Source organism: Xylocopa sonorina, chromosome 5 (genome assembly GCF_050948175.1).
Source record: "Xylocopa sonorina isolate GNS202 chromosome 5, iyXylSono1_principal, whole genome shotgun sequence".
Taxonomy (NCBI): Eukaryota; Metazoa; Arthropoda; class Insecta; order Hymenoptera; family Apidae; genus Xylocopa; species Xylocopa sonorina.
The window spans coordinates 6,417,557-6,705,914 of NC_135197.1; the positions used below are offsets into that span (position 1 = coordinate 6,417,557).

The 288,358-nt window shown below is 46.0% G+C and overlaps 9 protein-coding genes and 1 non-coding gene across 18 annotated transcripts; 5 read left to right on the forward strand and 5 right to left on the reverse strand.

The window, feature by feature from the left end:
• The first annotated feature begins 422 nt into the window (after positions 1–422).
• On the forward strand, positions 423–3,464 carry LOC143424037 (adenylate kinase isoenzyme 1). Its single transcript, XM_076895845.1, has 3 exons — positions 423–442; positions 2,829–3,382; positions 3,450–3,464. Exons 2-3 carry the CDS (start codon positions 2,930–2,932, stop codon positions 3,462–3,464), a joined length of 468 nt encoding a protein of 155 aa, XP_076751960.1. The 5' UTR covers positions 423–442; positions 2,829–2,929.
• Positions 3,465–6,907: 3,443 nt separating this feature from the next.
• On the forward strand, positions 6,908–24,901 carry LOC143423642 (photoreceptor-specific nuclear receptor). Its single transcript, XM_076895127.1, has 9 exons — positions 6,908–7,031; positions 10,749–11,169; positions 14,035–14,138; positions 14,488–14,520; positions 18,604–18,718; positions 23,571–23,686; positions 23,818–24,029; positions 24,154–24,442; positions 24,663–24,901. The coding sequence occupies exons 1-9, from the start codon at positions 6,908–6,910 to the stop codon at positions 24,899–24,901; spliced, it is 1,653 nt and encodes a 550-aa protein (XP_076751242.1).
• On the reverse strand, positions 20,582–22,816 carry LOC143423641 (uncharacterized). Its single transcript, XM_076895126.1, has one exon. It carries the CDS (start codon positions 22,814–22,816, stop codon positions 20,714–20,716), a length of 2,103 nt encoding a protein of 700 aa, XP_076751241.1. The 3' UTR covers positions 20,582–20,713.
• A 6,381-nt stretch (positions 24,902–31,282) lies between the features above and the next one.
• On the forward strand, positions 31,283–34,182 carry LOC143423729 (uncharacterized). Its single transcript, XM_076895250.1, has 4 exons — positions 31,283–31,760; positions 32,203–32,322; positions 32,395–32,481; positions 32,559–34,182. The coding sequence occupies exons 1-4, from the start codon at positions 31,688–31,690 to the stop codon at positions 32,699–32,701; spliced, it is 423 nt and encodes a 140-aa protein (XP_076751365.1). The 5' UTR covers positions 31,283–31,687; the 3' UTR covers positions 32,702–34,182.
• A 148-nt stretch (positions 34,183–34,330) lies between these two features.
• LOC143423834 (fibroblast growth factor 1) lies at positions 34,331–38,662 on the reverse strand. Its single transcript, XM_076895440.1, has 5 exons — positions 38,631–38,662; positions 37,205–37,450; positions 34,890–35,077; positions 34,663–34,766; positions 34,331–34,589 (listed from the first exon to the last, which is right to left on the reverse strand). The coding sequence occupies exons 2-5, from the start codon at positions 37,420–37,422 to the stop codon at positions 34,401–34,403; spliced, it is 699 nt and encodes a 232-aa protein (XP_076751555.1). The 5' UTR covers positions 37,423–37,450; positions 38,631–38,662; the 3' UTR covers positions 34,331–34,400.
• A 4,418-nt stretch (positions 38,663–43,080) lies between these two features.
• Smash (smallish) lies at positions 43,081–157,365 on the reverse strand. Of its 4 annotated transcripts, none has more exons than XM_076895232.1 (17): positions 156,972–157,364; positions 58,794–58,940; positions 57,519–57,707; positions 57,135–57,422; positions 55,487–56,878; positions 54,030–55,037; positions 49,479–49,781; positions 48,915–49,142; positions 48,014–48,375; positions 46,799–47,171; positions 46,403–46,459; positions 45,836–46,158; positions 45,201–45,441; positions 44,918–45,120; positions 44,678–44,850; positions 44,384–44,548; positions 43,081–44,158 (listed from the first exon to the last, which is right to left on the reverse strand). In XM_076895232.1, the coding sequence occupies exons 2-17, from the start codon at positions 58,839–58,841 to the stop codon at positions 44,136–44,138; spliced, it is 5,376 nt and encodes a 1,791-aa protein (XP_076751347.1). In that variant the 5' UTR covers positions 58,842–58,940; positions 156,972–157,364; the 3' UTR covers positions 43,081–44,135. The 4 variants fall into 4 exon arrangements, with proteins under 4 accessions (XP_076751347.1, XP_076751348.1, XP_076751349.1 ...); XM_076895233.1 differs by lacking the exon at positions 156,972–157,364 and adding an exon at positions 94,041–94,136; XM_076895234.1 differs by lacking the exon at positions 46,403–46,459 and having other exon boundaries at positions 156,972–157,365.
• Positions 157,366–167,780: 10,415 nt separating this feature from the next.
• Positions 167,781–167,852, forward strand: Trnam-cau (transfer RNA methionine (anticodon CAU)). The gene has a single exon. It is a non-coding gene; the product is annotated as a tRNA-Met (tRNA).
• Positions 167,853–238,469: 70,617 nt separating this feature from the next.
• On the reverse strand, positions 238,470–244,683 carry Lgr3 (Leucine-rich repeat-containing G protein-coupled receptor 3). Of its 4 annotated transcripts, XM_076894862.1 has the most exons (21): positions 244,278–244,683; positions 243,875–243,988; positions 243,551–243,622; positions 243,309–243,411; positions 243,130–243,201; positions 242,981–243,052; positions 242,748–242,891; positions 242,608–242,676; positions 242,462–242,533; positions 242,218–242,289; positions 242,035–242,106; positions 241,680–241,751; positions 241,531–241,602; positions 241,307–241,377; positions 240,768–240,929; positions 240,382–240,527; positions 240,116–240,266; positions 239,604–239,733; positions 239,083–239,273; positions 238,810–238,968; positions 238,470–238,740 (listed from the first exon to the last, which is right to left on the reverse strand). In XM_076894862.1, exons 1-21 carry the CDS (start codon positions 244,363–244,365, stop codon positions 238,601–238,603), a joined length of 2,244 nt encoding a protein of 747 aa, XP_076750977.1. In that variant the 5' UTR covers positions 244,366–244,683; the 3' UTR covers positions 238,470–238,600. The 4 variants fall into 4 exon arrangements, with proteins under 4 accessions (XP_076750977.1, XP_076750978.1, XP_076750980.1 ...); XM_076894863.1 differs by lacking the exon at positions 242,035–242,106; XM_076894865.1 differs by lacking the exon at positions 240,768–240,929.
• A 1,044-nt stretch (positions 244,684–245,727) lies between these two features.
• On the forward strand, positions 245,728–248,259 carry LOC143424038 (odorant receptor 82a). Its single transcript, XM_076895846.1, has 6 exons — positions 245,728–246,196; positions 247,062–247,347; positions 247,441–247,540; positions 247,716–247,826; positions 247,976–248,131; positions 248,209–248,259. Exons 1-6 carry the CDS (start codon positions 245,728–245,730, stop codon positions 248,257–248,259), a joined length of 1,173 nt encoding a protein of 390 aa, XP_076751961.1.
• A 4,861-nt stretch (positions 248,260–253,120) lies between these two features.
• On the reverse strand, positions 253,121–259,934 carry Hrg (poly(A) polymerase hiiragi). Of its 3 annotated transcripts, none has more exons than XM_076894897.1 (12): positions 259,441–259,934; positions 258,482–258,717; positions 258,154–258,397; positions 257,813–257,917; positions 257,570–257,720; positions 257,277–257,488; positions 256,475–256,772; positions 255,658–255,834; positions 255,426–255,553; positions 255,166–255,339; positions 255,003–255,101; positions 253,121–254,552 (listed from the first exon to the last, which is right to left on the reverse strand). In XM_076894897.1, exons 2-12 carry the CDS (start codon positions 258,700–258,702, stop codon positions 254,499–254,501), a joined length of 1,863 nt encoding a protein of 620 aa, XP_076751012.1. In that variant the 5' UTR covers positions 258,703–258,717; positions 259,441–259,934; the 3' UTR covers positions 253,121–254,498. The 3 variants fall into 3 exon arrangements, with proteins under 3 accessions (XP_076751012.1, XP_076751014.1, XP_076751013.1); XM_076894899.1 differs by having other exon boundaries at positions 254,953–255,101; XM_076894898.1 differs by having other exon boundaries at positions 255,432–255,553; positions 259,441–259,933.
• Between the last annotated feature and the right edge of the window lie 28,424 nt (positions 259,935–288,358).

Below are 288,358 nucleotides of genomic sequence, written 5' to 3' on the forward strand. Positions count from 1 at the left end.
TATTTCCTGCAAACCGATCACGCGCGCTCGGTCTTGCGTAATCCCATTCAATTTTCATTATACATGTACAATTTTATACTAATTAACTCCGTGACTACCATTCGCGTGTTTCACATTTCGATAAGGCCGTCCGGTAATCTCGCGTCCGTATTTATTGCGAGGTACTGCCAGCGAACGCGGCAAAATGTCGGTACTTTTATGAGAGAATCGTGATCCAGCGAATGCGACGGAGAGTTATTGCTCAGTCGAGTGATTATTTATCAACGGTGTCTCAAAGGTCTCCCAGGCCGGGACATTCGCGCGCAAGTTTGTTTTACGAGCGGAGGGTGGCTAATTGCTTGGCCGCTAATTTCGTCCGACCGCGAGGCACCGAATTCGCGGTTGAACGCGCGGCGCCTGTTCAACGTTACTCCCGTCGTTGTCCGCCAACGTGATCGCCCAAGTATGTAACTTTTATGTAACTCCGACGTATAAAGACAGCAACACCTTGAATGCAGCCTTGGACGTTCGATCATTTTACTTTAAACCGCGTGTTTATTCGCTTGCCTGTACTACTTGATATTTCGCAGCCGCATTAGCCGACGAACGCGAGCCGTGTATAATCGGAATTTCTGAGACCGCGAGAAATTCTTCGCTCGCCTGTCGAACACGATCTATCACCCGCCACGGTAGATCGAGATCGGGCGCAGCGATCGTTTCGCTTGTTTCGTGTGTTTCGAGCTTGTTACGCGCGCCAGCGTTACACCAGACGGGTCATTCTACCTGATTCCTAATGATACAACTGTCCAGATCGTATCTCGATTCTTAAAATAAGAATCGGCGGGGAATCGTTCTTTTCAGATATTTTCTACGGTTCCAGGAATCGATTGGAGTGGCGCCAGCATTTCCTATCCGCGATTTACTTGCCAGTTGAAGTGTTGGGCGAGCGAAAGTTTAAGGAAAGATAAGGCGTGGATACAACAAGGATAATTGAATTCATGGACGAGAAGTATGTGGGATAATTAAATGTGGATGTTATGAATATGCAAAACGCTCGCCACCGAAATACAATCGCAGAACTTGATTTCTAATCCCTTTACAATTCACAGCTGTCGACTGTATCGTGTATCGAGAACGGTATCGTTCGCACCGTTCTACGTATATTAAATCAGAGGATTATTTTTAATCCACATTTTTAATGCACCCACGTTAAAGTCATTACGCGTTACAGCCACTCGGTTGCATGTCGTGGGTAAGTTCGAGAGATCTGTGACGGGGAGAACAATGTCTCTCAAAGATAGACGGTTTTAATCAGAACTTTCGATCTCCGTTTCAATCTGTATTGAAATTACAACATTCCAACGTTATCACCGTCATTTCTAGTTGTCGTCTAGGAATTTCTATTTTACCATAGTTTCTTGTCAATGAGAATTAAGTAGTCCTGATAAAGGTGTATTGCACCAATCGGACTTTTATTTTCGTATAATTTATTCCCCGGTACCTTGCCAAGCGCTAGAGATAGTTCCAAGATAAAAGTACGGTAACTTTTTTTTTCGAATGACCACCCACGATGGAAGCATACGTTCTTACTAGGTCAACGCGATTTGCTTCGAGTGACGTTAGGCTCACAGTTGGTCGAGTTCACACGTGTTTAGGAATTTTTCAAGCCCATAAATCATGCTGCCCCAGAATTTTTACCATCATTAATATCGAAGAATTTGTAAAACAGTGTACACGTTCAACGAATTTATGTACAGCTATATGATAAAAAGAAAATATAAATTGATTTATGATCTTTAACATAGACATGGATAGTATCTGCGTGAATATGAAGCGCGTAACAAGGTATTCGTTGGGATATTGATTTGGTACTTGTATGTGAAACATTTAAGTTCTTATCATTTGATGTGATAAACAAATTTGAAGTATCAGCAATATTTTACCAGCAAATGATCGTATTGAAAATCATATCAGTCATCAGAAATGTAGATACCTCGAACCACAGATGGTTAAAGCAACGACTCGATTAAGTTGCGGTAGGAGCAGAAATTCACGCGATACGATGATCGATATCTGCGAATTACAAATTCTAATTTGCGACATTTGTTTCAGTTTGTACAAAATAATTTTTATTTACCATGTTCTTTGAGAATTTTCGAGGAACGTATCGGTAATCGGTGAGGCAGGAATTCTGCTACCCCAAGTTAAACCATCACAAACGAGAACCGTCTATACCACGAGATAAAGTGCATATATACATTATCCTATAAGGGATGATTTTTATTCTAATCAAATTGAAACTGTTCAAGTTTCATATTATTAGCAATTGCTGTCAACTTCACGGTGAACGGAATATGTGCGATATCAGAAAGCGGATATTCGAACAGGAATTTCTACATTACGTATCAGCGACAGGAAGAACAGTTAAATGCATTTCGTTCGTGGGTGTCGGTGAAAAGCGTGGCTCTAAAATTGAAAGAGGACCCGAAACGATCGGTTCGATGGGCAATTGTATAAAGGCTCCGATTGATTCTCTCCCGAAGCACCTCAGAGTCGACTGTACACCGATCAGAGAGTCGGGACTGCCGATTATTTTCGTAATCGGAGGACCAGGAGCTGGGAAAAGTAACTCGATTCACTTACATTCAATGTCATACGAAATTTTCGTTCATCTGTTCATTGTATAACCTAAAACTTTGTCAACTTTCAATTAACTTCTAATGTTTCTGCTCGAGATTTCTCAAAATCGACTTTATTACTTCTGCGATAGTTATTTTCTAAAAATTGATAAAGAATGAATAAGGAAATTATTTTCATTTCTCCCGTAACACACTCGTTTATCGTTCTAGGAACACTATGCAATCAAGTAGCAGAGAAGTATGGCTTGGAGGATATAATAACAGCGGATGTCCTTCGACACGAGGTGGCGAAACGATCCGAAAGGGCTTTCATGTTGGCGCGTTTAATGTCGGAGGGTCAGCTGGTACCAGCGCGTATACTGTTGGAGCTGATCGCGGTGAAGATGCTGAATCAGTTGAGCGAGAAAAAGGGTTTCATTCTGAGTGGTTTTCCACGGGAGAAGCGACAGTGCGAGATATTCGACAGAGAAGTGCGGCCGCCAGATCTGGTCTTATTTCTGGACGTTCGTAATTCCGTTCTGAGCGACCGAATAATGGCCAGAAGCGTGCAAACCACTGAGAGATTGTCCATGAACTTCGACTACATCAGGAGCAGAATTAAGGAGTTTCATAGCCGAAATAAACCAATAATAAAATATTACAAGAAGTCCTCCCTCTTGAGGATCGTCGACGCAGAGGACGATGCAGTAAGCGTGTTCGAAACCGTATGCGACATTATCGATGATGTTCTAGCCAATTTGCTACAATCACAAGTGAACAATCCGGTAACTAGTCGCATCTATCGATAGAAATAATGTTTACCATGGATTTTATATCGAACATGTTTTGCAGGTGTACAATGTATGAACTGTCCGCATGACTTAGACACTTGTTCAAGAGAATTTCTTCTATCTGGCTGTACTAAACTGATGATTTTTAATTTGATTAGATATAACTTAGATATTAAGCGCACTGACAGCGACGCATTGTAATTAGAGGATCCGTTGTTAATTTTCAAAGGAAACGTAATCGTTTTGCGCAGCGTAAACATGTATCTAAACTATCTGGTACCAAACGTTGTAATTATGGTAGCTTTCAATGAAATATAATTTTCTGGTCAAATTTTGCACTAATATAATATACATATAGTGCTCGCTAGAAATACCAAGAAAATACTTATCTAAAACTAATTTTTTTACGCCTCTAATCTAAAACGCCTCTTAGTCGACAAACGCGTTTCACGCAATTGTGAATTCCACTTTCTACGTCATTCCATCGATGAACAGGTGTAATCGACAAGCTAACCGTTCGAAATAATTGATAAACTAACTGTCGACTGCATATTTTTTCGATGTACGCACGAAAACTGTTTCTGATTCATCCCCTGTATGCGTTTCCGCTCGTTTTAATCAGTAGATGGATGGTTGCTCCTATTTATGAGCGTACGCGCACACGTGAACCACCTCGGTTGTAGAAGCGTAACTCACCCTCGTATCAATCGCTTGTGTGTGCGTGCACACGATTCGCTTGGTGGATATATTCATAAACGCGCATACACTCCTCCGCGTCGTCTATTTGCACGTGAATCCTCCGCGTCTCGGTGGATGACTGATAAAACGTGTTCGCTTATGTCGGTTTCACGGATGGACGAAGAGTTTTAGGAACCCAGAGGGTTGAATTTGTCAGTGGTTAAGGAACCGCGCAAATTTTTTGTTGACTTACCACCGTACACTTCGTATCCTACTGCAAATAGATTATTTCCTTGGCAAATTGGCGCACAAATAAATGTAACACTTCTACAGAGAAACCATAAAACTGCAAGACCAAAGAAAGTGAACAGAAAATACAAGATTCACTGTGAGATAGCAGAAACCTTTCACAAGTTTATCCCTGGTAACCCGTGAACCCATGTAACTTTCTCGCTCGCATCGTTAATGACCCACAGAAGCGGCAAACGTGGCTATAAATAACAAGAGGGAAAAGAAATTTCCCTTAACATTTCCCACCTTCGATTCACGATGCTCTTAACCGCGAACCGTTTTCCCCTAAGGATCATTTTTAACCACCCCTTCAACGTCCGCCCCTGGCAAAGCGTCCCATCGCACACCAACACGCGTCCCGTCGTCTACGTAGCCGGCTATCGAAGGCACCACGTATGTGTTGGGGTGGGTGGACGGGGGTGGTTGGCTGCGTTTATGAGGGTGCGGGCCCGAAATTGAAAAGCACCCCGGCGAGAGGTAGGCGAGGGTGGTCGTGCAGCAGTCATTGACAAGCGAAAGACCGTATCAGAGGGTAATCCTATTGGTGGACGGCCGCGTCGCGACGTCCAGGCGTCATTGGTCCGCCTTCGAGCTGTTAGGCGTGGCCTCGAGCTTCTCGGGGGTTGTTATAGTGGGGGGTGAGGATGCCTGGTTGCGTCCCTGGCAACGATTACCGGAAAACCACAGGCCCGTTCGACGGCAGGAATCCAGCATGGCGGACCTGGCAACCCCTCCGGCTCTGAATTCACCACCACCACCACTACCACCACCGTCGCAGGTATCGTAGCGGCGTAGCCGCTATTATCGAGGCCACTGCGACTGTTCACCACTAAACCGGCGAGGTAGTGGATTTCAGCTCGATTTGTCCGGGGGAACACTTCAGGAATCGGAAGTTCGATCGGACGATTAATTGCTCCGTTAACTAGTCTTTTCAAAGCCCGACTCTTTGACGACGTCGAGGGAATACAAGACGCCGACCCGGCGAAACGCTTCGAGCGTTAGACCCAGGAGCCATTTACATTTCGCACTATTTCTTCGAATTTCTTTCATTTTATTTTTACGCTATATATCGTAATTGTTTTTTCCATTGTGCCAACAATTTGTAAATTAAACGCAGCGAGCGTATAATGGACTGAATTATTGGATTACGTACTCTGTTCATAATTCTGAATAATATGTATCGTTGTGCATTAACGTGGAATAACAATATCGACAAAAAGCTAGTGCGATCATCCTTATATATCCATAGGATATATCTGAAGCCCCATTGTATCCGATTATTCTTAATTCCATGAAGCAATCCTCAGACGGAAAAGCTCTTCGAAAAGGCTAAAGCGTGATGCTCAAAGAGCAGTTTTTCAACACGCCACGCTGCGTTGCAACGTCGATGCATCTGATTCCAGTCAGCGGCGCCGCGATACTAGGTATCGCTTCATCCGCTCCGATAGAGAGGGTGCAGGAGGGTGGACGCAGGGTGAAAGAAAACGCCGCGGACGAGGGAAAGAGACAGGGCGAGAGAAGGGGGTGCAGGTTGCACTACCACGTAGCCAACGATCAACAATTGCACGACGTTCAGTGGGCGAAGGTAGGCGTCGTCTCCTGACGGTGGCGCGAAGGGTGGGGGGCGCCGTAGCGTCGACCAGGCGTCAACCGTGGCGAAGGGGTGCGCGCAGGCGCCGCGACGAGCGTCGTCGGCCGAGGCGCCGCGTCAAACGTGCCGGCTATAGGTTAAATCCTCCCGCTCCTCGTTTTTGTTGTTTTTCCGGCGTTGCCTCCTGATCCCGCCTTCAAAAGTGCCAACGGACCAATCGGTGGCCCGTGCTCGCGGGACGCACGGCGTCGAGGCACCTTCCGCAGCCACCAACGACGTCGACCTCCGTGATACGGGACGTTCGAGGCGAGCTAACGCCGATCTCTCGTCGAGAGACGCCGACTTCGAGACGTCATCCGTCGTCGTCGTTCCCGCTGACGTGGTACCACGACCAGGTTCGCGGGCACCACGACCCGTCGAGCTGATCGAAATTCCTTCTGGGGAGCTCGCTGGTTCGTAGGGGTTGTTTGCTCGTCGAGCGTCGGTCGATTCGGTGGAGTTTCGCGGTGCTGGTTGTTCTTTGAAAATTGTGCGAGGACTCTTGGAACGTTTTGAGTGCGGCTTAAGCACTTCGCTAGTTGGATTAAGGGACTGCTGTGCGCGAGTGTTCGTCAAGAGTGAAGTTCGTCAAGTCGTATAATTAAGTAGGTGAGGACGCTTTGGTGACGATCTGTTATTGATTGGCTGGGTCCGCGATCGTGAACTTGATTTTGTCTGTTGTACAACGTTCGACTGCCAGTGAGAATTGTTGTTTAATGGTACCTAACACATGACACTTTAAGTAGTTGTTCCTTCTCTCTGACATTTTGGTTGTTCCTTGATTTCAACAGTAATAACAAGGTGTATTTCTGTATTTCGATGTTTGATGCGTTAGTAATTCAATGGAATAACGTTTGCATATTGTAATATGTTGCAGTCCATTGTGTTTTTTTTTAACGAGGAGTGTTCATTAATACACCATGAACGGAGCAACGTCTGTTACTACTTCAGAGGAACATCAGCATCAACATCAACAGCCGCAGAATGAAGCACACCCAGAGCGTTCAAGAAGTCGTAGTCGTAGCCCCATAAGTATTCGACACGGTAAGTTAATACCGATAAATCATCGTTTTAATTTAAAATCGAATTCACGATAACGACGCTCCAGTCGTGGATCTTTACTACTTTAAATCGCTATTCAACGAGCACAAAATTCCACATACGCACACGTTTAATCTACTCAAACGATCAACTGTATTAACGCACGTTCAAAAGACGGACTGCACATAAATCAACCCTCGTCGCACTTTTATACGAATCGCAATTCTAGGGTGGTAAGTGAAATAAGAGGGTGCAGCGCGGCCAACGAAATTACGCCATTAAAGTAATCAAATTTCAAGCACCTCGAAGAATTTAGTGTAACTACAGTATTCTGTCCGCAATATATCATATCGAATAATATTCAACACGAATGCAATTGACTTTCCCTTAAAGTCTTCAAGAAATCGGAGTAGCTACACAATTCAATTAATAAATTCACATTTACGCATACCCTCGTTGATCGTAAAAAAACCTACCCTTCAAAAATGACTACCACCATCCAAAACTACAGTTCATCGTCCCCATCGAATCTGATTCAAACAGATGTTAAAAATCGCAAATCGGCATCGTGCAAGACACGACGCCAGACGACAGCGGTATCTCCCTAATGCGGCAACAATTAGTCGAGATTGGTAACGTGGCGCAGGGGGTGGAGGGTGGCCGGAGTGGTCGCCGGTAGTTACGAAACCCCTTTTTTTTCCAGCTTCCCGGACGACGTCCCCTTTGCTGGTCGTTATTCCGCGCTGCGCCCCCACCCAGGTTCCTCGATGATCCCATAATACGGGGGCGCAGGTGGCGCCTCGCCATCCGCCAGCATTGATATGCTAATGAAATTTGACGCCCCTGGTTTTGCCCGCGTGTAACGCGCACACGAACGCCCCGTGGCTCGCGCTTTCGCGCGCTGGTCACCATACGGCCGCATAATTTTTCTCTTCTCGTTTAACCCCTGGCAGTCGTGGCATCTCGCGAGCCTCAGCCGACGATTCGATTACCCTAATGGCGTAACGTTGTCGCGTACGTGGTGGCTAACGCCGCTGCCACGAGAAACACGAAACACGCGGATGTCTGTGATCGACGACGTCGAATGGGAACGAGAGTCGCTTGGTTCGCACGCGGAGGAGGATTATTCCTGGCCTTAGAAGTCGTTTCGGGGGAAGAGTGAAATCTGCGCTTGGAGATTTCCACGGGGGTGGATGGCATTGTGACGGTGGATTTATTGGGGAAAATTAGATTGATAAAGTAGGAAGTTGGGTTTGAGTGTTCTTCGCAGAGGGTGTAGGGTAACAAATTTTTTGCCATTAATTTTGCTCGTTTAATCAATCCTCTCGATGTTAATTCAGAGTTTATTTACCCTCTATATTTGGGAGTAAATGGAAGACAGGGTGAATCGTATTATTTAAAGCATATCGCCTTGGTCGCTTCTTCAGAGCAGTTCTTTCATCCCTTCTAATCAATCGAACTTCAGATAAGAACTACTTTAAACAAAAAATATTTAATAGCGACAAAATGAATTTCGAAATGAAAGAATGGTATGGTCGAATTAATCATTAAAATTGCTGTCGATAGAATTTCAATTTGTAGGTAGAGTTCGTCGCCATCACCAGCATAGATTTCACATGTCGCAATTTGTGTCTCTCTGTGCTCGTACGCCGGGATTAGGGTGTTAACGAGATCGAAAAGCCGACACGCTTAGGACGTTACGTGAGTCGCATTAATAAGATCGCATCGAGTTCATCCCCCGTAATAGTAACGACGAAACGATACGATTCAATTCTTCCTGGCGTAGCTGGATCATGCGTATCAGCGAACGATTCGGACGTGCCACGCGACTTTGATCATTGATTACGATTACGTATCTCCTCAATCTGATGCTGTAAAATCATCAGCGGACAAGTAATTCACATTTTGCATTCACAGTTACGATTTCAGTCACGTCTACGACGAATGGCAACTTTCTACCCCCGATAATCCTAGTATAAAATAACATTTCTTTGAATGCAATTAATTTAATTTTTGCCCCCTGAGAGGATAAATGAAACTTGCGTCTCTATCGTGATTTCTTACCGCGCAATCAATTTCAAGAGCGAGCAATCGTTTCGTTTAATTCGAAATATCGATTGCAGTCTGCCGCGCGGAGGGTTCGAGTCGTGGAACGATTTTAAATAACTGCACGGACCGGGGCACGGTTAAATTATTTTGCGCAGGGTTAGGAAAGGGACCCTAACTTGATATCTGGAGCTGTTGTCGATTCGCATGGTAATTCGAACGGATCCTATCTGACCCCGCGGCATTAACGAGACCGGAACGAGTTTTCGATCGAGTACGATGTAGCCGACAAATACGATTCCGGGGAGTTCTCGCGCCTCGTCGGGGCTGGTAGCGTGACTAATAAAGCCGAGCGGAGTGGCGAAATCACATTTCGTTCATCACGCAGATGTTCGCCGGCCTCCGATCTCTTCGCATTTCCATCTTTCAATTAATATCGTTAACGTTGTCGCGAAGTATCGATGGAATTTAGTTCCCTGCCGATTGGTAACCCGTCTCGTTTCTTCTTCGTTGCAGTTTAACGATTTGACCTTTCTGTCATTAAAAAATGAATGCCTTTCAATATCGATAGACTCTTTTCTATCGATTGCAATTCTATTTTGCGACACGAACAGCGAGTCGAACGAACGTCAGAGCATTTTGAGGGTAAAAGGGGTGCATGGAGCAAAGTTGCGCTTTGCATTCTCCCCACGACAGGATCGTCCCACCATTCTTTCCGTCTGTTTCTTTCTGAATGTATAAATATTTATACCTGGGTTTTTACGAACTCATTTCTCGATGTAAATACTGTTTGCCCTCGCGATTCAGTCGGTAAGCCTTAAGGGATGCGGTAAAAGAGCCGCGAGCCTCTTAGGGACAGAAACTATAGTCGGTCGGGCAGAGATTCTATCAAAAAGGATGTATCATTCATAAATATCATTATAACAGAAATAATAGAAAATAAATTCATCTCTTGTTAACGTTAGATTTAACTAGTTTTCCAAGGAAAATTATTCCTAATAATTTAACCGCAGTTATTTTCGTCAATGTGGATTAACGATCAACGTAAACTATCGATAACCACTTTATCATCGAGCAGAAATCTACAAAACGCTGTCTAACTGTCTCGTAAATCGTTCCTGGCGATCCATAGCAATACTTTCTGACGGTCCACGTACGAATAGAGACCGTGAGCGTACAATTATTTTATATACGCGCACGTAGAATCCGCTTCACGCGAATCAGTCGAGGGTGGAAGGTGGCACGACCCGTGGGGCCGGTCACACGAGCGCGCTGAAGAGATTTCCGGGATTAGACGAACGTTACTGCCATCTGATCGAATAGGATGAATCAAGCTCGATCGTGGAAAAACTCTGGTGCCAATCATAAATCTGCGGTTGTTCTATTAAAACGACCCGAACCTACGGACTGATCCTCTCTGGATATAAAAAAAAAGTACAGAGAAAATATATCGATGGAAAATGATGAAACGACCATGCCTTTGTCATTTTTATCGATCTTTCGAAACGTATAGAAAATATGTGTCACAAAATCACTTGCCAACATCAATCCTGGAAAGAACAGCGACGAAAGCGAACGATTCACATTTTTCGCAAGGAATTCCAAGATATTCCTCATCGAGAACAGTTTCTTCGCCCAACTGAAAGAGCTAACCGAAAAACCATTTGTTTCCAGACTCGGGCGAGAGCAGCGTAATCTCCCCTGGATTACCAGAGCGGTACAGTCCATTGGGGGCGACGGGATCGACCTCGAGTCACGATCCTTACGCCTCGAGGTCTGTCCAGGAATGTCCGGTCCCACTTTGCAGAGGAATACCCACAGACTTCCCGCTGGCGAGGTCGCCGTACCTAACCGCTCTCGGGAACGGCCACCCTCACTTGCTGGGGCAGGTTCAACAGCAGCAGCAACAACAGCAACAGCAGCCCCAACAGCAGCAGCAACTGCAACCGCAACACGGCAGTAAGCCGCCGCGTAGCCTCGGTCTGATATGCGTGGTGTGCGGTGACACCAGCTCTGGGAAGCATTATGGAATCTTAGCTTGCAACGGGTGCAGCGGATTCTTCAAGAGAAGCGTCAGACGGAAGCTGATATACAGGTGAGTTTATCGAACGGTTCCCAGTTGAACGCTCGACATTGTCACGCGTCGTTTCACGTGTAATTATCTTCCACTAAATCTCCCAAAAAAGAATACACGAATCATTCGAAACTGCGATTGATACTGTGGAAGAGAAGATGCGATAATCCAGCTTCTCATCAAACGGAACACCGACTGACGCATTCCAGGACCCATCGAACGAAACGTTTTATTTCTGAAGCCACTACTCGTTTTCTATCAGACAGAAATTAGTCGACGGGTCTTCTTATGGCGTTTAATGTCAAACTGGGCAGCCAGTGGCGCCATGTGGTCCAAGTCGAGTGGGCTCATCGTAATACCGGGCAACAATGCGGAACGGCATAATGTTGAACCCTGGAGGACCTATCCGCCTAACCCTGTGTATACGGCGTACTATTACCATCCCCTGGGAACGGCCATCCATCTCCATCGGATCCCTCTCAGCTCGGAATCGCTGTCTGATACGCTCGATCCGTTTTACACGGGGCCACGTACCAGCCGTGTGCGTGCATCCCTTTGACTACGTATACGTGACTATCGGTAACGCGCGGCCGTAGGTGTGCGCGTTAAGCCTGTCGAGGAGATACACGACGCCGGGACGCTCGATACAGAAACTATTAACCCCGTCGGATGTTTGAAAAATAAATGCTGCAGCTAGAATCGCTTCGTACGCGTGACTCGCCTGCAAACAGTGCGGACTGGCCGATGAATATATATGGAGTCTACCTGGAAATCTGTTGAGATTTTTCAGTCTCCTCGCCGAAGGGGATCCGCAGGATTCAAGTAAAAGAGGTTCGAAGCGGGGCGTTGAAAGATGACGACGTCCAAACAGCTGGTTGCTTCGATGATATATAGTCGACGAGGTTGAGCAAACCTTATGTTTTCATAAATCTCGTTTTAGAATAATTAAAAGACGGATGAAAGACCGATCGCACGCGACACGCGTCTTCTCGGCTGGACCATGTGTCTTGCTATAGCAGATTTTTTTATTCGTCGCTGTTAATTCCTGTCGAACGATCGTAACACGGTAAAGAGTGAAGAGCCTCCGCACAGATAACCAATTACTCGTAGAGGGGAACGTAGACCGCGACAGATGCGTCCCAACGTGATGCGCCGCGGCGGCGCATCGACCATAATCGTCGGATTAAAGTCCAACTTCACGGATCGGTTGGATGCAATTAAGTGGATCGTGCATGATCCAGATTGCGTGGAAAGTTCGCGCCAACTCCCACCGGGGCACACTTGAATTTTGCGCGCGATGGATCAACTGTTCCTTGCTGCGATTGATACAAGTGGTTCTTTATTTTCTAGCCGATGGATATAGCGACAGATTCCCATTGAACTGAAGAGACGATCATATACATGCAGATGCGTGGTTCTAGCATTTGTACAACGAACACACGCACGTTCGCGTGAATGGAAAACTGTTGAGCTGATTCGACAAAGGAACGAAGAAACGTACAAAGAGTGGTACTCGTCAGCTAGCGACACGAATTGTCCGATACGAAAAGAAATCAGCGCCTAAGGGAAACGATCGATCTTCTCGGTTAAGTTGGGCTACAGGGTTAAGTCATCGAATCATTCGTAGAGGCGATCTTCGGGCGCGATAACAGCCAGCACATGTTTCCGGTAACTCGATGAAGCAAACAATGGCTGGCCAGCCGAAGAATAGAGAGATGCGTAAATAAATGTATGATGTGGTTCTGAAGGGTGAATGCAGCGGAGGGTTGACGTATCCCCCCCCGTTGTTGCACGGGCCAGAGACGGCACAGAGCGGAGGCTCGCTGGGGTGTGAACGCAAATCAATTTGCGAGAGGAACCCCGCTGGCACGGCAGCACGCAGCCACCCTTCGGTGCCCTTCGTGTTCCACCGCCTCGGGACAAGATAGTTCGAGGATGGCGGCGTCCTTTCGTCGCGCCGCTGGATCAGGCCGCCTCCTTGTGACTGACGTTAGTTAAAATCGCGCTAACGGTGCCCCGGGAATCGATCGACCGCCCAGATCGAGGCCCCCGGCTATTACCGCCGTCGACACCTTTCTTTCTGCTCTGCTCCATGGGAAAACTGCGAATGGCTTGACTTTAGTCTGTTTCGATTCGATTATGATACAACATTTCGTTTTTGACTCGCGTGGGACGGTCGTGAAGGCTATGAAACGCGCCTCGATGTTTTATTAATTTTCATAAAAAGAAAACGGGAGTTACATTGATAAGATGAAATCCATCGATCTTAGCAGAAAAGAAGCGAACTGCGATGAGCTATCGCGATTAAAGGCAACAAATGACACTTGTTCATTTCCTACAAAACGATCCGCGTCGCGTAGCAGGCTGAGGAAGAAAAGAGGAAGCGACTGCGACCCCCAAGAAACGAGGCACCACGAGGCTACCGCGGGATTGGATGAAATTAAGAGGGATGAGAAGAAGGTACGTGACCCCGAGCGGTCGCCTCTTTACGTTAGTCAGCCCGGAAGGATAACCGGGTTAGCCGAACAATGAAAGTAATCGAATTTAACGCCACCTCCTGAGTGCGCAGCTAGGATTTCCGGTAACTGCGCTCGAAATTTGTCGTCTTTTCGGAAGGGACAACATCTACCAAGTTACGATGGTCGTCGATGAAACGTCATCGTCAAGGATCGATCGATTTCGACCGACAGAGGAGCTTTTCTATTCGATTTCTCTTGCCAGTAACAAGCATTCACATCGTTCGTGCTTTGGAAAGAATCGTGTCGAATCGAACTGCATACTTTAACTGTGCGCAATTTTTTTGAACATCCAATATTAATACATTCGCAATGGAAATGATTTTAGATGTTTCGATATAATTCTTGTGTCTCAACATTTTATGCTCAGATGTCAAGCTGGTACCGGAAGATGTATCGTGGACAAAGCTCACCGAAATCAATGTCAGGCGTGTCGTCTGAAGAAATGCATGCAAATGGGAATGAATAAGGACGGTGAGTAATTGAATTGAGCATTACAAAAAAGTACCTTTGTTAAATACCTGATCCTTTTACCGTGAAAATTGCCTCGTTCCTTTCATTTTCTTTATGCCATTTTTTTTTATTCCTCGCTGTGTATTAATTTATAAAGAAATCCGTGAAGTTATATAGAATTTTTAGTCATTTCATGTTAGTTAAATACTTAAATAAAATGGGAAACTGTTCGAGCAGTAAAGCTTCAGAATTGATTTTTATATAGAAAAAAACCAATTCTGTGACGAACGATTAAATTTTCATACCTAACTAGTGTTTGAGGGAAACTCGTTCTAAATAGAAACACTTTTTTTTTTGTTACGTTTTAAAGAACATGTCTCTTCCACTTCATGGATGCTGTATGGTGAGCATAAAACAATTTCTTTCCTCTTAATTGATTTTATAAAATAACTAAAATTTTCTACAAACTGAATTAACCAAAATTCTCAACTAAGCTTCACTTGCTTCATGTAAAAAGCATCCATGTTTTATTTCAACGTAGCACATCCAAATCAGAGAACAAATGTCTAGAACTACCGAAGATATAAGATTTCACGATTTTAACTAAATGACCAACAAAATATAAAGTACTTCGCATTACCTCCACTTTTCTTTAACCTCAAAGGAACAACATATAATTCATTCAAATGAAACCAGAACCGCTGATTATCTCACCCTCAACTTTCTTCGAACACCCGTCTAAACACTTACAGCATCGTTCAAAAAATCCCTCCGATCGAATCCCAGCTAACCCGCCAAAGAACAAATCAGCGACAAACCTTCGTCGATCCGAGTAGGAAAAATATCGTTCCCGATCGCTCACGGTGGAGGGTGGTTTCCGGCCCGGCGGTTATCGATACATTAGATTACCCGTTTTCACAGGTAAACCCGTATTGTGCGAATCAATCAACGCTGGTGTCCCATCTTCCCTTCCCGGACACCAGCGCAATTCGAGCGAGGGTCCTTTATGTTCGCGACATAAATAACTGGATAAAGGCGGGGCGATCGGCGCGGGGGTGGCTTGCTCCGCTTTAACCGCAGCGTTCGATTCAACTCTTAATGCCTCTCAGCCAGCGGACGGGCGCACCTGCCACGGCAAAAGAGCATTTCCCCATTTTTCCATCGGCGTTCCGTCTCCTCTTCGTCGTTCTCCGCCCCTCCTGCAACCGCGCGCGTACTTCGCCGCTTCGAAACCCACCCCGCGGAGCGCGGCAACTTTCTTATTGCCGAACTTGACGTCGTAAGAAGAAATACTTCCAATTGGATCCCGGTTCCCTTGGCGACCGGAACGGCGACGTTTCTACGGGACGTCGATCGTTTCACCGGGAAATTAGATTGCCCAGCGTCGGGAGTTACGCTAGCCGACGAGGACAAAGTAAGCGAGGAAAGTTTCGCGATTCCATTGGCTCGCGCGTCGCTAATATTTTTCCGGAAGCAATTGGCGTTGGATCGGAGTTTCATTAATTCTTCGTCCCGATGTTCTTGTTCTATGGGGATACTTTCTTGCGGATCCGCTCGTTGACAATTTCGCTCCCTTGGAAAATCTTTTCTTCTCTCCTGCAACTCAGCAAATCGAAACGTGTCATAGGAAGTTTAACGAGAGAGATTTCTTGAAGATTCCTCTTGCAAAAAGCGATATTCTTGTCGTCAAAATGTATACTAGTTCTACAACTACTTAACTACCGTCATCAGAATTATAATGGTACCTCTACAAGCTACCCACCCCTAAAATCTGCTAGAAAAAACTGAGACTGAAAATTCAGCTGTATTAAATCATCTGAATGTTCATTATCGCGTGCATGGGACGCGTTCGATGAAAACCGCGTATATCCAAAGCGACGAGAGACTGTGAGCATGCGGCGAATATCCACCGCATGCAGAGCGGTGCGGTTAGCCGCGGCAGGCGAAGCGACGCCGGGCGTCGTAAACACCGCGGTCGTTAGCGACGGTCGCGTGGCCGTCGCCAAGCCCCGAAGGGTTAATTGGGGGAAAATAAACGTATGCAACGTGTGTGTCGGTCGATCCTTGCGCGCGCGCGCAAAAAAGAGAAAGGAAAAAAAGTAGAGAGAGAGAGAGACGACACCCGCGCGACCGTTCCTCGTCGCCTCGCCCTATCTCGCGTCCATCCAAGGGGCTAACGCGCGCAGACGACGAGGAATTCGGAGCGGAGACGAGCAGAGATGGAGAGCGGCGTAAATTGTGTCATAACGGCGGCCGAGGAAGAAAGGGATAGAAAAGGCGGAAGAGGCAAAGTGAAAAAGGGAGGCGGACCTCCCACGGTGAGCTGCACGCAAATGAGAGTGAAACGATCTGTAAAAGGGCGTTTATCTCTCCTGGTGCGAAACTGCACGTCAGAGACGCGGACGCGACGAGAAGGGTTCGTGCCGGCTGGTTAGAAGTCTTTTATTTATCGAACGAGAAGAATTAACGATTGTAATTACGCCGGAAAAACGTTGCCACCCTCTTTGGCGCGGCGGAACGGCTGGCTGGACGGACGGTGAATTAGTTACCTGGACCTTTCCGCTGTTCGAACGCTGTTTTAATGGGAAGTGTTGCATTCAGTGCGTTAAATGAACTTTCAGCGAATGAATTAGTAAATATTAGTAAACGTTCAATGGTTGTGTGTACCGATTTTGTCCAATTACACGCTGTCTGGCTGGAATTCTGTATTTCCTTTTCTCTTAGCTGCTACAAAATTTTTACACTATCACGAGAAAAGTAATCCTCGTGTCGTACTTACATCGACGATAATAATTCTACAAATGTACGAAGCAAACGACCCCAGAAAACCTTTAAACGTCCGCAACAGTTGAATCGCGGGGTATGTATTAAAAAAGAGAGTCATAAAACAGCGGTACGTGAAGAATACAGGAGGAGAGGAGAAAAGAGGGCGAGGTGACCGGGGGCGTGTGAAAATAAGCGGTCTGAAGAGTTAAAAAGACAAAAGGGAAAGCGCGCGCGTTACACGCGCGGACAAGAAAAATTTCCCGGGGACGCGAGCGGCGTAAGGGCGTTTATCTTCTCCGGCAGGCAGGGTGAACGGGAGAAAAAGTGAGAGAGCAAGGGCGAGGCAAAGGGGAAGAAAGCTTCGAAACGGAGGGAGAGAGATAGAGAGAGAGGTGAGACAGGGACGCGTAGATGCTAAAGGCTTGACGAAGTAGGAGGATCCTATTAAGCCGCTCAGCAGGCAGCACGACGCGTAGGTAAAGCGAGCCGCGGCACGCTTTTTATTATTACGAAATTACTGTGCACCCGTGCCACGCTAAAAGGGAAGCTGGAAAAAAATTCTGCTCGCCGTTACACACCACTGAGTGCCCTAATCGCGGCGCCATTAACATGTGTCCGGTGTCACGAGTCTCCTCGCTCGGAAGCGGATGGAACCGTCGCGTTTCTGCAAGCCAGTCTTGACGGAGCATCGAAGGTGTCGACGATTCTGCTTTGCGGTTGAAACCAGTAAAATTACGGAAATCGCATGATTGATTTATTCTTTACATCCACCGCACAATGGTTTGCTTACTGCTCTTGTTGAAACTCACCCTGATACTAAAAGATCTTCAAGACTCTAAATAAAGACACCTCACCCTCGTTTCATCCCCCGATTCAACCAATTCGAGAGCTCAGAACGGAAGTTAAACATTGAACGAACGGAACGAAGTTCGTTTTCCCTGCGCGATTCCGCCTATTAATTCAACCCCGAGGAGAATACACGCCAGCGGGACGACGGAAAGGGAACATTATTCCATTTTCTCGTGGGCCACCAGGTCGGTCCAGAAGAGGATCCTCTCCTGTCAGCTGAATAGGAGTTATCGAACGGCGATATTTGCAAACAATAAACGAGGCTGATTTCTGGACGTCTGTTAAATTCACGCTTGTCAACGGCAGGCCGCTGGCGTGATATAACAGCGTGTTACGTGAGTTTGACGAGAGGGTGGTGGCCAGTCGTTTGTTCCCCGATTAATCTGGCAAGACTCGTCGAACCAGCGGACTCCACTAATATTTCAATAACCAAGAAAGTATACGCTGGGGCGGGTATCCTCGTTTCACGTGCAATTTACAAAGAGATACTCTTGACCGACTCGTTTAGAGCTTTCTCGGGGTAGAAACGTTCACAGACTATCGATGGTGTCATATCAATAATTTCTTTTCTTACGTTGAACGAAGAATAAAGAAATTTGTCACACATTCATCGAAAGTTCCACGATTAGAATTTCTACCGTTCTTTGTCAATGAAGAAGAGATACATTCGAGCACTTATTTCGTACCTTCCGTTCGAGATTGGTACCCGTTTTTCGAACGGTCGATTCGTTCTCTCGAGGGTTGACAAGCAATTAATCAGAACGCGACGTCCGCCTCTCGCGGAGCGGTACACAGGGACGTGTAATTAATTTGTGGCTACAATTAACGTCAATTATCGACGTTACATCGAAGGTGTGCGCTTCTGTTGCAGCTGTACAGAATGAACGGCAACCCAGGAACACTGCCACCATTAGACCGGAGGCCCTCGTCGAAATGGACCAGGAGCGCGCTCTTCGGGAAGCTGCGGTCGCCGTCGGTGTCTTTGGGTAAGCGATTTTTTCGCTCGAATCTTCCATTTTTCATGTTGCATGCGTTGGACAACCTTTCAAAATCATCAAATCAGACGATCTATATCTGCACAGTCTGTTTCACTGCTTCTAACTGGTCAGTGCGATCAGTTGCAGCATTATCACTGTTACTTGCAAGAATTCTTTAAAGATTCTTCGATTAGATCTTACAATTCGCTGTCGTGATCGTGTTCACCGCGATCCAAGAGCCTCGCTCCACTTTTACACTGCGACACGTTTCCGTCGCGTTCGATCCGCGCGGGTTTTAAAGTAGCGGCGCAAAGACGCGATGAATGGTGAAACGGATCCACGAGGTCAGTCTCGGGGGATGGTGATTAAAGGTAGCCAACGGGAGGAGGTGTCCGCGATCGATAATCGCCGATTCATCGGGAGCAACAACGACAAGAGCAAGAGAGGCGACGACGTTGTTGGCACGTTTGATCTTCTGCTGGACAGCAGCATACTTTTCGCCGTCGTGAGCAAGCGCGCTCGCGACACGCCACGCCGAGCGTGATCTATCATGAAAAATTACCTTTGACTAGCAGCCCGTGGCTGACCGTTTTTCAGGTAACCGGGTACTCAGGTTGGAACTAATGGAAAATCCATAGAGCGCCAAGGGGTGAACGTTAAAAGCGACAGCGAGCGTGCAAACGACGCTGGCCGTCGATACGACGGAGCCTTCTGGAAATTACGCCTTCGTGTACATCCGCGCGCGCCTTTGACGTGCATCGCATCGGTTTATTATTCTGTCATTGGTTTTCATTCCGCGTCGAACCGTTCGCCACACCCGCGGACGATCTCTGCGCGGTCATTCTTTGTCGGAGTATCTCGATCCTCTCTGCGATCGACTTCGCGCAGGTTATAATTATGCCACGGGATGTGCGTGGGCAGCGTTCGAGTGAAGAGGAAACTTTGTAGTGTAGAAAATATCAAGTTATTTTTAGGGTTAACTGAGTTATCGAAACGTAGTCGCGATCTGAATCGATATTGTTCGATCGTTGGACTCATCGAAATAAATTAGCGTTGTTCTATTGGATGCAACATGTGGAACACGAAAATTAGACTGGTAAAATGCTGTCTAATCAAAGACGATGATATCGATAGTACACTCTGTGGGATTCTATTCTACACGCGGAAGTTTCGAAGCGACAGCGGTTTGTCCGTGTCAGTATGAATGGGAGACGATCGTCGCTGAAATAGGCGGCGATTGCCGCTAATTGGCTTCCGTTCAACTTGCTGGGCTTGTATTGAAGTCCCGATGAATAGCGGATTATTTTAACTCCACATTTACGTAAATACCAGACTCTAGTGACAGCGTGCAATTGTCGCCAGCAAGATGTCTCGTGCAGTTTAACTAGATGTTTCATCCTTTTAGTGCTATCTTAACCATTCGTGGCTATATGCGGAGCGAATGTTCAAGTTATGTAAATTCGAATTCGCTTTTTATTTGCACGGTAACCTTCGACGATTGTGTCAGGAGCTTCGATCGGTCGCGTACCGATGGGAACTTCACGGAAGGTGCAGCGCAATAAGAACAGGAGGAACGATGTCGATGTCGTAACGGTTCGAACAAGAAACATTTCCGCGTACATTAATTATACACCGTTCCGCGAACGAAATGATGCTCACTGAACAGGATTAAAGCCGTTTATTCCGTCTACAATAACGAAGCTAAGAAAAACGTGGCGATGGGAATCGGTGAAATTCTCGTTTGTAGAAGTTAGCTATCGGTTCGTGGTACGTTTTCAAGTTTTGTTCTAAATTATTGTTTCATTGACGTTCCCTATTTTTATTTCTTCGCGATAGATTATTGACTTACGCAGTTACTTATGCTTCAACGCGGATCCGACATTCGACGCGCGAGCACTCGTGCGTTCTTCGTTTGCACGTGTTTCAACCTACATTACTTCCATGAAACTTGTACGTCGATGCATCGCAGACCTTGCCTCTGATGCTTCGGCTGTGCCCAAATTTCTAATCCATCTGACTGCAGAAGTCGAGCACAGCGTCGCCTTGAACGATCTGCGCGAAGAGCGCCCTGGCCCTAGCCCTAGGCGACATCGTCTCCCCGATATCGAGACGCAAGGCTCTCTCCAAACTGGGCGAGCAAATGTCTGGACTGTCCCCGATGTTCCTCTCCAGGTGCATCGTCGAAAGTGGTGGCAAAGTGTTCCTCACGTCGCTCTCCGATTTCGCGAACTTCTTGATCGGCTCCATGTATCCGATCGAGTCGTCCTCGTCGACGTCCACGACGAAGCCCCGGCTGAGATTCTCCGATTTCGTTTGTCTGATGACAGAAGCGACCCGTCTCTTTATGTCGGCCCTAACAATGGCGGCCTCTGTGCTCTCCCTTCTATTGGCGGTCGGGTTCTTCGTCACGCTGTCCAGCATGTCCAACAGACGATCGAACGAGTTACAGATCTCATCCAAAGACTGCTGGCTAAGCAACAGGAATCCGCTCGTTTCCCGTTCCTTCTCTTTCAGAGCGTCCTCCAGCTCTGCCAAGTTATTCTTCATCGTCCGCAATTGTTCCTCCGCAGCCTCGCGTCGTTCTCGTTCCTCGGCCAGCAATAAACCACTGCGCCTGGCGTCCTCCACGAGACGATCGTGATCCGTTTTCGCTTCGGCTAATTGGATTTGGATCTTCTGAATTCTAATCGAATCATCCGCGTCCAAATCGCTGGTCACTTGCGTGGCAGCGTCGACTTTCTTCACGTCCAAGTTCTTCGAGGAGGATCTATCGGTGTCGCGTTGAACGCTGTCTTCGTAAGCCGGAACATTGTCGACGTTCTGGTCAACCCCACCCATCACAGGTTGAATGCGTGATTGGAGATCGAGATGAAGAGTAATTTTCGACTTTGCCTGGCCGTTTTGAACGATCTGCTGCGTCTGCGATTGCTGTTGCCTGTCCACGTTCTTACAGGATGCAACGTAAGGCCTGATCTTCGTTTTCTTGACGTTGGTCGTCGAGTTTGGTAATCTTCTAGGCACGGACTGGTACGGCCTCTTAGCGTGCTCTGTGATGGCACTGCGCGGTCTGATCGGAGGTTTCCCGTTGTTCTCGATCTCGTTCCTCTTCCCATTGCCCGCTGACACCACTCTTCGATCGTGTTGAGGCAAACCCAGCCACCTGTACTCGGCCTTCGTGTCAGCATTGTTCTCCTCTAACCTCTTGACCACCTCCTTCACCAACGCTTCGTTCAGGTTCACGTTCTGCCTGACATCCAGGATATTCAAGGTGCTGTTATAATCCAACAGCTCCAGGAGGTCTTTGCCGATTTTATCCGACAGTCCACAGCGTTGCAGATCCAGAGCCTTCAACCAAAGACTGTCCCGCACAGCTTCGATCAACTCGATCACAGCCGCGTCACCCAGCTGAGGGTTGTCGTTCAACGTCAACCGTCGCAGTCCTGGCATCGCCTCCAAATTCGGTTCCTGGTACCTGAGCGACTGCTTCCAAGTGTCGTGATAGAGCAAAAGCTTCTGTCTGGACAACGCGGCCGCCAAGGCTCGACCACACTTGCCCGTCAGGTCGCAATAGCTGAGATTCAGCGATCTGACGCTGGGAACGTCGGCCACCGTGCGACACAGCAGCTCGCAAGAGTTGTCCCCGATGTAACAACGCTGCAGAGACAAATAGTGGAGCGTGTGCGTATGCGACAAACCCACGCAGAGCACTGCCAAACAGTCCGGTGGAAATGGGATTCCCTCCAGTTCTAGATTAGTCAGGACTGGCGAATTTCTGACGCACTGCGCGACGCTCTGCGACAACCACTCTAGCAAATATCGCGACAACACCACGGGCGCTTTGCCCATCGTCCTAGCCTTGTCCTCGGAATTGATCTCCTCCAACGGTTTGCGACACTGGTATCTGCTACGCACGCTGATAGATCGTAGGCTGCGGTCCAGCGACAAGGAGTTCAGGATCGGACCCCAATCGTCCATCTTCACGCGGTCCGTGGTGAAGTCCAGGCTGTGCGGAAGCGTCACGCAGATCACTGGCAACGGTCGTAGACGTTGCTGTTTGCAGAGCTCCATGTAGCAGTTGGCGAAGTTTCTGCTGTTCGGAATCGCCATGTTCGTCGACGACACGGGCAAGGACGCAGCGATCTTGCCCGTGTCGATTGTAGTCTTCGATGTGGGCGACAGGGTGGCGGCGATCGTTTCGTTCAGAGATCTTGTATCCTGCTTGGTAGATTCGCGAGGATGTAATTCATATGGTCGCGTATTTTTTTGCGAGATTCGTTCTTAGGTACGTGTGATAGAGATTAGAGAGTCAGGAAGTGCACAGTAAATATTGTATAAAGCAGATACGAGGATTAGAGTAAGGATATGTTGTAAGAGAGTCGTTAGAATTGTTCAGTGAAATATACAAGTATGCTCACTTAGGTTTTTGATGTCTTGTTCGTACATTAACCGCAATTTTACCGCGCAACGTCATCTGCGATCTCTCAACCTCTTCGACAGGCTCGACGTGAAATCGATTACGACGGTTTCGAGGGATCCACGCGCAAACGATGCGAGTCCGTGCACGCGTTCCTCGTACACGACAATCTATATTCACCCACCTACCTACCCGGAATCGGCGAAACGAATTTTCTACGCGGCATACGCTGAAAGTTTGCAAACAAAACTCGCGTGTGAACGAATTAAAGTTGCCGCGAATCATTTGCATAGTCGACGCTGTTCGTCGAATCTCGTGGCTCTGGTGGCACTTCGTACTCTAATTTTAATTTTAACGTTCAATGTATTTTACAAATTTAAAGCACGACGTTGCAGGTCGTGAAGGAGATAGTATTCGATTAAAATTCCAGGGAATATGATTTTTCAGACCACCTGTGTCTCTGGCCATGGCGAGATATACGACACCGTTGCCTTTACCCACCGTCGCGCCGACGACAAATTCAGCGAACCCTCCGACACCGCCAAGGCAGGATAACGAAGATGGTATTCTTCAATTTTGCCTCCCCTATTCTATTAATTCATTCGCAAGACCAAAGAATATTTTCCATTGATCGTATCGCTATCATCGATAAAGGTAATACTCGTTTCCAATGATCGATAATGTTCCACGATAGGAAACGCATCCGAGGACAGCATAGACGTAACGAACGAGGAACCATTGACACCCCAAAGAAGCGGTTGCACGCAAATTCCGCCAGTAATCCCCTCGTTGTACTCTCCCGCTAGCGCTGAAACGGTCTACGAAGCCAGCGCCAGGTTGCTCTTCATGGCCGTAAAGTGGGCCAAGAATCTCCCGTCGTTCGCGAGTTTGCCTTTCAGGGATCAGGTAAGTTCGACGATTGATTTCAGCCTAAGTAACTCGAGGACAAATCAGAGACAACTTCCATTCGAAACTACTGCATTTCGATGTCTGTGAGATGTGATAAGTTGAACGATCGTATCCGCGATAGGTGATACTACTCGAAGAAGCCTGGTCGGAGCTTTTCCTCCTGAACGCGGTACAGTGGTGCCTTCCGCTCGAGTCGTCGCCCCTTTTCAACTCCGCGGAACTTACTGCTTTGACTTTGTCGCCGCATCCGCACCCCCATCCCGGGATCCATATGCAAACCACCACGGGGAAACCGAGTCAGGTGGCAGCAGATGTGAGGCATTTGCACGATACCTTGCAGAGATATAAGGCTGTCATGGTTGATCCGGCTGAATTCGCCTGCATGAAGGCCATTGTATTATTTCGACCAGGTTCGTGCTTAAATTAATGGCTCTACGGAATCGTATCCAGCGCACGGGGGAAATTAGTCGATACCGCATGTAGGAAAATATTTATCTAACAGACGTAGCAATATTTCGTAACGCGAGAATAACAATTAGTAATTCTGAAATTATTTGGTTGATTTAAAAAAGTAATTTAAATTTCCTCCTCCCCTCCAGAAAGGAAAAACAACTTTTATTCACGTTGCAGAAACTCGTGGCTTGAAAGATTCAAGTCAAATAGAGAACCTTCAGGATCAAGCGCAAGTGATGTTAGGTCAGCACGCCAGAGCGCAGCAACCAGGAAGTCCTGCACGATTTGGAAGGTTGTTGCTGCTACTGCCGCTGCTGAGGACAGTGCCAGCGTCGAGGGTGGAATTGATATACTTTCACAGAACGATCGGCAACACTCCGATGGAGAAAGTATTGTGCGATATGTATAAAAATTAATCCCATCCAGAACTATGAACGAGAGGAACGAGCTATTGAAGTTTCGAACTGCTGATTCTCTTGTACAGTGGCCACGATCGAGTCTACGAATAAGTGAAGTTCCATCGTGGTATTGTGAATGCAAACATTCCTGCGACGCGTTTAATTAATTCTGCGACATGTCTCTACGTACAAATAAGACTGCATTCAAGCGTTGAAGAGTATAAGAAGACAAGCAAATCGTTCGACGAGGCAATCGAAACGCCAGCGAAGTGAACGTATCGCTGATTTAATTGAGATCTATTTGTAATACTGTCACGTAAGGTAGAGTGTGTAGAAGTACGCGAAAGACTTTTCTTTCGCGAGAGAATTTACATACACGCGCCAACTTAGGTGCGAAACAAGCGTTGAAAAATGTTGTTTCGAGGTTGAATCGAAATGGAGACTAGGAAATATAAATATAAGCAATTGTACTGACCAAGTAGTCGATAGTAATTGATCGAAGTCAGAGGTTTAGACGTGCGTAAAAGCTTTGGCCTAAGGACGAAGCCCCAAGTATGACCCTTCGATGAATTCGACACCCTGTCTAGTGATTTCTTTTTTTTCCACTAGGTGGTGGTCGAGTAACGATGAATCCTTCGAGAAAGGTAACGAATCGAGGCGCAAAGTATTTAGTTTAATAGTTCAACGGTATCTAAGTGAAACGAGGGATACTCAGTTCCGAATACATAAAGATATAGATATATATATATACATACATATTTATTTATTATAGAAACGTTTATCGAACATTAGGTTCGACGTGTTGACCACAAGTCGTTCCAGCTTTCGGTTTGAAGTAGTCGAATTTTATACGAAGCACTAACGAACTCCATAGATGAAACGGAAAGAGAGAGAATTTTTTATGTAATTCATCCACCACTTTCTTATTTGCATCACTTATATTCTCGAGGTATGTAAAAAGTAACGTCTTGAATATACAAGTAACCGATATGAACATTCGAAGAGCTGTAAAAAGATACACACTCGCGCTTTTCTTGTATATTTCGTGTTGTGATACTATCTGCTGTAAAAGTCTAGACACAGAGCCACACGGCTCGTATTGTAACGATTACGTAACCACTTGTAATAAAAGTACACGTGAGTAAAAGTGATCGAGTCTTCGATTTCTCCTCTAAGATGAGTCGAATAAAAATGAAAAATTCCAAGGATTTATACCACCGACCAACAAAACACTCCCCCTATGTTTCGCATCTCTAATTTCAATGAAGACCCTGTTGTTTGCTCCCTGAACAAAAGTCAAAGATCCCGACCCCGTAGCCACCTCAACTTCCGTTTATTTAACGAAGGGTAACGCGAGCGAATCCCGGCGAATCGAAATTTGACGCTAACCCCCGAGTCACGGTGGTTGTTGCATAAACGTACATATTTATTTATCACCGTATAATCCCTGACTTTCCCTCGGGGGTTTTGCCACATGGCAGTTTGACGGTCCCCAACGGAATTACCCCACCCGGCCGCTTATAAATTACACCGAGGTACGAGCAAGGTTTAAGGGCCTGCTTAAGTTGTCAAAGCAATCGGAGAGTTAAATGCCCCGGCACTGGGGGTGGAGGGGCGAGACTTACCCTTAATACTTTTTCGATCGGGACAGATTCCGCGGGTCCAGCCCCCTGAAAATCACTGCCAGATATTTATTCGATTATACGCGTATCATATCACGCATTTCTATGCGCGAGCATAGTGCTACATTTTTTATAATAATTGTAATTCTTTAACTTTCTGCAAAAAATATTTCGTTTCCAATTTATTTACTTCGACTACGATATAATTAGTATTGTAATTGAATGCTATATGCGCGTCGAAGATATATATATCTAGTTAAATAATTAAATAACCGCTGAACTAGCGTGGAAAGAAATGAAAGAAAAAAGTTCTGCAAAAAACATAGAAGTAAAAGCGATACGAACCAGTACTCACAGGCTGTTGAGACCGTTTCGGAATTGAATTCCGTTCGGTCCATGTCCGAATCGATTCCTAAAACACGCGTTTGCTTCGTGACGCCGCGGCCGGGAACTTGCGAGTCGAGCGTCCTCGCGCTACGACACGTAACGAATTTCGATATCCCGTGGCTCGAGCGGCACAAAGAGAGAAAGGGGTTGGAAAGGCGGCGCGCGGGTTACCGAGAGGGCATTCGGTGGAGAAAGGATGGCTGGTCATAGTATTGACTCGCTTTTGCGGATGCAGGGGCGGAGTTTTCGACCTCTCTCCCTTCCTCTGCCCGCCGGTCCCACTCCCTGCTTGCATCACTCTTCATCTCGCTTTATTTCTCCTTCTTCAACTCTCTTTCACCCTATAAATATACTCCGTGCGCCTCATCCCTGCCCCCGATCTTTTCTCCCTGTCGCTCGGCAATATCCTCCTTCCATATTCATCTTCCTCTGCCGCGTGTAACAAACCGTGCTTCCCGTTTCTTCTCTCGATCCATCTCGCGAGCTTTCACCCTCTTCTTCCTTCTCGATCGTCCCCTCGGTTCTTTTCTCTCCCTCGGTTCACGATCTCCTCTTTCGACAGCCATCTTCGTCTATTATGCGTAACTTGCCGTGCTTCCCGTTTCTTCTTTCGTTCAATCCCGCGAGCTTTCATCCTCTTGTTCTCCCTCGGCAACCACCCCCTGCGATACCTTTTCTCCGTCGTTCCACGATATTCTCGTCGCATAGCCATCCTTCTCCGTCGCGTGCGACAAACCGTGCTTCCCATTTTTTCCCGCGTTCCATCTCGCGAGCTTTCACCCTTTTTCTCTCCCCCTCGATCCCACCTGTTTTCTTCCCTCTCTCCTTCGCTCTTCTTTCCACAATAGCCACGGTTCTGGATTCCACTTGCGCGGAACAAAGAGGTTCCCTCGTCTACCCTTCGCCTCCCACCCGACGTGAACGACGAGGCGGTCGGGGTCGAAAGGGGATGACTCGTCGCACAGGACCGTGAAACCCCCACCCACGCGGCGACAAAACTCCCGTTGAAGGGTGACCCAGCAATGGCGGCGGGACTTGTTGTATTTCGCTTTCGAGGTGAGCTCCATTCCCTTCTACCTTCTCGATTCCCGCTCCAACCCCCTCCGCGGCGGCAGCCAGGCATCTAGGGGGCAGGCTGAGAGGGCTGGATGAAATGAAACCGAGCAGGTCAGAGCGAGGAACGTAGCAGCGGAACGAAACGGGACGGAGGAATCGAAAGTGGCTGCGCCTGACAAGGAACGACGAGGGAGGGTGGCTGAGAAAGACGGGAAATCGAGACGCAGCCGGACAGAGAGGAGGAGACGGTCTATATAGCGCGGAAACAGCAACCTCCATTTATTTTATTACATTATCATACCAACTAGGCGCTCGATAAGTGGGGCTTTAAAGCGACGGTTCTCAAATCCGTTTCGCGTGGAACTTTCACGCCCTGAACTCCGCCACTCTCTGGCTACCACGTAAGACGATGGCTTCTCGTTCGCAGAGAAAAAGCTGGATTGAAAGTTAATGGGTATCCGGTGAGAGAAATCGATCTCTGTATTTGTTACTCGAGCGTACTTTTTATCATTTGATTCCTTCGCTATTTTGCTCCATTTTTACTGCTGTTACTGCTCCTAGTTTCGTATTAATTTGTAGAAATTTAAAAAGTGCGCTTGCTTCGAAAGCTATGGAACAAAAGATAGGACGCGTACGATTTACGCTGGCACGAACGTCCACGAACGAGTCAGATCGAATTGTTCAGCCGTTAAGTTGGATTAAAAGCAAAGGCAGCGACGTACGTGCTCCTCTGCAGATCACCGTCATTTAATGACCATCGATTATCGCCACGGATTTAAACGAAACGCGCGCATAATCACGCCCCGTCGTATTTCACGGATTTGTCGGGTTCATCGATCCTGTGAGCACGCGAACGATTCAATCGAAAGCAAGCGCTCGATCCACGAACGTGTACTACATTCTGCTTGACAAAAAAAATGCTAAACAAATAATTGTAATTCACTGCGAAAAGTATGCCCACCAATCGTAATTATGATTTATTTGTGCATTATGTTAAACCTTCGTTTGATTAACGCCCTCCTCGCACAATTAAGATACGTACGTCATTGCAATATTTTAATTGCAATACAAATTTTATGATTCATATTTAGAGTGTGAGTTATTTGTTAGCAATAAGAATATTCCATTCAATTAATATTCGAATTACCGACTGTACGTTAATTCTTTAAATATGCATACATTTCGTAGTATTGGACTTTCGCGGAGCTTGATATTTAAGATATTTTATTCTGGGCAATGAGTATAGTACGAGAGTGAATATATCGTGATGGAAAAAATTCTGATGAACTTTTCAAAAGTATACATTTTTTGCCAATGGTTCGTACCCTCGGTTCGTGTCTCGCGACGGGTGGTAGTCCATTACGAATTGCAGAGGAGCGTCGAAAAAGAATCCCCGCGAATTTTTCACCCCGTCCAGGTTGGACTCCGGAATTCGCCGGGCTGGCTGACGTTTAAGAAATCTGATTTTCTCCTCACGTATATCGGAGGATTACCCGAGTATTCGCCTTCGACCAAGACGACCACTTCATTCCAGATATCCACAAACAACAGACGATGGATCCCTTCGATTCTCTTGTTTTTCCCTTCTTTAACCTCGTCCTTTTCACTCGCAACGAGAACGGAATACCAAATTGTCTCTGCTTTCTCTTTTTTCAAATCCCGTCGAGAGAGGCGCAATCGAGTTGCTCCGATCGCGGAATTTATTTCTTCGATAATTCCAACGTTATTTACGATTGTTTCAATAAATCGATTACGAAGTTAGATATCATTCGTTTGACGATTGATCGAGACGAGACGTAAAGAAAGAAATTTCTGAACGGATGCTCCTGGGGAATGGACCTGTATCGGTCAGAGAATACCGTCGGACCACCTTTACCCCCTTTTCCTCCCTTATTCCTCTCTCCCGTCCTCCCTCCCCCATAAAATCAATAGATGCGTCGGCGTCCAGCACGCTAGGAATTCTGCCGTATAACCTCGAGCGATTAACTAAAATCGATCAAACGCTCGGCGTGTCAAATATAATCGAATAAATTGTACAATTCCGATGAAATCAGAGTAAACGACGATCTCTGGCCAGATCTGCGGAACGTATCAACGATATCAACCCTTATCTTTGCCGAACCGATATGAATTATCGTTAAACTATCTGGACAGTGCACATAATTTGATATCTCGACGCGGGATCGACTGTTTTTGGAAAATTATTGTACTTGAACGAGAACATTGAGTTTATTTGTGGGGTGTTGATTTTTCAATGTCGGAAGCCGCTTTTGCAAAAGAATCCGGTTTATAGGGTGCAGGATACGGTCGGAGAACCGTTTATCCAATTACTGCCACTTCCAGTCGACTAATATTTGCCCGGCGCGTGTCGACGGCTCGTCAACCGTGAAGCCTGAACGGCCCTCTACGAGCAACGAGTAGTCCTTTGTCTCTTTTGCGAATTAATTTCAAGGACGAGGACCTTTGTGCTCCGCGAGGGTTCTTACTTCGCGTCAGGCGAACCCAATTTGCGCTTAAACAAGGAGCATCTTCGCATAACTTAGCCTTGCGTGAAATCCAACGTCAAAGGGAGGGAACTTCTCTTTTTGAGTCGGCTCGACCTCGCGGGATTTAGACGGTGAACTTCAAAGACGCTACGGATTGAGAGGAAGAATGCGAAAGCTTTCCATTTATATTAAAGAAGAGATTCTAAACGGGGACGTGAAAAATTGCTAACTTTGCTAAATTCTTCAGTGGAAAAATGCGATTGACAAAGTAAGCACAGTGAGAGGCACAATTTGAGTGGAATTATCATAAAAATTCCTTCCAACGAAGTTGCTTTTTGTATTGCTGCATCTAAAACTCTTTTGAATAATTGCCTATTATATTTTTGATAAAAAATTTGTATTGAATGAAATTGTATTAGTCTGTACTTTCAGCTTGTAAAGAAACGATCCATGCATACTTACAGTAGATGCAGCCAAGTCTGTACCGGCCACGAGCCCAGTAGATTTCTCTTCATGTTTAAAGGTCGATCGCAGACTCGCAGTAGTATAGACCCGTTGGACGGACACAGACCACTAGTGCCATCTCTTCCTCGCGTGCGTGCGATGAAGAACAAGTTTTCGAATAAATTGTCATTCTCCCTGAAATTACATTCACGTGTTAATTGAATCAATAAATTTTATGCTTCATCCTCTCATTAAACCACTAATTTAAGAGCAAAATTTCTCAATATTAAAAAAGTGACTCGCTTCTTCGATGTATACGATCATCCAGCTTGAACGTTTCCCAACAAGATGGCGCTACTAAAACTGAAACCAAAATTTTTATTATTTACTTAAATAACGTAATTATTAATAGACACTGGATATCGTTAAGATGATTAAAATTGTTCGATCTATTTAGTACGCCGCGCGTGCTTCCGCCCTTGTTATCATAGATGATAGTAAGCCATGATGCCTGAAGGTGTCACCGAGAAAGCAAATGGCGAGCAGTGTCAAGCACCGTTGAGTCACCGAGAAACTCAATTGTCGATGTCAGGGATCGTTCTCGTTTAATTCTCGATACGATCCTCGTGGTCCAGAGAAGAACAGTCGTTCGCGTTTCGTGCTCTTTTTTTTCGGCGAACGTGCCAGCGTGGCTCTTGTGTTTTGTTTCCCTGGAAAATCGATAAACTTCAAGGGTCAAACGTCGAACCTTACGCGCAGGTTTCCCTGGAAGTGTGTTATTTCTCTCGTAGAGAATCCTACGCGTCAAGATGTCCACGTCGATGACGGACAAGCTTCTGGATGACATGAACAGTATACCGCTGGCCGACGATGATCCTCAAGGTAAGGAAATTCGTGTGCCACGTATCTGACCCAGTTCCCCAAACTTCGTTGCCGCAGCTTGCTCCGTTACGATGCAGTGCTCAGTTGTGCATCGCATTGCGTGAATTATTTAAATACCGCACGTACGTCGAACATCGCCGCTCCGATTGTTAAATCGTGTTTCGATAGACGATTTTACAGGGAAATTAATAGTGTAGTGTTGAGTTATGTGTAACTTGAATTGGGTCTACTTGTAATTACGTTTGTTCGGGTATTTACGTGTCGGTTCTGTTATCGACGAGTAATAAATTCTCTGCGCAATTTTCGGAGCACGAAGTGAAAATCTATCGAGAATCATTTCGCCAAGTTTCACTTACCCCGTGTAATTAAATATTTTGCTTGATTTCTAATGACTAGGTATTGCGTGGGATAATACAGTTGGAATGATTGTTTTTATTTGCAGTAATTATCCCTGAAGAGGAGATCTTGGACACTAGCTGCCACATATCTGATGCTCTTGGCAGTGGACACAGCATGGATTCCATACCGTCAACGTTTACGAATGGGAGTTGTAGTCCAAACAGTAAGTCTGAAATCATCAGATTTCACAATTAAAAAAGTTTCCACGAATGCTCTCAACGTTATCTGACCGTAGGCTTAGACCCTGATATCAGCCCAGACGAGCAGGAAGAGAAGGCTAGGTTGATCGCCCAAGTACTCGAACTCCAAAACACGCTGGATGGTAGGTGAACTTTTAATCTTCGTTGCTCCTACGATTTTCCACGTGACTGTTTCTTAACACGATCATGCGTCGTTCAGATCTGTCCCAGAGAGTGGACAGCGTGAAGGAGGAGAATCTGAAACTGAGAAGCGAGAATCAGGTGCTGAGCCAGTACATCGAGAACTTGATGTCCGCGTCGAGTGTTTTTCAATCAACAAGCCCGAACACCAAGAAAAAGTGAATGCATGCCATGCCGCTAGAGAAGAATTGTCGAGGAAACAGGGATCTTAAACTAATGTGATCTTTCAGTCTCCGTGAAGAGCGTGTACCCGTAATTATAACTGCCTTATTTAACGAGAGAGCGGGAGAAATATATTGTAGATATAAGAGTTCTGGAATCGTTTGATAAACCGTGCTTATTTCGCATTCACGCGTTTTCCACCGATCCGCGTACACGCTTTTCACGGGGGGACACACGCGAGCGAGCGAGAGAATTCGCTCGTTTCATTCGAGAGTGCGCGTTTTCGAGTCGAAATTCTGTCGAGCTTTACGATTCGAGCATGTGCGTTCGAGAAATCATCGTTCAGTCTCCTTTTTAGTCACCGCATACGCTTTTTGCTTGTGAAGCGCTTACCACTGTTACTTATTGCCAAAGAATTACGATTTTACGTTTGTGCAATTCCTTGAAGTCGCGCCGGTTCGCAGAATCTCGATTGCCATGTCTGCAAAATCGTTTCGCTTACTATCGATTGGTAAGATCGTTGAAATTCGTGCGACAAGGTAACGCGGCAATTTCGTTACGCGAAATTAAAATGATACTCCTCGAGATTTTTAGCTAATTATAAGCGTCTGTCATTCTTTGATCGCATTTCCCGGTGAACGATTCTTATTTCCAGTATTAAATCACTTTCGTTGAAACTCATCATCGATCGCTTTTTCGCGTATTTGATATTTACGAATAAGAAGCAAGGGTAATAAATGTTTGTAGTTACCGTATTTAATCAAACACCAGCGTTTTTTAATTGAAGCTTTCGCTTAAGGGTTTCGATATACGTGTATGCAATGTATGTAGATGTACAAAAGAGATAAGAAATAGTTATATATATATATATACAATTACATACAAATATAAATATAAATATATATATATATAAATATTACATATGATTATATAATATATTACGATAGAAATATGCGTTCGTAAAATCGTCGCTGAAACAGGCTGATCGCAAAATTGACTAAATTACTGATCGCACGGTGAGCCTCGTTGGGAAACGGTTCGCGCGATTGGCATTTCGCACGAATTTGCGTTCACGCTTGAACCATTGCTTAAAATAGGACGCACACTGCCCTGAATACCACGGCCATCGATTCGCGCCTAGTTTCTGCCGATGAAAACACGTGTACTTCGACAAATAACCGATCTTAGGATCCGCGCTCTATTTCCGCGACGGCTCTACGAACGCTGCGAGCACAGTGTAAAATGTTAAGCATTGACCGTAACTGACTGATTAATAACTCGATCGGCGCTTCGCCTGCAGCACGATCGATCGATGATTTAAGAGACAAGGATCAGGAAGAAAAAATAAAGTAATGTACCGCAATTTAAAACTGCAACTTGCGACAGAGTTTCAGTTGAAGGGCACAAGCTGAATGCACAATCCCAAATTATTCCATTGTTGAGTAACACAGTGTTATAATAAACATTATATTCTATTGGAAGGCGATCAGATATATTTATTTCCCACAGGTAGCGACTAATCTTAATCTCTTTCCAGCCTGGAACGTACGAATTTTTTCGTTGTTGGTAAAAAAAGATGCGTAAATTCGTTAGAAAATTGTTGACAACCGATACGATGCGTTTCATTTATCACTTGGCTATAATGTGTAGTGTCCCTTGGTTTCGAATTTATGTATATTTAGAATCTTCGCGAGTTTCTCTACTCCTTTCGTATCGCTAGAAATTGTATCGACTTTTGGCCCCATCTAGTCCTCGGTCCTGGTTTCGCGCGTCCGTTCTTCTTTATCCCGATCCACCATCCGTGGTTCGCGTACTTTCGCGACCGGAAAGCATCGTAGGAACCAACGTTCCACTGTTCCCATTCCGTGTTATCCTTGTTCGCTATTGGCTGGAACGCGATAACAACCAGTTAGAATTTATACAGTAAATATTAACCGAATAATAAAAGAACACGATCTGACCTCTCCGTACAAACGACCCTTCTTGTTGAAGGCCAAGTATATTCTAGTCTCAACGCTCTGTATTCGTATCACTCCAAACGACACCGGTATAATGTGAAACAAAGCTGAAAATCAATAAAAAGAAAACAGCAGTAGTTCTTATAATTACACTAATTATTGGTTCTCTATTAATATCGCAATATATATGGTTTGGAGAATTGAAAATCGTTGCACTCCACTATAGTTACCATGTGGCTCGTTGGTGGCACTCAGACCTCGAACACGACCAGACGCCGACACACCAAGGTGATACCCAGTGCGACAGAACAGTTTGATTACCACACAATTGTACACAGGATTCTGCGCTGGGTTTCTAGGGTCCCATATTACACAAGGCGGGCGTTTAGGCAACTCAGACGTGATGTAATGCTGAGCTCTGTAAGAGAAAATTCAATATTTAGAGTCTGCGTACACATCGTGCAAGTCTTCGACATTACTGCATTGGAATTCCTTTTAAATTTCTATACAGGAATATAATATATACTATATGTGATATACATACATAGTATATATCTATTTAATTTGGTATTATATCTATTTATTGAATTTGCATTATTTAGTGGAATACGGTTTCTTGGTCATCGAAAACAATAGCGGCAAAGCCTAACGCGATGCGACACCCAGAGGCGCGCTATTTATAACATATTATTACGTTTGAAAAAATGGGCCGATCGACTTTTCAGGTCAGCGAGCTTCGTGAATGAAGCGTGCACCGTTGCACCGTAGACGTTTTCCAACCCCGTTAATTTTAAACGGATGCTCGAGGGGAAGAAACGCGATGCCGATAAACTTTATTCGACAAGTTGAGCATCGACTAATAATAATCCAGCTAATAGTTTCGATAAAACTACGTTCTATATTAATAGCCTCTGATCGACAAAAATACCTGGTATCTTTAACCGCGAGCAGAAACGAGGTGCAACTTTACTGCGATCGGATGGGTCGAGCGAAGCTCGCGTTCCAACGGTCTGTAATTCATACTCTTGAAAATTGTTACGTCTTGACATTGCGCAAATACGCCCCCGTTAATTAGGCGTGGAACGTGCCACGATCTATTTGTCGAAACTCGAGCGCGGACACGATCGTAAAAGTCGATCCTAATTTTCCGTCGCGCGGGCCGCCTGCGCGCTTTAATGCAATTCGCGCGGAATTGCAGCCTCGCCGGTTGCCACGGTGCTCGAATGCCTGTGTAATAATAATACGCGTAACGCGGACCTTACCTACTACTCCCTACACCTAGTGACCCTGCGACAATATAGAGCAGAAAGTTAATCGAATCAAGTGATCAATGGCTACGTATCGCGTATCTCGTACTAGGGTAACTGATGGAGCTCTTCATCAACAGCGCGATTTCAAGGTGTACCGTGTCTGCGTACCGTCGCAGTCGTTCCGTGGATCGCTTCACTGGAACGATATACGATTACATGAATCATAAACAAATTTCTGGTTTCAGAAAATAATATTTCATCTCATTTTTTTATTTTTCTTCCGTTTTAGCTTACGTAAAAAACGGGATATCATATATACCAAATCTTTACGCACGTACGTAACGAGAACAAGAGCAGAATTGAATTGCAGCAGGATTAAAATTTCGCGCTCGTTTCACGTGAAAGAAAGTCCTCACATTAAAGGCACGCGTGAAAGTAATTTAAGTAACCACGTTGCTCGCGATAGAAACGCGTCCGCGTTTAATTAACTGTCCGATTAATCTCTGCTTAACGATCCACAAAGCGGAGCGTCAAGAAGATTGGTTGTAAAGCGACTTCACGGCGGGCACGTAGCAGAAAATAAATCTGGCTGGGTGATCGATGAACTCGTTACACGGTTCCTGCTGCAACAACGCTTTTGTTTACCATAATAATCATCCTCCCATTCGATGCTACTCGCTCAGAGACTCGACAGGTTTGCGTTCGATGTTCACTGACCCTTTTCGCCACGTAGCCGTTTAGTCGATTAACTTCTCACCCTGGGATCCAAAAACGGCCGACGCGATCGAAGGTACAGCCACGGGCAATAACAGGCGAAATCCGAAACTGTTAACCGCGCACGGCATCGAGCTTAGGTGGAGAGTTAATCGATTCAAGTGATTAATGAACGCTCGCTGTAGGTACACGTTAGAGGGAAATTACGTCTGCGGACTTATTGTTGCCCGCTCGCGACCAGCTCGCGGGGAAACTTCGTTTTAAAATATGCATCGGCCTTTCGTCAATGTCAGCGGCTCGTGCATCATTGCATAAATCATTGCATTTACGCAGCTGATCGAACGAGCCACGTTTCGCTCTGAGTTATCGCACTTGACAAAACCGCGTGCACACAAACCACGGTTCGACCAACCGTGATCCGACGGATTTAACGATATATGGGACTTTAATTGGCGACTTCCATCGAATTAACTCGGCTATCGATCAATTTTGAAAATCGTAATCGAATCAATGCCCAAACAACGTGACGAAGACGCGATCGTGCTCTTGGCTATCGACAGCTCGTAATTATTGGCAAATACCCATTCTCGTCGAACTTCACCGTGGTGGTCAAAGGCCTCCGGGATTCCTTTTTCCTTCTGCGATCGCCGTTCATCTCCTTTTCGCTGCCCGGCACTTTCTCCTCCCCGATCGATAGATCCGAATCGTAGCTGTCGTCGCTGCAGCTGTCATCGATGTCGCTGCATTCCTCGTCGCATGTCGGCGCTTCTAAATTCTCGTGAATCCAACGTAGACTCATCCTCTTAGGGCGATATTTCTGTTGGTACCTTTGTTACAGAAACAAAACTCGGTCAGACAAATTATATTAATCGACAAATAAGATTGATAAACGATTGAACTTTCATTCGGATATTCTAGAGCTTTGGTTGGCGTTTTCGTGTTCGAAGAGGGAAGGCAAGATTCTGAGGACACGAAACGAGAATAGGACGTGTGGGATTAAACGTAGAACGTGACGGAGAACAGTTCGGTTCAAGATTAGCGGTGGTCTCGGTCTGTTAAGACGACAGATTGCCACGAAAAACTGGCGTGAATAATGCGACGAAATCTATACTGGTAAAAGGCGATTGAGACGTTCAACTGTGATTCTCTCTCTCAGCGATTGAATCCTGAAAGGTCGTGAATATACCGTTGGTGTTTGATGAATAAAAAAAAACTAAATAAAGCTCGCCGCTTTGGCTTTTATCTTTCATTGGAACCGATGGCGGTGTAAATTGAGAAACATTCTGAGGAAGAATAGCAAAAAAGTAATCCATATTCAAAGAATATTCAATGTTTTTTGTCTACACAGAAGTATCGTGAAATAGATTTCTGTCCGTAGTGTAATAAATAGAAAACTAACGGCTGTTCCGGTCTGTTAATGTCCAATTATAGTGATAAAGAAATAATGGTAAGGCTTGTGTACCACGCGGTGTTGTGCTGTCGTAAATGTGTGAGAGTTATTTCCTACCGCAATCCCGTACAAAAATATAGCGCGAGTTGTGTTCCGAGAATTTCGGGGAAGTTTCAATTTTTCTGCGCCCACTGAAGCTACCTTGGTAAACGAAACGAAACGAAGCAGCGTAATAAATTTGCAAAGCCGATGATTACAAAACCTCCGTCGCGCTTTGAAGTTCGCGTTACTTCCTATCTTTGATCTGGAAAGCGCAATGGATTTCTCTAAATTAAAAATCCACTTTCCAACGTGTCGACACCGAACCGATTCACTTTTTCTAAAAATAAATTCCAATCCACGCAACGACGTTCCTCTACCCTCTTGTTTCGTGCGCCAAAATGACAACTGTTCGAAATCGTGTTCAAGGCGATCTCAAATCTCCAGTTACGCGTTGTCGAAACAAAAATTACGTCGATACCACTGGTAGCGAGATCAAGATAAAAGTTAAACGTTCACAATCATCGATCAATCGAACTGCGATCGAAGCGTCGCGCTACACAAGGGATGAAACTCACCTGCTCGAACGTCCTGATACCAGATGCTGCTTCAGAGGCTCTCGGTATCAATGTCGAACGCGGATGGATCCGATTCCCGATAAAAGTGCGACGGTTGACCGAGACGGAAGCACAGGTTTCGCAACGCTCGCCCAGCGTCGATTGAACAGCGTCAGTTGAACGGTTCCGTTTCACGGGGTCCACGAGCAACGCATTGTCCGCGACGTGTCACGGAATCACCGGCGTCGACGGATGTGCCCGGACGCAGCAACGCTCTCTCGTCTCCGGCCAGGTGCCACCGCGTTTATCAGACGACTGAGCCGCCTCCGCTCCGCGGTGCTACACGTCGGATAATACTGGATGTGACGCCGGCCTATTGGCAGACGGCGTAGTCAGCGGTGGTCAGCAATTCGAGGCAGGACTAAATTAAAAACGGGACACACGGTGAAACGCGAGCGCGATACGAGACGGACGATCTTTTGTCAGCACGCGAATCAGCGGACGAGCCCGCGGGATTCTGCAAACGAGACGCCCGTTGGTGGAAACGCCCGTTGCCGGAGCTGTGCGACACTTCGGAGACACCTTTCGACTCTCCGCAGTTCGGGTGAACGTGAAAAAATCTGATCGGCGAAGGTGAAATTGCGCGGTTCGCCCGAGCGACGCGGCTAAATTCGCTGAAATTCGAAACGTGGAAAGTGGACTAATTAACACCGAATTCCAGTGCTATTATTTGAAATTATAATCGAGCGATAAGACTTTTGCATTTGCACCATTCGAGTCGAAGGTAGCGGCTCTTAACGAGCCCGGTGGCGATTTGCGTAGGTAAATTAATAAACGCGAACACGGCCTGTGTACACAATTTCTATAGCGATAAAAAGTTGAAGAAAAGGACAGTGAAAGGAAAAGGATACCATTGGGTGGATGGAATGCAACATTAATGCAACGTTCGCTGTGTGAGTCGCGTGCAGCATTTCTCATAACTAGGCAATGTTACCTTTACAACCGTGTCTGCTCTCCGGAGGCTCGTGAACCGCTACGGGATGCGCTCGTGGTTTCTCGACGTGTAACAACGGTTGTGGTTAAGGCAACCTATGTACGTGCATGTAACACGTCCAACAACCACCAGTTTCCCTGCAAAAGTTCCAACTGGATTATCGATGAGTAAAGTTCAAGACCCAATAGACTCGTCCGGAGCGAAAGTATTGGTATTCTGTTCACTCGATACGTTCGCGCTGTTCCCTTCCGGTCGATCCTGAATTTCCAGTCGCGCGTAAAGCTTTGCGTTATCTCGTCGAAATGCAACTAAATGGCTGCATTAGCCGTTGATCATTGAAGGCGAGTACAACATTTTATTTCCTATTTCTACTAATGATCTTTTATACGGTCTACAAGTATAATTATTTAACTATGTATCCTCGTAAAAAAGAAACCGAGTAGTACATAGTACAACTTTAAAATCCCCTTAATTTCACCGGCAACGATTGGTACAAAATTAACGTTTGATCGCGATAAATCTATCGATTAAGATCGAACCTAACTCACGAAATGCTTGCTGCTTGGGGGTGGAATTACTGTTCGTCGTTTCGTCGAAAAAGTAATTTCGTTGCTGGTCGTTAGATCACGGTTCGACGTGCGGCGTGCCAACGCAGGTAACGATCCTATTAATAGAGGGTACCGAAATGAACGACGTAGCGATTCGACGGGTCAAGTAATCTCGTGGCAAGTCAGCCTTGCTGGAAGCAATCAGCCGATCGTGGACGATCGTCAGTCGTTTCGAACTTCGTCCGGAAAATGACCACGAAATCGCGCGGCGTTTCTCGAACGGTCATTCCTTATTCCCTAATTTAGAGTTCGCGTGTGGACTCGTTCGTCCGCGGCCAGGAATAAATGGTGGACACAGCGGTTTCGCGAAAATTAAGGGCGACCCTTGTATCGTACGGGAGATCGTAAAGTGGTTTCTGGGTTGCTGGAAGAGGAACACGAATGATTTATGGTTGCGTGCGTGTATTATCGAATCGATTATCTAGTCGACGGGTTAATAATTTTATGCCCGACAACGATCTAGACGGTTGGTAGTGCGCCACGCTCCAGTTCGACGCTCGTATTGTTTCTGTTTAACCAAGTGAGGATGGACGCGCGTGTCTTACGCGTGGCTATTTTGTAACGGTACAAATGGTCTGCGAAATACAATACAAGTTTCGTTCGTTACTTGGCGATGATAGTTTTAGAGAATTTCATTTCCTTTGTGCGCACGCTCGCTTTCCCTTCCAAGTGTCGATCTTTTCAGACCTCGAGATCACCTTGACTTCTCTTCAATAGAACGGGAGGAAACGGAATATCTAAATTGTTTTAAATATAGATGAAAAGTGCTTGGAACCAACTTTCACTCGAAGCTGCGGACATAGAACACGCAAAAATAACAGTTACCCGAAGTTTAAATCAGAATAATTTTAACCCAGTGAGCTGAATAAAAATACTTTGCGCTCAGGAACAGTTTTGTCGTACATTTTCAGTGAATTGATCGAATGCAATTCCGAAATACCAAATACCTCGCACGATCTTATAGTCCATTAAACCCATACCGTGCTCTAATTGACTAGTTTAACGCGAATCCCGAAATAGCAGAGACCACAGAGCAAGGCAATCGACGAAACGTCAAAGTTTCAACCGATCCGTCCGTCTGCGCGTCGCTGCAACGCGACTGGAAACATGACATGCGATTTATCAAAATTAGCGAGATCCGACGCGTGTCGTCGGGACTCAAACCCCGAGTGCAGTCTCGCCTATTAATAGAGGGATGGTGTTCGAATCGTTGAAACCGATAAAGCGTGTCGAGAGGCGGCTGAGTAATTCAATTCACCGTGACGAGCCGCGACGCAGTTCCAGCCGCCCCATCGACGCTGGCTTTTCACACAGTGTCGCGCGACTCGGCCTAGAATTAATTGTTCTCCAAGGAAACAGGGTGTGCCGGAACGGATATCCAGCTACCGTGTGCACGTGCATTATGCTCTATTTGCTCGCGATACCGATGCTCGCGAATGCATGCCTAATTCTCGTCCGTCGTGCCTTTGCCGAGGGATTTTTGCCGTGCTCCTCGTGACAGTTCAGTGAAAGTTCGTGGAATGGAAAGTGTCGAGCTGAATTGTTCAACTGTTTCTATAATATGTATAATTTGTATTGTTCGATGAGATAGTTGCGCTAGTTTTTATATTGTCTTGTCGTTCTGAATACCTTTGTAAGTTGCAACTCCGACAGTGATCCTTGTCTGTGTAAACTACTCGCATCCTTTTCCCTCGTTGAAGGTTTGATACTTTAGCAAGAGACCAGTGCCGGATATATTTGTTAGAATATATCCGGTTTCTATGTCTTTTGCATAGATTTAACCCTTTGCGCAAATTAACATACGGAAGTGTTATATTTTAATATATTATCTGTGTTTACATTTTGGAAAGCATAATTATCGGAGTTCAAGTTCTGTAGTTGCGTTAGGTATGATGTTTTACATAAACACTTACCAAGGCATTCTGAATTGCAGGAATCTTGTAGGTCCATCGCTGCTACTTCCGGATTCACTGCCTATTACTCTAATTTTTCTGTTCCTCACACCCGATACTACATCACTATCATGGATATATACGTTTCTGATCTATTCAAAATCAAATTCGTCTTAAAACTTTAAAACGAGTGGCAACATCGCGATACGTGTGCTTCCTACGATCGTCGAAGCTGTACTAACGCTGGATATGTATTCAACTCGGGGACTACAATCGTAGAGGACTTTTATCTTAATCCCTATTTTACGTCACAATGTCACTTTGCAGCCGAAAACAGAAACAGCCTAAGAGTTCTATCCTCGAACCAATGCTTCGCTTCTATCAACTAGAGATAATGAAATTCAGCATAAACAGAGATTGTCACCTCTCGCTCGAGTTGCCACGCGCGAACCATAAAAGAATAAAAAATATTGAAAATTGATTTAACAAGTTTACAGTATGAGTGCACAGTGTAAGTATATAATAAAATGTACAATGTAATCCTTGCAGGGGAGAGTTCAGGGTATAGAATGTATAATTTTATTTATTTCGCTGCATTTATTTCACCTCGTGTTATCTCCTTTTGTAATATACAATTGCAGTAAGAGTGCGTACAAGAAGTTCGAACGGAAACCTGGCACGTGCCAAGATTGTCTGAAAGCTACTACTATATCCTTCAGACCTCGAATGTTCGGCGGCCTTTAGCTTCTTACTTATCGACGTCATCCACCCCTTTTTTTTAATCTGCACAGCAGGAACGCGTCAAAGCTGCTAAATATACGACGGATGATCGAGAGCTTTTTCTCTGCAAAAGAAATCATACGGTGCCAACAGCGGTTCAACCTTTTACTCACCGTGATCAAGCGGTTAAAGAGTACCGTGCGTTTGTTTCTGTGCGAACGGGATGCCTGCGTGAGAGGGGATAGCGAACACTGCTATCGCTATAATAAACATTTATTCTCGATAATATAAAATTACATGTTTGCAATAACACGAGACACATATCATACAATATTTCACAACGGCAATTGTGCATCCGCGATACGATGACGGCTGCACGCGAGTGGTGTCGTCGAAAAACGAGGGCAACGGCGGCGGTGGTCGTCGTCGAGTCGCGGCGCAACTCTGCATCTTTCGCTTCGACGCGAAGTGAGGGGAAAAGAAAGAACACGAAACTCGAGCCTTGAAATAATCGCATCTCGTTAATGCAGCTACCGTTAAATGACTCTACTACCGTAACGATCAACTAGAATCTAAACGAGGTCTCGTAAAAGATAGAGGCATTATTCGATTCGATTGAAATCATCTATTAATTTGTAAGCATTTAGAGAAACAACAAAAAAAAAGAATAGAAAAATAGAGAAACAGGAGGACAGACATAAGTGTGGTAAAGAGGGACAGTAGAAGAAGCCGTCACACACATCAAAGGGATTTTCTCTCATAAATACCACGGGGTAGCTATATTACAAAAATATACATATGAATCGTTCGCCGATATTATGCTAAATCCACTCGAAATCGGCGCATTTTTCTCAACGATCAACAGAGACAACCGCCTTCGCGATTTCTCGTTCAATTAGATTTTCCCTATCATTATGCTAATTACATAAATACACGTTTATTTACACATCGCTCTCTCTCTCTCTCTTTCTCTCACTCTCTCTCGTTCTCTCTCTCCCTCTCTCGATACGTTCTACGGTTAGTTGATTGAAAAGAAATCCGCGTTACTTGAGAAATGTTGATTTCCTTGTTTAAATTAAAGCGCACGAACGTATACCTACGCGAAACGAACACATCCCGCGTCCACTTGCTTCTCGCTCGTACCCGTCCGTCAAAGTTTTATGTACAGATAAGAGGATAGTTCGCTGGTGTCGCGGTCGCGGATTACCTACTGGTAGCTAAAATGGTCAACTATAACTTATAAAATATAGCCGGATGATGCTATATTCAAGTTAGTCAGCGTGCTCCCATTAGCCACTGTCCCCTTTCGGTTTCACACGCAACTGAACTTGACACCTGAAACATTGCGATTTTTGTCTATAACATTTAAGCATCGAACAGCATCAAAGATTTATAATCCTCTGCGATTTTACGCGCACGTGTGATTCAGAGCGCAATCCACGTGAGTTTAATTTTATTTCGTACATTTGTGCGTTTATCAAAGATGGAAAATTGCTGGTGGAGTCACGTTTACCTAATTCTAATAACAGATATTAATAAGAAAAGTTAAATGTGCGTTACCGTCGTCACTGGAGTAGCAGTTATGGCAGTGAAGCTTTTGATTCCTAACGCGCACGTCTGTTCCCATTAATCCGTCACCGAGCCGCACGTGACACACGCAGCATTTGAAACACTCCATGTGATAGAACAGCCGCAGGCTTTCGATGATCATCGCTGCGCCCCGACCTAATTATCCAAAATTAGTTACCTCGGTTAACCAATCAAACACCTTGAAAGCTCGCAGAGAACCGTACACGAATAGTACACGAAAGCATTTCATAGAAATTCACCTCAACTTGGTCTCATTTTCCATACCTAATTCATCTCCACAGTGCGAACATTTCTTCTTCCCACTGACGCTTAACATTTTCTCCTGATTCTCAGCGTTCATCGGGGGTGGTGGCTGGGGTTTCTGCGGCTGCATAACATGTTGCTGCGGTTGGTGTTGCAACGCAGAGAGATGTTCCTGACTCGTGCTGTGCTCCAATCTGAAGAGAATTTAAAGCGTGTCAAACGAATGATGACCGAAAAGTTAGTAGAAAAGTTATTACAAACCTCCTTCTCGGCGGAAGCGGCTTCTCCTGCGCCCTGTTCTGCACTCTTTGCGTAAGAGTCTGTATGATGGAATCAGGCAACGGTTTACTGTCCGTCCTCGTTGGTGCCATCGTGTAAGGCACCGAGGTTCCTGTTACGTGCATTTGAGATTTCCGCGCTGGTGACCGCTGATTCTTTTCGCTAATCCTCCTCTGCTCCGCTTCCTGCGCGCGACATCGTAACATCAGATAAACGCGTCACTCTCTCCTATCTCACCACGAGCATTCTGGCTCGAGATACTCACTTGAATGAGCCAGTGTTGATAGTTCAGATCGTGAGCGCCTCGTGGCACGTCGCTCTTCCTTCGTTGGACCCATTGGTCGCTCTGAACGATTCGTGGCCGAGGTACTGCGCTAAGCGCCTGCAACGTTTGCCTGCTCATCTGTTGTCCAGCGTGGCTCGACAGCGTCGTAACCGATGCACTGTGCCGAAGAGTCGCGTCCACTTGCTGAGGAATCGAGTCCGCCGAGGGGATCCTGCTGCTCCTGTTCATATTACGAGGTCATCACACGCTCGAAACAGTTAGAATATTGGTACGATTTCAGCTGATCAAATATTACGAACGATCGGAGTGCAATCGACGACTGCACACGATCGGATCGGCGAGAACGTTACGTCAGACGCAACAAAGCGGAAAGTTTCAGCAGGAAATTAAGCGACACAATTAGCAGCTCTATATTCTACCTCTAATTTACATTTCCTGTCGGTTGGTATCTGTTTGAACGGTGACATAACAATGTCCTGTTGCAGTTCGCCGAGCTGCATTGGATTGCACCTTCCCTTACGTAACACTCCGCTTAATGAATTTAACAGAGCCTATCCGTGTATCTTTCCTTCGTACTTTGATACAGTTCTTTTTAGATGCGAGAAGATGTTTACCTTATCGTAACGTCTCTTTGCCTCTGCTCGATTAAACGCAACGGTTTAGCTGGTGGTATAGGGGGCGGCGGAGGCCTTCTTCTTTGCACGTCCTGAAGCTGAAGATTCGGCATCGACGACCTGTAATTCATCGGTGGTTGACTCTTGAACTGTTGAATGGTGTTCGCGGAGGTGTGCGCAACGTCTTGCAAGGATTTCCATTGTTCCTGCAATTGTTCTGCCATTTTCAGCTGCTTTTGTTCGCGATACGCCAGATTGTTCCGTTGGCGTTTCAGCTCTTCCTGTTCCAGCTGCAGCAGTTCTCTCTCCACTTTCAAGACTTCCTGCTCGAAGAAGGGAGAACAGAAATTAGTCGCAATCAGTCACGCGCGTGTATCACATTCGTTTGATCGATCTGAACTATTCTTTACAAAACGTGTACGTAGTCGAATCAGGTTGATTTTTATTTAATCCTCGATCAAGCTCGGCGAATGGAATTTATATATTTCCGTGAGTTCGCCTCGTTTTTGTTACAAGCAAGCGACGAAAGAAAATGGCAAAAGTTACGAAAGGTACTGTGTCCCTTACCCCGGAAGCAAACTCGTCTTCTTCGTCGATCATACCAGCACCAACCAATGACGTGTTCTGTGAATAATTATCAACGGTACACCTGTTAGCGTATACGGTGCGATATACTTAATTTACAGCATGCTATTACTTTAGGAGGTTCTCTCTATTTCTCTCACGCACACTCGTTAGTCTTTGTCTCAGTCGTGTCTTTTATATCCTCTTCAAAAAAATGATCGATATATGTATATATATATAAATCAATGGATAACGATTAAGATATAAAACAACCGAGATCGGAATCGATTCTCCGATAGAGACGCGACATCTCACTCGACAGCGTTCCAAAGCACCCGCACCCACGTAACAAAACCCAAAACACAAAGGAGGAGGGGTAGAAAATTGCAAGAACCATACCTCTTGCTCGCGAATTTGATTTTCCATAGCCCTGATCCGTTTCTCTTCGAGGCGGCGGGCATCGGCCACAATCTCCTCCTCGATCTCTTTTTGGATCCTCAGCTGTTCCGCCTGCGCCCTCAGCTCCTCCTCCTGCCTTTTCTCTTCGGCGCGTTTCGCCTCCGCCTCGGCACGCGCCGCCGCCTCCTGCTGCCTCGCTGTCTCCTCCTGCTGTTTCCGCAGCGTCTCCTCCTGCTTGCGTATATTGTCCTCGTTCTTCCGCAACGTCTCCTCTTGCCTGCGCAGGGCCACTTCCTGGGCGCGTTCCCGCTCCAGCTGCATCTTCTCCTCCTCGAGCTCGCGCAGCTTGTGCGCCAATTTCTCGCCCAAGTCACTGTGCCGTCATGAATTTCTCGATTACTCGACTTAAACGGCGCCCAGCCGCCTCCGCGCGATCTTTTCCTACCCGTGCAGAGATTTAGAGACGCGTCCGAACGAGAGAGCGGCGATAGCGATAGCGACAGTCAAGCGATAGGAGAGGACCATCAATGTATAAAGTAGAGGTTGTTCACTTTATTCATCACCGTATATTTTTTTTCTTACATTTGATCCCGAGTTACACAATATTCATCGTAGTTGCATTTATGTACATACATAACAGACGCTTAGAAATATTTTTGGCTCGTCGTGGCGGTCATCGAAGACACCCGTCCCGTGGGGCTTCTTTTCCTCGTATCTTTAGAATCGCAAGGGAATTGCAGTCCATCGTTGCGAGGCAAGAGCTCCCGATGAACGACAGCAAATAAATAATCAACGCGCGGAGCGCAACACCGCGTGCGGAAACTGATATCTTCGACCACCGCAGGCATGCTTCCGACGATAAAGAATTAATACAAGAATCATCGTGCAAACATCTACCAGAGACGTTAAAAAAAAAAAAGAGTACCTCAAGCAACTTGTTACTTCAGTGAATACTCGAAGAAAACGGAAACATAGGAGTGGCCTCCTACAGCCAGAGAAAGCCGGCGAAATTCAGAAAAACCTGTATGTGACATTCACCGAAACCGGAAGAAAACGCTCGGAAAAAAGAAAAAAAGGGAAGAGAAAAAAAAATGTACATTTCGTCCAGAGCCGTAGAAAAGCTATGTGTATCGAGCCTAGTCGATAGAGAGAGAGTTTACCCTCCTGACACCCCTTCCGTCCAACGTCATAGAAATTGCCGCGAAATATTCCTACCTGTTCATCTCACGATTGTTGCCGTACCGCCACTGCTCCTCTTTCTCGAGTACCTCGATGATCTCCCTTTCTTTCTTCGTGATCTCGTCCTCCTCGGAGGAGGTGACGCTGGCGCCGAACGGCTCGCTGCTTTGACGACTGTGCTGGGACATGTCCGGGCTGACTGGTTGCTTCGTCCAATCTTCAGCGTGGCCCAATTCGACGCCAGAATCCCTCTCGTGGCTGGAGTCCTGCTCGTAGTTGCTGTCAGTGTCGTACGAGCGGCGATGAAGTTGCTCGATGCGCCTCTCCTCGGCTAGGATCGCCGCCATGTCCGGTGGCTTGGTCAGGGTCAACTCGCGCTCTAATTCGTCGTCGTTTACCTGCAAATTGAAGCGATCTTCTCGAGTGGTTCGCTAAGATGACAGCTGGGCGATTACAAAGTGTGAATGGCTAAAAATTTCTCAAATTCGATATCAGATAAAAGTGTAGCGTCAGAGCAGTGGTCGAAACAATTCGCATCGCTGACGTATCGCGGTCAACGAACGAGCACGCGAATCTCATCTGGCTAGACTGACACGCATAATCGCGATTGTCCGTTACGTAAATTCATTCACGCGCTTCAATTAAATATCGTTAAACGATGTTACGCCAGCGATACGATCTTCTGGAACGATGAATGCGGGTGCGCCAATGGCCGCGGAGCACACCAGGCTTCCGGAAACAAGTGAAAGCCGTCGAGGGAGGCGAAGAGCGCCGTGGGAAGAAACGAAAGTGCGGTCGAGACGGTGTCAGCGACGTGTTCGCGGAGGAAATTTTGAGCCGCGGCACGCACTTTTTCGTACTGAATATTTCAATACGTCAAACGCGGTGAAAACGATGAACGATTTAGGAATACATGCTAGAGATCACGTTCGCGTACCCCTTCGATCCCGAGGAAATCAGAGCGCCTCGTGCGTAACTCTTTCTTTATTCTGCGGGTGGAGTTCAACCTCTTCAGAGGTTCCACGGGCAGATTCTCCTCGTCGCTAACGTCCACTGGTGGCGGCGGTGGTTTCTCCTTGGGAGGTTCCACGCTGGTCGGTGGCCCCAGCGGAAACGTCAACCCCGCGACTATTTCCTCGTCGCTGGATAAAGTCAGCGGCATGATCTGCAAACGAAGAATTCTGTTAGTGACACTAAACTAACGATAGCGATAATCAGATACTGGTAACTAAAAATCCACAGCTCGAAGATGGGCATTTCGTTGCAAAGTAACAAACTATCGTTAAAAAAAAAGAAAGAAAAAGAAAGCTATCATCGACTTCGCTATAATCCCACGAAACAATACCACCCACTTGCGGAGTAGAAAAAAGGAATTGATGCCAAACTAGTCGCGGAATAAAGGACCATTCTATGCAAATTCTGAGCCCCGTCCATCTCTCGATCCTCGTCCCGGTCCGCGTCCCCGAAACGGGGGTAGGTAACAAGCCGAGCGTATCGTTACCTGCGTCGAGATGGGCGATACGGGGCTGAGCAGGCTCATCGTGTCCATCGTTGCGGTTTCCTGTTTGCCAAGGGTCAAGGTCGTCGGTCTTTCAGGCGCAGGGACGTTCGCCGGCTTCGTCTGAGGTGCGTCGTGCACGTCGATCGACTCCTCGATCGGGATGCGCGTCGGCTGCTCGTACTGCTCGATCTTCCCGTACATCGACGCTTCCTTTTCCTCGTGCTCTTCGCGTTCGACTGCCGGCCCCGGCTGGCAAATCGCCGCTGTCTCAGCGTCGTCCGCTTTCTCGATAACGATCGGTTCCTGAGGAGACGCCGGTCTGCGTTATTGGCATTGCCCCACGGAACTGGGCTTGCGGCTAGCACCGCCACGAATTTTGCAACGCCACATTCTATGCAAATCGACACCGACGTGCTTCGTCCGCGTGCCAGCGTTTCTCAAGCTAATTTCAGGGCCGGCTCTAACCGGATGCCAACCCTTCGTCGATTCGTGTCCAACTCTTGATACAAGATCGAGCACTGGACGCGAGATACGACTAATCTTTTCCAGAAACAATTGTCTGACGTTTGTTAAACTCGAATGTACTTCAATGGTGTGCGTACGTGTGGAGGCTTGAGAAACTCTGGATTTCGAGCAACAACCGGAGAAGCAACAGCGGTCTCGGATGCGAAATTATTTTGCATTCTACGGGTCTCGTTTTCTTGCTTGTCTATTATTTTTTCTATGTCCATCGTGTTTTTATATAGTAACGCAAGGCTCATGCATGCTTATCGTGAAGTTTTTCGTCGAATTCATGCTAATACGAACGTACGAAACGAGCACGCGAAACGATGATTTAAGACAGAGATTTCTACAATTTCCAAATTTGTTATACGATTATCTGTAAATAATTCAATAAAACAAGCACATGCGAAGAAGATAAATTCAAGATGAACGATATGTTGTTAAAGAAGAGGTATATCATCGATGTGTCGTCGATGACTATTGTTAGTTGAACGTTTCTAGTAATAAAATGCATGCGCCAATGAATAATAAGCACTTAAGCACCATGCAGTTTACCGTTTTTCTCAATTTTACAATTAGTGCAATTGTGATGTCATATACTGTCGTCGATTAACGAAGTTGGAGCAAACAAAGGCAAGACCTTTCGGCTATAACGATAACTTTTATCATAATCTGTATGTACAAAGTAAATATGTGACTGAATTCGTGGTTTCCACCAACTGTTTAATGTAAAACGTCGTAACCATTTATCACTCGATAACAAAAGTGACATTTAAGCTGTTGATGAAGATCTTTCTTGGGAAAAATTTAACTACAAGATAAAAAGAAACTGGTACCGTCCTGACTGCTTTCCCTCGATAATTCTACAAGTAGTTATCAATTTTATATGTGACGATTGTTTTTGTTTAGATATTACATATCGAAGATAAAATCAATTATTAAAAATATGAAGAAAAAAATATAGCTTTAGAAGGCTGCAATAGCTCGCGTCAATTCCACAGATGTTGCAGGGGAATCATTCGCAGACGGAGTAAATAAAGCTATAAAACGATCGATATCACTTTGGTAATTGATTTTTTCCTGGCCAACGTCTGAAAACAAGGCAAAGGTTAAAAAAATCGTCAGTATGGTACTCTCTGAAACGAATGCTGCGATAAAGGGAACGTTATCGCGAGACTTCTACCAATTTATAACTAAAATGTTTCTATTTGTAGCGGTGTCAGCGATATAATTATTTCCAAGTGTAAATCGCTTATCAATCGAAGAAGAGACCGTGTAAAAATAACTGGAAAAATTCGATACACCCTGGTCATTCGATTGCTTCCCGGGTGACTTGGTAACGACCTAAAAGTTTATCGTCTTCACCAAAACGAGGACGACGGAGCTTTTAAAGAAAATTACATCAGAACGTGGAAAGTTTTGTGCATTCTAACGGACTGTGGTGCAACAGATACCGTAACCGTGGCACTCGCTAAAATGTCGTCGCGAAAAGAAGAAACAAGGATCGCGCGTCGCTGCGAGGACCGTTGGTCGACGCGATACTACGGGGACTGATAAAATCGTTCAAGCTGGAGCCATGCATGGTCTCGTGTCGGAAGCAAATACCAAAACTAGCGATAAGCGGGATAACTACTTAAATGATAGAACCAGTCGTGAGGGGAAGACACATATTCGTGGAGTTTATCGCTAGCTCGAGCATCGAAAGCGCCGTCTTACCTCTTTAGAGTAGCGGGGAGCGAAAAATTAGGACACACCGGCTTGAAATTGCTCGACGATGACTGTTGACGCAGCTACGACAAACAAGCTGCTCGAAGGTGGAGCGGAATTCTACGATAGAAACTTCCCTCCTCGGAAAGACGAACAAATAAGAACTAAGAAAAATCCGTCAAGCAAATTGAACAAAATAATCTTACGTTGCGAAGAAAAGGAACTTCGATTCTCGAAGGAATCTCGATATTAATGGCGTTACTGGTTAATAATCGGAAAATTACTCAGGGGGTCAAGCTGGGGAGATTTGGTCAACAAAAAAACTTTCTCAAGGATCAAAAAAAAAGGAAAAAAAAAAAAGTAAAACTTGATTTCACCAGATGAAACGCCACACGGTTCTTACCTCCTTCGGTGCACCGACCGTGTCTGCAAAGAGACGAATGCGACGACTCGAGATTAATGGGACGATTAATTGTGACAATTCAGGACACTTTTATCGTGGCACGGGTCAGATACGAGCGCCTTTCGTAACAATTGCATAAAGGTCGCTCTGACCGACCTCCGATCCGCGGTTCACGAGAACGACACTTTGGACGCGGTCGTCACTGGATTACAACTGCACCGCTGAAGCTCGAATCGTTGCTTGTCGATGATACACGTATCGCACAGACGATAAGGGGATTTTCGATTTACGATCTCGTACGTCACCGATCGATACAAAGGTTTACGCGCGTTCTTTCGTTCAGACTCGATCGAAACTCCCGTCGAAGTAAACGAAGACTGGGCGGGGTGTGGAGGGTTCGTTTCGTGGACAAATCAAGCGGAAGACAGTCTGAAAATTTATACTGTTTCCCCTTTATTTGCGATTCAGACGTTTCTCAGCAGAATTTCCATCTTTCACTGCGAACAATTCGGGGCGACGAAGACAATGGTAAAAGTGGTCGACGTGTTAGTCTTAAATTCGATATTCGATTTTTCGGTTGTGCATCGTTTTCAGTAACGTTAAAGGCATTCGATAATTGGTTATCGGTGTCACGCGTTCGTTGAATTGAAATCGGGGCTTTTCGAAGCAAAAGTGAACCTCTGGAAACCACGAGAGTCATCAATTCGAATACGACTTTTCGTTTCATTCGTGCTTCAAAATCCCTTCCTCGGGGTGATCTCGATGCTGCTCGCGGTCACGATGGAAACACGACACGACAAACTTCTCTGCCTACTCGATTTTATATTCCATTAACCGCATACGCCTTGTACCAAGCGCTACAATCGATCGTCACTCGCTAGCGAGCGTCAAGCGTCGACAAGTCGCGTTCAGGTGGATTACAAGTTAATCTAGAACGAAGTCTTACGCTCCAAGTATCTGCTCTAAAGAAGGCTGGTACCCGTGGCCTTTTCTGGACATCGTTCAAGTGTCTCCTCGAACGTTTCCTATCAAAATACATCGCGATTTCTTGCGTCAGGCAGTGATCGATCGCAATAGGCATCGGTGATTAAATCCAAAATGTAATTCCCTGCTCGATTAGGCCACTACGTTCCCGCGGTTCGCCGTGGTCAACGGCGTTCTTACAAACTGGTAACATCGTTCACTTCCCAGCTCTGTCGCGTGTTTCCGGCTACCTGAACTAATTCTACTCGATACTCGGGGGTAGGGGGGCGGGGGTTGATTATCATGTACGTTTTGCTCCTGCATCGTCTATTTACATCGTTAGCTACAGTCTCGCGCCTTCGTTTCCAGCAGAGATTTGTTGCGTAAATGGCGGATAATAAATACGTGTGGAAGCGATAGGCGAAAGACGGGTTACATTATCCGGGTGTCCAAAGTGGCAGGATTCAGTTTCCTGATTCCGATAGATTCGAGACGCGACGGTTATCTGCCAGGATCGAGTCGATTTAAAGACGCGTTCGTTTGCGAGCGATTTGATCGTACGAGAGGAGGAGACCGATGGTTATCGTAAAAAATCGATCGAGGCACGATAGAATGGAATATTGCTGCGATAGATAAGCTCGTGAGAGAAACGCGTTCCTCGCGTTCGACTGCTTTCGCAAGTAAGAAACTCCCGTTTACTCCGTTTGAAACTCTGCATGATCCCGGGATCGGTACGACGCCGAGATCGTTCACAGAGCGATCGAGTAGCAGTTCCCGCCGCTTGGACGCCCGGCTCTAAAGCCCATTCTTTATGTACAAGATCTAAATGGAAGTTAGACGAAGCCAGGTCTAACACGATAGGGGGCGAGAGACAATGTTGCTACGCGAGGATAGCCAAAGAGACGAACGATCCCCCTCGCTAGAACCCCTTAAGACTTTCTCGAAGGGCTGCTAGATTGCTGATCGATCCTAACCTCGGTCGCTGAGCTCTGCTTCTCATTGACGCGATCCACGGTGATGAATGGCGTCACTGGAGGCGTCGTAGGTGTCTTGCCCTGAGGTACCACCACCTTTTCGCAAATTTCCACCACCGTTCGGCGTCTCTCCGCAGGCAGCGCCTCTTCGCCCGCCGTCGCCTGCTGTTTTGTGCTGGACGTGGACGAGGAGGGGTGTTTCGCGCTCGAGGATGCCAGAGGCGGCTGCTCCAGGCTCGAGGATGGCGATACGGGGATATTTGAGCTAGACGTGACACTGGAACCGACGGGGATCGGTATTTCGGACGCTTTCGGGAATTGCGGGGACGACAATTGAACGGTCGGACTTTTAACGCTCGGCGTTCTCGTTTTCAGCGACGCGGTTTTTGGGGTGGATGGCGAGGTAGGCGGACTCGTGGAGGAGGTAGAGTCGGTCGGAGACGATTTCGCACCTATTGTCTTTCTAGGAAGAGGGGTTGGGATCTTGGATGCCGCGCGTGGGGACGTGACTGGCGTGGTTTTGGGAACATCTTTCGCGGTAGCGTTCGATGGTGAGGTAGCGTTGGACTCTAATTGAAGACTGGTTGGAACGACGGCCACCCTGGCGGGTGACAACGGACAACCGTCGAGGACAGCGGAGTCTGATGGCGTTGGGGAGGAGCTCGTTACTTTGACAGTGTCGTCTGTCGAGACGCTCTGGCCGTTTTCGTCGGCAACGAATTTTGAGGCCTGCTCGTCCGCGAAGACTTTCGAGCCGGACGCGTTGGGGTTCGATTCCTTAGCAGGCAAAGAGTCCGCGTTGGCCTCGACGTGCTCTCTGGAGGCAGGTGACTTTGGTTTTGGGATCGTTTCGGGAGGTGATCGCCGCGGAGGTACTTTGGGACTTTGATAAACGATCGGGCGACTCGTGGCGGGAGAGGAACGAAGTGTGCTAGAGTTAGTAACCTCTATGTGTGCCTGCGATTGTGATTTGTTAGTCGACAGTTCCCCAGAAGTGTCAGCAGTACCCTAGAGAACCAAAGAGTTATTGGATAGATCGTACTACCTGCCGTCCCGTAACCAAACAACAAGAATAGGTTATGACTCGAGATGCCGGCTCGATTAGAGATACGAGTACGAAGCGCAGCGGCAAAGTAACATCTCGTCAAAGCTACTGGCAGTTGTCGCATAAAGATCTCAAAATCCATCCACGTCGATAGAAAATTCGCGAAACGCGAGTGTTACTTGACCATTGCCCTTCGCAAACTAAACCGCCCCGATCTGCTTAAATCTCAACGCACAGTCAAATTACTCGTAAGTAGAAAAAAGTTACCCGCGAACGTCAAACAATTCAACCGATACCCCATTCAATAAATTCACTTTTACATACGTCAGCCAATTATGATATAACGACAACTAAAAAACTAGATGTATACCCAGTAGAGAAACTTCCATGCAACACCGTCGTAACCCCTTACCTTCTTTGCTACTACTGCTACCGGTTGGCTGGCAGAAGTCGTCGAGGTCTCGTTCACGGACACGACGTTACCCTCTTCGACTGCGGGCTCGTTCTCCGCGTCGACGTCGCGCAGCTCCTCTGGCTTCTCCTCGATCACCTCCTGCCTCTCGATGATCGTGCTAGCGTGCACGATGTCCTCGTCCACCGGTTCGTCGGCTTGGCTGACCGAGCAGCTGACGTCCGCCGTGTGGATGCCCGAATCCTCGCGATCGGTATCGTTCAGCAACTCAGCGGACGACGAGGAGGCCGGATAACGTCTACCGTAGTCGAGCTCCTCCAAGCTTTGCACACGCTCGAAGGTGTCCGGGCCGCTGGAGGCGTCCGCGTCCAAAGAGTCGAGGCTCCTGTGGAAGGCGGCCCTAGGCACGCGGTACTCCGAGTCAGGCGACGAGCTCCTCTCGCTGGGAGTCGACGTGTCGATTCGATTCTCTTGATCACGGAAGCACAACGAGTGCTTGCCCACGGTGGGCCTCTTCTCCGCGGATTCCTTGCTCCTGGTGGCGTCCAGAGCGGTCAAGCGATCTTTTATCGTTCTGGCGGACAACTCGCCGTTGTGCCGGGACTCGTGAGCGGTACCAGGTACCGAGGACTCGTCGCTGCTGCTGTACTTCTCCAACGTGGACAGCCTCTCGCGCAACGGTCTGACCGTCTCCAATTCGTCGTTGTTCAACTTGCGATGCGAGGCGCTCTTGGTCTCTCGTTCCGAAGCCTGCTTCTCCAGATGAGACAATCTCTCGCGGATCGAGCTCATGTCGCCGGACAGTCTGTTCAACGCCTTGTTGCTCGCCTTCTCGGTGTTCTCCGCCTCGTACTTCTGTTTCTCCAGGTTCGACAGCCGCTCCTTGATCGACTTCGTCCCGGTGAAGTCGCCGGAGAGCCTGTTCGTCTTGCTCTCCCGTTGCTCCTTCTGCGACGCTTTCTCGAATATCTCTCGCCTCTTCAGGATGTCGACCTTCACTATCGGTATAGTGGACTTGGCCTCGTCGTTCAGGCTCGTCTTCGAGCCGTTCGTCGATGACTTGGCACTGTCGAGCTTCGCGTCCAACCCGACCAACGATCGCCTCGGTATGTTCTGCGACACCCGCGACACGTAGCCGCGGATCGCACCCTCGTACGTGTACTCTTCCGGCTCCGGGGAGCTGGTCGTCGCCGTAGTCGCGGAATCGTACTCCTGATTGTTGTTGTGACTGTGGTTGCTGTGGAACCCGTTCCCGAACGGTTTCTTCGTCGTCGTAGTCGTTATCGCCGTAGTGGTCGCCGACGATGTCGTGATGTCGTTCCCCATCACGCTCTCGCTTGGCACGTTGTCCACGTCCGAGTGATTCTTCTCGATTTCGCTGTCTCTGTCGCTCTGAAATGGTTTCGTCAGTTTCTGCTTTTTTCTAAGGTATCGATGGCAAGCGTTCGTTTAATTCATTTTTGCTGGACGTTTATAAATTTGATAACAAAAACCAAGAAGGCGTTTAAAACGTTAACCTACTTAGGAACAGAGTATATATATGTATATGTATATATATATATATATACATGTCTGTACGTTTATAGATACGAACGAGCGACAGACGATGTTGCTGCTTGAACAATGTTGACACAGATATTAATCTTACCAAGACACTGTGTGTGTCGTCATGTGTGTCGCCGCTGACCGAGCTCTTTCCGCTGCTGGTGCCTATACCAAGGTCGCTCAGGTCGTTGGCATCCTCCTCGTGGTACATGGCCAGGCTGATGCTCAGTTTCCGACCCCTATTGCCCCTCTCTTCCATCATTTCCGAGAAGGTCTTGCTTCGACGACGCTGCCGATCGTGTTCCTCCAGCTCGAGTTTCTTCACCTCGACCACCCGCTCGATGATGTGCTCCTGACGCTTCCTCCGACTGCTCTTCCAGTTGTCCAGATTCTGGATACGTAAGAAGACCGGCGTGTAATCGACTTACCGACTGCCCTCTCGCTGGTTCCACGTTAAAACGAACCAAGATCTTGGGGATGATCTTACCGATTGCCAATCTTCGGGGTCATCGCGGACTTCTTGCTTTATTTTCTTCACTTCCTGAACCTTTTGCAGCTGCTCCTGAGCTGTACGGTACAAAGAGCAGGGACCAACTTTGACGAATTGAAGAGGGTTGGTCGCTTGTTTTGGAGGCGTTTTCAGGGTCGTCTTTAATTTTGGCGGCTCGTGTGTGATCTGAAACAGTTAATCGATTGCGTGCTACACGTGTCGTTCTACATATGCCCAACGTTTCTTTCTAGATGAGAATTATCGAAAGAACGCATTTTTCACGAGAGCGATACTACTTTTCGGATCGATAGACACGCCTGAAGTGAGGTTGTCGTGAAATTCCTTCGAACAAGAGGGCGCGGCTCTAATGCCTTGGAGGATATTATCAAAACGAACCTTGTTTGTTAAAGTTCTAGTTCGAATCGTTTTGAAAATTGAACTGAAACTTTTGTCTGTAAAATAAGAATAAGAATACACGGGATGAAATTGAAAAAATCATTAATCAGTTCCTAGTTTGACGTCGATAACCGAGCGAAAACAATTGTTACGGCATCGCGGGCAAACCGGAAGCGGAATCACGCTTCTACGGTACTAAGGCTTTTCAATAGCGAACATCGTCGCGAATCGCTGCGCGGTAGTTAGAGACGATTGTCAAGCGTGCTCTCGGAAAATTGCGTCCCATTGTACTCTTCTAACTCTTTTGTACCGTGAAATTCCCAATGGAAGCGTCGTACCAGTGACGTCGCTTTAATTAGCCGCGTTCAACTCACAAACTTCGTTTCGCAATCCATTTATCGTTATCTCCAATTGTACTGCTCCGTTCTAATTATCTTACATTTAAATATAATACCTATCCTCGAGATAACCAAGATGCTTTTCACAGAAACGGTGTTTGTCTTCGCAGTCTCGAAGGAGCATTGTTTATGAATAACGTTCTGAATAAAAACGATGCACGAAAGAAAACGTGAACCATATAAAAACGAAGAATTATGCCAGACAGGATACGAACACATTAAAAAGCACCGTTCGATCATACAAACGTTCCTCCAGCAAGGACGCTTGAATGGTACCATTCATCTACCATCTTGTTACGCCCTAAATGTACAACTTCCTACACGCTTTCAAGCTCGAGACGCCTCGCTGCCTCCCATTTACGCTTTCGTCGCGAAAATGGAGCAGCGTTTCCAAAGGCGTTCGTCTCTCGCCACTTAGAAACACCCTCTCGAACGTCTCGCCGCGGAAACCGACGCGCGTTTCAGAAAGGACACTCACCATCCTCTCGTTTCGCCGCTCCGTGGCGGCGGTCTGCGAGGCAGGCATCCTTCGTTCCTTCCTCCTTCTCTCTCTTCCTCAAGGGTGCTCCTCCTCTTCAGTGTAGCACGACTGGTCGCGCGGTCGGGCCCATCCTACGCCTCGTCCCTGGAACCGATCGATAGGAAATCTTATTAACTGACGAGCTAACGGGAAACGAGACGTCCTCGCGGTCGCTCGGCTCTGCGCTCGTCCCGCGTCGAGCCGCGGAACGACGGCGACGCGAACGCGAGTCTCTCAATGCTATCTGATGTTCGCGAATGGAGCTGTTCGCTGGGCGAACCTCGACATTGTCGGGGTGTAAAATCGATACGGGAGTGGGAATCGGTGGTCGGAGATGGGCCACGTGTTTGCAATTTCGTGCTTTACCCGTGGACTCGACCTTTCGTGGATGGAAGTCTCGATGGAAACACCTCTCGCCTTCTGTTTTGTATTTTTAATCGAAGTGGATGCTCGTTAGTCATTAGTGCGTAAGAGTAACGTAGCATAGTAATTTGCGCGGAGAATAGTTTGAATGCGAGACATGAATATTGTAACAGTGGTACAGGGGTAGTAGTGGATGAATAATGTATAAGTACCTGAATAGTACATAAACCATGAGTTAACTAGTTTTCTAACAGCTTTTGTTCCCAGAAAAGTATAAGGTATTGACGTTAATAATGAGAAAACTGTAAATTAAGAAAATTATCCCGTTCGAAGAGTGGAGGCATACTGCGTTCGATCGAGAAACCGTTTTTTCCTTTTTTTTTTAACATCCTTTCGAGACTCACGAGTCAAAATTGAAAGGAACCGGATAGGACGAGGGGAAGAAATTTCTTGAAGAGGGACGCGACAAAGGAAGCAATTAGTCGCGAAGAAAAACCGAGCAATTGCAGGCTGGGGACAAAACTGGGAAGAGGGAAAATATCGAAGGCTGTGAACAATGGAAATTGAAAGAAGTCTCTTTACAATAGGGGAAAGGCTTGGCACAAAAGCAACCCTGTACAATGAACGGACGCACCAGGCCAGATAATGAAGGACCCTCGCAAAAATAAAAGGACGACAGCGTCTCGCCGTAAACTCTACATCGATACAAAAATTGATAAATCGAGTATTAATTGCCGACGTCGTTAACCGTACTCGAGGCTACATTAAATATTTGCCGTTCGATCAATCATGCAACGGCGAAATTAACGGGAACAAAAAAATTCGATATCATAAAATTCATTGCAACACATTGAAAATGAGTACCCTCGAGTTCGCTTCGAGATAACACGAAGCCAGACGAAGATCGAAGCAAGGAAATGATACTCGTTATACCATTCTTATAGAAAAGCTGAAAAACCGGGTGCAAGGGGGAGAAAAACAGGAAAGACGCCGCGGAACTGGTTCAGATCCAATCGGCAGGCGTAAAACGATGTTAAAGATTCGCTGGATCGTGGAAAATCGAGCAACAGAAGAGGTTATTTTATCTGAACAGAGCGGAGAGCCGGCCTGAGAGCTATCGCTAATGAACTGATTAATTTATGACCTTTTTTGCCTGACGCAACATCGAAACGCCAATTAACAGGAATGATCGTGACAATTATTTTGTTACCGGCCAACACCGGTACCGTTCGAATCAAGTAAATCAAGGCTAATCTAGATGGGAGATCGAGCAATATGATCTACTAAAAGTAAGTCTGCTTGCGCTTTGTTGAAGTCGGAAAGACGGAAAGATCCTCTTAGGAACAGGTGTGTACTCTTTTAAACGATCCGTCCATCAATCTTTACGATAAGATGGAAATCTCGGTACATTTTAATCGCGCCCCTCTAATCGACCGCGATAAGAACAACAAAGTCTCTATAGCGGGGAAACTTCTTCGCGCGCCGATATATTTCTTCCGGTTCTCATTTCGTTAGACCCGAGCGTATCGTTCGACGAGCAAATATTATTGCAGCGCAGCTATGTTTGCGCGGGTGCATCCGTTGCAAACGTTCTATTTCGGACGGAAACCCGGCTCTCGCGATCAGCTGAAAGCATTTCAAGGCTGTTGATTTTTCGTGCCGCGCGAAAAGTCCCGGCTACCGTGGTTCCTTGAAACGGCTACGGCAAAATGGTCAGAAATGGCGAAAAGAAGGGGGACGGTTAATAAGAACAATTGCACCGGAATAAAGGGTCAATAGTTCGATAAATAAGAGTTTAATAAATAAATAGGACAAAAGCGTGAGAACGTTCGACACGCAGTCGAGACGAGGAAACCAGAAAGCGATTTACAAAAAGGTTAATCAAGTGACGATGATGAAATTGTATCGAGCAAGTCATTAAGGAAAGGTATTAAATAACGGTAACGCAATGTGTTCAACGTTTACATAATAATAATTAAACACACAATCGGGACACTATGCCTAAGTAATATTGATGGCGTGCAAAGCAGAGGAACACCTTTCTTACGTGCGCGCATTAGGGTCAGTCATTTATTAAAGGAAAGTGACTTTCAATCTCCTGATATGACAAATTGTGCCCGATGAAAAATTACAAAAACCCCTGATCAATACGTAATAACCAGGAAATTAAGGAAACTCACGGGATACAGCATGGATAATCGATAATAGGTTCCAGCCAGTGGCGTGTTAATCGTTGAGAACGGGAATATGCAAAATCATGTACATAGAATCGTGTGCGAGCTTGTTTATCCGCGTAGAGGAGTGGTCATTACGAGGGGCGTATATCGTGGGAACGAAACGACGCCAACACACCCTTAATTATTCCATTTCTTTGGAAACTGTACCAAGATGTGCACGTAAATCTCTCATCTTCCCAAAATCGTGTCCTACTTCGATCCCTCGAATGAACTAACGACTTTCGCGTCCCTTTTATAAAAAAACATTCCAAATCTCGTAATTACACGTAACTTCACTCGTAATTGTCTCTGGGGAATCTTCGTTTTCTATTCAAAGTGTAGGTAGAGGCACGACGTTATTGCAATGGACAGGCGAACTCGATCGCCTGACGATTCGCTCTTCACGATCCAATGCATCCAATTCGTTGAATGCATGGATGATTCCGTTGGCTCTGTAAAAGTTTCTCGGTATCGCGTAGCTACTGTACCATAAAATTCAATGTTAACAGGGAACGAATCCCTTTGTGCTCGACGATGAAAACGAGAGACAGCGGGGCACTGGGCAGAGCCCTGGCGATAAACAACCGGATGCGAGTACGGTCGTGTCTAGCCGCTCTTTGCTAAGGTCGAGGAAATTTACAAACAGGAAGAGGACGCTGAAAAATAGCCGGGAACTATGAAAATCTGATTTATCTTCTCGCGGATCGTTAGCGGACGTCGTAATCGTTGCGGGGGATATTCTTAAACGGAACAATGACTGAAGTTTATAGACGTTTACGCTCGCCAGGCTTTTACTTTCCGCGTGCTTCCTGCTTTTGATGGGAGTTACAGAGTGTTAATGAACGCACGGTTTATTTGATTATAGTAACCTGGCTTGTGTACGCTGAATCGTGTAGGCGTCTGTCAAAAAGGCATTCCCACCGGCTTCCCGTCAGATTAAAATTAGACGGCGACGCTTATTTTCATTCGATCGAATAATTGCTCCTACTTTAAATAACGCATCGACTCTATTTTTTGTCGAGAGAATTTATGCGTTCACCGAGCAGCGACTCGCGAGAAACGATCCGTGAACTGTATTTAAACGAATTACAAACACACATTTTCATCTAAAGCGGAGGATAGAAAGAGAGGCAGATGTACTCGAGCTTGCTTATCGTCGGTGTTTCTTCATCTTCCATCTCGATTCGAACAGATTTCACAGAAAAAGAAAAAGGACTACGGACGAATCATTCCGACGAACCACCGGAACGCGTTAAACCAGTTCACTCGAGAGATTCATTTTTCACAGCAGCACTGGGGACGAGCCGAGTAGAAACTTGGGTCGTGCCGCTGAATGATAGCGTTTGAAACTGACGGAATCGACGAGACGGCTCCGGGCACTACGATGCGGACACGCTCTACATCCTCCGATGTGACGGCACCGGGGGCAGAGTCGTGGAGGACGATCAAAGGCTGCGGGAATGTCGACGGAAATCGGGATGTATCGATCGCGGAAACGGGCACGCGTACGCCTTGATATCGTTGTAAATCTCGTCCGCGCACGGAGATGTAATCAACGCTAAAACCTTTCCGTGCAATCAGTCGAGTTAATCTCGCGCCAGTTCCACGGTGTTAATTGGCCGCGCTCGTTCTTTCAGTCGGCGCAATTTCCCGAAATTTATATTTCCTGCCTGTCGGATCCGGACCACTGTTGCATCGTGAACCGTTCAACACCTACGATTGCAGCGATTGATAAGCTTGGCTGATGAAAGAGGAGTACGCAGAGGCAGTTCGTCGGTTGTTACGAGTTTATACTTGAATTCGTTCGTTTACTTATTATTTCGTGCGATTAATGCGCACGCTGGATCGATCGTCTCGAACACACGCTGGTAGCAACTTTCACCCTGATGCAACGTTCTTAAAAATTAATCCCTGCAATCTCCTTGGCCTCTTTCGGATGACGAGCAATTTATTCTCTCGGCTCGGTGCACTTTTCACGATGCATCGATTAAAGGTAACCCATGGATTAAGCAGTTAACGTCCTTGGTGCCTCTTGCGAAAGGAAAGTTTGGTAAATCTTTCGAACATGAAGAAAAAAAAAAGAAATTCTGCTGAAAGAATAAAAATTCCTCGTGAAGCATCGATCGAAACGATGATATCGATACATATATCGAGACGCCCTATAACGCCAGGCGTCGCGTCCCCGTCTCGTGAAAGCCAGGCACGTTTGTTTCTTCTGGCAGGGCTGATCTGCATGTCAAAGAGGGGAGGGCTGCGGGCAGGCGCAGCATATTGACACGAGAGGCCTCAAGGAGGTCCAAGGCCGGTTTTACTTGCCTCCGAGGGATTCCTGAGGAGTGACTCGGCCGAGAACACGTTCTTCCGCGAGCGTACGCCCGGAATGCCAGGTACACGCCAACGTGCTCGTAAACGAGTCACGGAAAAGCGCGCCGCGACCGCTCGTATAACTGTGACCGTTCTTGCGACTTTTTCGCGACGGTCCCCGACGATCGTACGGAGCCTGACATCGGGTCAATGCAACTGTATATCTATCTACGGCCTGCGAACAAGACGCGGCCACGTGTAACACGTTTCTCCGTCGTTTCTTCGTCCTGTAATTGATTCCTCCAAATATTATTTCATCGTCATCAACCATGTCCGACGTGGACATACAAATATTCCAACGCCACTGGTAAAACTTTTCGAACGCTCAGCAGTACAGAAAAATAACAGCGGGAGAAGAATACCCACACGTGGCTCGCTAAACTCGTTAGAGAGCCGGTAAAGCCTGAATTACCTTGATCCCGATAGTCGACGAGAAACCATATTCGTCTTTAATAACAGGCGCATACTGGGAATTTCTTAACCTGATTACCTTGCGTCGTCGAGCATTATCCATCGTCTTCGTCGAGCGATATACTCTCCACGCGCCAACGAGCGAACGAAATCCAACGGCCGGCGAGATTTCGCGTTTCTTTTCGCGCGAAAATTCTCGCTTCAGCCCCATGAAAACTAATCGTTCGAGCGATCGTTGAGTGGGTAACCTCGATATTCGAAGTGGTCCACATTTCACCATTATCGTAGCGCGCGCGTGTTTTCGTCGAGTGGACGCTTCGCTTCGAAACACGATGACGATCGGGGAAAGAAAGGGGGGGGGCGACGAGGGACTGTGAGAGATTAGAAGGAGGAATTAAAGGGTGCTCGAGGTCGTAAGCACAGTTTCACGGGGGATTCGTTAGGCCGCGACGAGGTGTTAATGCCCTGGTGGCGAATGGCGACTAAGAAGATTACGCAGATTTGCGTTTAGCGTTTCGGAATTAATGGCCGCAGGCGGCGATATCGCGCGGGAGGATGGAAGAAGCGCCAGACGTTAAGAAGATGAAAGGGTAGGGGGCAAGAATCTTAACTCATGCCTAAACATGAAAGCTACCGAGTCGACTTAGCGCGCGAGTTATACCGTTCCGCGCGTACTTTGCACCGGGACGCTTTAAATCGCAGTTCAATGCACGCGATACCGGGGTTTGCGCTACGATCTATTCTGGCGAGCCGTCTGGGAAAAATCGACGCGCGATTTTCTGCACGTTTACAACGAGAATCGAATACGAGCGATTTCAGGCGGTGCGAGGACACTGCAATTCGTACATCGCTTGAAATAAAAACCCGTCGCGTATCACGATATCGTAATTTATCTCTACCTTTGACAGCGTTCCATTAAACGTTAATTGATTACGTTTACTATGCTTGCAAAACTGGTGGAATTAATGCGTATGCATGGAAAATTATGCAAAACAATAGCACGGCAATTAATAACGCATTACCGATGCATTTATTACACAAATAATTATATAGCCATTAAAGATTTTCCTTCCTGCATTCCTTCCCTACTTCTCCGCCGATTTATCATCCCCTTCAAAGGCAATCACCGGGGTCGGGCCCGAGATCGGTGCAGGAGGGAAAACAAACGATATCTCTCCGGCTGTCTATCATTTTTATATATCACGTACGATCATTAAAGAGCGTTATTAATTTCACCCACTGTCACAGGACTCGAGTAAACGATCGTTCCGAGACGAGCAACGCTAACACAGCGGTACGAGCAGAACCGCGAGAGCTCCTCTAATTGCCACGTAGCTAACCTTAATTACACCTACGATCATTTATCTAATCGTACGATCGTTATTTGTACGAGCGCAAGCTCATCGTTAGTTCTGCGTGATACGAACACGCGCGAATCGCGATCGATCGATCAGGGACCCATTCCTACGAAATCTACATCTCCTCCCTGGAAACCTATAAAATTTATAATAAATCGATCTGCATCTCTAAACAGCCGTTCTTGGCTAACCGTAAAACAGCTGATTCCCGTACTACATACGGGTGTTACGCGCGATCAATTCCTCTGATGAAACACCGGAATCATTTGTATCGACCGCGAACGGACGATAACCAACGTGATGAATTACTTAAAATTAAAATTCCCCCTCGCTCTTTCAACGAGCCTGTCATTAAGTGGAACGTATCAATTATAATCGATAAACATAACACGTGTAATAGAGCCGATCCATTACTTTTAAGATCGCCGCGATAGATGTATCATTGAACTCCCAAATAACTCTATTACAACGAACGCGATCGTAATTGCTATTGAAATGATTCTAGCGATAAACTGATCGATCATCGTCCTCAAGAGAGAACCTCGAGTGGGCATCTAATTTAACAAGCGCGCGTTGCCTACTTCCAGAGGAATTTAGGAAGCGTTACAAAACAAGCGTATATAGGTTACCGATTTACGATACGATCTCGACAGAAGGCGGTACAAATGAATTATGTCCGGACAGGTTCGCGTGTACACCGCAAGAAAACACATAAAGCGTCTGTTAACGATAACGATAACAGCGTCGCGGTTACATCCGTAAGTAACAAATCGTGTTACAAGCGGGACGGTACAACCGATGAATCGTCGAAACGCAGGAACACATTGTTCGATCGCTCGATCACTTTCGATCGTGTTCTCTCGTCTGCTCGTAACAGTTGTAATCGTCGATTTCGCAACGACGATCCAACCAGATCTCTCGCGGTCTCTAACGATCGCCGCTTCAAGATCGCCCCGTGCATCGGCGCTCTCTCTAACCGTTAGCCCGCGGAGAGCATCGTTTCACGCCTTTTGATGAACAAATGCAATTTCCATCGTGATAACGAGAAATGCGTGCCCGGTCACAGTTGTTGAACGCGATAAACGATGGAAATGTAAAAACGAGCTGGGAGGATGTTGCGTATTGGGTTACAATGACTGTACGCCGATTGCGCAATGTTTTCCCAGCCACGTGTGATGTACGAAGTTATAACTTCGAGTCGTTTAAACGAGCTCGACAAATATTTCGAGCGTTTCAGCGTGCGATCGACTCGATTCGAGAGAAAAGGAACGACGCGATGAAATTTCAAATTGCGATTAGGAATTTCCACGAGTCGCCGCGTAATGGGAAGTGTCAGCGATGAAAGCGAATAACAGAGACTCGGTAAGAATTACACGGTTCCCTTCAATCATCGAGCGTACAACAGCGAGTAACATCATCGTCCTGACTGGCTTTTAATTCGGCAAATTGCGTTGGAATAACAGTATTCCTCGCGCGCGGCCAGGGTAACGCAAGCAACGCGTCGTTTTAACGGTAGTCGAGTTATCGTTCCGCCCTCTCCCGATCGCGGTATCGTTCCGCGTTCCTAATCGCAGGAATCTCGATACCGCGCACTGGCATCGTCCGCTTAAATCCTCTGGGAACCTTTTTGCATTACGAACTCAACACCCCACGCCCTGCTGATTAAACGGTACTGATAATCAGTTTTACGAAGCCCGTCGCGGATACCCAGTTCGAATTCCTGGTCATCCGATTGAAACAATCGTTAATCAGGTGTCTAAAAATTCGAATCTCTGCTTAAAAGTGATGCTCATCGCGAGCAATGCGAGAGACAAGGATAGAAGGTATTAAAAAATTTGTCGAGGTTATAAAAAAGCTGAATAAATACCGTCGAGACCCGGTGAAAGGCGAGTTGCAATTAGCCGCGCGCAATGATCGGCCGTTGGAAATTCAAATTCCACGGGACACGACGGTTTGCACTTTGTGGCGCGATCGTTCACGCCTGAAAGGGGTTCGTGATCGTATCCAAAGAGGATCCCCGACGCAACAAAGACGCTCGCAGGTCGCAATTAAGGTTCATCGAACGGGCGACGTACGGAGATGGCGGCGAGGGTGTAATAAAAACGCAGGAATGAAGATAAAGGAATTTCTGGCGATTGGGTCGTGACCCCTTCGGCCCCACGATGAACTCTCGATATACGGGCCGACACTGCCATATTGCACACGTACCGTGCATTAAGGTACACCGCGAGCCCCATGGGGAGGCGAAGAGTAAAGGGAAGATAGATAGAGAAAGGGGCAGAGGCACGAATCTACGGAGATTCGTGGACGACACGGTCGGATAAGAGGAACAAGCAGCGAGCCTCGAAATTTTATTCTATCTCGCTACTTTCGTATCGATCCACCGTCTAGCGGTTTACTATTTTCAGATACCGAACGAACTGTGGCCGTACCAACCAAGGAATTACCATGGAGATACCATGGCTTCTCGGAGTTGATATCCGCTCGTCGGGGCATTAAAACTGTAACGCAATATACGCGTAACAGAAGAGTCGTTAGGCGTACGCGAAATTATGATATACTGCTGGTCGTAGCCATCTTTAAATAGAAAACGCTCGGGGAAGTAGGCCAGCGTCGCGAGCGAGGTCAAGAAACAACAAGAAATCAAAATAACGAACATCACCGATCTGGAAACGCTCTCTCTTTGAACTCGTCTCGGTCCAAGGAACCTTGAAGCTTTTACGACCCATCTAATGAGAACATTAACACGCCTCTGCACGGATTAACTCCACAATGCACCCGGGATATCATCTCGAAGATCGTTCGTCGCGATGGCCGACTCCGGAACGTCGCGACGACGCCTCGCATCCGGCGTGAAAAAGGCGTCGAGGAGACTAAACTCGCACGTTTCGAAAAATCGAAGACGGATCGTTCGCAGCCGGTCGAAAGGGGCTCGAGGTCACCCTCGAGGTGTCCCCGCGGCCGAGTGCTGAAAATATGTATGGCGGGGATGCTGGCGCGTGAAAAACCGCGCGGATCGTACGATAAATTCGTTAATTCGCCAAAACAGCCCCGTATTTCCAAGGTCTTACGAGCGCGGTATCAAACGCGTTCGGTCCTCCGTTTCTCCCTTTTTCTTTCCCGACCTCGCTCCCGCCTGTCACGTTTTTGCTTCGCTCCACCCCGTCCTCGTTCGTCTAACGTTGCTACGGCTCTTTGTGCCACGACTCGGAGGTCCATAAGCTGTATTTTATAACGCGCTTTGAAAACACCAACGGCTGATTTGTGCCTCGCTGCGCGCAGCATCCCTCGAGGATGTACGGGTTATTATTGTGTCGCAAATTCGGTGGAGTGTCCGAGCCTGTTTCAGGGAGAAGAATTGAAATGTTTGTTGGCCGTGATGTTGACTTTAAGCCGAGAGTTTATAGGGGTACGCGGTTTTTTATGGAGTTCCACGGATCCCATTTTTCTTCCCTTAATACGTTAAATTTGTTACGAACCGACGCCTGTCTTGATTGGAGTGGCTGTAGCGTCGCGAGTCGGGAAATTACGAAGCGAAAATTCTTGTACGAGCAAAAGTAGCCTCTTCGACAACATTTTGGGATTTCACACTTTATCAACAGTTATATTTGTCAAACATTTCGTGGCTCTGAGAATTAGGATTCTTCGTACAATCTGATCTATGTTAAAAGCCAGCCAACAACTGCACGCGTGCCCTCCTTTACCTTTTTCTGGTCGTTTTTATCATTTTCCTCGCCAGACAACCGTGCAAATGCGCCCCTCGAAGAAGTGCCGTAACATTTTATGGTACATAAAACGGTGACTTTATGCTAGCACGATCCACGGTCTCAAGTGGGTCTTTTATTAATCTACGTCACGGTGTTTTACGGACGTCATAGTACCGTCTAACTGGTGCCATCGTCGAATTTAAGTAGCGACCTGGACCAGTTAAATCATTCAAGACGTTACTAAGAATTAATCTCCACGTCCGTGATGCATCCCCTGCGACCCCTGCGTCGACCCATTTTACTCCACTTCGTGTTACTTTCACTATCTTTTTAAACATCCTCCCAAGTTTCTTTTACGCATACATACACTCTTATATCACATAACTTCGCGATGCGAAAATTAAGCATCAAAGAGAAAGAAGAATCGACACTGAAAACGCACAATTAAACTAATTTGTATGCAAGCGATCACTTAAAATTTATTGAATTTTCGTAGCTCTCTAGAGTCTCGAATTACTGACTCAGTTGTGAAAATTAGTCGGAACATCGTGTTTATGGGATGATCGATAAATGTCTAGTCATTCATTCATCCGTTGACGCGTTCCAACGCTAACACTTGAGACTTGAAACCAACACTTACATTCCAGCGGAGAATTATCAGATTAAATTTGGTTAATGGGTTTATTAGAGTAGAGTACTGGCAAAGGTTTCGTCGTGAGGTGATATACGAAGGAATTTCCACTCGCCACATCACGGATAAAACTATCTCCATCTCTCAAAAAGCTTTCGAGGGTCTAATTGACGGATAAACGATGCAATCGTTCGGTTGGATAATTAGAAACGATGGAATCCGACGTTTTAGATAGCACGAAGCGAAAGTAGATAGTTACTCTCGATATGGCCTCGAGACCCGTGTATATCGTGCAAGTATTAATAGTTATGACGTCGATTTGTACGGAGCGTTTATTACCAGACACTTTTCTACCGCATAGCGTTCCCCGCGAACATCGAGTGTGAATTACATCGTACATATGTACGAGTGGTGGCTAGCGCGGCGATTTGCAACCCCACGTGTTCTTCCCTCTATCGAGTTCTTACTAGGAAATTTTCTGGCTGTACACGTCACGAGAAACGCATTCGCGTGTCTTATAAAGGTTGGTAAGAATTGGAGTGATTTATTCTAGATCTATACACTTTGTAAACTGTTGTTTCGAGGGATCAGATTGAAAGGGGATGTTTTAAAGCGATCTCGAATATTTCGCGTACAACAAGATAATTAGGTGTAGGACCACGATTTATAAATTACAGGACACACGCTGGCTGCCTGACTAAGTGATAATAACAAAACGTAGCAGGTTAGGACGAAATAAATTCGTATCATTTGTAATATTTATGACAAACCTTGGACAGTAATAAACTATCGGTATTTTAAAAGAATTATCACCTTAATGCCGAAGGGCCGTAAATATAGCGTTGCCATAAAATCTTTGTAATACCCTGACACTGTTCGCAACCGAGTATATCTCGTGTGAGTTATCGCGGCCTTAGCGTTACGCCTTCGTGCACGGGCCCATCGAATACCGCCCTAATGAAAAGATATATGTACCATAAATTCTTGCATGCGTACTCGATACGTTTCAATTCCCTTTCCGTACGCGCCTCCGCTTATTCCGTTCGTTACAATTCGCACGTCGCACGCGAACGTGAAAAAAGTAGCCACGAAATCGTTCCTGAGGCACGGTCGTTCCTACCGATCACGAACCGCGCGTTCTCCAGTAAAATACGAACCAGCGCGCGCTCGTGGAAAATCGAATTCTCGGGTGGTGCCGCGTCTGGAAATTGCGCGAGATTAATGGCACGCCGAAGTAATGAAACGATTTGTCCAGGCTTATATACCCGCGGAACGATTATCACAGAGATCGTTCGCATACGAGAATCCAGTTAAACCGGACAGAGAAGATGTATCAGATCGATTTAATTGAACCGGCTGATTTACGCCAATTAAATTCTCGATACCCAGCAACCAGGGAGACTTTCATGCGCTATTGACTAGGGAGAATTTAGCACCATTGATCGTGACATTATGCGATTCCAGCGTGTTTTAAATACGGAGAATTGCCAATCTTAAATCCTTCTCGAGGGTAGGAGTAATTTACATAGCCGTCCCGTTTTCGAAAAGAAAAGAAATGCGCGGGGGATATAAATTAACGATACCGAAATTCAATTAATTATCTTACCCTTGGCATAACGAATATCATTTCATACTAAGAATAGTATCCATTTCTATCGTACAGATGCGTAATAGTATCAGTAAGACTCAATTAAAAGTGGTACTAATTCGACTACAACAGACGCGCCCTCTTGAGTAGTCCGTTGGCTGACCATATACGCGCTTACTCTACTTTCAGCGCATCTGTCGGTCATCCCACAATCATCTTTCCTTTAATTACAATTTACGTGGCAGTTTCTCGAGTCACATTCTCAATTCGACAAACTTCCTTTTATGGATAAATGAAATTTCTTGCACAAGTCTGACTATGCACCGACACATTCCACTGGCTGAGGAATTCGGATTCTTTTTACGAAGATTCGCATTATACCGCATTATTTCCCGGGGAGATGATTATCAAGAATCATTTAGAAGGGACTGCGGCATAGAACCTTGAACCCAAACGATCATCACGTCTCCGAGAATCTCTCCCTTCGAAGGGGGAATGACAAAGGTATCGGAGCTAGGTTTCGCTCCTGGCGGAACCACGCTGGTGATCAACACGCGCGAGTAACGTGTCCCGTGGAAGCCGAGTCGCAACGACAGACACGTTGCTCGTCACGATTCGCGTGATCACGTGTGTACACCTATCTTCGTGCTTCTGCGGATCCAACGACGAGGATAAAACGGCTCCAACTATCAGAATCTTCAAGGAAAAATTTTACGCGACGCGTAAATTCTGCCAAACCTTTCGCGATACTCTGGGACTAAGATTACGAGAATTCTTTCAAAGCCAAGCCTACATTTCGCGTTCGTTCGAGGGTTTCGAATTTTGTTCATTTTCTACCATGGTCCATCTTTGAAATCTCCGCGACAGAACTCGAGGACTGGTCGTTAAACGAAATTCTTCGACTGTTGTTCTTGGAGGTCCAGATAAAAGCACGCTGGATACCCTAAGCTGGCTCCGTAGCCGCTTCACACGTGTGTAGAGCGACGCGGTTCGTGCGTGTGTGCGTTCGCCCGAGGAGCGGTGGCTAGGTCACGGTCAGGGCGATGGCCTCTTCCCTCGGAAGAGAGGAGAGACTTCGCGTCGGCTCTCCTCCGCTTCTTCCTCTTCTTCTTCTTCTTCTGCTTGTTGGATCATGCTGAAAGTCTTCTCTCGGATGATCCACGCATCCGTTCGAGAATATCTTTCGCCGCGCGGACTATCCACTTCGGTTGGGTCTCGAACTTTTTAGTGAATCGAGCGCCGTTTTTAGACGCGCTCCACGATCGATGCGTGGTGCACGCTCCTCGTGCATGCGAGCGTATTATTTACGTGGTAGTATTCGTGTATTTATCTCTCTTCCTCTCTTCTCTTCCTCTTTCTCATTGAGAAACGATTTTTTATACGATACAGGGAGAAAGGGGAATTATTTTACGCGTTGACATATATTTTTGGTTGATCGGTAAATGGAGTTTGAATTAATGATCATTGAATCTTTCTTATGTAGAGTAACGTTAATTCTTGCGGTAGGGAGCGTTACTTACTGAGATGAGTTGGTCACTGTTCTCGTGGAAAAAATTTGGATGCGAATACACCTGATACTCACCTGAAACATAAATTAAAATATGTACATTAGCGCTAATCGCGTAGCAATTGACAATGTTTTCAAAATGTACATTCTTGCGAAACATCGAGCACATCCACGTATTGCGTTATACTGCAAACGAAACGCCGTGCGCTATGCAAGCATTTCAATGAATACACGAAAGGCCCGAACAATCGTCATAAAGACAATAAAAACCGTTCTCGTAGTATCGCGTAAAACATTAAATACGCCGCGTTGCGTTACAAGAAACACCATAAGGATAATCGCGACGAGCAAAATTTTCAAGGTACTTGCGAAACACCCACAATCTTCGTAATAAAATCAAGGATAAGCCGTTTCCTGTTCCACACGGTGGTTGCAACACCGGAAAAGCGTTTACCACATCCAGGCGATAACGAATTAAAATCGAATCGGGGAATAGCGCACGGGCCGCTTCCGGCGATCACGATATAAATTCGCTCGTCCATCAATTCTCGCGTCTCGGCTATTGCGTTACGCGCGCGGCGCGTTCATCCACACGCGTCGCGTCCCGCGTTATAATTTATCGTCCTGCGTGGCGTGCACGCTCGGGTTTCTACGCGATCCCTCTCGAGGGACCGTGATGGAAACCGTCGATAAGAAACCCGGGGCCCCGTCACACCCTCGCGGAAAGATCATCGCGGAAGTCCTCGCGGGGCCGAGTGATCGACTTTATCCTAACCCGCCCACGCGCACTCGTAAATATAATTTCCCGCTAATCATGCACGCCACGGAACGTCGACTATTAACCACCCAGCGAGCCAGGCCGAGAGCCGTGCTTTCTAAACGGTTCCATCGCGTCGAGGGTCCGTTTCGTCGGATCAAACCAGCCGACGCTTGATCGAGGACACGTGTGCGGGGGTGGCGCGTTCTCCACGACCAATTGAATATTCTATACGCCGCGCGTCTGACGATAGACCGTCCGTTTCTACTTAACCTGTAATAGCGACATAAACTACTTCGCCATTGAGTGCATCTCGCGAAGCGAATTGGAATTTCTCTTAACATCGTCGATCGCAAATGATTCGAGGAATTCTGTGTAGACCGATCGCACGATTCCAAGGACCAACGCGGACAACGGCGTGCACGGTTGCTCTTATTCGCTGGTATCGACGATCGTCCGTGAGACGTCGGGGCTATCGGCGTATGCAATCGCGAAACCAGACGGGGGAAGCCCTGTAGGTGAGCTCTGGCGTATAATGCAGTTATCGCGGAGGCGCGCGGCGGGCCACGTTAATTGCATCGCGAGAAAGTGGGGCATCTCGAATCACCGATCTCTTCCTGTCCTCTCTCTGTTACGGAGCCAAGAGGACGCCGAATGCCTCGCGTTACGCGTACCTAACGCTCCCTCCGCCCTGTCTTAGGAACGTGCAAACGCGTACACGTGTGTGTGTGCCGACGATTTATTCCCGTCGCAGCCGTGAGAATCGTTCCGTGCATCGGCTCGATTATCGCCCCGCGACGCGAGTCACTTTCTCCGCGACGTAACTCAAATTCTCCGTGGGCATACGAGCGTCGCCGTTTCGCTCGAGTCCGTTTATTTTCACCGCGCGACCAAATTCTTCCATGTTTTCAACAGACTCCCGCTGATTGTCCGAGTAAACGGTGAAATTGGGTGTTTAATATCCGATAAAAATCGAGAAAAAGATCGCATTAGCATATCTGTTCGCCATTGATTGAAATTGAAACTCCCTCCCTTCCTTCCGTGAGAAGTGCATCGCGCATCGCGCGACTGCGATTCGTAAAAATCGTCTCGTGATTCGAGCCACTTTCTCCTCGAGCGCAACGCGAATTCCATTCGTCAGAATGGAACGAGCGTTCGCGGCCAACGAAACGTAATCGATTGTGCCTACTTCGACGGGGATTATTCATTACCACGCGTTATATAAACACCTTGCCGGGCGACTATCGAGGAAACAGCGCGCGGTTGCTTAATGAACGCCTCGAACACGTTTTACCAGCCGAATTTTCTCTCGTTCGCGATGCGGAATAAGGAGGTGATAATTCTGCGCGGCACTCGCAAGAATCGACCCACGAATCGGGAACTTTGCAGCGAATGATTTCCACCGGTTCGAGCCACTTTCACCGCGACGTATAATTCGGATTCCTTTGGACGCGTTACACGTGTCCGCGTTTCCTATCGCGTGCATTGCTTGCAAATTATCCGGAAACGTTGATCGATTTCTGGTAACAATGGACCACGTTAACGAAGCGTTGCGAAATAATTAAAAATCGAGTAGTGAAAAAAAAAAAGGGAGAACGATCGCAACAGCTGCGAGAAATCGTGGACAGAGGTACGCTCGACTGTACGAATTGCAAAACGGGTCAACGAACATTGACATGCCGGGCAAAAAATGAATTTTACATTACTCCAGGGGATTCTGAACGCGGTCAAGATTGTTTAGAAAGCTGGCTTCGACGCCGCTTCGGTGAAATGCTAAAACTTCCTGGCTGTCTTGCTCGTCTAAATAAGAAGGTTAAGGTTAAAGGCTGCTGCTGGCTACGTGCTTTTTACGAGATATCGTACTTTCCGCGAGCTGCGACCAGTTTCAGACAGTTTTCGAGAAGATCGTGAAATCTGTCCTATTAATTAACACGCAGCACACTCGAGGATCGTGAAAAAATTTATCGTAATATTATTCATCGATATTTCTCAGTCATCGTTCCAGCATCGTAACACGCATGCTTATACGCGGCTAATAAAGACATTATTATCACGATTTCGACTTCTCGTTCTCGTTTTGCGCTAACACACGCGGACTTTAAACATAAAATGGAGAGCATATAAAATACACCGCTGTCGTTGCGGTTTTCAAATGTTTCCCCACCCTGAACACCGAATATCCTTTCTCATTATCCAATCCCGTGTGTTCGGCGGCAGAAATTCACCGAGGATCGTTTGGTTCCGGATGAGAGATCCGTTTTCAATAGCCAGGCCGTTTTACGATCTGATTGCAGCTCCCGGGCACTCGAGTGTCCACAAGACGAGTCGAATTCGCGCATTCGACGTGTGCCTAGGCTTGGATACCTACTTCTTGCATCGACACGCGGGCACCCCGTGGCTTTACGACGAACTATAAAACGTAAAAATGCGGCTCTCGTAAAGCTGGCTAGATTTACGATCGTAATTCGCCGCCTGTTACGATGATGCCTCGGGATTATTGTGCGCGGCCGTTCTTCCGAGTTATTTCGGTTCGCGGCCGCTCGGTTCCGCGATGGCTCGGATTTTCTGGACCTCTCGTTGCGAGATCAATGAACGTGGAAACTGTCGAGAGACAGCCGAGCTTTTATTAGAACCGTGACGGATAGACGGGGGCATCTGGGTAGAAAGCAGATTCCGCGGGACGTTAATTAAAGTGAAAACTTTAATTCCTCGTTCTTCCCATTCCGTATAATGGGAAACGCTGTACGGCTCGATCATTCCATTACCCGCGACGAATCCGGATCGCCTCGAACCGATGCATCGGGCGTGCCGTTCAAATTCCTGCGCGCGGTTCCACGAGGTTACGTGAAACGGAAGAGACAGCGGCGGTTGTCGCGACCCGTTTGTTTGCTCCTCATCTTCTACCTGATTTGCCACGGCTAAGAGGATCCGCGGATTCACGCGATCACGTCGTAAAACGAGCAACCGAAAGGAGGTGGATAAATTGTTCGAGATAAATAAGAAACGAGCACGGGCGACAGTATTCTCGTCCAACGACGGTGCAATAGGCGAGGAGATAGATCACCAGGAAGAATATCAATGAACAGATAACATCTCGTCTCGCATGATCGGCGCGCGGGTGTCGTTGATCCATCTTTAATGGCTCGTTCTCACGGATGTCGGGAATATTAATGATCCACTTAAACCGACAATAATATGTTACGAGCAACCGGCAGCCGCTCTATATATTTCTCATTGAATATCGTCGTAACCTAGGACGCCTCGCAAAGATTTACGACTATCATCTCTTCCTAACGTGACGTGGAAGCTAAGGATATTATAAACGCGCTCGCATTTCTCGGCTTTTCGAGCACGGAGGACATTCGTGACCGCTGCTGTCTCGGCTGTTCTTTCGCGTTTCTCCGCAAGCAACGATATTAAAGTCGCGCGGTTTTCTGGAAGAGGCGTTCGATTTCTGACTACGAAACGAGAATCTTAAATCAACCGATCGGACTTTCCAAAAAGGACGACAATTTTAATCGAACGGCTCGACGTAAAACGCGAGACGCGGACGTTGTTGTTCTTATTCGTTTATTTTGCTGGAACAAAACGATAAATCCTGTACGCGACGAAACGACCGACGATAAAAGGAGAAAGAAGCACGAGGACGCCTCGCGCACTGGCATCGGATGCTTGAAACATCAAGGATAGACGTAAATACGCGGCATGATTAACGGCGACGCGTTAATTGGTCTCCAACGGTGTACGTATCTACCTTTTGGTTAAGTGAACCGATCAAACGCCGGTCTAGTCGTCGAGCTAATCACTGTGAGGCCTCGCGAAACTCGTATTTTCGTTCCCCGCTTAAAAATCCGATGAATTAATGGCGATACGGCTACCGGCGCGATATTTATTGCCGCGACTTTAATAGAATGTTACGATCGTTACGGCGCGCATTAATAAGTCGCGAGCCGCGAACCCGTTAATCAGATGGAATACGTTTGTTACGATTATGATACCACGGCTAGAACGCGAAACTTTACGCGAAACCAGCCGCGAACCAGCGACGCGTGTATCTGCGACGATCGATCGGCGGTCGTCGTGGAAAACTCGAAGGCGCGATGCGATTAATTGTAACGCGAGTCAGCGTCGCGAGCGTAGCTGATTGCCAGCCACGCATTCATTTCGAATCCGCTGAGCGGATTTTTTGCACGACCAGAAACGTGTTCCTCAAAGCTAGGTAAAAGTCGCGCGAGAGACGTTCATTTGAATTCAAGTATATTTCATCGCGTGCTTAATTACCGTGTCACTGATTCAATTAACGTTAGCAAGAAATAGACTCTGTCATTTCCGCTGGGTGAAGAAAGTGTTGCGTCTCGAGGACTTTCGACATTCACGATTTCCAAGCGATCGTTTTAGAAACGAGACGACCTCCCGTCGAAGGGACACAAAAATTATTCGCTGCACAATCTCCACCAAGCACGACTCTCAGATTCGCGTGTCAAGTCAATCAATTTCGATTCGAGACAATTCTCGAAACGAGACGCGCACATGGAAGCCATTCAGTCGCAACAAAAGCACCCTGAACGCAACGCTAATCCCACAATTAAGCGACAGCTCGAGCTGCGACTCCGCGTAGGAGATCTACGGTCTCTCCTATCGTTGAGGGGGCCCGTGTTCATCAGCGCGGACGAAGAGAATGAGGCGCTTTCAGGGAATTATCCTCGCAGGAAGGTTTACGAAGTCGAAGGCGCGGCTTTGATACCCGGCTGCGAAATCTGGGGACGGAATAACAGCGTGACGATCAGATAGAACGCGGACTCGGGGCACTGGTATCTCGCGGTTCGTTCGCAAAGGACAGCTTTATGCGAGACGATCGTTGCACGCGGTGGCAAACGCTGTACAATGCCGTCGATTCGGTTGCACAACCGCTCGTTAGACGAGAAACTAACGCCAAGCTAAAGAATACCACACCGCAGGATCGACTCGCGTCCGCCTAGATCCTCCATTCAAATCACCGCTCGACCAACAATGCGGATAACTAGGAAGCGTTCGGTCAGAGACAATGTCCGTTTAACAGCTACGCGGCCAGATGGTGGTCGAAAATTTATGGGAATCGTAAAATGGTGTTTAACACGCTAATTTTATAGGCCATCGAACAAGCGAAGAGTAAGCAGTTAAGATCATCGAATTTAAATATTCAGATTAACGAAGAAGGGGGGAGAGGAAGTGAGAACGAGGGAGAGAGAGAGCGTACGCGTGTGTGAGAATCGGCAATTGAAAGAGTATACGACTCAGGAAACAGTGGTTGAATCGATGGTCGTATCGCTTCTCTCGCGTGGATTTCGATACTTTGAGAACTATTTGAGAACACTCTCAGGCAGTGACGAACGCAAAAGAAGAAGCAGCGGATACCAGTTCGCCGTGGCGACTTCCTCATGTTAATTAAAAAGCTGTCCGGGTGCATTAGCGGTATTGAACGTAACGTGATAATCCTACGCGTGCCAGCGCGAAAATCTGGGTTAATCGGCTTAACAGCTCGGCCAAGAAAGAAACCGGCTGGCAAAAAAAGAGCGATAAATCAACCTGGAGCGTACGAAACGCGCGACTCCGCAAGGACGCGATCGAGCTGTACGTCAGTCGATTCACGGCAATCGATACTTCCTTTTTTACCATTTTTTATTCCTCTATATGTACCATCTGGCGAACGTACTAATTCGTTTTGCATACGGTCTCGTTACGAGTAGCGATGGAACCGACACGCCTTTCTTCAGGATCAGCTTCTTTCGTGCACGGTGTAATGTTACGCGTGGCGATTCTCGAACGGATAATAAAAAGGTGTTGTTTTATGACTAATCAGCAAACACTGTGGCAAATTCCGCTGGCAGATAAGGCGAGGGGACATGTTTCAGCAAATGGGGGAGTTCGTTCGAGACGTGTAAACTCTTTTCACGCTCGTTTCGTAACGATTAATTTTGCAACCAAGTGTATGGAAAAAGAAACGAAGAAGGCGGACGTTAAATAAAACAACTGGATCGTAGCAGTTGGTCTTGTCGAAGTTAAATGTATTCGAACTGACTTTGGACCCATCGCTACGTGAGCCAGGAATGATGGATCAGCAGAGATGTTCGATAAAATCAGGGTCGAGGTAGCTATATGCGAAAGGACACGGCTGCGAATAAATCAACCTTATGGAACAAGGAGAGTTTAACCTAAAAATCGTGCCCGCTCTATGGAACCATGCTTATCAAGTATAATTCGAATGCTGCGCTGAGAAAGTCGGTATAATTTAAATTGATACAAATTACATGCAAGAAAAAGAGTGGAAAGGCAGCAGAAATTGCCGAGATTTTTACGCCAAGGGAATTTAAATAAATCGTGCCACAGTGGTCGCTGGCGAAGAAAATAGAACGAAAAAAGCTGCTTCATTGCGCAGTAATTTGATGGAAACCTTGAACGTGAAACGAATGGCGAACACAATACCGGCAAGGGTAATAGGTATTAGGAGTAGAAACCGATCAGCGTAATAAACTTGGAGGTTCTGCGATTATTACGTGATCGCAAGGCCGGGGAACCGATTGGCTACCGTCGATGATTACATTTCCCCGTTAATTCTCTTACTTAATACCCCCGTCGAGTAAATCGACGCGGCAACATTTTAAATCGTACTCCGCGTCCTCGTATTCTATCGTCGAGTATTCATCGTGATAACGAGGCGAAATAAAAATCGCAAACAAGTATGAAAATTCCAGCTAGAATCGCGAGGCGTCCCCGTTTAAAGCTTCTGAATATTTAATACCGTCTAATTGAAATCAATTACGAGAGAGCCGTCGGATGATCGTCGCGAAACGCGCGGCACAGCGATCGCGAGCGTACGTTCGAAACGGCCATAAACAAGTGGAGAAACAGGAACGGGATAAAGGCAAGAAACGAACGACTAGCAGCGCTACCCCTAACAGAATCGATTAAGAAGCCGCGGACTCGATGATTTAGGGCCCGCGCGGAGACATTCCACGCGTGTAATCCTCATATTCGCTCCCCGTTCGAGGATCACGATCTATCAGCGACTCGTAAATCACGCGTCGCGCTGATGGTCTTCGATTCAATTAACAAACCGATGCGATTCGACTGTCTCGGAAGCACGCGCGCGCTCGACAAAACGCGGCGTCGTTTAACGCGTCACGCGGACGAAGCAAGAAAAAGGTGGGAACGGGTGGGAAACGAAGGGAAATCGGTGAATAGGTGAGAGAAGTGGTACGAGACGAGGCGAAAGGAAGCACCAGACCGCGGGATGGTGTGCGAGGGGGTCGGAAAGTGAACACTCCGACTATTAATTATCCGAGCGGCTGCGAGAGAGCCGATACGCGCGTATAAGCGTCGACGTTACATAAGTTCTACGTGACTGGAAGATATTGCACCTCGTGGCCCGGCGATACCGAGGTCTTGGGTGTCGAGGCTTAAGTTCATCTGGGTGAATCTGCCTACCGGACTCGAATATGATCTCTCTCACGGAGCAGCAACGCGGCCTTCTGAAGATTCCAGCCGCTCCTGCTGGCCTTGAATCCATCGAAGAAGGTCAGATGTTAGTGCCGGCAGGAGGCTGCCACTTGATACAGGCGCGATCTCCGTCGTGGATCGAGCTTCTCGCGATCTATCGACCGATACGTTGATTAAGTGCTGGCTGTCCGGTGCATTAATTACTTGATCAATGGGCGTAGAAGCCGCTTGGTAGGCAGACGTACCAATAACCATAATTGATTGATAAGTATTCGTAGAACATTTAGGAGGCGTGGGTATTCGAAATCATTTCTAGACTGTAACGAGAGTTCCTCGTAGTTTCGCGGACTTCCTCCTCCTCCTTCTTGCTCGATGCGATAGTCCTCGGGTCGCGCAGGTAATTCACTTTTTCCCCGGCTTAAAGACAGCCGCGCGCGGCTATCGTCCCGCTAATTTGACGAGCGATTTCGTAGCGACGACAGTGAAAGGCGCAGCCATAAAGTAAATCAGCGTGGACACGAGATCGAGGAACGGAGGGGTACAAGTTTACAATCTATTCTTCCCACGAGAGGAACGCGCGCGCCTTGTAATACTTGATAATGATCCGACAAGGATCCAAGTAATGATGCTAATGGCACTGCGGAATGACAGAGATAATGACGATGTAATGCGAATGTTAATGTATCCTGTGGGCGGACGTCGTAAAATTGGACGCAGGGGTAACAAAGGGGATCTTTCCGGGCGCGCGGCCCTCGAATTATAACATCGCGTCCGCATAAAACTCGCATCGCCAGATTACGCTCCCGATCTTGCAATCGCTCGCGCTATTTTATCGCCCCGATGACTAAGCCACGTGAAAGCTGGCCCATCTTTATGGAAGTAATTAACATTCCGAATGGTTCTTTTAACTGAAATCATTGCGACCGCGCTGATAATAGACGCCGGTGTAATTGCGATACGATTTAAGGCGTATAAAAAGATACCGGCCCGATTTAAATAATTGCTTGTAATTTATTCCTACCCGTACACACGAGCGTATCTGTAATTTTCTGCCCAAGGTTCTACAAATATGTACACTCGTTTCGTCGAAACCACGCCCGCGTCTTGCTAACGCGATACAATTTCTGAAAAATCGTTACGCTGATAAAGGAACTCGTACGAAAAGATTCACGCCAGTATAAAGATCTTATCTCCTAGACAAATATACCTAAACAATTGCTCGAGTACGCGTTACAACGCGTACAATTTTTTCTTTGAACAACGTGATTTATCGACCTTCGAATTCCCGTCAAATTTTTATACTTGTGCTATCTCTCCACCCAGAGGATCCAAATTTAACATACTGTCGCACAATCGTTACATCGCGCAAGATAATACCTCGAAACTTTGGAGTAAAGAGAATCACGATCGTAATTTACCCCTTTAAATTCTCACGACGCGTTCTCCACACCAGCGAGTGTCTCGAGAGCACATTTATTTACCATTAACGTTGGGCTAAGGCTGAAATAATCACCTCGCCGGAGCGTAGTGAAAGCCGTAACGTAACTTCTGCTGAAAAGTTCCCAAGAGCAGTCGAACCGACGTTGGACCGGCCGTCACCTTGGCCGCTAAAAAAGCTCGTCGGGGAAACAACCCCGGGTGAACCGCGTGCCCCCGCGGTCGGATGGAGCGGGTTAACGGAACATCGGGCTCGTTAAACTCGTTGCATCGCGTTACGCGCGGGCTGCACGTGCGATCGTTAAAATCTTCCGAGTTTTTTGCCATTTCGACAGTGGCTCGGTTCGGATCGGGCTTTCACGCGCCGCGGGGCGCCCCATCGCTCGCCTCATTTGCAGCCGCACGTGTATCGGCGGCCGATACCGCGACACGAGTAAATCACGGGTGCAACCGGGCGCCTCTGGATTCCGTCGCGCAAATGGACCAGATGAAAATGGACCGAAGGAACGGGCTGCGAAGTATAATTAATGCCCCGTTCGCACCGTCGCCGCTTTTACAACGGCGGCGACGATAAGTGGCGGAATTATCGCGGGACGCTGAACGCTCCCCCTGAAAATCGTGTCCCGTAAATTGCGAGCCGAACACCGTTCGACTTGAAACTTGAGGATAAAAGTGTACTCCTCGCCGTCGAATCGCGTTCGAACTGATTTTCAGTCTCGTGATTAAAAGCCGAAGGAGTTTAGAAGAAGTAATGTCTGTCTGGTATCTCGGCGATAGATTCGCGAAAAATATAAGTAGATAAAGTATCACGCGAGTACGGGTGTTGCAGATTTCAAGGTATCGTTTGTTATAAAACGAAGAGATAAAATCGAGGAATGCCGCAAATAGCGTACCTGGAAAGGAAATGTCAGATGAAAGTTATCAGACCGACAGTTAATAGAAAGCTGGCCACCTAATAGCCTTCAATATTCCTGTTGCTTTGTTGGAGGTAGCATGGAGAATCCAGGTTGATGTACGTGCGGTTTTGGACTGGGAAAGAGGTTGAAAGGTGTTGACAACCTCGCACCATAACGTGCTTACAGTCATTTTGCTATAATTTACCATTTTCACTGCCGCAACAGCTATAATCATCCCTAGATTAAAGTGAAATTCAGGAACATAACGGGCCAATGACATTTAACACCCACAGGACACCTCGCCTACGTCTGCAGATGCATCTGAAATATTTGAAAAGCAAATTTCTCGACGCACATAAAAGAAAAAGCACCAAAGCTGTTCGCTTTGCTCTCAAGGTATCGCGACAAAGAAATGGCGGTATCATTACTCATCTCGAAATGGAAAATCTAGGAACGCCTGACAAATAGAAGAGAATTCCATGCTAAATCGGCACCGTTCCGTGTCACCATCCGCAAGATTTACCAAAGCTTCCACATAATCGACCGCGTTTCTTATTGCCCCGGCTATATTACAGACTGTCTGTTATTCGACTTGATATACAGCACAAGGCATTTATTGTCGCGCGCGTCACTTATTCATTTCAATATGCACGCGTTGCGGCCCGATAAGGATACTTCTATAAATCAACCGGCAATAAACTCGCAGCCGATAGGCGCTCCGTTATAGAAACGAAAAGAAACTCAATTCTCACTGACGCTCCGTTTTTCATCATCCGCTAACCACTCCGATACACATTTCTCTAGTCGCAGGAAAGCAGTTGGTGTTTTCAACGCGGCGTTTTACGACGCTCATTACGTATTACAACTCGTTATCCCGTTTCTAGGAAGCGTCGCGTTCTACGTCACATTTAATCAAGAGCAGAAGTGAGAATTTTTACCGGAAACCAGGTGAAACTCGACGACCGCCGGCTGCCGCGCGTAAAAACGATCGATCGACGAACGAACGCCGGGTAGCGGGCAGAAAACCCTGGGAAATTAATAGGCACATCGATAGATAAACAGGATAGGAGTACAAGCGGACGGGGATGGTGGAAAATAGTGGACCGTTCGCCTCTAGCACCGCGGAAGACAGCAACTAATTGCTCGGCGTTGTCGCTACGCGTGTACGTGACGCACGTGTTTAAAGGGTTTCTGGTTACTAGGTGATTTACGACCCGTGATAATGTCGCGGGGAAGGCTTTGCACGTCTTTTTCAGTGCACTCCGGACACTCGTAACCGTTTCTTGCAATCGTCCGATCGGTTTGGCTAACCTTCGAACGCCAGAGGCGAAGCTGGCTGATTTTCCATCGACGAACGCTTCTCTCGTACGCTTAACTCGATCAATTATTTTAGAATCTGGAAAATTCAAAAATGTAGACTCAATTGTTGAGGGATATCAGACTCCAATTAAGGCTCCATTTTATCTAGTGGATAAGAATGTTAATTATCGATATCTGTAGCTATGATTATAGCGAACATTGTTGCAATTTGATACGAGCTTAAAACTTTTGTTCAAATGAAACTACGGGATAAGAGAACCGATAAATGTATCCGTATCGCAAATGTGTTACAGGTTCGAGTAAATTCAATCACGCGTCGTGCATTATTTATCTCCCTGGCCATCGTCGAGACCATTATTCATTTCTCCGTTGATCAACGCCGGCAATCACGTTAAATTATCAAGATTCTTAACTTTCTTCGTACTTTTCCACTCGACGTATTATCAAGCAAAAAACAAACCTGTATCTTTTCCCAGTTAACGATCGAAGAAAGTGCAATCCGCAGATTCCTGGTGGCTCTTTCGTCGTAAACAAATTAATCTGCCGTACAATTACCAGTCAGTAGCGACTCGCCGCGAAATAAGAAATATCTGTCCGACAAAGGAAAAATCCAAATCCTTTCGTTTTTCATCGCACGGGCGACGTTAAATCATTGTGAACCTGGTGAAAATCGCATTACTCCGCGGGTCGTTAGACTAAAAAGGAGATCCCACAAATTTCCCGCCGTCCACGGATCGAAATACCGTCCGTCCATGGGTATTAAATCGCGATTAATTCGCGGATATTAATTAGCCGACGGACGGAGTGGCGTCTCCAAACGGTCCCACAAAAAAAGGACCGGTCCACGACTCGTTGAACCAACGCCAGATAAATCTTATATAATGCCGTGGGCTCGCTCGCGCGTTTCCGCGTGTTTCGCGTGCCTCCGTCGAGTATTTCGCGAGGTGATTCGAAACATCGGATCAATGCCATCGGCAGCGAGAGATCATCGAAATCGTAGGTCGCTTTCCCCGTCGTGGACGCGCAGACCCGGTGAGAACCGTCCCGTCTTCCCACGATAATCAGCTACCGAGGAAAGTGCAAGGGAAACGAGCGAACGACGACACGATTCATCGCGAAGCGGACGATCTCTGATCGATCGGCTGGAAAAATTAGAATCGTCCTTCGCGGAACGCGACGCTTCGCTCGAGAGCAGATGGAACCATCGATTTTCGAGAGAAACGCTCGAGTGGCGATGTACTTCCGGCACAGGGTGCCTCGCGTCCTTCCCGCTGAAACGATCAATCCACCGATTACCACTGCCGTGAAATTAATTAGCATATCTACGCATTCAATATGACCAGCAATCTCGAAACCCAATCACTAGCCTGAGTCAACGCCAGATGGTTTTACCAATCGTCAAATGGTATACCATACGAGTATGCCAACAATTCATCAAATATTTACCGACGCGATCCTTTCACCGTTTCCATTTTCTTTCAACAGTTTCTCCTCCCGTTCCTTCGCGTTCAATTACTGGATCGTAAATCACAAGCCCAATTTCGTTCCGCGAGCGAGCTATCCGGACGACGATCGACCGTGGTGAACGGGAAAGCCGTCGATTAGACGGTTCTTCCGGGAGTCTTTTCGGTGGTATTCGAGAACGACGCGAGAAGAGGACGCGTCGCGGCGGTCGAAGTGTGTCACTTGCACTTGCCGCGATCGACCGCGGCGACGAGAGAAAACCTGAGAGACGATACACCCGCGACGCCGATCGCTCGCGCGGAAGTGGGTCGAGAAGAAATAGCCGCGATGCGTGCGCGCGGATCCACGCGAACGAAACGGCGACGAGGCAGCCGCGATCGAGGTAGAAATTTTCATCTCCGTCGCTCGGATCGGTGTCATGACGCACCGTGCACTCCGGATCTCGACTCGTCCCTGTTTTCACCGGACATTTTTACGATTACTGCCCGGAATTATCGCGCAACCGGGGACATTCTTTTTCGACAACTCACGCTACGGGGATCTCCGAATCACCGCGACGATGGAAATCACTTGCCTCGAAATGGCGCGACACCGAAAAAACCTGGTAATTGGCGATAACGCGTATGTAGAGACACGCGTTGATCGCAAGCGTTCATCTCTGCTAACGTGGAATAAGAATTGATGCGGAATTATCCTGTATTTCGGATGACAGCTTCGAACGCGTCTCATTTTTTGTTGCACAGAGTTCGCGAGGAACGGTTATCGGTTGTTACGAGTACACCACTCGCTTTTAAAACCAAGGAGCCGTCTCAATTAGGAGAAACTCCCGCAGCGACGGACTTTCGAATTGCCTAGAAAATGGATTTTCTTTCCACGCTTGGGGAGATATTTACGGACGATCGCGAGATCCCCGCGGTTTCATCACTACTCCAGTGAAATTACTATCAATTAAACGCGGGTCCCATTGTTCCTATAATTGCTTAATTGTCCTCCAAGATTAAACGCGAGGCTGATGAATTCATCGCATTCCATCGCACGACTCCGTTCCTACGGGAATAATTAGAGAAAAAATCGTGGACGCTTACTCGATTGTCTTCGTAACGATCTAACCGCGATCGTTACCGTGGTCGTTCAGACGCGTACGATCGATCAACTTTCAAAAGTGTCGCTGTAATTCGGTGGTTTCCTCGTTTCGCGATACGTTCGTATCCACGAGTGCGATTGTACGATCAACCTCCGTTGATTTCTCGATCGACAGCTCGAGTCAACGATGAAACGAACTGTCTAGAAAATCTACGAGCGTGTCAATTTCACTGATCTCATCTGCGAAACAAACAACGCTACAGTACTTGTTCAAGCTGTGTCGATCGAACGGAAACGCTCGATCTAGATTGCATCGCACGATCCTAACTATTCGTGAAATGCGTTGAGAACGTTACCCGGCAGGAATTACAGCGGAACGATAGCTAGGAAAAATCAAACACGTTGAATAAGCGACAGTCTGCTGTAACATCGTATCGTGCAATTCATTCCAAGTAATTCCACGAGTCACTCGTAACACCGCGAATTAACCGGCTGATAAAATTACTATTCATGCCCGTATCCACTTAACGTGTATTGTACGACTTTCTAAACACCTCGGTTAGCAACTTCAATCGGATCTATCGAGATCTCGAAATCGCATAAAACGATTATAAAACCAGCGATCAGATGATTAAAATACAATCGTACCGCGATATCGGTAATTACGAAGGAAGTATCTCTAGCGATTAAGAGGGTGAGTCTCGAGTCAGAGGAAGACTCGACTTCTCAAGTTACTGGCATGTCGAAATTCCCTGAAATATCTAACGAAACTCCCGAAAAGCGAATGATAATTATAGAAGACAGAGATCCATTTATCCGGAGTGGCGATCACGCGGAATCCGGGCCCCTCGAACCTGGTGGCCGACGCGACGGATATACCAAGCGAAATATCAACGATCTTTACGACCCCCGTTCGCGTCGAAGGGGATTCAGGGTGGAACAGGCGTGCTAACGCCAGAAATACATCGCGGTCACGGTGTACGGCTCCACACGCTCTTACACCCGTATTTCGGTCTAGGGTAACGCGGAGAAACACGTGTTCGCCATATGGCTCTGTGTGTTCCTCGTGATTTTTTCGGCTGACCCGGACCTTGAGAAACGCGTCACAGAAGTTCGCGCGTCGCTGAATGATCCTCCAAAAATTAGAAACAACCTAGCGATTAAACGAGATCTAACTGAGACTCGATTTGATCGAATCGCGTAGCAGGAATCGAGCAATTAAAATGATTTATTCGAGTTACGATTGTATAGTTCACTCAAGGATCGTATTGTTCGAGTAACGCGTTTCACCAAGACGCACGATGAAGCGGAGCTTTGTGCAAGTTCATTAACCGTGAAATTCCTCTATACTTCGTTAGAAAACATTAGAAGAAGAAGTGATGCGTCGCATTCTTACCAACCCTCGATTAAAACGAATGTATTACCTGCTACACGGTACGTTAAGTGTCACCGGGTCCCGAGAATGTAACCGTCCCAGCATCCCTGTGAAATTTAACGCTGACAGCTCGCACGATTTACACTCGAACGATCGAAAATGTTGCACACTCCACACGCGACCGATAATTACACGAAAATATGAGCTAAATTAAGACGTTCGTGATAAATTCCAATTAATCGAGTGGAACGGCTGAGCGACGTTCCTGGATGGCAACGTTTCGCCATCAAAAACCCTTCCAGCTTCTCCACCCCACCCTGCCGGCTATTAATAGACACCACTTTGGCAATTTGCCTATCATTTCATTTCATTCATGTTCCTGTTGCTCAGGTTAGCGAAGGTAAAAATAGACCTGGACCAGTTACGATAGCCCCTTAACCAGAAATTACTACGTTCAGGAGCAGAGTCGAACGATCGCGATAGCTATCGTTCGTACGATTTATTTATTTTGTTTGTCCGTCGATCTTTCACCAATCGACTGGTATTCATCGTCTGCGAATTTCAAAAGATCGAACAACGAACGCGGCGAGGCAAGATCGCGTGGTCGTCAATGTCGACGGGGCAAAAAAGTACGCGCCGAAAGAAACGTATGAGGTCAGTACGTCTGGGAACGTTAGCGTGGCATTGACAGCTTTATTGCCGTGATTCGAAAGGATATTCGACCATATGTCCGCCGTCATAGAGTATGAATAATTTTGCATTGAACGCGCATGGCAGGTATTCGAAGGTGACACACTGTGAAGGGCGATGCATGAAAGGAAAAATCGGGGTACACCGACGCCAGCCTCGATGGCGATACCGAACAGGAGGATCGCGAGGGGTCTGCGCTTCGCGAGTGCGCCATCGGACGTCCGTCTGCTCGATTAAAAAGTAACAGTTTCCAATTCGCACGCGATATCGCGTTATCGCGATACAATTACGATAAATGGTGCTCCCCTTTAATTTACCAAGGTCTAACCGCGCAGAGCCATTAGCGAATAGCCGTGCACGAGAGCTAATTGCGAAGGTTCGTACGATAGACCGCGTTAAAGGCGAGGAGACGACACGAGGTAGGGTAAGAACACGTTAAATCGCACAGGTGCGGGTCGACATATTCAGCACGTTCTTGGCGAGCAACGCGGCCTTTCTCCGTGACATTTCAAAGGCAAGAAAACAGACGTAGGTGGAGTTCTTGCATCTTTCATTACGACGCAAGGACGACCGGCTGCGAGGAGCCGATTCGAGATCCTGCTCTACGTACTGTTTAACCTCCGACCATTTTTTTCGCGTTCCCGAAACCTGTCGTGGATTAAACGGACGTCGATATTGATTTATCGATTCGACGGTGGAAAAAATCAAATTACTTCCAGTTGGATCGCAACGTCAGGATTACATACGACTTTGTTTAACGTCCAAGTACTTGGGCGGTCGAAGAACAAAAAAAAAAAAAGGCAACGACAAGTGGATACGCAGCGTCATAAAGTTACGCGTAGGTATTCGGTTTTACTTTTATAGCCTCGCGTGCAATGATAGTACGATTCGTATCAGCTACGAAACAGCGAACAAGATTATGTAACGATATCGCTTTGTACAGCGTTTCGAATAAAGCGATATTCCGCCACTGTTTTTTGCGTTACACGAGAACACACAGTGAGTCATCTAACTGGACGACCTCGCATTATTGGTGAATAACGCGAGAGGCACGTACCTGTTTCCTGAAAAATTTGCATTCCTCGTGTATCCAAAGTACACGCCATAATAGTCGACACAAGGAATTCGAGAGATGCAAATAAAGTCGTTCAAGTTCCATTGAAACGCTCTGAACGCTCCGATTATAAAAGTAGAATGTCATTTTGAAAAATTCTACAACCATTTGATCGCGTGCGAGCTTACAAAAGGTTTCCGAGCATGCTCTGTCGAATTACAGCATTGAAACGCTGACAAAGCTACCGTTACGACACTTCCCCGGATTAGTGACGTTTACGATTCGGTCAGCTGGTTATCCGGAAAAGAAATCGCAACCGGTTGTTGCGTAACCCGCGCGATCGACTAGACGAAAAGACACGTTTCCAGTACAACCGGTACAGAACGTCCATGTATTTCGTCTACAACGTAAACGATTCCCTAATTTAATTGTGCCTGTGCAACGTCCACGTTCAAACTCGTTCAACTCCGACCAGAAGAACCGCTCCCTCACCAACGATCCCTCGAGAGAGACACTCTCATCGTCCACCACGACGCAACCGACGCCGCAACGCGTGCGTTAATTAAACCGTCGACGAATTTTACATAATCGAGAACGTTCTGTGATTACCACCTGCTTTCACTCGGTTTGTAATAACACAGTGGCAACAGTGGCCACGGAAATTAACGGAGAAATAACGAGCGTAACCCGTTCGACGCGTACAGTTCAGGACGCGTGCTCCCCGCGACGTGCCAGAAAGAAAGAGAAAGCGGAACAAGGGGTAGGTTATGGAGTCCCTTTACCAGAGTCACGTAAGATTCGAGCCGCGTACGTCTCCCGTAAATCCCGTCGATATTAACATGGTTTCCACGTCGATTTGTCGTAACTCGAAACGCGGAGATTTTTATTTCGTATCGATATACACCAGGAAAGGAAAATATGGCGTTACGCAATTCTGGCAGCGGCGCGATGCCAGATTGGAAAATGAACCACTCTCGGGACTGGTAGCGGGATTTCAACGATTCGCACAAGCGTCGAATGGTTCGAACCGATTTTTCATCCCCGTTTCGACGCGTCCGCCCACCCCGTTCGCCACCTTGTCCGCGAGACAGTGGATCGTTCTGCGAAACAACGCGAGTGGGGACGAGCGATGGTGACTTTAATTACTTCGCGGAGGCTCGATTAATGGCGCGTCTAGACGGCGGGTTCTCTCGTAACTCGCGTCGAAAATTTCTAACGACTCTGACAAATTGCACGCTGCGTAGTTTGTACCGGTGTCACCCGGAAAAATGATGCTTTTCACCCTGTGTGTTGGCGGGATTTCAAGCGTACGGTAGAATCCACTGCTCTCCCATAAAGCTCTGCCGATTTCCAAATGATAAATTAGCGAACAGCCACGTTTCAATTAACGTTCACGCGGGGCTCGAATTGGCAGACGAACGCGGATTCCACGCGCGGATGCTCCAAACGCGAGGCGTTATCGCGTAGATCGCATGGGCTGAATGAAACGCTCGGTATCGAACAATCGGCGCGAGCAGGAGTTTAAATCTTGGATCAACCTTTCGAAATCGTACGGTTCAACTGCGTCATCGACGCGGCTAGAACGCGCGCCATGGCTGCCAGGCCAAATAAGATCCGAAAGGCAGCGGCGCGAGTCAGACGAATTCTAAACAAACGGGTATCAATCAACGCGTTGGATTTCTATGAGATTTTTCGCATGCAACGCTCGTTCCCCTTTTGTTACGCTGAAACTGAAACGGCGACGGCACGTTTCCGCGCACGTGTGTACGAGAAACTCGTCAAGGATAACAGCTACGAGGAATCACGACTACCAGAAGGATCGTTCTCGAATCGCGAGTCGCGGGGCAGAAGAAGGAAACGTGCGCGCGTTGCTCCATTTCGTCCATTTCTGTAATTAATTCGCTGTCCCTTTGGTGGAGTTCAAATAATCCCGAGTGAAATTAAGAGCAGCCAGCGGACATTCTGCGTTTAATTGACCGCGTAGTTTTTGCTTCTTTGGAAATACCATTCAACGGTCGATATACGCTCCGATACATTCTGTGGTTCGAGTTTCGTTTGGTTAAATAATTCTGACCAACAGCCTGGCTACAGAATAAGTAACAATGTTTCTTTAGCATCGACGCAGCAAAAAAACAACGAAAAATAAACGTAATTAAACCTGCTAGCATACTGCGTAGTTAGCACAGACAATCTGAAAATAATATCGATCGTGTTTGTCTAACCAGCAATATTGGAATAACCTTCGTAGGTCTAGCCGAACGATTGGCAATATGATAACACAGCTCCGTGTTTTTCTTAGCCGAACTGTACAAAAATATTATTCCTCTCTATTCACGAGTCACAATAACGCGTCGTTCGTTTCCTGCTATTTCACGTGAAAAGGAACAATCGCTGGGCTACGCCAGAAGGATACTTCTAAACGCAACTCATCCGACTCGTACATTCGAAAAGAACGCACCTTCGCATCGCTTCGTCCACGGAATTATTCCGAACGATTGACCTCGCGCAACGGATAGATTCGTCGAAGAAACCAGCCCTTCCACGAATGGGAATTAAGCGAGGTGGAAAAAAGAAAAATGCAAACGAGAGAGAAAAGAACGACGCGAGCGCATCCAGGTATCTCAGGCGAGGAATAATGAAGGGTACGCGCAACAAAGGGCCAAGAGGAACGAACATACGAATTACGAGGCGGGTCAATTATCCAGCCTGCACGACCGTTAATCCAATTTACGAAATGGCCGGTCACGAGCGTACCACACGCGGCGCGTGCGACAAAAAGGAGTGCGGATCGCGGTTAACCGTGGGTGGAAGGACCCACCCCAGCGTTTCGGGGGTGCAGGAGCCGCACACGCTCGAATCCAACGCGACGGCGTTGCTCTTCTTCTCTATTCGAACGCAGCAAGCAAAATGAAAACAGCCAGCCACGATTCTCGAGCTTCGAACGATTAATTTTATGCGAGCGGAGTGGATCGAGCCGATTTCGAATTCTCTAAACCAGTTGGCCGCGACCAGTAATCTCTCGCTCCACGATTCCTTTATCTGCGGGTATATATTTGAGCTAGCAGATACATTTGAACGCGATTAGATAAGAGACGGTGCAATGATACACGATAAAGTGGAAATTTGTTTGCAATTAGATTGGAGCCGATTTTTCCGGAGCCAGACTTGAATTCGAGGAAAAATCACGAGATACGTGGGTAGCAACGATCGATTCCTCGATAGCTGGTACGTCTAACGCGCCAGCAGCTGTATTTTGATGGTAATATCGATATTGTCCGAGTACGTGATATATTTCGGAGCACGGAAGCACTTATCAAGTTCAATAAAGTGTGTTGACAGTTTTACGAACAAAGGTGATAAAAAAACTCTGCTCCTTTGTACTTTGTGCGTCGTCGCACTTTATTGACTACCAGAGATATTATTTATGGCATGTACTAGTCGCATTTTTTGGAAAAACACGGAAATGCGTTAACATAATGATAATTGAATCGCATGAACGAATACTCACCCTTTCTAGGGACGGATAAATCAATCGAGGTACGTCGTCATGCTCCGCTCCAAAATAATGTCAACACTTTCACTGGGATCGATTCTTGCAATTATATTTTATCAGGGACGTAGTGTGAAACGAAATGAAACTGCGCACAAACTATTACCCTTACGACGCACTCGAAACTAATGTACGAATGTCAATTGTCGAACGTGGACACGAATTCGAGGGAGCAACAGCACTGAACTTCCGTGAGGTGAATGACGTAGACGAGCGAATGTCACTCGAGCCTGATCGATCGTTCGCGAGCACCGTCACAACACAACCTCCTCGTCGAAAGACGAACGATGACTGAGGATTTAATTATTTCGCATTTGAGAGACTTCCCCACTCTAGAGCCACGGCTGCGCAGTCGCGACCTCGTGGTTACTCTACGCGCGTTCCTTCGATTCCTTTTAAATTCTGCGCGTATTGCCTTTCGCGCTCGCTTATCGATCGACATTTAAAAACCGCCATTACTTTTATTTTATCCCTTAGAAAATTCTTGTCAACTAGTGATATATCGACCACAGCTAAAAATACCCGTTTTCTTATCCAAGGTGACCAACGATTTATCCAACCATATATTATTTATAATCGCTCGCGTCTATAAATCGAACAAATCCACCTTGCACTGCGCGCTACCTCTTTTATATCCACGTTCGATAATCGATAACGGAATCGATAATTCTGCCGTCGTGAACCAATTAATTCCGTCGGGCATTGAAATTGAAACATCACAGCCGGGCTTAAAATTGAATGGAACCAACACGACTGTATCCAGCTGGCAGACAAATTGCGACGGCCGCCGCGCACTTGCACGGCCCGATGCGGCGTAAATCTCGCCGCTCGTAAAATTCATCGACGCGCGATATGTATATTCCCGCGGAAACGGGGTACAAATCTCGCGCTAACCAGAGGACTACCGACGCCGACGAGCTACGAAACCGACGCCCTATAAATCGCCGCGCGAGCACGTGGAATCGTGGCGCGCGAGCAAATTAGTCGCGGCCGAAAAAGAGCGGAAGTAAGAGCGGCTGGAATAAACGACGCGACGCTGGCGTCGTTTCGTAACGCGGACGACGTAGTATCACGACCCACATTCGACGATCGATAAATTGCATTTCGAAATTCTTCGTTTGGTTTCGTGTAACTGCGAGTAAATTTCCTTTATTACCGTCTCGAAAAACTCTCTCTCTCTCTCTTCTTTTTCGTTACTTTTTAAAGAAACGCAGAAAACATTGGTTGCGCGTAGAGGCTGGTTATATCGCGACGCCAGCAAACCGGTCGCGTTCTACCGCGAAACAAGAGGTGAATCGGCGGTTTAAGAAATGTCTGGCGTGCGTTTCGTGCATTGGCCTCCGACGTAATGCATGTATTACAGAAAGCAGACAGAACGAAACAGATAGGGTCGGCGTAGATCGTGCAAACGATCTGACGGCGATGGAGCCGCGCACACCGAGCAAGATCGCGGCCGCACGATCGGCCACGGGACAATGTAATCGAGACGATAGACCAGATAACTCGTAATTAAAGTTTCCAGATCGATCCGTGACTCCGTGGAATGAATTAATTACGGGTAAATTGCGCGATCGCGTTATGTAACCGAGCCGTGGCGATTTTGTCGTAAAAGTAAAAGGGATCGTGTTCTCCGTTCAATTTATCGATTCGTTCATTGGTATATCTCGCTCGACAGTTTTACAGCCGGGGGTATTAAACGTGCTACTAGTTTACCTACAATAGAACGACTTATTTCATCAGCAACGGAAAAAAAAGGAGGGATACGATTCGAGAGAAGATGAGAAAGCAGGATCACGCGTTACGTTGGCCAAAAAAATCGGAACTGGTATTTAAATATCGCGTATCTATATCCTCCTAACTAGAGAACATTTTCTCGAACGGCATTCTAGATAATCAATGTTGCACGAAACAGCCTCGTACATCCACATAAACATCGATCTACAGATTACTTCAGACACGGCGCGCAAGTTGTACTCCTACGATTTTCATCCGATCGAACCGTTACCAAGCCTAATACCCGGCTGCTTCGTTATTATGCACGAAACCGGCAGGCAAACAAGCGTAACCGAAACGGTTCCGAGTCCGGTTCCTGGAATCGGAAAAATCCCGACCGCCGATGTCGTTAATCGTAATCGATAAAGCTAATCAAATCGCATGCACCGGCGCACGAACGGAACGCGCGCGCGGAACGATTCTGCGATCCCGATAAATCGCAATTAAATCGCGGCGGAATTAACCGGTGGAAACGGTACCAGCGGATCTGGGTCGTCGAAATTTTCTTTCGTCGAGCGCGCGTCAAACGCGAGCGCACGCGCACGTGCGCCGCGACCCGTCACGTGCGCGATATGAGCGCAATTATGCGCGATGTGTATTGTCGATTTCAGTTTTGGGTCGCGGAGGAACCGGAAGCCTGGACGGGGCTGGAATTTCAATCAGTCGAGAATCGTCCGTTACCGCGTTGCGAAATTGAACCTGTTTAATTCAGGACGGATTCTAGATAGCTGCATCGCATAATATATATTCCTTGGGATAAAGGAGCACGTCGAAGCTCCTCGAAACTTTCCAAGCTAATTATATCGATCGTTTATTAAACGCGCACCCCGGTGCCGTCAAATCCAGCGAATCGAAGCTAGAAGTAAGAAGCACCAGTCTACTCGAGGTGGAATAAGAAGCATAGGTGAGGAGGGAGCGAAACAAGAGGAAAACGATCGTCCTCGCAAAAAGTCGAGCATTACGGGCCATTACGGGTGACGCACGACGCACGAAGCGTCGCGTAAGCACGCGAAACGGCGAATTCCGCGGCGGCACGGCGAGCGTGGAACAATATTTCCTTTGTAATAATTAGACGCAACAAGCACCGAAGGAAGCGTGGACGCGTTCTTCTCCGCGGCGAGATCGAGAGTGAGAAACGCGCGACATGACGCGAGCGGAAAAGAGACGGGCTAGAAGAGAAATTGCATACAATGTGTAGCGAAACAAGTGCCGTTAGTCGTTGCCGGTGTCAGAAACGGTTCCACGCACCGTACAATTCTATCGTAATTTATCAAGGCTGACTTAATAATCCGATATTAAATTCTGATTTAATTGGTCGCGGAACCATCGACGCGTCGCTGCTCGCCGCGACGCCGTTCTTATTGTCGACGCGATCACTGTTGATTGGTATACGGCCGGCTTTTCGTACGCGACCACGCGACGCGTTCGTTGCTCGAAATCCGTGTCCGCCGACTGCTCGCGACAACAATTAACGAGGAGAAACAAGAGGCACGACGAGAACGAGGAGCGCGGTGCCGGATAGACGAGAGGAAAATAGAGGAGCACCGAGAGAAATGACGTGAAAACGTTACCTGTCGACATCACTCCCGACGCGGGCTATGCCAGGCTATTGTGCACTTAATGAATTCCTGCTCGGAGCATACCGTTTGGTTTGTAATTACCCTGTTTAGTAACTCAGTGGTTCTCGTCGTGACACGAGAGAGGATGTAACAGTTGAGAATACAGCGATTAATTGACGTTGCCAAATACTTGATAAATATTGATCTTGCGAGGGGGATTTCTGGATGGAAACGTGGGAGGTTTCGCGCGGGGAATGGTCGATGATTTATGACTGATTAATTGGTTAGACTTGACTCGTTAAACTTGATAAAACTTGATAAGCGGTGAATACGGTGACAAGTCTCGAAATATCTGTGTTTCAACCTTATGTTCAACATGTTTCTGTTCTTACATTAAAAAGTAAGAATTCTTCTGAATTTTTTATTCTCTATAGTATTATACGATAAGAATATGGTTACTTCAAAGCTGTAAAGAACACCTTCGTTCCCAGCTGAATTCCTTAAAATTCAACGGCTGACCTTCTAACAAAACCACCCTCCTATCCACCGTGCGCGTTCTTCCTTAACCCGTTCTACGCGGCATTCCCACTGTTAGGAAAAATGTCAGGCACCAACGTGCCGCATTATGTTAATACAATACGGACCGCATTAATATACCTGCCGGCGTACAGTCGAGTTACACGAAGCACCGCGCAACAGACAAATGATCCCGCTGCCGGCCAATCTTTCGCGAGTTTAATTTCCCCGCGCGTGACAGCCATCCGTGACATTAATTACACGCCGTGCATGCCGCGAACGTTTTCGAAGGCGAAGGGTGAGCGGGCCGCGCGGGTGTGGGCGAGCACAATTGAAAATGAGAAACACGTGACGAGGACACGAGCGCGAAATATAGGGAGAAAGAAGAAGAGTAACGGGCCACGCGCGTACGGCTGGAACGGATAGGGATGGGATCAACCGTACGTCGAATAGCATCGATCGGATTTAAAGGGTTCGAAGAAGCGTTCTAAGAGAATCCTCGATTCGAGACGCGTTTGAAATAGTTACAAGCTGAAGAGACGCGCGACAGTGAGCTAGAAAACTTCTCTCATGCCGCTGTGCAGCGTCGAATCTTACGGGTACTCGTCCTGGTCTGGTTTCTCACGAGAACTCTAAATTCCGTTAAGCGAAACTTTCGCGAGCTGACTCGGATTCGCGAGCGCGCGTTGAACTTGATCCCATCCGTAGGAACGAGTATCGCTGGGCTGTTCGCGACTCTCCATCGCAGCGGAACAGAGGTTATTAGATGCAGACCGTCGTGTCGTAATAAATGCCCCGACGCATAAATACGGCCGAGCAGCGCGTAGAGAGAGAGAGAGAGAGAGAGAGAGAGGGATCGCGCGGCTCGTTTCCATGTCGTCTAAATTCCTGCCGCGGAATGCCCGTGCGTGTATTCGACAGTTGCACTTGAACCAGGAAATCGTCGCCGCCTGTGGAATTCCGCCTCGCGAGATACGACGCCTCGCTCTGTCATCTGGCACACACGCCAAACTATTCGGGGAAATTAACGTATCCACCTTGCGATACACTGTCCGTTTTATTTCAGTTCTAACTACTACCACTACCGCCTGGACTCTTGACGAGGGTGTTGAGTGAATATATTGTAGAGGAATATTAAGTGGTTGAACATCAACCAGTCGTACGGTCCAGAACTTGTACAGCTCTGCCCGTGCGTGATTACCAGCGCGACGTGTGTTACGAGGATACCGCGGCCTGCCCGGTGCGCAGATATTTTCCGAGGCGCATCCATCTTTTCCGATACGAGAAAAAGCGTAACGTTACCGACACGCTCGTTGTACGGTACGTTTATTAATTATCGTACAAGCAGCAGTTTCAACGGTAAAATATTATTCGCCTGGTCTGCTCTATTCCGAACGCCTCGATCTCAACCGAGAAGAAACGGAAGAACGGCGTACGGTAAATCGCAGCGGTCCGCGTTTCATGTTCTGTTCCGTTCCGCTCTGCTTGCGGAGGACATCGAAAACCTCGATCGTCCACCCCCAACCGGGCGACTTGGTTCGTGCCGCGAACATTACGACACGTTATTCCACCGTGTCGCGCCGACAAAGCGGGGCAACGACCAGGTGCAATCACTGCCCGTGCGTACAATTAACGACGCCGCTCGCAATTCCCTCGAAATCCCTCTCCTCCGTGCGCCCCTACGTTCTATCTTTAAAGGGGCGCGTGGGCGTCGCGATGATTACTCAATTACGGCTGATCAGCGACACACGATGTCTGATTGAATCCCCCTTCTTTGTGGAAACAGCCTTTTCCCGAGCCTCGGGCACGCGTGGGATGCAAAGGTTAATTGCGCAATTGCGACCGTCGAGCTGGCTGTTTGACGGTCTATTAGTGCACCGTTTCCGCGCTCATTGTTACCATCTTCGGGTATTCAAGCGACGAGAGACAGAGAATGCTTTTCTGTCATCCGTCTATACCTCGGATCTGACGTGTTCAATAAAATTATATCCGTACAGCAAAAATAATCACGAGATATAGTTGCTTCAGGAAACGTCCTATCCATTTCGCACGGTGTGTTCCGAACAATCTGGCAGCCATCCATGTACACGAGCGTTCCCAACGGAGTTACGAAAATCCTCGACTCTTTCAGGATTCCCATTGACAGGCGCAACGCGACCGAGATGACAGCGGAAAAGAACGGACGGGCATAGAAACGTTACGAAACGGAGATTCCAGATGCCTTTGTCATCCCGTTGCAGCGATATTCGAGCAGAGGAGGCGGGTCCCTCGTTAACCGAAAGCATCTCGTGGGAGATTCGCCAGGGAGCCTATTTGCTCTTCTCGGAATTCCACGTCAGTCCCGTCATTGTACGCTCATGAGAGACAGGACGTCGTCTGTGACCCGGTGCCGTCTCGCAACGCTCGCGGTTCGTATTGTCGCGAAACCGCGAGGAATGCCACGGAATAACCCGTATTCTGTCACTGGGTTGCGCAACGCGACCACCATTGTCGACGAGGGCTTCGACCACCTTCGAAACACCTTGCGTCGCGTTCCGGAGGACGGCCAGCAGGAATTTTTCACGCGTCTCGAAACGGCTCGTCCGCGTTCCGCGCGAAAGAAACGATCCCAGTCGAGCCGACAATGCGGCATTGTTCGGTGCCGAAAATCGAGTCTGGGTTACGCATTGTTCGAGCGCGCGACAAGAACGATCATTGTCACGACGGGCCTCGAACTGGAAGATTACGCGGCGGCCCGCGGACGAGCCCCGCATACGAACTCCGCTCGCCACTTTTGTATTCGATGTTCGAAATCGGTCGGAGTATGAGAGGTTTCCGTGAGACTGTTATCTTGCCTCGTGATTTATACGCCCAGGAATTTCAAGGAATCGTGGCGTCGTTCCGTGTCTTTTGCGGTGCCTCGCTGAGTTATTGCATCGCGTTGCAACACGATAATTGTGCGCTCGATTTTTCTCTCCTAGCGAACTTTTGCCTGAATACCGTTTGCAGGGGAGTAACGAAACTATTCGAATATTTCTATGACAGTATAATCATATCTGAAACGCTTGGATCTCAGATACTTAAGACGATAGTTCTTTTCGCGTTTACACACGTGATCCGTAGATGAGCATACCTCGAAATATCGATCGCTCTATGTGGAAAATTTCAAACGCAAATAGATATAGTCATTTTAAAATTGCTTGCTAATCTTTGTACGAGTATAACTCTGCCCCAAACTAGTACCATCCCAAGAAGAAATTTAACATACTCAACCCTTTTTAAGGAATTCACGTTTTCGCGAGAGACTCTTCAAACCAATCTTCAATTTCACCGTTCGTCGATTAAAAACAAAAGTCCGTCTTAAATCTCGTGGAAACGACGCGAGAATTACTTAATTCCCTTCCATTAGAGGTTTTTACCCATTGGCGACTCGAAGCGTCCAGTATCCTTGTAGATCGTAACTCGAGGACGCAGCGAGTGGTCCCCGGTCGTGGATCAGCTGTACTCACCTGAAATCAGAAAACACAACGCGGTTAAGTGCATTCGGCCCCGTGCGTGTACACCCCGTGTGCTCTTTCAATAGAAACGGCTAGAAGATCGTAAATTTGCCTCGTTCACCTTGCGCGGATAAGATATGCCTGCCGTGGCTCGTGAGAAGACGCGCGCGCCAGCGGATAGGGCCTCGTAAACTACGCTGTTCGTATATCCGTGGAACGTCCGCGCGAATCTCCGCTTTCCGAAATTTGCATTACCCAGCGACGCGGCTGCTCGTCGAAAATGAACGCCGCCACGGGAAGCTCGGATAATTATTTCCAGCCAGGCTGGCATCGTTTTTTCCACGGCCCCATCGCGCCTTGGGAATCGCTCGCCTCGAGTTTCCGAAATGCAAATACCCCGCTCGAAACACTTTCAATCGCTAGTCTCTCTGCTTCTCTTTCTCTACTCTTTCGACCTGACGACTTCTTTATTGCCTCGGGGTATCCAGCTTCGTTTCTCGGGAGCCGGAACAACGAGCCTGTCAGTAGTTGTTCGCCGTTCGTTCCTCTCAGCGGTAGCTTCTGCGATTAATTTTCGAAACTGTCGCAAACTATTTGTTGGTTGGAAATACCGATTTCGTTCATTTTTCTCCGATTTCGTAATTTTTATGATTAAGTGGACCATTCGAGAGTGGCGTGTATCTAATCTTATCGAATTTGATTATTTATTTAAGCTTGATTACTAGGATAAGTCAGTTGTTATATAAGTTCTTCAAGGTGGAATCGATATGTATTCGATCGAGAAAATTCGCGTAACGCGTACTCCGTTTGGCAGTACACGTGTCTACGATCACGTTAACGCCAGTTTATCGCGCCATTAAACTGTGGTGCACGAAATCACGGTGCACAAGAGGAAAATCAACAGCGCAGACGTTTGGCATTGCCAATAAAATAATGGGGAACACTAATTTCAGTTCAGTGGTGCCTGATATAAATTGCACACTCGTATAATAGTGGAGATAAGAGACAAATAGCCTTATCATTTGAACTACAGCCACGATCAATTCACGCTACATAGTAACACTATCAACTACGATTGGTAACACACGTCTTTTAACATTACTCGACAAAAATCGACAAGTGCATTCCACAATAAGAACATAATCTCTAGATCGATCGATATACTATCTTCCTCGCTGTCGAGCATCAACACCGTACCACTCGATTAAAAGCGATTATATAAAATATCAAACTTTGAATCTTCTCGAAAATTCGGAGAATACTGCGAAGCGGAATAACGAGCTCAAAGTTTACCTCTGGTCTAACCACCGTTGTACGTGCGACCGATGCAACCATTGCCACCAATTGCCGGCAGAAGAAACAACGGCGGCACCCAGACGGCGTCCTCGTACGGGCAGAACGGATACAAAGCGAGAAGTCGCGGGCATGTGTCAAAGACGATTCTAAAAAGCCCCGCAGCGAGCGTCCGCGAAACGCGGTGCATCGACGCTTCTGTACCCGCGACGCTCGTTCCGGCTACGCGCCGCGGTGCATCCGACGCGAGAGAAGAAGTGCATTCACCCCGGCCGTTTGCATCGTTTACAGCGGCTACAACCTTCTCTACGGCTTTTCTAGACTCGCAGGAGAGCGGCTCTATCTCGACCACGGTCCACACTTATGCACTTACGCGTTAATGCCGTAACGACCGCGTCGGCTGCCGCGGTTGCAGTTGCTGTTGCACCGACAGGCCGAGGGCAAGGCAGCCTCCTCCGAGGGCAAGCTACCAGGTCTGCGTAGCATCCGATTTATTCCCTTCGTTTATCGCCTCCTGCTGCACACGTTTCTTTTTTCTCCCCCAACGGCCAGTGGGAAGGAAATTGACGTTTCGATGGATGGTGGTCCACGAGGTAACTCGTTCGTTCGATCGCGCGGAAAATCAACCGGCGGTGAACAATTAAACCGTAAAACGCCGCTGAGTGAAAAACTTTTACCGCTTCGTAATCTCGCGTACGGAAAACCAATAAATCAAACGCCAATTAAATCTCGCTCGAGTAATTTACGCTCGGATTGAACGTTTCACGGTGGGCAGCGGAACGCGAGTACGAGAGCGTAGACACGGGAAACGCAACGAACGAATGTCACGCTCGCGAGTAGTACGTAGAGAGAGAGAGAGAGAGAGAGAGAGAGAGAGAGAGAGAGAGACTCGCGGCTGCATGCAGCACGTCTGAGGTCATTTTCCAGTGCGCGTTCTGGAGCAGAAAGGTACGAGTGACCGGGCGTCGAGTAAGTGGCAGGGTCCAGCCGAGCGATCGGAAGAAGGCCTTCACGGCCGCTACGGCCGCTGTAAATTTTACTACGTCATCTCCGGGAACGACCTCGTCCCACAACCGGCACTAAATCCTTTTACGATCGGTCCGGCAGCCAGCCAGCTCCGTTCTCCGATGTCGTTGACTCGCTTTTTCATTCCGTTCTTCTAGCGGCCGCGTTCTCTTCGGGAAGAGTAAACAAGACATCGAACGATCCTCCGCCTCTATGGGACGCTCGCTCGGGGGACATTTCGTCCGGCGGAACTCCATTCGTTTCAATTCCATTTGCTCGATCGTCGTTGCCAATTTTTACGGCCGCCCCTCAACTTTTATCGCCCGTACTACCGCCGAGAGTCATTCGCGACGCGGACAATTATGGGTGCCCCGGAAAGTCAGCGAGACACCGTGCGTTACCATAATGCCGACTCGTTACGCCAACAGTTCGTCGGGTCTGAGAGCACCGTTTTTAAATTTCCTTCCGCCATACGGCGCGTCGGAACGAGAGCTCGACGAGTTACCGTTTAATGCCATTCCACTGCGAAAACTCCGGGGATACAAAGCGGGAAAAATCAATGAGCTCCTATTATACGAACCGATCCAGTTATGCGAACTGCACGCGCACAGGCGTGTTCGGATAAATCGAGTTCTACTGAAGTTGGAAATTCTCGTTCCGGTGGAATTGCCTCCGACCGACTACGACTCTCTGTATCTGCCGGCTGTTTCGTACTTGTCCGGGCTGCTGGTAATTAGGACGAACCGGAGAAATTCGTTTTTACGTGACGGTGGTTGCGGCACCGCGATTTATAGAGAGATCCCCGGCCAAGTGATTTGTATTGGGAATTCCGCGGTATCGAAAGATCGAGCACTCGCGTGTGTATCTTACAATGTATGCAGATTTCTTGCGCAGCTGCTTATCGAGTTGTCGTATACGCATTTTTATTCGAAATCAGGTTTTAACTGTTTCGTTACGGTGAAAATTACTTCTCGTTCCGGCTCGCTCGTATATCTCTGGCTTTTTCAACATTTCTGTATTTCGTATAATTGAATTCAATCAAAAATCATCTGATTCTATTAAGAGATATATGATTTATTCCATTCCGTGTCTGGAACGGACGATTCCTTATGAATAATTCCGTGCTTTCCGGTTGGACAAAAAGTGGCAATTAAACGAGCATAGAAACTTCTATAGTTTTTCGAATTTACTGATATACGAGCTGGTAAACGGTGTGGTTCGAGGGAAATCGTTTGGGAACAGGCAGACGGAAATTTCAATGAACACGGTCATAAGGGTTCCGTGTCCCAAGCGTTTAACTGCGAAGGCACGTTTTATAGTCCGTTCGATAAGGAAGCGTTGCGCAATCGTTAAGTGAGTGCGGATAATTGCGTATAAATGTAAGCAATAGTCATTAACTCGCGGCGTTCACGTCTAAAGGAGAACATATCACCGTGTCAATGCCTGGAAAGTATTATACGCTCCCGTCGAAAGTTCAACGAAAACGAAACCGATACTACGCTCGATTACCGTTCGAGAATTTCTTTAATTACCCGCGAATATTAATGAATATTGCAGGCGCGCGTAGTCCCGTTCTCGATGTCGGCAACAAATTGCACAAATTCGACGCATCTTAAAATTCCGGCTACCGAACACGAATCGAATTTTTCCGTAGCGAACGATACGCTAATGAATCGATACAGTGGCGAACGTACGACTCGTATAATGCAATTTGTCTCCAAGATGGATAATCACGGTGCTACCGGCGCACACTCGACACTTTTATTCGAGAAAGTAACTCGACGACGGGTCTCTGAAAAAGGCGCCTCCTTAATTATCGGCGATTTCAATCTCGAACTGTGCTCTGGTACGTTCAGACGTTTCCTGGTTCTAGAAAGGTAAATTAGACGTGTACCATTGCATTAGCCTAGCCCGATCAAGATAGATATGTCTAGTCTGAATAAGATTTCGACATTGCGTATTTAATAGAAGTTGGTAGCACAGTTGCTTTTGGGATCGAATCGGGCGAACGCGAGGTTCTCTCTTTCTTATCTTCGAAATAAAACGAATTTTCTTCTTGCCCCGTAGGCAAATACTATTTAATACGGGCACTCGGTGGAATTCAGAGCACGAACACGAGCAAAAAGGATCGGAGGCGGAGCGCGATATGCTAGAAAGCACCGAAACGAGGGGAAACAGATCGGTTTCTGGATACTAATCACGGCCAATGCAAAACAAGCAACGCCGGAAGGAAATTAGCCCAGCATTCCGTGAAAATAAAGCGTGTCATCTTTCGCTTTCTAGGACTGCCGGCGAATTTTGTTTTGCGCGACCTATGCCGCTAATTAACCGCTTTCACCGTTGTTCGCCGATGTGTAGCGATTTCTCTCCCGTCCGGTGGAAACCAAGTTCGCCAGCTCGTTCACATTAGACCACGATGACGTGCGGAATGACGTTCGGGAGAACCTACAATTTCTGCTAATTAATCCCGCGTGTTGCGTAACGCCTCCGCCGGTGCACCGCGTATGCACATTCGGATAAAGGAACGGTACAAATTACAGAGGTGCCTGGCAAAATCCATATAATCTTGTCTAGAAATTCCGTTGCACGATCTTGATCAAGTTCACACCATTTTGTCAAGAAATTGGAACAGTTCCACCGCAATCTAAGATCTCGCGAGGAAACCGTGTAAAAACTGTCCGATGCATAATCACGGATTCGAGTTGCAGACGAAACGTACAATTAACCGCTTCCGTACAATGTGTTAACTCGTTCGCCCTATTAAATCGTATCCTCATGTGAAAATATTCACGCCCTGCAATGGTACTCTACTGTCACGCACTAGATCCCGCGGCCATAATGCTCCCACGATTCCTGAAAATCGTATCCCCCTCCGTGTCGAATCGTCCCATCGAACCGAGACGTCACACACGATCATTGATTCCAGCTGAACTCTCATGGCTGCAATATTATTTCGATGATGAACCATGAATCGTGCGGATTCACCGGGATGAATCTCCGTAGCAGTGTTTCCCATAGCGAGATCCACGAGACGCTCACGTAAAACCTGATAAAATTCTACTTCGTAATAAAACTGACGTTCGAGACGACAAACTCGACAGCCTCAAGTGTTCCTTCGTCCAATTTCATCGAAATTAGACCAACGAGGGTTGTTTTCTAGAAAAAACGTTCGAGCACGTTTGCGAACCGCTGGTTCGCGGGATCCATGCATCGTCGATCGACAAGCTGCATCGAATCGTAGTCCTCGAACGTGTCGCTCGACGGAAGCCTCGATCGCGAAACGCAAGCCGGCGATGCACGTTTATTATGCATGTTCGATATACGTATACCTTTCTATATTGTATATCGACGGATGCGCAACAAGGTATAACCCGTTTCCGCGGTGGCTGCACGATGTACCCGCGGTGAATTATTGTAACGATCGTGAAATTGCAGTTTAGCCGCATCGGATGTTGCGATTCCGTTGGCAGCGTCCTGGCGCGGATCATCGGGCTGCGACGATGGGAAAGCAACGCCGGAACTCCGCGCAACGGGCACCGGGGCGTCGTACGATGGGCCTTCATAGGAATCGAAATCGATTCTGTGTCGGAACGCTGCAACACCGGCGGTCAGCTGTCTCGAGAAAAATTCTGGTCTGGGAATCGTCGAGTTTCGCGGATTCCTACGGGAAACTCTGCGCTGGTTACGACGATGGTACCTCGTATATCTTGGCTGATATGGCACTTGGCGGTAAGCTTGTACTGCAAGCTTCTCGCTCTACGTCGTTCGAGATTGAATCTTTCAAAAATGAAACACCTTGACGAGGATTTAATCAAGTTTCCAGGAAGGGAGGAGAGAGAACAGCCTCGTAAACTGAATGATCTGGTTTAACACCCACTGGACATGCTTTCACGCGTTATTCACTAGCCGGGGGTGTGCATTTAAATTCGCACGGGCAGCGATTTATGCATATTAATTTCGAGCAACAGGCGCGGCAGGAGGCGGCTGGACACGTTCTACGAGTCAACGCTCCCCAGGCGTGTTAATTTTCAGCTGGATCCGAGCATAAATCGCGTTAAGTAATCCCCTTTCCGCGTAACCTTTGTTAATTTCCACGCACGGAAATGTTCGTCGCCGGCGATACAGTCCTCGCGTGGTTCGATCGGGATTTATCAGTGCTCCAGATAAAACGGCCACGATTTATCGATTATTTCATTAACGGCAACAAGTCGACTTTCTAACGACTGGCAGCGAGCACCTCGAGACACGATAATAGCCTTATCCACAGGGGTGTGTGCACGAACGGCCGTGCATGCTGCAGCTAAGGTTACTCGCGCGGTGGATGGTGTTCACGGGTCACGTGGATCGATGTAACGAGTAATCGATTCGCACCTTTGGCGCCGATTTCTCGGAGCGCACCCACGTGCTTCGTGATAAACGACTTGGAAGTCTTCGAGTGTTCGAATAACCGAGTATCACGGCCGCATTCCTCTATTCGATTAACGAATCCCGACTCGCGTTTCTTTATCGTAACTTCTCACCCAATTCACGTCCCCTCCTAATGGCACCCGATCCAAAGAAATCTCGGATAGGAAACGGTTGCAAAAGGAAAACCTGATGAACGCTCGTATTTCACGCATGCGAACCATTCTGGTCGCGCGTAGGGGGGCTTGGCAGGATCCTCGCGGACCGAGCAGGACGATGCACAAAGATCACGCGAGTAGAAAATAATGCGCAGATAAATGATCCCGTAAGAAAGGGCTGTGCGAGAAGAAATCCTAAAAAGATCCGTTCCCCCTGCTTTTGTGCGGGAATACAGAGGACGCGCTCCTCCTCCCATTCATCGGGGGCTTTTGAAAAGCGCGCGGATCCTTCAGACCCGAGAGGGAGCCTTCGAGAGACGACATAGATTCGAAATACTCATTATTCGTTGATGAACGCCTGCCGGATTAAGAGGAAACGACGGTAGTCACAGAAGAACGAGCAAGAGGACTAGATAATCCGCGGTGTATGAATTGATTTATTATTCGACTAGATCCTTTGCAGCTGGTGAAGATCTAGTGGTTCCTATTTTGTAGTAGGCAAAATTCTTTTCTCAGTCTCTTTCTCTACGTTTCACGTCCCGTCATCCCCGTTTTCACTATGGTAATATCAGCGTTTTAATAACGGTTAAACACGGATGTTAAGCGCAGGTGCGACCGATCCGCGGCGGGTTTCAATTAATCGGATAAACAGATACGTTTCGCGGCAAAGGAGTTTCCTGCCCGGCTTTTCATTCCACGGAAAATGGGTCGAGCTTTGAAGAGGCGGCGGCACCGGCCGTTTTACACGCCGATTGAAGCCTTTCAAAGCGTCGCTCCGTGGAAACTCGCGTGTAGGCGAGGAACAACAAATCTTCGTCCAACCGAAGCTCGGTAACGATCTCGCCGTTAGAGCGCCACGGTGGAATAAAGGGACCCGAAATAACTATGGTACGCCTATTTTCGTACCGTGACCCATCAGCTGCTCAAGCTGCTGGCCCTTTTGAATATGGTCGAGACTAGCCATGCGGGATTTCCGGGCCGAAATTAAACCTTCCACGCGGGACAATGTACGAAACGCTTCACCTCGATCATTGATCCTCTCCGCGATCCGGAAGCTTCCTCGATCTCATTCACTGGAAACCTGGGTCGCTCGCCAAAAATAATTCCACCAACGGAACACCCGTGGACACGAACAAAAAATTGGATTCCGATCTAACTGCTTACGCAGATGTTCGTTGGCTTACGAAATGCTCGACAATAGACACGAGTCTGTCCATAAAATGTTTACGACATCGTAATTTCTTCGAGTCGTTATTACGATTCCCCGACCGCTGTTACGATGTCTCACTTCAAAGGAATTAGAAAAATATAGGTAATTTATACAGCCGTAAACGAAACGTCGGAACGATTCGCGAGTACGAATCGAATGTGTCTCGATTACTTATCCTGTTGGAAAGTTTCAACGAACACGTAACGCTCGCGTCTATGGATGGACGCGGATAACTTAATTAACTACGTCTACCGCTGGATAAGCAGAAGATTATCCGTCGATCCGATCAGCTACCACGAGACGACGGAAAGAACAAATCGAGGCAGCCGATTCTATCGTTAATTCGTCAACATTAAAGTACTGGACGCTGCGTTCACTCCTCCAATCATCCACAATTAACCGTTGCACTTAACAAACTTTTCTGTTTATTATTAAAGCATCGCAACCTATCATTATTTAGAAAGTGCATAGAAAGTAGACGCACGCGTCAGTTATGGCCGAGCAAAGTGGAGGATCGCCAGGCTGACCTACCGCAAAGCTGACCGTGGCAGCTGGATACTCGATTCATCCTCTGCTCGGATGGCGAACGAATTCCACGGTTCTGGAATCCCACGAAACAACACCGCCGTCTTGCGAAACGGTAACCATGGACAGTTATTACCATCGACGGAGGGGTTTGAAAATAAACCAGCCGCAATGTTTCGTCAACGATTCGATCGTGGCGAATCTCAGGAATCCGAAGGGCCGTGTTCGATCGTTATATTTGGCGGGCAAACAATCACGCGGTTCTAACGTTCCTGTTTCGTTCCTGGACCGTGAATTAGATCCAACGGAAATAGCGTCTGGCGCATTCGAAATTTAGAGATTCAGAGACAATGTCCTGTTGCAATTTGGTTATTTAAATATGCAGTAATTTAATATCGCTCGAGTTCTTGGTCGAGTTCACATTTAAATGCAGAATGTGATCATCCACGCGTGTGCGATACAGGAGACGGTCGATTGTATGTAAAAGAGTAAGGAGTGATCATTTCGTGGAAATAATTGTTAAAATTAACGATGCGTCACTATGACAATGGTTGGTCGAAAATATAATCTCTGTTGCATAATTTGCACAGCTGTGACTACGCGTTCAAGAACGTCCTCTGAGTCGCGGAATACTTCTAGAACTGACGAATGTCACGCTTATTCATCGCGTAGGTATGTTTAAATAAATGCACAGTCAGAAATACTTGAGAGATATTTGTTTACCCGAGTCGCCTTCCTAGACGACGTTTTGCTGAATTCGTTGCATAGATATACAGACCGTGCCGTTGAGGAACAGTTCGCTTTCCTTCCTAGAAGTTTTTCGTTTTCTCAAGCGCGGAGAAACCAGATCTTTCCCTTGCCAGAGCCGACGTACAGCGGCCACGACGGGGCAGTGGGAGTTTACGAGACGATGCTAAAGCGTAGAAATCCGTATTAGGAGAAAATCCAGTAATCGCGTCAGTAGCACGTATATGGTATCGATTCATAGCCAGTTGAGTTAAGCTTGGTTCGCCTCGCTCTGCCAGGAACAACACCGACGAGGATACTCCGCGGAACTTTCGTTTTACCGTGGACGTTTGCCAAAATATAAATTTCTCAGATGAAATTGGCACGGGATGTTGCTAAAAGAAATTTCAGCCTGCCAGCAACTCTTTCATTGCGTCATAAATTTCCATTAAGTTTCGCGAACGGATATCAATTCTCTTCCTTCTTTCTGGGATTTAAATCTGCCAAAAGTCCACCACCGTGCGAACGCGAATTAAAATCGAGAGAGTGTCACGGGCGCTCTTCGTAACGATCGTTTGTCGTCAATTATATCGGTGTACAACAATGCCAGCCCCAGTGTACACGTTTTACGTGCCAGCTATTTGACAGTGGACGAAATGGCACACCGTAATCGGGCATTATCGTCCCGTTAAAGACGTCAGTTTGCCTCTGCTGGGATCGTTGTACGTCGATACCAGGTGAAAGTCCTAAAGTCTACGACCGGTTACGCCGAAACCCGTTGCAGGTGCATGTATGCATCAGCGCCTCGGTACCGGTGCATCCGAGAAGAAGGTCACGAGCGGATGCATTCCGGGAGTCGTTTCGATCGTCCTTCCACTCCGGCAAGGTCGTTTACAGGAGCGCCCGATAAATTCACGAAGAGACGATGAAAAAAAGGATTAACAACGAGGGAGAAAACGAGTCTACCGTTCCGTTATGAGGGCCCTCCTTCGGACACGCTTGCAATTTGATGCTCTCCATTATTAGGAGCTGTCAGGTAGCTCCTGCCTTTTTTCTTCTCTTCGAAGATAAATTCGGGACCAGTCGTCCCCTTTTTTCTCCTCTTCTTTTATCACTGAGCTCGGTACGAAACAAAAAAGAAAAGAGGAAGGACTGCGTGCACGCGCGTAAAAAGTGAAGGCTCACTTTTTTTTTATCGAGCCCCGATCCAACGGCAATTTTCTCTGTCGCGACTCGATCGAAAACAGATTTTTCCACGGTATTCAAATAGCGTCGGAGAGTTCGAAACTCGAAGGTTTCCTATTCGATTCGCAAGTATCTCGACAGCGATTCCTCTTCACTATAGCTAAACGACGCGACATCGAGCCGTGACACACTTTCACGGTCGCCTCTGATCGACCCCCATCGGTTTGCTAATGCCCGACTAATTTTCCGTTCCATGTTTCCGATAATGCGCGCGATACGCGACTTTCTTGCCAATTTTTCCACCGCTCCAGGGCAAGCATCGCGCGATCGTCAACCTACAATTTCCGCGGCGCTTGTCCACTTTCTCTCCGCCTCTCGCGCGTCCGTTCGCGCGGAACGCCGCGCTGGATCGACGCGATCGCGGGCAACAAGGGAAAAACGAGCTCGACGAGAGTTTCGCGATTAAGTAACGCCGCTGATGCGTTCGCCAAACAACGTGGCAATTATCCAGCGTAACTCCAACTGCGGCCCGCAGCGAACGCGAGCCACGAGCGAGCGAGCAGCGCCGTTTACACGCTGGGACCATCGGCTTATAAATCATTTCTTGCCTCAATCTCGAACGGATCGCTTCTCACGGTGCAACCATTAGCCGTTTCGTTGCGTTCCTTTCTTTCATCCCTGCGACCCGGTGCAACCTCGACGACTTTCCGCTCACGTTTTCACCAACTGGCCAGCACGGTGTCGATCCCCGGCCCCAGGGATTCCAACCGAGCTAGCATCTGTGGGGTCCTAGAGGTGGAGCATGTACCGGGTGTTCTGTAACCTTCACTGGAATGCTTCATTGACTACGCCACAGGCCATGTTAGCGGGAAGATCGAGAATATCAAAACTGCTTGGCAAAACCTTAGTTACGAGCGTAAGTATCGACTTCAATTTTACTTGGTCACCAGTGAGAGGGTGCGTGGGATTCTCATCAAACCTCGCGTTGTAGTGACGGAAAATTTTCATTCAGTGTCGCAAAATGAAGTGTCTCGAGACGAAACTTCGTTATTCCTGATTCTCGTCTCGTTTCGATCGCTCTCTGGGTGCGGCTGATGAATATCTGAGCAACGACCGTCGATCACCCGGTACACGTTAGTCAGATCGCAGAATGGGGTGCATCTTTCCCAGCGATCCGTCTGAAAACTCGTTTCGTCGCGCGCCACGGGACGTCGGACCGAGACACAGTTTTCTTGCGGACGGTGTTAGCCGAGTGTCGATCGAGCTTGTCGCTGAACCAGTTCGGGACACGTCGTCGGTTTTTTGGTCGCGGTCTAACGAGTCCGATGTGATGAAATATATCGCCATCGATGATTTAACGAGCACATAACGCGGGGAGAATGTTAATCCCGTGTATGGTTCAACCAATAACGCAGGGTTTCCGTTGTTTTCGCGACGCAGGACGGTTCGCTCGCCGGGTCTCGAAGAATACCGTGTAATCATCGGATAAAATATAAATAATTTCCGTAATCAGGAATTTCGTTCGCGTGGCGAAACGCACCGCGGATGAAATACGCCCTGTCGGTAATTACATTCATGTAAATTTTGTTTTTGCAAGACAGACGTTGCGTCAGCGTAGTTCGTGCAACATTTCAGATCGAAGGATATGTACCAGTTTTACGTTAAACTGTACGCGATACTCGATTATCATAGCCGTTTTCCATGATTTTACATAAATCGATTTGCATACCAGTTATTTTCAAGATACCTCGCGAACGTTACCAGACGCCTTAAATATCGGCTCGTTAAGGGCCCTGAGCAATTTTCTTTTCTCGAACGATCTTCCCGATACCAGCTGATTAGCCGCGAAACGTTTCTGCTATACAATGTTAGAAGCGTGTGGCAGGTGGCAGATAAACGCGCCATCAGAAAATGAGCTGATCTCTGTTCGAGCGCGCGGTAAAAATAAAACTGTAACGTGGAAAAATCGTCCTCGATTAGCCAGGTCTTCGATCGTGAAACTTGTTAACGACCGGTTACCAGCTTCTGAACCTGGTTTGGCTACATTTACCCGCCTCGATCGGTGTGTCGAAACTTCCTCAGTTCCTTTCGTTCAATTTCGCTACGGATGTGAACGTGGTAGGATAAAACAATTCGAGCAAATATGCTCGATACCACTTTCACGACCCTTTCGTTTCCTCGCTTTCCAGCCTTCTCTTAACGTTATCGCGAGGCATATTAACGGACGATCTTCGTTGAAGCCCTCAATCTCGATAACCAACACACCTAATCCCTCGCTATTCTTCCCCCAATCACCCTCGCATCACGTGGCAATCTCAATTTCATCACTTGGCAAGAACAATCCAGCGAACGTCTCATCATCGAGCGTATTGTTCAGCTGGTCCATCATCCAGAGAGCGGTCGAGCGATCGCTCGGCCGTGCTGCACATCCGGTAGCGCCTCACAACCTATCCTCCGCTTCTTGCTCGCCCCCTACCCCTGGTACATGTGTTCCACGTAATACGTGCTATTCTGCCCCGCCGGGAATTATACGAGAGAGCAAAACGAGAGACGGCCTCTCTCGCGGCGGACAGGCACCGTTTACAGATATTTTATGATTTATCGCCGTCCTTGCCGGCGCGGGAATTCTTTCTTGGTGCAAACGCGTGTGCGCGACCGGATTGGCCGGCTCGCGCGAACGCCCGCGAACGCTCGATACCGCGGAAACGTGATTGGGCGGCGGTGTTTTCGCGTACCAGCCGAACGCGATACAACATTCTTTTTGCTTTTTATCCACGATATGTTGCAATAAATAATTTCAAGCCGGCCAAGAACGTTTCCTTTTCCTCGCGAGGTTTTTTTTCTTCGCCTCGGCCTTCTCCAGAAGTTCAAGCCTGTTTCGCGGTAATTGATGAATCTACGCGTGCATTAAGAATTCCATTTACACGCGGATCGATTCGATTTAACCTTTCAATGATTTAATCTCCCGATAAAAGTGCACGCGCTGGCATTTAATCGCGGCTGGAAACACGCTGGACGGAACTGAGAGTAATTCGTTACAGCGTTTCGTATCGTCGATCGTCGATCGATTTAGAACGCCGAATTTGGTAATCAGTTGGCAATTGATCGGTTCAATTACTCTCGTTTCTGAGAATGTTCGTGTAAACGAATCTGAGATACTCGACGAGGTAATTCTATCCTAGAATCGCACTTGTACAACGGTTTCCATAATAACGATTTGCTACCTGAAAACGAGCGATTGCTCGTTACTCCGTTTCCCACGAGAAGCGTACTCATTCGAATGCAAATGAAGGCAAAGGCGGAGAGGTATTCGAGAGAGGTGAGAAAGAGAGGCGAGAACAAGAGGCGCGGACGCAGAACGCGAGAAGGCGAAGCAGGTTCACCGGTTCGGACCTTGTTGAGGACGAGTTCAAGGACAAACGGGTGAGCACTGGTCACCGAGTGCGGATCCTCCTCTTGCGGATCCAGAGAAATCGTCGAGATCGCGATACGCCGATAAGCTCGTCCGCCATATGGCATAACTTGGGATGAGCTTTGCATCTGGACCGTGCAAAGGTGCATACACGCGTCTTCGCGCAGATAGCATCGGTAATTCTTGCGCCTGTTCGTATAGGCCTGGTTACCTGAATAATATTTGATCTCGATCGAGGTGACTCTCGCGTGGCTCTCAACGTAACGAATATACGAGCGATTGTTCGTCGTCGAATTTCATCACTTAACACACAAGCCAATAGAAGAAAACAATTTGTGCAAAATTCCAATCTTGTTGCTTCCTTTTCTAATTGAATCACCGATCGTCGACGCTGTCGTCAAATAATCAATCACCAGCTGAAACGAGCGGAACGAAGACTCGATTCCCTCCCAGGCCTGTCGAACGTCGCAACATCAATTAAGTAACCGCGGCGCATCGCAATCTCGAATCAATCCCGCGGAACGTAATGTCATTAATAATTCTCTATGGACGAATCGACGAGCCGGCGGCTCACGTTTTGCGCAATCGTCTTCCGGCTAAGCGCAACGAAATTATCGATCGACGACATTCGAACCATCATTTCTGATCGTAATCATCGATTGTACTACCCCCACCGCGGCGACGCGAAACTGCACGATCGTAAAAGGAATTTCTGCTCCGAGGGGATACTTTTCTCGATCACACCCAATACCACTCGTCCCTTTCCCTCTACCCCGCCCCCCTATCCGTTCGCGGCCACTTTCTCTCTTTGTCCCTCGCGCAACGCGTAGAAACGTCCAGAGAGACGTTCACTTCCACGTCCTTCTCTCTTGTTCGCCGGCGACCTTTCGCCCGTGCAATTTTTCCTTTCGTCTGCTTCAAAAGTTCAAGAGACCGGCCTGAGCGACGTCTTTCCCTTTTACGAAGTAACACGCTGAAAGGAGGAATGCTCCTCGCGGATTCCGTCGATGCGTTTTCACGCGCCGTCCTCTGCGAAACTTTTTTAAGTAGTACGAGTCAATGGTTGACGAGGGACCGATCGTTCTCGCACGCTGACGCTTCACAGCCGTTTCTCGGACGATCGTGGACGAACGTGTCGCGTGTCGCTCACCTGAAACAAAGAAGTAAAATCATGACAATTAACGATCGATATTGTAATTTCTACTGCCTCGGAAGCAAAGAAAATCCCGATCGCAGCGGCTCAATTCGATTAGCAACGCTCGATAGAATTCCCTTTGTCCGGAAAAAGGTCGGTCGATACCAATTACGGAGGGTACAGGACACGCCCGGGGGAACGGCGAATTAACGAGTGCAACAGCCGGATTTCGTTCCCCGGACGGATCCGTCGCATTGTTCGAACGACGCAAGTCGACGAGTGTCGAACGAGCGTGGACGCAATAAATTCCGGCACGATCGCGCGCCGCCGCGGCGATTGTTTCGAGAATGGCCAATTTGATCGGTGAAACGGCGCCGACGACGACCGCGACGGTCACGAGCCACGATGATCGTACGCGAAACCGTGTACACGCGAGCCGGGTGATTGTAGGCGTGCACGATCGATTCACCCCGCGGACAACCACGAAATTACGTGTTTCGCGCGTGCGACGATCGCGAATTTGCCTGGCGAACGCCGCGCCGCCTGGTCGACGCGCGAACACGCGACCGACACTCCTCGATTACGGTGAAAACATCAGGCCTTGACATGGATACACCGGCTAGACTCTAACGCGGGTTTCATCGAGTCGTAAGCACCGGGGACGAGTGTTAATTCCGAGGATGACATTTTAATTAATCCTACCGGTGATTTGAATACCACGCAACCTGCATGCTGGTTGAAAGGTCGTTCGTTGCACGCGATCTTGCCTCGCCACGTTCCCGTTTTCGAGGAATTTCGAACGAGCCAGAGTTTTTAATAGAACGTTTCGAAACGTGGATGATAGGTCGTTTTAGTAGAATGATATTGGAGCGACGTGAACGTTTCCAAAATGAGCTGTCTAACTTTCAGAGAATGTTCACCGTGGTCGTGAGAAGGGAAACTTATGAACGTTATTTTAATTAAAATTTCCTAAACTTCTAGTAACCAGGTATTTAAAGCGTTTTATATACATTTGATGCTCGAAGAGAATCGTATACGATCTTGTGAAATTTGAATGAAAAAGAAAAAAGTCGAGAGCCTCTTAATCTTTCAATCACGGCAAGCTCGCAAGTACTACTTACTCCGCGCTATTATATCCTCGGTGTGCTTATTTCTCAATCGCGCCTCTCTAATTCATCACACCAACCTACTAAATCTAATTTTCAATTACCAGTCCCTCGCACACGGACGCACACCCGCTCGCCGCTGTACTCGCACGGCCACTGTATAATAATCCAGTTAGAGGCGAGCTCTCGCCGCGTCTATGAAACAAACGAAAAATTTCCATATCCCCGCGTATTTACGACCGCCGCGGAAAGTGGATTCCTCGAAGCGGAGCATCGATGCTCGCGGATGGAAAACGTGTTCGCTTTCGTGCGATTTATATTATCGATTCGCATGCAGAGCCGTGACGAGCCGCCGCGGCACGATGGCATCGATGCACGCGACGACTATCGTTCAACTTCGAAGGATTAGAGCCCGCTTTTCCGCGCTCGAATTGCCGTTCGCGGTCGCGTCTCCGGTTCGACTGCCCCTCTCGTAAATCCGGCGCGCCTGTTACAGGAGAGATCCTCCTCGCGGACGTCCTTATAGGGCCGCGCCACCGGTTGTCGTCTCGTAAACACCGCGGCGGAAGCTGCTTTATAAATCGCGCGGGAACCATTAAAACCCCGGTCCCAAGCGGTCGTGGCAGGAATTTCGCGATTCTGGAAGCTCGATTCCGTTCCGCGTTACGATCTTATCCGCGTGAAGGATCTCGAGGGTTGTGCGCGCGCGGCACTTTCTCGCTGGTCTACCGTCGACACATTCTACTTGCGGCGTGGCACGAGCGTTTGGATCGCATCAGGCTCGACGGAACCGTGGCCAATAAATTTCCTTCCTTCTTACGTCCAATCACTCCGCTCTCGACCGTTCCTTTTCTTTTTTTCCCCCTCTTATTCATTAACAGTCGACAGTTTCACTGTTGACGAAGCGCGTATCGGACGTAGGAAGTAAAAGTGGATGCGTAGGTAAGTACAGGTTGCGGATCGAGCATGATTAATTCGGTTCTTATTCAGTTTTGCGATAATGACGGAGTAGCGGTTCGGATGTGCTATGATAAAGTAGATAACGAGTGCCGTGGCGTAACGCGAGTTCGATATTAGAGACGTAACGAGCCGGAATAAGATTGCAGTGTCGTTCGCGGATGTTGATACATTGTGCGGATCGCTGATTACGCCCGACGAAAGCGAGAATGCGCGCGATATTAATTTTCATTTCGGTTCGCGTTAACGCCCCATCCGCGATGCTTGAGCCGGCGGTGATTAATGTAGCATCGAGTAATCGAAGGGGAATTTAAGTCACCTAGAAATTGCTAATGCAAACTACGCGCGTGATCGAATGCAACGAGATATCGAGCGGTGGCAAAGTGCTCGCGAGTCAGTGATCTTTACGACACGCGGCGAGCGAAGAGAGTGAACGTAATCGACGGGTGAACGAAAGGGGTGTGGCGTTCGAGAGGAAACGCAAGGACGCGACATCGTGCTAACGTGCACGCGCATTGTTCTACGCGTATGCACGGAGAGACCTGCAGCTATGTTTCCGGTGTCAGCTCATTAGTAACCGTTCAAACCGCGCGCCAGACAAGAAAATTAATGGCACCGTTGGTGAAAAACAGAAACTGTTACTGTTACTTCTAAACGATCGTTTTGTCTATAAAAAGCATCACAGATTCTCGTTCGTTTTAATTAAATATTCATACTCGAGAAATCTTTAACATTGAATTTGTTCGGAATGTAATTTCCAAGGGTAGTAGGTTCCACAGTAGCTGCTCCACATTTTGCTCTTACTTTCTATCCGAGATAGCTCCCTCTCGCATCATAATCATCAGTTTGATGACAATCTGTATAATCCAGACAGTTTTGTGTAAATATTTTAAACGCGTCGAACCAGCGTAAGGTAACGATTGATCGTCCGCGACGTGTCATTAATATTGACATTTCAGATTAACGATACGGCAATTTCAATGCCCCTGCGCGTGGATGCCGCCTGTTCTACCGTAAATTCCGAGTGTTGTACGGTAAAAGTTGTATTGCGTACTCTTTAAACAGCCCGTGACAAGCTGTTGCAACATGTAACACCTTGCACCAGTAATCTCGCGAGTTGTACATCGGGTTTCACAAAAACGCGCAAAGGTTCATTTCCATACGGCTGCCTACTCGATCGAGTTAGACAACTTTCCAACGGATAATTAAGCTCTGGATTAGACTCTCGCTTGAAAACTAGTTGACATTTCGTAGGTGTATCTCAAATTCGATACGGCATTCGCGTGTCCGGTTTATCTTCGTTCTGTTTTATCCCAGATACTGGTTCCATCGGCGACGCTTTAAATACCATTTCAACAAGTCGTACAAGACCGAAGAAAAAATATTAGAAAATCGTCTCCGTGATTAGCTACGTCCGACGCGATCGTATCTATCACTTGCCAGCTTCACTTTTTGCGTCGGATCTGGCAAGAAGTCGACAGAAAAAAAAAAAACTCACAGTCTACGCCGATTCGAGGAACAATGAAACCGCAATTGCTCTCACCTGTTGAATCACTCTGAGAACAGGAGAAACGTTTACTCAAGGCTGGCATAAAAATGCAACCGAGCGATTAAAAGTTAACTATCCGGCGGAGATGGCGACATTCGACAGCGGCTACGAAAGAATTCGAAAGATTGTCGGGACGTCGACACGTCCCGGGTACGCTCCCGCAGAACACTCGCATAATACGGCAATTACGCGCGTCCAGCCCGGCGCCAAGCGGCGCTCGAAGGACGCGCACACGTGCACCGGCCACGCGTTCAAAGCCGCGTGCATACCGGAGCAAAAGAAAAACTGGGGAAGAAAAATGAGAGAACGCCAACAGAGAGAATCTAACGAACCGATCGTATCGTTGGCGAAGGTATCGCGCGTCCCAAGGATCGGCAGGTGTTTCCAAGGATAAACCGTGGAAAAGGGGCAGCAATTTTCGATTTCACGCGGCTAGAACCGCTTCCGAGGAAATTGGGTCTTCGGGCTCTGATTGGAAGATCGTATTGCGGAGATTCGACGGCCAGGGACGGCGAGGCTGTTAAAAGAACGCCAGCTGAAATTATGGGTTATTAGCCGCCTGTGAAAAGTGGACGCGAGGATATATTATTGTTGGTTAAAATAGAACTATACGATTTCGAACACGAAATCGAAGAGTCGAGCAAGAGTAACGTGACAGTAGATGACAGTAGAGAGAGAATAATCGTTCGATTCGTACAATTTCGAGGATGAAATTAAAGAATGGTACAGAGAACAAAATTCTTCTTCGAGTAATCCTTTGATCGCGGCATGCAAACAGGCTATGGTCGTCCTACATGCATACTAGTGGGACGAGTACCGGTATCGATGGCACGATCCGTTAATTATCGCACGGACGCGGCCGCTTTCGCGAGAAGCGTGTCCTTACGGAAAGGCTTGTCACCGACGCGTACACGCATTTCCACGCAGCCGTGGGAAAACGGCAGTGGCCGCTCGCTCGTAACGTCCAGGCGGTAATCGAACGACATCGCGACGATTGCCGCGTCCCAGATTCGATGGACAGGTAACAATCGTAACGATCGTCGATCGACGGGGATCGCGTACTCGCCAGTGACGCGTATACGCGTACGCGGAGAGGTAAATCTCCGTTGTTCCTCTACGATTATGTAGATTTCTGAATACGTGCCTCGCTGCGAAGAAATTGAACGCTGCGGGTACGTAAACGCGAATTGAGAAATCGAGGATAGCCGAGTTCCAATGGTACGGCGTGGGCTGGTTACACGCGGCGCGATGTGGTCGAAGATGGGTTTGCGACAGGTGGTATAAGCTGTGGGATGTTTAAACATTGAAATTGGTAAGAGTGGAGTCTGAGAACGAATGGTACCGCGTAATTCTTAAAAGGATATCGAGGAGGAAAAAGGAGCGCAAGAAGTAGCTGCAACGAGCATAAAAAGTAGTAGAAATGTTATGAGAAACCATTAGAATGCTCGAGTTCTAGCTATGACAATAAATGGGACCCATCAAACTTCGCGCTCCATCGTAACACTTGCTAATGCGATTCCCCTAAAAAGGCAGTTCCGTTTTCATATACCTACACCTAGCTATTAAGAGAAGCCCAGGCAAACGGCGCGCGGGCACGTGTATAATTCTGTCAAGGTGTACGCGTTGGTATGGGTGCAGGTTGACAGAAGGTTGTGTAAGTACACGTGACAAGGGAAGCGGCCTGGAGGCAATCACGTACCTCGAGGAACAAGCGGCTGCACTGGTATCCCTGGTCGTTGTAAACAACGACGTTGCATAATACCGTAGGCACGAGGAGGAAGAATAATTCGTGCCCGCAGCAGAATCGAATGGACACCACGTTTTCTTCGTTTAAAAAAATCGTTCGCTTCGGGGCAGATTCGATCGTTAACAATGAGACTTTTGAAATTGATCATTTTTACGTTTCATGTTGTAAAACAAGTTACAGATGGAGTTGAAAGAGTGTCGAGGAGAGATCCGTGGATAATTTTAACCCGACAGCCGAAAGGTTAGTATATATCCACCGATCCAGGCCACACAGCTGTACCACCGATCGTACTAAATTTCGAGAAAAAACCAGAAGGAACAAAGTACACGCGCGAAACGTGTCTGAAAAAAGAAACTCGCGTTAGAAATCAGCGTTGACACGACGTACAAGAGAAAGGGAAGAAGAAGATACGAAACTGTTTTTATTTAATGTTCGCGTGAACGACGTTAATCGGCAGAGAAATTAACTACAACATCAAATAACCGGCAGAGAAGTATAAAGAAGGGGAAAAAAGGCTATCTGATCCAAAAATAGCCATACGAAAACGAATTCCCGGTCCCCTCGTTAACCCGGCCATAAACTATTTGCTCCCGCGAGGGGTTAACTTATCGCGTAGTTCTCCAGGAGCAGGTATGCGCCGGAATAAATTCAGGCTGCCACCGAAATTCGAGGCCGTCCTTACGTGGATCGTGAGAGGCGATTATCGTAAAAGGTACCGCGGAATGCCCGCTAATAACTCAAAGTCCGCGTTCCACCCGAGTAATTAGCATTCCGATCGTTGTCCATTACGCTAATTAAATTCAATTGTTCCGATCCAGGCCCGGTTGCGGCATTGTGCCCGGCAAGGTTGACCGCGCGCGCACGTACACGTCGCGAGTAATTGCCAGGAAAAATAATTAGCTGCCGACGGTTTCGCAATTGAATCGAATTGAATCGAATCGACGTCGCGTTTACGCGGTGCTCGCGCGGCTGTCGCGAGAGCCTTTTACGATCGCCCGAAACGAAACAGCGACGGACGCGAATCGCGATCCGCGATCGAGCGCGACGCTTCTCGCCCCTTTCCGTTCCGCTCGCGTTGAATCCAGCTGCCAACGAGTTTCAAAACGGTGCAGAGATATCGCACAGGCGTCTTGATAATTTTCCGCGAAAACGATCCAACTCGCTGCGAGTTTAATGACGGCACGGTAGCGTGCTCGTACACATCGATGGCCTAATCGCCACTCCGCTAGAACTTTTAAATGCCACTCGTTCGATCGACGCAACGGATCATTAAGTTTCTCGTCCAAGTCGTAGTTAGTAATGCCCGTTGTATACATAATTCTTTTCGTGTACGCGATAAATTAGAGAATAAAGTGGCGCGATAAAAAAGTCAATTCGATTCCGAGGGCAGAATAGATCCGAGAACCGTGGAGGATCGATAAAACCATCGGACGATAGCCCTGCCACCGTTATATCTGATCCTCGCAAGTACGAGCGCGAGGCCTCGGATCACGGCGATGGCGCGTCTTTCTCACGGCGTCGAAACGCGGCGATCAATTATCCGGGAGCACGGATTTTTATTGACGGAACGATCGCAGGAGAATTTCTGGCCTGCGGTACGGTCGCACGCGTTTCGAGGAAACCGTTCGACGCTTAGAGAACCCGTCCCACGGAGAGTGCCGTGATTGCATAGGTGCGCGTATAACCCGCATTTCGCGACGCGATCGCCGACCTATTCTGGAATGTCACCCAGCCCCGACGCGTCCACTATCCGAGGTCCAGTTCTTCCTCGAGGATCGGCCGGCCTTTCCTTAAAGCGGGCTTCTCAGAAAATCTACCTGAAAACCGTTACGATAATACGGCCACCGACCGATGTCATCCAGAGACGGATGCGAGAGGCTAGTTGCGCGTACCGCCGCTCAGCTCCTCGTCTTAGAGAGAGAGTCTCCCCCCCTACTTTTGATCCTGAGAGAACAACCGATTCTAAAAGGTTTTCGTTGTTTATTTCGGGATATAACGAGTTTTATGAGTTCAAACTATGAAATTGCATCGTCCGGAACGGAGATCCTCGAAGATGGACAGGATAAGGGGATCTTCAAAGGGGCGATGGAAGAGATTTCTCAATTGACAGGCAATTTGAGGGATGTTCCAGGGAAATAAAAATATGAGAGATTAGTTTGATAATGGGGAAAGGTCTCTGAGCTTTTAACAGCTAGGTTTTTCGTTTCTTTCTTGTTGAGCGTGTACGGTATCGGTAGAGATTTTCTTTGAACGAAAGCATGTGTACCGGTGTAGTATAACAGGAGCAGAAGAATGTTTTCTAGTGAATTATATAACGCGACCAGCGAGTGTGTAATTAAAATGCGTTGTTTTCTCGCGTTTTCTTCGAGGCCGACGCTTTCCAGCCGAAATGGTTACGGTGAAAGATGCGATATCGAAACGCGCGGATCCAGGGGGGAAAACTTTCACGATCGATCGTCGTTAGAAATAATAGCAGAACACGCGATACGGACCATTCCAGACGATTTCACTATGCGTCGATCGCAGTTTCGTTAGATTATATTTCTTCGCCAGCCATCGATACCGACGACGGAACCGCCTCGATATCGATCACGCGAAACGTTAGTCCGCGTCTTAGCAACATCCGAGAGGTTTATTAAATATTAAGTTCTGACACGAAACAGGTATCGTGTTCGCTTAGAAGAGGTTTAAGGCTTGCTCCGAAAACATATCGTTTTACGAATCGATGCTTGCGAAAATACACGTCCTTGCAATACCGTGGACGGAAGAGTGTCCGTCAAATTTACACAGGAAGCTAACCGTGCTCGATAAGTGGCTCTGTACCTCGACGCTGTGTTAATAAAAAATGACATGCTCCAAATTGGCCGTAGTAGAAAGGCGTTCACCCTCGTCGGTCCTACCACTACCCCTTCAACTGCATCGACGACGCTTAAATTATTTAATGCAGACGTAACAGTCCATCGAAAAGACTGCTGCATCGCTACGTTCGTGCTCGCACATGTAACATACGTATAAGCCAACCGTTATTATCAGATTTCCTCATCCAGCTCGACGAGAATGAAGGACCCCCTAACAGGAAGCAATTTTTGCGATGGTCAAGTCCGCGTGGTCGTCGTCCGGCCAATTTATTCGAGCTGCGTTTCGATCGGAGCGGGATCTTTGCTACCTCGCTTCCCGAATATATTCTTTGGTCATTGTCCTACCCCTACCTGCCGCTTTGTAAACCCGAATATCTTCCCCTGCTCTTATCCTCCGCCGCCACCGCCGCGCGCACGCCACTTTCGCGAGATCCGTTTTTGTTCTTCCTCCGAAAATACCGACGGCTCTCTCTCTCGAGAGAGATGCCACTGACTCGCGGTGTATAATCAGATGCGACCACTCACGGAAGCCTATTGTTTGCTTTTCCGAGCACGGCTCGCCACCGGATTTCGTGCCACGTCTCGTCAAGAAACGACAGCCTCGTTCCGCGGCCGGGACGCGTGCAACGACGTGGAGTAATGATATTCCGCGTGGTTCGTTTCTTCGAGAATCGCGACGATTCTGTTTGTTTTGGACTTCCTCTCGCCGTGGAATTCCGTTTCTTAGATTAACCGACCGTCCGTTCGTCGCCTCGCGCTCGAACTGTCGTCGTTAAAAAGAGTTATGCGGACGACCGCCGCTTGCTCCCTTTAAACGAGCACACTTTGCACGATTCTAATCTCTACGTATAGATCACTGTAATTATTGACACGCTTTGCAACGATCCTGGTATCGCAACCCTTGTATCGATAGCCAACAACTATCGCGATGAAGATTTTTAACACCGTACGGAAACGAGGGAAAAACCTGAATGAGATTCCGTTTCGAAATGGAACCAACGCTTCCGTCCCATCGGTTGTTTAATATCCGACGAAAGGTGAGGCGTTACTCGTTTTAGTATCGTGAATCGTAACAGCGGAGGGTCTCTGAAAGCCGAAGATATTTTCCGCTTTCTCCACGAAAACACGAGAGTCAAGTTACTTTAGTAGCCGCTGTCTCGTAACCCGAAGTGACTACAAAGTGGCGCACAATAGCGCTCTTCGCTTGCTGTCACTCATAATTCAGAACATTATAGTTCGTAGCTGTTTCGCCTATTAGCCAAGAAACACCTTTCAAAGAAACCAGAACATCTCCCGAGGAATTCCACGGCGACGTCGAATACCAGCCTCTCAAGTTCAATCGCCGTCAACGAATCAAGCATCGCGCATGGTATCGATTAAAAATGCATCGCGATTAAACCGGTCGCCCAAACCTGTCCTTCGTTACACAAAATATATCTCACGTTCGTAGAACCTTCGAAATCGGGTCAATCGAACTCGATCATATTCCGTAACCTCACGAAGCTACGAAGAGAGGGAACCTTTCAAGACGCGTCACATATTTTCAATAAAAAGGGAGAAGAAAACCAAGACACAGTAGGGTCTCTAAATTAAGCTTGAATGAAAGCTACTCTCGAACCCAAAAACGATATCCCCAGAGCCGGTCTAGAGGGGCGTTCCAACTCGACGGATCAAAACAGCGTCGCGCGTTTGGCACGACAAATGAGCCGTTCAAGTAGACCGCTACTAATTGTAACCGCATCACAGGCGTGGTTCGACTGTGAAGGATTTAATATTCGCCTGCTCGTCCGGCGGAGACCGTGGCCAGCCCCTCGCGCTTTCCACCCCCTTTTCGACCGTACCACCCTGGGGGGACCGGACACGCCGTCGTCTATTTTCGCTCGGCCACTTATTAGTTTCGTACCACCGAAATATCGTCCAGAGGAGCCAAGGTAGGCGACCATTAGTCCGAGGAAAAGTCAACCGGAGGCCAGAAAGGCCGGGCATTAGTCGTGTATAGCATGTGGAGGTATTCGCGGAGGCACGTGGGAACGTAGCAATGCAAAGAGAGCACAGTGCCGGCGCGTTGGCCTGGTCTGAACCGCTGGCCCGGGTACCATAATAGAAAACCGCGATAATTGTAGGCACACAGCCACCATCGGCGGAATGCCGCCTCCTGGTCAGCTTTATACCCGCCCAAACGAGAAATCCTCCGCGTCCAACAAACGCGACGAGGTCCTTCGAGGCGTCCTCCTCCCTGCGTCCTCGCTCCGGTGCCCAGGGACGCTGGACCGACGCTGTTCGATCGCGAGACACGCGAACGCACTCCTTTCGGCCACGATCGTCTCATGAATGAACATTTTGTTCTCCAGCCAGGTGAAAATGACGCGGCGCGATTAATTGTACTGCTCTGATTGTTTTTAAGGATAGCCGCCCCGTAATTGGGCCCCAATTAGTCCGCGGATTTTTTTGAACGGTCTGGCGTTGATGGAACGACCGTTTGGGGAGCTCGCCGCGGTTTCGATACGCATGGTCGGTACAATGGTAGCGAGGGTAGAGTCGGGTGCCAAGATGAAACGAGACGTCGGATGGAGTTTTGCTTTTCGCGGGGATCTGTTCGCGAGAAAGTTCGGATCGAAGTTTCACTGACGTTACGCTGGGTGATTCGTAGTAGCCTGATCGTGACGATAGGGCGACGTTGTATATCGAATTCGTAATTTATATAATAAAATTTTCTTAATTACCGTATACGATGAACGAAAGTTAGTAGAATCCATCGGCGTGCTAAATCGTATGAAATTCTTCTAGTGGAAACTATTGAATTCCAAGTAGTCCCTTCTGCGGTTCGATCCGAGAGGTTTGTACAAGGGTTTTTGTGTCGCGTATTAAATTTAACGTTCAGCAACCGCGTCAAGAATTTCGCGTCGTATTTTAGATTTGGGTTCAGAGGAAGTGGATCGCGTTTCAACGGAACAAGAATGTCTCGAGCGCGTTCCACGAGGAGTTTCCTCGTAACAAAGTGCTCCTTTCTTTCTGTCGCCGACGTCTCACGGTTGCTGACTTCTCACAAGGCACGTTCGCGACAAAAGAGGGGCTCAAGCAGGAAGAGCGGAAATTGAAGAGCCCAGAGACAATAACGGTGAATGATCTTCCCTTTTGTAAGAAAGAATTATCTTCGGCTTAATTACGCGCTGCTCGTGCTGACTCCGTCGTCGAAGAGGGAACGTCGCCCCGTAGTTGTTCCCCTCGAGTGAATTTTCAGACCGCGAGCAGTCGCCAAAACCGACTGAACGTGATTACTTGGAAATAGGCGAGGTTCGATTAATCGTGCTACGTTCTGTTCCTGGAAGTTGATCGAGTAACGCATTGCGTAACGTTATTTAACGAAACGGTTGCAGAGGAATTGCAAAAAGTATGGATCTAATCGATTTCTGCGCAGGGACACCTGTCTCCTGTCTCGCGTTCAAAGTGGCGCCCATCTACGAATCACGAGAAAAATATCGCCTGCCACTAGGCCGCGCACTTTGCATATTCATGGAATAAAAGTAACGGGTGATTATGCAGATTGCCCCGCGATCATTAGAAGGACACTTGTATAGGTGACTGTGTAACACGGCTCAATTATGCGTCGTACATATTCATACGGATATAACGTTCCTGCGGAACGTTTGTACGCGACGTAGCGACACATATATACCCAGTTTAAAACGCAATTAGCATAAATCATTATTAAGCAAAACGGGGCGAAGATATCGACAGCTGGGAGTGGAAGCGAAGCCGTTGTTTTTGCCTGTTAATTGTTTAAACAGAAGAAATTTTTGTTCCACTGTGGAACTGGGTCAAATTTAACGATACGACGCGAGGACGGTCGTGAAAGTGACGATTATTTTGGGGGAACACGTGCTCCGTTCTAAACTATTTTTAAATGTAAGAAGAAAACGCGGCGCATAGCTGAAACGCCATGATGCATTCCTTCGCTAATAAGACCGCTTCATTTGGAACTCTTTGAAATTTATTAAGCCTACGCTTTTCATTCAAAATCTCCTATATCTGCCAATACCACGGCAATTTTCCAAACAAAATATTAATATTAAAATTTCACAATTTTTCCAATCAGTATTATATTAAACTGAACATTGCACGCAACAATTCATGCATTTAATATACGCATATGTAACTTCGATGAAAGCAAAAAGCCGCGTCCACGATCACCGTGAGAATCTCGGCGCGTCGACATAGGTGCGCTTGCTTCCTCCATCGAATTTCTCAGCCGCCGTTTCCCGGTAACAGTTTCCGCGGACACGATAGAACGCGAGTCACCGTGAAGCATCTCGCGGCGACGGAAATCCAGCGTGGAGACTCGCGAGACCGAAGAGGGGGTTCCGTTTCACGATCCTCGAGGAGTGCGAGCCGAGTTTCGAGTATGCCAAGAAAATAGAGAACCAGCTGGTAACATCATACGCAACTCGGGATATCCATGAACGGAAACAGTACACTCGAGGCCATGTGTGCACGTCGTGCACCTGCACGGATCGTGAACGCGTGTATTCAACGCGGGGTAGCTATATACGTCCCCGGATTTAGGGTTTACCGTATCTGGTGAAAGCTCATCGACACGGAACCAAGTTCGTACAATGGGAACGGAACAGTATCCGTTTGGTATAGGATTTTTGTGGGGAGTTCGTTGAAAGCAAAACGGATCTCGCTGTGCGTGAACAGGATGCTCGGTGTTTCCGAGACACGAGAGTGCTCGATTCACAGCTGCAAACGTTCGAACTGATTTACACGCGTGGTTATAATTTTGTACAACGCTTCAAAGAGAAGAAGGATAATAATTTTGAACGATTATCGAATCGCATGTAATTCGCGCTTTGCTACGAGTAACACAGGAAGGAAAAGCATTCCAGGTAATTGGATAATCCCGATGCTTTGAGGAACTCAGTGAGAATTCCAACGACGTTGTTATCTCGAGAGACGTGGGAAGAAAGATGTACGTGAAAGCCTAATTCCAGTTACATAGGATGCATTCAGAATTTGCGTTGCACCATGTACGAGATATTTCTATTGAAAAGAAGTACGCATTTGAAATTGTTTCTAGAAAAGTTTTTCAATGAAGCTCTTTGGAAATTGGCAATTTTGATGCCTTGTTGAGAGACATAGACAATGATTCAGAACGCAACTATGGATTTAACATTTATCAATGGACCTGGCGTTCTATTCTGAAACAGAGCGCGTGTATAAACGGGATTCGAGGATCTATAAGTTTCCACGGGCATCGACTGACGTACCAAAACACACAGTTTGATGCACCGCTGTTTTCGTTTGAAAATTAATTTAGTCCACGGAGAAATATGAAAGTAATTACTCACTGGTGCCGCACAGCGCGGGCTGTTCGTGTTCAGCAAAGAGTGGCAACGCGAACGTGTAAAGTGCGTGCGTTCACGTGTACGGTAGCGCGAGCACCGGCAAAGTGCTCGACCTAATTTTCGCGTGAACGAGGACTCGACTTAATTAATGAGGATATACGAGCTAACACGTGCTAACCCGCGGCTCACTCCGATTTCCATTCGTTAGGATAATTAGCTGGGAGCACGGTGAGACGTCCGCGCCGTGTTCACCCACCATCTATACACTTTTATTGTCTCTTTCGTGCACAATTAAGACGAGGCTCCCTGCTTTCTAACAATCGCTCTCTAGAGATCACAGATGCGAGTCAACTCGAATCTCGATCAATTTTCGATGCCCATTCAATAGCGAACCTTTGATAAGAACGATTTTAAAGGTCGAAACGAATACACTGAACGATTTCGAATGTGAAAAAATCGCGGAGGTGTTCAATTTCAATCCGCTTTCGTTAGATTTCGATTTTGCATAGTATCTGCGAAGGCATTCAGGTCGTAAACAGCGCGTAGTTTCGCCGTTGCGCGATGGAATGCCAGATCGTAGCGCTAAGCAAACGTACGTATCTAAGGCTATTACTCTTCCCGACTTACCAGCGAGCAATTAAAGCGGTCATTCTATCGGACGAATGATCTGACGTTAAACGTTGCTCACGCGGATGTGGAAACTTAATGGGGTTTAAATTCGTGGCTTTGCAATTCACTGTCCAAGTCCACAATGACGTCGCACTGTTCAGTTAGTTCGATCGGATTTACACGGTTGTTGCTTGGTCGCTTACCTGAAACATAAAGATAAGCAGAGTGGTTAATAGAACATTTTTTCCAATCGCCACGCTTGGCGCAATCAACGCGCGTTATCTTCCTAAGCGAATGATCGTTAAGAAATTCCAAGGGATTAAACTTCGGACACATTTACCTCGTGTTTTACGAGAGTATTTGTGGAGTGAATCATTCGGATGTAATAGACCCGAATAGTGTTTAACTATAATATCGAGGAACAAACTCGACCGTATTATGGAAATGGAAGAATCTTCGAGATAGGCGAGAATAGTGAAAAAGTATTACTCGAGGTATGACGACTGGGTAAACGTTTTAAATCCGCTTTGATAAGCAAACGAGATTAAATCATTCCTCGTGAACCTAAGTTTCGAAATTTCCTTATAAAAGGTTCCAGATTATATGGTTATTACTGTTGCTGATATAAGAGATAAGCAGCGGCCTTTGAAAAGAATTACCTCAGCTTTTAGCACACAAGTATTGCAGCTAGCTTCGTCAGGGGTCGATTTACCCATCGTTTTATGTCTCTAATGAATCATCGAAAAATACACACCATTAACGATACATATCGACAATTCGATCAACCCCTGGCGAAGCTCTAAAAAGCTTGCTGATTGGCGATAACAGACCCGTTCAGTGGTTAATAGTCATCGTTTCAGCGACTATGCACGATTTCGACACCTCGAAGGGGTAGCGCGTTTCTCAAGGGTAATCGGAACCGCGAAGTACCTCCAGGAATAAAGCAATCACCGGTATCGATATAATCGACCGCTAATGAACCAACGAACAGAGCCCAACATTTCTAATCGCTGGATCGATACGTCCGCCATAGCTTTTCGCCCAGCGTGGTTCGTGAAAGAACGACGGCAATCTGCGGAGCGAATCTCAGTAAGCGCGATCTCAGAAACGAGCACCACGCCGATCGGTACTCGAGGATTCGTGTTCGAGATCACTCTCGATGCTCTTTAAAGCGGGTGGTACCAGAGGGGGCGCGTAATGTCTTCCGTGGAACGAGGAAAACACGCGTTCTCGAGGCGTGGCCTGAATGGCAATAACGTAGCCACTTTGGCAGCTGGTGAATACGACCGATCGAGAGTTATACAACTGGAATCCGCGTTGCGCCAGTCCTCTCTCATTCGCCAAGTTACATTTGCGTACCTCTCGACGCGATAATGATCGACCGTTACAGGTGTCGATTGCGAAAATTTCGCCTGGTTTCATTAGGAACTGGCATAACCAGCCACGCCACTCGCGTTTAAGTCGCGAGCATCGATCGCGTTCTATATTTAAGTAAGTATGTCCCTTTCTAACGATCGAAAGCGTCGCTCGAATGGCAGAGCGATCTGGTGGCTCATTATACGCGTTTATTGTCGCGCGGTGAATGATGTATCGACTTCAAAGGAATTTCACGACAGTCGTCGATGGGGTTTGAATAGGACAATCCAGAACGATCGCGGAATGGTCTCTGAGTCGTTCTATTGTGGAAAGCGGGGCGAGCAGATAGCTTTTCTGTTCGAGTTGTCCCGTCGCGTGTTAAATGACGCATGAACAATATCTACTCGGCTCGCGATGCTACTGTCCGACAGTTTTGCTAATGCGAGTCGAGTCTGTTCCCGGCGAGAAGAGAGAAACTGATGCTGAATGCGTTTGACGTTGGGCGTGCAACTCATTTGTAGTCGATACAAAACGATATCGAAGCGCTGTCTTCTCAAAGAACTTGAAACAGCTGTCACCCATCGGGAGTCTGCAAACTAATCAACCATTTCAGGGTGCAAAAGGTGACGAATTCAAAGACTGTCTCCAGAGACCAGTTAAACTCGCCTACCTTCCACGATCGTCACGCTTAAAAACGAAAGAGAAAAAACGAAACGGCGCGAAGGCAGAACAAAAAAAATGGTAATAAAGATCGTGATAATCGCCGCTCTCTCGAGGACGTATCGCGATTCCATCCGGCGTCCTCCGGAAGGCCGGCCATATTTGGGAGCAGTTCGACTGTCGCGGTCGAAAAAAATCCCCATGACGTGTCCAGTTTTTTTCCACCCTAGGCGGATCGCGGTGCGGCTCGACGCGGTCCCGCGTGAATCAGCTCGATCGAAATAAAAACAGGGGGAGGCTGGGGCGGGTGCGGAGAAGAGAATTTGCATAACGACGTTATTTGTCGCGGGGCGTCTGGCGACTTCGAGCCGAGCAAATTCCAACGAGCGCGACAAGTGGTGTAGTACACGGGCGTCCTTGCCCGCGCGCCTCCCCACGCAATGAGACTGTAATGTCGCGCGTCGGTGGTGGTGCATTCCGGGCGGTGCATCCACGGCCATGCAGATAGAAGAACGGCCGTCGTCCTTTAGCCCGTCGCATTCCCGTCGCGCGGGGATAGACCCGCGGGGCAAGTGACTCGCCCCCTGGCTTTTATACGGCGATAGTCTCTCGGCGAATGAACTGATTATGGATCCCCGACCGTGCGCGAATGACTCAATCGGACGAGAGCGTTTCACCAGTGTCTAACCTATGCCGATGTTGAAACGCGTATGAGTAAGATATGGACGGAGCGCGGTAGAACAAAGGGGGAACGATCCGAGATACGCGTTGCGCGCACGATGTTCTCTCGAATCTGCCGTTTAGCCGTAAGGATAAAGGGACGTCGTATCTCTGCCTATTGATTTTTGATAAGTCGTCGAGTCTTGATTTTAGATAAAAGTGAAAAAGTAGGAAACGGCAGACGGTTAGTCATAGAGTAGCCGATGACGTCGTTCGACTACTTTCGAGATGTACGAAAGACGCGAGAGGAGTGACGGAATAGGTATGGTATGCAGTTTCATTATGTTGATTAAGTTAATAATTCAGTTTACGATCTGGCATCGGCGGATGACATTTAGCCAGCCGCGCCAAGGAGATTCTCATTTTAATAATCTCTCGAAGAGGTCTCGGAAGAATAATAATGGTAGAATGATTGGCGATCGTCGTGTTCGTAAGGTCGTAATAGAAATCGATCGCAGGACGAAATCCTTTGATCGTTGGGAAGCTTGCAGCTCGTTGCGAGCTTCGCCAGAAAGGGGACCGTATTTCGAATCGTCTAGCGCGCAGAAATTCTGTTACAACCGCTAACCTTTAGACACGAGGAACATTTCATACACCGCAGTCTCTCATTACACGGACGCGATTGGAATCGCCTTTCGCAACAATCGAAGCCTCGCATGCATAACTAAGCAGCGCCAAGGACGTGCAATAACACTGAATCCTTGCAGTCCAAGTGGACGCGTGGCGAACGGAGCCCCGCGGAAAACCGGCGAACGCGTTCCCATTATCTTCCCGGCGTATTTACGCCCACCGCGAGCAAGATTACGTGTCTCGATTAACCCTCTTACTCCGTCGCGGCCTTTTCTTTTTTTCCTCCCTCCTGCGCTCCCTTCGATTCGTTCGTGCTCCGAAAAAGGAGAGAAAGGAATCCGCTGGTAGCGTTTTTTATCTGTATCGCTAGACCACCGCGCGACGCGGAACGTGGACCACGGGAAGAGGACTCGCGACTGGAACGAAGGTGAGAACTCGTTACGCGGCTACATTAAGTCCCCCGTCTGATTTATGCGCCGCGGCGAGTTCACCGCGCCGTTGCACCTGTACCGCGGTGCACTTTTATGATAAATAACGCTCGCACCGCGGAATGAAAAGTGAGCCCCGCGTAGCTGTCGCGGCCTGTCCTTGACAAGGGAAAGGGAGGTTCGTCGTACCTGGGCCAGGCGGTGGTTGTTCCTGGAAAAAACGGAGCCGAGGTCTACGGCCAGCGTTTACGCGACTCGATAATAATACGGTTAATTAGAATAATTACGCGTAGAAAGGCGCGAGTCCGGGGAACAGGTTATGAGAGGTAGGAACAGTATTTCTCTCGAGCGTACCGCGCGAGACTCCGTGTAAACGGAATGAAATTTAATAAATGATATTTCGAGCCGGCGTTACGTTTAGAATATCCCGCGAGTCGAGGGAATAAAAAATTTGTATGCATAATTAATCTCATCCGAGTGCGCTCGGGCCCTCCTAGCTGTGACAGGTGGGCGGTGCGCGCGCTGAAGGTGCAACGCCTTATGATCGAGCAATCGAATGGAACGCGGCCGTTTTTAATCCTCAAAGCCGTTCATTTCCAAGGAGGCCGTGAGCAATCCCTCGCGAACAGATCGCGAGCCGATTCCGCGACACGCATTTATCAGCCGTTGAAACGCTCGGGATATTCATGAGCACACGACGCGAGTCGTTTTATATCCCGCGAGAACTCACCTCTGCATTTTTCCGTCGCGCATTTTATAATCTCAAGGCGAAACTCCTTTTAATCCGGACTAATGCGAGCGTCGCGCGCCTCGCGGAGAGCGGTGCGAAATCGTATCGTTTTGCCCGAGCGGAAACTCGGGCGAAGGGGTTACTGGCACGAGCACTGCGGAAAGCAGCACGCTGACAAAGCGCGTCTGTCGAACTGCAATTACCGAGGAGGAATTGGCACCTCGCTCGGGCTATTTTAAAGGTTTCTACGAACGCGTTGCGCCGTTTTAATCGAATTGTGTCACCAGTCGCCCCTGATACGGGATCGATGCCCTGATATTCGATCGAACGCGTCGCGATCTCACGTTTCCGATTTAATTTCGTCCCGTATAGGTCCAAAATGAAGTATGTAGTTGGGCTGCGTTCCGCGACAACTATCCGGATCACTGGCAAACGAAACTAAGAAAAGCGACTTACGTCCTGAACAGGAATATAACATCGATAACAGTGAATACCGTTCCCTTAGTAGAAACTGGCGTATCGTTTCTGACGTAACCTTCGCGAATTGGCTCTTATTCAAAACGGGAAAGTATAGTTAGAGCTCAGTTTGGTTACATTCGACACTGGATATAGAAGGGGACACAACAGAGAAAGAGAGAGAGAGAGAGAGAGATGACGTAACGGGCGCGATAGTGGTACTAAAAAAGAGAGGAGAAAGAATAGAAAATCCGGCAGACGGTGTCTATTCGGCACCTGTAGTTAGCACCAGGCTGGCAACTTTTGTTGGGTTACTTTAAGGCGGTGTTAAGGGGGAGCGGAAGGCATTTGGCAGCGAACACAATCGATCGCATATTCTATCGGTCGTTCTCCCTGTAAATATAGATCAGAGATACCAGGTACATCGCGTCAGAGGCCTCGCTTTGGCGATACTCCATACGATCGTGCTCATCGTGACGACGACCTTTACGATTTAGCCAGAGAAGATAATTATATTGTGCTTCATTTCGGGAAGTCGAACTCCTCGTGAAACCGTAGACCCTCCTTCGGCTTTGGCTCGAGCCACGCCATACTCAGGAAGGTCGCGGCATCCGCGGTAATCTCGATTCGACACTGATCGGCAATTAAAATACGCTGTAAATTGCGCGCATAAAATTTCAAACATAATAAAGTTCTGTTTCGCGCGCTGAAAATTACGAATCAGAGCCGGTCGTTCGTTTCAGTAACTCCGATTCCTGGCTTTAGCTAACGTAATTAACTCCGCACAATTTCCTAATTAGCAACGCTTATCATTTATAAATGCTCTCGTAACGCGGCGCAAATTGTTTCTACCAAGACCGAGGCTGATTATAAATCCGCTCGAATTACTTTCCGCAAAGAAAGCCGAGGTAACTGATGAAATATAAAAATCATAACTCGAACCGAACGCTTCCTGTTCCGTTCCCTCTGCCACGCTGAGTTCATCTGTCCAATTATACGCAACCCATATCGCACGGAATAACTCGAGATCGGGATGGATTTCACGTCGAACTGTCCGTTTAATTAAACAGCCGACGTGTCGCGATGCCGCGTTGTTTTGTCCAGCTTGAGTAATACCGGAATAATCGTGAATCAGAGGAGCAATTTGTTATCTTCGAGAAGACACGGCGCCGCAGTGTAATACCAGCTCGAAATCTTGAAGACGTTCCAATTCGCTGCGTAGAACGTTGCACCGCTCGTTACTTCGTTTGGTATCCTAAACGCTTATTAGTCACATCCCCGTTCGACGATTTCATTACAGCCTCTCGCACGATTAATTTATTCGACGATCCGCTCGCTGTGATTCTGTGAATCCTTTAACCGCGTTGATTCTCATCGGATGAAAGTCTCGTGGTTAAAAAATTCTGCGAGATCGCGCTGTTACGTCAAAGGAGAAACCGAAAGGTTTTTTAATAACCCAGATAACCGAGTAAGATTCCATGCAGATTTCAACTGGACAGTCGTCCTAAGCCAGACACGATTCACGTTGATTTATTTGGAAATGTTTACTCTTCGAAATATCTCCGAGTATCGATTGGTAAAAAGATGATTTGTATAACGGATTGATGACTCACAAAACCAGGAATGGAGGGAGCTGATACAACGCGCACGACTAGATTTCTTCGAAGAATTATTGCGAATGATACGTCGATATTACGAAGAAACAATTCCGTTGAAACCTAAAAAAGTCACGAGTTTCACAAGCAGAGAAAGCTGAACCGAGCGGCCACGGAGATGTGCAAAGAAATTAACACGCCGCTTCTAAAAAATCGCGAGCGGTATCGAGCGTATCGGCGATGCATCCGCGGGTGCACGCATCGCGCGGATACGTTATGTAAATTTACCATAGACCAACGTCGCGGTGCGCGGACCTTTTTCCAGCGGACGAGAAAAATAGCTGCATTAACTCTTGGGAGATTTATCGCTCGAAGCGAGGTAGAGCCAACGAAATTACCGTTTCGTTACCAGGTAAGAAAACTGGAGGAATCTCGCGAGCGAGATGGTTCTGTTTACTTACACCGAGGACCCGACCTGTACTTACGAGTCATTAGAAACATTTACGAGGCGAGCCACGAAGACTCTAAACTTCGACGAGAATACGCTCACTCTAGACGGAGGTAATCTCTAATCGATGCAAAAAACGGCTGCACTTTTCGCAACGATCGACGTACGCTGCGCTATGCTAAACTGTTCAACCAAGAGCGATCGGTTAGTTTCAAGGGAATTGTTCAGGTGTGTCGTGTAGCCAGCGCGCCCAGAGAAAGCTTCGCGTAATAAGGAAAATCCTGTACTTCGCCTGTGCCCACGTAGAAATATCTGTTCCATCGAGAGTCAGTTGAAAAAGTTTCGCTTCATCGTTCGAGTTTACGATGCTCGTAGCCTTTTCGAAAGTTATATACCCCTGCTAGCTCGAACGGTGCATTGTACGCAGGAAGCGCATACGAAGTGAATACGTGGCCTGAAATGAGCGCGAGCCGTGGGAAGTGGGCTCCCGGGAAAGTTTTTCCTTGCGCGTATTCGTTAGCGTTAGAAATTCGCGGCTGCAAACTGCACAGGACGAACGATCCCGACGATGGTCGTATTTCCAACGCGAGGAGCGCTTCGTTCTCGCCAGACGTTCATTGAAATCGATACGAAGGATACTCGATGGGCAAATAAAAATTCTTTCGAAGGATTTCAACGATCGCATCCTGTCATCGTCGACCTCGCTCGAAAGCAGCGTCGCGCGGAATACCTTCGACGGAACGAGAGAAACATTACGCAAACCGTTTAAAGGCGCAGTGGCAACGAAAATCCGTCGTCTCATTGCCAAGGATGCTCGTATCTGGCCGATCGACGAGATGCGAATCGCAGATCCTTAACGTCCTTGGCGGTCCCCGGCTACCTTTCGCGTTGCAATCGCTATCACGTCCGCGACACAATACCGTAAGCCAGCGTTACAGGCCGTATACTATTATAAGGTGCAGCGCGCGTTTCGTCACGGTGTCTGGAACGGAGCACGGGAGGAGAAAGGAAGAATATCGAATATCTGGAACAAGGTGGGTCGTGTGGGTAACGCAGGGGAATGGAGTAGGTACTCTCCAGTGTCGATTCGCGATATAAAAGGCAGGTGCCTCGGGACTCCATCCCACAACTATCTCCAAGGCGTTACTTTCCCGGTCTGGCTTTTACTCCGCGGCCGTAAAACGCGTACGCGCGAAGAATTAGCCTGTTCGCCGGTTACAGCCCAGGCCTCGAGAGGGTCGAAACGGCCGTGGAACCGTGGAACGGCGAGAGGAAACGGGAAACGTTCGCCAATTCCGCGGCGGCGACGAAATAACATTAACGCGCGATGATTTCCGCGTGGCAATTATACGGTCGAGCGTCTACGTCGTCCGTTTATTGGCGAGTATTTCACGTGACTCGACAGAGGAAACGCGAAGGGTGTAATCGTCGGGGTAACCGCGAGTTTCGGCGATAAACGTCAGCCCCGACGTCCGTCGCGCGTTGACGTCCCATCTGCCTCTAAATCGCGCTCCCGTAATGGAAAACGCGTAAATAACCAGCCGGAGACACGTCATTCCGACTGTACAACCTGCACGCGGTGTATCGCTTGAACCAGCGAACGGACCAACTCCTCGCAACGATGAGAATCGTGCATTAGCGCGCTCTGGCTGCACGTTTAAAAGATCGCGGAGGAATTCGAGAAGATATTGTGTTCGTTAAATAACGCTTTTTCCACGGACAGTCACGATTCGACGTTGCGAACGAAAATCTCATAAAGCAGTCCCGTGTTTCGTTGGTTCGCGCGGACGTTGCGTAAAACGCCGGGACGGAGTCGCATAAAACACTCGCCGTTTCTGTTAATCACGGAAACGTCGTCGGATTAAGGTAAATGTCATCGCGATAAAAGCGGTGCAGAACAAAGCGCGAACTTGGGGGAGAAATATTTTCTGGTATTAACGATACGGTCGTAGTACGACTTCCATGTCTTCTAAGTTCTCCACGGAATTGAGAGTACATAAAGGTCGTCCCGTGTAAGTCGGATTCTTACACAAGGCGGTGCACGCTAACTGATGTAATAAAGAAACACACGCACGGATGCCGCACACACGACCGACCGCGTAATCGTTAGACGGCTTCCACGCCTCTAAATGTCATTTATACAGGTTACTTGGTGGTTGCGTAATTTTTTCTTCCTCTTCTCCCACTTTCTCGCTCCAACGGCAACGCAGGAACGTGTTATAAACTTCCCAGATGGACAATTTTACTTTCGCCTCTGATATTTCGAACATCCATCGACGCACCTGTGCCTTCGATTCGTCTCGCCTCGATTCGACTACCAACAGCTTCAATAACGACCAGGTCGCTTTAATACCTCGAAGCGATTCTCCGTTGCACCTGTTCCAATTTATTCAGGAACACGAAATGGAGCTGACGATCAATTCGTAAAGCAACACACGAAACTTTCATATTCCATACACAGTTATTTACATAATTGTATCGTTGGCTTTCTATGTTATCGCTCAAAAATGATACATAGCCGACACTCGGTTACGATTCAAAGGTACAAACTCGATCGCAAAAAGGAAGACGTATCTGTACTACCAGGGGAGGTTTCGCGGGGCTCGGCAAACAAGCCAATCCCACGGAAACTTCCGAACAGAAAGGACGAGCGGGATGATAAACTCGCCGAAAAACAATTAGCACGGCGAAATGATCAGTCAAGCGATCCTAGCAATTCATCAGGAGAAGAAGATTGATCGTCGGACGGTTAAACCGGCCCCGTGCTCCAGCTATGCGCCTCGTTCTTTAGCGCCTGGTCTGACCTCGAGCGTCCCAGCCGGTTGGGGATGAAAAAAGACCCAGGAAGAGTCGTCGCTGTCGTCGTTGGCGGACGTGAAACGCGACGCGTAAACGTTGCACAGGTAGCCAGAAAACGGTCCCTCGCGGTGGACGTTCCTCGAGTATCCATCGATCCGGAGGGGGTCTCCGGAGCAGCGGTTTGGCCCAGCAAGAACTGTCGCGGCATTCTCCCGCGTCCTTCACCTCGAGATAGAGGGGAGTAAAGCCCCTCGAGCTCGCGGACAGTCGGCCGTGTTTTATTTTCATGCTTTCGGTCGGCGCTCCCCGTGCAATTGCATAACGGTCACGCACACGCCGTGCGAACGCGCGCACGTAAACGGAGCACGCATTAGAGCCGCTCGCTCGCGCGAGTTTCTTCCTCGTTGCATAAGAATGCACTTGCCGCGCGGCACCCGAGAGCGCGCGAGCCGACTCGGCGGAATATTAATTCGCCGGCTGTTAACGAGCAACGGGCCGACCCCTTTCAACAACGACCTCGCCACCGTTCACCGTACGAATTATAATTATTCGCGCCTCCTCCGTTTCTAATTGATCGATCAGCTACCATCGAATCGACGAAACGATCCCATTTTCACCGTCATCAATCATCCCCCATACCCGCCTCGCTTCCTCTCCGTCTTTCGATACGCGGAGGAAGGGGCGCGACGCTCGACCTCGCGTCTGCCCGCCAGAAAATACCCCCCCGACGTCGCTGGAAACTAACGACGGCCAGCCCCACGGGCACTCTGGTAATTCGTCGTGTAAACGCGTGAAAACGAATCGCTCGGTCACGGGTGAGCAGTTCTCGTTTCAGCGGCGCGTATCGTCGCCGTTGCTTCTACCTGGTTGCGTAACTACGCGATACAGCCGAGACCTTTTCGGTACGGTTGAACGTATGCCGGACACGCTGACTGCGAGAACGTTCAGGTATGACGGACTTGGTGTCCAGTCATGAGGTCAGGTATTCCTCGTGTTGCGTAACGCGACGTCCTCTCGTTTGGCTCGCCGCTTATCGTGAGCATCGGCCACGGCTTCACGCCTTCCTTTTCTTTCGCTTTCTCCAAAGCTTCGGGGGAAATGAAGCCTCTGGTTATGCTTCATCGTACGTCTCTTCTCGAAGCGACAGAAATTTTCATACTTTTCCTTATTTCTGGGAGCGGTGACACGTGAACGCCTGATGCGAGCACGATATTCGTAAAATGTAGAATATGGAGTTGCCCACGGTTTAATTAGTAACACAGCTGAGAATTTATGCTCACGTATTGGAGCATAAAATTTGGAGTCAGCTCTAAGAAAATCGTTCGCCGCTAGCTGGTTGCAACAGCCGAGGTGCCAAGTTGCATAATCATCCGTAATAGATAGCGGAACGCAAGCGACGAGGCTCTTAGCTACCTGTCCAGGGTGTAACGACTTAACTATCCCCTTTAAACGTAATGGTGAACGCCCCGATCCTGAATGGACGGACGGCCAAAACGAGGAAATCGTACACGATCTGTCATCGCGACTAGTCACGTACGAACCAGCGACCGTAAGCTTTTATTTTACACGGTCGGACGTACGTGCACCTAGAATGTTACCGCGTTAGGCGTGTTCCGTGGAGTTGGTCGGAGTTGGTCTTACGATTCGTCGTGCACCTTCTCGATTACATGTTAAAGCGACGCCGCGGGGATACCGTTACTCGCATTGTTAACGACGATTCGAGAACGATATTTAGTGGCCATGAAAACTTTCAATTAGATAACAGATTCCTACAAATAGATTTGAATTTAACTTAGGTCTGTTATGTAAATTAATTACTGTTTGTCGATATATATATATATATATAAATGCATATCTTCAAGCCCTGCATTGTCGATTGGAATTCTATCGTAAGATGTTACGTAAAGCTAGACAGGATTTTTTTGTTTGTGATGCAACGTTTCCTTTTCAACGAGATTTATATAGACAGTAGAGGATTTATAAGATTTACCATTAATTCGTACGCTCTCACCCCTTTCGATTAAACGCGAGCGTGCCACCCGACCCGGATCCATCATCGAAAAATCCTCAGCATCGGGCACGCGTCCTCAAACGTCTCCTTTCGAACCGTAACCGAGATCCCGGAAACCGCTTACGGGTTGACACGCGAAAAGCAACCGAGAGACGCTGAAAATCGCGGCAGTTACTCTAACTGTGCCTCGTACTTACGTAGAAATCAACTGTTTCCCCCCCTGCCCGACATTGTCATTTTTCTCTCGGTTGCCCGCCGCGTAATTTACGTCGAGGACAAAAGAGGAGGATTCCACGACGCATACCGGCGCGACCTCCGCGGATTCCTCGACGCGGAACGACGGCGGAGGCGAAGAAACGAGGCGCGCGAGGTGTGTACGCGGCGTGACTGCCGCGGCATCGCGAAGCAGGTGCATCTCTCCCGGCGTGGCTGACTCGTGCCAACGGGATCGCGTGTGCGTTTTTGCACCTTAAGGACCTCGAGGACGAGGTCGATGACACGCCCCGTATTGCGGATGACGACGGCGACGCGTATCGACAGCTGGACCGATTATTCCATCCGATCGGGCCCACCTTCTCGCGGTGGCTCCTGTTTTGGCCCGGCTCCTGTCCGCCAGCTTCGATGTCCCGCTCGTAATCGTCCCTCGGGCTTCTTACAGAGAAGCACACTTTTCTGCGTCCACTGTTTTTTCTTCGTGAAAGTTGCCCGGTTTTTGCTGGCTGTAATCCTGCACGGAATTTGTCTAGAGGCATTCGCACGCTTAACGCGCTATTCGATATACTCGAATCTGTACTCGTTCGAGGTACCCCTCGTGCTCCTGTAACGTTCGATCCTTGAATTACTCGAGTGCGTTCGCGAGACAAGAACGATGGTAATCGTGGCTATATCAATTTGCGACGCTCGTATTGATCAACGGAGTTTAAACTGCATTCTATAAATTTATGGCCCCCTTTCCGTGAAAAGAGCCGCGATTTGTCTTCCGGTAAATCATACGGCGGCTGTACAAGACCGATAATGTTGCTCTTGACTTTGATAAACGAAGTAACAAGTTGGTGAAAAAATTCTGACCAACGGAACGTGTACCCGCTCGCGTTCGAGTGGATGTATCGACGATAATTGTTGCACGCGAGGAACACATTCACGCGGCGAAGTACATCATGTTTCACGTCGGTTATCCCACCTAGTCCCTCATTTGCCACTGGCACATTTCGAACGTTTCCCCGGCCGCTTCCGCGATGCGTCTTTGGCGATTTATCGGCCCACCGGCAAGCATTTAATCGAGAACGGTGTTACGTTTTTGTCAAATCAGCCGAACAACCGACGTTGAACGATGAACACCGGTGGCCGGATCTTTTCCAATTTCCCAGATCTCGTCACCGCCGTGGACGCATTCCGACTCTCCAATGACACGTGAATTTATTGTTTCGAAATTTAATTAAGTCCACGCGTCAGGCATTCTGACAGTCTTCGCGCATTAGCAGTCTCGTTCGTCGTCTCGTTTCTAATCTCCAATTTACCACCGGGATACGGACTGTTCATCAACGTCTACGGTTCGCCCTTTCCAACCGAACTGAATTTATATTTATTGCCTTACTCTTGTCACGAAGTCGAAAGTCTTTAAATATCTCGCATACCAACGCTTCTCTCTCTCTACATATATATATATATATTTAATGATGTCAATTGTCAGATGGACGATACGATAAACAATGAAATTTTGTGACTGCAAGTTTGACGAAGAATCGCATCGAGGATCGGTTTGTACGCGCCTCGCGCGCGGCTGCGACAGACGGATCGATAAAAATGCAGAACGTGCGGTGGCAACGGCAGGAAGTATTTTGAATGAGCAGGAAGACGAAGGTAAGTGAAAAGCTTGCCAGCTGAAATGGGTGAAAACAAGATTCGAGAAGCTACGGGAGCCAGGTACGTGTTCGAAGAGCTAAGCAGGTCAGTCGGAAATAAGCGCAAAGCCTGGTAGCAACTGCCAAAAGGTTTAATCTTCCTCGGATCGCATTTTTCCAGCTACAAGATCTCTTCAGGTTGCCTGAAACGTTTCTGAAATCTCGAAGCGTGCGTTGTCTTCTATTTCTAGACGCTGCGTTGCTTTAGAATCGAACAAAAAAGTCGAGAAATTTAATTAGTAAATGGTCGCGATAAATGCTACAAGATCGATTCATAAATAATGCTTAATGATATTAAAATATTCGACGTAGGAAATATGGTAATCAGTTTCGTTCTGCGAATACCATGAATGGTAGATATCGCTCGTTTTCAACGCGATTTATATACTTGTACGCAACCCGTTCGCACGTTCCATAAATCCGTAGACGGTCTTTCCGTGCGTACGGTTTTTAATATTTCGAATCGCGCGAAATCGTTCGTTCCAGCATCCTGGAATTCTAATAAGCGTTTAGTGTATCGAGACCGTACGCCTTTCTAACTATCGGAATGCCGCCAGGAAATCGTACACTGGCGTAGAGCACGTTCAAAACGTGACGCCAGCGATTAGTCTCAATCGTTTGTTCGATTGTCTAATGAGAATTTAATCGTTCGCGGATTAAACCAGAGTTACGGTTAAGCGTGCGCGCTCTGCATCCCCAATAAATCTCGTTGGTTCATTGTTCTCTCGATCCCAACGTTTAGCCAAATCTCGTTGAAAATCGCTTGAAAATCATTAGATTTGAGACGACTTATACGGTTGGCGAAATGTTTATTCGAAAGATCAGTTTTAATTCTTCACTTCCTCGACGTCTCGCGATCAGGACGTCTCCTCTCGCTTTCGAAACAGCGCGGCGTACGAAATCCCTTCAACGTTCGAGTTAAACGCGTTTCGAAATGCAAACGAGAAATTAGTAGCGACTCGCTCGTCGGAATCCGATTCATTCTAGCTTCGTTACGTGACAGGGCAGCCTATTGTCATCTATTGTTACCGGATATCCGACGTTTCCCGCAGAATCCCATACAATTCATTGTCCTATTATTCAGCGAAGGTTGAAAAGTCCGATGGTGGCACGAAGCGCTTCGCGACTTCGCCCGCGGACGCGGATTCTAATTTCTCGCTATCAGTAATCTGCATAAACGTCCAGGTGAAGAAATATAATATCGAACAGTTGCATCAGACACGTCCACTAACGTCGGCTGTAATATTTTCGAGCGGCGCGGAACCAGTTCCTAGAAACGCTGGTGACATTTACCTTTGATATCGCGATTTCCTTAATTAAACTCGGGACGCCGTTCGCGTCTATTACGTCGTTGAATAGATTAACGCTAATACACATTTAAACCGGGTGCAACGGTTTGCTTGTGCGTCGCTGTTAAACTCAATTTACACGAACGCGGGCGCACAGACGGAACAGAGGACGCAGACCACGCCAATTACTGGCGCTCGCGTCAAATTCGTAATCACGTCACGTATCGTGATAAAGGCGAGGCGAGCACCTGTTACTTTGATAAATTATTCCAGGCGACGCATCGGTTCGGCCTTACCGCGGGGATTATGCGCGCTGGAATTTTCAGAGCCGAAGAATGCGTCGAGAAGCACCCCAACGGCCGTCTCTCCCAGCTATTGATTGAAATGCCGCCCCCACTGGCTCGACGCTTGCTGCAGGGGATTCACCCCGTGCGGGTGTTAACCCAAGCTACGCTCGAAAATGCGACAAATATATTCAGGATACATTTTGTAGTAATATTCCTCTTATACATATACCTTGTATTTAATATTTTTATCTATATTTACTTCGAGAATGTATTTATTTCTACAGATGTCGAAAAGATTTTTATAGAATATTAAAATAGAAAATTTTTTTGCGTAAGCGTTGCATAGATACTAGTAGTGGAATAAATAGTAGCGTTGTGAAAGAGATATGAATTTGTTGTAATATTTTCGGAGTGGTCTTCGTATTGATCGCAATGCTGGTTCACATCTGACATCCGTGGGGATTCACCCCTCGTCGTAGCCAACCCAAGTGCCATACGAAGTCACGAAGGGTGCGTACGTTATGTAATGACGGAGTAATATCCCACACTGTTTACAAATACGCACCATTCTTTCTCCCCTCTTATATCCTCGATCATTAAAATGCACCAGTATCCGGTAAAACATTAAAAAATGCAGGCGTTGCGTTAGCCCGCAGCTTTCCAACGTCGTATCGCGTTACGCGTTGTCGTAATCTTCATTAGATTAACCCGGTCAATTATTTTTCCCCGGTTATTTTCCATTTAAGGCGAATCTGCAGCCAGAATCGCGACGACTCCGTCTGCGAAAGACCGTAGCGGACTTTCCGAAAGATTCCAGCGAGCCTATAATTTCTCTCATTAGCATTTTTCCACGCCGCGAAGGAGATCTGAGATTTTGTCAGCTCTTTATTATATTCCAGCCTTACTTCTCACGGCGCACGCTCGAGCACTTACGAAAAGGAAACTCTTCGAGAGTGGTACACGCGAGGCGTGAGAAGTTTCTTTTTTTTTTTACGTCATACCGAGTTTCCACGGCATAAAAAATAAGGTGAACGGGTGAAGCCGGTGCGAAGTGTGCCTTTGCAAAACGCGGAAAACTTTTACGCTGTACAAGAGAATTTCAATAATGCTCGGAGTTGCATGTTCCTGGAAGAATTCTCGATGCCGGTTAAATCGCATGCCTCTGGTATGTGTCAACGGATCCGAACAGGAAGACGACAACATTTTTATAATACTTAGCGCGTTTCAATACATTTCTCGTGTATTTTAGAACTGTGTCATGAGAAAATTGTTCGACGTTGGAAATTCTATATATATTTGTAAGTAAACGGTTTTTTGTAGAGCTTCGGAACTGTGACACTCGACGATATTCGTGGATTTTCTAAATGCCCAAAGAAACCTCGAAAGCCTTTCAAACGGTTAAGACGACACCTTAAAGGCACTCTTGAACGAAGTGTCTGTTGAATACGGCCTTTGAAGACAGGACGGATGAAAGGAAATGCGAAGGAAAAGTGGCTGCGGCTTGTGGGTGTGAAACAAGACGAGGAGACTGTTTGCTCGGGACGAGAAAAAAGGCCGAAGCCGCGATAACGTTGTAAAAGGAACGGGACGTGCCACACCTTTTCTACTAACTACTCTTTCAGGTGTCGTAATAATTTTCTACGTAAAATCGAATATCTGCATCGCGTCTGCGGTTCACCGGAAACTTAAAACTTTCGATACCCATTCGCAAAGCGGATTTCATACTCGAAACGATTATGGCCAGGCAACGAGTTACGATACGAATTCACGTTTCGTAACGCGTAAGTTAATTATGTTATCAGTATCGAGTTTGTAATCGTAAAGTAGGTTAACCGAGAGTGCGAGAGAGCCGACGTTCGGGTGGTTGTTAAAATAAAGTTATAGGTAAAATTAAGATTTTATCGGCGCTTATTAATCCGACGCAAATGTTATTTTATTAGTATCGCGTAGAATATCTAACTGACTCGACTTCTCTCTGAAAAGAATACATAAATATCCTAAACGAATATAATAGCAATTAAGGCAATTTCGATCTGCTGGCTGGATAGCGGAAAATATTCGAGCGAGCGAGCGTGCAATGGAATCGCAAATATCAGAAAATGCCGGCAACCGTCTCGATGCCGTTTCGTTCCGGAAGATATAACGAAAGAATGCAATAAAAGACCTCGATGCAAACAGAAACGCAGAAGGAGGCTATTCGCACGAGAACCGCGAGAGGAAAAAATCGCGCGGTGCAATAACACGACAACGAGGACACAGAGTACGTGACGCCTCTTTAACCAAGAATTCCCTCAACTGTATCTTGTTAATTCGCCCTGTGAGAACGTGCGTGTGCATACGTGTGCCTCTTCCTCTTGTCACGTCCACGGAAGATTCCGTCTTCACCCGTGATTCGAGCGCGTTTCAATTATCGTAACGGACGTCGCTGCTAAAAAAATGTTTGCTCGGAAATTAAGCGAATTCGCGAAAATTATTTTCGCAAAGTATTATCTCGTCTGCATTCGTTCACTTTCGTGGTCGGATTAGGCACGTGCCGATAAACTGTTCTGGATTAAAAAGAAACGAGGCGAGCAACAGATGTACGCGTTGCGTAAGTGTTCCAACTGGCATTATAAAGAAATGACAGATGTTCGCGAATGGATCAAGCAGCAACATTGGAGATACGTCGAGTAAGCTGTTTCTTCCACGATTCGCAACGAAATTTACGAGAAACAACAAGTTTCTTATTCCGTTCAATGTCAAACGAAATGCCTTGTTTCTTCAACAGTTTCGCGGTACATCCAAGTTCTACGATAACCTCGTGCCGGAAACAGCCACTGAAATATTTATATAATAAAGGGAAGCATTAAGATTAGAAAGTTGGAAGGATTAATAAATGGACAGAGGTATGACCGATGAAACCCCCATTGATTTGCCACTTCCCGAAGTTACAGATGCAGTCAGGTGCATCCAGCGGATCTCGCGATTCCATTCGTTCGAGGTGCTCCAGAGAAAGTCACGCTAGATCGAGCAACGGCTACCGTGCAATTTAATAGATCGTTCGAAAGTCAACGTTTCCACGGACACAAAGGTTGCTGCGAAGAATGTCTGCCCGACGCGAGTCATTTAAAACGTGAAATACCTCTCGATTCCTCGTTCGATCCCGCTTCGTACGTCACGATTGTTATAAAATCGATAAAAAGCTTGACCCCCAAACCGAGCAGAGCTGGCCGCTCGGGGTAACACACTTTATCTTTCGCAATTAGGAACGTCCCAATTTCTCCGGACGAGGAGAACAGCCTGTTTCGACACTGGTGCATTCAATTAAAATACCTCGAACGAACAGGATTCGTCGCAGTTTAATTAAGTTTTCTCCTACCTTCGCGTCGTTTCGCGCGGATACCTTCTACGTAAAACGGTCGACGTGGTGCACGCGGGCGAGATTACGCCGCCGCCTCTATTTATTATGCACCGTTACAAATTGTACGATCGCGATGCAGCAAACGAAGCATTGTCGTTAAACGTAATAAATCGCGAGACGGATACAACGTACGGTTACGCGTTGCGTTATCGTGCAAGGTAGAGTAACGGACTTTCACGTCGCGCGTTCTACGATTTCATTACCGTTCAATTTGTACGAGCTGGACAAAAAGCGACGCGGTACACCGACTCGCGAATATTGGACTCGGTAATAGATGTACCAGACAAGCTTTCCGTTTCGCGCGTAGGCTTGCAGATCCGAGAGCGTGGCTCCCATATAAACGGGCTCGTGACTTCGGTGTAAATCTACGGTGGCGCCCAAGGCGAAAACAATAGACAAGTTTCTGTCACATCTGTCCATGGGGTACGTGACAAATCTGCCTCGTACGTTCTGCCTTCGAGGTCCTTGCACGCTGGCACGTCGAATAAAATATCGATCGACTTACGAAGCGAACCTCGCGGAGGTCCGATGAATTCCATTAATCCTGCAACTTCTCTTAAACTCTTCTCTCGGTCGTACGTCGAGGCGAGCTCGTAATTTTATTCAGCTTCCGACGCATCCGTCGTAGATCCTCCTCGTGTTACGATTGCGTTACGATCGTGTTACCGATCGTAAGAATAGCCGTTTGGGCCTGAACCAATAAGGACAGATCGTTGAATGCAACTGCTATTACGAACGATGAACAAATCGCCCTTGGACGGCGCTAATTGATAGACTTCCTTCCATTTCCTAGCTCGCATCTGGCAGCCAGTCGTTACTTCGGCTCTCGCAACAAATGCCTTTCTCGTTATTACATCGTTGCGTCGTGGCAGCGAAACGCGGAGCGGCTCAAGGATTATCTCCGAGCGGAATCGGCTCGCGCGTCGATTCATCGCGATCAATCCTCTGCAAAGTCGATTAACGAGTAAGAAACTGGAAACTGGGGAATAGGATACACAGCGTGCGGAGATGAATCGAGAGGAAATTTTGCATTGTCATTTAAAAACAGGCCGTATGACGGATAACGCAGCTGTTTCGAACCGATTCGTCGATCTGACATCCGTAGCCAACCACCGCGGATCGAAAGCACGAGTGATTCACCGAGTAGTATCGTCCTTGGTTTAGCTTATCGTCGCTTTTGACAAATTTTCACACCGCTTCTCGAAGTCGAAACGAAACGAGGAACCAAGGAAGGATATGCTAAAGAGAAAAGTTCTATTTCAATTTCGTCGAATCGATCGCATCGGTCGAGCAAAGCGAATCGCGTGTTTTCGCCTTTAGCGTTGGACTACGGTCATCGTCCTGCGTCGACCTCCTTTGGTCTACTTCGAAGAGGCTAAGCAAATTTATTAAGCCGATAGGGCTCGCGCCGAAGAAAGTGTAATGGCTATAAAAGCACCGGATACCGCTGACCTCCTACTAGCGCGTAATGACTGGTTGCAAAAGGCAATCGATTTCTCTGTCCGTTTGTTCACCACGAGAAACCGGAATACCCGACGCTGCGGCCATTGTTGTGAAATTAACATTGTCAGCGAGGAAGAGGATTTAAGGGTGTATTATCGGGCGCAACTATGGGGATCGGATTCCAAGTGAAAGCATACGGCGAGGCCCCGCGGAAATTTACAAAGATTGATGAAACACAGTACTTTTCGCTCTTGTAATTTCGTAATGTACCGTTACTTCCAAGTAATGATTATTTAAGCTACGACGGGAGTACGAGTGCTTCTTGAATTTTTCAGTCTTCCCTTTACGGACACCCATTATTGCGCTTGTCATACAAGACACATGTTTAAATGGCTCGCGTTGTTTTCTCTTACTCTGGAGGACGCAAAACTTCAACTAAAGTCAATATTCCATTAATTTTACCTCCAAACACTGACTCTCTTTCGCGTCGTTCGATTCGCTCTACTAGAAAGTGACGGCTGACATCCAGAAGCCCGAAGTCACGATCGATAATAATCAGATTCGGTTTAATTAACCGTACCCGAGTATTCTTTGTACGAACGAATTGCAAATCGAAGACAGTTCAAGAACACACGCGTCGCATTCAGAGCATACCGTCGAACGGCACGATCGGCTTTCTAAATTTGTATCAAACGTCGTCACTTTCACTGGGCGATCCCGATAAGTCCGCGGGATGCAACCCATTGGTAACCGTGAGAGAAAACAGGACACGATCGACGATTTTTCGCAATCGCCACGGCCTCAAAGTCGCCTGCGTGGATCGATAAGTTTTCTATGGAACGAAGCGGCTCGATCTATCACACTTGGAAAGGGTCCAGGGGTACAACCGTTTCGAGAGTGCCCCTTTGTAAAGATTAGAGTCGGAGCAGAGTCCAGTTCTTGTGCAAAGGTGTTTCGTAATGACGACTCACTAGCTATGTAACGGAATAGCTCAATATTATACAACTTCGATTGCAGGAATTATGAGATAATCTGGGAAGTGTTGTGCAAAGAGCGATAGAGCAAGGTTGATTAAGAACCGTTAAATTGCATGGATTGAGGTTGATACTATGAATGAACGAGGCACGTAAAGATTTAGGGAAGGAGTACGATACGCGGTATCTGAATTACTGTTAGCCATTAAGTGGAAAGGAAACGTCAATGTGTCATAATTATACCGGGAATTCTTCATTTTTCGTTTGCGCTGTTCGCACTAGATCGCACTTTTATTTCGTATCAAATCGCATTTGCATTTCTCAACCCGTTGTTTCGTTTCGAATTTGCCCTTGTCACTAAAAACATTCTCAGAAGAAATTTTACCCGTGTATGTTTGCCATGCCAAGTCACGTCCCTTAAACTAACGATATTTAATCGTACGTGACTATACGAACCAACATCGCTCTCGTATCAATCACGCACAATGACTATCGTAACAAATTCATTATATTAAATTCCACGAATTAATAACAGAGTTCGCTAAAATTAGACCGATAGTTTCAGCGATGTAGCTTCGACGTAGCTTTGAAGATCCCACGAAAGACTTGGATATCCCAGCATCCAGCGAAAATTCCACTCGACACTCTACCAGGAAGCATAACTATGTTTACTTTACGGCTTCTACCATACCATACACACTCGCTAATCAAGCCACGTTAGGATCCTCTCACGAGTCCATGTGAAGTGCTTGCACCAGGCATTCTAACCACTCCAAACAACCCTAAACCCGATGGAAACCGTGGAAAACCCGACGATTGGTCACGAAACGCGCGTAGCTCGAGGAACGATCTCGACGTGATTAACCCTTTCATGCCCAAAGCGAGAGCGAGCGAAGGACCTCGAGGAGAAAAATGTGAGAAATAGAAATGGAATGGCGTTACGTTTGTTTACCGCTAAAACGGCAATTTAGATTTAGAAACCCTCGCGTCTGATGGGTCGTAAAGGGGTTAACGCCTCCGTCCCCTAAAAGGAAGAAACCGAGCAGCGGCTTCCGTCGCGACTACCGGCGATACTTTCCCGCGTCACGGAGAATCCTGTTTTCCATCTATCCACGGTCCTCACCCTAATGCCACGGCGCGATGGAGATGCAGCGTGGCGGGTTCAGGTTTATCGAGAGTTCTCTCGGACGTTGTAACGGCACTCGAAACGTCGCTGGTACGCGTCTCTCCCTTCGTTTCATCTCCCGCGGCAAGGCTCTTCGAGTTCTCTGCCACGCTCGTACGCACGCACGCACGCACGCATTCACGCACACGCATCAGGCTTCACCTTCCCATCGTTGGACGCGCCACGCCGCGACGACCGGTTTCCACCGAGCTCCAAACAAACACGCGTCGATCGACGACAACGGTACACCGATCTCCGTCGCGTTTCATGAACCCCCGCGACCGTCTTTTTTATTAGCTACCCCGAAAACTTTTTCGCTCGCCACTCCGAAAGTGCATAAATTATTCGGAGAACTTTCGACAGGAGCGCGTCGTTTAAAGCGCATCGCAGGAGCTTCTAGAAAAGTCTGCACGTCAGCGCGTACCTTCTGTAGTGCCTATTGTACAGCTCCGCGAACGTTGGTACCCTCTTCGAGGACACGGAGGGGACCCACGAATTTATGAGACGAGGCTCAGCAACTTTTTAAATTATTCGGAAGTCGCTGAATTTCGGGGGAAGCCAGCGTTTGTTCGGCGACCCGGTGCATCGACGAGGGTTCTTTTTATTATCCTGCGCCTGGTGCATCGAGCGTTCGATGGTTCGCAGCGTGGAGGAGCAACGAGGGTTTGTTGCGAGAACGAGAAAGGGTGGCTGGTCGCGCCTACGTAGCAGCAGGAAGTTCGTTGCAGTGGCACCGCTTGCAAAGTAGACCGTGATATTTTAACGCACTGTTCCAAGTGCTGGTAGAGTTAATTGATAAGGAAGTTCCGCAACGTTCTTACACGCGTTCCTGTTTTGCAACTGTTATTGATATCCACGGATGAATGATTAACTTTCTTGCCAACGCATCGTAACTAAGTAGAACTGTTTTTACGTATTCGTTTAGTGCACGAGGGAACTTGTTTAGAACGGAGAAATAAGAGGATTAATAATTGACGTAACGTAAAGTAAGGATAAGAAATTGGTACGTTCTATTACTCGATTAGAATCAATGAAGCATCTGCGTGCGCGAATTAGTTCCAAGTATGCAGAAACTGGTTCGTCTTAAATCGAGTAGCAGGAGAAAGGTTATTTTGCACGGGAATGTGGAAAAATAAATTTTCCATAGTTTTTACGTAACATTCGTTCGAACCCATCGCCCTCGACGGAAAACGGTACAACTAGACGAGGAATATTCACGACTCCGTTCTAGGCGAGCAGATTACAGAAACGTTTCGTTGAATTAAAGTTTAATGAGAGACAACGTTTCCCCTGGAAACCGCAATCCGGTTGCAAGACTGCCAATGAATTGTACGGAATGACGATTAAAAAATGCCGGTACTGCGTTCAAAATTAGTCGCCCAGAACGGTACCTCGACCGAGTCGGTCTGTTAAATAATTATGTTTCCACGTGCTGGTCACGATCCATTTTTTAAACTAGAAAATTCGAAACCAGTCGCGAAGTTGGTATCCTGAAATATAATCGCAAAAATCGATATCGAGCAGATTTTGTTTCAAACATTTCCACTCTCGGAACGATTCGTCCATCTGGAAAGATACATTAACGCGCATCGTACCATAGAAAATGAACAGTCTCTAATAATTAGGCTGCGGATATTTATGCATTTGTAGAAAGTTAGAACGTGCAAAAATACGGGTGTAATATCGAAAGAAGTGTAGCACGTCGTAAAATTCTCAGACCGAAGAAGAAATCTCTGTTTGAGCTTCATATTCTTAGCCTTCTGTTGGTACAAGCTAAAAGCTTTAATTGGAGGTAGCTACGGGGATGTTTCTCGCGTTTTGTTTGCTGATTAGTCAGAGGGTGACTGCGTGGGGTGGCCCTACGAGACATCTTCTGAATCATTCGCGGGGAGCCCGAAAGTTTCAACGAGCCACTAGTTTTAGACGGCCGTCTCCCGTGGAAAGTCCAGGTTTGCGCGACAATTTAAATGGTGTTTACCACGCGACGCTCATGCCCATACCTAACAAGTGGATACACAAGACTCGGTCAAACAAGTAACTGTTGTCCGCTTTGGTTTACCCTGGCCGACAAACAGATGAATTTAAATACCGGCGAGGGCATTGCACTCCTGACTCTAGAACGCGTTTCGATAACTTATCAACGTGTTTGCAACCGTGTCAATTTGAACGTGATAAAATGTACCATGTCTCTTGCTATTAAAAACCGTAAGAGTTCGAATCTCGTGGTAACAATAAAGCGAATAAATGGTCGATAGAAAATATAGAATCGTTATCGCTATTAATTAAATAATTCTATCGATACTAAAAGGAGTTCCTATTTATACATACATCGAAGACGTCCCTGCGCAGACGAGCAATCGCATTTATTTATTCGAAATAAATATTAATCGTATCAGGGGGAACTAATAGTAGCAGCTGCGTACCAAAATTAGAATGGATTTGTCTCTGTAAACGCATAGAATCGTGTCGCTGCTTATAAATGACTCATAACCAGAATCACGGGTGTTGCTATTTCGAGTGGGGACGGATGTTCGACAATTTTTTTCCCATCGCCATCGTAGAGAACGAGCAAGTCGTGTGTGCACGGTAAACAACGGATTACATAGGTGAACCCTGTCCAGACGGCGATATACGCAGAGGTGAACGAATCGGCGTAAACATTAGAACAATGTTACCGTAATACCCTTCCGTATGCCAATTCAAACAGCTGCGTAGGCCGCGCGGAAAGTAATAAGGCGGGCAATTTATAGCGGGCAACGCGACGGTGAAATACAAGGTGACACGAATGAAAATGGACGCAACCGACGCCAATAAACTACTGTCCGTCTAGCGAAAACATCTTCCTCATTTTCTTCCTCGAAATAACGGAATAAATTCACCGGGCCGCCGAAGTGCAAACAGAACGCGCGCATCTGTCCGGCTGAATTACGCCGGCAGCCGTAAGAAAATATAAACAATACCGCCGTTGAAAAGTGTCCAAGAACTTAAATGTAACCAGCGCCGCGAGGCGCAGGAGGAACGGGACGCAGAGGCGGAGAGATGGAGCCCACCGCTATTTAGATTCAGCCGCGGAGGCCTCCGTTCTAACGATTCGCGTAATTTCGTACCTGAAGGAAGTCGTCGTTTAAGTGTCAGCACTCACTTCGACGGGAAAATTTCGTGCGATTCCGGGCGGGTCTCACAAAGGGCGGCTGGCTTAACGGAACGACTATTTACAACGCGCGACGTACGCGGGTACGTCTCGCGGCCGCGATTTAAACGGCCATCAGTTATAGTTCACAGGGTGTAATCGGCCATCGGCGCGTAGCCACTTCGTTCGAATGCTCCGCATGCTGACCGATCGATAAATATACCCTCTATTTCCGGCGTCGCGCAAAAACGTGCTCATTTTCACCGGGGCCCCTTTAAATCACTAATCCATTTGCGACGCGCCACGGAACGTTCCGTTTTATAGTGGGAGAATTCTAGTCGTTTCTAAATGCACGCCTGTAAACGTTCTGCACGAGTGTTCCGTGGACGTGTAAACGGCGATCGTGCCCCCGAAATAGTACGAGCGGTGTCTCTGTTGATCGACGGAATTTCGCGTATCGACGAATTTTCCTCAATCGACTCGAAACGTTCCAGGGACACGCGCGTGTTGAGTATACGACAGGATTCGCGTAATGTCAGGCTCGATTATCGAGTCGAATTACCTCGAGCACATCGCGGATTCGAACCAACGCGCAATTCCAGCTCAATTCAACCGTAATCTACGTTTAATTAGAGAACCTCCGTCTTCCACGATTCTACGAGACCCGATTCGGTCGGCCGCGTCGATTCTAATTGCGCCGATTTAGAAACGATCCTGCGTACGTAACCTCGATTACGCGCGCACGTTTCGGAGCGACGGTGAGGCGAGAAGCGCCGAAGACACGTTTTAATTCAAGGTCGGCCTACTGTGTCTCATTCTCGGCCGCGGACGTTTCATCAACACGCTGACCGGCCTCTCGGTAACGTGACTTTGCTCGCTTGCGACACGCAATTGGAAAATGGAGAGGAAAACGCGAACGTCTCTTTAAATTGGACAGGATCGTTCGACGAGAAGTACGAGAACGTGAAAACGGTCCTACCTTGTAGAGAAGATCCCGTTGCGGGGCGTCGAGTAATCCACAGGGATGCCGGGGGTAGAAATCCACAAAGAGAACAGCCCCGTTGCTCGAGGAGAAGCTTGTCCACCGTCCACCAACAAAACTCGTACGCTTACACTTAATTGTTCGTCGGCGAATACCCGTGGCACGGGGATACGCGCGAGCGGGTTCCTTCGCGGGGGATGAAAAACCGGGGTGCGACACTACCGTGGGCTCTTGTTCGACGCGAGTACGAACGACAGAAGGCAGGAGAGAAAGAGGAGTTTGTACAGCAGCCACCTACGGGGACGAGCGTTGCGAACAACGGAGACGAGCGAAGAAGACCGACTGAACCGGCTCACCGTGAGGGACTGACGATGCTGTTCGATTGCTGCTCGCTCGTTCCTCAGCCTCTGCGCTCGGCTCTCGACGCGAGGGTTCGACGCCAGTCGACTACCTCCGGCTAGCTTCGACCTTTCTCGAGTCCTGACGAGAGAACCATACGAGGCTGGCCTCAGGCTTGGCAACCTCGACGAACTTTTGCTCGGGTCGAGGCCGTGTACCAGCGTTTCTGTTTTCCTGCTGGAATTGAGGGGAGGTTATGGTCCGAAAAAGGGGAGGTTATGGGTGAAGGAGATCGACATTCCTTTTTTTTCTTTTACTTCCCCCGTTTGCAACTTTCGAGTTAATCGATGTATTACTAAAAAGGAACCTCTCCGATTCCGGAAAATTGCCTTTTGGAGCACGATTCTGATCGTTTTTTTAAATTATTTAGCGTATGAGCAAGTATCAGTCGGGACCAGGATCTCCGTTTAAAGAGCCTCTCTTTTGGGATCGGTCCAGTGATAACGTAAAATGCATCATCCTGACGCTCACATTACGCAAGCGATCAGAATTCTCTGGTTATTTAAAACGCGCCGCTCGAACGAATACAACCGAGATTGCTCTTGAAACGCAAATATTTTCCTGGAGCCTTGTAAAACTGGATTTTTTTCCGATAATAGGAGGAATCTATGATAAATTGAATAGAAAATGATTCTTGCGTGAGCGATAACGCGGAAGGGTCATCGGCCTAGAACTTCGCTCTTTAACCCTGCTCCTATATAATATGCAGACTAATACGATGTTGCCTGCTGGCATTTTTTTAATTAAAATTTTTTCAATTAACTCGGTCAGACATGATGTAAGCTCTGCGTTAAGCATTTATTGCGCGTTTATTAATTTTTAATGAGCTTGTATTTGAAATTTAAATGTCTCAAGGGCGGTAATACATGAGCGCGCAGACATCACAGTCGAGTTTTCTAGGCATTCCGCGTTATGTAATTAGAATGATGAAAGAATAATTAAGAAAGAAGAATATCTTAAATTTCACACGTTCCACGTGCGCTCCAATTTTCGGTGCTCCCATGAAATGAAATTTAAAAGCAATGAAAACCTCGTGAGAGGCAGCTCGTTCGCGTTTCGACGCACGAACGTGCCTCGGTTCGAAGGCTGCGAAATTGCGTCGGAAGAAACCGGTAGCAAAATAAAGCGATGCCTCTCTGTTTCTCTAATAATAGTGTAGACGGGCGGCGCGTTGCTTCCAGATTAAATGCTGTCTAGGACCTGAGAAACAGCCAAGTTCAAGACGCGTCCGAGATTGAACGATCAACGCTGGATTTATTACCGATTCCGCGGACCGATTTAGGGCGTTCCTGCCGCACGGGAAAGGGAAATGAGGAACGGGCACGGCCGAGGAACATCCTGACACGTTGCAGACGTTCGTGCCGGTAGACGACTTGCCCATCGAAAGTCGATGGGAAATAGAAAGTACGTAATGCCATCGTTGTCCTCCAGGTTTGTCGGTGAAATGTTGATGATGGCGACACGAGGCTATGCGCGTGCATTCTAGTCATGAACCAGAAAGGTTCCCGGCGAAAATGTTGAAATTGCGCGTGCGATCAGCCACGAAATGGGATTTGATCGATGGAATTTTAACTTCTAACGTCAATGTTGCAAACTTCTCTATTAACTGATGGCCTTTGAACGTCGACGGCTAATCCGTTCCTCGATATGGTGTATTTTTGTGAAACATTGTTGCATCGTTGATTAAAGTTCACGGTTCTGCGGCGTCCGACGTTCGATTCGTCGTTGGGCCGCGATTAAACGACGGCGCAAGAATTATTGAACAATATCGAGCGAGAAGCATGAAAGGTAATTCCACGAAGTGAAGGGAAACGCCGTCGCAAGGCGTCTGGATAAATCAGGCGAACAGAAGGACGCGAACGAAATAAAACCTAAATATTTTTACTGCAGTGGAAGCCGGGCTGTGTTGTATCACCGTTGTCTTTAATGACTACGCGTTCGCTCGATGCCGCATTTAGACAAGAAAATATAAACCAACATCTGTGCCGAACCGCGAGAGTTAATACCACCTTTTTTTATCGACTCCCTTCGAGACGTCATTATCACGTCTTTTCGTCAATTATATCCTCTCGCTTATTCCCAACCTTAACTAATTGAAAATTAGTTACGTTACGAAAGTGGCTACGAAAAAAGATACTCATTGCCCGTCGATTACGACAGAAGCTATAACTTACGACGATTGCGATTCTATTAATGTCTTCTTCTCCTTTGGCCACTAATTATATGTTAAACTACGCGTTTTCCCGTAAAAATTCTTTGGTACACTGGAAATATCAGGAGCTAATTAACCATAATGGGTGCCGATCACGCAGCATCTGCACTTACTTGGTACGGTTAACTTAAAACCCGATTCGAATAAAATTGAATTCGCATCGAACACGATACCGAATGCGAATAACGTTCCTCGGGGTCCGAATCGTTTAGCCCGTATCATGCACGGGGCCACTGAAAATTTATCGCAATACCAAAGGGCACGCGGAGTATGCAAACGAAATGGTCGATAACCACCGTGCATCGTCGTATAATTAGCTAGTATCTTTTACAGCGTGTTACACGCAAGAACCGGTAACAGATGCTTCGGACACAGTCTACGCTGGCCAGGAATCTCTTTGACGTTCTATTAGTCCATTACGACGATCGTGGCGATTAAACGACTCCTGAAAAACTCATCGCAACCTATCGTATTCATCGTGGCAGCGTCTCTACATCTCTGTCGAGTCGCGTTATTACCCTATTAAGAGCTGCAGCCTCTCTTATTCGTCGCGGAACGGAAGCGCGGTCTGTTTATGATGAGCATTTAAACGTGCCGGGAAAAAAAAGGCATTGAAACGACGACGCGGCGTTAATCTCTCGGCATTACTATGTGTTTATTGATCGCTGTTTCTTGATAACGAGATTCCTTTACGTCATGTTTGTCGCGCTCGATGCGCCTCTGATATGATGCGAACGCGGCATATATCGTACGTTTTTACTTTATCAAGCTTCACATTTAACGCTTAACATACTTTGCTCGTCGCCTCGTGAAACATTTGATTCGTAGTTGAAAAGAGAAATGGTTGCTCGTACGAGGTATCGTTGCAATCCGTCGAGTGGCTCGCGAACAACCAAGGCTTCGCCCGAAATCACGGAAAGAGACTTTAATGCCTGCGCAGGGAATGTCGATATCGTCACGGATCTACCTGGGCAATGTAAACCAGACGAGAAGAACGCACGGTGGGCGCACGGGAGCAGGTTATCTGGTCGTTTGTCTAACAGGTGGGATATTCCGTGGCCTGGTAAACACACGAGACGATAAAGGTGGCCCTCCGAGTCGCCGGTATTCCAGATAACAGCCGAAAGGGGAACGTTGTTGCACCCGTCGGCTTACCGCCTGTAATTTCTCTCGCCACGAAGCAATTAAACATTTTTTCCGTTGGCGAACGTTTAGGCCCCGCTAAGAGCTCCCGTGTTCCGGCCGATGGAACTTTTCTTTTTCCTTCCCACCCTTTTTTCCGCCTCCCTCGTTTCCTCTCCGCCGTCGCGGCCTTTTCGCCCTCCCAACGCGGCCCTGCGAAACCCACCATTATCTACACGGTCGAAAAAAGGACGAGCATTAATATATATTCAGCAGATCCTACCACGCCGCTACAGATCATTATCCCGGCAGGAGAGGACGGATAATCCACCTTCGCGCGGTTCCTTCGAGCTCCACTCGGCCGCATGCGTCCGGCGTTATTTTGTATTCGAAAGCCTCGCGAAATCACGAAATCGATACGATCCGGCATCATCAGATCTCTCCGTTATTCTGATTCGTGCAAAATTTTCGACGCGCTCGTAAACGGTTCGGACGTTATTCTCAAAGATTACAGATTCATTCTGCATGAATTTACCTCGGCGAGTGGAGGCAAAATCTCGCTGGCGCCCACCGCGGAGACGAAGAAAAGTATAATCGTGCCGATTTACAATGCGAGCCTTCGTTCATGGGATTTACGAGCGGTACTTTCCGACGTGCATAATGTATTTTCATTATAATGTATCTCGTTTCGTTCTTTTGCTCAAAGGGAACCGCTCCATTTGCATTCTAAATATTAAGCACAGCCTCGAAGCGTGGGGGGGGTAAACGTTTACACTTCCGACGCTGACGTTGGAAAAAGTTCGTACGACATCAAAGGGTTTTCCAACCCTTCGCGGGGATACGAGCGTCGCGTTTCCAAGAACATCCGTTAAAGGTGAAACGCTCGTAACTTCTTTCGTAACGTGGGATGCAAATGAAAATATACCGGCAGCGTTTTATCCGGTGTTAGGATTACCTCGCGTGCATCTCTGCGAACAGTCAGGGATGTCAAAAATATCGGGAGACGCGTGTACACATATGCACGTTTAGAGACATTTCGAGGGAAGAAGGCAAGGGTGAAAAAGCCGTGTCGAGTATACATCTGTCGGGTATATATACCTGTTTCGTTGAACCAAAATAATCAACGTCAGGAAAAAGTATCTTCTGAATATCAGTCGCTGAAAAAACGTAGCGAGCTTCGATTTATGGTTTCAGGAGTTTAAATATTTGATTGGTTACCTTTTTGAATCGGAGTTTTTTCGTGTCGATTGTTCTTGTTCTAAGATACAGGTACACGGATGCGACTGTGGTAAAGGAGGGTCGAAATTACCCCTGAGGAGAGGCTGCGTCGGTGCCTGTGGGCTGTCGCTTTAAATTACAACCAGGAAGATGGTGGGCCCCCGACCATCTGGACCCTTTGTTTCACTCCCGAGCTCGTCCTTCCCCAAGGCACGCGATACGTACGCCTCAGAATCTTCTCCACGGCAACTTGAAAATAAAGGAGACCGGCGTATTCCTCTCTTTGCTTTGGACGAGCATCACGGGGGAGAAGCATATAGCTTGGGTTGGAACGACAGGAAGAAACGGGAATGTTGAGCGTCGTGTACCAACTAGGATTTTTCAACCCTTTCTTACGCACGGCTGCACTAATTACTTTAATTGCAAGGGGAACGTAACCACGCCACGTAGAATGGGACCTTAACGTTCTGACCTGGCAAAAAGATCAAGTGGCCATCTTCCACGGAGCGCTGGATCGTTGTACCCGCGCAACAGTAGATTCCCAAAAATCGGCAGGTGAAACCGGCTCCAGCCTTGCTTAGTTTGGGAGACCGATAAAGAATGCGCGACAAGTATTTTACGGAGAAAATCACGGATAACCAGTGTATAATATTCTACGCTCTCGTTGCTTCCAATGTCACGAAAGGCAATCACCTGCTTCTCGAGTGCGATCTTCCAGGAACCCCTGCGCGAGGGGATAAGTTTCGTCGCAGTATGACTTTCGGGAATTTAAACCTGATCCCGTGCTCCAAGTGTCTCGTGCCACTTGCAATTCGCCAAAATCGACGCAACGTGGCTTTAACTCTTTTTTTTCTGGAAAACCATAAAAGTCAGTTCGCTCGCTTGTATATTATACTTTCCCTGTTGGATGCTACGAGGAGAAATTTTGAACGAACTCCACGGCCTCCTGAGTAAATTCGTTTACTTTCTCAATTCTCGCTCGTTCCCTACGATTTTGTCGCGACATAATTGGGGTTACCGCGGGGTTAAAAAATTCGATTAAGAAAATCTTACGCACATACGCCTCCGTTACTCCGCAGAATAGGAATCGTAAAAAGACCAGTTTGGGAACTTATATCCATCCTCTTCCTGAATAGGATTCCGTTTATTAAGGACACGAGCACAATTACGTTAGCGTTAAGTCACTGTTTACGGCTAGGCGCTCATCAAGCTTAATGGAAGCAACGTACGCAAGTCCGGTCGTGGAACCGTTATACTGAAAGAAAGATATAATTTTGCAATCGTGGTAAAAAGCCGCTGCGACAACGCGGAACACCGATCGGTCGTGGCTTTATAATTCTCGATGGTACGATTTAATTCCCGTTCCCCAATCCGCGCTGCCGGGCGTTGAAGGGAGCAAGAAAACGTCACGATGCGTTTGAAATCACGTCGCTCGCTGAAAGCCGCGGCACGCATATTTGCGCATCGGCCGACACCGAATTCATTTGACATTCTAAACGAACCACGCGCCTCGCCTCGTGCATTCTGATCTCGGAAAAAGGACTAACGAACCGCGGCAGTGGCTCGATAAATGGCAATCCGTCCCCTTGATCCTCGCTCGGCGGAGCTTTTACGCACGCGGCATCGTAATTCATCGGGCTGGCAATTTCGGATTCAGACTTTCTATCGTCGTGGAATATCGCGTTTAGACAGAACGGTATACGTGCCCGGTTGCTGTTCGTACGCAAAAAATTGTCTCGACCGTGAAGAAAGTCCAACGAAAGTGATCTCATAACACGCCGCGCTTCGCTTATTCCCGATTCCCGTCGCATAGTCGATGAAAGCGATCCGGCGGACACATTCCTGCATCTCGTTAAGTGTCACGATATTTGCATATTAGCAGTTTCTTACCGGGTACCCGACGGTTACCCCATTTTCGGTGGGATTCTTCTGATGTAACGATTCGTCACGGTTCCACGAATCAACGTCGGATTACCTTGCGAGCGCAATCACGTTAATCGACTCTCTGCTAATTTCTCGTTGGTACGTTCTCGACCTCGGGCTTCTGTCAGCCCAGTGTTTTACCAACTCGTTAAAGAACACTTTCGTTTGGAAAACTTGCGACGAAGCGGCTATGTGTACGACACGCGATATTTTTTCTAAATGAAAATTTTCGATTGAGTATGTAATTACGCAACGTTATGAGTACTTTACGAAGCAACTCCCTCGAGCCGTGTCATCGAAAGAATGCTTGATACGTAATGGAAATAATGTTCGTATCATTCATAATGTTCCAATCTCGTGAAATTCTAACACTTTACTTCGGCTAATCGATGCTACGACGCGAATTCTTGTCGTGAAAACGGTTCTTGCGCGTCCTTCGCAGAGGAATTTCTACGAAAAGCAAGGAAAAACGTACACGCTTGACAGGTTGACCGTTCCACCTACCGTTTTAATCGAGCCGCCACTTTTTGCGACTTTTCGGAGTACAGTGGTCGAAAAAGTGTCTGCGTAAGCTGCTCGATTCGCTGGCGTTCGTGAAATTAGCGGAATGTATGAAAATAAGCGCCTTTGGGCCTCGCGTTGGCCCCTTTCTCCTTTGTCAAATTGAAACGGATATATGGGTCAGCGATGAAATAGCATGTTACGCGTAATAAGCTTTTCCAGCGGCCCAGCCGAAATCGATTTAATCCGTGGTTTCTCACATGTAAATTGCAAATACGTTTCAGAACACGTGAGCGCATGCACACGCGTAACGCTCAAGTGTAAGAAGCAATATCGTAATGCGTTATGCAACCATGTCCATTACGGTGCCGTAATACCATATACACCGACGATTACCCGTATTGCACACGTACAAAATTGTACGATAATACGTACAACGATTAATAAGCGGTTGATTGTAAATAGCATCGTAATTATATTTTATGCATGCAGCGCCCGCCCATCCATCCCAATCAACTCAGCTCCTACCGTACGGTTTTTCCATGGGAGTCAGAATCGTGTCGAGGAACCATTTGCACTGAAAAACTGGTGGAAACGGAATGTTAATTCGTTTCGTGGAAGTTTCTACGTCGCGGAAGGTCCGCGCGCACGGGGAATCCCTTTTGCGAGCGTTACCGTCCATCCTTCGTCCATCCAGCGAGCAGCGGAGGGCGTATCAGAATTTTCCGCGGTGACCATTTACGCGCATCGACGCATACAGACGTCCGCGTTTGGTATCGCGCGTGGATTCCTTTTTCTGTTACGGCCGCGGCTCGAATTTGCATTAAAGGAGTGACGTGACGCGTTGTACCGCTCTTCTAATGCACTCGATTTCGCGTACACGCGCGCGTCCGCGTATAGAGCGTCCTCGTGCGAGCGCAGGGACGACAGCCGTGGCCAGGATCGATGCGAGCCACGTGGGCGACTTGTTAAGTGCACGGTCGAATCACACCCAACAGCAGCCTCGTATTCCGCGCGTTGCACCCATACAAGAGTATGCACTTTGATTTAATGCCACGCGGGCCGAGATAAGGCCTCGGCCAGCCGAGGGACCGATTTCTTTTTTTTTTTCCCCGTGGGTAATACAAATGTTGGTACGCGCGCATAATGGCGAGCAAGGTCGCGAGGAGTGTGCGTTTGAGTAATCGAGCATTGTGCTTGCATTACGAAGATGGACTCGAATGGAATGAGCATAGATATGCTTGTTTGGTTAACACCGCGATCTTGATTAAACGCTCTCGAGCGTCAGATCGCAGATATAGTTATTAAGAGATGTTTATTAAACTTCGCCCGGGATGGGTGCCCCCGTGAAATTGAATATCGATGATCGCGCCAGGTGCGTTACGAATCGAAAGGAGAAAAGCGTAACACGCGCTTACTTCTTGCAAATAAAAGATACTCGGATAACCGCAAATCATGGTAACGAATATTAGTTCGATTTCATGTCTCAGTTAGGGTAGAAAAAGAAGCGAGTAGACGAATGGAAAGTAATTTTAGTATTTCTTACACGGAGCTGCGGTAAACTAGAAATTACGCTATAAGCGAATGCGTTCATAGCAGCGGAGAGGGCCCAACCATGAATATTAATGTCTTGTCATTTACTCCTGGCACTCTGTTGCGGGCAGAATGGCTTTATTAACGTTTTCCTCTGTTCCAATTGAAACTTGGACTTCGTTTCCGGCGCAGACACTTGCCACCTCCGGTCGTGCCACTTCGCGACTAATATTAACGATATGTCACTAAAAATCACCGCCTACATGATCGAGAAAATAATAGCAAGCTGCTTTGCATCCGAATGACCCGTAGCTTGGAAATCCTGCGAGACCCATGGTGTGATCAACCTTTCAGAGTGCCATCTAAATTCATGGCTCAGTTGGTACAATGTCCACCGTTTCCTATTCCCATCCACTCGATCGACCCAACGACAATATTATTAACTTAGTCACACCTACCGAGCGTACACCGAAAATTCACGCAAAACAGAGCCACGAGTGGTGACATAAATGATTTGCCCAATTCCTTATCGCCTCGTGTACCAGTTGGCAGCGTGAAAACGCCAAAACAGGGATGACAGAAAGGGGTTAATAATATCGCGATGATAATTATAGGGTGGGCCACGCATGAACATGACTTTTCGGCCATCTATCCAAAACTCGCAGAATCCTCGAACGTGTTCCACCTGCGCGGATATATGCGGTCCGGGGATTACTCACGCGGCCTCCGAGGGTGCGTCGAAATAGAACGCTTAGTCAGACGTCACCAGGAACTGCATCGGGGGAGTCACCGGCCCGCTACGCACGCGCTTCTTACTTTGTTACGTTTTATGTACTTGTTAAATACTCTATGATAGTTTAAAAGGATCGCACGATTCGAAACGTGGCCGTGCAAGGCGCGACGCGCGGGGACGACGGTTTTATAACAGGCTATAACTGGACAGGTTTAGCCACATTAAATTAAAGCGTGATCCTATCGCAACCGATAGAAAGCCTGCCACTGCTGGCGAGAACCTACAGTTATCTTAACGTACGAGGTTACAGTGAATTATACGGGGCAAAAGAGGTTTCCTTTTAATTACGCGTCGACAGCCTAAGAACTGTCGATTGCGATTGAAGAGTGGAATGTCGAAGGACTTTGCATTTTGTCACTCGATCTCTGTTTATTCAGAATCAGCCAGGGATTCCATGCAAATGTAATTGTTTACCTTCGCCATATTTAGTGGTGCATCAATCCTCTGGTGCATGTGTGCAAAAACCGAGCGTATAAGATCGGTAATTAACTGGAACTTCATAAGAAGTCCTCGCGTATCGGTGGAGACTAGCCAATAAGGCAGATCCACTACTTGAGCAGAAGCACGTGGCTTGAGCGATACCTACTATATAGGTGGCTAGTTTAAGATTACTGATCTTAAAAGGGGAGCGCACCTGGATCGGCCAAGCTACTTATTTGCATCCGCTGCATCTCTATACTTCGACCCAGGTGGTTGATCTATGTTGCACCGCTTAGATTACTTGCTTCAGGGAATACATAGGTAGCATTTCATAGTTGGTTTCAATCACACCGGCCTTTTTCCCAGACCTATCTTAATTGCTTCTTCTGATAGAAGCGAATCGCTTAAATTGTTTGATGGAGAAATACGAGCGATCAAATATTGCAGACAAGTGAAAGTTGATATCTACAACAAAAAATTTTCTAATAATTATGCATTTCGAACTTCTATAAAAATATCTATACAAATTTTTATTCTTAAGATTATTTAATTTAAATATTAATTAACGAAATAACAATATTCTTATGTTATTTATAATTTATTTTGTTAGTTTATAGATGTTATTTTTTTTATATTTAAAGTGCTTATTACTACTTATACATACTTTTCGAAAAGTGCATCCAAGAGCAGAGTGGCGCAGTGGAAGCGTGCTGGGCCCATAACCCAGAGGTCCGTGGATCGAAACCACGCTCTGCTATAAAAAAGAGAGTTATCTCTAATTTTTTTCCTTTTTTCATTAAACATCCACATTCCTGATAAATCGCGGGACTAGCATTCAATCTCGCACAGGGACAACAATGTTAAAGGAACTTTTTATCTGTCGGGGCAACAAAATTCACATCGGGTCGGAAACGCTGCCTCGCCACTTTGTGTCAGGATTTTAATTCAATTGCGAGGGCGTTTACATTGCGGGTTGAATAATTTGCAATGCAAAAGGAGACAAGAGTGTGTCCTAAAGTCCCGTAAGCTCGAGACACAACCGGTGAGCAATGACATGCACAACGATGGATGCCATTCCTTCGTCATTGTCCGCAAAGAAAAGATGAGACAACGAGTTCAGGAGTTCACCAGAGTTCACGGACGTAAATTTGGTGGGTGTCATATTCGCTTCGCGGAGTATCTCTTCAGGGTTTAAAAAGGAACTGGCTTTGACCGAGATACCTTCAGGAAGAAAAACACTCAAACTACCGAGCGGCATTCACGACATCACGTTCGTAAAAGAATATTCAGCGATCGTAACTTCGAACGTCAAATATCACCTCCTTTAATGTACACCTTTTTTTCTCGTAATAAGGTAGACAGTCCATTTATGTCAATAACATAGAATATAATTAAAAGTGTAAGAGCTTAATTATATATCGCAGTAATATTTTAAAGTATGCGCGGCGCGAAGATGACTTCGAAGGATTCTAATAATAGAAATTAACTTCGAACGTAACAAAATTGCATGTAAAGGCGATAGTTTGTCCCGGAAGCGGCTGCGTCACTTAAAACAACTATGTCGGTCTAATTGCAGTAACAGAAAAAAGAATTCCTGCCGCTATTAACTTTCAATCTGTTACTTCGCAGCCTATTATTATATTGCCGTTCCGGGTTTGGTTTATTCGAAGTACGGATCCATTTTCGTAACTGATGTTCTTTGGTACTTCGTAACGCTAATCGTTCTTTCATAGATCTATGATTTATTAGATGTTAATGTACGATAAAGGTTCTATCAACGTTCGTACGTGAAATAATTTACCCTGCACCGCGTTCGAGGCACAAAAATAGATTGTAACAAAGCGACGGAATCGATTTACAAAGGAATAGAAAGTACGCATTGACCACTGCCTGTGCGGCGCCTACTCCCGAGTATTGATAGTATTTACCCGCACTCCTTATAAATGGAATATCAATGAGATCGGGCGCGTAACCCCGGGTCGGCATTATTTAACGTGAGCACGTCGTACACGTGACAAAGTGGCTTGACCGCTTGTCAAACAGGCACAAACACGAGCTTTCATGGTTCCAAAAGACCGGATCGGTACGGGTCGCGTCGCGTGGCGTGTCGTTACCGTTAAGCACAAGCATCGAATTTGCACGTGCTCGTTCCTTTGTACACGCCCACGTACATCATAAATCACGGACAGAGCATTAAGGGCTTTGTAATTTGGTAGAACCTCGATTATCCCATTAAACTTTGGGAGGAACTCCTATTTTGAGGAATTTATAATCGTACGATGATTTATTAAATTGTCTTTTAAATTAGTAATGTGCCAGAAGTATTGTTTAAGTAAAACTAAAAGTTCGTTTAAGGCAGACACGTCTAGAAACGTTTTTACTATTCATTAGTAATTAGTGTTTTTCATTAATACTTGTATAAACATAAAAAGCTTTTGTATTCCTCTACATAAGGTAAGAAGTGTACATATACTGGGTTTTATATTCTTATTTTGTATGATTTGTAACAGGGTAGAATTATTACAATAATACTTGCGATTGTCCTATTTGAAAATTCAAATTTTTCGAACAGGTGTTATTGTTCGATAGTATCACCATGATTCATCTCGAGATAATCATCGATATATCGATATAACACGTAACATAGAAGTGCATAAATGTTTTGGTATTAAATCTATTCTTATTATGACTTAACTCGTAAGGTTAAATATCAGATTAAGTCATATATCTTAAAATAAGTATTATAAAAAACAATAATTGCTAGTATAGTAAATCAATATTTTATACCCTACCTAGGCCTACTTCTATAATGCGTATGCAGCATTACTGGAAGGACCAATCAGCGCGCAGCATCACAATAGATCGATTTGCAGATTCGTCAATACTTCACTTGAAGAAAGGAGAGTCGATTGTCTGGCTGGATTCAGAAGACATTTCCCAATATCGTAATTAACATAAAAAGGTAACCAGAAATATTAATTATAGTAATGCGATATTCGAGACTGCACGTTTCATAAAAGATTTTGAAGGCAATTAGCCAAATAGTGTCACTTAAACTGTGAACTAACCTATGAAAAAAGACGCGCCACGTTATATTAGTCAATCTTGTCTATTAGAGAATACATTAGATAGTATAATTTAGTGCAATCTTAAAGTTTTGAATATACAGATAATCTAGTTGATATTTCTATTGCACGACATTCATTTGTTATCTGGTGTTAATATATCGCCACGATACGATTTGAATTTTCAATCGTCATTCTATCATTTCGAATCCTTGCCCACTGGCCATGTTGTGAAATAATATTATTCGAAAATTTTGTGGTCTTAAATATCAAATGGTTTTATTGAATATATAAAGTTAATGACATTTTTAAGGTTATAAACAGTACGTTCAGTATCTTCTTTGCGGGAAAAAGTATAGTTCAGTGTAAAATTCATTGCGATATGTATAAGTGTCTTCAAGCAGAATAAAGGATATTTTTGATTAATCATTTCGATAGAAATACAAATTTGATTTATAATAATAATAAAATATATAAAAATATTAATAAATTCACTGTATATTGTGTATTTGAAGCCTAAAAATCATTAATGTTAATAATAATGACTGATATTCATAATTTATAAAATTCGAACCGTTGCTAAGCAACCACTAACCGCCATCTGCTTCGTCTTTAATTTTCGGTTAGGTGTTCGAACAGTGGCAAGTGCGGAGGACGCCATTCGTGTTTCAAGCGCGGAAAAGTATTTCATTGTGTGAAATAACGCGTAAAGGTAATTAAAATTATAAAAATTCATCATAAATCATATCACTGTACGTTTAGCTTTATAAATTTAATTGAATTCAAGTTAATTTCATGTCTTTTTTCTTAAAATTGAAAGTACGAAATCATGAATGGGAGACGGATAAACGATATGCATGTGTCTATTGAATTTTAGAATAATATACGATATAACTTAATCATACATTCTTTCAATCTGTCAATTTTACACTTCATACAATATTAGTGAATTATAGTATAGATATTTCGATTATCCGTAAATTAGTAGTAATGAACGGGAACTATTGTCTAATGTTATAATTTTTAATTTTACGTGGCTAAAATTATGTATAACTTCCATTTTAATGGCAGATATAACCAACGGATGCCAACACTGATATCGCACATTGATATATTGTAAATTTTTGTATCTCTTACAGATTACATTCGCGAAGTGACAAAGGATTCGTTCTTCGTTCAGGATGAATATCTATCTTCGTCTTCGAAGTTAAATTCGGTATTCGTGGGTGGCAAGGACTGTTTACACCATCAGGTCCATGGCTTTGAAACTGCTTTCGTGCGAGGATAAAGAAGCGGTTGGCTGTTACTCCGGTGCAACGGTATGGGTGAGTGATACCAAAAGTTAGCTTCTCGGAATGCATGCAATTTTACCCGTGAAATTTATGTTTGAATTATATTTATTTTGAAGAGAAAATTTGAACTTAACTACTTCTGTCTACTTATATCAAATATAAATTCAAATTAAATCGAACTTCATTTAATCTATCTGTATCCAAATTTAATATTTTGAAGTAATAAGTATACTAAACATTTTTGAGTATTGTTAAATTAATGTTATTTTTAAATAAATTAGTATGATTAGATTTAGAAAACATAAATTTCACTGCATAGTTCAGCATTTTGGACTTTCTAGTTATACCTATCAATTATCAGTTTACCGGTACACATGCTACATCGGTTATCAGATTACTGAAAATTGTTCACTTCTATAAGTACCGATTAGTTTTTTTGAAACGTTCGAAAATAAGATACATTTTGTGCGCACATAAGTAGTTTCATAAATGAATTCCGACGATTTCGCGGACATAAAGCGGAATGAGGTCGAACAGAGGTTCAGACCTGAGTTATTGCAAAGGGTTCATCGACCAAAGCATTTCTCAGAATGGAGAATCCTTTTTATCTAGTGGTCGAACGAACACTTAATTCAGATATTTCGTGAAGGCGGTGTATCTGACCCAAATTCAGATATATTAAATTTTACCAGACGATCTAGCTTTCCTGCAACACTGACGGATGCTGTCTAAGACGTTCCGTGTATTTTATCTTTGCATGTTTTGTTTTGGGTTGACGACGGCGCTTCTCATCTCTAGCATTTATACGTTTATTTATATACCTACATCCTCTTCGCTAAACTCCTCCAATTTCTCACAGAATTAAGATTCCTTTGCACATTTTTGCTTTGATTGATACTAACAAAATTCCCTACTTTTTCTTATATGAAGAGTTAAGTTATTATACATTGAAGGACGTAGTTTTATTAGTAGAAATAAGATTGCAGTCGTTTATTTAAAAAATTAAATTTAGTAAGAAGCTTTTAATAATGGGATTAAAACGAATATTTCCAAGATTAAGAAATGTATTTCTAAAATTTTAAATTATTAAAAAATAACAATTTTATATAGTTGAGAGAATATATAAAATAACACTTCCTTTACTCATATTTTTTAAATTTCCAATTATTTGAATATATCAAAATGTGCAAGTAAACTATGCAAGTTTTGAGTTTGATTAATGAGCGTAAAATTTAGCTATTACCATAGGATTCGTGTTTGCTTTGACGACGTTTGAGGTCGTGCCTTCTGTAATGTTTGCCAATTTGCAAAGCACCATGACGAGAGCCGTTTGTGGTTCATCAAAGTTGTGTATCGAAATATATCTTCATGTACATATGTAGCTAATGAACTGTGCACGCCAAATTATTTAAGTAGCAATTATACTGTTTAGAGAACGTGTCAATTCATTTTATTTTTATATAATTACATATATATTTCACCACAGATCTCTTATCTTGGCACACTTGCTGGGGAATTTTTTTAATTAATATATAATTACTAGAGATCTATACAAATAATAATATATAATAATTATAATTTTCATTTTGCATAATTCGTGACATGTTTAACAATGCCTGTTGACACTAAATTTAATTACATCTTAGCCAAAACTATTTTTTTGGCTTATGAACGTTCCATTTTGCCAATATATCATCAAGTTCGGTACATTTTGCCCGTTCTTGCACATCGTTACGTAAAGGACGATTGGATGGTTGAATTTTATGAACCAATGCACTATCGTTTGATAAACTATTTTGCTTAATAAAAAATAAAATTTGGATATTGAAAATTAAACAAGACAATATATGATAGTATCTCTGAAGATAGGTATGCGGAACTATTATACCTGCTCCTGATTTAGCTTTTCTGTAGGCGATGTTTCGTGCGGTATCGAATCCGCAGGTAACTTTGTCGACATATGCCTAAATCCTTCCTCCTTGCACGTTTTTTTGGAGGTATTCTTACAATGCGGATAATGAGATTGATGTTTTACATCTTTTGTGACACTTTGAATGGCGTATAACGTACCTAAGATAATCGGACGTACATAAATCACATATGAAATCGGCAATTCAAACGGAAGAAAGAGAAATCAGCATATTACTAACGTATTGCATCCGATGCCAATCGTACAGCCATCCTTTGACGTCAAATTTCAACATTACTAAATCAAAATAACCCTCGTCACTGATCGACTTTTCATATACTGAATAAACGCAAGACTTGCATTTTTTGTTTTCACATAAACTACTTTGTTTCTCGTGGAGCTGTATCTCAGCAATCTTTTTATACATAGTACATATATGGAGAAGGAGAAGCTAATGATCGGCTTCTTCGTAATGTTATATAAATGCATAAGTTATATTTTCGATATTAGAAAACCTGCAGAAGAACCGTCCCTAATTACGGAGAAAGTTCAAGGAATTCGCGAATGCAAGTATCGCGCGTTTCCGCGAAAGACGCTGTTCCTTTTGTTCCGGTTGCATCTACGATCGTGTTACCGGTGTGCCACGGTTGTGTGACGTTAACATTTATTTATCTGGCCGGGTTGACGCGTTAACTAATATCAGATACCAGATATCAGACGAATAAACAGAGATCTGCGGTCGATGGTAACCGAAGAAGTTGCACGGTACCGCAGCGCCAGGCTTCCTGTTCCAAGGTTGCTCGCCTAGCACCCGACATTGTTCGTGATGATCTATTTTCCGTCTCCCATCGATCGGAATCCATTTCATACGCGGAAGAACGGTCCTCGCCAGCGGGGCAACCGTTACAGATAGCCATCCCCGATTTACTTCTATTTTCCGTGGATATAGTTTTCACTAGTATCACGAGTTTTTTCTACGCACGCGGATACCAACACTCCTGGCCTTTATTAACCCATTCAACGGCCGGAGACTCGACTTACTTTAGCTCTTATTTTGTAACGCTATCTCCAAGGCGTGGTACGCATGTTTACCAAGTTTGAGATCAGTCGGTTCTTGTTGTTTGTCGGACAAATTAGGTTTACACCCGAAGGGGTACGATCGATATCATTACGAACCGCGAAGGCTCTAATTCAAACGGCACTTACTCTTCCATAGAATGGATCGTAATTGTAGGTAGAAAAGAGAATCGTCGATCTATTGGTACGGTAGATAATGTATTACAATATATGGTTTCAATCGTTGAACAAGTGGCAAGCTCTGCTGATCATTATAATTAGGGTATAGGCAAATGAATCGCTTCGAGTATTAATTACACGCAACCGGTAGATTAGACGAATCGGTAGAAAATGGTACGAAGCGACTACCCCGATTTTTATCAGTACGTATCACACTACCCGCGGTTTCCGCCATAAAATTCATTACGATCGAGAAGTTATTGCGTGTCTTGCGGTCGGATGCAAAGCAGAGAAAGCAGAAGAAACACAAATCAAAGGGTAAATCTGCCCCGCACGTTGCATGCTTCCAACTTGTTCGTTCTCGATATTATGAAACAGATCTACACGATTTGTTTCGAACAAACTGATTCTAATATTCCTACAAAAATTCAATCCAAACAGGAGTACGATATAATTATAATCACATCCTGAATATCTTTCGAAGGTAGCTGGAAAATATCGAATGTGTCGGAAACAGTCAGGGCCTCTACCCCTTTGATAAAAAAAAGCAAGAGAAAACAGGAGAAACAGTATACCCGATACTATATAATTTTCCACTATTACTTCGACACGTCCGCGGTTCGCACCAATACTAGGAACGCGTAGGTACACGGGGTTCGTATAAATCACGAGCGTATCGTTAGAGCCGGTGCCGTAATCAGCGCTATTATTTAATGAGCCAGCAAGATTGGCACGCTTTAGCGTCGGTTTCACCTAATTGCGCGAGGGATCGCGAAACGTACGTGGCAGCTGGTCCACTCGGGGGCCTATGAAGAGGGGCTGGACGATCTCGCGGTGGATAACGACAAAACGTAACGTGGATGTAGGTATATAGGAGCGTAGAGAGTGGCTGCCGGCGAATTAGCCGATAGAACGGGCAGTGGTGCGTAATGATCGCGGGCACATAAATTTAGCGAGGAGACGAGGCGAGAGACGAAAATCCTAGCCGAATAATCCAAACGTGATGAATGCCAACCGGCTTTACTTTGGAACGGGTCCACGTGCGCCTGCTGGCCACCGCTCGGCCCGGTTCGTCCGCGCCGCCGATATGCACCGTCGAACCTCGCGACGAAACGTTCTAACACGTTTCGACGTTTGACATATGCACCCACGTGCACCTGCTGACGTTTCCTCAACTCTCTGTCGCGGCGATTATTTTCGTTGGAAACGCGAAAACGAGTCTATTACGCGGTCAACGGTCGCGTCGACGTCGGCCCTCGTTTCTTTCCGAGTACTGTTATTCCGTGGTTCCAGTCTCTGCTCCCTCGACCGTCGTCAGAGGAAATCGTAGGAGTGTGGGAACGAGTATGTAAACACAGGATCGAATTTTTAGGTGGATAGAACGGCTTAACGAAGCCAGGTTGGAAGATTATACAAAGAGTTCTGGCGCGATGTACGGTCATCGCCATCCGGAAGAAGGAAGATATGGTAATAGCGAATTGTAGAGGAGCTAGATTGTACGCAAGACCGCGCTAATTACTATTTCTGCTTATGTGATGTAACCGTAGATGTCGGGATGGTGTTGCAATATTTCCATATATTCTTTAACGACGTAGACAAACGGAATTTAAATGATAATTCTCGCTCAGACTGAAAGTTCATTTTGCAGGGATACAAAGGTAGCAGAAGTTGCCAAAATCAGATGTTTCTTATAAACCGTCGTCTTCTCAAAGGGCATCCGCAACGATCTGATAAGAAAACTAATGTTCCGATTTAAGAACGCGGCCCGCTTCGCGGAATTCTGTTCTCCCGCGGGAGGTCGAAGAACCGCGGTTGGCATCGAACAAAAGTTTCGTACGCTCGATATCTCTCCGATCAACGGTCGTATTCATTCCTTCCGTCGTCTCGGCGAACCTGAACTCTGCCAAATGGAGATTTCTTTCCAGAACAGAGTGATTTATCGGTACCCTACGTGGGCGCGACGAACGCGCGGTAGCTTTTGCCCTGCTCCCTGCACTCGCCTGTTTGCTGAATCATCCTACTGACATGTTTGAACATTCACGGAAAGAGTGTTCTCCAGTAAAGCCGTCAGATTTGCATTTCCATTCGTTAGTCGCATCTTCTGACTTGCGACGCTCTCGGGCTTTTCCTTCGAACGCAATTTCGTGTTTATACGGTTGTCTGGAGTGTAAGTCGGTTCGAGTACATTGCGAATCGAGCGATTCTGGTTGGATATGTACTAAATTTTAGATAAATCGGCCTTTCGAATGGCATCATATTTAGCGAACGCAATTGCCGCTTTTTTTCATAAACTTTTGCTTCGCGATAAATCTTCCCCGTAGCAGCGAAACATTATGCGAAAGCGTTATTTGCGAAACGTTATTTTGCGTCCGAGATTTATGACGGTTGCAAAGTCATATTCAGCGTTGCGTATCTGGCGCGGCTTAACGTGCAGATAGGAAATACAAAAACCAAAGTAGATCGCGAAGGGTGAATAAGAGGATCGGCGGTATCAAAATGCGCATATTACACAGTACCTACAATTGTACCATAATTGCAACGTCGACGTTGCGGCGGACGGCATTAGATAGGCGCGCCAGGGGCAGGCACGCGTGCTACTCTGAAACAGATAACCGTGTATAATGTCGAGTTGTAAACACGTGTATAGCAGCGCAAGAAAGTACCCTGTCATGACTGTATCTGGTAAACTTAGTTAGCCGCATTAATATCGCGGAACGTTAGGAGATAGGGTAGTATTTAACGGGGACAGGGTTATTACAGGAAGTTAGATTTGTAAGAATAAATGTCATCCGTGTAATCTGCGCTATTAGTCTTGAACAGTGATGATATGTTGCGAAACTGCCCTGTCTGGTTATGCAGCTATGTTGACAGCCGTGTAAATTGCTCTAAAACGTCTGCAATACTACCGCGCTGGGGCTCGTACTCCGATTGCAATGCGAACGCACGAATGAGCGATGACTTGGAACGCGCGCGACGATATTTAAGGCGTTGAACAATTTTTAAATTGATCAGATTGGCCGAGTTTGGATGCGGATGAATCGTAGATCGACGCGGGAGAGGAAATACAAAGGTTCATTGTCCTGTAGGTAACTGAACACTTGATTCGCACCCCATGGTAAAAGACGAGTCCCGAAATAACAATCATAGTTCATAGCGACATTGCGTAATGCGCAGCCCGAGTGTTGGAAAAACGAAGCAACGCAAGCAGTATTACCGGCGCCAAGATTCCTAGGTTGCCTTTACCGACGCTACGTTTCTCTTTTTTCGCCACTAACTACCCTTGTCAGACTTGGGTCTCAAAAGCTCTGGGAGGAGCGAGGCAATTTATTATTCCTTCGCACATTAAGTTACAGCCACGTTGATCTTTGATGTTTCTTGTCGTTTAGTGTCACAACATTCGTTATGCGGGCTCGTTGACGGAAATAGATAAATATTTAATCGCAACAAATCTCGTCTGGTTAGCGATTTCTTAACCGTACCTCTGATACATTCATTCGCGATACATGTGTCGAGTTTTCGTCGATACACTTTGCACTCCTAACGATAAAACGCACGGATCGAAACGAAAGCTTCTAGAAGAGATGAAAAAAGAGCAACGGGTGGTTCTTTTGATGGCGCCAAGATTCTGATGCTATTTTTAATGGTTAAAACCCCCGAGTTAGATAGTGACTGGAAAGCGTCGTATTTGGAAATTCCTCGAATTCTTCGTGTACAGTCATCGCGGTTCTCCTCTCTCGTTTCGTTCTATTCCTTTAGGGGAAGCAATGCCACGGGGAGTAGAAATTTAAAAAGCTTTCATCCTCGAGAATCGATACCGCGACCATTTACATACTATCCAATATAGGAATGGGCTGCGCTTTTACCCTAATTGCGTACTCCATTGAGAAATAGATCGAAGTGGAAGGGAGGTAGAAAAGAGATGAGAGATAAGGGAAAGATCTTAGTAATCCTGTTTCGTAGGCGATACGTTGAGTTTACGGCTTCACGGTGCGGTTCTAAACGCGTCGTCGCTATGGCACAATGTGTTTATGGCCTGCAACGTGAGCATCCACTTGGCGAACTCGCCGATGGATATTATTTACACCAATTACGGCGCCAAGCCTAATTACATATCACCGTGCCAAAAGAGAAATTGGGCTGCCAGTTCTAATAATTTCGAATTACATGAAGAATAATATCCCCGTAATAAACTTAATTGTCAAAAAGAGATTGCCCGTGGCAATCACATTGTTGCGTTCGCATCGGGACATTCAGCATAGACGCGCTTACTTTCTCTCTGACTTCGTTCTGAAAGGATTATCGAAATTTTTTCTAGTTTCGCATACCATTATCGTATCCCATGGTATCGTTTTACTCGTTTAAATACCGCAGAGAAATGCATAAATATACGCGTGTCTTCGTGCCTATTCCGTCCCTTTGATTCCTCGTTTAAAAAGTTATTTTTGTCCCACGCATTTCTCGTGCAAGATTAGCACCGCAGCTTTTCGCTTAATGAGGTTTCACAAAAGTATCTAGAATGCGCTGCCCGTCGTTAATACCTTCACCACCTCCGGCTAGCCAGTTGGCGAGTAATGAAATTATTACTCGGTGCCGCGGCGAGTCCATACAAAGATGTCTTGAACGTTTCAACCGATCGTCCCCGCGCGGACGTACCCACCTTTAAACGTATTTATAGTATGTGACGCGTATATTTGACCGCGGCCAAAAGGATTTATCGCGTTGTCGAAAGCCACGCGAAGCATTTCCCAGCGATAAACAGGCACGTTGTTCTCCAGCGGTTTTACAACTGAAATAGATTCTTAGGGAAAGAGAGACAACCGACTTTGTGTAACACCGTGCCACGGGCATTTAGACGTTACCTTTCGATCGTTTTTCAACGCGCGGCAATAACGGACACGGCAAAGTAGCAATCGAAACGAGAATACCCACGAATCGCTCGTAAAAGTCATACCGAATTCGTATCTACGTCTACATTTACGATTGCACGCAGCGCTGTACAAACGGTTTGCCACCCGTTTTCTCGTTCCTCTCGCGCGATAGCCCGCGGCTCGTAAAATTTTCATAGTCCTTTGATTGCGATTAACAGCACTCCCCTATACGCCGGTACACAAAGCCAATTTGTCCCACGCGAAAGGGTGTAATAACATTATGTCGCCCCGTGGCGCGCCGGCTCGCGAATCTGCAAAATGCGGAGAACACCCGACGATATTTCTTTCTCTCAACGACCAGGGCGGCCCCGCTATTTGGAGCCGTCCAATAAGTCGTATACCGGCACAGGAATCGGTCGACATCGGGCCGGTTATTTGGAGACAGAGAGAGGCACTATCACGAATATAAACATCCGACGACCGCGATCCTTATGGTGGTACCGAGTTAGGAGGCGACCGTTCCGTTGCCAAGAATCTCACGTCCCTGCAGCATCCGCCTTGCCCGTGCCAAGAGAACGTTACCCACATACTCTTCTCTCTTCCCCTTCACCCTTTTTTCCTCGCTTCTTGCAGTTTCGTTCTTCGATTCTACCGACCGTTCCTTCCTTTCGACGTACGGTACAACGTACTCCTCCAAATTGCCTGTGCTCCAGAGTCGTTTTAATATTTCCATACGAAGGTATAGAATCGATCGGCTCTTGAGAACTGTAACACACCCTCGTCCCAGTTTGACACTCCATAGAATAGTATCGAGCATTTCTTCCCTTTCTCAGCTCGCGGTTTATTTACCTCTCGAATATATGAAACATCCTCGTACGTTAAACGCGGTTCAATTGAATAATTCATCGTACAGGCGAAACGCAGAACCGTCACTTTTACCTTCGCGTTTCGTCACACTACTCTGTTTTGCCTTCCCGTATTTCCCTCACGTTTCGGTGGTTTCTATCTTGACCTGGGATACCAGCGGCCGCTGACAGTTTCCCTTCTCCTCCCCGGGCTTTAGACAGCCGGAGTTTAGTGGATTCTGGTGCCCAGGAAACGTGTAACGAGAGATTAGTCAGGCACGTAGGTAATACAGCAGCCCCCGTTCTCTCCTCTCTTCCCTTCCCGTCTTGACGGCGAATAACAGGAGGCAGAGAAACGTCGACGGCCGCGTAGGGTCGCGACAACAACGAAAACGAGCAAGCCGAGAGGCAAGGCGACGTCTTCATACCATAAGGCAGTGATGAAATACCGTTATGCATCAACGTGATATTCGAATTTGTCGCAATTCGTATCGCTTAATGGTACCTGTACACCGGTTATTTCCGCGAATACCTCTGATGAATCGATGCCACTGGATATATTGTGCCCGCCGCGATTCTCGGACCTATTACAACCCAACCACCATGGACGCGTCTTTTCTTTGATCTGTTCACTCCGATTTATTTCCTAACTGCATGTTAACGTTATGGATTACGGTAAAGATAGCTACGAACGACCGATATAAATCCTCGCCGAGCGGTTACGCGTTACTCGAATTACTTTGCTGCTCGCTAATTGTCTCCTCGTTTCGTCCAACGATCAATTAAGCTTAACCTTCTTTTTCTACACCGAAATGTTCGTGCCGTCGTGTTTTTTCCGCAATCGAATCGACTCGACTCGGAATATACATTTACCCTGGCTTGCGTTAAGTCGCGATTTTCCAACGTTAGCGATCACGATATATTCCTTTAATGAAAATCACGCAGACGTACGGACGTGTGCGCGCATCACACCTATAAAGTACGAACAGTGCTAAATAAATTTCACCCGTGTCGAAAATAATTTTCCCCCGGTGGAAATAATTCGCGGCAACATTACCATTTCCTAACGAGCATCGTTACGCTGGGAAATTTCAATGCGCATCGCCGACTCGTGCAACTGCAGCCGCAACTTAATCCGGCGAGGGCCCGGTTGTCGTGTTTTATCAAGCCACGGGTTCAAAACGTGCCCCATCGCGACCTAGCCACGCGAAGTTGCCCCCGGGGCACCGATATCTCCGTGTAAATCTAGCTTAAGAATCCAATTTACATAATTAGGGCTGTTTGTATACCGTTGCTTTTCCTTTTAGATCGCGCGGTTCCTCTCTCTATCCAGAGCTACGCGGCTACGATTAGGCTCCGTACATCTTCAATCTATACGTGAGAGAATAGCGTAACACTCATTACCGGTGATCACGTTTACCGACGCCTCATAAAATACAGTTCATCGACGAACCTTTGTATTTCCTCGGAACAGAGATTTACCTCTTGGTTCAATTAAACTCGTAATCACCGATCGAGTAAAATAGCGCGCACTCTATACGTTTCGTTCCATGTTCGACGAGAATTAATGTCCTTAAATCTCGAAAAGACCAGCCGTTGGACTCTCCTTGTAGCGTTCGAAAAAATTCGCCAGTGATTACTCGAGTCGATCTGCGAGATGGTCACGAAATCTCTCGAAGGCGCGGAGCACGAGGTCGAATCGCTTAACGATAATTACTGCGGCGTAGCATTCGATTCGCGGGGTAATTGTTCCCGAGACCCTTGCAAGGAAGGGAAGAAAAAGCTCTGTAAGTTCGCACGAATCGTCTGTAACCTAACGTAAATCGTTCTTGTGAATTTTTTTGCCTCTTAGTAAAAACTCGTTCTAACAAGCCACCTCGAATTCGGAACGCCGCCTTAATGTTCACCTTATCGGCTTTGGTAATTATTTTGTAGAACCAATAGCCGTCCTCGATTGTGAATAACTCGTTCGATTAAAAAGTTGTCGCAGCATAGCGGAATCTGGAAAGCATTAAATTAAGTCCCCGTTTTCGACTCATATTCGACCGTTCGTCCTCTTTTTTCATTCGTTTTTCTATCGCATGACCGCATCGAGCTCCGATATCATATGGAAGATTAATAGACAGGTCAATAGACGTACGAGCGGAGATGAATGCTCATCGTAAAGAGAATATAAATAGGGGCAGAAGAAGCCCGAGGTAGAATGCGGTCTAATAAATCAAAAGACGATGCATCGACCTGTATCGACGGAGGCACGTACAGTAGTACTCACGAACGACTCACGTCCGGCACTTATCTCGAACTGTCTGGGACTCAATTCGCCGTAGACGAGTAGCCAGACAGATTGCTCGGCGACGCGTTAACTTAGACGTTCAAAGGGTATAGATGTTGGTGTAGCTAAATATTCCCGCTTGGCGCCAGCCTCCGCTAACTAGATACAATACAGACTTTCCGCGGTAATTAAAGTATTTCGCGCGTCTCGCGTATTCGCAGCGGTTCCGATAACGACGCGACGCTGGTAATGGCTTTGAAATAATTGTAGGGAATCCGGCAAAAGAATTTCTGTTGCGAAGTTGACGAGCACCAAATAGAACGAATCTGTAAGAAGTTCTCGTTTTTGTAAAAGAACACAAGTAATCCATATTTTAATTATACATAACCTGGCACGTACGAAAGATACTTTCAAGTTTCGCGTTTCAGATTGCACAACTCAATAAAAGTATATCAGATATATTCGACATTCTCGGTATTAAGAAAATTACAGACCTGCGATATGAATTTACATGTGGGTAATAGCACACTGTTTGTCAGGAAAATATCGTGATTGATATTAATTGTAGCCTGGTGTGCTTTCAATCATTCATTGACATTCACACTTAACGGCCGCGTTCGCTTACGTTTAATCTGTCGTATCGCGTATCAAAATTACCAGGGCAGAGTGCATTTTTGCCCCCCCGAGTAACAAGTGATTTTCTGAAAGGCAGACTCGCTCGAATTCCTCGAATTAGCCTTTAACGAGCAGCTCGACGGTCTTTTACTCATACCGTGACTAAACGCGGGAAAATGGAGCACGAGGATACGATTGTTCGGGACTTACTCTTATTGTGTACGCCGGTTCAGAGGCTTAACTCCGCGAATCTACGCAGCGGTTCTTTCACTTGCAATTAGAAACGGTTACACCGCGATTACGGTGCAGCGCAGGGCCCGTGCTTCTTCCAGTTATATCTCCATTTTAACGGACCACTTTATCCCTGATCGACGAACGTTACGTCGTAAAAAAGACAGAGACGGGAACAGAAACGCGCCTCCTCTTTGGGATACCGTGAAAAATGCCTGGACGTTAGTACGGCTGTGAAACTAATTTTATTACCGGAGTAATAATATCCGGCTCGTGGATGTATGGTGGCGTTTCGCGTGGAAATCGTAATCCCGATCGAAAGAAAAGACCATAAGCTTCTTGCCCGGGTGTATTTTAGTGGAACGGGTTCGGCTCTCCCAGAATAGGTATTTACGTAGGAAACGCTCCCTAACGGAATCTAGAACGAATTCGTTCGAATGTGACGAACGATCGAACTCTCGATGTTTATCATATTGTTTTATTCATTGGACTGTTACCGTCTTTACTGTTCCGTATCCCGGCGAACACAAAACGGCCGTTGCGAAGGGAATAAAAAAAAAGGAAAGTCGGGAGCATGGTCGATAACATTACCATTTCCTCTTTTTTCCTTCAAACATCCAGTTAGTTTTGAGTATGGATATATTTGAATATCAAAGTCTCTCGTTTCAGAGAATACCTTCGAACAGGAAATAGTGTTATGCTTTTCTTCTTTTCTCGGAGTGGATTGTGGTTCAAGTTTTAACGGTAGGCGGTTAAAAAAGTGAAAGTCTTTAGCGGGCTGTTGTTCGATAAGCACGATAATAATAACTACCGTGAAATTTGCGATTCGAGTACCAGTGTCAAGTTAACAATGCGCGATACTTTCTACCTCTCGTGATCGAGCGATCGAATTGAAAAAAAAATTGCACCCGTTATAGGGGGATCCCCTTGAATTATCCCATGATTGTTCGCGTTCGAGTCGAACGCGACTTCCACTCTAATTGAAGTGGCCCGAGTTTCCACAGTTAGATCAAAATCGTCGGATTTCCCATCCTCTCGGGTCAAATTCGTCGTGTGGGAAGTATGACTCCCGATTTGTTGTGCAACGAGACGTGCAACGGGGGTATACCGCACAGGTCGTGAAGATAAAAAGCCTAGCTGTATGTGAAAGTGCAAGAAAATCAGTGGGAATGATCAGAGTTAGGCCTGTTTTCCGTGCCACCAGTACAATCCGAGTGTATCTGCACGTTACACGTAAAGAATTGTATCTCCGGTTTTTTGTCGAATTTCCAGTTGAATCTTTTTCAACGTATCGGGAGTTTAAATTGTACGATGGTAAAGTATGCTAAGTCCAGTATCATTAAGGTTAGTCTAAAACTAAGTATTGAGATAGGACGATCGGAAAAATTTCTATCGATCATATTCATGACAGGGTACAAAAATCTTAATTGTACATCGCGAATACTCAAATTTTTTACAATTACAACACGTTTAAGGTCAAGTTAAAGATATAATAAATAAAACTGTTAGTTTTATATTCTGTTCCATGGATCGAAATTGACAGTGACGCGTCAGCATAGAAATGATCATATTTGGAGGCGACTTATGAAGATTCCTTGACATTTGAAATTCTGGAGTGAAAGTATTCTATACGCCCACGTAACAAGCCCTGGTCCCCCGTACGTGATTTAGCGTCAAAACGTTTCCATGATTGAGTAAGTTAATGCATTTCGTGGGAGGCGTGGGCGTGATGATTTGTGGCCGGTCTTTAAGTGGCCATCACCGATACCGTACGTAACGGTTTTACGATATTTCACGTACGAATCGATGCCGCGTATTGTGTCACGATACCGAGTGCATTCCAGATTTTCACCTTGTTTGCAGGTATCGTTTTAAACCTCTTCTATTATAGTCGACGAACGGAATTCCGCGTTAGAATTTGTAACAGTCTCGATCAATTCATAAGTTAGATAGGTATACGAGTTTCGAGATTTTTTCATCTGAAATGTTATTCATATTGTACTCGTTTCCATCAGGAACTACGTGCAAATTGAAATGTCCGTGAATGTTATATATCCGGTATTAGAATGAGAGTACAAATCACGCACGTTTGCGTAGAATGAATAATTCGAGCCGGATAAAGAAATGATTCAAAGTTCGCGTTATTCATATTGCACTAGATAATATCTAATAGTATCGGTACACGTATTCAACGAATTCCTGCTGATCGTAACATCGTTCCTTCGGCATCGTAAAAATGGCTGAGCGAATAATCGAACATCCTGGAAGACATATTTATCCCTCGGTAATAGATATCCTCGGTCTACTGCGAGTCGCATATCCTACGACTTATTTTGCGATGCGACCAGGGATTATGCCCTATAGTAAGCGTAGCCTCGCGAAGTACAATCGTAAAGTATAAAGACCCCGTGATGCGCAAGGTATTGAACTAATAAAATTCTTGACCCCGATATCGTACGTGTCCTTTAGAACAGCCTACATTTTTCCGTTATAATTGACCAATAGAAGTTCAGTAAATCAAAGATCAATTAGGTTTGATGCAGGGGATACGTGTTTTATTGCTTTTGTCGTGAATATGATTCTGACGATAAGTATACCATTTTATGGCCGTATTAACTAATACGCGATGTGCAGGGGATTGTAAAAGGAAACGTGGATTGGCTAATATTTTGATGTTGACTAATTAGTATTGAACGTAGACGCAATAATGCTTTCAAGGAATGTACGTCTTCGGAGAGGATAGATTTATTGCGATTCTCACAGATCCCTTCCCTTATAAGGTTGCGCTTTTTTTTATCAATAAATCCCTGGTATCGACCTGCAAGAATTGAAAGACACCAGTTGCAACATTAATAGATTAGTGCTGTTAGGCTCAAGGACTTCCGCGAGCAATTATTTCTTCATCGATTGATTTTTTCCACGATCTGATCGTGTAAAATACAGGTACGAACAAACATTATAACAGCTACTTTGTTGAACAACCGTATGATTATTGGGAAATATACCTGTCATACCATTCACTTTTGCGCACACACCACGTGAACTCGCGTGCCCGTTAATTTGTACAAGTGGTCAAGCCTTTTTTGTGAAATACGTACGATCGTTTTAACACAATACTATTAGCTGTCTTGGGGCAAAGTAAAAGAAGATAAATCTTTTTGGCAAATCGAACCGATCTCCGTTTGAAAGGGACGACATAGTTATCGTCTCGTCTCGAGCTAATGAAATGGAAATGCAAATTACTTGTAATGAGAATTCCTGCAAGGGACAGAGCAATCATTAGTGGTCCGTGTCATTAATATTATTCCGCGATGCAAAATAGAACTTCCGCGTTCTATTTGTATAAATAGTCCACATCATTACATTTATTGATTATTAGAGTCCCAGTAGAACATATTGAATTTGTTGCGACAGGATTCTATTTGTCATAATTAAACGGCAAATGAATTGGTCAGACTCGTAGGCACGACAAATGATCCTTGCGCTCCGATCTTCTTATTCAAGCGGTCTTCAATGTTATCACGTCTGTCTGTGACTCCAGCGTCGCGTTTATTAAACACGTGTTAATTATCCAATGAAACTTTTTCGTTCTATCCTCACGATAGAATTCCTCGCGATCAACGGTAATGTGTCTTCGCTCGTTATTTTACCGTCGATTACATCTCGGATGCAACTTTTAAATGCCATCTGGCCGGCATTAGTGGATCGCGAGTGATTACTTGAAGCACGGTATGATGCACCGTGAAAAACGGTCGATCGTCTTGCAAGGATCACCCAGTATACATGTGACGACAAGAGAGGGCCGACGACGATCAGACGCGAGATGGTAGATACCGTCCGAGATAAATATTCACCAGCGCCGCGTGTAATCGTTTATTCCGGCCGCCGTGAGCAGATATAATCGCTACATCACTGCGTTCGCCCAGCAACATCATTCTCCGGCGTTCCTCTTCCACCGGGCTGGAGCAACCACTCTAGAGAGACGAAACTCTTCTGCGTAGAGTAAATCTTGGTTCGAGGCTGTTTTACGGTATCTCGAAATACGACCTCTCCGCGGGCACAGAATGCCCAAGCTCCACCTTTCTTTGCGTTCCTCGGCTCCGTTTCCTCTCTCGTCTCGTGCCTCATTCGTCCTCTTCTTGTCCGACACCATTTTTCTCCCCTTTCTTCCTTGCATTCGGTCTTACCTCCGCTTTACGACCTTCTGTACGATTTTAAACGTCCCTCTTTATCCCCTATCCCTTTCTTTCGACCTCCATCTCGACTATGGAACGGTTTTTACGCAACTTTTTATCCGGCTTCGTTACCTTTTCGTCATTCCCTGGGACGTAACTTTATGGTTCCTCTTCGTACGCGTTCGCTATTCGACCATCCTCTTCTCTTCCGATGCCTCGTTCGTTTGCTTCATTCTTTACCCTTCGTACTCTCCTTCTTTTATTCTTCCTAGCTACTTGGCTTTATTTGCGCGACATTCGTACTAATTTAGGGCTGATTGTTAACATTGAGAGGCTTTTTGCCCATCGCGTACCGGGCACACACGGTCGAACGGTACTCCGGATTCCTCGTGCGCGCCGTCTCGAGAGGTTGATTGAAAAAAGCCCCGACCAGCGCCGAATTACATCAGCGCTCCGCGGTTTTTGCCATCGTGCCGCTGATCGAATTGCTTCGAACTGCACAGCAACTGTTGCACAGTGAAATTGATTGGATCGAACGTTGAGTAATTCTGGTAGCCCGGCTGATTCTCGTGATTCGAGTGCACCGTGTATCAGGAAGGTTGTAATTTTCAGATCGCGTTGTAACAAACAGATTTCTTTTTCAATCGAGCCGGTAATTCGAAAAAGGATCGAACTCGATCAGCAATTGTAACAAATATAATTCTCGATAGTACGAGGTATCCTCTCTTAACGATAAATGAAAAGATCGAAGGAACGGTTCTCGCCGCCCGAATCCGATCGAATCGTTTCCAGCTGTAACGTAGTTACGTCGTGAAATTGATAGAACGGCGTGTCGAGCAATCTTGGGAGCTGATTCTTCGCGATTCGAACGCGAACGACCGTCGTAAATCAAGAACGTTACAATTCTCAGATCTGAACACCACGAGGAGATTTTACTTTCAATTATTCGAACGATAACTGAAGACGTCAAACGAGACACCCAATTCCCTTGGGGGCGCGGTTTTAATACGCGCGCAACGGTAGCGGAAGATTAATATACTCGCTGTTAGGAGCGATACGTGGCTCCGCTCGATCCTCATTCACGATAACATTTTTCACTTTCCGTCACTGTTCGTGAACGTATGCGCCGGGCGTTCATGAATATTCACGAATACGCGCGAGCATTTCTCCGTTGCCTCGCGTTTAATTTGTTCTTATTCCGCGCGCGGTCCTCTTCCCGCTGCGACTCGCGCGCTCGCCTCCTTCTTCTTCCTGTCCCGTCTCTGTGCCGGCGCTCTTCGCCGACCTGGCGCACTTTTTTTCACGCGTGATTGCGACGTATGGCCGGCGACGGTGACCCCGTGCTTTCTCGAAAGATGCTCCCTTTGATTGCTTCCCGAGAAGCCACGCTTCCGCCTCCTCCTTTCGATCCGCCGGCTTGCGAACTCCCGCAAAATCGTGTCACCCGATAAATTTTTTTGGTAACGGTCACACCGCGTACAGGACGTGGAAAAGAAACGAGCTCGGCGCTTGAATCAATTCTACTCTTGTTACTCGAGGAACTGCGATACCGGTATTGATTACTCAAGAAAGTAGGCGTTTCGATATTAAAGGATACCCAGCGTTGTTTTACAATTCCCCCCCAAAATGCGATTATCGCATAAAGCGCGCGATGCATCGAGAAATAATCATTTATACGCAGAGTGTCTCTCTCTCTGGATAAAGGAACAGTGTCTATCAACGGTACCTGTGCACATTAGTTATCGTCTTTCGTTCGTTATGTCACGCATTCTTGTACTGCCGCGTGGACAAGCCGCGGACTGCGAATAATAGCGGTACTACGAGTAAACGTCCGGATCGTGGCCTTTTTTTCTTCTTTAATTTCACGTACCCAGAGACGTACAGAATAATGCAAAGATAAATCGCGTTAATAACCCGGTTTCTCGCTGGTTGGTGTATAACGAGCCTTTTTGCATCGCGCACGACCATTTATGCCTGATTTCGAGGCGCATGCACTTTAGATATGTTCCCTGTGTTTTACGTAAGGGGGAACTATCAAAGAACACGATGATATATTACGGGTTTCCGCGGGGAGCAGTTGATACTTACATAGGCAGCCGCACACCTTCGCCCCGAGTTTCGTTACTCGTGCACGGCTACTAATTTCTGCTTAAATTCGTACCGTGTCATTTCGTCGAGCGTAAGAATACGTACACGCTCGCAATTTGCGGCGCGGCTCGACTCGCGTAAACGTCCCACTGATTTCAGGCCACGCCGACATACACGTATGGAACTATTCGGTTTCGCGCCATTCGTGATCTATTTAGCTGCGTATAAATCAGCGCTCGTCGGACATTCTGCGATTAGGTGAAAATTCGCACGTTATAGCCCCGGAGCAGAAATAGTTGACACAAGAGAGAAACAGGGAACCGAGAAACCGTATGGATTCCACGGAAATGATAGACGATTGCACGGCGCGGCTGGTAACAGTGTCGAATACGCTCGAATATATTGTTAGCAGTGCAATTTCCACTGGCCAATTAGAATAATCCGTGGATATTGTTTATTCGAATGCACGCGAACGGATAATTGGCGTTGAGCCGCGCGAATTGCAGGGGAGACACAGAAACTGAAAGCGGCGGCTCTAGAAGTCGTTCGAGAGATTTATCGTAATAGGAAGACCAAAGATATAAGTTTTCTCGTTGCATCATATTCTAAGTAGACACGGTGTTTAGGTAAGACGTTCAATGGTCTGGCAAGGAGTCACGGAACTCCTACGCGAATACATTGCGGTCAATAGTTTGGGCGTGCCTGATTTAAAATCAATTTTAGAATGCATCGCTCGCGTCGTCGGTGCCAATAACATGCCGGTGTCAATGCATATATAAGGGACATTATGAATTGTTTGAACGCGTGCTGCGCCAAATTTTACATATTACAATCAGTCTGATTAAAATAATTGACATGTGTTTGAAGCGTGTTTGAATGCAACAATTTCTGAATACATTCAGTTGGACTATTTATCGAATGAGCAAAACAATATGACGTATAATTTTAATTCATGAAAAAGGTAATATGAATCCCACTAAAACTAAGTCAAATATAAAAGTATATTTAAAAAATGAAGTAAAATGTATAGAAATGTACATCGAATTTCGTGTTAATTCTTGTATCAATTCTTTCGCTTATGGTTCAATTAGTAGTAAATCCGTACAGATGTTTGTATTATTCTTAATGGAACAAACACGCGTTGCATGTATTTCTGCATGTACTATTGTGATCTGCTAAAGTCTAGTTTCGATTCTTTCTTCTTTCTAGTATCTATTCAAAAAGATATTCGATACACACATTTGGGCGAATATTTGCTTGCCCTCCTTCTATTTCGCTTTTATCGCGTTCTATCATAAATTCAGTATATTCCCGAATCTTTGATGTACATTTCTAACGTAATTACATTCCTAATAAGAACATATTTTACAGCAAATATGTGTTTGTATTCTGTTTCACGTATTAAAACTATCTACCGAAGAAATTTCTAATTTATTCAAGGTTTACGTAGCTTAAAATAATTCTAAGATTACCTACTTACTTACATGTCTTTAATGGTAAGGCTTCTAATTCTTTAATGACATCGTCACGTTATGCATCTACACGAGATACTCTGTAGGAATATTTTTCTGTGGAATACGCAGAATTTTCATTCTGAAACTTTTTTAAAATACATAGGCATAGATAATTTATTTGTAATGCACTGTAACTACTCGAATCAACATCGAGAAATTGTTTTTCCATCCATACGGTTTCCGAGGAACCTTCGTCGAAAATCAAAGTTTCGGTACTTGGTACGCGGAACCTTCGCGCGCGATGACCGACATTGAACAAGCCTCTGACCTGCGCTGGTGAACGCATCGGATTTTGTCACAGACAGAGGGACGCGGGTCGCACACAATCGCCGCTCGAATTCCACACGTGGCTACAGCTGCACGTACACGTGCGTTTCTACATAATGGTACGTACATTACCGATATGCTCCTATTATAACCGTTACAATGTCGTCCGGCGTTCGAGACCGAAGTGCCACTAAATAATCGCCGTCCTACGTGCCATTCTCCGAGAGATCCTCAGCGCGGATAGAGAAACTAGTTCTGCGGACCGGCCAAGGCCTAGATCACTGCGGTCGATGCCAGGGTGATTCTTAACACATGTCTGTCCCCGTCCAGTCCGTGAGAGCAACGGCAAAAAGGGTGTACGTGTGCTTGTTCGCGATAAAGGACACGGCGCATTTTAACGTTCCCTTTACGTTAGATCCCAAAGATGAGTTTCCGTGAATAGGACGCAGGATATCCCGAGGAACATAACAAGTTAAAGTACGAGGACATCGATGTCCCCCAGCCTCGTGATAACTTCCATATAATTGACTGTTGAATGGGGTGACGTTTATGCGCGTGGTAAAAAGTAGAGGAGTCGGATACGTATCGAGTTGGACGAAAGTAGGTTTCGCATACAAGTGTCGCGTGAAAATCGATGGAAAGTGGGAAAATTTACTAAATAATAGAGCCCAGTCGATAAGACAAATGCATCCGGCGGTGTACATCGCGAAATGTAAATCTGGAGACAGCATCGCGTCGTCCAAGCGTGATGCAACGGAACGATACCACGGAAATCGTACGTGTTGAGAATATTTATGGATCGACAAGCGTTTCATTTATCATCGTTCCGCTACTTTTTTTTTTCTTTTCTCTCTCGGCCGCCGTTTTCTCGCGCGATGCATCCCAGTCACTTTTACGATTGATCGATCCGTCGCGATGCATTCGGAACGATCGTGCGAAGTGCAAGCTCGTTTCAGTATGAATTAGATTTTCGATCAATGAATATGCAGGCTCGATTTTCTTCGTCTGTAGATGGTCCATTTTAGTATGTTGGGTAAAGTCAGTTTTGATGGAAAGCGATTGATCGTCTGGTAATGCAAATTCCGCGTGTTGGTATTCTTTTTTAAATATTTTCTATTAAAAATTCTGGTACAAATATTTTAAGGATTGGTATGTCGACCATAATACTTGTGGTCAATAAAATGGAATAACCAAAGTAAAGCATGATCATACGCGTATTTCTTTTTTCTTCGTTAAGTTGGCGATATTTCAGGTATTATACCATATACCATATACTACATATGCGAGTACACACCCGCAGGACAGCAGTTGATTTTACGCAAGTACATCTAAGAGATTATCCTCGGTGATTTACCTGTAACAGTAGGCGAATGTATTTTATGCACCGTATAATACGCCGGGAAACAGAAACCAGTTCCGTTGGAAAGAAATATCGTACAGTATAAATTGTAGGTCAGTCTTTTCTCTATACAGATAATTTGAAGAAGAGAATGGCTAAGTTATTTCGCAATAAAGTTTCTTCGACTCAAGTCTTTTGCTAATAAAAACGAGCCGGCAATAAAAATATTCTCGTTCATTTTTCACGTGAAATGTTAAACGGAAAAGTGTGATACAGATATGTAAACGAACGTAACAATTTTAACCGAAATATAGGCGTGAAAATAGTTCGATCGAAAGAGGGCAGAAAATAAGTACTATTCGATGTAGAATAAAAGTAGTGGCTCTGACGTCTGACTATTAGTTGACGTATACCACTGCGGAACGCCATGTGCGTTTATTTCACGGGATTAAATACGAATCCAACGGAATAAATTAGGGACAATGATTACTTGTATAAAATGAATATTTTTTTGTACTCACTGTGACTTTTATCTGTGACGATTTATTTCATTGCTGCATCTATTCCTTACTTTTCGTCGAAGAAAGAATATATAGTAATAAAAATATATTAACAAAAAGAACAGAAAACTCGGTTCGCGTAGATTTTCCTTTTCTCTTCTAAGATATTCTAGAGAATGAGATGGTTGAAGAATAAATATTTCAACGTAAAATGTTAGTCCGTGTACCACAAATTACAGCGGATAAATGAAAGCAGCGCGATAAAATTTCGAAGTACATGGAAGAGAATAAAAACGGGTAATAATACAAGTTTTATTGCTTCGAGCATACCGATACCGATGCTTCGTATGGTAAAAAATCCGCGGTAAAGTCGAACATGAGACGGAAGGCCGGCGATAAAACTACACCTACGTCTACCGATCTAACGGCACTGGATCATCCGCATATCAAACACTATCGGGAATATCAGTCGCCGCAGCTGGTTCACCTACTTTCAATATCTATATTTCGTTTTACGACACGATGTCGATTAGCTCAACCACGCGCGAACGGATTTTTCACCGATTGACACGTTCACGTGATCTATCGAGATCAAGTAACAATCTGCTCGTGATCTTGATACCCCGCGTCATTGACTCGAATCTGGCATAACGTTTATTGAAAATGGGTATCGTAATCGTAATCCATTAATTTCTTGTTTCGTTGACAGGCGATTGTGGCGTGTCGTAAATTTTCTCTGGCATCGAAATCAATGAGAAACGCGTCGAGCATTGTATGGTAATTGGACGGCGTAAAACCGCTCGAAATGAAATTAGGGATCATAACACGCGTCCATGTTTTTTGTTCGAAAGGATACGTCGAACGATGACGGATACGAAATGAAAATGTAATAAAAATGGATGAAAGGATATATATACGTGTTTAAGTTCAAGGTCTTGATGGTCTTCGGGTACCAATGATCGTAAAACTCGCGGTCTCCTTGTTCGTAACGAGTAACGTCGCCCTTGTTAAGCGTGTCTCGAATGCACGGACGGATAAGTGTTAACATCGCCGGTATACTTTCGTAAAATAACGATCATTGCTCGCCACCTTATGACGACCGGAATCGAGTCCCCCAACCAGTTTTCGAGATAGTTATCGATTCTATACGCGCGATCGTTTGAGGGACGTTAACCAGGCATTGCAATCGAGTTTCCCAGTATCCTGGATACAAATTGAATCGTTGGAAAAATCAAATCGAAATCATTCCGCGAGCTATTCGGTCCTATCGACACGTCTCTATCTTAGTGTCTTCATCCGGGAGTTACGGAATGTGCAATCGGTGTTAAACGGTCTAAAGCGTTTGATAGCTTTAAAACTGGTCGGCGCGATAAAGTAGAGTTTAGAATTATGTTGCGAGCGTCGAGTATGTTAGCATTAACCTCTTTAATAGCGAATGATAATGGTGTCACTACATGTGTTCGAGATATCGAAAATGATAGATCAGAAAAACATGTCGTAATGTTTATTAGAGCTGAGCGTAATCTATTTCGTTTTAATTAATAAAAATTTCGTTTTTCGTTAATAACTCGTAGCATTGGCTTCTAGACTCTCTACATTATAGAACGTACAAATTGTTATATTTTCCTTATCTTGCTGCTTACGCTCGTTGACTCTATAAATTGCAGGAAGTAAATTAGTATATTTAGCATTAGTGCCGTTTCCTTTGCTTTCGATTTGAATAAATGTAAACTTACTTCGGAAAATATATTCGGATATGAATTCTGAACGGAATACCTTATATTTCCTTTCGCAGCCTACACTTCGCTTTCTTCTCATTCATTTCACCTACTAATCCGACTAACCATGAATCGACTCGACTATCTTATCTCCCAGCTTTATTTCACTACTATCGCATGAATGATACCACTTTTAGTTTACCTGCATCCGCATGATTTTCTGATACGATAATAAATTGTCTTGGTCACGCTTGCGGCCAGTAAGATTCGCGTTTTAACACAACGCAATGAAATGTCCAACGATAGACAGCTCGATGATATTGTCCATTTAACGATCCCTAAAATTCGTTTCCGTTTAACGATCGATACCGCGGTCGAAGCTCGCGGGTACACCCTGACGCGTGACCGCAACATTGAAACCGCAGGTATTTTCGTGCGAGACTTAACCCGAGTTATGACGTCCATGTGCACTTTAATTCTCTCGAATGTAGGCGGGCCTGGCGCGCCGGTTCGATACCACCAGATGGCTAGGCTAGGCCGTGGCGATCTTCCGGTTGTACGCGTACGCGTTTCTAATTTGCACAATCAGTTATCCAACAATTCACGGCAAGTGTTTTAATGTCGGTGATCCGTAATCATATTGTGCCAGACACTTCCTCGTCGACTCGAAGCGGCAAGGTTATTGCAGATGAAATAAACGGACCGCGATAACGTTATACGACGCGACAGCGTATGCAAGCTGAAGATCGTGAAACTAGATTGAGCCATAGGTCTTCGCGTAGACCTTGCAATATATTTTAACTAGCACCGTATATCACTCGAGGCGTTTATCGAAAGTCTTTTTAGTCCCCTCTTCGTACCGTCGTAAAATTGCGATCGCGTTTTAAACCCGCGCGTAAACCTTCCTAGGATTACTCCTCCTAGTACCACTTTCATTCGCGTATACGCGAATCGAATTAATACGGGTATTATTAAAATTCATAGCAATTATTTGCGTACACGATTTTCGATATTTACCGGTGGTAGAGCTAAGAAACGGATCGAGACGCGATCGTGTCGAGAAGTACAAAGAACAGACTAAAGCATCAGAATTTTCGTATCTACGCTCGATCCTTCGGTAGCTGATCACAGTCATTCCAAGTCTGATTGCACGTATAACTGCAGCTGCCCGTCGTGTACGGGTGAAACGCGAAGCATCTCGATAATAGAGGCTCGATGCAGGATGTATCTGCATGCGTCCCATACCGGTATTTTAAGATCGCTATACGATCGGGTGGGGCCCTCTTGGCATTCCGATATCGTCTTATCGTCGGACGGTGATTACTCCGTGACTGAGGCAAGATTAACGATGGAGACATTTCCCGGTATCTAGGATTGATTTAAGAGAGGACACGGATTCGGATAGCGCGACGCGTACGCGTGCATACATTTAAAATCGCGCGACGAATTCTTTTTACGTTCCATAAGGAATAACAATACGGTACAACACAATCTGTCGTGCATAAAAGTCACACGAGCGTACAAAGAATTTTTTTAGAAAACCTTTCTGTTAAGTCTGAGATCGATAGGGAACGTTTCTGTTAGCGATAGTGGTGTTATCAGTAACAGATCAATTGGTATAGACATACATCAGGGGTTTTTAATTTCTTTATAGACTTAATGGATATCAGTAGCGATAAATATAATACAATTGCAGTGGCGGTTATAAATTTCAATGGCACGAATTACGTTTCACTGCGACCAGCTTAAATGGAACTCGTCTATCTAAGAGTATTGATTTATCATATTAAACGAGCGAAATGGTGTTCCATTAATTTTGCCTATCCTCACCAATGACAGAAAGCTAGATTCCCTGTAAAAAAAAAGACCGCACCGAAACAAGTTAGAAGTGTCAGGTACATTTATTTTTCGCTTACTCCACGTCTGAATCTGGTTTAAAGCATCATTAATTAACGATGACGCAACGTGACCCGTTCACACATCGCTTCCGGATTTCAGGCTGACTCATATGCGACCGTATATAAACGTGCCACTCCGTATCAAGCAAATATACTATCGGAACGAGTTCTTGAACTTCCGAAAGATGCGTCAAATTAATCATTCGAAAACGTTAGCGTTATTTAATTTTTAAATTTCCAATACAATTTTCTATAACTACCGATACACCTCGCGTACCGTGCGATATTATACCTGTGTATCTCACAACAAATTTAGTTGATAGTTTAATTTATATTTCCGGCGGATGTACACGTCAGTACATAGTTGAAGTTCCAATATCGGATTTCTGCCTCAAGTACAAATCGTAAATCGTGCTCAAACAAAGAGGAGCTATCGACGACGGTGAAGATTGCATTACGTGTACGTATTACCTTTACGCGGTACGTTATCGTCCACGGTTCTCCGGTTTATTATTGCGGTTAGGCTCACCCTGCTTCCGCGGCCCTGCAAGCATCGCGAACGCTTGCGTTATTGTAGCATCCGCATTATTGGCACGTAAATGCACGCTACACGCCGCCCACGCGACCAGGAAACGATCGTTCGTTCGGCTCCGCGCTCCATTCCGCATTGTTTATCAATTATTATAACGTACACGCCCGCTCCTGTCATATAGGTAGAGGATACGGCCGGATTATGGCAGCAGGTTAAGAACGCTCGTAGACCCGATGCGGGCTTATCTTCCGGAAGATTGGGATGGCTATCTACTACCACCTTCTGTTCCGTGCTACGTACCATCGATCATTGTACTTTTGATCGAAGATTTGTTGTACTGTTAGAACTATTCGTGGCTTACCTTTTCTAGATAAATGGCGATTGAAATGCAAAGTATATAATAGAGGAAGCTACGAACTTCCAGAGCGGTTACGTTTTTCTGCGCTCCGTTCAATATCGATTTTCACGCGAAGGAAGGATGAGTTATTTCTTTCATACCCCTCGAGACTTATTTTCTTCTCGAGATCGAAGCGCGAACGCGAAACAATTTGATGCGAAATTAATTTTGATCGCGTAACTACGATAATTAAAGATTTCATAATCGTTACGTGTCACGATTACGTACGGTAACTCGATCCATCGTTGCAGTAGGAAGGGGATCGAGGCGCAGTTCCGTCGTGATTTTAATACCCAATGTTTTGTCCCGCGAATTCAACGGCGCCGCTCCAGGTATTATGAACCGACGGTCCGCAAACGTGGCGCCCACGTGGCGTCCGTAGATCGCGATGAAATATTCATTTCGCTGCTTGTTCGACCGTGCTCGCGCTAACAAGGCGCTCGTTAAGCTATCGTCACCACGGGCAGGAATTCTGGCGGGTGTATCGTGATTAGAGCTCTTACTCTTCCAAGCATTCACGGCATTCGGATATTCTAATAATATTCGCGGGGCTTTAGTTAACGTCTTAATTGCGAACACGTGAAAACCCCGGTCCACCTCGATATTAAAGTGCCATCGAACCTCTTCCTTGCCTCCTTTTTCCTTCTCTCTTCCCTTCTTTTTGCTCAAATAAATTGGCCGGCAACTCGGAACGATCTATCGACACGCTTTTATGATTCTAAATCGTTCGAGATGAGATTCTACGGTTAGAATTCTATTCGCGTTCGCAACTCGCGGACTCTGGATTCCTCGGCGTAGGGTCAACCAGAATAACGGGGCTCCTCTAAAACCAATCGTATTCCACTGCAAGGCATAAATAGTTTAGAGATAGTTTCAGCGGTGCGCGTTCTATTGATTCTGTTGGAATTTTCGTGCAATGGCCGGAGACGACTCGGGGACGGCGTACGTCAGCAGCAGGGAAACGGAATGCATCGTAAATACAAGTACAACGGTCACTAGTCCGGAATTAATTACGCGGCTAGCTCTATTGTGATGGATAACCAAGAGAATACATCTTCCCGGCGAAAGTCTACCATTTGCATTCAGCCCCGACAATGTACTCCGTCGTTCGTTGAAAGTAGTTTGGCGCGCGTTCATTTACGAGCTTCTTAACCGCAATGGACATTCGTCTTGCGCGGCCGACTCGGTCCGAGAGGGCAACGCGCTGTTTCGTTATTGATTTCTTTGCGAGAGATACGCCGGTCGTACATTCGTTTCCGCCCCGACAGACGATCCCGTTCTATAGGTAGAACGTGTGTCATCCCTTCGAAACTTTCCCGCGAATATATAGCCGCAGACAATTTCGCTCGCTTTTTTGCATACGTTAAATCCCGTACTATTATAAGCGGGGTCCGGCAGGCATTTGAAAACACATAGGCTGTCAGATCTTCCGGAGTGTTCGTGTTATTTCAGATCCACTTAGGCCGCGGGGAATAGTACGACCATTAGCTTTTGCTTTCAACGACTTCATCCAAATTGTCCGTAGAACTGGCGAATTCGAGTGGGTCGTTAAATATCGCGGGATGCCGCGTGTGTCGTGCCCGGGCCCTATCTAACCGCCCGGCCAGTCACGGTGGACGACACACGTGCTAGCGGACGAGACGCCTGGCTGAAAAGAAATCCGGAAAAATCTATTACAAGCGGTCTCGTCGCGCGTATGTACCTATTTAGGTACCAGTAGATCTAAAAGGCGGGCCGCGAAAAAGCGGCGTTCGCGCATCGTGCACGGATGGACACCGGCCGTAAATTCACGCGGACAAGCAAGTCGGACGTTAACGCAAGGTTTACCGTCAACGCCGTGAAATATTCCCGGTAAGTTGCCGGATAATTTACGCCAGTAACCGCGGGAATAACGCGCGCGCGCTTCGACTACGACACACCGGTGTCCCTTCGAGGAGTATCTAGGACCGGCGCAGCCGCTGTAAATAACCTTTTATCGACGTCACGCCCTCGCACGCAACGCTAGCCGAGCATCATTTTTCCGTCCCTCCCTTTTTCATTTTCTCGCGACCCGTTTTAACGAGTCGCGCGTCTCCCCGTCTCTCCAGCGCCGAGGGTGCCGCGGCGCTTTTCGTTCCGCGACCACCGTGCGAACACGCGCCCTTCCGGTACCACGCCGCGTTTCGGTTTCCGGCCGAGCCGAGAAATCGCTCGCGCGCTTGCCACTTTCCGTTTCCCGTGTTTTCGCGCCACGACGACGCTACTCGAGAAGGGAACAGGTTGTGCAAAGGGGCACTGCTGTAAAGCTGTGCGTTCCTTTCAATGAATCATTCGCGTTTGAATTACAGATCAAGCTCACGTTCGCGAGCAACGGGACGTGTTCAACGGCTAATGGAAAGATGTACGCGCATCTTATCGATATTAAATTTCCAAATTTTTCTGCTCTTCTCTGAATTTTTCACTCCACTGGATCTCGATTTCATTCGGTACGGTTTATGAGCGTTTCCTTTAAGAGGAAGAAGAACCAGTTACCGCGTGATGCGTGTACGTAACGGGGCAACGGAACGTTTAGCCCGACGAGAAAAGAATAATTGGTAGGCGAAAATGATTCGATGCTTTGTTTTCGTCAGGCTAGAAACGGTCTGAACTACGGAATTGCATATTGTGTTTACTCGAGCGACTTTTTTCCTGTCGGTGGAGCACGGTACACTCGCGCAACGGGAGAAGGCTCTATTACGTCGATGCTGAAAATAAAGAATACACCGCCTTTCACTCTTTACCCGCCAGCGCACGTATGGTCCTGACAGATATCCGTAGTCCATACGGACCGTTTCCATAAAGTTTCCTTCGGTTTCGAAGCATCTATTAGACTCCGTTGCGTTCTCTCACCGCGTCGATCATCGTTCTCTCGAGAGGGAAGAATTTTTTCCGCTCGCGAATAACGCGTATCGAGGCGAAACACAAACCACTGAACGCCAAGTGGCTCGAAAGGGTGATTATACTAATTATATCACTGCATACGCATTTTCGACGGAATTACAGAGGCGTTATCTACGTATCCGAGTTTCTCCTATTGTAACGCGCGCGTACGCGTCCGACATACCGTCAGGAGAAATCTCCGCGCTTGCCTAACGCGCTTCCAAAGCCTAGCTCCGCGAATTAAGAGTCTAATGACGCGTAATATTGCCACGAGAAATCTAATTTGTAACGCGTCGCTGGCAAATGTCGGTAATAAACATCGTGGTTCACGTGTACTCGATGCGTGTACCGATCGGCAATTAACGCACGCAAGGCGTTTTCCATCGTAATCGACCGATGACATAACAATCGAGAAACGCTCGGAACTATTATAATCCTTATAATCCATGCGTGGTTTATGCAACCGCGGATGGAATTTCTCGGGGGATTACGTCGAGCGTTTAGCACGCGTGTCCGCGCGGAGCTGAAAGTTTTTCTCACGTTTCGTTCAGCCGCGATACGTTCGCCGGAGAACGTTCCGGTACTCTCCGACGATGTATTATGCTCGCTCCGAAACATCACTCGGTGAATTCCTCTCCCGGTTCGCCGATGGTCTTCCTGAAAGAGCAGAAAGACGTGCTCCGCCCAACGCCCTCGTCTCACTTCCTTGTCAGAAGTCTGACCTCCCGGCGTATAACCAATAAGCTTAGAAAAATGACGAAACTACCGTTTTCGTTGCGGTACGCCCCACGGCTGGCAGAGTTGTAAGGTGCATACGCTTTATGCCGCGTCCAACGGTGCGCTATGATGGATTCTAATGCTTCCCGCATTTCGAGAAAGCGGAGGATAAATGATACCCTACTTCGACGTAGCGAGTGGTGTTTCCGTGAACCAGGGGAAAGCTGGTTTCGACTTCGGAGCTTCCTTCCTCACGGCTAGCTTGTTTGTACGAAATATCCTGCGTTACTCTTCTCTTTTTCGTTCGATCTCAGTCGCTGATTATCCGACAATGTAATCACGTGTTTTCCATCCACCGTGCTTTTTATATCATCTCGATGAGTATCTCTTACATTATACTTTCTTGAAGCTATCGTATGTTATGGGTGCACAAAGTTATACTTACCAACTTTCTCGGTAGGATTCTAAATGAACTTTCCAAACGTAGGATACTTGAAGCCTGTGCTTTGTTTATCAGCTCTTGTAATATCGGGGTTTACTTCGTTTTATGTTTTTTCTTCAATTCAGCGTGGTTTTTTGGACACCACTTTCAGTTAGAAACGATTTTATATCGATATTATAGGAAACAGTGCAAGTTATGCGACTTCTTGTGGATTTCAATCCGCCGTTTCTTTAGTCCTCCTTTCTAGCGTGTCGCTTTATCTTGATTTAGTAATAGTTTAATAATACTGTAAGGCCGTTCGTCACGGACTTCCAGTGAAAACTGACACGATTTCTAGATTATCCGTACGATGAGAAAAAAAGAACAATGTCGAGCAATGGTTATCATTTAGATAATGACCGTGCACGGCGAAGACAAATTCCTTTCTATGACAGAAACCTGACGGTCGTAGGTGTAAAAGGAAGTCTCTGTTTGTACATAGAGATAGTCGTTTCCTGATCCCGCTATTGACAATTCTCGGCACGTAGGTTCTACAAAAATAGGATTCTTAGGAAGTGTCAAATACGTACTAGGATGATTCAAGCCTTTCAGAAGAATTCAAACGTTACCAATTTAATTAGTTGAGTCACTGTAGATAATCAATTACGAATCACGGTTACCTCTTTAACGGCGATATTTCTATCTTTACACCCGGTTCTATTTATCTTACGCATAGAAGAAATAGTATCCATTTAAGACCTTTACGGGACAGCAACTTTCACCGTATACATGGGCAGATCGCAAAATAAATGATCTCCCGCGAGCCCCATTCACAACTTTTATCGATCTATTTTTGAATTCTACTTTTTACTCGGGAACGCGTTTCGCTTTTCCAACAAACCAAACGACTTCCACGATTACTTTACATAAAAACCAGCAACGGTACAATCCGGCAGGATTGGCTCGCTTGGTTGAATTAAATTACGCGATTAAATATTATTTGTCAGCTGGTGGAATCTCGATAATGAAATCTCGGGTACTATAATGGGAAGCGCCGACCCGGAAGTATCTCGATCCACGGCACGCTGCCGGGTTTAGCGGTGGTCCAAGGATCGATAACGCGGCCGATCTGCCGATCGATCGTGTACCCGCGAACGATTCATCATTCCCCAGAGATATACGTCGGAATGCACGTAGGTTTCTCGTACGTTATATTATTTCGTGGCGTGCGCCTTTACGTAAGCTCTACCCTCGTCCCCCCCGTGCCTCGATAAAAACCGTTCGTCGTGATAAATATAATTATATTGCGTTACCCCCGACACTCCGTTATAGGTGATGTTGTTCGACGATAAAATCGCGGAATTATCACGGTGCCTAGCCGCGAGCATTGCGATTGCCAATTGCAATAATACGCCCGTACTTGCTTCTTGTACCATTTCCCCGTGTATGCACTTCACACTCAGGGGGGGACCGCGCACAGAGGAGTGCAGTAGATCGTGGCAACAAGAATGCGGCGTTGGATTTGCCATTCAGATTTGTTTGCGTTTAATGGGAACCGAATAGTCGCTCTCGGATAGTGTGTTTTACGTTCGTAACTGTTGATTGCTCGAAGCCAGACGCGCGGCTGTGTGCGAATACTAATTCGCTTTTTTGCGTCTACGCGCACGACGTTACGTAAGTTTCCAAGATTTCGCGTATCACGGGTTGCCCGGAGATAGTCGAAACCCGTGACGTTTTCACTTTCGTCGACATCTTTTAATGCACGGATATAAATAACGATGATAGCGATGCCTCGGTGTACCTACGTCTGGTTAATTAAGTTCGCTTCCTTTTTTTTTTCGGAGGCAATTAAAATCATTCTGTTAATTAAGATATGATCGCGGTAGGAGGACTGAGAACGTTCGTATTACGTAAATGGTTATGCTTATCCATATTTATCTATCCGCGATTTTTTGCGCCTCGATGGAGGCTGGCTCGCAGCAGAGGGATAGCGTGTTTGCTTAAAATTACTATGATGGCCACAACTAGGTAATAACAATAATTTCTGCCGCGCAGGAGTAGTCCAGTTATTACCCGGATAGTTGTAAAATATCGATAAGGCGGTGGTAAAATTATGTCCACGCGTAAAGAAATCTCTTCTCTCTTTTCGAAAACCGAACGTTCCGTTCTCGCTCATTAGCGAGAGGAAATTAAACTTTTGAGGTTGTATCACGGGTTTTTGCAACATCGCAACTTTCTATCCGCCTCGAGCTATATTTCTAGATGAAATAGGTAAAAGTATATGCAACGTGTAACGACCGTGGGGGGAAAAAAAGCTTCGCACTCCGCTGGCCAATTAATTATTTTGCACATGTGCCGTGCTCGCAATTAGTATGCTCTCTAACTTTTCCATTTCGAAGTTACATCAAATTCGTTGTCAGCTTGTGTAACCGTCAGTGTAACGACGTAGCGAAAAAGAACCGTTGTATTCGTCTCAACTACTTTGCTCCCGTGTTAAATAAATGAACTTTATAGCTGGCCGCTACTAGTTTTTCCGCTTGCTGCATTTTTCGCGGTAGTACCGTTCGACGTGTCTTTTAGAAACCAGGCTTTCACAGATCTGAAAGCACGTGAAAAGGGCACGTGCTTCAGGCTCGATGCATAAAACGAAGCCAGTGTCACGCTCGACTTGTAGGTACACCGTTGCCCCAGAATGTCTGTCGTTCCAATGCTCTATAAGAACGGTTGGCCTTTGCATTTAGGTATCCGTGCTGCACACCGAATCCGGACAAATTCGATAAAATCTCGACCGCGATCGCAGCGAGAGATTATGCTTTACGTTTCAATTATTAAAATTTTCACTTTCTTTCACTGGCAGAACTTTTTGCCAGACTCGAAAGAAAACGTGGAGATACCAATAATTTGATAACGATAACGTTTCCTACGCTACCCTTTGTTTAGCGTAACTTCAACGTGGCATTATACAATCCCTGCGCTCTTATCGGTGCATTGTTTCGGATTACGCAATTGTTACAACTTTGTACGCGCGTTCTGGACCAGACACTTGGCATGTATAATCTTTGGAAACAGGAGTCTATTATTTTCGTGGCTCGAGTAAAAATTGAAACGACATAAGAGGCCCAGGCCCGCGCGACAAGGTAGAAACGCGCGGCGCGTTGCACAAGTTCTATCCGCGGCCGGATCGTGGCAATAATAATCGATCGGCTCGACAATGGAGAAAGTTGGGCGGGTGCGGGTGAAGGAATCACGAGAAGCTGGGCTTCAACGGAATAACCGTAGCCTTACTATTAGTTTCCGGTTCTTGGCCCATCGGTATTCCACGTATTTCTTCGAGTCCTCGCGTATCTCGTGTCGAATGTTGCGTGAAACTGCTTCCCCGTGTTCGTACCTCTTCCACCGCGAGGCGAACGCATTGTACAAGACTCGCGAACGCTTCGAGCTTATTAATGAATCAATTAAACATTTTTACACTTTACATTCTCGAACGTAAAATGTTACACCGCGTGAGAAGATTGTTTGCGCGCTTCGCGTAACGCGAGATAAAGGCATAGAGGATATTTTCGATAAGGATGGTTAACGATATTGCGTACGTGGAATGAAGTTTGTGTTAACCAGTCGCGGAAAAATGTTTCTCTGCGCGTTTAGAAATTTTCGTTCGAATGTGAAGCGTTTATGAGTCGCAAAACTTGCCTCGACACTCTCTTTCCCATTCTAGACGGTGGTATTTGAATGAAAACAATTCTCTTTTCATAGTTGCACCAATTACCACAGCAGAATTTCGCAATTTCTTTTTCTTTTCGCAAGGACGTTGCGCATGCTTTTGTATCGTAACAAGAAAATGCGGGTGTTGCAAAGTTTTCCTCGGTTATTACAAAGTCGCAGCGACCAACCTGATAACAAAGTGCTTGTTACGTCAACGACGTAAAATTACCGACTGATTCTTAACAGTCATATATATATATATAATATATACCTACATACCGAAATAATGATAATTCACGAGGATGCACTAACACTTGAGAAACGATCGCGATTATAATTGTGGGATTCGTAAAAAGGCTGCAATTTATTCTAATTGAAAAGACCTAGGCATTGTTTATGTTTTGATCGTAGCCGTTCAGAACGCGTAGATCTTGGATACGATCTGATTCACATTACTTTCTTGTCGTTATTGTGTACCGCACAATGCTTGCCAGATAAACACCCAGCAAATTATGCCTATTCATTTACACTGGTTAAAAGTTAGTAACTTCAACAGACCGACAGTCGGTCCGTGGTCGAAAGCGAAGTGTCGTTGATAACGGTGCGTGTTTTTAACTACTTCGAAAGAAAAGAATTACGCTGGAAACCGAGTTGCATTGTCCGCAAAAAGTTTCCGCGATTCGTTGACGAATGTGCACGCGATATTTACATCAAGATTGTACGCAGGTATTCCGTTGCTACGGGTGTACACGTTCCGCAGGAAGTGTCGACATGATTGTGACCCGGTTATACGTTCGAGAGTCGAGAAATCGCACGGGCGGATCGTAAATCTGCTCGCAGGAAATTGCATGCACCGTTGTTGTTCTTGTAGAATCTCTTACGCGCAGTTAGATATCGTATGGAACTGAATATTATCTTTTTAACGACCGAGCGGAGAGGAGTGTAGCAAATTTTCGGATCAAATTGAAGATTCGTCGCGAAGGGTCGCGGAATTTGCATGAACACAAATTTTCTATGCTAATTTCGCTGGTGTAGATCTACTTCCTTATGGTTCGGTAAAACCGAATAGGACTTCCGTGACCGAGTAAAAGTATAGCTCGGAGAATATTCAAAAGGCAATTAAGTGCACCCGTCACTCTTCATTGCGAACGCTATCGGGCTAACGATCGCTCCCTGCGCCGTGTGTTTCGCAGGAACGAGAAAAACGGAAAATCCATCTGCATCGTACGTCGACAATCGTAACAGCACAATTAACGCTGTTGCATGATTTCTAGTACTTTGTTACGGACAGTGAACCGTAATTAGTGCGGAAGTTTATCAATACGAACGAGTTCTCGTGGCTTCCTAGAGACACGATCCTCGATTCTTTTTTTTACGCGTTCGATGAATGTATTGTACTTGAGACAGGCAGGGTAATAAGTGTAGGTAGCGACATTTCGAATGAATCACCAAATTCCAAGTAAAATATGATCGATATCAGAGTTTATAAGTTCTGTCTTGTATCGATAAGGTGTTTTTAAAAAGAGTAGATAGAAAGTGAAATGATTCCAACAATGACCGCAAAATATTGGGCATGGAGCATTAAGGTGAAAGGCATCGTTAGTTTTGTAAAAGGAATCCTGAAAAGTGAATGTTGATTGAGGCAACAGATCAGAGTTGGTGAGACCAAAGTTGGCGACAAGATGACAGTGATATGGTATTCGTTCTCAGCTGCTAATGAGTTTAAAGCATGCGTCTAGAGCACATTTCTCCTTGTGCTCGTGTACCTTCATCATCTTGAGCCTGAGTTATTTGACAACATGTATTTTTAGTCTTTTGCTGTAATTAAGCGGATGTCTTTTTATATCCACGAAATGGTCACGCGTTCGAACTCGAATGCGAAAATGCTTTCTATTATTAAATAATCGTCTACTATCTGTATTTTTAGTATACGTTACATCGTGGAAAGAAACCTTTCGCGGTATCATCTAAAATTAAATAAAAACGCCGTTTAGAACGAGTGAAATATCGTTTTGGACGAGTTACGGATTTCTTTTGGCTCGACCGGCAATTATGCGCGTTTAGAAAGTCAGATCGCCGTACTGAAATAGTTATTTACGAGACAGCTGCGAATTGTTTCTTTTATTCTGTCTCGACGGCACGTGATTATTACGAATTCGCGAGATGAGGCGCGGCGACGCGATGATTATCAAATTAGAGGAAAGTTAAGAAAGTTAATCTACTATTCGGTCGATATAACGCTGACAACACCAGCTTCACTTTCATTCCGTTACGAGCGTGTTATGACAAGTTCGGCCACTCGTTTCGACTTGCTTCACGAGTCACGAATTACCGAACTAGAACCGTGAATTTTAAGTCGCCGGAATCATGTAATCGACCGCTAACGAAAGAAACGGCTACGCTGTAAACTCGTTGAAGCTTCGAAGGAAGCGCGGAGAATTAGATCGTTCGGTCTAATTAAAGAATGGCGTGTGTATTAAAATAAAAAAAGTCAATTAAACACTATTCCCGGCATAAATGTATGTAATCTGATATCTTGTTCTAATCAGCAACTTTTACCATTTTTTTAATAACACGACCAAAAATATACAACCATATTTCAATACGTTTGGAAATACTCTGGACGACGTTCACGATGACACGACATTAAGCCCTGTCGTTTACCATCAAATCTTCTTTCAATTAACTGGAAGCCATTTCACACCAGTTACAAGTATTTACCCGTTCCCTTCACTTGCTAACTGATAGCCATGCGAAAAGCAACGAAAGCGTTTTCGACGGCGTTGCACGGAACACGCGTACCGCGCAAATTAAACCTAACTATGCAGTCACGAGTTAGGTTTGCGGCTGTGAAGACTCGTGGAATGTAGACCTCCCTGGTTGACGTCACACAACCGTGCAGACATCTGTCTTACAACTATTGCTCCCTATTTAATGCATAATCTATCGCGTAAACCATTTCTGGCGATCGCCAAATTGACGCTCCATCTTCGATACATTAAAAACGATAGGTCATTGGAATCAATAAGCATCGAGAGAGAGAGAGAGAGAGAGAGAGAGAGAGAGAGAGAGAGAGAGAGAGAGAGAGAGAGAGAGAGAGAGAGAGAGAGAGAGAGAGAGAGAGAGAGAGAGAGAGAGTGGCTTGCGATTCGTTCGACAAGTGATTAATCAGGCATACGCAATGGCGCAAACATTCCTCGTTGAACAGTCCCACTTTTCTAATCTTTCTACCGACACGCTGCCCACGTACAATTTGCATTTTGACTATTCTGCTGGCTCCCACTCGAATTGCACCAGGCAAACGTACCCACTTTGTGTCATACTTAAACCTCCCTTCTAAGGCTATCTAAATTGTATCGTCAATCTGTAGAACCAGCCTGATCGATTATCGTTTAATTTGCCGCTGGTTCCGCGTAAAAGTTCTTTATCGGTCCGGGTTTCCGGGTCATTTCTCGCCGATGAGGGACGACGGTCGATAAGGATCGTGAAAATCGAGCGAGGGAAAAATGGAAATAAGACAAGGAGTATCTCGGGAGGCAGACAGGCCGGTTCCGTGAGACGCCACGGGGCTACCGTGTCTTCTGTTCCTCCGGTTCCGTGCAATTATAAATAGAATCGTCGCGACTGCATGGAACCATAAATTGTCGCTTTGTGATTTAACGCCGCGCGTTACGCATTTATCGGCAAAACGATCTACCCGTCCCGCTGCATACGTGTATATGTAGCCGTCATAGATCGCGATCGAGAGCTCCTGGCGTGAGGTTCATGGCTAGGGTTGCAACGCGCGTTGCAATTAGGATAAATCGACGCGACCGTCGTCGACTGCACCGTATCTACGTCCAACGATTCGGTCGTTCGTACTGTGTTTACCTTTGTTCCAATACCAAATTACTTGATTTTAATCGAAATGTTTTGCTACCAACTTTTATCATCATCCTGATCACTCTACGTATTTTTCTTCAAAGTTAAAGTGAAAAAGTTCCGTCCTCGATATCGCTCGCGTTCGCGTCTGGGATTCGTTGCCTCGACGATGACCCATCGGTTCTCGAAGCACGATCATTCGACATCGCGTTGGATAAAAGATTCGGTCGCTGATACTCGCCGCGTCTACAAGACGCTAACGCCACTGACAGCGGACACTTTTTGTCCAGCCGCTTCTCTATGTCGACGTATAAATCCCGCGAGGCTTTTGTTTTACTCCTGCCCTTCCTGGTGTCTGTCGCGTCGCTTTTGATACGTTCACATCTCGCTGGCTCTCCGCAGCCCTCTCTCGCGTACGCTCACGTCCAGCCGAACTGCTATGCCTCGATAGTTTGTATCAATGACAGTCGTTAGCGTCGCCGTCCACCTCCCAGAAAGATTTATTGGCACCGTGTCCGGCCCATACTTATTTGTCTGGGTCAGACTACCGATAATCCCCGTACGGCGAGTGTCACTGGTTAACGGTACTTTTTAATTATGTCGATCGGAAGATCGAACGCGCGCTCTAATCCGACTGGGAACGAGAAAGCTGTCACTCGATAGTGCGCCGTTCGTCGAGAGACGCAATTTTATCTCGATTGATACGCGAACGTAATTACAGGCGATTTTTCGCGCTCTGCTAACGGGGTTATCGATAGACGTGAATATAGAGGGATCGACGGTTCGACGGCCGTCTCGATGGTCTTCTGTTGATCAACCTGATGTATTTTCTTATTGGAGGAAAGATAATGTATTTAAGGATCGTTCCAGTTCTCATGGAAAGACGAGGAATAAGAGATTGATAAACAGAACGCGCTAGCTAAGAGGAGTGGACAGTTCTGAATAACAGTGATTTTTCGGGTTCAATTATGATAAATTACACGCGTACGATTGTTCTGCTTATGCAGCCCCCTTCTCGTTTCTTCCCCCTTCGACGAACCGAACAAAGAAGTCGAGGAGGGAATCGTAGTCAGTGGGTGGCGTCTGTTCCGTGACGTCGACGTTTACGATGGATTCAGCCTTCGGCCCGGGGGATAATCATCAGGGTCGGTCTCGTACACAGAGCCATCAAGAGGTCGAAGGCAACTATGCAAATTGGTCCCCACGTCTTTCTTGTGTACCCCCTCGGTCCCAACGCTCGGCTCTTCGAGGTTTCCGATATCCTAGCGTAGAATTTCCCCTCCTTAGGCCCGCGAAAATTGGTCACCTCCAAGACAGGTAGCGATATTTACACGTTTCTCCGTATCATCCTTCTGCGAAGGCTAGTTGAAACATTGATGGATTACGTCGGTTCGTCGCCAATCTTGTAATCTCAGGGATTCGCTGAACTTTACTTTGGGACGGGTAACGCGACGATGGAACGCGTGGAGAATTGTTCGTTGTCGCTCTCGCGTTAGAAGAAACGGCGAAGAGAAATCTGAAGCTTGTGCTCTAACAGTTTGCATATAGTAATGCCAAACTCTTAGGTAATTGCAGCAGTCGCTCCGCGCTTATACACTCTTCCGGGGAATATGGTAAACTTAACGAAAGCAGTCATTGTTACACTGGCTACATAAAGTTGTAAACGCAAGTATATAACAATGATCGATAATGAATTCCACTTTCTCTTCGCCGTTCCATCACTTTCATCTATATTTTTTCTCATTACTTATTCCCCGTTTATTCTTTCAACCAAATGTACCGTAACGTATCTTTCTATTCGCTAATTATATCAAAGGATATATGTCGGACACGTTCAGATATAAATTCGCGCTGCGTGATCAATGGAAGCAAGCGTGGAGCAATTGGCGAACACTTAGGAGCGGCAATTTTTTCGGTGCAATCGTACGTTTTACAGTTACGGTAGACAGATGAACGCATGGGTGTGCTGGTGCATCGTAACACGGCATGCGAACCGACGGTATTCTCGATGCGCGGCCCCTCTATTTCCGTCCAGCAGTGGAATCCGCGTCGAATTCTATCATCCTCGTACTCGTCTTCCTCTCTTCTCCGCCGCCGGTCGCACAACATTCAGCCTTCCTATGGTCCTCTTGTATATTCATACGGGACGCGGGGGAGGGGCAGGCAGACAGATAGATCGCCGCATTTCATGATCAAGGGCCAAAGATCTCCGCGAGTCGTGTTCGCAGAAACAGTGGAGAACGCAATATAGGGTGGAACGTGGGTTTTATGATTGTCGAGTGATTTATCGGCCCTTTAAATATAGACGTCGAACTGGAAATACAGTTAGATGTCTGGGAATTTCGACAGACCTAGCCGATTCGATCCACGTCGAAAAGGTTGGTCCCTGGTTTTTCTGTCTTCCATCAAATTCTCCTAACTTTTCCTAAATTACAAATTATCTGTAACGGATATTCATTCGCGCGTGTATGGAGTACGTGTTACGATAATTAAAGTAAGAATATGTAAAAGCAGTCTGTGTTCAGAAGCGACTGCGCGGCACGTGAGTAGAGTCGGATCGGTGTCTACACGGACGTCAATTTACGTCTGGAGATAATCAAGGAAGAGAAATTTGCGACCGCGTATCTCGGTTGTTGAGCGAAAAAGCGAGGAAATAATCGTACGACCGTGCAAAATGGCTACTCGAGAGGAGGATCGGAAAAGTGAGAAGAGGTAAACAGCCACTTCATCGGCAACGGTGGCCAATTAGTTCGGCAGATGCGTTAAATCTGTCGTGTACCAGCCGTTAGCGAGATCTTCTTGCGTTCTGTTCACCAGTCGCCAATACAGAGGGGGTGAAACGCGCGGCGACTAAACAGCCGTGAGAGATAATCATGCGCCAACAGCATTACTAATACGAGGAAATGTAAGAATCTGACCGATTCCCTCTATATCTGTCCTCCCTCGCGTTCTTCATTTCGCGCGCTAAATCGACAATACAGAATCGAGGCTTCTTTTTAAAAGGGAACTGAAAAGAGAATGCCTGCCACCCTTAATACTTCCCGCACGAAAATTGAAATAGTACATAATTTGTGGAATTCGAGGAACGCAATTTCCAATGCGAACATCTCGAATAAATTTCCTCCAGATTTCCGTTTTAAATTATCCGAAGATGATGGCTGCCCAGAGGGAGCAACAAAAACGTGACATGACAAAGAGTCGAGCGGTTCAAGAACGACGTATAGAGCGCGTAAACGTATAAATATATTTAAGATCCTATAATTCCTGACCGCGGGACGAAGCGGCCCGTTGCAATTTATGCAACGCTGGCGAAAGAATAACGAAGGGTGGGCCGAGGGAGAGCGAGACAAGGGGGTGAACAACTGTTACCAGCGATAAAGGGTTTATCCTGCGCCTTTTCGCGGAACCTTGGTCCCTGACCCGCGCTCGAGATTTACGCAAGGTGCTGGACGCGTGTGTCGTGCCGTACTATTTCGAGGCCAATTTACGGATTCCGCGAGAAAAGTAGAGAGCGCCGGTCTGTCACCCTCTTCGCGGTAGACGGGTCCCATAAGCTCTGTCCGCCTTCCTGCCTCTCTCATCGGGCCGTACGCCCGTGGAAACGAGCAGAGCGGCGCGTTCTTCACTCGCGCGTGGCACGCGACTTTATGGAGACACACGGCGCCGTTTTCGCGCGTCGCGAAGCTGCCTGACACCGGATCAATTTTTCTCCGGTTAAAATTACATCTTGATCGTCGATTGGACGTATTCGTTTCGCGTGCCCTGGGCTGAACGATACTACTCTTGTCGCTGGTTCGAGTTCGCCTTGTCTCCATACCTCCGCGAGATGGTCAGCTTTTAATTTTTCATCCGCGCGCTCGCCACTCGTATTCGTTGCTATAACAACCGTGAAAAATGATTTTTATCTCGGCGATCGATCGGTTGATTAAAAGTTGCACGTCCGTCTGCTCTTAGACACTCGAGCCGTTAATGTTGTTCCACTGTTCATTATCGGGGCTATTCATTATTGATCGAGTTTCTAGATTCCGATTCTTTCGCGCGCTGAATGGGTGTTTTTAATTAGATCGTTTGTGTTCCGGGATGTACATAAAGGGAGAGATAATGGAAATACTCGCGGCAGGACAATAGGCGTAGAAGATAGCGTTATCTTGTAGCTCGTGGTGCTGGTTAATTTATTCCGTTACGAACTGCTTGGACATTGTACACGGCGTTGGTATCCCTTATGGAAGTGACGAATAACTCGTAATAATCTAGTGCTAAGGGATTAGCGCGAGGCTATTATCAAATAATTCGGCTGTCCCGTGAAAGCCGCCAGGTGTGGTTTATTAGCCATTCGTCGGATACCCGAGAAGCTTGCAATTGGTTACTGGCCTTTTGATGTCCACGGAATTCTTGCGATATCACAGGCAGGCGCGCGCGAGACCGTGCTTATTCCCTAAATAAATAACGTATTATGCCCGTGTGGATGTTGCCATACGATTTTCAGGGGTACAGTTAGCACCGGTGGATTATTTAATTGAGCGTACACTTTGTTCAATTTACGTCTGCGCAGCGTAACGCACGAGAGTTGCAATTTACATACGTTTACGGGTTAAGTAATCTCAAACATCGAAACAGCATTTGCATATTATCGTTAGTCTCGTATGAAACGCGCATTAAACACGTAAGCTTGGAGAACTTTGAATTGCGGCTGGAAAATGAAAAAAATTGATCGAGAGGACACTCTTTCGGACGGTTTCAGCCTAGTTTTCTTGTAAACACGTTTAAACTATTAAATTCCAAGCTATATTTACGTGTATGCGGAATAGCACGGTACAACTTGAAACGCGGCTTCACGTCACCGGTTGACTAATACTCCTACTCGTTATGTATAACTGACAGATAGTCTCTACCTAATCCGTCCTGAGGATTAGCCGAGAGTTATTGTTGAACTAATAATTTTGGCGCACCAGGAACTCCTGACAGCAGGTGCATTTTCGAGAATCTTGAGGCGAATTACAACACGTGTTCGCCACCACGCGATCCTACGATCAGTGCGGATTGTATTTCCGATTTTACGAGTTCCCAGTAACTTTAAATCATTCGCGACGATTTATCGAGATCGCAATAATCACTCGTCGAAGCGGAAAAACGATGGAAATCGCGCATGTCAAATCAAATAACCGCGTACGCGTTACTCCGAACCTAATCCCGATAGTTCGTCTTCGCGTTCCAACAGATCCATATTCAGCCGGCTCGTACGAGACAGACACGCGCAGCTGTTCCTTGACAATTCATCCCGCTAGGATGGCCAAAGGCGACCTATTTACTTTGCGGCCTATTCTAATGGTTTTCTCGAAACGTCGTTCGAGGTACGAACAGTTAAGTTCACGAGGAGCGTATCTCTCGCTGGACGCACTGTTACACGGTCGCCCGCAGGTGTAGGCTGCCGTCCAATTAGCTACAGGTTGATGATTTTGCCAGGCATGCTCGATGAATCCGCTAATTCCAACCTATCCGAGCGAGATTAGCCAGTTAAATTGCAGCCATCGCGACCGTACATTTATGCGAACGAATCTGCGACTACACGCGCATAGCACTTATCTATCATCTTCAGTTGTCTCTTATAATCGTAATTAATTTCGCCAAAAGGAAAATGAACGAACGCGTGTTCGTTTACAGTTACTCTTTTAAGATACTGTACTTAGAGCACAGGAAGTGGCGCTCTCTCACTTTCTATCACGCGCACCGCTTCCGCCGTCCGCGCAGACGTCTTGGTGCCCTTTTTAATAGAACGTCACCCAGGTTAGACGGCTGCAATGCGGCCGGTAGCTATAAATAACGTAATTGCAGGACCCGATCGAGATAGTGCAGGTAAACACCGCTGCTCCTATTTCGGCCCCCGCTGGTACATGTACTCGCCGGGACTCCACCTACTTCCACATCCGGCCCTAAGTACTGAACGGACTCTCAACTCACTGACCTAACCCTCGAGGCACATATAATTCCAAGACGTTATGCGTCAGTATGTTTCTCGCACGCGTAGATTATGACTTCCGCGCACGTGCTTTAGATAAGCTCATCTGCACGCGCCTGCTCTGGAAATTCATTTATTGTCAGGATATTGACTGCCGTTCAATATCGAATCTATCCGATTTTACCGTTCCCATTTAGTCCCCATCATCCTCCATTACAACAATTATCCGTTCGCTTGTACGCAGGCTCTACATGTGTTATCATCTTATAAATGTAACGTTATTTTTATCAGGTTAGTTAATGGTTGATATAATTCGATAGAGAAATAGTTTCGCAATTGGATACGTATTTCTCGTTTTACCATCACGTGGAACGATGTATTAATATACGTATCGAGGAATCCGTATAGCGAGATTATACTGTTGCCCGGCTGAAAACATTACTAATTTCCAACTATTCAATAATGTTCGTCTTCCTCGTCCAGAATCACGTCTTCATTTCCTGCTTATTATGTTACGGCCAGCGAGAGACGGCACAAAGAAGTCGCTTAATTATGCCTGCTTGTCAATTATATAACAGTTTCGCAGTCACGAAAGGTTCACAATTAATTCACAAGCGCCGTTTAGCTCTGTACGCGGCTAGAATTAGAAATAACATCTTACGCTGCAACACGCGGCCGAGATGACGTTTCAGTCTCTTCCTGAAACGCACACAGCCGTGCTCGCGGTACGCGCGAACCTCGACGAGTACACTCCATACGGCATAGAGAAATATCCGAGTTGGTATTCTCGAAAAAAAAAAGAAAAAAATGGAAAAAACTCCCACCACATCGCACCCACGCGAGCTGAACTCGTGCGCGTAGGTGCTTATTGCGCTCCCGTAATATCGACGCAACGACGGGACGTCACGAGTAGCGGGAGATGGCCATTCGAATGCCAGCACTCGCCAGTTTCGTATAGTGGCCGTTGTCACGAAGCTTCGTAGCCATCGTATCGCGTGAAATGTCCGCGAGGATTCGACGGTCTCGCGAATCGCGAGCGTTGTAACGTCGCGATTTTATCCAAATCGCAAGCAGGTCCCTTTATTTTTTCTTAAACCTTGCGAAGAGAATCGAACCACTTCATCGTGCTCTTTATTTTAGGAATGTATTACGCAATCCCGTTCCCGCGAAGGCAGACCACTTCGATTAGATAAGGCGAATTTGTTGAACGTTATATAACAACAAACCCTCGAATCGTTGTTACAAGTATTGAACCGGACGCGCCCACTGAATTACAAGAGGTCGATGCCTGCCTTGGCAGACGACCAGAGGTTCGAAAAGTGGAATCGAGAGCCGAGCTGCTCCCCCGCCAATTCTTTACTTTTATCGTAGCCATATTTTTTACTCTGCTTAATTAGCACGCCCCGTTCGTTTCTCCTGCTCACGTCCCTCTGCAATCCCTCATCGAGGAATTATCGTCCGCGTCTCACGATTCATTCTACGCGTGTCTCCAATTTCTCCTATGCCCCGTGTTCAATTTTTATCTCAAGACGAAGCACCTACGGTTACTCTGTATCAACTCGAAAGCGCCAATTTACCTTCCAAGACGTATCGACCTCTCAATTACACGGATTCATCAGCGGTTCTCGATGGAGTACAATTTTCGTGTCAATAAAGATTGCGGTTCCCATGCGAAGCGTGTAGACGGTCATCTACGTCGATGATGCTACAAGACCAGGGGGGAGGCCCTCGTGAAATAACCGATTCTCGATACGGAATCGTCGATCCTTCAAGTCGCGAATGGTCACGTCCTTGAGTGGGCGCGCGTTTCGAATCGTTTCGCGGCCGGGTGTCTGTTCGACATCTCAAGGAGCGAAAATACGCGGGGCGTAAGTAAGTGGGTAAGTAAGATCGGAGAGGATCGCGGCTGGGGATGATTAGGGCGGGCGCCGCCGAAGTATGCACTTGCGCCGGCTGCATTCTGCAACGGCCACCGCGGGGCTATGAATTCCGTCGGGACTTACGTCGGATGCAAATAGTATGTAAGAGTGCGGTGGGAGCAGAGATATGGCCGAGCTAATGACCGAAAGAGTATGGGGCCGCGGCCACCGCTTTCCGAGACGCGAGAAAGGGGATCGAAAGTGAGCAGGGAGGAATTATTTCGGAAGGAAGAATCGTTGCTATCGCGTGTACGCGTGCATACTAACCGCGATTAAGAGGAAGATTACGCTTCCGTTTTTTCGAGCCGTCTCTCTTGTTCGCGTAGACGAAGATGAATCCTGCTCGAGTGTGTTTCTTAGCATCTGGATTGCGATTTTTATGAGCAACGACGAACGATCTCGTGAAATCATATATCCAGTTTGATCGTGAGCTCGTGGAATGTAGGAATGTTTGATATTCGAGCCGCAGAATAGTCGATGCTCGAACGACGATATCGAAACTACGAGGATCACAACTGTGTCAGTTATTGCGCGTTACCTTCAAACGGAATACAAATGAACTCGTAACATTTTCGAGTACCCGTTACGCATAGTTTCATACTGTTCCATTATATTCTGCTAAGACCAATAGCCTCGAACGTGTCGCTGAGACCAAATATCGTACTTGTCATTTATTAGAAAGTATCGGATGTTTCGTCATGCTGAAATGCTGATACGTCTCTGGAACATCTCGCGAGGAATCGTGTGCCAAACGACGCTGCATCCGTGCTGGAATCTTTGCAAAGATGCAACGAAAGGCGATGGGGGGATAGCTGGGGGCTCGCGACGAGAGGAAATCTTTGTTTAACATCCCCAGCGGCTGGCAGATAAAATCAGTTTATCAGGGGAGCGAACTGAAAGCGCAGCCTTTAAACAGCGTGTCGCGTCGGCCGTCACGGTAGCATTTTGCGAGCGAGACGCAGCGTCAAACGCAGACTGCGTGTAACCGCGATTCCGTATCTCCGCGTGCGATTCTCGGATCCGGCAGTATTTCGTTGGCTGCCAAGCCCCGACCCCGCCGCCGTCGCCACGTGCATACCCGGGTTCCTGCTTTGGCGCCCGACTAATTATCCGCAATGGTAGATAGTTTCGCCGCATTTCGCGCCCGGCGCGCCGCGCATTAATTTCCGTCCGCGCTCGTTTATGCGGATCTCCGCCTTCTGGCTTCCCGGTCAGTCGTGCACGAACCGGAGTCATCCTCTTTCTGCTCGATTAAACGTTAATACCGAAGATGCCGTCGCGATAACGCGTTGATAACGTACGGAGAGATGGCATGGCACGCCTTGCGACTCTGTCGACCGCGCGTCGCCGATTATTGCACTCCCGCAATTGTTGATAACGGGACCAGACGAGATACTAAAGATCGCACTTTCGACGTGTCATGGATTTTTATTCTCGATGCTGAGCTCGTTGAGATGCGATTCAAGTGGTAAGCTTCTATTCTGCTGGCGGTGATTAAAAAAGGACCACGAGGAAGGGCGGTGGGAAATTTTTTTTAATTACAACGGGACGCTTGATAATTCCGCGCAGAGTGCATCGCAATGCACGCGGAATATAAAGAGAAATACGAAGCGTAAGAATGCAATTTAGCGTGGATCCTCTCGATTTTATTGCCCGTCGAGCTCTCAGTCAATGGAATTGACAGGTGTCGCGGTGTGAATTTTAAAATCGCGCATCCAGACGAACGTTCGTCAGATCGTTCTTTAAATTCAAATCGCGGAGGGTCAGAGTTCTATTATAAATTTGTTAATCGTGCCGGGTTTGCTTAAAATATAATTATTTATGGTTCGCGTAATCAGTTAGAATTATGTGGAACAGAATTCATCATTTCGTAGTTTTCGGAAGTCTTCACTCACCTCTATGGCTTTAGGTTTTATTTATGCTTGATGTTGGGTTTGGCATGTAGCCTAGAACACCAACATTTGTCAAACTGAATAAGCACTTAGTAATAATTATTTCAAATGTGAGATTTAGGAAAGATTTATTCATAGTCTGGGTGCCGCTAGGTAAGCGAGGACTCTCTTCTCTACTAGAATCATTTTCCTTACCTTAAAAATCTTCCTAATATATTAAATACTAGAACTTCAACTTTCATAAAACTTTCCTGGTAATTCGAGACACGGATATCTCATTAAATGTCTAACTGTTTATTCTTTGTAAGTCCCGCTGTTCGTGTCAGTTTAATTCGCGTTCAGGATGCAGTAACTTATATTCTTGTTTCAATCAACGTTCCGTCGCGAACAGAGGCATGAAACGGGCCACAATTCTCGACCGTATCCCGTGTATGCTAATAAACCGCAAACAATGCGCCTAGACGACGATTGATAACGTGAACGCGAGAATAGCTGTAAAAGAAGAGGACGAGGTTGATTCAGGCTCGTGCACGAGATTAATGCGATTCGATGCACGCCACGGAGCGCGTTGCAATTCGATTACGCTCGTCTGGGTCAAGAGTCAAGCGGCGTAGATATGATTAGCCTTAGAATTCATAGTTGCCTCTCGTTTCTGATTAAACGCCGCAAGATTGACCGAAGATGCGAAGGATATTTTCGATCCTGTAGATAATTACGTGTCTAATGGATCGAACGTTCTATCTTTTTATTGCGGCGACGCACGTGCATTCGATGAAGCTGATAATTAATCGCATTCATTTCAATCCAGCGGATACGTTTCAGTTGAATATGATCCCAGGATTAGCGAGATTGGTGAGATCTTCGAATCCAATTAGGAGACGTGATAATGGCGTAGCAAAAAGGAAGAGGGGAATAAACAAGTCTGATAACACGGAAGCTCGCTAATAAAGTCTTTGCCCCTTTGCTTGAAATGGAAATCTCTCTCTCTCTCTCTCGTTCGTTCGCTGTTCGTAAGCAAATTTATGGAGACACACGTGAATAAATACAAAAGTTTTCTTGTACGCGGTGAACAATAGGGATACGCTTTCTCCTGTTCGTATCAGTCTGTCAGGAGAATTACCCGTGATTAACGTACCAGCGAAAGATTGTGCACGTTGCACAAAGTAACAGTTTCTTGGAGGGATAAAAAGAGTGCTCTCAAGTATGCGTCTAGACGAACGGAATTCTACATGGATCATCCACGCGTCGTCAGAGATCACAGCTGGCAAAATCAAGCTGTTACTAACAAAAACTCTCGAAATCTCTGTCTACAACTCTATACTCATCCTCAGCAAGTCTCACCCTCTTTCACCCACCGATATCAATTCACAAAATCTCACTGCTCATCCATTCCAAGCAGCTCATTCAAAAATTCCCTCGTACACCAAGTCCACCCCTTCGTTCACCACCCAAGGGGTAACGAACTCGGGTCCTTGCTTACAAAAAAGGACCCAACGCCCTGATCGCGACAAAACGAGACGCACGAACGGAAGAGCGCTCGCGTCGAGTGATCCGTAAGTAAATACGCTCCATTATGAACAGGGAATCTTAGGGTAGGCTACGAGGTCCGCGCAGTCGATGACCGTGTCACGGTATGTCGAAAGTGTCCGTTCCGTTCATCGACGAGGTACCTACCGCAAGAGCGGCTTCGTAATTTGCAGGTACGGCAACACGATACCGCGACGCGCGGATCGAACCGCGCAGTACACTGCACTCTGTCGCATCCCTGCTCCCCATGCACGTTTCGACACGGTCCCTCATCCCCGCGTTCGGCTCACCTACACCACTGCCCTTCAACCTTCACGAGAGGGCCGCGTCTCCTCGGATCTCCACCCGTCGTTCACCCCAAAGACGAGTATCACTTTGCATCTCGTCACGGCGTGCAGCCTGCAGACTGCGTTCCGCATGAAACTTTATATTTCGCGGCCTTCGCCGGGAGAAAAGCGGAGCCACGGGTTCGCCTACCTTCTTCCTCGTAGCTACCAACGCGCTCGTCGACTAGAGTTAGGATGTTTTGTTCATTGGCGCAGTTTACGAGACTTTTGCGATACCAGGGTTACTTTAAGGGGTGGTTTCTGGTTGGTGCTCCTCGAGTGAGATCATTAAGGGGTAAGTTCTTCTACGACATTCAAATTTTCACACTTTGAGTTCGATGTTTCGAGGATCGAATGGATCACGATCATCGCGTTGCAGCCGCGTATTCGAGGTACTCCGTCCCGATTTATTCTCAGCCGATCTGCTCCCGTTGAAACCGTATTTGTCGCCATCGGGGTGTCCCGTTCCCGTGTCTCGTCGTCGCTCATTAAGAGCATCGTATTCTTTGCGCGTTACGGATCCACCGTCCGTTCCGACGAAATCTCCGAATAACCGTGGAAATGAATCAGCCGCGGGCGAACCAAGAGGCCGCGATCCCCGAACAGGGGTGTTGTAAATCAAATTTAACGCGGTCGTTACGCTATACCATCGACTATCCGCGTTAATTAAGATCCGATCCCTTTTTCATCCGACGAGCCGCGTGTTTTTTTTCTATCCGCGACCGAACGCGCGTCCTATATAACCCGCTCCTTACATCGTTGATACACGCGCGTCGGATGGAACGCGCGCGCGCGCTCTCTCTCGCGGTAGCGCTCCAAGAGGTACGAGCGCTGCTGTAACGGTAAAGACCACGATTTATATTTGCTAATAAGTCTGTCAAAGAGGTAACCAACCGCTATTACCGGCTTCTCGGTACGGACACGGTTGCTGCTCCAGATATAGAGACGCACCACCGTCCGTACCCACGAGGAGGAGGACGAAAGACGGCCGCGAACGTATACAGCGGACGTGTCTACCCGACGGCCATATACAGATGTTTTACTGATATCATATTTGCTCCTTATACAGTAGCGTGCACCCGGGCCGAGCGGGTACGCGTCACCGTTCGAGAAAGTACCACAGCTGCACAGGCGGCACCGATCATTCCCGATTTTTCGAATCGCTTCGATAGGGCAACAACTGCGTCCGCTCCGGCTCTGGGTATCCAGATGCGCGACCGCTCCGTTGCCCTACGGCTTTGCCGCCGATTACGCTCTTTTGTCCGGCTACGTGTGCACCGAGAGCTCCCCTCAGACTTATCGTAACCGGGACCCGGGACCAGGTAGAGAACGCGACGGTACACTCGCGTGGACCGCGGTGTCGCGATATGGTAATGTGGAAACGCGTAAATTCTACCGATCGTACCCCGAGCACGTTGTTTCCACGATGCTCGCGATATTCCGCCGATGATTTCCGAGTTTATGGGACCATCAGCGTCGACGGGGAACACGGTGGAGATATTTTCGGGTAAAAAGTAGCCTCCTCACGGGAGAACGCGAGATAACAATTTTTCCGGGACACTCGGGTATTCGCTTGCGTGTAATCGTCCTAATCTTGAAATGCCTGCGTTCGGAATCGCGTCGATAGCGATACGCGGGGCATAAAATCGCGCGGGCGCTCCAAAAATGGAGCCCCGAATTCGAGCCGTGGCCCGTTCCTCTCCGCGCGCGACCAACTCGGCGCATGACGTAAGCCGACGTTGAGTAAAAGAAAAAAAGGGGTCACGTGGGCGATTAAAAAACAGTCGAATCAACCGGGCAGATCGGTGTTCCACGGCTGACGTAATCCGGAGCCGCGCGCGCGAGCAACGCGAGAGGCGGACGAAGAAAACCGGCCGATTCCGCGAGGCATTCGAGGCATTGTTCGTTGGGATCGGCGATTAAGCAATTACGAGGGCAGCGCGTCCGGTCGGTCGATCGGAAAGCGAGCGGGACGACGTTTCGTAGCTAATCAGCTGACTTAATGGCGGCAGAAATCGAGGCTCGCGACGGGGATGAGCATCGGACGCGCGAGCCAAGGAGGAGAGAATTTATTAGCATATAATCTCCTTTAATCGAGGTACCGACCGGTCCGATCATCACGATGGCCCGCGATCGTCGCGGCGATCATTATGCTAAATAGTCTGAATCCTGAATCACCGAGAGGGAGCCGTACCGGCGTTTCGCTTCGCTCTGCACGCCTCGCGTTGCGTCCCAGCGCTTCCACCATCGCCGCGGCGATCGTGGGTGGATGGAATGTCGATAGGCATCTGGGTACACTGGTCGGCCCAGCTGTTGTGCAGGATTACGCGAGTACGTGCCGCATACTCGGCCAGGACCTTCCAAGGTACATGCATACGCGGGTATCCTCGTTCGTCGAAGGTCTGCGGTCGTATCCTGTCGCCTCGCTCCGCCTAGCCGGATCCTAAATTGGAATTTGATCTTGCGTAATTAATGTCTGTGCGCGATCGCTCATAACGGTTCGTTTGCCCGTCCGTCCGCTTCTTTTATTCTCTTCCCGATCCTTAGCCCCGCGAGCCTTCTTCTAGCACTTCGATCAGCCGTTCCTCCGCGTGTCCTCAAGGACGCTGAATTTCAGGAGAACTGGATGAGTACTCGAACCAGGAGGTAATTTAATATTCCATTGAACGTATTGTGATTAAAGTCGACGTCATCTCGGGCATTGTATTTTCGCGACTCGTGAGTTCATCGATCCGTCTTCGTTGGGTGGCTGAATCAACGACCGATGAGACCGTAGCGCGCGCGCGCGCGAGCGTCTCGAACTTGAAAAACACACACGGGGAAGGAATAAAATCGATCGGGACACCCGACACTATTTACGAAATATTATCCACCTCGATCGAGGTACTCATGCGAACAAATCTCTGTATATAAAATTTGCACACGTGCGTCCGCGTAACAAAAAAGAAATGTCCGTGGAGGGTGGTACCTAGGGAAGAAGAAAACGAAACGAATATTTCATCGGAAAATAAACGAAGATCTGGGTCTATTGTAAGAGGAAAATGGAGAAAAAGAATGATCGAGCAAAGAGGTGGACAGAGACGTAGAGGAGCATGTTTGGCGGACGGTGGATAAATGTATAAAGTGACACGACAGCTGGGAAGTGTAGTTCTCCGTCGCGACACGCTCGTATTCTCCCTTCGTGCTCTTATTTTCTATCGATGTTTCGTTAATTATTGCGTGTACCAGATTAGCGACAACGATGGCGCCGTACTTATTCACAGCAACAACGGCATTATCGCGTGGCGGCAATAACGTTTCACCAGCAATACAAACAGGTATGCTCGCGTCAACGTAATGATTACGCGTTGAAAGCTCATTAGTGGCGTTCAAGTGTTAATGACGTTCCTTGCCGCACCAATGACAGGAAGCTTGTGAAGAAAACAATTTCTAACCAACATTTTACTTCTTCTACAACTCGTACCGTTTCGCGAACACATTGACAAAATTCTCCCCACATTTCTACCACGGCCAAAAATTAATTTACCCATAAAAACAAAAACAGTTCATCGCCGTGGTCCTGCTGGTCTGACAATAACCGGTCGTTGTTCGACGCATATTCGGGAAGCGTGTTAGCACGGTGTCAGAAAAATGGTCGACACGTCGCGGCACGACCGGTTGACTAATTAAGGTACCGTCTGGACGATAACGCCTGGTTTAACGTACCCGGGGCTCGCGTACGACTGAGCGCGAAAGGGAGAGGAAGTAAATAGCGGAAAGGGGGAGATGAACAGGGAGAGCTGGCGAACGGTGCACTTAATAGATCCCGCGGGAGGGCCGATAATTAACATTCCCGTCGTATAAAGCGGCTCGCGGCTGAACTTCTTGTCGCGTGGCCTTGCCTTCGAAGATAGAACGGCCATTGTTCGCGCATCGGCATAAATACCGTATTCTCTTGGCTTTACACCGTACCAACGATAATAGGATACCGCCTAGTGACAGCCTGTTCCTTTCCGCGTGTTATATGACGCACCTTCCACCGCGGTGTACGCCGCATCCTGCTGCGACGCACTCTTCGGCTCGCGTACGCCGTAAGTACGCCGGCCTCGCCACCACCGAGGCGAGCTTACGTTGCTGAACGCATTCACGGCGAGGTTTATTGAGGTGGCCGCAGGATTTCCGGGTGTCGCTCCTTTCCGCGCCGTAATTAACCCGACTTTTACCCGCGGACCACTTTTACGGCCGCGGGAGCAGCACTCAGTTGATAAGCGGCAACCCGGAATTCGAGCGTGCCCGAAGAAGCGAGACTGTCGCGCACTGGGCGACTTCTCGGTTCGATTCGAACGGTTTCGATACGGGGCAGCAATCAACTTGATGGATTCGTTCGTTGCGGTTTTTCGCAATTTTTTGGTGATGGTGGGTTTGTAGGGTGTTTCGAGAAAGCAGATCTCCTATATCGAGTAGTTTATCGGTTTACGAATCGCATCTTCGCGCCTTCGATGCATCTATACAGACATTTCCGCTATGCAAATGCTGCGATTCTCCTTTTCCAACTTCACCCAATGATCTCGAGAGTTGTATGTTATGACGTACGAATTGAAGGTTGAAAATGTAGCTCTTTTTGCGATGTTTAATGAAAAGGGGTTCGCAGAAGTCAACCCGTTAATCACTGGAAGGCCAGGTAACGCCGATGCAAAAAGCACGCCAGTAGGCGATAGGAAAAAGAGGGTCGATGGAAATCGATTTCCGCTGATCTGCCTTCGCGTCTCGGGCGGTTCTTCGTTCCTGTAATCTATTCGCGGGAAACCGACGTCCGTTGCACACGGCTGCGTTAAATTTAAGGGAGTTGCGGCGCCGCGTGCGATGGAAGAGCAATTGCTTGCTTACCCTTATTGCGAAACACTACTTTTTGTAACGTGTCGTCCAAGGATTCAGCCATTCTTCATCTTCAACCTTCTTCTTGCTGCGTTTACGTTAGATCTGTGATTTGAATATATTCGAGCTGGGTTTAAACAAGAGCTTAGGTGGCCGCAGATATTAATCGGATTTACGCAACAAATCCCGTTCCATTAATTTTTTTCTTTTCGAACCACATACGTAGGCGCCTCTCGCGCCCACCATGCAATTCATCTAAGTCATCCATCTGATTATCCGTCTAGCTATTTGACCGGAACTTGAACGAACGACGAGACAATGCAGGAGCACGGGCATCGATAATAACGCATACACGGTTACAATACGATATTTATGACGCACGACGATTGGTACTGTTAAGCTGTATCCGTTGTAGTACGCATTAAAAGGTGTTTATTGAACGACCGAAAAGTTGGCTAATCCTTTCCTCGCTAGCTATGAATAGAGAGAATTACAGGGGATTTACCGGACGACCTAGAAAGTAGGCAACTGATATCTGTTCCCAATCCTGAGATAGGAGTGTTAAATTGTTTAAGAGCGAATCGATCCGTATTGAGTACTGCCAGTGGGACGTTGCCTCGGAACACGCCTTAATGTATCGCGTTTTTACCACTCGAACCTTGCGCTTCCTGTTTCTTCGTTGTACTTTATCTCATTTTGTGTTTTTTCATTTTCACTTTCCATCGAGTCGCGTATAGAAGAAAACGCCAGGGAGAAACTTCTTGAAGCTGTGTGTACCGGAAATTGCCGCAAATTGCTCCGCGAGAGAAGCGAAATCGTTTGATGAACACGCTTGATGTATATATATATTCCACGAGGCGCGTAATAATTAGAAAATTACGCGGTACCCGATCCGTATTGTGCAACAAGGAAGAGGCCTATTGTGATTCCGAGTTGTCGAGTGGTTTCATTACGAATTAACATTCGAGGAAACGAAAGAGAAAGCACCCTCCTTCTAATGGCAGACTTTTTACGGCATCGTCAACGAAATTTATTGACAATATCGTTTAAGATAATTGCAAGGTTCGCTCGTCTAGTTATTTGCACGACTTATTAAAGTTATCGTTTCGTAGTTGTTGATTTTACGAGAAAAACTTTCCATCTCACTTCCGTTTCCCTTTAAGAAGGCATCAAAGAAATACCAATCCGTTCCAGCTGATTTTGTTGTCATAGACCCGTTTTTTCTCTATCCATTTTTTCCCTGTTCATTTGTAGTTTCTGGCTAAAATACCTGTTGCCCTTTTCCATAGTGTTCAGAGATCGACGAGAATTAATCGTATACGAGAACTATGCGCGTTCGCGTGTCGGAGCACGGACCAAACGCTCCATCGAATGTTTGGTGCGCGTCGTTGACCCCGATTTCTGACTCATCCTGCGATTTCAGCGGGGCCAGGTCGAAGCGGTCCCTTCGAGTTGTCTACCTAACCACGCCTCGTATTGTCTCACTTAGGCCCACTAATGTGTGCCGTTGTCCCAGCCGTGTGTACGTCGCACGGGCATGTTACCGGTCGATCAAAGTGAGCGAGATCTTCCAATATCCGCGCTGCGTTATGACTTACCTTCGATGCAAAATCACCACGCGTGGGCGGGATCCAGCGATGGCTTTGAACCGTCCAACATCTGGAATTTCTTGGGGTAAATGTTCACTTGGCGTGTAGAGAGAGAGAGAGTGGACTTGAAGAATCTGAAACGACGAAAATTACATTGTATATGATGTATGTTTTCCATGTATTTGGTCTACTTTATATGCGGATTACTGATAAAAGTTCAGTCGAGCCTTCGATGGGTATTTCGAGAGGTTTGGTCTGGTTTTTTTAACGAGTAACACTCGAACCCTTTCCTTGGTGTTTAATCTCCTTGACGAAAATGCTAATTTTGATACAGCATATCGCAAATCGGCTGGCGTCATTGTTCTTCCAGGTTGATCGTGACAATGGTCATTTTTGAATCCTAATAAACAATGTGTCATTGAACTTCGCGCATACGTTCACGCACGCCCACGCGTGTATCTCGTTTCCGTCGCCACTGTGTCACATAAAATCGTACGACATATAATTACGCAGTCACTAAATACCGATACCATTCATAGTTTATTATCTATATAAGACCACCATGTTATCTCTCGTGCATGCAGATTAATTACCTTCCTATTTATCAATATTTCGGATATTTCTATTTAATCGAAGAATGCTCCTTTCGCCTTGCGATTCGGATAATTAAAACAGTTGGAGAAATCGTCGAACAGAAAATCGTTCGGTTCAGGGCCTCCCGATGAAACTTGAAATTGGAAGATCCCTGGCAGATGGCACGCGAGCCACGCTAATTATCGGGTTAATCGTTCGCGGTGCAATTAGCAGTTGGCCGAACGCTTGCGTCAATTCGTTCTGGAGAGAAATAATTATAACGCACAGGATGCCGGTGATCCTCTTATTATCTATTTCCTGCCGATCTCTCCGACCTTATTCCGCTCGCCTACCTGCCGAGCGTAATGAAACGTAATGGAACGTAATAGAACGTAATGAGTGGACATACACCCGGTCTATAACTCTTGCCTTGATCTTGAACTCGGCTTCTGAGCGTACACAGAGCCGCGTTCTATACGTACGAGTCGACCGAGAAAGGCCTCGATGGTCAATCGAGGAGGGACATTTTTAGTCACGTCGCCTTCTATACCCTGTAGACGAACGATCGAGCGACTAAAATAGACGGAGAAGGTTTCCGAGAGGCGGATGATACAGGGAAACTCGATGATATTTGTCACTGGAACGCGCAGAATTATGGACAAAGGATCAGGGTGTTTGGCGCGAAGCGATGATTATGCTTCGAAGCCAATTGGTCGAGCAGACATCACGTACTTATCACTTATCGCCAATGAGTCCTGTTACGAGGCTGGATAGCCGTGCAAAGATCAAATGGCGCGCACGTCCAGCGACTCGACGGTGCTCGGAAGGCTATAATTAATATATCTATTAGTTACCTGAGATCTATAATCGTGATCGTCCAGTGGTGGAACCGTTATTACGAGACCGTGGCTGGGGCGAGGGAGAGCCACGGCCGGAAATCGTTCTAATATATTGCGCTCGCGATGTATCATTTTGGCGAATCTCGTATCGGGACTACTCGAATAAATTACGCTCGCGTTACGCGCGCGCCGTGGCGAGCGTACGTCGATCTTTGGTAAACGTTCGACGGTAGCCCCGGGCGCCGGATGAACGCTCTGATAAGAATACGATCAACGGCGATATGTAAACGCTGATATAGAGTATAGGGACCGGGTTAAAATATGTATTATGAGGAAAATATATCCGCAAACATCGATCGTAACTCGTGCTCTACCGTTTCCTGGCGATGGTGAACGGCGCTCGATTAAATCTTGCTCGTCGATACGAACTACGACACCGTACAGCCTGACACGTCTAATAATTACAATTTAACCCACACGACGGAGCAGGATTTATCCGCGTGGAAAGAGGCCGCGTTCGTATCGCAACTTCCTCCATTAGTTCTCTCGGTTTTTAAATCGCAATTTGGTCAGCCCGAAATGTTTTATGCATCTCGAGCGTGTTAGCCACGCTCACGTTTAATTGGCATCCGCGCGCAAAAATCTAGCCGAGCGCTCCGATAAATCTTCTCGTCTCGAGGTGAATAAAAGTCCCTCTTCTCACGATGCACGGTGCACGATGGTGTAATGTCCGTGGCACGCGGCACTCCTCCGAGGAAGGGTGTAATTAGAGCAGTATCCACCGAAAAACCTGGTGACCATGTCCTGTCTGCCATTAGACGCACGGACGTGGCTAACGTGGAATTATAATAATCTTCCGAGCGAGCTGATGTCGATCTAACGGTGCGTTGTCCGTTTCTAATCTCGGCCGCGCGCGGTGTTACATACATCTATTTCTTTCCTCCCATTCACGACGCGTTGCAGAGAGAAGCGTTTACCCTGGTCCCCTTTTTTCTTCGTCCAACTCAAGCTCGATCATTCACGCGCCGTATCGTATTAATGAATGAATTATCGCTCCATTCAACGAGCTTCATAGGACATATATCACCGATGATATATTGGAATCACAGGCTTTTAGTAACTGGAGCGATGCGACAGTGAAACGGGAGCCTCGTTAAGGAGTTCAGTTTGAAATAAATGATTTCCATTTGCGTAGCATCGATTTTTCGACAGGTCTCTGGTTTCAATTCGTCGAATCGAGCGCGGAGGACGGCGCAAACGCGATGGCGATCCCCTTACACGTGAATATTCTCCTCTCGCGGTCCGAATGCGAGTTCGCGTGACTGAAAAGCAAAAGAATTTTTATCCCCCGTAATTGTGGGAAGAAGGATTCGTGGCGCCTCGTTCGCGTCGATTTCGACGAGCCAGACGTCTGATTCGCGTCTGTAGTTAGTTGTCAGTCTCGCTGTCGGGCCCGCGATCGCTCACTCGATTGGCTTTTCCTCGAAAACTTTATCGTTAATCTATAGCCGGGATAGATCTTGCGTAGGAATTATTGCCGCGTGTTAATCTTGATGTAACGACGCATGGAAAAGTTCTGCCCGATCGTAATCGCAACACGGGGTGCAAAAATGCAATTTTAATCGTGTACGATGGGCGATAATAAAAGGCACTCCTTGGCGTCTCGGTATTCGCTTAATTATATAATATTTCTGTTCGATTCCAGTCGTTTACGTATTTTTCACGCTACTAAACATCTGCTAAAACACGCAAGCATCCATTATTCTTCGATTAGATCGATGATATAAAATATTCAATTCGATATTTCTTTTTATGCTGTTTAAGTACGTTTGTAAATGTCACGTGTAAACACTGAAAATCCATTAGTTTCAAGCAGAGTCGCTAATATAAAAGATAGCCACGAGTATCATTGATATTTGATTAACGATGGTCAGTCACGTGCTACTCGCGCTCGTTAAGCTTTTTCCTAAACGCTAATCACGCGAACGGTGCATGCGAACGACTTACGAACAGTCAGCAAGTCATTTCCCTTCAATCTAATTAAGATAAACTAGCTGGAAAATAAAGTATCGACTATTCGAGATTTACAGAGACTTTGCGCAGAGCCCCGGTTTAACCATAATTTAAGCTGTCCGCTTCCTAAATACACGTCTCGATCGGACACGATCGTTTCTCGGAACAACGACACTCCTTATAAATCAGACCAGCGACAATCTACCTTTAACCTCTTTTTACTTTTCCCCATTTTTCGCGCGACTGAAATTTATAGCATCCGAGCGGTGGTGCACGACGAAAATTAAACAATACGCCCTAAATAATGCGCGACCGCGACGGTATGTTAAATATAGTTATCATAACTCGCGTCGAGGAGGAAACCGATATCTTTGTAGAAAATTGATCGACTGCTTCGAATTGGCGTACCGCGAGATTAACTTCATTCCCCGCGAGCCTTTGATTTATGCATCGAGATCACCACCAGATACTGACGATTTACATACTTCAAATGATGATTGCCCTGCGCAACTGGCGAACGTTAAAGATACCGCCAAACGTGCTCGTTGCTCTCGTTTCTACGGATTCGATGGTTCGCCTGAATCGCTGCGATATTACCGCGTCACGGTGCTGTTAGTCGACAGCCGTGGTATTGTTCAATACGATCGAACACGCTGATCGTTTCATTATACCCATGACCGGCGGTCACGCGAACGCCTGAGAGATTAAAATTGTCTGGAATCCGCGCAAAACAGCGTTGATAAACGCTGTGCAACGTGCATTAAGAAATTAGTATCTCCACCCATGTGAAGCAAAAACGTGAAATCTCGTGTTACGCGCATTCCAGGGGTGTCAAAAGGCTCGACAGGCTCTCGACAGTACGTTTCAGGAAACCTGGAAACTGCTCGCCTGGAACAGTTGTGATTTTACTGGGAATTGTAGCTGAATTCTGGGGCGTCGATCGATCACGACGACATAACTTTCGTTCTGAAATCGATTATTACGGGCGAACGACGTTCCCCGCGGAGGTAAACGTGCAATGCTGGCGGTAAATCTGGAATAATTGTGAACGCCGTGCCGCCGATAGATTTGCCATAATTCTATGGTCCATTCACTGGCCACGGGTACTACAACTTTCTACCGTTCCTACGAACGTCTACGTTGTATAAAATGCGATTTTCGCTTGGGAAACTTTTTCTAATCCCGATTTTCATGCTCCGCGACAGCATTCCGTCGATTTATCTACCGCCAGTGGACACTGTCCGTGTGCAGCTAGTCGAGCGGAATCATCGGCCGATATAATTCGTGTCTCGAACGTCTTAAACTTAAAAGACGATCATCGACTCGCGAAAGCACTCTCCACGGTGGAACGTTTGAATTCCAGCCTACTCCGCGGCGGATCCAGCGGAAAGCAATATCCATGCCCGTTCCTCGCATCATTATTACACCGTAAATCACCGGTGAAACCCATTTCCACCTTAGCATTAACCTGTCGTATATTAAAACCGAGAAATTTAACGGCCTGCCACGTTTTAATTCTTCCAGGCGCGTTACATAAAACCCGTCGAAACTGGCGCCGCGATTCGATCCGCCAATCACCGTCCAGGCGATCGTAATTACCCCAGAATCGATAGACAGTTCTATCCGATCAGCCGGGTGCCCCAGAAGGGGCGATCGCCGGGTTAAGTGATTCCTAATTACGTAAAGGCACGCTCTCGAGATTCCTGGGCGTCGATGAACGATCACGAAGACACGACTCCGCGCGAGGTACGAGTGCTCGTGAGTTGGAGCAACGGGGTAAAAGGCCGCACAGTTCTGACGACAGAACCAGAAGTTCTCGACTCGTTGTATATCCGGTGACAAAACAGGCGAGACTTCGTCACACGCGTTATACCGCCGGTTCGCCAGCTATTTTATGCGACTTGTCCTTTGTCTCGAAGTCCGTTCGACGCCGATTTCTTCCGAGATATATACGTGCTTTTGAGCCTCCGCACATTGCTCTCTGTCTCTCTTTCTCTCTCTCTCTCTCTGCACGAGAACCGTACGTTTCTGTTTTGCGCAATACTTGGCGCCACGAGTTTTATTCGGATTCGTTAATGGAGTCCGATTCGATCTAATAGCGATTTTCATGGAACGTTTCTGCCTCGATAATGATGACAGTAAAACGGAGTACATGTACGTGTCTGCTGTAGGATGGAAAGAGGTTGACTGTGTGCGAGGTGGATAGTTGGTCGAAGCTTACGCTTTATGTTCGTTCTATCAACTTGTTGAAACTGTTTTGAGGATAATTAGAAGCGGAGGAGTAATTGGATTTTATAATCGCTAGATTTTTCCTACAGTTTTACATTATGCGCGCGATATATCCTGTAATTAATAATTTCCCATAACTATACCATGGTTGCTATAAAGTTCAAAAACTTTCGTTCACGTAATCCTAGAAAGCAGCAAATTTGCATACAGAAAAGGTCTTCCAACGTTCTCATAATGCATAATACAGTAGCGTAACTCCAGATACACGCAGCGCAACACGTACAGCTCGATACGATTTATCCATTTCCAATGTTCCCGTGCGTTTCCTCGAAGTTGCCGATCCGCGAAGTAAAAAGCTCCTGGCACGATCAGATAATATCGTGGCGCGTACACTCCCATCCATAAATCATCGGGGTAGTTGCACGTTTTGAAAGCAGAATGTTCATTCAAATTTAACTTGCGATGTAGGATTAAAAAAAAAAAAAAAATATATATATATATATATATTTTTTTTTTTTTTTTAATCCTACATCGCAAGTTATATTGCGTAACTTAATGTCGTGTACGATATAAATGGCACGCGAATGGTAAAATTTATTTCAAATGCTCACCGTAAGATCGCCGCTATTTCAAGTGTATTAAGTGGACGATGAATTATGGACAGGAATGTATCGCGCGCAGGTATATATTTGTGCACGTGAAATACATGCAGAGACAGAAACGATTTTCATTCCGGTACGCAGGAGGCTGCCGTTTGAGGTCATAGTTGATTCTAAGTGGATATAATCGGCGACTTTCTCCGGGGCCGTGTTTAGTAAGGTCTTATAAAGCGGAGCCGTGGCGAGGCTTGTCCGATCTGACGCGATAAGCCAGCCTGAAAACCTATTGTTACCGGGGCCCCTTCTCCGCGGCTAAATTATCCGAATGCATTCGAATACCGTTCCGCGTCGGCTAACAGTAAACCGCCCCTTCATTTTTCCGATAACCAGAGAGCAAGACAAATTTCTCGTTAGCCTGGCCCGCGATGATAAATTTCACGTCGCCCGATGCCCTCGCGGACAACCACGGTTAACGATCGCCCGTAGATCGCCGTGGCCCGTTGTTCTCCCGGTGTCTCGATTACGTGTCCGATTGTCCAACTGCCAAAGGAACCAACGCCACACGGTGTTTAGACTACTTATATAAATGAGTGGTAAGAGTTTTCAGCGATTTGTACCCGGTCTGATTTATGATAACGAGAGAGAAAACTCTTTATTGAAATGTCACGGTGAAGTAATTTTCGTAACTTGCCGGTAATTGAAAAGATTTACGGCCGGTAGCGGTTAATGAAAATCGCCCCTAGAAACCGTGGTGGCCGATGTGGAGGTGGAGCCGCGGTTGCGACATTTATACCGTTTAATTTTCAATTTCAATTTTTACCCCCTCGATAGGTTACGCGAATCGTAAAGAGACGATTTAAGTGTGCCGGTGAATGTACGCTCGCTAACGAATCGGCAGCGCGGGAACAATGCGAACGACAACCACCCGGAACATTACTCAAAGTCGCTAATAACTCCACCGTCGAGCAGTTTTCTCGACATCCACCGCGTCGCCAATCAACTTTTCCGCAAGGGCCATGCTTTCGCTTGTCTTTCGCGTCTACGCGCAAACTATTAAATAGATCCTCTAAACGGCAATTAAGGTTACGGACGAAAAATGATCTCCGCGATGAACACGCGGTGATTTATAGAGTCGTTCGAGCGCGTTCATTTATATCAATTTTCGCATTAGAAATCGAGTGACGGGCGTAGTGACATTTTTGAAAATGGCACCACAGCCGACCGTCGGGACGGGTGTCCAGATAGTCATCGAGATTTATGGACATTTAGAAACAGGAACGTACAATTTCTGTCCTTGCTTTTCAAATACACTTTGTTACTTCCTATCGCAAGACGAAAGCAGCTAACTAGTCTCTAATCGTTCGATCGTTCGAACCGAAGTAGGAATAAAATAGCTTACCGTTGAAAATCGTCAGGAGGCTCTGGCTAGTCCACGTGAACCGTCCCAACTTTGGCGAACTAACGTGGCACAGCTTCTGAATCTGAGTTTCGCACGTGCGCGCAGCGCTGCAAATCAGTGCAAAACGGTTAATTAACGCTCCGATCGAATTTTTCGCTGGCATGGACAGTAAGAAGCGGGCCGGATTTTTGTTTTACGCTCCCGCTGTACGCCTGGAGAAAGGCGAGGCGATTTTATCTTTGCGCCGGTCATACGATATCCAGTACCGCTCGAGATCGATTTGCATAAGCCTCCACGGTGAACTAGGAAAGGCGCGTACTTAATTAACGTGTCCCACTCGTACGGGCGCAGATTTATACGAGATCGTAACCGTACGATTCGTGGAGTCATCATCTCGTTAAGTAACCTCGAGGATTCCCAGGCGTTTCGAAAAACCGCCTGCAATGCGGAAGTCATCCGCGCGCAGAACGCGACAACGGCCTGGCCGGCGCGTACCGCTAAATTTCGATAAAACTCCTCTGCCCGAAATCGTTGCTCGATCGCGTAATTGCCTGCTCCTTACATGCGTGGCGAAAAGAAAAATAGAAGGAAAAAGGTAGCCGCCTCTCTCGTGACTCTCTCGAATACTTTTAGCGATGGGTATATTAGGCGTACGCGAATGAAATTGATCTTGTTCGAATCGACTTTCGTTACCGTTTTCACGGATCGATGGGAATAATTTGAGCAGAAATATTTTTAGTGAAAGGGACGTGTCATATAAACGAGGGGATAGAAAAAAGCGAGGTTTGATTTACGTTAGTTTAACGAGTTAATTAACTCGTTACTACGCGGTCGTCTCGGTGTGCCTGCGACATGGAAGTTGTTTCAGCACCCTAAAATTTTTCTCGCGCAACTATCGTATAAATATTAAACTCGCAGTTCGCTTCGCTAATGAGAGAGCTGGTGTGCTCAAGTAGCTCCTCGCACATGAACATCGCAGTTCATACCCGCGTAGATTAACATTTCATGAAACAAAGTAGTGGGATATTTCACGTCATCGCGATATTATCTGATAAAAAGGTAACGCATTCGTCTAAGGACGGTACAAAGTGTACGTTAAATTCAAATTATTTTGCAGCACGTTTCGTAATCGCGAGGGAAGAATATATTTCCTAGCCTTTTAAGAAAAGCTCTAGGGACATTTAATTCAGAATCCCTCCTCCATCCCCTCGTACAGAATTTATTTTATATCGCGATATCTTCGCGTTCCAGTCAAATTATTACCACCTGCGCACCCCAAGCCATCGCTCGAATTTACATCTGAATTTTGCCAGGTTCCCTAGCCCCTTAACCTCGCTGGTAAGGCCTCGTTGCATGTAGATTCCAGCCGTGTAACCCGTGTGGCCGAAAAATGCGCTGGAAAAACGGGCAGCCCGTACAATTACGATCCTCCGTGGCATCGCGCGAGTGCCCGGTGAGGTACACGCATTTTTCCATGCGCGTTAGAAAGGAATTAATTTGCAAGATAATGAGCGCGCCGATGTAGCCAGCACGCGTTCCGTGTACACCGGCCGCGGGCCATTATCGATTCGAAAAGCGAACACCGCGCACGAAAACGCGTTTCTATGAATCATCTCATCCGTATTCAGCGAGGCCGCCGCGGCGATTCGACCCTGAGGAAGCCACCTACGAATGTTCGAATTGTTCTCGAACGAACGATCGGTGGATTAATCGGGATTCGATCGGGAACCGTCGTCCGAGTCGTTGCGTGCGTGTACGCCATTCCGGGATTACTGCCAATCGCCTGCCATTTTATTTTTTCCCCCTTTCCGCCATTTTTCTCTGCCGTCTCGTCCTTTGTGCCGTGAAAGGAGCATCGCATGGGCGATTAGCGTCACCGTTAATCGACGTGGGTTACCCGCGGAACTGAACGCCGCGGCGATCGTGAGAAAGAAAGAGGAAAACCCCGGGACGAAGAAATGATTCGAGTATTACGTTGTCCGTCCTCGTTCCCGGGGCAACGAGTTTATGGGTTAATTAATTAAAACAGGGCAGGCGGAGTTTATACGTTAGGCTCGATTTGTCGGGAGCGTAAATGTGATTTTAAGAGGATAATTAAAGCGGTAATGAAGGACGCGGGATGAAAGATAGAGACATAGAATAATATATGCAGGGGGTGATGGTAATTTTCCCTGGACGGTTTTTACGGTTTTAATATCTCGTTAAACTTGAAATAACGCTTCGGTGTAATATCCAGGTTTTATTATCAGGGACAAACTATAAACCATAGTCGCGGCGGTGATACTCGAGTCGTTATAACACGTGGTTGATTTGCGAGCCGTGTATCGCCCCTCTTTTAGCGTTCGGTAAATGGTTAAAGGACCAAAAGGTGACCAGGGACAGACGAGCAAAAGAAAGGTAACGCCGCGAGTTACTTTTCCAAGCGAGAAAACGATTTCTCCAGCTGTTCAAAATGGAATCATTGAATCATCCTACGGGTATCCTCGGGTTATACCGCGCGCCCGGTTGCTATTTCTCAACGCGATCCGTGCACACGCGTCCTTTATTTTCCCAGCTACATGCACCGACGTACCCACCTACTGTGGATCAAGGACGACGCATTGCACGCCAGCCTGCATGCTTATTCGCGACTTTAAAATGCAACGAGAGATTTTGCGCCTAGGTGTAATGAACCTTTACCGATTAGCTGCCAGCTTCGAACGCTACCGCGTGACGCAATAAAACACTCTCGTAACACGTACGGTTCGTCTCGATACCGATGGAACAGTGCGCTTAAACGCGAGGGAGCTCGATTGAATTTAGGATTAGAAGCATCGAGATACAATGGGACGAAATTGCAGTCGATTAATTGAATCTCGTTGGAACACGCGCGGTCGATGCGACGCGGAAAAAAATCAGTCCGAAAAGGCGAACTGTCTTGCAGGAAGTATCGAGGCCCCTTAACGGGATCCTCCCATCGGCCATCTACCATAAATTATACATTATATCGTGTAAGAGCCAGCCCACGTGGCGGCGAATCGTAGACTGCAAAGATGCGTTTTTTTTTTTTGCCCAGTACAATAATTTATGTTCCGTCGTAACGCAGCCGAATATCGATTCCAGCTCGTAAAAACGTTTAATTGTAATATGAAATTGCCGTTTTAATTTGCCCGCTGATATTTCAAGCATTTTCGTTTGTTTACACACGTCTCATCTCGATGGTACGTGACGCGAATCTGTTTAAAAATCGTGGTCGTTGCGTACATTCGTTCGATTTATTTATTATCCTCGCTACGCTGCCAGCAGCAAGTAATATGTCTGCATCGACTCGCTAATCGATAGCTTAAAAGCCTTTTCGTTACATGCTATTACGAAGTAATGATTACGCGACGCAAGAAAGTATCCGTCTTTCCTGAGAATTTCTGAGCGACAGCCGATTGGAACGAAATGTTCAGAAAACGTGATCGTGCCTCGCTGATTGTATTTTCTCGCCGTTAACTTTGAACAACGGAGAGCTGTTGCCGCAGTTCTTCGTATTCGACAGAGACAACGTTACGTTTTTGTTGCTCACTGTCGACGATATCTGGGAGTCTGTAATGAACGCTTTTGTCAACGAATGGCACGAATGAATTTTCTCTGAAATGATCTGAAGTCAGTCACCTGCGGCGGAAGATTTTCGTGCCACGTAGTTGCGCATCTTTCCGAACCATCCGTCGCTCAATCTCTCTCGAAATTTAGGCGTGGTGAACGTGTACAACAACGGATTCACCGCGCTGTTCACTGGCAGAATGAATACTACTACCCAAGCGTGAAGATCGGCTGAAAAAAAAGTGTGCGTTAGAAATAAGACACGATGTGTCTCCTAAATTTACAATAGTTGAAAATAAATGAGAAATTCGTTTAAAGGGGAAGTCGAAAGTCCGTGTAGCTTACCTGGAATAGGATACTTCATCAAAGCTCTAATCTTGAGAACGATAATCGGTGCCCAGCAAGCCGTATCCGTTAGAACGATCAGAAAAAATCGTAAGACGAATTCAGAATCACCGACGGACAGTGAACAGGCGTGTCTCGTTTTCCAAATGCTCACGAACATACCCGCGTAAGCGTAACCAATCGTAATCAGCCTGTAACGCCAACCGACTGAGGCATTATCAACTTTACGATTCCTCCTCGTTAAGCGGGAGGAAAAAAGTTTACTGCGCCCCGGTGAACCGTTTTTTAAAGCCGCGTACACACTTACCGATACAGTCCCTAGAAAGTTTGCAATCGATTTTATACCATTGCGAGATGCGACAGCTTTGGTATGCTTGAGGAAAAATGATGTTCGAGAAACGTAGAGAATTTCGCGTTCTGTCAATTTCGTGAGAATCTGTTCTCACGGGTAGTCGATCGTCGCTACGTAAATGTGTACACGCTTTGACGCAACACTTTTTACGCCGATCGTCACTGCTTACCCCGTAAGATTTAGTCCCAAGAAAATGAAGGTTGAATATTCCCATCCAATTAAATACGGGTCGTCGATGTGCAGGGGGAAGCACATTCCGTTTACGCCGTAAAATCTCGTGCTGCTCCGCCAGTGAATCACTTTCGGATGAGTTACAATTAGTTTCAGTTATCCGAGGAATGTAACACTGTTCGAGCGAGATTTTTCAGTGACGCGATGTAGGAATTAATCGAACGTTAACGAGCATCTTAACTATCGAATAACCGATGCCATTGGAAATTTGAATGTCACTCAGAGAACGTTAAATCGGTGCACAATGCTAGGCTTCGAATATTCGAAGTACAGTCGTGGTGACGTTTAATTGATTCACAAAGCGACTAAATAAGAGTACGCTGTCGAGCTCGCGTTACATTATCAGAACAGGCGGTTTAACAGGCAGCCAGACATCTTGACAGGTCATTAGATATTATCACGGATCGCGCAGCCACGGTTCGTGGACAAATAAGAAAAGTTAAGGCGAACCTGGCACGAGGGCGAGGGTGACTCCTATGATCCAAATGATGGTCATCGACGCGGAGGCCGTCTGCGGTGTCATCGTGCGGTGACCTTTCAGTGGTGCCACGATCAGCATATATCGTTCCAACGACATGAATGACAGGATCAATACTGAAACCTTGACAGGTCGATCTTATTTCGTGCGTTACGCCTGACTCGCTTGGGTAGTTGAACGAGTAGTTTCACGATAGACAGAGGACACTTGCGCAGTTGTACACTTAATTTTTACATACCTCCAAAGATGTCATTGCCAAAACTCCAACTAAAGTACAGGGCCAGGAGGACATCCACGAACTAGCTACTTGGTTGTAATTATCGCGGAATATCCTGTCCGCTACAGCGATTATGAACAGATATATCCCCGTTAACATGTCGGAGACTGTAAAAAGATTATACGATTTTATGGCATCTGATACTTGATATACGATCGCACACGCGAATCGATGATTTATGATAAACAATATCGGAACTAAATACAGTGTTTATAGGACAGACGTCGAACGAGAACTATCCCCGGTAACATTTATTTCTGCGCATTTCTGAAATCTTCTACGTTAAATAAGACATAAAATTCCAAGCGTAGCTAACTTTTTAAACGGCTACGTTTCTTTTCACCTACCTGCTAGATTCCTAATGATGACAGTTAACACGCGATTCTCGTCTTTGGCCGTGAATCTGCCCCAAAGAACCAGCACGTTCCCCATGCACGTAACGCACGAAATTACCCACACCGCTGCCCGCAGCAGAGTCTTGTCGAGTAAGTGGGATAACGAAGAAACCCCTTGAGGAAAAAAGCAAATAAAACTGAAAATTCTCCATCCATTATACCGTCATTTAGCTGGCACTAAATATCGAATTCGTTTTAACGATACTTGGCAACTTCTGCTGTACACGTTTTATACGGATCATTAAAATCATTGGCGGTGTCATATTAGCTACAGTCTTTTGAGCGGAATGTTTGACGAGCCAATAATAGGCTCGTCCATCTGTCCATTAACGTCAGCTTAGATATGTTATGCGAGAATTATACAAAATTGAGACTCTGTACGATCGTAATAGGGTGTCGTAAAAAGTTATTTAGTGATGAATTAAAAGGCAATCGGATTCGTTCGCGTGTAATAAAGCTACAACTAATTGATATACCGTTCGAAGTCTTACCATCACTGGTAGGACGACATCGTTTTGCCTTTGGCGCGTACGTTGCGCAATAATGAAACTTCTTGAAGTACCTAAAAAGTGATACAAGTTACTATTTGTTAGTCAGAGTGTGCTTCATTTTATTGAAAAGTCCATAGATGCATTTACGCGAGGGAAATACTCGCAAGCGTTCCAATGGCGAACGAATGAAGTTTGTCTGACAAGTTAAGGCTAGATCTACTTACACGAAGTCCAGTTGCGTGAATATATCGAAAGCGTTCTTCTCCAGCACGTCCAAGTTTATACCCTCCAAGTCTCTGCAATTTATACGAAATTCGTAAAAAATAATTAATTAAAATTGAAATTAAATAATATTATGTGGAGTAGTACTTACAAAGAATTGAGTTTCGTCAATGGATTCAATACGGCCATCGGTAAATTATGAAGACGGTTGTAACCCAGTTGCCTGAAATCAGTAAAAATCGTTAAAATCGTTCGATTGCTTGATATCAGATCAGCTAGAAAATCGCAATAATATGACACGAACGATTCCATCCGCTTTATTTTCGTGTACGTGCCGGCACAATAAATAAAAGTTTTAACGCTGGCATACGTGACGTTCCCCTCGTTTGCTTTTCTAACGCCGTGTGTTCGATGGTAAATATCAGGTAAATATGTTGCAAGCACGCGCGTAGCTTAAGACGTGTAGCGTTACAATTTATGTGTATACCGGTGCCTCGTATACTTACAGCTTGGTCAGATTTTTTAACGGTTGGAATACATTCAGCGGGACGGTCGTTATTTCGTTGAACGCCAAATTACTGAAAGGGAAAAAATCCATTTTGCACGACACGATGACGTACGGCGTGCATAACTTGGTTATTCTGCCACAAGCAACATCACCGAATCGAGGCAACACAGAGAGTACTTACAGTTCGATCAGCTGACCCAAATTTTGAAACGTGTCCTCCTCGAGCGTTTTAATTTTGTTCCTTTGCATACTCCTGTGCAATGGTTAACAATGTTTTTTTCTTTTCGTACAACTATGAAACGTTAAGTAAAGTGTGCGAGCAATTTTTGTTTCGATAAGAAAAGCTAATAATTTGAAAAAACGAGAGGATGTCTAGGTTCGAATTGGGGTAGTTTTCTATGCCAACTATTTACTTACGTACGTACAGTGATTTTAACGCTGGACATCTAGCAAACAGCGTGTCGGGTATTGTTTCGAAATTATTTTCATCCAACAATCTGAAATTTCACTAGGTCTATTAAAATAGATGTTAATATTTCGATTTTAAGAAAGTAACGGAACATGAACCTACATTTCGTTAAGAACAGGTAGTTCCGGCAGCTTCAGGGTTTCCGAAGTCAGCTGATTTTCATTCAAATTTCTACAATAATATACGACAAGTTCGAAGAAATGAGAAAAGGCTCTCATTACAAATTAAGCTAAACGACTCACATGAAATTCAAGGCCTTGCTTCCCTCGAAGTCTGAGAAATCTGCCATCGTGATTCTATTCTTGTTGGCTCTCAACGACTCTAACTTAGTTAAACCGGTGAAATGCCCCGGAAGGAGTTCAGTAATTTGATTGTTATCCAAAGCTCTGTTCAGCAAATTTACACCAGTAGTCGTAACTTCGAAATTTAACATTTATATCGATACATGCATTAAACTAGCAATAGCAATACTTACAACCAGAACAGTTTGGTTAAATTGAGGAAAGCGCCCTTCTCTATCGTACGCATACTACTATTATCGAGATACCTGAAAATGAATTATATTCTCCCCTGGTATTTTCGCAAAAAGTGTAGATATCGTATATAAAATTGCTGATAACTTACAGTATACGAATCTCTGAGTATTCAGCGAAGGCACCCATTGGTACACGTTCGATCGAGCTATCGTAGAGAGTTCTAAAACAATCGATGGAGATTATCAAGAAGATTCCACTTTTAGTAGCGCAAAACGCGCGGCTATATTGTACGTAAAGAATGGTACTTTTAATGTTCAAAATTCGTACATGGAAGTAGTCTGAGAAGATAAGTTTTGGGGAATTTCGGTATACCGTTGGCAAATTGCGCGACACTTTAAGTATTTACACCTCGGAGGAATGTCAGTGGCATCTACAAAGCGGAGAGAAACACGTAAATTATTAATTCTTATCCGGACCATCGCTTCTTGCACTTTATCGTCGCATTTTTACGTTATTCGATATTGTGTTCCGTTGTTTCGTTTTTAAATAAATTATAGGCATTACATTACCGCAAACGAACTCCCTTACGGCCTCGGAGTCTCTGACACTGTCGAACCAGTCGAATACACCGTGATAATCATCTGCATGCAAAGTAACATTTTTTATATCGCCCTGTACCGCGTAACTATACGTACGTATAAAAGTGCCAAACATCCTAACTAAATTCCCAATTTAATTCATTCTTGTCTAGAAAGTAAGAATTCTTGGAATTCCATTGGGACGATCGCGCGCATGCGGACATACTCGGACAATAAAATAAAATCAAGTCTCATTTCTTTTACGGTCCATTTCTTTTTACGAATTAAAATGAATATAGTAATTAACGAACGAACAGCAATTTAGCTCATCGTCTTTATAGGGACACTGCTCCTCCTGATCGCACCAATATCTTTGAGCCAAGCAAGTGGTGGTATTCTGACAAAGGAATGATCCTACGGGGCAAGTGTCTGGAATTAAAGAAAGCAAACGTTGCCATCAATTATCGACGTAGACGTTTCACCGAAAATTATTCGACACAGCAACAATTTACTAAACGAGACCCGAAAGCAGCGAATCGAGGATAATTGAAATCGATCCGATTGCCATTATCACCGGACGCTAGATTAATCGTGCAATACGTATCGCGTTAGTTGATTCGCTGAGTTGAAGTTCACAGTTAAATCCTGACTGAAAATTACAACGTTGTACGCGTCCACCGATTGTTCAATGACCGAAACGATGACTGAAACCACGTACCTTGATTAAAATAATACATCAGCCCCGATAGCAGGCATAAGATCGCGATCAAAAAGGTGCCAATGGCACCGATGCGTTTGTATCTCATCTCGAGCCGCGTGTCTTCTCCCGTAGGGTCCTCAAAGCGATCTACCGCCCCTGTTTTCCACGGACTTCCGCGTTTCCCCTCGCATGAACAACGTTCTCCACGTGCGCTCGGTACAACGACTGCATGACACTGGTTGCATTCACTAGCTCCGTTGCAAGCACCGGCGCCACGCACACGCGCTCTTCAATCGTTCTCGAATAAGGATTCCTTGTCCATTTGCTGCGAGGGACTCTATTCTGAATTACGTCGATCGATTATTCTCGTCCTCGCGATCTCGATAATACAGATGGACATTCGCGATTGGAAATGTTTGTTCGAATAACGCTCCACCGATGCATCGTGTGCACGAACGCAGACTCGTTTTTCATCGGAACAGTGTCGTTTCGCAGTAAATTAAACTGAATAATTAATGGTGGTACGTCAAACATTGAATTTGTCCTTCGTAGTTCGGAAATGTGAAAAATTGATTTCCTTATTCGTTCGATTTAGTATCCTGTGATTTCTTATTTACTCTAAAACAGAGGAAATCTCGAACGGGTTTCGACTCGAATTTTTACCTTGGAGCGAATCAAAGTGCACGTGACGAACAAAACAAAGCAAAAATGCAGCCTTGATCGCGACGGTTTAGCGCAAGATCGAAGTTCACCGGTAAAAGTCGAAAGATAATTGCTCTGTCACGTATTCACTTCGAAACTTCGCCGCAACGTTGCACCGTCGGTTCTGGAATAAACGAAAACTCGGTGATGTATGCAAATTCGCCTCTCAAAGTTACAATTCGCACCGATGGCGTGACCCGCCTTGTGACAGTAGAACCGGGGAATGCGTAATCGTCCATTAATGGAGGATTAGTATCGATCGTACAAGTTTCAGCGATTCCAAAGACGCGTATCTCGGGAACATCTAATTTCCCACCAACTTCGTCTTCCGTCAGTCCTTTATCCACCGTCGACGTGAAAAGTTTCGTACTTGCAGGATAGATAAAGAAACATCTAAACGTAGAAAGTGTCGTAAAAAGACGTGAAGCAATTAAGAGAATACACTAAGAACGCATATTTAGGGAGCAGAGAAAAGATCAAATTATTTCTGTCTGCATGGGTCGCGCGGTGGGCCACAACGGAAGCTGCATTCGCGATACGTTCCTCTGCGATCTCGCAAGATGAAAACCAGATTGCACTTGACGTGAAACGGACTTTAATCTCTGGCCCGTTGAATTTTTCAGGCCCTCTAGACGCCGTAAATTACAATACTCTTGACACTGGAAATAAAATCGAAATACCAGTTCGACGTTCGCAATTCGATACTACCGTGCTAGTCCCCGAGTTAAAAGCCGCCCGTCCGTCAACTTGTCACGTAGTTTTAAAGATGAGGGAGCCGATAACGAGATACGTTGAGCTGCTCTACGACGAGAACGTGCTCTCGTGGAGCAAACGTCTGCTGAGTTTGTCCGGCCTGTGGCCCGATAATCGCAGCGACCTACGATTTTTCCTCTACATTACGTACGTCGTGGTGTTCACCTGGCTAGAGATCGTCACGTTGCTGCAGAATATAGGCGACCTTGAGAAGACGTTGAAAAACATCACCCTCTCGTTCCCGACCATCTTGATAGTGCTGAAGGCACTCATGTTTCGGCTGAACATGCATCTGGTTCTGCCGTTGCTGGCGGTGGTCAAGAGGGACGTGAGCAAGGGGTTGTATCGCTCGCCAGAGGAGAGGCGAACGGTCGTCTGGTACAACGTGGCCGCCACCTTGTTTTCAACCTCGTCGGCCTTGTCTTTATTCTTCGTGCCCACGTTGTTCTATGTCAAACCGATCACCAGCTGTCTTTTGTCGAGTAAGTTCGATCGCGTGTCATTGGTTTATTGATCGAGCGAATTACGGATGCTGGTAGAGCGTTGTCGTCCGCTCGATTCGATGCACGAACGGGGGTGAGATTGATCGGGTTAATTTATCGATAGTCGTAACCGAACTCGATGGGACGGATAGGTTTATGAATCGAGTAAGGAACGAGCGTAGCGAGGATAATTTTCTCTCGAGTATTTCACGCTCTAACAGTCTATAGAGTAACGCTCGTAATTAGCGTCGAATGGTTTAAAAAAGGAAGTCTCGACACGAAGAGTTTCGCGTCGGGGCCACGGCGTGTTTCGTTAAAATCCGAAGCAACGTCCGTGGGGCGAAGAGAGCGGTAAAAGTGGCAGTTTTATTGAGCCAACCGGCATTATCAGCGAGTCGCGGGTGCGCAGGCGAGATAAATCAAGACTTTAATGCGGACTTTATCGCTCGGATCCAGGAAACCCATTCGATATCTGTATCCATATGATCGCGGGTACAGTTACCTCGCGCGCGCACTTTATGCTGTTCCAAGGCGACAGTTACTTCCTTCACGATACACAAACGGTTACGTTTTACGAGCCTGTCACAGTTTGTTGCAGATTTTGTGCGACCACCGACAGTGTGGCTCCTTTTTTCCCCTCTCGCGTTAGTTTGCCGCGCAACTTGCCACGCCGTGAATTTATGAACTCGACACATTTTCGCGTTCTTGCCTCCTTTTCCTTCGGATAAGTGATACGAGCAGTGGAAGGCGATCGACTAGGAGATTGGAATATTTCCTTTTCTTTCTTTTTTTTGCGTAAAAAGAGAGAGTAGATTCTGTAGATTCGATGTTAAAATCTAATTAGATGGTGCTGATTGATTCGCAGAGTTCAATAACTGTACGCTTCCTTACGAGCTACCGATGAAAGTGAACAACCTTTACGAAGTGACGGAAACGCGAACGTACGCTCTGTTCTGCGTTTACTTGGTACCAACGAGCATGCTGCTAACAATTGGTGCAACTGGCGCGGACAGCCTTTTGGTGACGTTAACCTTTCACCTGTGTAGTCAGCTTTCGATCCTGGCGCATCGCGTCAGAAACATCAGCATCGAGCCGCGAATATATTTACCAGAAATGAGAGCACTCGTTGAACGACACACTGAACTTCTGCGGTGAGATCGCGGAACAAGATCGAATAAGATTCTGTATCGTCGATTTGCTAGAAAAATTCGTCAACGTACGAGTACACGTTAATTGTATTGTAGATTGGCGCACATTTTAGCACAGGCATTCAGTTCTTTGATGTTCATACAAACGTTAGGATTAATATTCTCTTTGTGCATCGTGGTCTACCAATTACTTACGGTAATATCGTAATCACTTACGCTTTATGGGAACGTTGCACTTAATTTGCTAGTTTCATGCCTGATAAGGGTGTGAAATGTTTCGCACGCGTGTGTTTCCCTTTTTTTTTTGTATCAAGCACATTGCTGTTTTGCGATAAATGTTGTTGGCGTTTAAATATGATGATATTTTATAGACGACAGAATCTGGAGAAGACATGAATACCATACATTTCATAATTTACTCTTGCGCCGTTATATTATTAGCGTTCTGCTATTGTTTCTTGGGAGAATGTCTAATTAACGAGGTAACGACTAGAAGGCTCGTATTAAAGTTGCTTTTATTAGAGCTAATTTTTATTTCGCTTTTGTTTATGAACACTTAGAAGTAGAGATTAAAAATACATGTACTTGTGGTACTTGGGACATAAGACACATAAATCGTTATCATTTTCAGAGCAGTGAAATACAGCTGGCTTGTTACTTTACTAATTGGTACGATTTACCAGAAAGGTACACGCGATCTTTAATGTTTTGTATCGCTCGATCGCAAAAGCCATTATATCTGACTGCTGGTAAATTCTACGTCTTTTCCTTAGAAACGTTCGGCACAGTGAGTTCTTTATCGATTATAAAACGACCGATTACGGTGAAATATTTGTAACTCATTCTTTCCTCGATTCATTGTAGATAGTAAAGGCATCGATGGCGTATCTTTCCGTTTTGAAAAGTATTGCTTGAACAAACGATCAGCTCGACTTGAATTTATCACCTGTTATCGAATGTGAAACAATTCGTACACGAGTTACTGTAAAAGGAAACTTATTTGAATATAATTCTAGCTTACCTTGCAATTTCTAAACGTTACGCGTAATACACCGTGCAACCTTCCACTATCATAAAACATTAGGAGAGAAACGAGGCAGAAAATAAAAACGAACGTCAACGACGACAAGAGAGAACGACGCACGAGTACGAATCCTCAGATCATCAAACTCGCACCGTTTCCTCCAATGCTGGTCTGTTAAAAACCAGAATATGTGTCGTTCCACCTAATCGTCGTCGAGTCGCGGCGCGTGTTGGCTGAAGGAATTAAAAGAAAAATTTATTTCGGTTTATTCAAGAAAGATACAGAGTGTACAACTGCCGTGGAGAGGATACAAATAATGCATATTACTCGTGCTTCGCGGTAAATAATCGTCCCTATTTCCAAGTCGAAGCACGTGGACCCTGCCGTCGTCTGTTATCTCTTTACAACGACCTCGATCCTACGAATGGAGTTTAACAGCTAACGCGGACACGGGCTTCGCGATACACCGATCGAACGCCGCGCGGATTCATACGCGGCCACGGCACGGTGCGTACACTTTCAGTGGCAGGAACTTAAGTAACGACGGTGCGTCGACGCTGATTCACCTCGCGAACGGACATAGAACAGTGGAGAGAAAAACGGGGGCCAGATTTTCCGCGCGTTTCGTTTCATTTCGTTTCGTTTCGTTTGGTAACAGAGTACACGTCCGAGCGAGCGACCGGACGACGCTCGACTGACTGTTGCACGATGGTATGGACGAATTCTTGGAGGTCGTCGACGAGTCGTCTAGAATTTTCTATAGAAAAATACGCTGCGTATGAGTAGAGTCGTGTTTTCGGCTGTTACCTCGATTAACCGCGGGAGGATGATCCACGAGCGAACGGTTCACGACGATTCCAATGATCACAGAAGGCTTGCGTCGAGGACAACGCGAAGTATGATAACGTGCGTTTGTATTTACATAATGGTCCTTGTCTTGGAGCGATTCGACGATAATCGAAGAGTGGACGTAAGAAGGGCCGCGTGCGCCCCAAAGTAAGAATGTTCAGAAAGCAGAATCGACATTTCGTACTCCGTAATGAGAAACGCATTCTTACCTATCAATTTCAAACTGCGTTCGATACTCTCTTATAACTTACAGCAAGACTTTTCGTACTTTCACTCGTAGATCATGCTCTTCGAGCTCGTCGGAAGAACCTCCGGAAACACGGGATACGTGGTGCTCGTATAGAACAGAAAAAAGAAAAAGAATACGGCAATTAAGTAAGAAAGAAGAATGATGATACATTAAATATTGCGTCTGATAAATCGTTCGGCTCGTGTTCTTTCCCAGCAGAGCGAGTGATATCGAGAGAATCGCATTCACCCTCTCCTCACTGGCGTCATTAGTGACCATTTTTCAAAGGTGATCATCGACGCGAGGAACGACTTCCACGTAGGGTACGAGAGAACCTAAAAGAATTTCGTCACGGTTACTACGATTCGGCTCACGTGCAGACCGTTCGAGGACGTGATCATGGTACGTACGACTGTCGATGACTGAGAATCGAATCCATACCATTTCGCACGGGCGTGTACCGGCATTTTTAGGTGGAGGACCGTGTCGGTGTATCGCGAGACGACAACCTGTGCACGCTATACATGCACATAAACACATGGTAATGTATTCGATGCCGTTTATTTCGTTCATTCAGACAAAATTGCTCACACGTTCACATGTTAACAAGCAGCCTCGCAGATGCATTCGCGGTTACTTCCACAAAAATTACGTTCCATAGAAAATCGTGCGTACGTCTGTGCACGCGGTTTCATCTCGTGTATACGTCTCTATGGGTGTCGAGTGTACACAGTGTACGAAATTCTGTGTTCTCTGTGTGTGTGTGTGTTTCTCTGCTGTCTATATCTCTATTTATGTGGTCGTGTAATACGCGTGTCTGTACGTGTGTGTAGATTTGTGATTAATGGAATAATCGAGTGTACGCTAAGTGTCTCGTTCGTTTTGAGGTCTTTTCGCGGCGTACTCGAGAGAGAAAGAGAGAGAGAGAGAGAGAGAGAGAGAGAGAGAGAGAGTGAAAGAGAGAAAGAGAGAAAGGGAGGATTATAATACAGGACAACACACACCACCGTCTTATGTGATGTCTAGGCTCGATGTAACGAGCGGATCGATCGAGGAGTCGTATTTTTGAAAACACTCGTTACTAGACGACAGAATTTTGGAGCATTGCCTTCAGCGACTTTTTCAGATTTTTCGCTTTTTTTTCTTGCTTTTTTAAAAATTTCATTTAGTTACTGTATAAGAGAGAGGTGTGTCACAGGCGGCGTTCACCGTTTCGTTTTTATTAATTTCTTCATTTTTTTTTTCTCACGTTTCGTTTTATTTAATTTTTTTCCTCTTTACTGTTGTTTTATCGTTTATCGACGTGTGACTCGAGAACATCGCAATGACACACAGAGAGAACGTTGCGACGTTCCCGAGTGCGGATCGAGGAAATGAGCGTGTGCTATAGACATGTCTGACGTTTCGATACGGAAGAAATATGCGAATGGAGCTCGATCGTGCGACCTCGTTTCATTCTCTTTCTTTCCGAACAACGAAAGAACGTGGCACTCGTTATGCTTATTGTTGATACGTGCGAGGATAGCATTGATGTTCACTGTTTACATCGATTTTTTTCTTTTTTTTTTCTTTCTTTTGCTAGACGATAAAGGAATTAGATAATGATAATAATAGTAGTAATAATATAAATGTTAATAGCAGCTACTACTGTTGTAACTATAATAATAAGGGAATTAGCCTTCGAATATAGAGTTTTTTCTCTTAATCATAATATTAATAATAATATTAACATAAATCAACAAAGTAATGCTGAACTAATAATAATAATTTCCGGAGACTAATATCTGAATATATAAATAGTCGAAGAGAAAAGTTTGGACTGTCTGGAATATGTGTTCACATAGCATGAACAACTTGGAACGTTCTATTATCCTGTTAAATTCGTTGGTATCGTGATACGGTTTACTTGTAGAAAATTATTTCCTGAGTGTATTCATTGAGCATCGCTGGCTGTTATTTTTAATCTAACTGTATATGAAAAATTGCTTGAAACATCATCATCTCGCGTAGTCCTTACTATCGCGTCCAAACTTTGAGAAGCAATTCAGAAAAACAGAGTAGTTGTATGTCGTTAAGCAATGGAAAAGTTTCGATCAAAGACATAATTTTGTTGGAAAAAATACAAGCCAAGCATATGATATATCGGTTTACAAGTGTCCTCAAGCGTTAATTTACACACGTGCGCACTTGGTTTCACGAAACGTGTATTTTTTCAAATAAAATGCTCCTCTATAATCGCAACTTTCCCCCGTTCGATTAATCGTACACCTCGAGCGTCTAACTAATTACCGCTACGTTCAACCAAAGAGTCAGTCGAAAATTCCTAAAAGTGTCTATATTGCACGATAACCAGGTCGTCTTTAAGTCTGTTTTATCGAGAGGAAACGAGAGAAGAAACTGACTGAACTTTGAACAAAAAGGAACTTGTTAAAAAGGTGCTTACACGAACTAAAAAGTCTAGTCAATTTTTTAATCAAACTCGAATACTCTGCTTCGTAATTCATAAAACCAAGTATCATAATGTTTTCATCGATGAATGAAATCTGTGAGAAAATGGAGGTGACTATGGAACTACATAGTATTTAGTATTAGTCATAGGATATTTCCAATATGGTACTTTTACAGAAATACATAGAAATGTTTGAATAGATTTTCATTCCAATAGGAGAAATAGGAACTAGCTATCAGAGAATGAAGTTATGCGTGTCACGTCTGATACTACTATTGTCAGATGAATCTAGCAGATTTAAGAATGAAAAATGTGACTTATTCTTCTATCAGAATGAAATATCCTAGACGAAGTAAACGGTAGCGTCGCACAAACAACAGAACGAATGATATCCTTCGCAATTAAAGTATAATAAACGTTCGATTTTCACCTGTAAGAAAAGTCTTTATTCAAGATTTAGAAATCTCGATTTACATACCCTCGAATTCGGAACTTTCGTACATCATAGCGCAGTTTTCTAAACGCCTCGAACGTTTGCTACGGCACGAAATCAAAGGAACGAGCGTAACAGAAGTGACGAGATTATAACATAAATTATACGATCGTAACGAAACAAAAAAAGCAAGAAGAAATCATTTCCCGACGAGTGCTGATTCTTCGACTATGCATGTATACGTCGATCGAAAATAATTACTGTTCCAGTGCTACGTAGAATATTTACAATGAACAAAAAGGCCCGTAGCGAGTGAACAGAATGGACTATTATAGTATTTGCAGAGTGTCGTGAATTAGTCTTAATCGAGCGTCGAATAATTTTCGATGAAGACCCATGAAACTAAAAGATACAGTGATATACGTATGATATGAAAAAAGAATCTGCGTGGTCGACACGGATTTATATAAAACTCGCCATTCACGTATCACGGTTGGCGACTCTGCAAATACTTAATTACCGATTACGTGAAACATACACGTTTCGACATTCGTATCGATATATCTATACATGTATCGTTATTATTAAAGAGTGAACATCAAATACCTCGAGACGTACGTACGATAACGGACATGCCTTTAACACAGTGGGCAATTCGTAAAGGAAAGTAGAATGGTACGACAAAGTAGGCAGAATCGGGATAATTGGAGGATAGAATTCAAACTGAAAGAGAGGCGGGGGAACTGAAGGCAGTCGAACACCTGAAAAAACTCACCAACAGGTGATAGATGATTTGAATAATCCAGACGCCAGTCCCGTGTTGCATTGTTAAAGCTATAACTTCGTTTTCTGTGAATAAAAACTAAAAAGCGACTCTCCGTACGAAACTCATTTTTTACGTAACACGATCGTCAACAAAGATAGTCAATGGCTTTCCCTCTGTACGAATGTTTCATTTACAGATCGTTCGATCGCTGATTAGCGAATCTGAATTAACGTTATCGCACGTGCCTCCTGTAAATGAAACATTCGATCTGTGTGTTATGCCAGTGCCGGTGATTTTCGTTCGTTACCCGACTGATTGCGATAAAAAAAAGAACTAAAAAAGGGAAAAAAAATCGAATCTCAGATTTTTTTTTTTTTTTTGCTCACGCGAAAAATTAAAACAACATCGTTATGCATCAGAATCTAGCCCGTTTCGGCAACTGATATTTAAGATACTCGTTTATCATAGTTAATATAAATAATATTGATATTAAGTAAAGATACATCTGTATAAATACCTTGCTAAATAATTGAATGAAATAAGACGTATTATCATATTACGATTACACTTTGACGAACTTAAAAGGATAGATTGTTTCGTGTAATTTACACCGACACGAGAGTAACGAAATGTTGCATGAATTATTTACAACTTAGATATACTTCACTTTTTTTTTGTATCCTTTATCTACTTATGCATTAAAGAAATGCGGTTTTATACAAGAATACGTTTCATCTTCGCAACATTGAAACCTTGGTATCTTTTCTCATTTTTTTTCTTTTTTTTCTTTGCTCTCTTTTCCCTTCTTTTCACTCGAATGAAAATCCTAATACAAGGTTCTCCGCGAAATATCATTGTCCATTCACAACAACGCGAACTGTTTCCCGAACCCGACACCGCGTCTCTTTCCTCTTTTTTCCTTGTTTTCTTCTTTTTTTTTTTCTTCTAATTTCGTAGATAAAAATGATCATAAGCGATATGTACATACAAAACGAAATACAAAAATAAAATTATATTAACCTTACAGATACGTGGTGGTGGTTTTTAAGTTTGTTATCTCTAGAGCCCTTCTCGCGATCGCGATCCACGAAAATTACTAGCCCGGTTTATGATAAAAAAATGGTAAACATCACAGACACTGGCACAATCATATTTGTTCGCGGCATAATTGTTCCCATTGACTGTTGATGTTGTTCATAAATACTAAAATCAGAGCGTCCGTCGCACAGTCGTGCATCGATTGACTCCAACGGGTAGCTTTTTCTCCAACGCATGACGCTGCTTTGTTTTTTACGAAACGGGGGACTTACAGTGGGCAGTGGATGGTTGCATGAGAAGTGATTACAGTCTAGATGGCCCGGAGGAGCATCTGTGGATCGATGTGAGGTAGTAATCCCGCAGTGGTCAAGTGCAAACGTATCCTTCCTGCGCTACTGTTGCTGCACCAGTAGGCCCCTCCTGGAACAGTTGAAATAACGAGAGGATTAACGGGGAGAGTACAGTTGCGGAAACACGTGTTAATTCCATTCCGGTTTCTACGTATTTAGCTTCTTTTTTTCTTAATACTCAGTGAATGTACAGCGTGTCCACTTAGTACTGGAAAAAAGATTTCAAACGCATACATGCAGGAACGCGAGAACTTGTGATTAACACGTGCCTTCGCAACTGTACTCTCCCCTTTGAATTAGTGAAGTCGTGGGTTCGGAATGTCTAGCCGTATCGAAGTAAGAGAAAGAAGCGGAACGTTCGAAATGAACGACGGTACCACTATCCTCCGCCCCTTACCTCCGCACGATCCCGATTTACGAATCCGAAATTCGACATACTACGCTCTGTTCTTTTGTTCATATGTAGTTACCTAATCCTGTTTTACGATGATTATTGTTCATTATATGTACAATGTCTTACATCCTTAGCAGCTGTCAGCGTTTGTTTGTATTCGTCCAAGCTAAATCCGGAATTGCTATCTTCTCCGCAAGATTGAACCACTAATGACCCATCTTCTCCCTGGGGACACGTCGTTCGTTAGTCACGTTCGTGACACAATCGTACGTTACCTTCAGTTACGTACCTGTGTCACTGGTTGTTCACCGTCGTTGACTACCCTTCGCTTTTTTCCGCACGCGTCTGGGTTCTGATCCGAGCGTCTCTTCTTGTTCACCGTATCCCCTTGGTTTCGCGGCGAAACGCTGCCACTGTTGCCATTCCCAGCAATATTCCCGTTTTTATGTACACTGCCGGAAACCTGCGTAGCGAAAAGATATTATCAACCGACAGTCGAAACTCGCGGGACCAATTGGGACTGAATTAGAAACCAAAAATGAACTTAACCCGTACTTTTCTCTCGCGTTTTAACAAACTGGGAGATACGTAAGTGTGAAGATCCTTTTTCTTAACGTGCTTTGCTTCTATCCACATACCGTCCTTCAACATATTCAACTGTTCCGCTTGCCTCTGAACTGTAATTTCGTACGGAAATGATTGAGATCCAATCGCGAATCGCGAACGGGGTTCAGCCGAGAATTTCATCTCGATGTATTGTACGTCGTTATGCGTGACTCACTTGAATCCACGAAGGATTTAATATCGTATGTTAAATCGACGTTCAAGTTTTCGCTCTTGGCAAATAGCAAGCCGATAAACCACATAGAGCAGTGACCCTCCGGTTCCGGTTCCAACGGTGGGAACGCCTCTGGGTTCACGTGCGCCAACGTGATATGCGGATTCCTTTCCAGTGTACCTGTTTTTAAGAGTTAGGATTTTGCCATTTTGGCACCCGCGGATTATTAGCATTGCGATATCGAGAGAATGGTCATAGTCAATGTTACATGATTTTTAGAAGACACAGATTAAGACAGAAATGTGTACGAGTCACCGATTCGCTAACCGCCACTTACTCCTGCGAAAAATGCATCAACATGTATGTAATCCGAGAGCCTAGAGAAGCGACGCGAGGAATTTACATCGCGCAAACAAATGTAACCTGTTTTAATCTACGTCATTTAACTGGAACAAACACACAACATGATATGATAAGCTGATAACCAGGGCAACCGATGCTGCGACAATAATATATATATATATGTATACATATATTCCGAAACATTTTCAACGTTATCCATAGAAAAGTTCAAGTTAAAATTCACAAGATGTTATACGAATCGTAAATAATAAAAAATATAACAGTTTTAATAGTGTTTAGAAACTTCTCGCGGACTAATGAATAATAATCAGTATTAAACATATTACAATTTCTTTTCTTTTATTGTTATATAACATCTCGTATTGCCACAGTAATGATTAATGCGCGTTTATCAATGGGTTTTATCATATCCACACAGTCCAGTAGAATATATTTAAATGCGTGTTCAATGTTTTACCTATCAAATGCCGTATTTTTGACTCGACAAGCCCACACCATTCAAGCTGATCTTCTGCAGTCACACTTCTCGCCAATAGTACAATATAATGTTTATATTTGCCAAAGAAATTTGGAGGTTCAAATAATTTGTCCCACGTTGCTTTCCCCATTATTATTTCTTCCGTTGTCGATAACCCGGTTTCGAACGCCTCTTGCATAATCGTTCTCGTAGACACTGACACGTTGAACGTTGAATTTTGCTGAGGATACGCCGGCGTAATTATTGGCATCAAGTGATACCTATCTGATATATTCACCTATGAGAATAGATTTGTCAGCCGTTAGGAAGCTTCAATCGATATGAAACAATTTAATTGCAAGTACAATCATGCGTCGTTCAACGTTCGACATACGTTCCAATAAATTCCATCGTTAAGTGATTTTATCAATTTACGCGCAGACGTCATATAATTTATTTACATAAATCTGCATGACATAGAGCCTTCCATTATACAGATTATGTGCTATGAGCGTAGAGAATATGATTTTCTTTATACTCTTTTACGGAAGAGTAATGAATTACCGATTGCGACATCACTAGCGTTCGTGCGACAAATCTTGGTCCCGCAAGATAATTTCCTTTCTTACTCGCTGTTCTTTCGTTCGAGATGAACCGATTCGGGCAATTAGGACACTCGAACTGGCAAGATTCGTGGTCTTAACTTTGGACGATTAGATAGTCGTATTACGCGCGATCCATCGTCGATCGAAACATCGTTACGCGGTGCATGATTGTACCAGAACGTGTCGATGGTTCTTACTCTTGGATCCCAGACCGGAAAACCTAAATTAACGTTGTCGGGTTGCTTTAAAAGTACTGGTTGTGGCCATTTCCATTGCGAAAATACGAGGAAAAATTTTTCTATTAACGTTGCTGCGACAGCATTAGGATAAAGTTGACATGTCCTCGCAACTAGCATTGCCCAGGACACACCTCCTAGATATCCTAATACATTACTATATATGCCATGCCCTAAAGATGAGAAAGTGAAACGACACGTAAGAAACATTCACCCTACTCCGCGGCGCATGTTAGAGAAAAATGTTATCTTACGTTTTGCCCATAATTTAATGGCTCTAAGTGCCAACCTAAAATTTTCTATATTAGGTACTAAACGTAATATCTCATCTGTTACTCGGCAACCGTTAAGGCTTCTCACGCATTTTTGATCGAGATTTTTGAGAAGCATATCGTCCCTAAGATCCTACATGCGGGGATAAAATTTGTTAGATGTGATTGTGAATACTGAGAAAGGGGCCAGACTTTGAATAAATTATCGTTAAATAAGTCACTAACCATTGAATCTGGAATCTCTTTAAGCGCCAGTTTTGCAAACAACATATCTATTTCAATACCATCAAAGTTCATTTTTATTACTGGCACAAATGCCTCCTCTACTGCCTAAAAGATATTAAACAATATAGCTGAACACTCGTGAAAAATATATTTTAACAAATTAGTATTTTAATCAAGATACATCTATGATGTATTCAACAGAAGATTTTTATTTTAAATAATATTAATAGACAATAGCTTGTGAACAGTACTACTTACTGTGTTAATGCTACACCAAAAAGGAATTTTAATTAAATAAAAAATTAATTATTATTACTATCTATGTTATCTAAACCACATACCCTTAAATCTGTAACTTCTTCTTGCATTTTTAGTAACTCAAAGAAGGATGAAAAATAATCTGTCCTATAGATGTGACGTGGTACAACACACAAGGCATCTATATCAGCACCTTTGTGATGTACCCCTAACCTGTATGAACCGAAAGTATATATTTTACCACCAACTTGCTCAGCTACATTGGGTGGCATATTTCTGGCAATGCTTGTGTCCCGTATCCATTGTTTGACCAGTGCATTTAATTTACTAATTGAAAATGCAAGACAAGGCTCAGTTAGTGGCGATCAATTTCAATACCTTACAGAATAGAAAATATATTCCAAAGTATACCTTAGAATTTCCATCCTGTGATTCAACTCTTCTTCAGACTCAAATACATTATAAGGCTTTAATGCTTCTTTTAATTCATTTGTCCTATTAAGATCACTAGGCTTTGGTTCTGCTACACTGATAGCAGATGTCATGCCCAGCGTACGTAGATTCTTCTCTTCTTTGGATGAAGCATTTGTATTTGAGTTATTACCTTGTGATGACCACATTTTGAAATTCATTTACTTGTTCCAGATCTGAAACCAAGTATTCCATTATATTGAAATGAGTTAGTTAAAAAAATCGTATATCCAAAAACTGATATGTACACTGAAATTTTATTGTAAAAATCATATTTTAAAACAAATAATTGCACCCTGAATAATAGAAATATAATATGCACGAAAAATTAAACAATTAATTAAAAATAGCGAATAAATATTATTGTGAGGTAATAGTAAATAAAAATATTATAATGTTGATATTAAAATCGTAATACAACGAATTATGGAGTTAATACGTGTACGCGAACAGTGCTTGGATTAAAAATCATTTTTTTCGACATAACAACCTACAGAAAAATATAAATAAATATAATAGATACGATATGCGATATTATAGTCCAATAATCTAATCGTTGTACTTAAAACTCTACACAGATTTTCTGTATTCATACTTAAATCTTTGCAGAACACGTACTAGGAAAAAACCAAACATAAACATACGCGGAAATATTTCCGGGAATGCAATTAACTGGCTGTAACTCGTGAGCGAGGAAAGAGAGTAGAGCACAAAGAATAAAGGTCAAGAATGATAATCATCTATTTATTTTCACAGAAAACATTCGATGCTTGGTACAAAATTTGCGAACGTGTCTTCACGATCGACTAAATCGCGCGATTTCTTTCCTCTAACGTGGCACACGTGGGCAGGGGACACGCGAAAGCGTGGACGGTCGCGAATCGTCCTTGAATCCTTACCGTTTAATACTTTGTCAAAGATGCGATGACATGATAAAGACAGAGAAACCTCGGACGTGTTGTCAGGTTACAAAACACGCAAATGCTTTTCCTAAAGGTGCATCGCGTCCATCCAATGCTTGCGGACGACTCCTGAAAAGGAAATTATACTCCTAGCGTAGGTAGCACGTTCTAGGGACACTGCTTAGTCGCAAAGCAGCGCGTGAACAACTTGTAAACAATTTATGAGGTAGCAAAAGAATCCCGAGAAACGAAGGTCCACAAGTCATATAAGATCGTTCGCGTCCAACAGATTACTCCATCCACCGTTTACGATAATTAATCGGCCTCAACGTCGGTCGGGGCGCACTTCACGCACTGAACATCTCGTGCCGCGGTGTATCGTGTAAATAAATAATTAAACGTTGTTACTTGAAAATAATGGACAACACGTAGACCCGCACCAAACCACCTACGGTATAAACATGGCGTTCCCTGATGGCTCGCTTTAATCACGAAGAACCACGTGTATAGAACTTACTCGGAACTAGATTCTGCTGTTGGTCGATGAAAGCGCCATCTTACGCGGAATTGAAACTAGCACAGTGTATTTTCTATTTTGGCTACTCGAAATAGAATTTATGGGCGGTCTAACAACTTTGTTACAGTCTAGCGGAACGTTTGTTACCTTCTCCTGAAATTCGTTTGTTAAATGCTGTGGATACTTCAGGAAATTGTGGTCGTTGAGCAACGTGTTGCTACCAGTACGAGAATTGCACTGTAGAGGTCGCAGTGTATCGATACCAGACTTCTTGTACGCGTATAGTTCATGACATGCATCTCGAATGTGCTTTCATTGTTATATGTTACTCTGGTCTACGCGTAACAACGTTGCTGCACGATTCTTCATCGTATGCGAATCGTTACAACGATCGACTCGTATCGTGCAAAATAATGCTTGGAATATTCTCCGGAGAAGTTGTTAAATCGTATAGTAGCTTGAAAAAGTTGTCATAGCTTTCCATTTGCGCATTCTCTTAGCCAACAGATATACACAACGTGTTTCTTGCAAACACTGTGGACCTGTTACACGCCCGGGTATGGAAAGAAGGGGGAATATGGATGGTTGTCTTGTGCTCCGTCATCTGCTCGTAGTCATGGACTGTTTAACATTCAGAAAGCGATGTTAAGTGATCGATCGACGTAAAAAAAGCTATACTGCGGAACTCTTGTTTGTCCGCACTCGAGTTTTCCTTCTGCATTTACCGCTCAATTCAAGCGATTGAAGATAAAGAATTTTAAACTTGTATATACAGTGCTGGACAAAAGTATTGGCACAGCATGATTGTTATGATAAAAATGCTTATAACTATGAAACAAATTGTTAAAAAGGAAAAATTTGTTTACACGTTTATTTATTTATTATTCTAGATTATTATTTAACAGAAACAGTAATATAAATAAAGTGATATGCGAAATAATAACAAAAACATATTTATTGAGCGTTTTAAGCATGGACAAAAGTATTGGCACATTATACAAAATTTAGTGTAGTTGTATCTCTCCGAAAAAAATCCGATTGTCACTTGATGGTATAGGTAGGGGATTCCCTGATAGTCATTTTTTCTAACAGTCATCCTTAAGTTCAGTCGATTAGCAACATAGGAAATATAACAAGCAACAATGTCAAGAAGAGGGAAAGAAACTACAAGTGAAGAGAGAAAAATAATATTAAATTTGCACAAAATGCGAAAATCTTATAGTGAAATAGCAAAAAGTGTTAATAGAAGTCGATTCACTATTAGAAGTGTCGTAAAACGATTTGAGAATCAATCAGATTTCAAAAGTAGGAATCGAAGTGGACGTCCCTCAAAGTTAACAGTTAGAGAAAAACGGAAAATTGTAAAGGAAGTGAAAATAAATTGTAAATTAAACTCATCACAACTTAGAGCAAAGTTAAATGAAGAAAATAAAAAAGAAGTAAGTTCGAAAACTATACGGAGAGTGTTAAAAGATGCGGGATATTCTGCGTGTGTCGCAAGAAGGAAACCATACATATCCAAGAAGAATCGGAAGATGAGAAAAGAATTTGCAAAAGAATTTATAAAAAAGGATCCCACATTCTGGAATAACGTATTATTTTCAGATGAAACTAAATTTAATATATTTAAATCAGATGGCAGAGTATTAGTTTGGAGAAAGCCAAATACGGAAATGGATCCACAACATTTACAAGCCACTGTGAAACATGGAGGAGGTGGAGTCATGGTATGGGGTTCCATTGCAGCGTCTGGGGTTGGCGAATTAGTATTCATAGATGAGATTATGGACAAATATGTATATTTAAATATATTAAAGGAAAATTTATTTAAAAGTGCTAATAAATTAAATCTCCCGCGTGATTTTTATTTTCAACAAGACCATGATCCAAAACATACTGCCTATATTGTACGACAATGGATCGTTTACAATACCGCACATACATTAAATACCCCACCCCAGAGTCCAGACATGAATCCCATCGAACATGTTTGGAATGAATTAGAAAAAAAAATTAGAAAATATAATATAACAAACAAAAACCAATTAAAAGCTATTATTTTACAAGAATGGAACAATATAGAGCCGGATTTTACAAAAAAATTGGTAACTTCAATGCCAAAACGATTGAAGGAAGTTATCATGAGGAATGGAGGGCCAACCAAATATTAATTTTTAATTTCTAAGTACTTTCAATCATTTGTGCCAATACTTTTGTCCATGCTTAAAACGCTCAATAAATATGTTTTTGTTATTATTTCGCATATCACTTTATTTATATTACTGTTTCTGTTAAATAATAATCTAGAATAATAAATAAATAAACGTGTAAACAAATTTTTCCTTTTTAACAATTTGTTTCATAGTTATAAGCATTTTTATCATAACAATCATGCTGTGCCAATACTTTTGTCCAGCACTGTACATGGAAACAGAGTCGTGATCGACCGCTAGCGAGAATAGCGGTTTACAAAATGGCCATCTGATGAAAAGGCAGCCAGTTACTGTCCGAGGATCAACGTTGGGCCAGCTAACTGTATTAGCCATCGTCGACAGAGGCGTCGTCCGAATGGTGTCACACGAAGCAATTTTCTTATAGCATTTAATATTTTAGCCTCGCAGTAGAACTGCTACACGATCAATTCCAGAAGTGGAGTTGTAACATTTTCAGTCACACCCAAATTATATACTAATATCCATCATTGCGAAGAATTTCGAACCAAAAATCGGTATTCCCTTCGATACATCTAATCGAATAAATTTGATTTGATATTCTGTTATGGCTGTAATTCCATTCCCTGAAAACACAATTTCCAAGCACACAGTTTCAAGCGGAAGCCCCAAACCGCGTGGCGACGCCTGGCTAGTTCCGTTCCTCACGAGCGGTGGCGGCACATGGTTCGATCAAGCCGAAGCCTCGTCATTTCCCAGGCAATTTCGTTATCCGCGCGTACCAGTCGTTTTTCTCTCGTTCCTCTATCCTTCTGGGATACGCGGGAACGAGCAGGCAAAATAAAAGGCGGACGGAAACGAGTCGACGCGTTGCTCGAGTTTCATTTGCGGCCGAGAGTTAAGCTGCACTGTACCCGCGGGGATGCTCCGCCAGGACGCTTACTAGCCGCCGCTAAATTAGCGCCGGAATTAATCTCTATCCACTTTCACATTCTACCCAATCCACGCGCGCTCTGTCCCGGCGAGCCTTCGAGCTTCTCGACGAATACAGTAATTTCCACTTTCACCCTGTTCTTCCGGTTCTGCGCCCCCGTCAGAACTGATTCCGGAATTTCACGGTTCTTCGCGTGCTCCTTGGGCACGCCGTGGTAACTGGCCTCCGCTCGTGCGCGTACCTCGAGCAGAAATGATCCAGAAATCGTTGCCAGTGAATATTCGAAGAAAGAAATCCCGTGGGTAACATTCTCAGATACGTTGTCTTTGGATGTAATCGTTACAATCCAAGTAATTTAACCGTACGAATGAAATTTGTTTGTGGAACGCGGTTGATCAAGCACTTTGGGTAGTTGTGGAAGTCTGGAGATCTGGAAGATTTGGAGACACTTTAGAATGATAAACCGTACATCGTGGAATAAAAGTTGATGTTGATTGATACAGATTGCTCGGTTATAAATGTTGCTATTCGTCTGAGAAGTGTAGTTAATTAGCTGCGATTTGAGACTGTGAATTCGCGTAATAGCCTATGAAGATATTTAATGCAGTGGCATAAATTTTTTCCCTGACCTGGACCCTGATAAAAAACTACGAGCGTTTTCCTTGTCGTCGATTCATTTAACTCCTCCCACGGACCCCTCCGACGTTATTACTCGCCTGTGTGTATCGCTCGGGAAATCTCTGGGATAACGAGAGGTCCTGGAGTTAAAGGACTTCGAGACTCTGCCCTTCGAGACCGTAAAGAATAATTGACTTTCCCTACGGGATACCTTAAAAATGTGCTAGGGATGTGTTTCAATTTCCAGTTCATTTTTTAAGTATACCAACGTGTTACGTTTCGTGTTACTTTCATCCCCGAGCTTCGCATCCATATATAAAGGCTCGGTACTTTTAAAAACGAGAAATTTCGTAAAACGGGACCCTAAAAGTTTCTTTATTTTTTCCACTCGCACGTGCGTCAACAATTTCCTACATTCAGCGTTCCACTTTCAATGGCAAGAATGCGTTTGATGTCAGCAGTTTCGGCCACGCGATTCTTCTCTTCCTATTACCATCGATTTAAGTCGTTCACCGTTTCGCTTCGATCGATTCGGTACGAAGACGCGTAGTCAGCGTCTTATTCCTTTTGTTCTCCTCCTCATCTTCATTTCGCCGATTTCGTGTCTTCCTCGCTGTTTCTAGGTCAGTGATGTCGCTCAAAGCTAGCCCATTTCGTTCGAACCGCGCGGAAACCAGTCGTCTCATTCGGCACTCGTCACGAATTAATCTTCCAACCAGCTAATTGTCCGTGCTCAGAACTTTCACCATCGTGGGTAAAATTAGAAATTCACGAAAGAGACGAGAAACACCACGAAGCTTCAAAAGACAAGGAAAAAATCCTCGTATCGAGTACAACTATAATTGATTTCTAATGCGAGGGTAATGCACGCTGCATGCGAAGGGAAAAGCTTTTTCGACGAAATGAATTATTACGCGCTAAATAACAAGTTAACTCGCCTCTCCTCGGTTAGCGGGTCGAAAGAAGGGCTTTTAATTTTCCGTCACCGTCGCGTCGTGTATCCCTTTAATTAAATCCGTAAATGCGAGAAAGTCGGCTCGGTCGTTTTACAATGCCGTTGCCGCAGAGGCAGCTGATGCGAACGAAGCCTCGCAAAAAGTTCAATAACCTTTGACGAGTCGCGGCTCGCGGTTTTACGCGCGCCCCGTGTGCAACCGCGACGCTTCCGACGACGAGGGAAAATCCTGGCCTAGACCACTGTAAATCTCGGATTATCTCGACGGCTTAACGTCAAGCGAGTCCATCATCGCGGGCACGGTCTTCAGATTGCGAAACTAAGGCACAGTGGTTCCCTATGTACCGTCTTACTCCGCAAAAACTTGCAAACTGTAGACTCTCTCTCTTGCAATTATGGACAAAATGTAGGTATTTAAAAAAAAGTTCAACATTTTTACTCGAAACCTAAGTACGATATCGATTTCTATTATTTCTCCTGGAAATCTCTAAAGTTCATTGCGTTAGATATTACCTAAGGACGCCAATTATAGGCACTTTCGTAATAATGCTTTTCAGGTAGCGTTATCGATCATCCTCGTCCCGACAACCGTCGCGAAAACAGAAAAAGGGAAGGAAACAAGTTGCACAACTCGATGTTATTAACGTCGTGAAACTCCAACAATAAACCGCAGGGATTAAGAAGAGTTAGACGATAAAAGTTCGATTCCCGAGGGGCGTCGGACGTTATTCTTGCTTCGTCGATGAAGTCGCGCCGATAGTCACGGATTAGTTCGCCGCACTTAAATTATCGGCTGACCTATTAACGAACTATGCGGGGTCGCGTGGCGGGGGCAGAAATGGGTGGCGAAGCGTAGCTCGAAAATGCGCCATTTTTCAACGGCGTGCAGTTGGACCCGGTCATTAGTATTCGCGGCATAATTCAGCTGCATCGCGGTATCCGCATTCGGACCGATAAGCCAAATAACGATCTGCTAGCCGAGTGGTACATATTTTTAACGAGGCCTGTGGCCGTGGCTCGCGGAAACTTTGCCCATCGAACGATTACAATAGGATCAGGCAAACAATGAATTTGGATCACGGTAGCTGAACGATCCAATGAAATTTATATCGCGCGTGGTTATCACGAATATTCGATAGAGCTTCCTAATTCTCTATTTCTTTCGAAATTTTTAAATCATTTTTTTAACGATACGTTGTTAAATTCACTGTTGATATTCTAAGCACTTTCGATTGTCTTACCTAATTAAAAAAAGTATCGAGTATTGTCAAGTGAAGTGTTTCGTAGGGTGAATTAGGCGATAGATCGAGCAAAGTCTTAAATCGAATAGACATCAATTCTTGGCACATTACCGCATTGATTCGCAGCTGTAAATAATTTGGCAGTATTGTTTGCGTAGATAATTCAGTGGCGGCATATGCTTCGTGATCAATAATTGGAACGGCATGATAGCAACGAATTCTGATTCCCTTCCCGATGCTTACTCACTCCACAGGCGTGAATAATTGAAACCGGTAGAATCGAGCTTGTAATCTAAATCTAAATTAATAGGTCACGTTGCTCGCGCAATAATACCTGCTATAATACCAGAGAGATTATTGCCGGTATAATTTACCAACTGTGGAAATTTGACGCCTTCCGACTCTTTTAATCAAGAGAAAAAAACGGACATTTTAATTGAAAGACATGCGAGCTTTGAGAGGTGATTAAAACGTACGTTAAGATGCAGTTAATTCTAAGTTAAGACTGAAACGAATGGAGCGTTGGTTTTACCAGTGCACGTAGTGTGAAATTCCTACCAAAGTTTTGGTAATTAAGGTAACTTTTAAGCACTATGTACTCGGCTCGTTCCACCTGTACAACGCATTCTTTTTACTGTTTCCCGTGCAGTTAGCTAAAGACGTTGAGGATAATCATTTTTGTTCAATTAAAGGTATTCGATCAAAATAATGTTACAAGTGACATAGAGAAGAGGACGTGAGATAAATTATAATGAAATTTTCTATCTTACGAGGCTGTTCGCAAGTGCCGTTGAAGCGACTTGCCCTCAGCGGTCGTGTCATACTTACCATTACTACTTGCGGCTGATATATGGTACGCGAATACTACTGTCGGCGCTCGCTTGCTTCTTGTCGCGGCAGTCACACATGTTCAAAATTACAGTTATCTACAAAGTATGACGCGTAAGCGGTGAAACTTTCTATATCTAGCGTTTGCATTTGACAGAAGGCCCAAAGTTGTCCCCATTCAACTTCCATAAGGGAAGTTTTGCATTTTGACTACCGCTGTAAGTAACGTTCCAACTGTATAGCGTTAAACTCTCGTACGCGCTAATCCTCTCGAGCTTCGCAATTTCCTTTTCGAATCCTTTGCATCCAACGAAACTTGCATTATATAAAAAGGAACGACGCGTATTTAAAGGATTTATCCTTGGCGGAATTCGATTTTAACGGGAACGTTCTTATGGCAGCCTCGCAAAGTAGATTTACGCGAAGGTTGGCTAAACACTCGGGCACAAACGGGATCGTGAAAATAAACTGTATTTCCCTGAATCGTTCGCAATGCTCCTGTAACGTTACACGTTTCCGTTTACCCTTTAATCGCGTATTTCGCAATGGAAGAATTTTTCCGCGTTCCCAGCCGTTTTGCCGCCAGCGAATTTCCCCCGTTTTCTTTCACGAGTTACTATTCCCGTCGTTTTCCACGACGTCAATACCGTCTGTCTTCATTTATGCGCCACTGCAAAGCGGAAGCGGAGCGCTCGCTGGTCGGACGTCAGATGAGATGAGGAAGTAATGCGAGGGGTTATAGCTTCCTGCATTTCGAGACCTCGGGCAAATTCAGAGTAGCTCTGTTCCACTTCGATAATGTTATAAACATTAACGTCGACATTTCTGCCCGCCCGTCGTACCAATTTTTCTATCGTTCTTAGAACGCCGTTGCATTTAATGCGTCGCGGTGGTTATACGCCTCACACCTTTCACCAACTTTCCTCTGTACACCTTCTTTCCACCTCTCTCTCTCTAAAAATGTTTCAAAAGAATCGTTTCACTAAAGTGCCGCAAAATTCCAGTAGAAATAAGAGTAAAATCTGAATCGTATTCTTAGCCAATTAATCCAACGGGAATGAATGTCCCTCTTCGATCAGGAGTTAATATTATTAGCAATTTCTTTTTCTCAACTGTAACTGGCAGATATATTCGGCTATCAAAGTGGTATTACTCGAGGGCCGTAAAGTTATTCGGCTCCTTTCGTATTAATTCACTCGTTCAGGATTACGATCGTGCCACTCGATCGGCCATGTTTCAGCTGCGTTTGCCGATCGAGCTGGGGAAAAAGTTTATCGCCCTCGATAACGTTTCGCGACTACGCGTCTTAACAATTTCTGAGCGTAAATGGCGTTTACAAAGTTCCATTAATTCTCTTGTGAACCCGCGTAATTTAAGAAATTGAAAACGATTCGGAGATCGTCATGAATCACAAGTTATTTTCTAAATTCAGTGCTTCAAGTTTGGTATTTCGTTCAGGTTTATGCGAGCAGTATCCGGCACGATTTTCTGGCCACGACTCAACGTACGGTTCCCGTACGAAGTTAATTGTTCGCCTCTTTCTGGCCTGTCGGAAGAACGAGCTGTACTGTCCGCGGAGCAAACGACCTGGGACTAACAGGTTGGATCCGGGAACTCGCGTAATCTCGAAAAGTTTCCCCACTTTTGCTGTCCAGGAATTCACTTTGTCTTCGTGGTGTTTATGTCGCTGTGAAAGGGTGGGAAGATAGATTTAGAAGTGTCGCGATGTATTAACGCACGAAAGGGAAAAATAGGAGGACCACGGAAGCACGAAAATAAAGCGAACGAACTAATGGGAACTTTTGTTTCTGTTGCGGGTCGTGCGATTAGTTTCCGATAAACGAGTTACTGTTTATTAACATACAAATTATTGCATTCTATAACTTTGCTTTTACCACTAGAGTTGTAGAGAAATTAGTCCTGTATATAATAGTAAAAGATGACAATCAGTCGAATCTAACGCGAGTTTGTACTTACATTGAGAATTTCTTCGTTTCTGCTACTCCAAAATCGTCTGAAACAGAAAATGGTGCGATAAAATACAGTAAAGTTCAATTCGCTTTCTCATTTTCTCGTACCCTTGAGAAATGGGTAGTTAAAGGTCCTGGTATCCAGGGTCCTGTCGCGATTAACATCTCGAAGGTATTGCTCAATAACGCGAGAACATCTGTGCGGTTCGATATTAAGTCAGATTTCCTCTCGCGCAGAAACGTGGTTGTTGCAAATATTCCTGTCGTAACTTGGCACGGTGGATGTAGGTAAGTGCGTCTTCCAGTGAACTTCGCGTCGGGCTATGTGAAATACGAGGCGGGTATACCCACTGGAAATCCACCTGTTTATGAATAAGTACGTTCGAAGCTGGAAGAACTTCGATGCGAACAGCGTCTGCCGTTCCGTCCCTTCGATAAATTGCTCTCATTTGCATCCTCCACGTCACACTTTTTGCCCGCTAAATCGTTCTTCTTGGAGTCTCTCGCCCGTTTTGAGAAATAACGCGGATTCCGTGGACGGAGAATAGAGCTCCCTCGCGTTTTCGTTTAACCATTGTTTGATGCTTCGCGTAACTTGGCCAAAGTTGGCTTGAAATTTCTGGAACATTAAAGAATTATACCGGTTGAAATGTGGTGGAGAAAAATTTCTAATTCTTGGCTTTTTTCAGTGTTTTTTTAAGGGGGGTTTCTTTCGTTCTAGCGAGAGTAAGCTAATAAATTTTCAACAAGTTCAACTCTTTCTATACTTCTTCGACGTACTACGCGGTACTCCGTTTGCGTAATTCGATAAAAGTTTCGATAAAGCCTCTTCATAACGATAATCGAAAAGTACTTTGTAGACCCTCCTTAAGGTAATTAATCATAAGTCAAGTTGATCGTTTAATATTGTTGAAATCATATTATTTCGCATCGCCAAAGTAAATACCCCGTACTCCTGATAAAATAATTGATAAAAACTTCAGCCGTTCCGGCTCGCCTTTCCAATCTTTCCCGACCTGCTCTGGAAGTAGGAAGTTCGCTTAACGGAAGATCCATTAAGCTGGAGTTCTCATTTACTCGAGTCTTTACCATTTCATGGCTGTAATATCCAACCAGATATATAAACGAATCTAATTCCACGAATCGTAATGGGTAACGAGTGACGTATTTTTCCGGAACTTTTCCCTCCTTATCTCTTGCTTTTGCCTTGCTTTCTAGATTTCATCTATTCTGAATTTTGATTATCTATGATTACTATGAAAATAGGTACACGCATACGACGCGTATTAATTACGACTTAAATCTCAAACAAATCTACATCGAACTCCATGTAAGAATTGGGAACTATTTTAATCTTCCAAACGTTTGACGTCGAGAGTGAACCATCGAATTTTTCAAAGTAACGAAAGATTCTTCCGCGAGAATGTTCATTCCCTCTGCCCGTGTCTTTCAATCCTCAGAAAATCCTGTCTGTTCATCGATCCCAAAGGGATTCTTCTTCTATCTATAGTAGGATAGAGGGAAAGGCGGGACTGAGACGTTTCCAGCCGGTGTCGCGTCTCAAATCGCACGTATTCGAGAAATGTCCGACGAGGATCGTGATTCTCGTTCGCGTCGGCAACTAAGCCGATCGACGAGTCCTGAACGTGGCAGTTTATTAGCGTAAGCAGCGGACGAAACGGCGAGGAAGGAAGGAAGGAAGGAAGGAAGGGTGTTATTATCAGAATGCGTAAGTGAGAGACCAAGTGGAATTCGGTGAACAGACTGACTCGCGCACAACTGGTCACCGGTTGCCGCATATCTCTGCCGATTTATGCGGCATTTGCATCGCTAAGATTGCATTTTACTTTTAAATCTTTCCCAGCAGCGCGACTGGCCCCGTCGCCGCCGTCCTTCGAAATATCCCTTCTCGCTCGTCACTTCATAAGTTATGGCGACGAACGATATTCAATTTTTGCGAATGGAAACCCACCGCCTGCCTTCTATCCACTTCCGCGCTCTTTTCACCTCTTAAGCCGGTCGCGAACGCCCCACCGACGATAATATCCTTTGAACGGGGATACTCTCTTTCCCGAGGACTCGTTGTAATATCCGAAGAAAGAGAGAGCCCCTGGTAGAAATTCGATATGAAATTCATCGAGCCACCGGCCGTAATTGAACGCGAAACGGACTTATCTGGGCTTATTTAAATGCCTCCCGATGGCCGAACGGGATTTCGAGAGCATTGTGAGGGTAGCAAACAATGGAAGAGCCATCCCAGCGTCCTATAATGCAGTGGTTGTTATCATGATATAAGATTATATCCCGGAAAGATGCTTAAATCGTCGCTAACGACTGTACCATGTTCTCTACCGTACCCGAAACGTTCATTCTCGACGTTAGTTGCCCGTGTTCCGAGCTACGGAATCGCTCGGGCAAGTCTCGCGAATCGGCCAACCCGCATGCAACCTCGATTGATACGTACCTAATCCCACGTGTTCCCTTCGTTAAGCACTCTATCCCCCTTCGAAAGAGTCCGCACGAAGCTCTCAAAGGGAGCGCAGCATCCCCCAGGAACTTTCCCAATTATAATAAATTGCAGACGAGAAGCGGAGCAACCGGTTAGTCGCGACAGCTATTCCCATCGTTGCTCGTCGACCCGCCGGAATATCCGCTCCGCTCTAATTATACAGAACAGTTAATAAAAACATTCTGGCCGGTGGCCAGTCCTGGTTTCACCGCGGCGAGGAGGGCTGGAAGAGTTTAGGAGCGGATACATAGAGCGATCAGAAAATGGAAGGCTGGTGGACGGACGTGGACGAAAAAGTCGCTGACACAACCGTGCGGGCGTATCCCAGCCGAGCCAACCAGGCGAACCAGGCCTGGTTACATCGTTCCGCAGAGCGAGAGGCGGCGGTTCGATGCCGTTTGCGAGCCAGCGAGAATCGCGTCGTCTGCAGGTTGACTCGCCGGTATACGATTAAATCCATTGTCACGGCAATCGAGGCGAAATGTTTCCGATGCATTAATAACGCATAAATGTCAGGGGTAGCGAGTGGTCCCTGGCGCGTGGCCAGAGCGTGGGGGGTGCGCGCCCCGAGTTTCCTCTATTTAGGAGATCCATCATTCCGCCGACGGTCACCCGTCGTTCCGTTCGTGCCTCCCAGCTGATAAATACGCGGCCATCGTTGATGCTCGTTAACTTTGCCCACGCGAGTCTCGTTTCTATTAAGAGGGGCACCCGCGCGATAGAGCCGATACGCGTGAAATCATTTGGTCCGATGAGTTTCTAGCTGGAGAACCGGGGTGGTGGTCTGGGATTCTAATCCTTGTTTCGCTGGTCGCACGAATCGGCTATCCAATCGAACGATTCGACGGTTTGCTGGTTTTATAGGGCTACACACGTGTTGTTAGGATATGCTCGCGATCACTCGAAATTTGGTAAATTATCGTTTGATTAATTTTCGGTTAATTCGTGTATGAAATAATTTCGAGTGCATTCTGTGACAACAAATTAATTTAATTACGTCCTCGTTGCTGTTAAGAAATTATAGCGCGTGTTTTCCAATGGAGACAATAATTTTGATTATTGCTATTGATTAAAACAACGTTTTAACATAGAGTGGAATTGCGCATTTACATTCGCAAATATTTTCGTGCGAACGGACAGGTGTTGAACCAATTTACTCACCGGTGAATCGGTTGATGTACATCGGCGCTCTCCGAAACAAATTTTTTAATTACTCGCTCGCCGTACACGCACTCGACGGTGTATCCTGTGAAAACAGTGCCTGCCTTCTCCCCTCGGCGATATTGCGTACGATTTTGTGGTGACTGATTAAAAATTGGCACGTGAAAAATTTGGAAGCGTGGACCATTATCCCACAGTGCCCGTCATTGTCCCCGTTTCCAAGCTGGTAAATACAAGCAGGCGTCGATGCTCGTTAACTTCAATCACACGCGCTTTGTATCGTCCAAGATGAACAGAGATCGCCATAGTTCTGTCCTTTTCTTTTTCCTTTCTGAATGGTCATCGTGCCTTGCCACCTGTCGAAGATCCCGTTCATGAATCGCTGTTCGCTGTATTTCGCTCAACGACGACGAAATAAAAATGATAACTGCTTAATATTTCATCGAGCTGAGTCGAAATGGTTGCCAGCTCCCCAAAACCGTGGTAAATGGCACGATTTCTGATCAGGATAGTAATTCTCGAGAATGGCTACCGATTTTAATCAGCTCTACATTCTCTATAGTCGATCGAGCCTCGTATTCCGCGAATAGCTCGATTATGTCGAGGTGACCCTTGAGAGGTTACTCCGATCGCAACGTTCCCCTTTCTTCTTCCTACGTACTTCTTTCCTCTCTTCCCCTGGCTCGTTACATCGGGACGATTCTAGCCGAGTCGAGTGTACCGTCAAGACGTTCTTGAACTTACGTATGACGTCGATTGCACGCCGGTTAATATGATTAGAGAACGTTAAGTATCGATTTCTCATCGTAAAAGAAATGTGGCTGCAAAGAATTGTAGCCAGGAAATGGTCGACGATGATAGGGAATTTATTGGGGAGGTTAACGAAATTTCATCGCGAGACGGTATTACTTGGAAAAATTATCGTGCAACGCGATGCAGTCTGTTTCTGAATACTAGTCACTGCATTTTCAATAGGATTGCATACTTGTTGCGTTCTCCGCAACGGAAGGCTTTCAAGTTAAAGCTCCCTTGAAATTTCCTGTATCTAACGAGAGCGAACGATCCTCGTATGTGCGTTAAGTGCCTCTCGATTTAAGCGAAAGCGTAATTTCGAATTCTGCAAGTACCCCGGCAAAGTGGAAAGGCGAATAAAAGGTGGCCATTCGTTAATCAACATTTTAAACGCGCCCAGATCCGACGTTTGATCAATTAATAATCGACGCGACGTGCTACACGGTGTATTCAATTTTTGCGATTTAATCGCACTTGTAACGAGTCCCGCCGGTGGAGCAATCGTTACCGATGTTGCTTAAAACGCGCAGTCATGGATCTCTCTCTTTCTCTTTTGACTAATTATTGTTTACTGGTCGCGACGGGCCTTTCAGCGTCGCAATAATTGCAAACCGATGACCTACGAATAAAAAGAGTAGCCTGGTCCCGTACGCGTCGATTTATTGCAATCGAGGCTCTGTGATTAATTGCATGAAATTCTGCATAACACCTTTGGTATTCGAGTAGCGAATTTGTTAACGATCATGAAATTTTGATTCCCTAATTAAACAAATGTTCGTATCATCGATAAAGGTGGATTTGGCTGGTAATTTTGTCGTAGATAGAAATTGGCTACATATCTTCATCTAAATCCACGGCTCGTCGTTCGACTTTCCGCTTTACTAACCCTCTTAAGGTGAGTAAGCTTCAAGTAGACAACTATATGAAAAACACGAGCCGTTTCATTTTTTTAAGAGGCTGCAACCAGCAGAAAGGCGGAGGGCAAGTAGCTTGGTTAATGGAAACACTTAGTTCCGTTTCGTCTTTTTTTCTCCTTTCACCTGCCTCGGTTCCTTTCAACGAGAACTACGACAGAGTAAGGAAAAGACACCCTTTTTGTTCTCGATGCTCTTTGTCCTCTCGCAAAAAAAAAAAAAAAAGAAAGAGACAAGCGAAACTGCTTTTGCTCTAGTTCGTTCCATTTTCGACCAATTCTGGTCTCCCTTGCAGATTACACGATGCACATGGAATATGAATGCATAATTTTTGATTAATTTCAAAATCAATTCTGCAACGACCTCTTTTCTCGCGTTAACATTTAGAATTCCCCTGTAAAAGATTTTCATCCCGCGAATTCATTACCTCCGCCTGATAAATGATTGAGTAACGTTTCACAGAATTTGTCGGAAGTGATTTCATAATGAATCCAATCTTCAAGATAAATGGTTCGAAATTTCCCGGTGCCATTAAGTTTCTTACCGTCCAAATTTTCTGTTATTATCCCCCTGTACCTTTTAAGATACGATTACAACAAAAATTCCATAAATGCTTCGAATACTTCTCTGATCCGCTGAAAGGAATTAATGATCGTGTACGAGATACTGTTATCATTAAACCAGGTCATGGGAGTGATTTCGTATCTTTTTCCACGCCCACATGATATCCCTTCATCGTAATTCGAGCGTTATTGATGGACGTACTTTCGACAAAGGCCACGCGGCTTTGCGTAATTACTTTCGATTGTCTTAAACGCGTAATCACCTATCTCTACCCGTATAGCGGGTGGTTAGCGCACGGTGGTAACGTAATTAGTCGATCGGACTGGGAAAACGTCAAGGAAATAAGGGCGCAATTTTTCATGGGATCGTTCACGACGCCTGAAAAGGGGGCGAATTTTATTGGGCGATTTTTAACCCTCTGCGCTCGACGACTTTTTTGGTCGAGTGGCACTGCAACTCGAGACGATTTCGCGCGTAAATGAATTTATATACGCATTAACATATGAAAGTATTATATTTTGATATATTATCTGTGTTCACACTTTGAAAGACATAATTATCGAAGTTCGAGTTCTGTAGTTGCGTTTGGTGTGATATTTTACATAAACACTTACCAAGATATCCTGAATTGGCAGAATCTTATGAGTCATCGCTGCTACTTCCGGATTCACTGTCTATTACTCTTAATTTCTCTATTTTTCACACCCGATACGTCATCACTGTTCATACTTGCTCTACCACCAATATTACCATGGATAGATAAATTTCCGATCAATTGAAAATCAAATTCGCGTTAAAACTTTCAAACGAGTGGCACAAAATTTCACGATACATGTGCTCGCTACAATCGTCAAAACTACACTAACGCTAGACACATCGTATTCAGAACTACAGTCGTAGAAGAAATTTATCTTAATCCCCAATTTACGTCACAATGTCACTTTCCAATCGTAGACATAAACAGCCTGAGGGACCAATACTTCGCTTCTATCAACTGGAGATAACGAAATTCAGTATAAACAGAGATTGTCGCCTCTCGCTCGAGTTGCCATGCGAAACATCGTGGCCAGTGAGAGTCGCCGTTCTAGCGTGAAAAGGTTAATCATTTCATTTGGTTCTGTCTGCAATAAAAATTCATTTATTATTTCTTCGGGTAGAATTGCGACCCCTTTGCGAGACACGATTTATGGAATTTGTAAAGAGGTGCCGAAATACGTGCAAAATTAAAATTGGAAAAGTGACGTGGCTTTCTTTTTAATATCTAACGCTTTGGTGAAATATTACGTTCGGGTCGGTAGAATGTTCGTAAAAAGTCTGCGACACAACGTTTCGTACCGAAATGTACACGCACGGTATTTTTTCAACGGATCGAATTTAATAGATATGAAATTTTGAGACAGTTGTAAAATTGTACGTTAAATCGAGAATTATTTATGTTTTAAATAAGATTTGTGAAGTGAGTCTCTCTTTATAAGAATATTGAACTTGTCATCTCTGGTCATAGTGTTGCAATTAGATCCGACTGGCGAGGAACAGAGGCAATATTACGCGTTTCTTCAGCGACGTTGAATAGAACAGCGACGAAGAATATATAATTGGCATTTTTATGAACGCAATGCCGGCGCAAAAGTGGAACGCCTCGCTTTTAACGGGAATCTGCAAAGTAGCTACAATTCGCCTGTTACCAGTTATATCAGCGTGCATTACCGTGCCCCGCGGAGAGCAATAATTTGAGTGATTATTATAGGCTGCATCTCGAGAGGAGCAATATGAAATTCTCGATGCGCGTTCGATCTAAAAATTTGTTTCGCTCGACCTATAAATTGCACGGTATCGTAATTTAACGCCGGTTAATGTAGTTACCGCTGTTCCTTTTACACCAGAGCAAGCTTTAATTATTCCATAATGAGCTGAAAAGGGGAGCGGGAAAAAAAAAGATCGACTAGAATTCATAGTGGGAATGCGAATGTTCGTTAAATGGCGGAGTGATCGATAACATGGAGATACAGCCGAACGGAGCACAGAGGAAACGAATAAATAACTCATGAGTTTCCGGGGGGCGAAAGAAAATCCGATCACCACTTGCTGAAAGCCGTTGATTTCTTTATCAGCCGTAAAGAAAAGCTCTTTCGCCTGTATAGGGCAGTTAATCTGAACGCCGCTGCGAGAGCTGCATACTGGGTAAGAGAATCGAACTGCTATGTAGTTTATTCGACGCTTCAGATTTTTACGCTTCCCTCGAACAGCGAAAGACGAAGCGTCGGAAGATAATCGAATAGAATATTTCGCAGCGCACGGGAAAGAGTACCGCTAAATACCCGCGTCGGTAGCAGAGGATAAAGTGTCGGAACATACGGAACGTACCCCGTTCTTTTTATCGCACGGTTCAGCTAAAGCTAGAAAGCCCGGTTTCCCGTGCTTACCTCGTTCGCAATTCCTCGAACCATTCGTAGCCGGAGGTCACTACTGATTCGCAGTTTCTTTGTTAAAGCCGTCAAGCCGCAATCCTCTTCGTATCTTCTTCGTCTCACCGTCTCGTTTCCTCGACCACCGTGGCGAGTATCGTTCGATTCGCCTGTCCCAGTCTGACCTCCTCGGCTCCTTCCTCTTTTCTTCTCCTTTTTTTTTCATCCCTTTCACCCCCTTCCCCCCGGTTGCTCGTCCCAGAAACCACCCCATCGACCAGGATTACCAGTCTAAGTACTCGCCGGGCATTTCGCCGCGACGCTCTCGCGGTCGATGCGCGGGGTCTTCAAACTTTACGATCGACTCTTTGTCGGGGCACCCTCATTACGCCGCGCGGCCCTTTAAACGGCAAGAAGCCGGAAAAAGGAGCCACCTCTCGTTGATAAATCACGCGGAGGATGGAGATAAGAGAAGGCAGCCTCTGTATCGGCGATCCGCCTGGTCCTTTCACTCGTTTCTTGTTAAGCGAACAGGTCCCCGCAAGCACCGTGAGAGGCGATCGGACGTACCCTTACTTTTTTTTTTTTTAGCTCAAAGACTCCTGCTCGTGGTTTCTCTACCTGTTTCGTTTAGTTCCTCGATTCTGATGGTGCATAGTAGGTCACAGGCCCCTTGCGATTATCGAGAGGGACGCAATTTCGGATTTTCAACCCCTCTTTCGATCGCGAATGTCGCGGTACAATTTCCCGTCGCGATTAATGGGAGAGTAACACGGTATGCGTCTGTTGATAATTGCGCACGTCTACGAGCGAAACAAATTTATTTATCGGCTGCTTTCCCAGGGGAGGGTGCATCGCGAGATCAACGCTGTACTCGATCCAGGCTATCGAACTGTTTCCATCTTTTTTTACACGCAGCAGCCGTTGAAATTTAATTATCGTTAACTAAAAACGCGTAATGTTTCAGTGGGAATGGCCGTTATTGAAATTCAATTCCACGAGACGATTCGTTTCACCGTCCACGTGTTCATCCGGTTGTTTCCGTAGGTATTGTATCAAACTGGCGTGGCTCGCGACGAACAGGTTCGTTTTGAGATCGTTATTGTTCCCCGGGGAATTGTCGCCGATTTCTTCGCCAAGTTAGATCCCCTGTAGCCGGATTAAAGTTTCTGGAGCGTCGCGAGCAGCGGCGAGTCCCTCTACCCTTTTACCAACGAAATTTCTCTTCTTCCGCGAGCCCAGCTCTGTGGAGCCTTTCTATGGATTCTTGCAAACCAGCCACCGCGTTATTCCGCAACGTCTCTTTCCTCCGCTGCTCGTACTTTCGCGAGTGATCCTTTACTCGTTCGGAGGTATTGTCTTCGGGGATAGAAGATTGCGGACGGGAAAGAGGAGGTCGTCCAAAGGGACGCGGGGACCGCGTCGGGTGAAACTTAACTGAGTTTCGGGGAAAATTCACGGCTTCGTTCGAGCCAAGGCCGTTGTAACGAGATCTGTTCGTTTGCGCTGAGAATCGCGACTTTCCGCGGCGCAATAAGATTTTCGAGCAAACAAAGTAAACGAGCCGCTTCATTTTTAACGTACTTTCTTGGCGGAAAACACGGCACGGCTGCTACGTGGAATTCTACGGGGACGTGGTTGGGTTTCGTTGCTGTGGCAATGGAGGGTCCGAATGAGGTATCTAATAAATGATGGGTTCCAGAACCTGGGTGTCCAGGAAGTGCCATCCCCACCTCCTCGTGGTGGAACCTGGGCGCTGGGCTTGCCCGGTGGCTGACGGGGCTCTGGCCAAATCGAATAGAACTGCGACTGGGAGGTTTGGTGCATCTATAAATTTGCGAAATGAATAAAAATTACTGAGCTAGTCCAATGATAGGATAGTTCAAATAAAAATTCAAAAAGGGTCAGAGTGAGCGTACACGCGAGCACGTAGTGAATTCACCTCCTCTAGGTTCCTCGTGGATGCTCCTCAATGTCGACATTGAGACTTGGTCCCTCGCAACGAAGTAACTGAAGGACTCACCCACTGGAAAGGCGTCGTGGCACATCTGGATTTTTTCATCAACTGTTTCAGTGAGGTATGTGTAACTAGGAAGTAAGTACAACCTTATTGGCATATTCCCAATTGGGCGAGGGGGCACATTAAACACCACCCAGATGAGAGATTAACAATAAATCTAACAAATGATAGTAGTTTCGTACGAAAATTCATAAGACACTGTGATTTATGAATCTCTCGAAATAAGCGAGATGTCACAACGTACTCTAGGATAATTAATGATAACTTGGAAATTATGTCGAATGAAATGTGCTTTTTAAAGACACTTAAGCACTTCCTCTTGCCATCTTTCCACGTTTATTGTTACTCGCGATCGCGTTTTCTAGAGCAGCTTAAGATTTAAAATTCCCGTTAATTGCTGCTACAAAACATTTCTCCACCATCATCAATCAAACGCTTTTTCCTCTCATTTATCAGCAGAGATAAACCGCGAACGATACACACAGTTTTCTTAATAATTCTACACAATCTTCCACTCGATTCCCCCTTTTGTCGCGTTCCTCCGCTCGCTCGAGACGCGTTCCATCGAAAGGCTAAATCATCTGCGCGAGAAAAGACGCGAGAATATCTCGAGCACGGAAATTGGTAGAGATCGCGTAGTAGAAATCGACTAACGAGAGGCAATATTTTCAAATCTACCCCGTTTACAGTAACGAACATTCATTCGTTCGGTGGAAGTTCGGACAGTCTCGTCTGGTCGTTCCATACGTTTAGCCAGGAATCACCGGTTAGATCGGGAGAAACGAAGAACAAGCAGCTAACTGTAATTGCGTCTAATCAGCAGTAACGTTCGTTCGCTGAAGCGCGACGAACGTAAAAGGACAATGAAAATCCTTTCGCTAAGCGGCGCCTCTCCTACGCGATCCTCAAGGAAGCTTGGCTTGTTAATTAAAAAACTGTTTCTCCATTCGAATCGGTAAGCTACACGTTCCAGCCGAGGGGACACGGCGCAACGGCGGGCTCGTAAACGTTCAGAGAGGTCTTCATCCGGGTCTCTTTGTTCGGAGGATCCATTATGCAGGGCCCTTCTCTATCCAGGACTTCCGAGCTGCGTTCCGCGCTCGTCTGGCTTCTCGTTGTCGTCGCGCATGGCGCACCAAGAAATCCATGTATCTTTTATTCCCCGCTGAACCTCCTCCACCTCCTCAGCCTCCGTCGTCGCCCTCCCTTTAGCCTAGTTATTATTTTCCGTATGAAAAGCTCCCCTAATGTTCAGGTTGCCTTAACCGGGACGCTGGCCGTCTTCCGCGTTCTCCAGCCTCCCGCGCCTATTCACCTTTCGGCGAGGGTGGAATCGCGCGTGCGTTTAGTTAGATAATTACCCTGCCGTCAGTTGATAACTAACGAAAGCTCGAGTAAACGAAATGTATTCCCGTTTTTCCTCAGCAAGCTCCTTCTTCTATATTTCCATCGGATAATTAACGTTTCTATGGGTTCTAGTAATTATTTGACGGTTACAATCATCTCGAGAAACGTTGTTTCTCGTCGCAGAGAGAAATATTGCGAATTGTACACGGTTTATGGTTTACCATGTTACGTTGGTATCGTAAGGCAGTCTCTCAACACAGATCACTCGCAGTACTGCGATACTGTACCCTTGGATCGCTATTCGACGGACGTACAGAACGGAAATTGCATTTCCGTCCGCAAGACACGCGAGCCACGCCGTATCGAAACGGCAGCTCCTTAATTTCGTATGAACTTTCGAACGGCCGCCGCTGTAAACTCGACTCCATCGATAGGGAGGAGAGACTGTGGCAAACTGCGGGACGCTTACCTTATTATCGAAGTTCAAAGAACAGACTCGAGCCACCGCCGCCGATCGTCGAAACAACGCGGCGTCAGAAGTCATGGCATCCCTCCACCGCGGAAACTTCGCCCCGTGATCGAGGGGGAGCTTTTTCGGCCGGATTAAACAAACTTGCCGCAAGTTTCAGAATTAAAGGACTTCCGCCTGTAGGGAGCCACAACGCTACCCGAAGTCCCGTCAAAGCGGTTCCGGTTTTCTCGGTAAACAGTTTCCCCGTCGTGTATTTTGCGATAAATTTCCAAACTTATTATATGGCACAATTATTTATCCCGTCCGGTGGACAGAGTGAAAGTGCCTCGTTTAAACGGTTCAACGTTTTCGATACATTTAATTACGCGAGCATACAGCGCAGCCGTAACGATGAAAATTTTATCTAGCAAAAAGGGAGGAGAATAGTTATAAAAAGTTTTTATTGTCACGTCAAAACGTTCCCTCTCCGCTCCACGCTTGCCGTAAATATCAATTTCGCGATACCACAAGTGGCCGCCGCGTTCGCCGTAACGTTCGCGTTTTCATTTTTAAAAACCCATCGTAAATTGTTCACCGCGGGAAAAGTGGCGAGCGTTGAAAATCGCCGGTCGTACGCGGTTCACGCGGCGATAAAACTCATCGCGGCCTGGTATCGGCGCGCCGCATCGTTCCGCGTAAAAGACAGTTGTTAAATGGCCGCGACATTCGAGTAGACCCCGAGATCGTCGTATCCAAGAAGCGATTTAACGATCGCGCTTGCACGGGACCGAAAAATAGCTGGGCGCATCGTCTCGGTCGGGGTTTCCGTTCGATCGTTCCCGCGGAAATCCTGCGTCCGTAGCCGGAAAATCGTCGTCGATCCCGCGGGGAGAGAGCATCCACGTCGCGACTACGTCCATCCCCCGGGGGAAATCGGATTTGGCTCGCCGGCGGATCGGTTAATATGCAGTATTCAGCCAATAACTCTGCCGGCGTGACGCGTAAACGTCGCGTTTACTGCGACCTTTCCATGGGACGTCGTTGGAACGGCGGAATTTCAAATTAACGAGACGCAACGATTGCTCGTCACATAGAAATCGCACGTTCCGACGAGAACGAGCCAGATTTCTAATGGGACGCGACACGATTGCTGGGCTGCGCCAGGCGTATTCGAATTGTTCTCTTCCCGACGATACGCCAACGGTTTTGCGAATATCGATGCGTGAGATATGAAAACTCAACTCTCGTTCCGTTGTTCAGCGCGATTAAATGGATGCCTGTGTTTTAATAACTCGACGCTACCTCGACGCGCTCGCACCGCGATGTTTCTAATTTAAATAAATTGAAACGGGAAAAAATAATTAGAAAATTCAGGTTGCCCAGATGTTCCAAGCAGCGCGGTGATTAAAGAATTCAATTAAGGAACTGTTATCTGGCGTCTGTTAAACAAGAAGAGACGCCCGCCGGCGCGCTTTCGTTTGTTCTTCGCGCGCGCTCGAATGCGAACGCGAGGCTCCCACCGGAAGCGTGGTTGCACGCGGAAAATGCAACGCGACGCGTTCCCTCGGAAGTTGCGCGGTGCCTTCCGCAGATGGCTATTACGAGAGCCCCGTGCAACATTCATGCTGAAAGTTTCGCACGTGACTGGTTCACCAGACGCGATGGTACGCGCAGCTATTCGGGACAGACGAGCATTAAGCGTGCAATGAAACTTATTGAATTTAATAATTCTCCCCGTTTCCGTTCCGTTGTTCTTCCGCGCGTTCTCGATCGAGCCAACTATCGCGAGACGTGCCCGCTCGATGCCAAGCGCTATCGGGAAAAATTCAATAAAAGTTGCCCCTCGCACGCGCCTCTCAACGCTTTTACTTTAATTAAATGGTAACCTTCGAGTAACAAGCTTCCGTTGCCGAGAAAGGATTCGAAATCTAAGTTTCGACGTAAACTGGCTCTCGACGGATAAAACAACAAAAGTGAAATCAAAGCGGTCGTGTGCATCTCGCTTTTTATAATAGACGAGGGTAATCAGCTCGCTGTTAGCAGTCGAATTTATTTAAACGTCCGCAACGACATCGCAGAGAGCGTCGAATTGATCAGTGGATACCAGAAGAATCGCGCTCTCTACTAGCGTTTCGTGTGTCGCAACAAATATCGTATGCCACGTACCAGGGGACAGTGAAAATTTCTGCTCGCACGTGGAAACGTACGCGACGAATGATATTCAGCAACGCGATTTCCATCTCCTTGCCGGCCAGTCCGAGTTGCGGAACACCTTCTTCTTGTTCCGGCCGCGATAAATTATGCATCAGTCCCGGTCGCTTCTTTCTCCTGGCTCTCGTTCCCCGCTCTCGCCGTCCGGTGGGAGAAGTTTTCCGGTGGAACGAGCCACCGTCGACCAAGTGGATTAAAAATTGTTACGGGACTTTCATAAATATTTACAGAGGCGGTGTCTAGCCGACGCGGTAGCGAGAGCGTCTCCGTCAAATTAACTGAACCGGCTAGCCTCGAATTAAATGGAGATGACACGCGGCGGTGATAGTTTCCTCGCGGTTGAACAAGTCTTAAATCGAATGTTTCATGGTCCTCTGCTGTTTCAAGCCGATTGGCGTGATAATGAGGATAATTTTATAGGATACGATTCTTCTTCTTTTGTTCGCTTGATTTTTGTTACTTTTTTCGTTTTATCGTTATTGTTATTAGAATAACGAGGTACGCGTATACGTTCTTGCCACGTTCCTCGTCGATCAAGACAGCTACGGTCCGTGAACAATTCTGTGGGCAAAGGGTGGCTTGAAAAGAAATTTTCATTGATCCGCGACGGTGATTACCGATTGGTCGTCATCCTCTGTTAATACTCTCCTGATGATCGCCAGTGGATTCTTTGATATGGAAAATGGACGTAAAAAGAAGCCGGGAAAAGAAGCTATCACCAGGAGAGATCAGAGATTAAATCCAGTTTTATCAGGCCGTCCTTTGATGTCACGATCTGCTTGATAATCAGTCGGCGGTCCGCAATATATCACCGAGATGAATTCTTCAGATGTGCAGAGCACAGGGCGCGCAGGGCCACAGCGCGGCGTAGTTCACCGAATTTCATCAAAACGGGACATTATTGCTCTCAAATATGCGTTTCGTTCTTCTTATGAAAAATCTCGTCCCTCGTAAAACTGCGCTGCCGCCTTTTTTTCCCCCGCCTGTTTTTTCCCTACGGTTTTCCTTCTCCTTTATCACGGCTTTTGCTGTATCGCGACTCGCGAGAAGCAATATCGAAACGTCTACCGAAAGGTTAACGTTCGTTTAATTGAAGAATACGCTCTGAAAGCATTATTTGCGAACGCGAAACGATATAAAATGCTTGATTTCAAGAAAGCACGGGTAGAGCCAATTGAAACGCTCGAGATCAGACGCTTCTGAAAGTCTCGCGGATAGATGAAAGGGTTCGTCCGTTAGTCAGGTGATCGAGGATTGAATCGAGACGTCGACGGGTACCGGAAAACGTTTGTCACGCTGGTCATTATCCGGTAGATCAAGGACAACGGTGGGGGCGCGCAATCCGCGATACCCGCGAAGAGGATCAGGTCCCATGGAGAGCGAAACGGCGGCCAAGCAAGCAAATCGAACGTAACGATGTCCGCAACGTGCCACGGATAAAGCGAAACGACACGGGATTGCACCGGATTTTCGCATAATGGCGTAACGATATTTGCAAGCGGCCAGGAACACTCGACTCTCCGCGAGCCGAGCAACATAAAAATGTACGCTCTGTAAAATCGCACGAGAATCGATGTTGTCGCGTCCCGTTGCTGTCCCCCGAGCGCTTTTTTCTCCCTCCCGTACACGAAACACCGCGCGCGGGCTTTGATTGGAGCTCGCAAATATTTTGCTGCTACCAAAAATTCCCGATCCACCGCACACCTGAAATGGTGGATTAATATTGACACTGTTGTTACAGCTTATTGGTTCTCGTGCCGCGGTCAATTTGCCGTTGCGTTTTTGTTGGCTTTTGAATTAATTTCCGTTTGATACAACGGCGACGATCGATAGCGCGAAGATCGAGTTCCGAGTTTCTCCGTGGGAACTCGAAATAAAGCTGAGGCCAGCTGAAATTTCAGAAACCTCGATCGTTCGCCGCACACGGGGTCTCAGAGATCACAGTTTAGTTATGATTTGTACAAAGGAAAGCGTTCTAAATTCGACGGATTCCCAGAAAACTTTGCCCGTGCCAAACGATTCTTCATAACACATGTGGTTTCAGCGACCATATCTCAAGGTGCATGGTTCGCATATGGTCGGTTCGGCGAGTGATAAAACGAGATGAATACAGGCGGAAAAAGGAATTCGCATTAAAGCGCGGTACCAGATTCCTGGCGATTAAACGACAACCATCTGCAGGCGAAACGTATGCTAGTTTAAAAGGTCGCTGACACCCATCAACACCTCGCGGAAGCTCGTAAATCCTGCGAATACCCAGGAGTTAACGCGTAATTCCACTTGCATAGAAAAGCCGTGTAGAAAACTCGTTACATCAAATCGACAAGGATTTAATAATACGATACAGTTTACATATTTGCGTCTCATCTTTTTCGAAAAGAAAACGAGAGAGGAGAAAGAGTCAGTTCTGAACGACTTCATTTGCGAGTTTCCTTTTCAACTTTCATCTGAAATCCCTCTTAGGTTCCTTAAGGGCAAAGGGGAAGAGCAAACGCGTTGAGTATCGAAACTTTCTATTAAATAGAACATTGATTGATCACGGTATATATAGGTCCGCGAGGTGTCCACGTGATAAATGGTTTTTTCAAAATGCATCGGTAATTGTTTCCATGTCGGTACTTTTTCTCTAACGTATCACGAGTTTCGTTATTCAACTATCAGCCTGATCCTCCCAGTGATTCATGAACATATGTAACAACTTTCGAGCAATGGTCTATTAGAGCAGAATAATTCGTGAGATGTTTCGAAATTTATGAAGGGGGATAGTTAACTGTTAGGAAAGTTTTCCTTAATTTTTCTTTTTATTTTACGTCACGTTACGTCGCGTTTGAAATACGATTTACCAAATTTCTCTGTTTAATAACTGCCTGGACGTTTCGTAACTCGCAGGAGATTAACTTGATCGTGATATTCGAAATGTTTCCGAATTCGGGTGAAGCAGAGTGATACAGGGCCAGCGGATACCGAAAAGTACATAGACTCGTAACGCGTATAATCTATTTGCCTTGGAGACTGTCCGGCATGCGGTTGAAAGGACCTTTCACATCGCGCAAGGGTGGGATTCTGGTGGACCACACATCCCCCAGGATGTTCACGCGATGCCGAGAACCGGCTTCAAAGCGGACCACTGTCGCAAATTGAGAACTGGTGTTATCGTTTCATTCACGCGGAGAGCCTCTTGCAGGGTGAAAGGCGTCTCTGGTCAATTTCACCTCTACCCTTACTAATTCGTAACTTTTTTAATAATCGTAAGGATACTTGAGGTGAAAAATATTTTAAAATATTGTGAGACGTCTTCCTTGTCTGGAAGATAAATCAGCTTCAATTTTCATCTCTTCGAGTTATTTCTTCATTTGAAACGACTAACAATCTGCTGATGGAATAAGAAACGTCACGAACGAAAATGATTGTTACGTTAATGTCTTCCGTTTTCTTCGATATCACGGACGACGACAGAATTTGTGTTGACACACCGACATAAATCATAACTCCGTGTATACTAGAGATATGTATACGTATCCACTTGGAAGTTTCGTTCTCGCCATCTTCCTCGAGCAGGGCACTCAGCTGGAAATTTTAGCGCATTCAGGCCACATAAATTGTTCACGACCGTGCACCTCGATCGGAAACTTCGCCGCGTTTAAATAAAAAATCGGAAAATTTCGACGGTAAATCAGCGAGTCCGCGGTTGGAATTATTAACGCACAGGCGAACTTTTTCGTTGATTGAATTTCGATCAAGTGCTCCTGTTTTATTTCACTTCTCCCATCGCGATTCACGTTTCTTCCTCGTACAATCAATTTTACCTCAAAAAGGAATTATCAAAACTGACAGTCCTCCATAACAGTTTTATTTAAATACTCTTCCATTTCCGATTCTCATAACAGTTTTCTTCGAATTTCTTTTGAATACACGCATCGATGATAACGTTGCCAATTTCACGCCTAATCGCGAGTCCATTTTCTCTGGCAATTCCTTCTGTTTAATTGCTCTATTCGCGATCTCGTGAAATATTACCAGACGCGAACGTTTTTCCAACTCGACGTATTCGCGGGGAATTTATACCCGTAGAACTTTTCATCGACGACCCGGGAGCTCTGCGGAGAGCAACGGGTCCAGGAATCGTTAGAGGGATCTACGATATAAATCAGCGAGATGAAGCTTATCGGTTTGGCGTGGCGCGGAAATCGAGAACGACGCATTAGCCTGACACCCTCGTCGAGGAATATTGCCGGCTCCGTGGCGTGTATTCGAGCATGAAATTGAGTCTTAGAGTACCGCTGTGCCGGTGGAGCTGGCCCGTTTCTTTTTTTCCTATTCAACACCCTCCTTGGTTGCGCCCCAATCGTGGCTGGATTAATGCGCGACTTGAATACCTTTAAATCGACACTGTGCATAGAAAAGCTAGGAAATTATGGGGAACGTTAATTCATTGAAGAGGATTGTTTTAATGAAGTTTTCTAGTATTTTTTCGTACAAAAATGTAATCAAAAATCAAGCATTGCAAGAAATAGAATCGAGAGTGCCATTTAAGTCGTGCCATTATATTTCATTCCAATTCGACTTTTGCTTTCCTTGTTCGCGAATTAATGGCCCGCTTTACGAGTGAAGTTATCAACTCGAAAGTAACGACGCTTAAGGATGAAAATTGGAGGAATGTTATTTTTATAGCCACTTAATGGCCGCGGAGCGACCTTCCACGCGGAGATTGCACGTTTACAGACGGTTTTCGGTAACTTCCACTGGCGAGACCCGGCGACGCGTAGCATTCAGAAAATGCATCCGGCGCAAGCGGCATTCGCTATGGATTCTCAGTATTCAAATGAACGATTCAAAGTATTCCAAGTATTTCGGCGACACCGCAGAGGGACGCCATTCAATTCGCCGTGGTCCATTGTAACGCGGTGATCATTAGAGAAGATTTACCACGCGTTCCGTACGTCCGGCGAACGTTTTCCTCCGTTCACGTATCAACCTCTTTAACAATTCCCAACGCGTGACGTTTATGGCCGGTGACGATTTACGAAGCCATTCTACATTCTATTTACCAGACGCGGGCCGCACTTTTATTTAATGGCCGCGTTCGAGCAACGATCGGGATCGATCGACGGTGAAACTAATTACGGCGATGAGTGTCACGACGATCGTCGCAAGCACGGCCATAAATCCGCATCGATGACACGGTGCTCGGAGAATCGAGATGATACAGATCGTAGCGAGGTGCCCGATCGTAAATTCTGTTCCGGCCGCGGTGACCAGATTTATCGGCCCTTCCGTGCGGCCGAATAAGGAGAAATTAATTTCCCG

Excerpts from the sequence above, each read along its gene's own strand:
- LOC143423641 (XM_076895126.1), bottom strand. The coding sequence starts at position 22,816 with ATGGCGATTCCGAACAGCAGAAACTTCGCCAACTGCTACATGGAGCTC.
- LOC143423642 (XM_076895127.1), top strand. The coding sequence starts at position 6,908 with ATGAACGGAGCAACGTCTGTTACTACTTCAGAGGAACATCAGCATCAA. Across the intron at positions 14,139-14,487 it reads AATGGGAATGAATAAGGACG|AACATGTCTCTTCCACTTCA; the intron begins GTGAGTAATTGA and ends TACGTTTTAAAG. Across the intron at positions 18,719-23,570 it reads GTCGCCGTCGGTGTCTTTGG|ACCACCTGTGTCTCTGGCCA; the intron begins GTAAGCGATTTT and ends ATGATTTTTCAG.
- LOC143424038 (XM_076895846.1), top strand. The coding sequence starts at position 245,728 with ATGAGGGAGCCGATAACGAGATACGTTGAGCTGCTCTACGACGAGAAC. Across the intron at positions 247,541-247,715 it reads TGGTCTACCAATTACTTACG|ACGACAGAATCTGGAGAAGA; the intron begins GTAATATCGTAA and ends GATATTTTATAG. Across the intron at positions 247,827-247,975 it reads GAGAATGTCTAATTAACGAG|AGCAGTGAAATACAGCTGGC; the intron begins GTAACGACTAGA and ends TATCATTTTCAG.
- Smash (XM_076895232.1), bottom strand. The coding sequence starts at position 58,841 with ATGCCTGCCTCGCAGACCGCCGCCACGGAGCGGCGAAACGAGAGGATG. Across the intron at positions 49,143-49,478 it reads TATCGCCCATCTCGACGCAG|ATCATGCCGCTGACTTTATC; the intron begins GTAACGATACGC and ends CTTCGTTTGCAG. Across the intron at positions 46,159-46,402 it reads AAGACGAGTTTGCTTCCGGG|GAAGTCTTGAAAGTGGAGAG; the intron begins GTAAGGGACACA and ends TTCTTCGAGCAG.
- Lgr3 (XM_076894862.1), bottom strand. The coding sequence starts at position 244,365 with ATGAGATACAAACGCATCGGTGCCATTGGCACCTTTTTGATCGCGATC. Across the intron at positions 243,202-243,308 it reads TCTTCTCAGACTACTTCCAT|AACTCTCTACGATAGCTCGA; the intron begins GTACGAATTTTG and ends CGATTGTTTTAG. Across the intron at positions 238,969-239,082 it reads GATGAAGTATCCTATTCCAG|CCGATCTTCACGCTTGGGTA; the intron begins GTAAGCTACACG and ends CTTTTTTTTCAG.
- Hrg (XM_076894897.1), bottom strand. The coding sequence starts at position 258,702 with ATGAATTTCAAAATGTGGTCATCACAAGGTAATAACTCAAATACAAAT. Across the intron at positions 257,489-257,569 it reads CATTAAATTATGGGCAAAAC|GGCATGGCATATATAGTAAT; the intron begins GTAAGATAACAT and ends TCTCATCTTTAG. Across the intron at positions 255,340-255,425 it reads AACGCGAGAGAAAAGTACGG|GTTTCCGGCAGTGTACATAA; the intron begins GTTAAGTTCATT and ends TTCGCTACGCAG.
- LOC143423729 (XM_076895250.1), top strand. The coding sequence starts at position 31,688 with ATGTCCACGTCGATGACGGACAAGCTTCTGGATGACATGAACAGTATA. Across the intron at positions 31,761-32,202 it reads GGCCGACGATGATCCTCAAG|TAATTATCCCTGAAGAGGAG; the intron begins GTAAGGAAATTC and ends TTTTATTTGCAG. Across the intron at positions 32,482-32,558 it reads ACTCCAAAACACGCTGGATG|ATCTGTCCCAGAGAGTGGAC; the intron begins GTAGGTGAACTT and ends TGCGTCGTTCAG.
- LOC143424037 (XM_076895845.1), top strand. The coding sequence starts at position 2,930 with ATGTTGGCGCGTTTAATGTCGGAGGGTCAGCTGGTACCAGCGCGTATA.
- LOC143423834 (XM_076895440.1), bottom strand. The coding sequence starts at position 37,422 with ATGAGTCTACGTTGGATTCACGAGAATTTAGAAGCGCCGACATGCGAC. Across the intron at positions 35,078-37,204 it reads GTGAAGTTCGACGAGAATGG|AGCTCAGCATTACATCACGT; the intron begins GTATTTGCCAAT and ends TTTCTCTTACAG. Across the intron at positions 34,590-34,662 it reads AGGGTCGTTTGTACGGAGAG|CCAATAGCGAACAAGGATAA; the intron begins GTCAGATCGTGT and ends ATCGCGTTCCAG.